The following is a 288,358-nucleotide window of genomic DNA, read 5'->3' on the forward strand; positions in this document are numbered from 1 at the left end:
GCGGATGATCTCGGGGTCTGGAGAGCCCAATCTTGCCACCCCCCCTCCCCTGCCCCTTTCATTCCTGCAGGGTTAGCTGCCCCCTACTCTGCCCCATGTGGCACCTTATGTCCATACCAATGACACTGCCATGACTGCATTGCTTCTGTCCCACCACCTACCGCTGCTTCTGCTTCCTACCTTCCATCCCCGCCGAGCTGCCTGAAGCCTGTAGCTGTGTCTTATTCCTGGCTGAGACCCCAGTACCCGGCACAATGCCTAGTATACTGCAGATGCTTAATAAATGGATGTTGAATTTAGTTGCATTTGGAACAACTGAACTGACTTTCAAACCTAGCAGTCTACAGCTAATCTTTAAATGCAATTTCCAGAAAGAATATTCTGGCCTCGTGTAGAGACGGTATGTATCCAATCAGTCAGCAGATGTTGAGCATCGACCATAAGCCAAGTACTACTTTAGGACCCAGAGATACAATCGAGAATAAAGCCAACCCCATCTCTGGCGGAAAGGTACCAGAATCACATAATAGAACTAATTATACAATGAGGGCTGGGAGAACCTCTGTTCCCAGAGCATGAATCTTTCCAGTGTCATGAGTCCCATGTAAAAGCTGAGGCTTAAGGTGTGGTGGCCTTAGGGAAGAAGTCCACAGAGCTAGGTTCTTTACTGAGACAAGAGCCCTCCAGAAGGGAACACCAAGCCACCAGTGGAGATGGTAGAAGAGGGCACCGTGAAGAAAAGACAACACAAGAGAGAAAGACTGTACATTCCTTCTCAAATTTCCTGTCCCGAAGACTGTAGCTGGTGGCAGAACCAGAATGGACTTTGATAGTGTTGGCCTTGATTCTGGTCACCGTTACTTGCTGTGGGATGAGAGGTCAGTTGCCCTAACCTTTCTGAGAATGGCCTGGGAGAAGGACCGTGAATTAGGGTGGTGTTATGTTGAGTTGGAAGTGACTTTGGGATTGTCAATGGAAGAGCCCAGGAGACACATGGCCAACAAGGGCTGGAGCTCGGGGTGGTGGGGGGGATGCTAAGGAGAGGGATTCTGGAGTTAATTTACATGTATGTGTTTCTTGCAGCCATTGGTATGCCCGGCCATACCCATGGAGAAGATATAGACAGAAGAGTGGGGGGAAGAGGTGAGGAAGGAACCACAGGTTAGAATGACCCAGAACCTAACACCTCTGACACTCATGTTTGCCCCTCTGTGCTCCTCTAGGACCTTCTACTATAGCTCCCAACAAGCTGCCCCCCTCAGTACTGTGAACTGTCTGAGGATAGGGCCAGGGTTGAAGCCATCTTTGTATCCCCCACATCTCACCCAGTGTTTACTGAAGGAGTACGTGAACAAATGAACTCTGAGAAACAATGGAAGACTCTGTAAACGCTATCTTGGAGAAGACATGGCTCAGGGCACCCAAAGAGGGCTGACCTATGGAAACAGGGAGAACACCACTGTGTCAATGTGAGAGGAAAACTATTTCAGTTCAACACTAATGGAATGGGCCATCTGGTGCAGCAGCGAGTACACGTACACATAGATGGGTGACGTTCTCCCAGGACCAGGGAACTGGGTGGCAGCCTAACCACACCTTCCAGGCATGCAGCTCTGAGAGTCTGTGGTCCCAGCTCAGCGCCCAGGCAAACCCATTACTTATAGCAATTGACTTCAGAAGAGAGGAACGGGGCCCATCCCTACCAAATAAAGATGAATCTCTGCAGGTGTGGGCTTCGTTCTATGGAACTTCTAGAAAGCCACCTGGTCCAACCTTTCCCTTGTCATTCTGCACCCTCAGTGTCTGGTCATTGCCTGACGTATCTACTACTCATCAGTTCCACTTCCCGCCCTAACCTCCCTTTAGTGGGAACCCTTTGAGAGTAGGGACGAGGCATCATTTGCTCATGAGGCAGCTACGTGGCAATGGTTAAGAGTAGCAGGACCATGTTAGCCCGCCTTCATTCCACCGTCTGTAAACCTGAGACACTCCTAGGACTAGTGTAAGGATCAAAGGGCTAATGCACACAATGTGCTTAAAACAGTTCTAGCATGGCGTAGGTTCCTAAAAGAAGTTAGCTACTCTTACTATATCAGTTTCTCCTGTACCTGGCAATAAAGGTTTGATGAATAAAAAATTAGTTAATCAATCAATTAGTAACTAAACGTTGATGTTGCAATCACCGACTGGTCAACAAACACTTATTAATTCCAAATAAGCACCCGATACTATTCTGGGAACTGAAAAAGGCAGAAGTGGAAAAAATACATAGTTCTTACTTCCAAGGTATTTTGCGATCAGGTGATAAAGAGAAATGTTGCTAATTTTTTTTTATGACAACATCCAACACAGCTTAAGGAGTGCACTTGTGATGCGCACCAGATGTATGGAGGTGTTGTTAGCATACGCATGAAATTAATATGACACCGTGTGTTGACTAACTGGAATTTAAATGAAAACTTAAAAAAGAAACTAACACAGCTTTTATAAAGTAACACCTAGACCGGGCCCTGCTAGCTTTCCCAGGTTATCTTATTTGATCAAGTTCTAAATTGTAAGGGCCCTCCAGTGAATGCTTTAGGAGAGAAAGAGGAAATCATGTGGGCTTTCTCCAGGAAAAGATTACGACTTTCTTAAAAAGTTCTGTTAGTTTTCTTACTATTGTACGAGTTTCTCTGAAATATTCAAGCCAGGTAAAATGGAGAGGTGAGGGAACAGGGAATAAGCTGTGGCAATATAAAGCACATTGGATTTATACCCTTTATCAATTTGAGTTTATTTAATCCCAACCTTAAAGCTACTAAGCAGGTGTGGGTTTTTTTCCCCGGGAAAATCCTGGAGTTAATCATCTCTCTGTTCTCCAGTGTCAGGATCCATAGAGAGATGCTTCTCTGGCACAGGAAGGAGTTCTGCCCTCTGCCCTTCCAAGGGCCAAAGAGCAAAATGGACTTTGGCCAGTCACACAGAATGATCCCTTGCAGTTGGTCATGGGATTATGTGCAAGTTCACCATCAATGTCTTCCCCAAAGAAAACATAAGCACCATTGATTACCTCCTAATAACTATTTTATTATACATTTTATATTTATAAAAGGGCACTGAGAGAGGACTGTTATTATTTCTCTAATCCAAAGCAGATGGGCCTGACAGAGGTAAATGGGACTTTCTGGGTGTGGCCCTGAAAGTTTGTGTTTTCCCGGAAGGTTTTGAGCCAGGGCCAAACCAGACCCAGAAGTTCCCATCCACCCCGTCTCAACACATGACTTTCATTAACAAAATTGCATTGCTCTTTTCTGCAGAAAGTGGTACCATTACTCTAATAAAAACATGTCCATTATGGATCAATTGCCACCTACATGGTGGTGAGGAGGACTCAGAAGCGAGAGGGCAGGGATTGGTGAGAACAAAGAAAGGCTGGTCTTGCAGAGGGAGGCCCCAACCACTGGGCCTCCTTCCCAGCCTGGGGCTGGAGAGGAAAGAGTGAATCAAACTTGTACCTTCAGCACAGATCACCCTGGGTTAATCCCTTAAAGGTGGAACTTGGCCCTTGGAAGGCTTCTGTTCGAGTCCTTACACCAGCCACGCCCACTACGTGAGCCGTGTCCATGGAGACCAACACAAGCACCACCAGCTGCCTTCTTTCCAGGCCCACTCTCTGGGCTCTTCTAGACCCTCTCACTTTGCTCCTGACTTGGCTTTCTTTCTCCATCCCAACAGCTGCCCCTGTAGTCTCCAACCTCATGCTCACTTTTTAAATTTAATTTGGATTCCACCCACGCCTGGTATACTCAGGATACCCTGCCTGGCCACTAGTGGAGGTGTTTTTTTTTTTTTTCCCTCTACCTATGATTCTCAAGCTTCTAGCTGCAGGAGATTCAGCTGGGGAGAGCTGGAAAATAATTCCTGAGTCCTATCTTCAGAAATCCTGATTCTATACATTGACAGTGGGCTAAGAATCTGCATTTCATATGGTGGATGGTTCCAGTGGAGGAAGGAGCTGGGAAGCTCTTTGAACAGCAGGGCCTTAAATAGTCCCCATATGCCATCACCAGTACATGACCCGTTGGGGAAATATCCATTTTTTTTTTGTATCTGCTCAATCCTCTGCAAGCACTTGCACATCCATTTGTCCATGCCACCCTCTCTGATTCTCTCTCTCATTAAAGGTACTACTATGTCCATTTGATGAAAGAGGAACGGAAGGCTCAGGGTAGTGACATGAGGCCTCAGATGCCCAGCCTGTAGACATCTCTGCTGGGCACAGCTCATGTGTGTCCAAACCTAGCATGCCCACAGAGCAGCTCCTGTTCTACCTCCAGATAGATTCTTCCCAAAGACTTCTCCATGCCATTAATGGTGACTTTACCCTTCGTGTCATTGGTCCAAATCTTTGAAGCCATCCTTAATCTGCTCATGCATAATCCACATCAATTCCTTCCAAATATATCCAGTATCAAACTTCCCCCACATCCCCTGCTCTACTCTGTTCCACCATCATTTTTCTCCTCACTCCTGTCCAAGTGTCTTAGTCAGCTCTGGCTGCTATAACAGAATACCATAGGCTGGGTGGCTTAAACAACACACATTTCTTTCTCACAGTTCTGGAGGCTGGAGGTCGAAGGTCAAGGTGTTGGCCAGTTTGGTCCCTCACTTCTGGGAGCTCACTTCGGGCTTGCAGACAGCTACCTTCTCACTGTGTGCTCACTCGGCCGGAAAAGAGAGAGAGAGAAAGAGGGAAGGAGGGAGGGAGTAGTGCTCTGATCTTGCTTCCTTTTCTCATAAGGACATAAATCCATTCATGAGAGCCTCATGACCTCACCTAACGTGGTCACCTCTCAAAGGCCCCACCTCCAAATGCCATCACATTGGGGGTTGGGGCTTCAATATATGAACTTGATGGGGGACACGACTTAGTCTATGGCCCCCACTTAGGTCCATTCTCAATGCAGTGGCCATGATGAGTCTATTGGCATGTAAGTCATATCATGTCCTGCCTCCACCCAAGCCCTCCAGTGACTCTCAGCCACTCTGGGTAAAACCAAACTCCTAACAGAGGCTACCAGGCCACGCCGTCTGCCCTCACTCCCCACTGCTCTTTTCCTCCCTCCAGTCCAGGCACATGCCCTTCCTGCCGCTGCTCCATCTCTCCCAGCGTCCTCTTGCCTCAGGCCCTCTGCACGGTCTCTCCCCTCTGCCTGGAATGCTCTTCCTCTAGAGATCCCTGTGGCCACTTTGTCACCTTCCTCAGATCTCTACTCAAACGCTGTCTTCATGAGGTCTTCCTAAACTCTATTTAAACTTGCCACCCCATCACTACTCATAGCCCTTCCCCACTTTATTTTGACCTCCTACTCTTTCTCTCCATTACGATATAGTTTATCTAATTATCACCTCCCAACATGCTATATGGTCCATCTAATTGTTCCGTGAACAACTTCTCTAGACCATCAGTTCCATAAGGGCAGGTGTGAGGGTGTGCACTTTGGCCATCAGCTCCCCAGCGCCGGGAACAATGTCAGTGACAGTGGGCACTTAGTAAATCTCTCTTGAATGAATAAAGAAAAGCCGAGGCCTTGAACAACACCTTCTCTCCCTCCTCCTGTCTCTCTGCCACTTGAACAAGGGTGAGGCACTGTCCCCGACCAAAAAGCAAGGCTCGGGTAGGAATCTGTTCTGAGCTTTTAACTGTGGACTCTTTGGGGACAGAAACCCTGGGCCAGGCACTTCTATATCCTCCCGGGCATCTGAGATGGTGCCCATTCCATGCCTGATAACTCCATGCTGAAGTGCTGAATATGATTTGAGGAGACTTATTTGCATTAAAATCTAGTTTCTTGCCCTAAATGGCAACCTACTCTCTATGGGACGAATTTGGATCCACAGACAGCAGGTGGGAGATGGCCCCATGGTGGTGTGAGAGGCAGCTCTTATCTGGGGCCCAGTGTGCTCAAAAACATAAGGTATAGTTGGCCCCAACAAACAGGCTCTGGAGCCAGACAGGAGACGAATCCTGGCTCTACCCACTTGCCCTCAAGCCTCATTCACGGTCAAATGTCTAAGCCTCAGTTTTGTCTGTAAAATGGAAATGATCCTTCCCTCATAGGTAGTTGTGAGCTTTAGGAGGCAAATTTTTGTAAAGACCTGGCACCCAACGGGCACTCAGTCAATGGTAGTTTTATTAAATTCTTGTCCCTGAAGTCAAAAATGTAATCTAATTAAAGAGCGAAGGCTAGGGGCGCCTGGGTGGCTCAGTCTGTTAAGCGTCCGACTTGGGCTCAAGGGCATGATCTCACAGTTTGTGAGTTCGAACCCTGTGTCAGGCTCTGCGCTGACAGCTTGGAACCCGGAGCCTGCTTCAGATTCTGGGTCTCCTTCTCACTCTGCCCCTGCCCCGCTTGCGCTCTCTTTCTCTCTCTCTCTCTCTCTCTCAAAAATAAATAAATAAACATTTTTTAAAAAAATAAAATAAATAAAGAGAGAAGACAAACATGCAAGAAAAATGTGAGTCAGGGCTTGAGAAGAAACAGTGTGATACCCGCTGGAAGGGCTGCAGAAATCTGAAGAAGAGTCACAGTGGGGAAGAGCTTTTGAAGGAGGTGGAACTTCCCTGGGCCCCAGAGGAGACCCAGGAAAACCAGAGAATGGGTGGGCCACTGGCCTGGACCACAGCAGGGCAGCATATTGATCAAGAGGGCCATTTGGGGAAGTGAGTTTTGTCGTTGTTGTTGCTGTTGTTGTCATTTTAATTCACACCTACTTTGGTATAGATGGAAAGGATTTGAAAAAAAAAAGGACCAGGAAAACTATATTTTTTTCAAGTGGACATCAAGACCAAGAATGGAAAATAGGATCAGAGTGTTCAGGTCATGAGGCTACACCCACCTATTTGAGGTCCAAAGATTTTACCGAGTGTGCTGGCAACCAAAAGGGAAAGGAAACCAGAGGCAGTTCCATAAATCTTTCTGTCGGAGAGAAGGAAGAAACACATGCTGTTCTGCAGAAGGTAGATTACCTATTCCTAATATTGCATTGTAAAGAAAATGTCTCATTGGAGTTATTTCAAACAAAGTTTTATATGTTGGCCCATATTTGTTGTATATCATGAGGTCTACAAGGCTGTTACTTCGAGAGTCCCTCTAGAAAACATGGACGTATTAATCACAATCCGACAGGACAGAGAGGACAGGATGACACGTGGGGCAGTCATCCCTGTATCCTCCCTGGTGGATCTAGCTGATGCTCAGGCTTGAGTTAGCCCACGGTGGGGCTGCCTTGACTGCCACCTCATCCGTGACACTGGCCACTGGTGCTGAGCTTTTCAGAGCTCCCCACTCTCTCCCAAGCAAGTCCAAACTCCTCACCATGACCTGTAGAGACCAGCATGATTTGGTTCTTGCCCACTCCTCAGGCTTCTCCTCCCATCCACTCAGCACCACCACACTCAGCCACACTGGCCTTCCAGAAGGGGACCAATCTCTGTCCACCCACCCCCCCAATCCTATGTGCTTGCTCACTCTGTGGACAGGGCTCCTCCCTCAGCTTTTCCCATGGTGCCTGCCTCCTGATTCTTCGGGTCTCAATGTACTGTCACTTCTTCCTACGGCGCTGCTCTGCCCAACCCTTGAAATGAGGCCTCACCCATCATTCTCTAGCAGTCTCCAGTGTCTCTCCTCCATAGTGCTCATCACAATCTGCCTTTACACATGTGTTGGTGTCTCCCCACTAGAATGTAAGAGGGTGGGGGTCTTGCTTGCCTTGCCTCCACCGTGTCTCGAGGGTCCAAAGCAGCATCTGACACACAGTAGGGGCCTATATATCTATATCTATATCTATATCTATATCTATATCTATATCTGTATCTGTATCTATATCTATCTGCTGAATACACACACACACACACACACACACACACGCACGCACACGTGTGTGTGTGCGTGTGTGTGTGTGTGTGTGTGTGTGTGTATATATATATATATATATATATATATATATATATATATATATCTGCTGAATAAGGAGGGAAAATTAATGCTCTGTGGGGGAGCCTAGGGGGCAGTCTTCTCTGCATTGAATCCTGGCATAAAAAGTCCAACCATTCAAGAAGATATCCTTCCAAGGAAATCAAGGAACCCTAAACAACATTCATTCCAAGGACAGCCAGCCAACTCCAGCACACTGATAGCTCCCAGTCCTCTGTGCAGACAAGGTCGAATTTCTCTGAAGAACTAATTTCTTGGTAGAGTCAAGTTTGTTCTTTGCTGCAGTATTTGTCAGGGCAGGCTGGGGAGCAGAACATGGAAGGATAGCGGGATTCCTTTCTTCTGTCCCTTCCAATCCAATCCCCAAAGAAAGTTCCCCCAGTGGGATGAAAACATACCTCCAATCCAAAGGCACCAAAGAGTACTACATGGTATAACAAAATAAAAAAGAGACACTGTCTGGACATGAATGGAAAAAAAATTCCTTACTTGGCCCTTTTCTGGTACCAGGGTCCACTGGCATTAATATGCAGCTAAGGGCAGGAGCCTCTCTTGAAGTGAAGCTTCCACCCTGCCCCCCGCAGAGAGAAGCTGGAACCAGAGCGAGGCCACCCACTGCTGTCGGCAGCCCAGGCTCAACTGAGGGCTTATTATCACACTCCAGCCCTCTCTGTTCCCTTTGGTTTCCTCCTCCTTTCCCACACTCTTCTATGGCTCCAAACAGGCCACCTGGTGCCCACACCCAAATTCCTACTCTCCAGTCTGTCCTTCTCTACAACCACCTGGAGCGAGGAACGCAACCTAGAAATTTCTCCAGCTGGACACCAAAGTGGTCAGAGGCTTCATTCCTGCTTAGCCACTCTCGAGCTGTAGGACCTTGAGCAAAACTCTTCCTTGCCTTGCTTGTAGTCATCTGTAAAATAAGCAAACTGTTCTCATTCCTGTACCCACCTTCATGATTTTTACCATTTCTTCATATTACCTATTCTCTTACTTAACACATGATTATCTAATGTTTGCCTTTAAACGTATTCACTTGTTAAATACTATCATGTATACGCTATGCGTATTTTTCTAAAATATTTTCAAGATATAAAACTATTAAAAAATGAATCAATCTATACGCTAAGTCATCTTGTACTCCATCGGTCTAACATGCCTGCTTGTGGAAACCTTGGATTAATTAGTTGGTCTCTATGATAAGTTCCTACAGTGTGTGATGCCACAACATAGAGCAACTACTTTTAATTCCTGAGGATACAAATGTTGTGGCTGGGATTTTGGCACATCCCCGGTGATGAATCCCTTGCTTGGTGTCCGTGGAATCCCAACCCCACTGCTGATGGTAACAAGCCCCAATAGTGAAGGTCCTGCTCTTAGTATGACTTGATTTTTCAGGCATTGAAGTTCCTGTTACATGTCATGTCTGATGCTAGATGGTTGCAGAACAGAAGCGGTCGAAGACATAGGTTTGTCCTCGTTGGGTCTAGCAGGAGACAGCCTGTCGGGGTTGGAAACTAGGAGCTCTGTTACGACGTGGTGAGAAGGCCAAGCTCAAACTCTTTGAGAGAGGAGACCAAGCGGTATTCACCAGTGAGTCCTGGCCCCTGGCACAGTGCCCAGCACACGGTGGAGACTTTCTTGTCCTCCCTGTTGAGGTTCAATAACGGAGATATTTACACAGCACTGCAAGGGAAGAGCAAAGACAGAAATTCCTCCTTCATAGTGGGCATCATGGAAGGCTCTACTAAGCAGAATTTTGAAAGATGAGGTGTTCTCTGGTGAGGAAGTCCCCCCAAGGCAGACAAAATAATCTAAGCCATGACTAGGAGGTGAGAGACATGGAGTGTAGAGATCTAGGAGTCATTAAAAACCACAAGAGTGGTTCTGCGCAGGAAAGTGGTGAGGGCCGAAGAGATCCAGGTAAGATGGCTGAATGGGAAGCATGTACGTGAGTTATGGGGACTGAAGTTCAACTCTGAGCAGGCGATGAGGCGTGTGAAGATGGAGAGAAGGCAGACTGGCGGGAGAGCTCAGGCCCCAAGGAACAATGCAACAATGAAGTCCCTGGGTTTTCTATTTGCCTTGGATATTCTGGACTGGTTAGAGAAGCCAACAATCCCAAACCCCAAGAGGCACAGACAAGAGAAAGAAGAAAGAAAGAAAGAAAGAAAGAAAGAAAGAAAGAAAGAAAGAAAGAAAGAGGAAGGATGGAAGGAAGGAAGGAAGGAAGGAAGAGAAAGAAAAGAAAGAAAGAGAAAGAAAGAAAGAAAGAAAGAAAGGGAGAGAGAAAGGAAGGAAGAGAAAGGAAGGATGGAAGGAAGGAAGGAAGGAAGAGAAAGAAAAGAAAGAAAGAGAAAAAAAGAAAGAAAGAAAGAAAGAAAGAAAGAAAGAAAGAAAGAAAAAGAAAGAAAGAAAGAAAGAAAGAAAGAAAGAAAGAAAGAAAGAAAGAAAGAAAAAGAAAGAAGCACATGTACACACACACACACACACACACACACACACACAGAACTAGGTAAAGTGCAGTCTAACCAGATAGGGAACTTTCAGACACTAACTGCTCTCCTCCAGCTAAAAAGAAAAGCCCACAGCCCCACTCCTACCACAGCCAGCAGAGGCCAAGGAGGAGCTAAGACCCCTACCTTCATCAGTCTGTCACAGAACAGCCACCCCCACCACCAGGATGGTGTCAGAGAAGGCAAACTGGAGAATGGAACGGTCATCTCTGCTAGGCAGTAATGGGCTCCAGGAGGTTGAATTTCTACCCCTACCTGGAGGTAAAGGGACATGTGGTGGGGGGCTGCCAGAAGAACACCCGGATCTCTTCCACTGCTCAGGGTAACAGGCCACTTCTCTGCAATGCCCGGGGGGTGGGGGGCGGCTGGGGAACAGCGAACCTTAAGTACCTTGCCTCTCTCAGCCAGGATGGCATCAGCAGAGGTCAAGCAGAGAGCCCAGACTCCTCCCTCCACCCAGGAGCCATCAGGCGGTGCCACCCTCTCCCACCAGAGCAGAGTCAGAGGAGGCCAATGCCGACACAAGTTTGCAATAACCTAATTCCCATGATGTCGGGGTTTCGATTAAAAAAAATTCACTCATTATTCCAAAAACCAGGAACGTCTCAACTGGAATAAGAAAAGACAATCACACCAAGATGACCAAGATAAGACAAAAAAATCTCCCCAAGATTTTAATGCAGCCATGATAAAAAAATGCCTCGGTGAGCAATTAGGGTCTTGAAACAAATGAAAATAAAAACAAAACAGAGTCTACGCAAAGAAATAAAGAAAGAGGAATGAAAATCTTAGAATTAAACAACACAATAGCAAAAAATAAAAAAAAGAAGGAAGCTTCAAAATCAGTCATGACATCCAGGAGCTGGCAAACTATGGCCCAGGGGCCAAATCCAGTTTGCTGCCTCTTGCTGTTAACGGTCTTATTGGAAGACATCCGCACTTGGCTAGATTACAGACTGCCTATGACAGCTTTGTGCAACAAGGACAGGGTTGGGTAAATGCAACAAAGAGTGTATGGCCTCCAAAATCTGAAACATTTACTGCCTAGCCCTTTACAGAAAATGTTTGCTGGCCCCTGATCTAAGCCACCACCTCCGCAAAGTAGAAAAAAGAGAAAATGAGACCCAAATAAATAAAATAGAAGGAAATAATAAATGTAATCAGTATGAAAGGGTCATGACAGAAGTTTCAAGACTGAGGAGAATGTTCTAAATCTTGACCTGGGAGATGGTTTCATTGTTTTCCAAAACTTATCAAATGACACTCTTCAGGGGCACCTGGGTGGCTCAAGGCGGTTAAGCGTCCGACTTTCGATTTCAGCTCAGGTCATGATCTCACGGTTTGTAGGATCGAACCCTGCATTGGGCTTTTCACTCTCAGCATGGAGCTTGCTTGGGATTGTCTCTTTCTCTCACCTCTCTCTGCCCCTCCCCCTTGCTCACTCTCTCTCTCTCTCTCTCTCTCAAAATAAATAAACTTAAAAAAATTTTAAGACTCTTCAGAGCTGTGTGCATTTTACTGCATGTAAAATATGCCTCCAAAACTTACACGGTCAGAGCACGCCACTCTCTCGCTCACAGGTTCTCAGTGACTCTCCATGTCACTTAGATGAAAACTGACCTTTCAGTGCCCCCCAGATCCCTGCACGACCCCCTACACGTGCTGCCCATCCTGACACCATCTTCACCCCTTCCTCTCTCACCTCTTTCCAACTACCCTGGTCTCCTTGATGTTGCTGGAAGAGTCTAGTGACTCTCCTACATCAGAGCCCCTGCACTGGCTGTTGCATCTCCCTGAATAGCACAGGCTTCACCCTCCCCTCTTTCCAGTGTTTGCTCAATAAGTCCTAGCCTCTGAACCTGCCCTGCCTTTTTCCTTTTCTACGGCATCACCTTTAATACACTACATAACTTACTTTTTTTTTTTCTTTTCTTTTCTTTTAAGCCTACAGCACCTGGTATTCCCAGGCAGTCTCCCATCAAAGTACTGGCCAGGCCTGTTAGCTTCTGAGACCAGTTATGTAATTTGCTTATTATACCTATCATCTGTCTTCTCCCACTGTGCCAACACGCTAGAACGGAAGCAGAAAGGAGGTGGGCGTCTTTCTGTCTTACTCACTGATCCCTCACAACTACTTAGAACAGTGCCTCACACATAGTGGATGTTCAAGACATGGGCAATAGATACAGGTTGTGAAAGCAATTGAGGCAAAGCAAAGTCTAGATAACATTTATGCGGATATGGCAGAGCAAAAAAGGCAGGTCCTTTACCCTCGACATTCTCTCCTTGTTCTCGGACCCTTCCCATCTTGACCTCACGCTTACAAAGCCCACACCCTGAGAATCTATGTTCTCTGACCAAAAAAAAAAAAGCTAGTTCTATGAGCAGCAAGGGTAGCACCTTGCCAGATGATCTGTCTTCTTTGCCAGCTGGTATTCTATAGGATTTAGGCATCATCCAAATGGGAGAGTGACTGTCTCTTCTCCAAAATGGAGAGTGGGGGAATCACGGTATATATTAACACCAGAGTGGCCTCCACTATAGCCATTCTTTGATTAATGTCACAAAACACCCACCATTCTGTCTCTATTAACTACTCTTACTAGATTGTTAATTTTCGGCACCTTTTAAAAAGCAGTCGAGAACATAAGGTATGCTTACCGACGTGGGCAATTCACTACCCCTTTTTCAGTTTTGTTACAAAACGACGAGCAATCATCTCCGTTCTTGTGCTGTGCCATTAAGTGCCCTGAACCTCTCCCTGTACCTTACAGAACAGAAGGAGCCCTCTTTATCCTAGCCCAGGGAAATTGCTGTTTCTGGGTCTGGAGCGCATGTTAAGGGAAGGTGGGCCCAAGAGAAGTTAATGAGCTCAACGGGAGAGAAAAATCAGCAGAGCTGACCAGTCAGGGTTCTGTTTACATTCTGACTGTCAACTCTAATCACGGTTTGACTGTTGGCATTAATGCCTGTCGGTTCTGCATTTCTCAAATGGGACCCACTCCGCCCATATTTTCACATGAGGGTGGCAAAAGTTGACTGTGATGGCCACCCTTTGTGTATCTGTCCAGGACGCAGGGACCTTGTGCTTCTGGAAATTTTTCTCCCCGCCCAGCTGCCCTTGGCTATTGTTTGCCCTTCTGGCCGTGGCCACTTGAATCAAAGTGGGCACCTGACCCAAGTTCCTTGTTTGTTTGGGTTTTTTTTTTTCTTATGGTTATAGTTTATTTACGGTGAAAAGATACAGATTAAAATCATCCAAGGACAGAGACCCATAGGACAGAGTCCAGGAAAATTTTATGTATAGGGCTTCCTGTTGTCCTCTCCCAGTGGAACTGTGGACAGCACTGATTTCCCCAACAGCAGTCTGTGACAAAACAAATGTAGTGTTGCTAACCAGGTTAGCCACCTGAGACTTCGTGTCCAGAGTCTCCATTATATAGACACGGTTGACTGTCTACACGGCTGACCTCAGCCTCTACCTCCTCTAGAGATCCAGCTGATAGCTTGTGACCCAAATCACCTGCGTTGGGGTTTCTTTAGGAACTGTTTGAGACTCATGCATGTGCAACCTGAAGTTGTACAGGATGTTATGACCCATGGGACAACCCTTGACAAATGGGCAATAAGCAAACTCCCTGTTTCTGAGGATTCCGGGACAGTCCATGAGTCTTCGGATGTGGTTGCAGCTGAGGAGATACAGACTCAAGCCCCTGAAGGCAGTGTTTTCCCATCATGGGAGCAAGCAGTCTGCAGCGAGAAGAGCAAAACGAATGCACGAAGAAGCAGAAACCAGGGGAGACCGAGGACTTCCTCGTTCTTGCTCATTTTCCGGTTCTCGGTTTTAGTCTGCAGAGGTACCCGGACACCGTGAGCCATCTAGCTGTCTTTCTTACCATGACTCATTTTTATGTAAGCCAGCCCAACCCGGTTATTGCCGCAAATAAAGTTTGAGCTAAGAATTTAAAGGGTAAAATCATAGCTGAGCAAATAAGTCTACCCTGACCCGAACCATCACAAAGAAGACCCTGATTAACTTATCTACTAATTATTTTTCCCTGGCTGGTACAAACGTCCTCAAAACAGTATTAAAATGCCTCATAAGGAATGCTGATTGCAATAGCTTAATATCTGGCCTTCCGGCTTCCCCAGTGCCCACTCATCCTGCCCCCTCTGCTTCTCTCCCCTTGTCAAGTTATTTCCCAGATTGAGAATTCTGACCAGGTCTTCCAAGCCTTCACAACAAAGCTCAGTTCCTCTGGTGACATCCATCACCTGACAAGCATCTCACATCTCTCTTGGACCTCTTCTACCCCTTCACTTGGTCCACCCCTCCCCGCTCCCCCAGAAGGGAAGGCCTCACAATCCCCTGTGATGCTCATAACCGTGACCCTGATGCGGGAGCTCCCCAGGGCTACACTGACCAGTATGGCTGACACCAGTCACATGTGGCTAGTAGCCTTCAAGTTAACTCAAACTAAACGAAATCGGAAGTTGTAATGTTTCATGGATGCCTATGGCTATTTGCTACCATATTGGATGGCACAGATACTGAGCATTTCCAACACTGCAGAAGTTTTCACTGGACAACGCTTATCTCAAGTGTCCTTCGTCCTCCCATCTCTGCTCGTCCAAACCTGCTCACTTTTCAGGTCATAATCTTCAGTGCCACAACTTTCCACGTAAAAGCCGGATTGCCAATGAAGTGAAATTCAAGTCTTTCGTTTATTCATCCCTTGGTAGTTGCTACAGACTGAATGTTGGTGTCCCTCCGATATTCATGTGCCAAAATCCTAATCCCCGAGATGATGGCATCAGGAGGTGGGGTCTTTGGGAGGTGATCAAGTCTTGAGGGTGGAGGCCTCGTGAATGGGATTAGTGCCTTTATAAAGAGGTTTAAGCAAGCTCCCTGCCCCTCCCACCCTGTGAGGACACAGTGAGAAGACAGCCAGCTGCTAGGCAGGAAGAGGTCTCACCAGGCAGGGAATCTGCCAGCACTCTGATCTTGGACTTCCCAGACTCCAGAACTCTGAGAAATAAATATTTGTTGTTTCAGGCCCCCAGTCTAGGGTATTCTGTTACAGCATACTAGACAGAACAAGAAAGTAGTTCAGTGGGGGAGCCTGTGTGGCTCGGTCAGTTAAGAGTTCCACTTCAGCTCAGGTCATGATCTCACAGTATATGAGTTCGAGCCCTGCATCGGGCTCTGCGCTGACAGGTCAAAGCCTGGAGCCTGCTTCGGATTCTGCGTCTCCCTCTTTCTCTGCCCCTTCCCACTCACACTCTGTCCCTCTCTCTCTCTCTCAAAAATAAAATAAACTTTAAAAAAAAAAAAGATAAATATCAAGAATCTAAGGATCATAAAAGCTATGATCAAATTAGACCGTGGATTTTAAACAAGCTTTTTCCAAAAGGGTCCTTGCTCCTGGCACCTAACATACATGGAAATGCCATGGCCAACACCCACGGCAGTAATTGACAAACGGTTGCAGGACTATGTACCTGACACCCACTGGCCGACACTGGCTTCTGCTGGGAGTTGCCCCCAGGATCAGGGGGGAGATGAACAGGGAGAGGTCAGGGGGTAGACTGGCTCTGCCACTCTCCACTCCTCCCAACTGCTTCTCAACGTGGGCTCAGACCACTCAAATGGGCAATAGCAACAGGTCTTGACACCCAAGACTCAACCTGTCTCACTGCTCAGCCTTCAAAGGCATTAGCTCCTAAAGAGGCCTGCACCCCTTCAGGATGCAGTCCTCAGCACAAGGCACTGAGAGAGGAGGGGGCGGGAAGGGAGGAGAAAGGGAGGTACCACTGCGGTCCAGGCTCCCTTGCAGACCTATGCAGCCTTTCAGTATAAGCTCCCTTGATAATAAATCAATAAGTAAATAAAATAAGACACGCAAATCACACCGAAACTCTTTTAGTCTATCCTGCCACTAGGGAGGCATGAGGTGTGACGCCCAAGGACATCCCAAATTGTCACTGAGACCTAGAGGTCATGAGGGGGAGTTCTAGCAACATAAAGAGTCTGGAGATCCACTGGATTTATCCACTGGTCCGCCAATCTGTTCATGAATGTTCTGGGTCCTGGAGGTAATAGCAGTTAATAAATCAAAGTGTCTAGTGGTTAATAAACCAGTGTCTGGTCCCACAGAGCTCTTCCTCGCTCCCTTCCTTCCTCCTTTCCTTCCTTCCTTCCTCCCTTCCTCCTTTCCTTCCTTCCTACCTTCCCTCTTCCCTTCCTTCCTTCCTTCCTCCCTCCTTTCCTTCTGTCCTTCCCTCCTTCCTTCCTTCTTCCCTTCCTCCTTTCCTTCCTTCCTTCCTTCTTCCCTCCCTCTCCTCCTTCCTTCCTTCCTTCTTTCCTTCCTTCATCCTTTCCTTCCTTCCTTCTTCCTTTCCTTCTGTCCTTCCTTCCTTCCTTTTGTCCTTCCTTCCTTCCTTCCTTCCTTCCTTCCTCCTTCCTTCTTCCCTTCCTCCTGTCCTTCCTTCCTTCCTTCCTTCTGTCCTTCCTTCCTCCCTCCTTTATTTCTGTCCTTCCTTCCTCCTTCCTTTTTTCCTTCCTTCCTTCCTTCCCAGAATATCTGTTGAACACCTACTATATGCCAGATGTCATTCTAGGTGCTAGGAACATATATATGAACAAAATAATCCATCATGAACCTTGTGTCCTAATGGAGGAGTCAGACAGTAAATAAATTACATAATATTAGAAAATAAGTAAATAATATGATCTTAGAAAGTGATATGTGCTGTGAAAAAAAAACAGGGCACAGTAAGGAACAATTTGAATGGCCATGGTGGTAAGCAGCAGTCACTGTGATTTAAATGAGGCACTCAGGATAGGCTTCATCAAGAAAGCTAGCAAAGACCTGAAAGTGCTGACAGAGCGAGGTATTAAAATACCTGGTAGGAGCAAAGCAGGCAGAGAGAACACGATGCAAAGGCCCTGAGGTGCATACAGATTTGAAATAGTGTAACAGTGGTTCCCAAAGTTTGGTCTGAATTATTTTTTCCAACGAAAGTGGCCTGCCCCAGGATGTGGCTGTTCCTTCCATGTGGCACTGGGCTGTTGGGCCCACCAGGTAGAGAATCTCTATCGTATTTTCTTCCTTATCTAATTTCATCATCAAAATAGCCTCTCCACACAAAAGCACCCACTACTTGCAAAGCGATGCTGAGGCAGAAGGAAACCATGTTCATCCAAGGTTCAGCACCAGTGCAGCATGATCTAGAACACAACTCCTGGCCCTTTCTCAGTGTTTTCAGGACAGAAAAGAAAAAGATGTATTTGTTGAAATGGCTAAGATCATGCTTTGGTAGGAAACACCCTCACATCTCATTAGCTTTTCTTCCTCCCATAAAGTCCTCTGTGGATTCAGATGACCAGAAGGGATGGCCTCCTGTGGTGGCTCAGACATTCATCCTGCCCAGCTATCTGGAAGGTGCATCTCACAGGGCGCTTCCAGAGTGGGCACAGCTGTAGAAATGAGTGCAGGATGGTCTCATGCTGGTGGTTAAATGCTTTAGCCTGGAGGTGAGGCATCTCTCGTGGGCTTACAGCCTACCAGCAGACTGGTCCGTGGGCCCAAATTCAGATGTGGGTGACACCAGAAGTAGCTACCTGAAGTCCTTTCAGAAATGACTTTCCCAGAGTCACATGGCTAAGCAGGGACAGACAGGATGGACACAAGGTCTGCCCACCTCCAAAACGCTACCACATCCCACCCAGCTACAAAGGGCTCCTTAGCAAATAAAACTCCTCTCGGACCCCAACTGGCTGTTGTGTAAACTCAGAGTTGGAAGCTCTTCCAAGGGCACCACCCACAATCTGTTCAGAGGAAGCACAGAGGAGCTTCCTAATTAATCAGACTAATTAATCTAGTTTATTCGGTACATTGAGTTACACCAGAAGAACTGTCAGACAAATAATGATAAACCTGAAGTTTTATTATGGGGGTAGATGCTATATGTGTTCCAAACATTATACGAAATTCCTCAAGTTTGAGTATGTCCTGGTATAATGTCATCACTCGACACTGTAATTATTAAAATGTGTGTCGCTAAATAATTGAATTTGCTTACCAACTGAATTATAATAAACTCTCATCAGGTCTTTACAAAAAAAAAAAAAAAAAAAGGAAAAAAGAAAAGAAAAGCATGATCACACATCGAGTGTCAAAGGGGGGATTCTCCCAGAATGAAGACCAACGTAACTTGATCTTGTCTTCAAAGCAAAGACATCGTGTGTGATGCTCTGGGAATGCCTCTTGTCTACAGCATCGTCTGTTATTGCCAACCACCACCCACAATTCCTGGGGCCAGGATTCCTGGGAAATAGCAATTGCTTTGTTCTCTAATCTTCAGTCAAACTGAAGATCTGGCCCGTGTCTCTGACTGGACAGCTGCGAAAGGCACTATCGTTGCTCTGGTGTTTCTACAGTTGAGTGAAGCCAGAGATGGGCTGTAACCTGTGCGTGGAGGGAACCAGCTTCTGCTCACTTAGATTATCTAGAATGTGACTCTGTGGGTCCCCAGTCCTGAGAATCTTTGTGAACAAAGTCTTCCTTTGCAGACAAGACCCCAACAGAAACAAGTATCTCGCATAGACAATCATAGTGCTTAACAAGAAGACGTGGAAGGAGATTTCATTTTAAACATATGCTCTGTAAAGTGGAAGCCAGAAGCCCAAGGGATATAAGCTTTTCAAGAATCACCCAAGTTCATGTCTTGCTGCTTAGGAAGATCCCTTTCATTTGAGTGCATGTGGGTCAAGTTACATTTCCTGCCTTACCTCAGGCTGCTTTGAGCCTGGCTATGGTGACAGGTGGCACAGAGGAAGAGCACTGTCTTTTGGGAAACAGAGTCCTAAGCTCAAGGCCAAATGTCCCATTCTAGCTATGTGACCAGAAGAGAGTGGCTCAGTTTACTCATATATAAAACAATGATGAAAATATTGCTCATGCAAAGTTGAATAAAATGCAATGATACCTACAGAAATATCTACCATGGTGTCTGGCCTAAAATGACCATTCAATAGGTTGTGCCTGTCTTCTTAGTTACAGTGAGTACCACTGACCTTTGGAAAGAAGGTTCTAGGTGGAAGAGGTGACATCAAAAGATGGCCAGCCAGTTGGTGGCCCTCAGTGGCCACATCCTTTGAGAATGCATCTGGACCCGGGTCTGGCCCTTAGTCTGGTTCAGCATGCCCAGAGGATCAATCTCTTACTGACAGAGGATGTAAGAAGTCAATCCTTCCCTGGGATCCCTTCCTAAATATCAAGGGTTAGTCATCAAAATCATCACATAAAAAGCAAAATGAAAGCAAAACTACAGAAAGGCTGAATGTACATGTCATTGAGACTACTGTTCTCTGAGGATTAAATTTTCATTTAAATTTTGTGTTTTGATTTTCATGATAGTCTTTTTAAAAGCATATAAGTATATTCTAGATCGATCATATGTGGCTATCAAATTTTCTGTTAACTTTTTATTTAAATTCCAACTAGTTAACATACAGTCTAATATTAGTTTCAGGTATACAATACAATGTTTCAACACTTCCCTGTGTCACCTGGTGCTCATCACGACAAGACTACTAAGATTTTTTTTTAACGTTTTTATTTATTTTTGCGACAGAGAGAGACAGAGCATGAGCAGGGTTGGGGCAGAGAGAGAGGGAGACATAGAATCGGAAGCAGGCCCCAGGCTCCGAGCCGTCAGCACAGAGCCCGACATGGGGCTCAAACTCATGAACTGCGAGATCATGACCCGAGCCGAAGTCAGACACTTAACTGACTGAGCCAGTCAGGTGCCCCAAGAATTTTTTTTTTTAATTTTTTAATGAAAAGAAACTTTTTAAAATTAATTTCTCTATTTTGAGAGAGACAGAGCCAGCAGGAGCAGGGGAGGGGCAGAGAGAGAGAGAGAGAGAGAGGGAGAGAGAGAATCCCAAGCCAGCTCCAGGCTGCCAGCGCAGAGCCAGATGCAGGACTCGAACTCATCAATCATGAGATCATGATCTGAGAGTTGGATGTTCAACCGACTGAGCCACCCAGGCGTCCCTCAAACTGATAAGAATTTAAGAAATTTAGAAGTTCGGTTCTTCAGTCACACCAGCCTCACTCCGTGTGCTCATGACCACCACAGTGGACAGCACAGAAAGTTCTCTTAGATGATGGTGTTCTAGATCACTGTCTCATCAACAAGTATTTTCATAAGATTTAAGACTTCTTTTTTTTTTAATTTTTTTTAACGTTTATTTATTTTTGAGACAGAGAGAGAGCATGAACAGGGGAGGGGCAGAGAGAGAGGGATACACAGAATCTGAAACGGGCTCCAGGCTCTGAGCTGTCAGCACAGAACCCGACGCAGGGCTCGAACTCACAGACCGTGAGATCATGACCTGAGCCAAAGTTGGATGCTTAACCGACTGAGCCACCCAGGCGCCCCAAGATGTAAGACTTCTGAGTATTATTTGTATTTACCACTAAATCAGAGCCACCCAATACCACTTGACAAAGGCTAAGGCTGAAAAAACAACTTAATTAATGTGATACGTGCCTGTTCCCAGCAGGCGTGACAGCCGTACTATATTTGTACTGAAGTTGTCGTCTCAGCACAGAGGAAAAGGGACAGGAAAGAACAGAAGGGGTCCCTGTCATGGTCTCTGCAACCAGGGAGCTGGAGAAGCAGAGGTATAATCCATGGCTTCTGAGGCTGTTGCAGCCTGAGAGTAAAACAGAGTCCGCAATCCGAGTGTAAAAACAGTATTGTCAGGCTCTCCGGGAGCCCCTGCCTCCTACTTCTTCCCAATCCATTCAAAAAGTCCCCACCCGGTGTCTCCCATGTGCCCGAGGACACACACACTGTTGGCTGGAAACAAGGCCCTTTCGGCTGAGGGACAGAACCTGCCATTTCGTCCTCTCCTGCCGGGCCTGGTTGGGTGACATCTCTGGGCCACTTACTGCCCCAGAAGCGGGAGACCACTGTGCTGCCCCCTCCCCAGCCCGGGGAAGTCTGGGGAAAATCTGCCAACCTCTTTGCTTTGTCTCTTTCAGTGACATTTTCAGATATTTCAGTGATGTGCGGTGAAGACTGTTGTTTTCATTGTGGCACTTTCCTCCCTTCAGACACCAGCAAGAGCCCCCAGCAGGAGGCAGAGCCAGTAGACTAGCCAAGTGCTACATACCAGGCTTTACCCACCCCGCCCTCCACACCTCAAATCCTGGAGAAAAACGTGTGCATCTTCATTTTATTTTCCATTGAGATGCACTCCTTCAGGCTAAGCGGAAAAGACTAAAATTTAAAAAAAATAAACAAGAATCTAAGATCCTGTATAGAGCTATATTAAATATACATGTAAGAAGAAGAAAAGAAAGTATTACCTGTGGTTACGTGTGTGGGTAATGAGACTCGCTTGTTCAACAACTACCTCTTGAGTGTCGAGTAGGTGCCAAGGAGAGTTCGGGCACTGAGGGTAGAGCCGTGAACACCACGGACAAACCTGTCTGCCTTTATGGGAGTCAGTGGAGAGAGAGAATCCCAAGCCGGTTCTGCACTGTAAGAGCAAACCAGGTAAGACACAGTCTGTCAGACACCTTGCACCATGATGAAAAAGGGAGCAAGGAAGCAGAAATGGGGAAAAGGCAAGGCTCAGAAGGGTGGAGGTGAAGGTGGTTTGAAACGGCGTTCACCCATAGAGAACTTCACTGACAAGATAACATTTGAGCATAGACCCACAAAGGTGAGGGAGCAGCCCAAGCCCCGTGGAGAACCTGAAGCTCCTCCCTCTGGGGGGCTCAGGCCTCTCTCCTTCGAATCCTTAAGAATCACTCCTGTCTTCCAAGTACCGCCACCAACCAAGATTTCATTGAGCTCCACTTCAAGGAATTCACATTAACAAAATAATATCTTGGATTGTTTTGTTTTGGTTTCTTAGCATTCTGAAGATAATAGTATGTTACAATACTAAATATCCTCTCTTAAATCAAACAGCCACTGCCCAGAAATTCCATCAGACTCGGTCCCCAAATAACCGCTTTATTGAGGTAACGCTTACAGCACGTGGTATTCTTCCCAAGCCCACTTCGGGCTTTGGGCTTTTCAAAAACTCTGAATTTTCACACTCCCTCTCACGCACAGACATCTTTGCATATACAAACGCTTTTTAATAGCAGTCACGGAACAGCCAGAAAAATACACTGCAGGTAGTTCACACAGAAAGGGAAATCGGTTCTAACGAAACCACAAGGAGACCTGAAGAAGAGAGAGCCAGGGACGGCTTCCACCAGCCCCCTGCTTCACTACTAACTTCGAAAGGAGCCAAAGTTGAAGGAGTCAAAGAATGACCACTGATGAAAACCACAGGCAGCAAAGGGTTAACTCCAGGATAACACCTGGAAGCCACCACAAAGCCCCCCACTTGCCCAAACCCACCCCTCACTGCTGCCAGAGAAGCAATGATACTGATTTGGCCTCTATTCCCCCTTGTAAGTCACCCCTTGGGGCCCGTTGTCGATAATGAAATCCGAGCTGGAGGCTTGCTGAAAGGAATTCTGGGAAGGGTCATTCCCAGGCTCCAGGCCCTGTGATTTAGGGAGGAGCATGAAATCTTCACCCCAGGTGGGAGATGGTGGCTCTCACATTGACAAGACACTCTTCTGCACAGTCAACTCGCCGTGCTCTTCAACTGACAAATGTGACTCGTGTAATATCCTTACCCCAGCATCTCAGCCCTGGGCAAGCATGCGGATAGGCTCAGGTGAACATCTCTAGCATAGTACTAGAGCTTTATTTCCTATGTCTCTGGAGCCTCACAGGTGACCTGAGGGAAGGTAGCAGGTAGAATTCTGGGAGAATACTCCCTGTGGCAGAACTTAGCTCCCTTGGGACGTAGTCGGCGGAGGGTTATTGATCCAGCAGGATGGCCCCTGAGACAAGAGAGCTGACCAGGACTCCCTCCTGTCCCCGACTCCTTGCACCTCCGGCACCCCCACCCCCGTCCCACTTGACTTCCCACACGGAAAGCCCTAGAGTTTAATAGCCCCTCAATACACCCTGATAGGCCATCAGAGCGAGCCTCAGGGGAACACTAACACAAATTCTCTAATGTACACCTACATTCCCTCTGTTCCTCATCAGCACCACACTTTGTCTAATTTCCATTCTCCTGGGTAGGTGTTCTCTATCAATCCAGGGGAGGATGACTCCCCTCTTTAGAACGGCCCCAAATATTACTTCTTTTAATTCCCCCAAGAAAGGAAGACCAAACAAGTTGAACGTTCATGGGATTCTGTAAAGGTTTTGAGCCCGCGGTACAGCGCTTAGTTGGGTGGGCTCCCAGGCCCCGAGGCTGAGGGAAGCAAGGTTGCGCAGTGAGATCTCCGGGGATTAGGATGCTCCTGGGTCCTGATGGACGAGAACTGTGTAGCCCCTCCAGGGATGACAGTCACAGGCGGTCAGGCTGTGACAAAATCACATGGTGTGCAAATTACATCTTACAGAGAGCAGAACTGTTTTATTTATTCCATGTAAATTGGCAGGGACCCTACCTGTAGACTGCACAGAGGAAGCCAAGCCAGACACAAAATGTCTCCGAATAAGAAACTGAAATCGCAAACACATTTACATCGCAGCGTGAGAACTCAAAGCACACCTGTGTGGATGAAGCAAAACATGTGTTCCTGGATAAAAATAAAACATCCTATCTCCTTAAGTTAGACCAGGAGAGTGTTTAGGAGGAGGTCCATAATATGGCCTTTGCTCTTAGAAATGCCTACAGTTTTTCAACTTTTCGATCACAGACCCTTTGAAAATCTGGCGAATGGCAGCCTATGCTCCATGTGTACTACCGGCCCCCTCCTTCTGCCCTCTGTGTGGACCTCTCCCCACATATGGCTCTAGAAGTAAGACTGTCAATATCAGTGTGTGCAACCCCAGGGTGATCAGCCAGAGGAGCTCAAGGCCCTAGCCCCAGGGATGGTGAAGGCTGGTCTATGTGACCCATGCTGGGGACTAACAGTCACTCTCTTACCATCCGGAAGTACTAAGCTGGGAGGGGTGAGTGTGGAGTTGTTGATGGCTTTTTTTTGTCCACCAAGGAGAGAGAACATCAAATCAGAAATGAAGTGACAGGCGAGTTTAGTTGAGAGGTGGAAAAGAGAAACAGAATAACCATATTCAGCCATTCTGGAAGCTATTAGTGCCCTGGGTATAAGCCCATGAAAAATAAGCCAATAAATTACCTTTATGCTCAAGGTTTCTGTCTTATACAACCAAGAGAGTCCAGGATAAACAGATCCTCTCCCTAAAGAAAACACACAAACCTACCCGTGCGTAAAATAATTCATATAATATCAGTGGAATTTGGAAGTCCTTCCAAAGACCCTAGGTAAAGAGCCCTGCCCAGCCCGTTTTCTAGATGGTCTTAGAATAGAGCTGATTTTACCATCAAAACCTTCTTCCTAGGCATCAAGTTTCTGTGACATGTTAAAATGTTAGACCCTGGAAAGGTAAATACCACGAGTCATTACTAGTCAGTAACAACCATTTACAAACAGTTTGAGGATAATAACTATGATTCAGAACTACCCGCATAGGCTTATTTGGCCACAGATGATGGACAAGTGACACTTGGCTCTAAGGATTTGAGTTCAAGCAAGTTATTTTCCCCATTTGAGCGGTTTCCCTATTTATATAATGAAAAGTTTGGACGTGTGTCCAAAGGTCCTTTCACTAACGGATCTGTTAAATTAACCACAAGTGCTTCTTCCATCTTTGATTATAATGCCATTTAAAGCCATGTGAAAAAAAGGAAATATTTCTTCAATGAGCCCAGCACTTTGCCTTCCCCGTCCGTGAGTCCCAATGTTATACAGCCTAGCTCTGGGTTCTTCTCCACTGGGGTTGTTTATTGAAAGAGTATACAGAAGAGCCTAGCAGAATAATAAATGCATCCCATTAACCTTTAATGGCTGTTCTTTTAGTTATTCCAGGAAGACTCTAAACTCAATTAAATTCTCTAGGTTCCTCAATCTCCCCAGGAGGATTCAGAAATGAATATGTTAGTAGGGGTGTGTGTGTGTGTGTGTGTGTGTGTGTGTGTGTGTATACTTAAGAACAGAGCAAAACATTTTAAGATACAATGCCCAAGTATTCTCAGTGAAGGAATAAAATTTAGACCTTGCAACTTGAAACATGGAAGTACGTTTTTGTTAGAATCATCTCCAGGGAAAACGAGTGAATGAATAACTGTAGCTGAAATATAGTGTCTTTCTCCTCAAAAGAATATACCAGAAAACAGCCACTCTGGAAAACAGTATGGAGGTTCCTCAGAAAATTAAAAATAGAACTACCTTATGACCCAGAAATTGTGCTACTAGGTATTTATCCAAAGGATATAAAAATGCTGATTCAAAGAGGCACATGCACCCCAATGTTGATAGCAGCACTATCAACAATAGCCAAATTATGGAAAGAGCCCAAATGCCCATCGACTGATGAATGATAAAGAAGATTGAGAAGATTGGTGTGTGTGTGTGTGTGTGTGTGTGTGTGTGTGTGTGTGTGTGTATAATGGAATATTACCCAGTGATCAAAAAGAATGAAATCTTGCCATCTACAACAGCATAGATGGAACTAGAGTATATTCTGCTAAGTGAAATAAGTCAGTCAGAGAAAGACAAATACCATATGATTTCACTCATATGTGGAATTTAAGAAACAAAACAGATGAACACAGGAGAAAAGAAGGAAAGATAAAATACGATAAAAACAGAGAGGGAGGCAAACCATAAGAGACTCTTCAATACAATACAGAGAACAAACTAAGGGTTGCTGGAGGGGCGGTGGGTAGGGGGATGTGCTACATACGTGATGGACATGTTGAGATGAGCACTGGGTGTTACATGCAAGTAGAACCATTGGGTTCTACTCCCGAAACCAAGACTACACTGTATGTTAAGTAACTTGAACTTGAATTAATTAATTAATTAATTAAGAAGAATAATACACTGGGATCCTAGTCTGAGCCTCATCTGTGCCCACCCTGAGGTTTATTCACAGCTGGCAATGATGGAGGCATAGTGGGGTCCCAACGGGGTATATTTTAATAAGGAAGAGAGATAAGACTGTCCTGGAAGAGCAAAGCTTGCCCTCAAGAGAGTGAGCTCCTGGACACAAGTGTGGTGAGAGAGCAACTTGTCTGCATCTGTGGGGTGGGTCTGGGTAGAGCTCCTGTTGTCAGGTAGACAGAGAGCCAGAAGGTCCTGTACACAGGGCTCGGGCTGGATTTGCAGTAAGGGGGTTGCCATAGAAAAGCAAATCTGAGAAGAATGGGACAGCTTCAGGGCAGGGTACCTGCGAACACTGATGCCAAGAGCACCAAGTGGACGTGGTGTGTTTGAGGCCAGTTCCAGCAGCCTTGAGCAGGTACTAGTAGGTATCAGCAGCCCTGGGGCCAGCGTCGACGAGCAATGCCCAGAAGATGGATGGCTCCAGAAATCAAGAGTGGCAGAGGAATAAAACTGAAGCCATACAACGCTGACAGGGCAAGTTCCTGGAGGACTGAAGATGTAGTCGCTTCTTGGGCTTCTCTGAAGACTTGGAGGGGTACTCAGAGGCTGGAGTTCCTTCTCACTCCACTCTCACATCCCCCCACCCCTGGCCGTAAGGCCGACTTGCTTTGTTTTTTTTAACATTCCATGGCGTTTTCTTCAGAGAGCCACCCTATCTATTTTCCCTCAAGACAGCATGGGCAGCAGAAGTGCCAGTAAGGTAAGCCAAATGGAGCTTTGCCCAACAGTGGTCAAAAGATAATTAGAACATGGAAAACTTGGGTTGGGTTCTACCATTTCAGGCCCTCTGCCCAAGTCGACATTATAGAGTCAATAGACCAGCTGCCAGATTTCCAACTCTCCTCTCTCTGGATTCCTTAGTTCTAAAACAATGCTATGCCATTTGCACGGATATCTTCTCGCTGAAATGCCCAGTGATTGCCAAGGTGACAACAGGAGACTGGAATATTCCAGACACAAACAGTTGTAAACGAAACTTTAAAACCTTGACCTAAAATGAGGGAAGGGTGGGCAGGCCCATTTACTGGCGAGTGAGGACTCTGAACGTGACACTTATCACTGTTCCCTGATCTGTTATGCAAGTATTCCATACCGTATGCAACTTGACAACAAAAAATAAACAACTCGGTTAAAAAAAATAAAAAGAGGCAAAAGACCTTCGTTGACATTTCTCCAAAGATCTGCAAATGGGCAATAAGTGCATGAAAAGATACCCCAAGTGACTCATCTTTAGGGAAACAGACATCAAAACCGGAATGAGACGCACTTGGCAAGAGACGAATGGATAAACAAAATAGGATATATACATACAATTGCGTGGACACATAGTACACATACTCTGGCACGTACTATAACATGGATGAGCCCTGAAGACATCACCCAAATTGAAAGAATATAGGTGCAAAAGGACAGATACTGCACGATTCCACTGACATGATGTGCCAAGAGTAGTCACGTTCATTGCAACAGACAGTGGGATGGTACAGAATGGTGGTCGCCAGAGGCGAGGAAGAAGGGACAGGAAGAACCCTGTTTAATGGGAACAGAGTTTCCCTTTGGAAAACTGGAGAAGTTCTGGAGACTGACAGTATCGATGGTTGAACAACGACGTGAATGTACTTAATGCCACTGAACCGTGCCCTTAAAAATGATTAAAATGCGGGGGGGGGGGGGGGAGCACCTGGGTGGCTCAGTCCGTGAAGCGCCTGACTCTTTGTTTCGGCTCAGGTCATGATGGTCATGCGACGGGTCATGCCCCACGCTGGGCTCTGCGCTGGGCACGGCGTCTGCTCGCGATGCTCTCTGTCTCTCCCTCTGCCCCTCTCCCTCACTCATGCATGCGCTCTGTCTCTCTCAAAATAAATCAACTTTAAAAGGTTATTTAAAATGGCAAGTGTTATGTTATATATACTTAACCACATTTTTTTTTTTTTTTTTTAAAGAACGTGTGCTTCCCATGCGTGTCTGAACAATGATCGTGTGTCGAGGTGGAGAGCCTTTGGTTTGTGCTGGCCCCACACCATGTGTGAACATAGATGTCCTGTCACAAAACATGCCTTGAATCACCTGGATGAATCAAGTTTACCTCCAAAGGCTCCCGCGGGCAGACAGGAGTAAGTGGATTCACAAGATCCTGTACAATCCAGGCTACTACCATGAGGCAGAGCACGGGAAGGGACAAAGAGAGGCATGGAGCCTATTCCAAGGGCTCCCGGGTGTCCTCGGGCAGCTTCTCAGCCGGCTCAACGGCATCTGGACGACTCCAGGCTTCATTTATGCAGCACATGCGGTTTACAGAAAGGAGAAGCGGCAGCGAGAAAAACCACACCACTCCATATGCATACGAAGCCCTTGTTTAGAGAGGCTCAAAAGGGAAGTTCTTAGTCTATAATATCTCTTCCCTGAAATTCCTTCCGGGCCTCCTCCGACCTCAGCACCATATAGAGACATCAAGTGTTTATCCAAATCGCCCCCTGCTTCCTGTGGCTTCTCAGTCCCCCGGCCCTCTGACCGTCCTGGCTTCCCTCGGACGCCCAGAGCCGATTTCCTAGCTTGCCTCTTGCTTGCCCAATCTCTTGTTCGTTTTCACATTTATTTTTACTTCACCTGTGCGCCCAAAAGATTGGTGAAGCACATATACATACGCAAGTTAGCAAAGTAGACATAATCAGGACTGTGGAAGGAGAACGAAAATGCTTAAACTCTAAAAAACATAGCTGCTGCAGCTTCACCTCAGAGATGCACTGTCACATTAGCTATCTCTGTCAAAATGAAAAAGCCTAGAAGTTTCTAAGCGCAACAAAGCTTTTGAGGGTAGTGAAGTCCTGCCATTTCTTACCTTATAAATGGGACCCTGAGTGACACGGTCTTGTTCCAACTTCCCCTGCTTGCCTATTGGAGGTTTACCTGAGTGACACCACAAGACTATTTGCTCTTGGGTTCTATCCTCTTTGCAGTGGCCAACTTGGGGAGGAACGGGTCTCCCAGTTACAAACTTTTCTATGACCTGCTTCTCGTCAGGTACTGTGGTGAAGCCAGTGAGGAGCCATTGTGTCCTCTTGCACCAGGAAGTCCTTCCTCCCTGTAGGCAACTCTAGTCTCCATGTCAACATATCTGACTACCTAACTCCTTGCCCATGACTCCTCCCATTACAGGGTCTAAGCAATTGAAAAATGGATGGAAGAGCCACGTGGGACAAATTGTCCAACAAGATTGACGACGGATCGGTGAGAGCAACTGGATTATGCTACATCCCTATCCCCTCCGCCTTGATTTGAAGAGAATAGTGGTCAACCTCTCACCCACCCTGGGTAAGACAAGAAAGTGAGCCTGGAAACTCATCTCTTTTGTCTACTACATGCCAGGAGATAGGCTAGAAACCTGAGATAAACCCACAGAGGAAGAGAAGAAGAGAAAAGGACAGGCAAGCAAGGAAGTATGCTCAAACAATGACCTTTCATATAGCAAACCCACCAATTACTAATTTAGGATAGCAGCCTATTTAAAAAATAATAATAATTACATTGAGTCAAGTAGCAGACTTCTGGACAGACCTGCTTGGCTATTAATTTCTGTTTCCCAATATGGCAGACATTGTTGGTTGGTGGACACAATTGTCATTTCCAACTGCTGCCTCCTTATTCAAGCTTTCTATATTGTTCTAAAAGCTAAAACTTGATCTTCCAGCCTGTCTTGTACTCAGGATGGCCTTGTGACAGTTCATATCTGGGCAGTGGGAGGTAGGAAATAGCCCCTTTGGAAGGTGTCTGTGGTAGGCAGAATAATGGCCCCCAAAGTTGCTCATGTCCTAATCATTGGAACATGTGAATGTTACCTTCTCTGGCAAAAGGGACTTTGCATATAGGATTAAGGTAGGGATCTTGAGATGGGGAGCTTATTCTGGATTAGCCAGGTAGGTCAAATGTCACCACAAGGGCCTCATAAATGAACAAGGGGGAAGCAGGGAAATCAGAGAAAGAGATGTGACAAGAGCAGAGTCCAAGTGATATGAGGAGAGAAAGACCCAACTGGCTATTCCTGGCTTTGAGGACAGAATGAGACCATAAACCAAGAAATTCAGTGACTGCCTAGAGCCTCCACAGAAGAACACAGCCCTACCGACCCCTCAACCTTAGCCCAGTGAGAATCATTAAGGACTTCTGACCTCCAGAAGTATAAGGTAATAAATTTGTGCTGATTTTAGCCACTGTTGTTTTTTTGTTAAACATGTAATTTGTTACAGCAGCAATTGGAAAGTATACTGAGTCTCTTCCCAAATAAACACGTCACCCTTTTTCTCCTTCCCCTTTCTTGCTGCATAGGATGTGGGTGCGGAGTCTGAAGGGATGGCAGCCATCTTGCAATCTTGCAGCAATACCCATGAGGATGAAGGACCCATTCTCAGGATGGTGGAGCAGAAAGTGTCTGGGTCCCTGATGACCTCACCAAGCCACCAGCCCTGAGCTGCCCATCCCTGAACTTATCATCACAACACAAATAAAATGTGAGTGTGTAAGGCACTAGAGTAGGACTTTGGGCAGCAGTGTGCTGGAACTGACTGAACCAGATCCTGAGAGAGAATCGTTAAATTTTCAGAAACTTAGTGAGCCAGTTAAACTTGAACATTATTAAAAATTAAGTTATAGGGGCTCCTGGGTGACTCAGTCGGTTAAGCGTCCGACTTCGGCTCAGGTCATGATCTCCTGGTTCACGGGTTCGAGCCCTGCATTGGCCTCTGTGCTGACAGTTCAGAGCCTGGAGCCTGCTTCAGATTCTGAGTCTCCCTCTCTCCACCTCTCTCCCACTTGCTCTCTCTCTCTCTCTCTCTTTCAAGAATAAACATTAAAAATAAAGAATCTCATAAAAAATTAAGTTATATAATCTTACACTCAAATACATTGGTTAACGGCAGTAAATACTGAAAACTCATCAATTCCCAAATATTTTACAAATTTTGCTATTATCTACGCTCATGAGGCTATGGACATGTATTGTATCTGAGTGTGGGGATGGCACGTATCTCCCGACACCATACTATACGTGATAGTACACACTCTACCAGGTACTACATATCTTCTCAACTCCACATTGGTTGACATCATAATGGGAGCTTGAAATCAGCCATGGTGGGAGTATTTCCACCATAGAAATGAGCAAAAACTACAAATCAACATTTAATTTTCCCCAGAGTGTCACTTGTTAATCATTTACTGGCTCACCACTGGTTTTGCATTCCACAGCCAAACACATTTCTAATGGATGCATCCCTAATGGTTTTTCATGCTACTTGTAATAAGATAAGGACCTCAAGTTGTCAACTCGAATTACACTTGTAGGAAACTGGGTTCTCCTGGCCTCTCTCTCAAATGACCATTTAGGTACCAGACACTGTGCTAGGAAGATTCTTTTTTACTCTACCTCACATAATCCTTCCTAGATCCCTGAAAGGTAAATATTCTAAACCTATTTCACACACATGAGAAAACCAAAGCTCAGTGGGAAGCAGGGTTTGCCAATGATGTCCAGCCAGTTAGGGGCCAAGATAGGATGTGAACGCCCTTTCATCTGACCCAGAAATCTATACTCATTCTCCAGCAACATAATATGTTTTTAACATAGCACGCACTGAATAAATACTTGGTGAGTTATTGAAACAGATATTAACTACTCCTTCCAAATAGTTAGGGACCCAAGATGCTGAGCTCATGGCTTTCACACCATATGTGCAAGAGACATTGGCACTAAGCTACTTTTCCTGAACATCAAAGAGAGCCCTGAAACTCTTATGGTTAGAAGATTGAGTTTCATGAAAGTATTAAATTTATGTTTTTTCGAACAGCATCACTGGGGGAGAGACCGTGGTTACAACTCTCTCATCTTGAAATAGACACAGAGCAATTTCCTCCATTGCTGGTTGTCAGCCTGGCTCCCAATCATTGCCCCCAGAGCTGGCAGAATTTCAATGACTCTAAAATTAATCTGTGGGGCAGAGAGTTTGCCCAGTGCCTTGAAATTCTGGGAGCTTTGCTGTGGTCAAAAAGTCAGTGCCTAAAATGGCAAGTCAGGAGGTCAAAGGTGAAATCCCAGTTCTTGGCCCAACTGGGGACCTTGGAGAATCCTGAGGATACATTTCTCCCTTGGTTTTATGATGGGAAGCTGCACAAATTATTCTGAACTAGAGTGATCGGCAACTAACACAGAATTTCTAGGTACATACATGGGATATTTAATTAATTTGTTCAACATTTGTTTGAATTCCTAAGGAAGATAGGCATGTGAACAGATAAACAGTGTGATGTATATAGTGAAGAAGACATGCACAGGCTGCTAAGATTGCACAGAACCTGGGGTGACCAAGCCTATGCGATGCGGAGGAGGAGGCCAGGCAAGGCTTTCTGAGATGACGAAGACTGAGGTTAGATTTAAGGAAAAAATGGAGCTGGAGAAACGAAACAGGAATGTAAGGGACTACAGGTAAAGATAGTAATGCCTCTACTAAGGAATTAAGATGGTTAAACTACAAGCAGTTTAGTGTTATAAAGCATAGAGTGTAACATGCAGAGTGGCATTAAAAATAGCTAAAGGGGTAAGGACCAGGATGCCCTTAGATATGCCCAATAGAGTAGGGAACAAGGATATTCCAGGAAAGCACTTGAAGTGTACTCCATACGGAATGGGAAGCCACCAGAAGTTTCAACCAAGGGATGATGTAGCAACAAGGGATATTTGTTATCAGAAACCATCCTGAAGGCCCCCAAGTCCATTAAAAGGTAACTGCAAAAGAATAGGTAGGAGATGAGGGCCAAGGATGGGGCTGTAGTGAAAGGTGAAAAGGGCAGCATATCGATTCAGAAACATTCATTGACAGAGTCACAGGATATAGAGATTGAGTCTAGGATAAGCCCTGAGTTTGCTTGGGCACCTAGCTGGGTGTGATACCAGTAACTAAGCACAGGCATGGGAGCAGATCTGGAGAAGAGAAGAGTTGTAGAATGTGTGTATCATCCAAGTGGATACATCCAGTAACCAATGGACATATGAGTTTCGGAGACCATGCTTTATTCATTTTTTAATCCAACCTAGAGCAAATCCTAGCACATGTGAAGATTTTGACAAGTGTTTGTAAATTGGAAGGATAGAAGCCTGAATAAGGCTTAGGAGAATGGTTCAAGATAGTAACGGAGGTTTGGTTGGGAGAGGTTAGCAACTACTGAAAGTGATTAAAGCTGAGAATGTAAACCACAATTTCTTTATCCATTCATCAGTTGATGGACATTTAGGCTCTTTCCATAATTTGGCTATTGTTGAGAGTGCCGCTATAAACATTGGGGTACAGGTGCCCCTATGCATCAGTACTCCTGTATCCCTTGGATAAATTCCTAGCAGTGCTATTGCTGGGTCATAGGGTAGGTCTATTTTTAATTTTCTGAGGAACCTCCACACTGCTTTCCAGAGCGGCTGCACCAATTTGCATTCCCACCATATGGTTTCACTCTTATGTGGATCCTGAGAAACATAACAGAAACCCATGGGGGAGGGGAAGGAAAAAAAAAAAAAAAAAAGAGGTTAGAGTGGGAGAGAGCCAAAGCATTAGAGACTGTTAAAAACTGAGAACAAACTGAGGGTTGATGGGGGGTGGGAGGGAGGGCAGGGTGGGTGATGGGTATTGAGGAGGGCACCTTTTGGGATGAGCACTGGGTGTTGTATGGAAACCAATTTGACAGTAAATTTCATATATTAAAAAAAAATAAAAATAAAAATAAAGCTGAGAATGAATGAAATGGCAGAGAGGGTCTCTAAAGTGAGAAGATAAGAGAGCCAAGAATGAGATCCTTGGGAGCACCAACATGCAGGAATGGATGAGACATACCAGTACAAGGGGATGGAGACCAAGGCACAGAGAACTTGGAGGGGGACTAAGACAGGGACGTCATGGAAGCCAAGGAAATCAGGTGGAGAAGCAGGGTCCTAAAGATACACCCAGAGAAAAGTCCATAGGGACCATCCAGGGGCCTCTGCAAGAACAATTCCAGTGGAATGGAGGAGACAGAAGTCAGAATACCCTGGGTATTCTTGGGTGAGGAGAGAGATAATAGGTGGGATAATCGGCAGACTCAAGGTCAAGGGGGGATATTTTAGAAAAAAAAAAAAAACAACTTACACATGGTTGGAAGTGTTAATGGGTTGAAAATATGGGAGAGGCTCCTGGGTGTCTCAGTCGGTTAAGAGTCTGACTTCAGCTCAGGTCATGATCCTGCTGCTCCTGGGTTCGAGCCCTGCACCAGGCTCTGTGCTGACAGCTCAGAGCCTGGAGCCTGCTTCTAATTCTGTGTCTCCCTCTCTTTCTGCCCCTGCCCCGCTCATGCTCAAAAATAAATAAACATTAGAAAAAAAAAAAAGATGGGAGAGAGATGGGGTCATCCACCCTCTAAGATGCCATAGAAGGTGCCCAGGCAGGAGACTGGCAACCCAAGTGGACAGAAGAGGTGCTGTGGCTTCATCTGAGACTGTGAGAAGGTAAGGCGAGGCATAGAGATTCCTTTGCAAGAGCAGAGGACAGAAACTGCTCCATTTGCTAGAGCTTAAAAGTTGGGGAATCCCTCCATGTCCAAAAAGGGGGAAAGGGCTATATAATTATATCTACATAAAATAAAACAAAATATCTTATGCTCACATACAGTCATGAAATGATGTGGCCATATTTAAAAAGGAGTTATAAAACGATGCTGAACAAAAAAGATGAACAATTCCTAATTCAAGAGTCACAATTATTTTTATAAGAAACTTCAGAAATATGTCTAAGTTATTAACATCAACCGTGATCATGTTAAGGTATGGAGGTTTTGTGGGTGCCTCTTAGTACCGTGTCTTTGATTTTCTACAAGTTCATTGAATGTATTCTGAAAAAATTTTTAATAATACAATAGGACTTACAACAGGTAAGTTTTTCCATAGGCGATAATTCTCATCCTTCTACATAAATGTATCCAAGAATCAGAGCTCCAGATACCTCTGACCTCTGCTAGAAATCTTTCTCCCATTCTTCAAGTTACACCTGATGGGACCATCACATCTGCCTCATAATTTAGTTCTCACCTTTTCCTTCACTGCCCTTCCTCTGGAGAATCCAAAGACCGCCCCTGCCATGAACACAGGCTTTTCGTTGCTGTGTCCAAAGAACTGCATCCAGACCACAAGAAAGCTTCTGTCCTCACCATGGGACAGATGTGCCAGCCATCCCTAAAGTCAGCCTGTGTTCCATTGGATACTTTGCCAAAGGTCTCACCTAATTCTGCAAACGTAATTGAGACAGGCACCTTATGGGGAGAACCCAGGTACCGGAGTGAGACAGAACTGGGTTAGAATCTCCATGCCCTCTTCTTACTAGGACAAGCTACTTACAAAAACGGACCTTCAGTCTCTACATCTGTAAAATGGGGGTAATGAAACCTACCTCAGTGACTTTGGAGAATTGTTAAAAGCATCACATATGTGTGTATACTTATTATATCTATATATGACAGTATCTGTATCTAAATGTCTATATTTACATTTTACTGACCTAGAATTTCACAGTCTGGGGCTTGCCATTCCATGTGGTCATTTACAAACCATCTGAGACTTTGAGCATGTTACTTAACTACCAGTGACTGAGGACGAGATGGGATAATGGGGGACGTCTCTATGGATGCTGGTGAGGATAGATGTAGTAGAGACCAAATCGATCAGTCTCTTTCAAAAGGTTCCAGAACTTGTCCGTGACCCTGGGGAAAGACGGGACACACGACTCAAGTGTAAAAGGAGCTTGAGACAAAAGTTTAATTTGTTGGGGCGCCTGGGTGACTCAGTCAGTTAAGCACCTGACTTTGGCTCGGTCATGATCTCACGGCTGGTGAGTTTGAGCCCCACATCAGGCTCTGTGCTGACAGCTCAGAGCCTGGAGCCCGCTTCGGATTCTGTGTCTCCCCCTCTTTCTCTGTCCCTCCCCCACTCATGTTCTTTCTCAAAAATACACATTAAAAAAAACAAAGTTAAGTTCGTTGTAATAGAAAAATAAAGGTATATTTCTAATACTCCTGAGTTTGCACACGGAACATTGCATGGTAACTTGGGTGGGAAGACAGAAGTGGACTTAGCTGCTTAGTAGTGTGGAGGAAGGTGGCAAGACAAGCCTATGTTTCCTTCCCGATCTAATATTCTCATTTTACAAAGCACTCAGTGGGAGCCCAGACAGATGAAGCAAATTGTTCGTAATCACAGAGCAAACTAGAATTGAGGTCTTCCAAATCTCAGGCTCACGTTGCCTGCTGAAATAGTTTGTTATGGTTTTACCAAAAGCAACAGAATGGGAACGGGATGCCCTAGGTTGGGCAGAACCAAAGCCCCGAAGCTGAGCCATTTGCCCAAATTGCAGTTGCCTGAAGCAAGAGTCATTAGGAGAAAAGCAAAGCCGACAGTCTCTACAGTTCATCTGACTCCTCAGTTACATCTGAGGACACATAACCAGTGTATCCAAACTGACTGACCCAATAGACTATCATCTATAGAGTATATACTCATGTCACAATTTGCTCAGCAGCATTCATTCCTAAGGCAGGGGCTTGCCAGTGAGAATGTCTGCCAATGTGACAGAATCTCTGCACCTTCAACCCAAGTGACCTTGGATTATTTTCTACCTAAATTACTGTGTGGCTTACGATTACTTTGGCCAAAAGTACATGCCTTGAACTAGCTTAGGTAAGCATGTGAGCTTCTTATATTTTTTTTAATGTTTATTTATTTGAGAAAGAGAGAGAGAGAGCTCAAGCAGGGGAGGGGCAGGGAGGGAGGGAGAGGGAGAGGGAGAGGGAGAGGGAGAGAGAGAGAGAGAGAGAGAGAGAGAGAGAGAGAGAGAGAAAGAATCCCAAGCAGGCTCCACGCTGTCAGCAAAGAGCCCGATATGTGGGGCTCAAACTCACAAACTGTGAGATCACGACCTGAGCCGAAATCAGGAGTCGGATGCTTAACTGACTGAGCCAATACAGGCACCCCAGCATGTGAGTTTCTTATAAGAATGTTTCTGGCTCTCGCTCAAGACCAGACACGTCTTTGGGCTCCAGGATGCATTGGAACTAGGGGTCTGAATGCCATCAAAAACTCTGTCTCCATCTTGCATTTCTAAGGCACTGTTCCTTTCCTCAATTCAGTAATCCTGGAAAAGGAACTCACTGATCTGTTTGGATCAAGAACTCACCCTGAGCTGACCAGCTTGGCTAGAGAGGGTGAGTCACAATTAAATGCCTTCTGCTGTTGTTTAAGGATGAGCTGGGAACAGACAGGCACCAAGTGTTCATTTTAGTATTTATTAAGTGTAGGGCTCTGTACTAGGCTCTGGAAGAGAAGAGCAGCAAGGGAAACAAAACGCTGGCGAGGAAACAGATTCCTCTCTCCAGGAGACTCCCACTTTGGAAGGGAGAGTGACCTAATAGGGCCGAAGCAGTGCCACCACCATGGGGAAATCTCTTCTTGCACAGGGCTTGGATTGGATTCTGAAGTTAGTAAGCAAAGCAAAAAAGGTCTGTGGTCAAATATGACTGCCCTAAGTACCTGAATCGCACCCAACACAACAAGATTCTCGAAGCAGGAGACCCCCAGAACAAAAGTGACTCAGCACAGATCCATACCTCCCACCTCTCGCTCCAGGGTACGTGCTCCCTGAAGGGACCGGCGGGCAAAATCACCCACCATCGCCCACCCTATTGAGAATAGTTCTCTTCTTTTCATGCCATTTTACTGACTGCGTGGAGTTAAAGCTTCAGAAATTCAACACATTTACAACGTGACTCATTAACTTGCCAAAGTCACACCACATTGAACTTGAGAACCAGAATCTGAGCCCAGGGTTGCCTGACTTCTCAGTCCATGATCACTCCCCTACGCGCCGTCTCCCGGAGTTGCCTTTTCCCCATTTTCGAAGCCGTTTAAAGCTGGAGGACCCAACTTGTCCCTCCTGGGAAATGCCTGGCCCTCAGCCCAGAAGCAGCACAGAACTCTGCTCAGGTGAGTCCGTGTGCGCAGTGTCGGGCGGGTGCTGGACTGAGCAGAATCGGAGGGTCATCTGGACAAGCGCAGGGGACAGTGATTCCAGGGCAATGGGCACAGGGACATTCGTTTTCCTTGGTTGTATATGCTACAAAGAGCTGATCGAGGAGATGTTTATAAACGGGGAAGGGAGCTTGCTGTTTTTAACCAATTATAACACGTTGGTTCAGTGACCTGATGGTGCACTTGCATGAACTGTTACTTTACACTTGACTCTTTTTCTTGGATGGTGGGCAGATAAAGAGGCTGCCGGGTTGACACAGGGGAGGCTGGCCATGCCCAGAGCTTCCATTAAGCCATGAAGCATGGACTCTTCAGGCTCTGGTACAGCTTAGAATCCACCCAGGATCGACATTTTGCTCTTTCTACACGGCCATCGAAAACCTTCCACCACCTACCCCTGCCGAGGGCCCCGTGCGTGTCTCAGGTGGGAGGGGCTCTCAGCTCCTATGCCAGTCCCTCTTTCCAGAGCTTTCCTAGCTCCCTGGAACTGTACTTATGTTGGCAGATTCTTTTGGATGTCTACTCAGATAGCCATACTTCCCTTTCCAAAAAGGCACCCCCCATACCAGGAGCTAAAACTTGGTAGAGTTACACCAATGATTCCTAACCCTAGATGTTCATTTTGGAATGCGTGTGCCACACACACACACACACACACACACGCTCACCTGAGTGTACAAAAGGACACGAGCAAAGCCCAATTAAATCAATCTCTAAGGGCATAACCTAGACACCTGAACGTATTTTAAAGACTTCCCAATTCACTCTCTGCCAGAATTGAGAGTCACCGGCCCTAACCATTCCCCCTACCACTGGTCTGGGATGAGCATTTGATAAAATCCTGACCAATGAGAAGTCTTCTGGGAGGTGGGGCTTTGGGGAAATTTTTCATCTTTCTTTAAAGGAGACATGAAGACAAGATGGATCCCCTTTCCTCTTTCTGACCCCTGGGTTTTGCAGTATAAAGACATAAAAGCCTGGAGTTGTTGCAGCCATTTTGGGACCATGAGGTAGCCAGCCTAACCACCAACAGGCTAAGAATGGCAAAGACAAGAAGGAAAGCATCTGGGAACTTGGTGGCATCTTTGAGCAGCTTTGTTCAACAATCCTGGAATCAGCTTACCCTGAGAATACGTGTGGTAAGAGGCGATTAATATTCTTAATTGTCTAAGACACTTGAAGTTAAATGTTCCATTACTTGCAGCCAAAAAGATCTCCACAGACATACCCACTAATGAGCTTCCCCTGCCTACTGCCTGAGCCATTTCTAACAGGCACAGAAGGACATCAGCAGCTGGGCCCCCCCAGACAGTAAGCCTAGTGAGACCCAGTCTTGCTGCCCAAAAGACTAATAACTAACGTGAGCCCCGGGGCGTGTCATTAAATAACTAGTTACCTTGAGAGCTGTTCCAATAATAACCCTGACATTTATTATGCACTTACTTCATGCCAGAAACTGTGCGAAGTGCCTGAAGTATGTCATTTCATTCCATCCTTAAAATTACCCAGTGAGATAAGTATTATCTATGTGTTACACATTAGGCAACTGAGACCCAGAGAAGCTGAGGAATTTGACCAAGTTTGCATAGCTAGAGAGTGGCAGGGGGCAGAATGCCCGCCCCGATCTGTCAGACTCTCGAGACTTTCCTTCTTTCCAGGAGACCATGTTGTTTCATTTCCCTATGACTTATGATGCCCTGTGTGTTCACACATTCGCTGAAGTGCTTAACGACGCGAATAAAAGGCATTCATCATTGTAATCCCTAATGGAGATAACAGAAATATTAGCAAAGGCTGAAGTGAAAACAGTTCAAGTGAGGTCTCATTTTTTACAAGGCCAAGGAATGATTTACTTTATCACAGCAAAGAATTTTATTTGACAAATGCATACTTTATCATCTCTGGTCTGCTGAAAATGTAAGTTTACATTTTTCCTAGCCATAAAATTAAAATAATTTTGGCTCCAAAAACTTAAGAGAAACCCCATTCCAGGTTCAAGCATGTCCCTGGAAATGGAAAGGCTAAATGTGGAGCGTGAATGAACTCCATTGCCGTTGGGTGGGACAGACTGGAGTCACTAAGAGGCGGGCTCAAATCCTGGTCCTGCCTCTTACTGACAGCGTGATATTGGACAAGGACCCATCGCTCCATTGAGTCTCTGCTTTCTGGTAAGATGACAGTCACAACTGCCACTGTGGGCCTGGGATGAGGATTAAACCAGATGGCCTATGTAATACTGCCTGGCAAAGCAGATGCGATAGAAAGGCCGCCTGTTACGAAATATACGTACAAAGTGCCGAGCGCGGTACCTGGTGCAGAGCAGCTACTCAGTAAACCTCTGATGTCTTCCCTCTACCTTCCCTCATCTTCCACTGTCTTCGGGAGTGAGCCTCCAAAGATGAGCCAGGCTAGGTCCCCCCCGTTCTCGGTTGGGGAAGGAGGTGTGGGATGGGGTGCACATCTTGGTTCACTCAGCTTCGATGGCATCTTCCTCCACCCTGACCCAAACACAGGGCAGCTAGCCAATCCGTTAGCGGGCCACCTGCCAATTTGGAAGACAAATCTGAGAAAGTGTCAGAGGATAAGAACAAGCGACAGAGCAGGGGGTGGGGTGCGGTGAGAGGAAATGGTTAAGCTGGTTCAACGGCCAAGAGTCTTTGGGAAGCCAGGAGGAGACAATCCACACCCCCCGCCCCCGTCCCCAAATTAGAAACAAATGAGGAGATTTCAAGGGAATCTAATCTGCTGGTGGGAGAAGCCAAAGAGGGGCCTCAGCAGATTGCCTATCCGTAACAAGGGGGGCCAAAACTGGACTCCCAAGTTGCACAAGAAAAGCACACAGAAAAGACCAACAGTTCACATGCTTGTTTGGAATTGTTGTAAGTTTTTGAAGTCCTGCCTCCCATGATTAGGGTCTCACGTCAGCCCGAAGAAGCTCCTAGGACAGTCACCATGATTATCATTCCATTTTACAGATTTGCAGATTGAGGCTTCAAAACTGGCAGTATGTTCTGGGTCACATAAGGGAGCAGTAGATACACTGAGAGATGAGTTTGTCCAGTGCTTTCCTTTTTTTTTTTTTTTTTTAATATTTATTTTTGAGAGAGAGAGAGAGAATTAGTAGGGGAGGGGCAGAGAGGGAACACAGAATCCAAAGCAGGCTCCAGGCTCCAAGCTGTCAGCACAGAGCCCGACGCAGGGCTCGAACCCACGAACCATGAGACCAGTACCTGAGCCGAAGTCAGATACTCAGCCGACTCTGCCACCCAGGCGCCCCTGTCTGATGATTTCCAAACAGAATCCAGGGCCCTGCAGCTGAGGTCGAGCCCCAGAATTGGTATTTTGTGAAGCCGCTCAGGTAATTCTGACAATCAGCCAGGTTTGGGAACCACGGACGGCATGTACCAAACTCGCTGTGGATGAAGAAAATGGAGCCTGACAGGGGTGGAGGAATTTGCCCAAGGTCACACAGCTGGCGAGTGGCTCAGACAAGGAGAGCTCAAGGTCGGAAGAGGAGTGAACAGGAGAGACTTGGCCGTGGGACGGCTCGGTGCTCCTACTTTGCTCAGAGCTGGCCGGGCGCTTGGGCCCGGGGTCTCTGCTGGGGCCGCGGTCCCATGAAAAGCTGCAGGATTCCCTTCCATGTACAAGACAGGGGCTCGAGGGCTTAGTAAGTTCTGCCGGATGGCAGGGGTTGCGGCCAGGGAGGACTAAGACTTCAGAGGAAGGCAGAGAGAAACAAGGAAACAAAGGCTCCTTCTACGGAAGGCTGGCTATTTTTGTTTTAATAAAGCCACTTGCGTGCCGTGATTTTATACAACTCGAGTTAGGATAAACGATTCAGAATGAAAGCTTTCTAAGGATATTTACTGGGTATACAAGGAACAATCTGACATACTAAAACACTTAGGACAGAAATAGAGGCAGCAGGGAAGCATTCCTGTAGACGTGAGTCCTCGCTGTCGCACACAGACCATATCTGCCTTTGCTCACGGTTGTTGATGAAAGTCCGTCCACACCCGTGCTGTGGAGGGCACTAGGCAGGTCAGTGAACCCGCTACATTTACACGAGGAACTCATCGTACTCTGATGTTGCCAAGGTCATGGGGAAGTGGACAGTGTCACCTGGCATTAGCAGAAAAAGTGGTACAGTATTTCTGAAACGCGGTTTGGCAAAATTTATGAGAATATAAAATTGTTTTCAAAATACCCTTTGAGCCAGACTCCTACTTCTGGAAATCTAGTCCGTGGATAATAACATAAAGGCAAATACAGAAAGTTATACATAGGATGCTCAACAAAGCATAGTTTCCAGTAACAGTGAGAACTTGGGAAAACAACAAATGTCCATAGATAGAGGAATGATTACATAAGTTATTGGATTATCCACTCAAAGACCAGGAAGCCATTAAAAATGATGTGTGTTTATGTTATGGATGTTTACCTATGATAGCACTTAGCGAAAAACATACATCGCAAAGCGAGTTATTTAATGTAATGCAGCTCATTATTAGTATAGCCTCTGGACTTGTGGACTGATGCACAGAGAGATCTAGAATCGGCTTTTCATCAAAATGTCAACGATAATGAGCAGGGCAGGGATGATTGTAACCTCTTTATTTTCCTCTGTATTAAGCATTTTACAGTATGTTAAAATAATTCTTAAAATTCTACCTTATATGAGTGGACTTGTGCTGTGAGGCAGGGATCCAGGTTTATACTTATTCCTTACTGCTGGCTAGTTTTCCTAATATTACTTGTTGAGTGATACACCCTTTCCCCACTGATTTGAAAAGTCATCTAATGCTTATTGCTGAGAAATAGGAAAGTTATTCATATTTTTTTAAAATTACCATTGGTATACAATATTATAGTAGTTTCAGGTGTACGAGATAGCAATTTGATATTTTTATACACAATGAAATGATCACCATGACAGGTCTAGTTACTATCGGTCACCATACAAAATTATTACACTATTGACTGTATTTCCTATGCTGTACGTTCCATCCCCACGACTTATTTATTTTATAACTGCAAGTCTGTACCTACCAATCCCCTTCACCTATTTATCCCATCCTGTCACCCCCTTCCCCTCTGGCGACCACTAGCTTATTCTCTGCACCTAAGAGTCCGTTTCTATTTTGTTTTGTTCACTTGTTTTTTTTAGATCCCACACAAAAGTGAAATCATATGGTATTTGTCTTTCTCTGTCTGACTTATTTCATTTAGCATAGGACCCCGTAGGTCTGTCACAAATGACAAGACCTCATCCTTTTTTTACAGCTAATGTTCCACTGCATGTACATATATACATAGCACATTTTTATCCATTCATCCATCGACTGGACATTGGCTGGTTTCCAGATCTTGGGTGTTGTAAATTATGATGCAGTGAACATAGGGTCACATATACCTTTTCAAATTAGTGTTTTTGTTTTCTTCAGAAAAATACCCAGAAGTGGAATTATTGGATTACATTCTTGTTCTATTTTTAATTTTTTGAGGAACCTCCATACTATTTTCCACAGTGGCTGCATCCATTTACATTCCCACCAACAGTGCATGAGTATTTTAGAATATCCATATAATCAGAAAAATGACAGAGGTCTTTTCATTTGGAGACTAAACTTAGTCTTAGGCAATAAGAAACTCCAACCTGACTTAATGGAGATTGCAAATATTCATTATTTTTAATATATCTATACATGCAATCCACTTAAATGTTCAGTCATGAAAGAAGTTTGTTCATTCATTTGAAATTGCTTAATAAGCACGTACTGTGAATCAGCCACAGGGATGCTAATAAGTAAGGAGTATCACACAATACCTAAGAAGTCAGGCTTCTGGGGTATCTGGCTGGCTCAGCTGGAGGAGCACGTGACTCTTGATCTTGGGGTTGTGTGTTCGAGGCCCACATTAGGTGGAAAGAATAAATTAATTCAAAAAGAAAAAAGTCAGGCTTCTGAGCCCAGCAGACCTGTGTTTGGATCCCTGTTCCATCATTCCCCAACTGTACAACCTCCTCCAACAAGTTATTAAACTGCCCTAAGCCTTAGTTTCTCCATCTGTCAGAGAGAATACAAATACCCACAGTATTGGTCACCCAGCACTGTGAAGCAAATTGTCCCAAGAGTTAGTGGCCTAAAACAACATTAATGACTTATTATCTCTCCTAGTTTCTGTGGACTTTGGAGACACCTCAGCTGGGTGCTTCTAGCACAGGGTCTCTGGTGAGGCTGCAGCCAAATGAAAAGCCAGAGGATTCACTCCCAAGCTGGCAAGGGGCGGTTAACTGCGGGTGGGAGGTCTTCTCACAGTGGCCTTCCCCACACTGCTGCTTGAGCGTCCTCGTGGCATGGTGTCTGTCTTCCCTCAGAAGGAACAACTCGAGGGACCACGGTGGAGGCTGTACTGCCTCTTGAACTCCCATCACGTCTGCAGTATTCTACGGGTCACATGGGTTAGCCCCGATTCGGCACAGGAGGGGAGAACACAGGATGTGAATACCAGGAGGCGATGGTCATGGGGCCATCTGAAAGGCTGGTTACCACACAGGGCACTGAGAAGATGTCTACAAAGAGCTCAATATACCTGCTCTGCATCCATAATGCGCCATGGTGACGACAAAGAGCAAACAGCACCGTGCTTCACAAATGGGTCCCAGGAAACTGGGCCTGGAGACGTCAAGTGGTGCCACTCATCACACAGCCCATTGGTTGTTGAGCCAGCAGAAGCCACGGGTTTTCTAACTTGCCTCTTCAGGGTCTCTCTTTCCACTGAGAAGATCCCAGTGGAGACCCAGAGGAGGGGGACCACTTGCTAGAATGAAGCAGTCACCAGAGTTGAAGACGAACGGATGTCACAGAAGCAAGCATGGGGAGGCAGTCAGAGGTTCTGAATGTCAGGCTGAGGAGGTCACTGTCCTCTCGTGGAAGAGGCCATGGGGAGCCACTGAGGAGTTTGGAACAAGAGTAACTTAATTGAGACCCATGGGTCAAGTTCATTCTCACAGCTGTGTGCAGCACATTGTGGAGGTCTCTGCAGGAAGCAGGCCGTTGGAGCAATCCGGGCATCAGGGGATGAGATACGGTAGCTAGGAGTCCTAGCCACGTGCCGCCTGTGGATTCAGGTTAGTTAAGGACTGAGGCGGCCAGGTCACCAGGATTAGGTGACGGTGGCTCACTGAGCTGGCCTGTGCACAGTACCGGTGACGTCTGCCCCTCCAGCCCAACCTCCAGCCCTGAGCCTCACTTCAATCTACAGTGTGGGAGGCCCAGGAGCATTCAGCACAACTTGGAAACAGCACTTTAAAACAAATAGTCTGCCTTTCCTCTCGGTTCCAGCTCTCTGGGGTGGAAAACTGATGCGATGAAGGACCAGACAGAATGGAATGTATGCGGTTCTGAGCTCGGCCCAAAGGCCCCACTCTACAGAAAGGTTCACTTCCCCGGGCTGATGGTGTTGGGAGGGAGGGTGCCCCAGGCCAGGCTGTCAGTCCAAGCCTCACCTCCCCTATCAGATCTGTCCTGACCGCTCCCTCACGCCGTCCAGACAGAATTTACTTACCCTCAGCGCCCCTCACACTGTTTATCAGCACGGCTTCTCTCCTGACACCCAGGATGCCATGACGCCCTGGTAACCTGAGGGCACAGAACGCATCCCTGGGCAGCGCATGTCCCTAGGGCCCAGTATGAACACCAGGGTTTTGCTAAGTAGAAGTTTGACAAATAATTCTCCCTCCTAATTCCATCAGTTTTACATCCAGACACTAAGGTTTACAGTCACAAGGGTGGCAATCCGGCCACCAAAGGACTGAATGCACCACACCCATAGGCTGCCATTCAGATCACAAGTATAGTAGATTTATCACCCATTTTCCAGCACAGTAAAATGCCTTGTTCTAACAAAATAGTGTGGCAACTTTCTTTAGGACGGAAGCAAAGTGACTTGAGAAAGGAACATTTTGTTTGTCCAATTGGCCCAACAATTCTATGATGGGTTAGAAGTGGCCCTGTCTATACCTAGGTTTTATTGGGCAGATAGAACTTAAAAATTGGGATTGGAATGGCTTTAGACAGAGCACCCCAGCTTAATACCCACTCCCTACTGTCATACATTCTTAATCATTCTTTATTCATTCATTTACCTACCTAGTCCCTGATGGCCCACGAATTTGCAGCCCTGCAATGTGGCACACTCCACAGAGCAATGTCTTCTTTGGGAAGCAGCTGTTTGCAAGGTTCTTTCTTGACCTGGACTGAAATCTTTCTATAGCTTCTGCCTACCCATCCTACTTCTGAGGTCCTATAGGTTCTACAGTAGAAGATTCATCTTTTTCTAAACTACAGTGTTTCACCTACTTAGAGAGTGTGATCAGAGTCTCTCTGAGGCCTTCCCTTTTCCATATTAAGCATACTGTCTTCCTTCAACTGTTTCCTAGGACACCGGATCCCCTCACCATTATCAGAACATGCCCTGTCATCCTCTTAAAGAGGGGTACTGGGAAGGGGGAAAATGCTGCAGGCATGGTCTAATTCCTTACAGTGCGAAGTGTAATCCAAAAGCCTGCAGCATGAAGTACCATTTAGGAGCTTGTTGAAATGCAGAACCTTGAACCACCCCACCTGGGGTCTCCTGGATCAAGATCCTCTGGATGATCTGTATGCACAAACCACCTTGAGAACAAACTCTCTTGGCATTAATGTAGCCTAAGGTAACATTAGCTTTTGAAGGTGATTATTTCCCACCGTTGACTCTGATTCCTGTTATCTGAAATCCTTATTTTGCCACACACACTGCTAAGCCACATCTTCCTATATTGGCTTCACTGAGGCATTCAACAGGGTCATTACACTTTGAAGAGTCGTACATGTGCCTGGACTAAGGTCTTGAGAACAAAACACAGATCATGTTCACCCCTGTCTTTGGTTCCAAGCAAAGGCCCCGGTACCTAACAGTTGCTTATGTAAGAATTAAGAAAAGAATAAATCAACAGTAGCTGAAATGAGAAAGGAAACTGAGTCACGCTGTTAAAACAATCTGTGGCATGGCTGGATCCGGGGCTCCGCTTCAGGGACTGGGACCCTCCCGCTCGTCACCTCTGCTCCCTTGACATCAGCTCCGTACCTGGGCAGCCCCCCGGCTCTGTGTTCTCAAGACAGCTGCCATGGCTGCTCGGGGCCATAGCCTTGCTCATTCAAGTCCAGTGGGCAAAGAGTCATCTGGAAACCTCAGGGGATGGAAACTTTTTTCTTCTCTTTTCTCTTTCCGAAACCTCAGCAAATGTCCCCTCCAGTTTCATTAACTTTCATGGAGTTATCCACTCATATCTGAGCCAATCCCCGAGGCCAGGAAAAATTAATATCCTAATGGGTTCGAGCCAGTGAGGATCCACTCCTAGGGCTTTGAGTGACTGGAAATGGAGGAGGGCTCCACCAGGCAACCAGGGAATACTGTGGGAGGTGTGGTGGCGTGGCTGCTGGGGAGGCAGTGAACAGATGTCTACCACAATGCTCGGTAGGTCTGCGTTTCCGCGGCCTTTGAGTCTTACAACGGTCTTCCAGGATGGCCAACATTACAGCAATCACTAGCCTGGGCGATGGCCAGAAAACTTCTCTAGTTTTAAATTTGACACACAAATTATTATGCTCCATCACATTGTTTCAGCGATCGACTTTAAAGGGCCCTGGCTTACCTCCTCCTGGAATAATAAAGCAGTCGCAGGAGTTCTTTGGGCCACTCCAAAAACCACTCCAGAGCGGTTTGCCACACATAATAGAGGGTGCACTTGAAAGGCAGCATCCAATGACCAGTTCTGGCTGAAAACTTTTGTGTTTTTTGAAAGTTCAATAAGCAACAGAAGTGACCACAATGCGTTTGAAACTTTATAGCATGTGTCTTCAGGAGACGAAGTGCCTAAAACTAGACGGAAAGACTTGTAATTTTTTAAATTAAAAACTGTAGACAGGAGAGGTAACAGTCAAAGTAAAATAAGCACGAATCCTACTTTTTTCTTTCAAAAATAAAACCCGAGGTATGGGGAAAATTGTAATATGGAATTCAGAAATCTGCTTTGGCCATATGTTACACTGCATGCTCGCTGTGCCTGCTCTCCTTGGGCCAAAAGGCTCTCAATGATGGGTCAAGCTTAGCTGGGGAAGACAAAACCGATGGGACCAAAGGCGCAGGGTGGGGGTGGGGGGCACACTTTCTGTCCTCAAGTCAGGGATAGAGGGCAAACTTAATCGCCACCAGCCTCTTTGGACGATACTAGTGGTCTAGGTGGTCGGTGTGCAAAGGTGGAGGGACCAGTGGTGGACATCACTACTTCTCGAGACACTCAGGCCGGGTCAACTCCCCACAAGGAGGTCAGCTTTGTGATCTGCACAAATGGAAGGCAGCCAAAATCAATACCCAGCCTTGTCCATCCTGTCTCAGAAATGGTTTGTGCGGATCCTGGCTTTACCATGTACTCAAGGAGGGAATTGGTTATAACCACTCCCTCTCAGCTTTGGGGTCCTCGTGTGTAAAATGAGGGCAATGATACTCATGTTGCAGACTGATGTGAGAAAAAAATTAAAAAAAAAAAAAAAAATAGCTCATGTGACAAGTGCCTGAAAATGTCCAGGACAAAGCGAACCCTACAAAGACCATTCTCCCTCCTGCTCCAGCTCAGTCCCCTTCGGTGCTCTAACTTTATAAACATACAACTAAAGTGCTTTGGTGTGATCACAGACCTTTCGTAACTTCTCTCTGCCTTTGCTAGAATGCGTGCAGCACTGAGCTTGTACAATCATATATATTTTTCAAGTCATACCTTTTAGTGCTGCAGTAATTGGATTAGGGGAAAAAAAAAAAAAAAAAAAAAACTGTGAAAAATCTTCCAGTTTTCACACGGACGTAAAACAACACAAAATGACCGCAGGAGCATGGCTTCATCTCCTGCTGAACGTACCGTCTTGGGCAAGTTTAGTTTAATAGTAGATTTAATCACAGCTTTTACAACAGCAGCAACAACAAACATTTCTCCTATTAGATTGTAAGATCCTTGAGAGTTGAGCTCTCTTTTATTCAAACTTCTATTCTCCTGAGGAACATAGGGAGAATACAGTCTCCGTCGAAGCCTGGCCAGCATGGTAGGAGAGGCTGAAGGGAAGGATAAAATGAAATACCTTGAAGGGCTTATTGCCTTGCAAGGCTGAAAAGGCTGCTTAATTGCTAGAAAATAAAAAACAAAGAAACCACCGTTGAGAAAGCGGACTTGTTGCCTGAGGACTACAGAAGTCACGATTTTTTTAAATTTCTTCAACTTCAAATCACTCTTGAGAAAGGGTCACCCTGGCCTCGAGACAGGTTTCCTATTGGGTCTAGCTTTGATCCCATGACCTCTGGGAAAGCTCCTTCTTCTCTCCAAACTTCAGTTTCCTCAACCACACAGGATACGAAAGAACAAGTTTTCTAAAAATCCCTTACAGCTGTTAAAACTAGGTGTCCAAGACTTCTGCGCGTACTTGTGGCAGTAAGTCTCCCCCGAGAGAGGCACCCCCCCACCCCCGCTAGACACTCCCGGGACAGACCTGGACTGTCCTTCCACAGGCTCATGGCTTCGTAAGCAATAAAACACAAGGACGCAAGTGACCACGATTCAAGGTGGGAAGGGGGAACGGCCATCCAAGAGGCGCTCACGCGGAATGTGGGCCGTGCAGACGAGGGCCAGCTTCGTGGCGGGGCGGCATCCGTGCCTGTCTCCGTGTGGCGAATACGAAGCAAGCACTACGCCAGACACCGTGCCTCAGTACGAAAAACACCACACAGCCGGGCCTGAGAGAAACAGAGCCAGGCCCTCACAGTGCCTGAGGCCGGCTGGCAGGAGGCAGACATCTGGAGCGGGAGGGAGGCCAGGCAGAGGGACCTGGACCTCAAGACGGGAGGGCAGGGCCTCCAGAAGCACACAGGGGCGAGCCCGCGCTCGGCCTGTGCGCAGGCGGGCAGGGCACAGGCCGGCGGCAGGAGGAAAGGCAGACGGGTGGAGGGTGGAGCCCCTGACGTTGCCAGGCTGCAGGGTCTGGACCCGAATCCGTCCAACGGAACAACCTAACAATTCGAAGTGACCGAACGCTTAGGAAACGCGACGTGATCGCTCATCCAGTACCCGAACACACCGTTTACTGTCACTACAAGGCAAACGGCAGAAGGAAAAACACCCCCACGAAAAGTAACTGGAATGAGTTTATTTGCAGAAGAACGTCTGAACATCAGGGACAGTCCGACCCACAATGATCCAACAGCAGTCGTGACGCGTCCTGGGAGGGCTCTTGCACGGTCGCCGGACCACGTCCGCGTGCAGCACCAGCTGGACAGTTCTCCAAATTCACAAAGCCATCTAACCTGAGTAGTACACAATATACCATGAGCATGATACAGTAATAAAAATACAATATCGAATACTCACTACTCTGTGAGCTATAGCTACTATAGAAACCATTTAGGCCTTTTTTTAAAAAATGAAAAAAATAGATCTATTAGAGCTTTATTTCAAGCATTTTCAGGTGGATACAACTTTAGATATTTTCACTCACAAGAGATAGCAAAAGAATGCCTTCTGAAGTATCTGTAGATAAAATACGTTACTTGTTTAAATGTTTGCACTCTGACGCGTACTTTGCCAGGTAGGAGTTCAGAGAAGAGAATGAAACCGTGCCGTGGCCAAATCCTGGCTGCTGACCAAGACTCGTGGAGTTTTGAGATTTGTCTAAAAAAGTTTACATCAGGTGAGAGAGAAGGGAGAACGTAAAGAGGACCAACATTATTCTTTTCCAGTGAAGCCGTCTAAGTCCAGAGAAGGGCCATTTCGGATTCCAAGTGTGCCGTCCAGAAGTGGAATTCCGTCCGGGCCAGGGAGCGGCCTGCGGCCGACTGAGGGAGCTGAGAGGAAAGCGTTAACTGAACAACAGAGATGGCCACGGAGAACACAAGCTTCCAGAGGCGCCGGGCCCACACAGAGGCGAGGGGCAGCCAGGACTACGGGGACAAAAGCAAGCTGTGCTCACTGAACTGCACACATAGAGCTCCTAGGAGGGTTAACAGTTCTTGACATGGGCTCCTGGTTGTAGTTTACAATATCTGCCTTCACCACTCTCTGTCATAAAAGAAAACAGAGTCATTATCAGGACATCAGAACATTTAGAAAGAGCTCCTTAAAGTATATTTTTATTTTCTGAACTCTGGTGAACTCCTGATGACAGACATCATAAATGAAGCCGGAGCGGATATTAAAAGAATCAATCAGAGAACAAACTCATGTAGAGCTCAGACGGTGGGGAGAGAGGGATGTGGGTTTTTGTTTTTTGTTTTTTGTTTTTTAAGGATGGAATATTAATTCCCTTGCCGAGTCTTCCCTGGTTTCATGACGCTAACTTGAGGTCACCAAAAGTCTAATAAAAAATTGACAAATCAACATGCCTTATAATTTAAGGCAAAAGAATTAAAATTAATCATTCAGCATATTTTAATTCATAGGTAAGACCTCATAATTTCGAAGTAAAAATGTCGTTATTTATTAATATTTAAATAGACATTATTTCCAGCCGTAACTTTTTTAGAATGTTTGCAGCAATTTGTGAGTTAGTAAGAAAATGTGTAAATGTTAAATAGGAGTCACATATAAAGGAGAAATGTTTTGAGCAGCCCAATTTTTAAAACTTTCCTCCCAAATCCCTAACTTACTTCCAAAGAGCTCACTATTGGGCTATGAATAATGTTTCTAACAAAATACAGAAAGAAAAATTTAGAAGATTACCTCAGATTTGTGTTTTTAAAATAATTTAAACCAAAAGACACTTTTAACTCTTCTTTCCATCCCTCTAACCCACACTTCAAGGAATATCTTCAATGATGAATTTAGCAATTATGCCCTAAGTAATAATTTAAATTAAAACAGCTCCTTTACTGTTCTCAACTCTATTACTAAGTCTGCACACACGAGCAGACAAAGAAAGGTAATTCAAGGCAAATTTTAAAAATACTCTTTTGATTACCACGTTACTTCAGGAAAAATGGGAAGGAGTGAATAATGAAATAACTGTCTCAATTCTCCACTTCACTGCACATGCAATAAACACAACTATAAAGACAAATATGTTTGAAAGTAACCGAAATGTTATTTTAATTTGTTCCAATTCCTTGTTTAATTTGTCGGTGTCCTGGCAAAGAATCAATTTTCCAAAGTTCTAAAACAGGACTCACACAATATTAATTCCCAATAATGTACAATAATCATTTGAACTTCAGAATAAAGAACAAGATAGCAACCGCTAGTTCTCCCGCCCTCCTCCCCCAAATTGCAATCATTTACCCATTAATACCTGCACTACTGTACTGAACAGATTCTACTCTGAGCAGAGTTGGTACGTTGATTATCTTCTTCCGGGTACTTCACTATTTCTGCCCTGACAATATGCTGCCAATTCCGTACGATACAAACAAGATGAGGAAGAAAGAAAAACAAAAAGAAAGAAAGAAAGAAAGAAAAAAATGGAAAGTATGTTCAATGATGATAATAGAAGGGGGCATCAAAGGAGAAAAAGAAATACACACATAACTTTCAACACGTCACAAAAGAACAGCAGAATATATGCATATAAAAGGAAAGAAAATGAACAAAGACCCAGGAAACGTAATTCTTTGCAACTCTATTTAGTTATTGAAATAGACATGGCTACTGACCCTCCCAGACGAGCTGTGAGTTCCATTTTTGGTGTCACAGTTACACATAATATACGTAGTGCCCAGAATTTCAGAGGACAGCAAGGAATTACAGGGCTTTTCTATGCTTAAGCGCAGTGAAAGTACTTAATTCCATCTCCTTCGACATTACCGAAGACCCCTCTTTGTGCCAGTCATCCTGTACTGGGAATGCGCGGGGGAGTTCACAGGCTCTGTTCACAAGGAGCTCTGGACTTAATGGGCAGAGAAACACGTACACAGCTAATTGTCATACAAGATAAGTGCTCTACTAGTGGACTTATACTACGCTGTGGGAACACAGGGGAAGGAGTAATTAATTTTCTCTGAAGGTGGGGAGAGGATGCATAAATCCGAGGAAGCCATGTGTCAACGATCTTTACATTTAATAATGTCTATTCCTTGTCAAAGATTTAATTTTGATGCTCATTCCCTCATCCCACACAACCCTTACCTTCACGCTTCCAAATTCCATATAGAAGTAAACAAGCACAAAGCATACTTTTCTATCATTTAAAAACAAAACTCCTGACATACAATATTTAAGCCCAAGAGCTGTTGTTTCAAATATCTAAGTGTTTGGTTAAGTGAAAAAGCACAACTAGTTTGCTCGGTTTGGATCGCTATGACCCTGAAGATGAGAAGAGAACGTATCACAAGCAGGTATGATAAACATGCCCTCAAGTGTGGTAGACTTGAAATTACCCTCTCTTGTTTTACGATTTCAAATACCTGATTTCAGAAGAACTCTCTTCATAATAGGGTCTATTAACACATATTGAAAAGCATGTTAATCTGGGCAGCTGTTTGTGACGACATTTATAGAGACTGTGGACAAACAACTGAAAGTAAACAAAGAGGGTGCTCTGGTACATTAGCCTTGGATGGGCTCCGCTCCAGTTCTCTAGCAAGCAGCATTAACTTCTGGACAAGACTCATGATTTACTAGGCATTTGGCCTGATGCTATCAACAGAAGCATTACCAACTGCCACATGAGGTATTAACGTTGAACACCATTATCTGACCTCCTCAAACCTAACCGTTTCAGGCCAAACTATGGGTTACAATAAAGAAAAGGGATTTTCATAATCAGTAAGCAACTCATTAATCCTCCGCAATGTTGTTTAAACCCTATCCTATAAACACAACCAGGTTACTGACCTGTGGTCAAAACATTTTGGTTGAAGTATTGACTAACATAAATGATTTGGATTTTCACCATTAATTTTCATCAAATTAACGGAGAACTAACAAGGCAATATCTTTCTCGGAGGCATTGGCTGTCCGACATAAAGCTTTATACGAAGTTTCTGAACTGGAAGTCAGACCAAGGCTCTGCAGATTCAAAACTTTGCTTTCTATGAGGAGAAAAACATAACTTCCATGCAGTAAACTTCATGGTAGGTGATTTCATAGTAGGCAGCTTGTTTACAAGCCACTCAGTGATGTTTTCAGAGAAAATGTGACCTACAAAACACCAACTTCTACTTGTGGAGCCACAAAGCACACTCTGCTATTATTCTCTGCTATGAATCAATGGAGTCAAAATAAAGAAGTGGCCCTAAGGGGAAAGAGCACCAGCTTAACCCTTATTTGTCGAAGAGTATTTATGAGTGGATACTGGAAACGAACTTGTAGCTATGTAGAGGGCAAGCAAGAAAGCAACCCAGGAGCTGGGGCCATACGGTGTAAGGAGTGGATAGACTCGTGGGAAGACACTAAAGATAAATTTGGCCAATTCTGTAATTGTGTCTTAATCCAGACGGCAGCAACACATTTACTATTGTAAAACTCATGGTCTGTCATGTTCAGGATGTGGAGTAAACATACCCTGAAGGCTAAAACACCTGTCACTATCACTCATTCAAAGCCAATCACTATTCTAGATATCGAAGACATTCAGATAAATAATATATAATCTCTGGTTTTGAGATGCCTAAGAGTCTAGCATGGAACACAGGTACGTAAAATATTAAAGAATATCATGATGGATAAACACTCAAAGTGGAACAAAATTGTAAATTACCATTTAAAGCATGGATATTGCATTTTTTTTGAAGCACAGTACTTTGCACACCGTAGGAATTTAAAGGAAACTACTTTTCTTTTTCTTCCATACAATGTGCCATCAGATGCTGCCAGTAGCTTTCATTACTTTGGGTGAAAGTTACTTTACCGCTTTGGTGCTCACAACCTCCTGGTCTATAAAACACAAGGTTTATATACATGGTCTCTAAAGTCCCACCTTTAGATCTGGACACCATACGAGAAAGTAACTTTAAAAGGCGAGGAGAGAACGAAAAACATGGGATATGATATGGAGATCCATGAAGCAATGTTCAGTATCCGAGAATTAGAGTAGTATGTACAAAGTGAGTAAATACGTTTCACAAGGAAGACAAGGATGTTCAGGATAAGAAAAGAATCCCAGGGCAGTTTTTGTGAACAGGTTGAAAAAATTTATAAAGATTAACATGTAGGTTAAGAAGAATCTATGTTCCTCATGGCTCCTTAAGGAAGATCAGTTTTCAGATACAGCTGAAGAGAGGGACCCTAGGACCAGGGGTCAAACAGTGCTTGAGTCGTACAGTTATGTGCTGACTTTAGTTAAGTCTTGAGCATGCCTACTACATACCAGGTCCTATACTAGGTAAGTTCATATATAGTATGAAAATACTCAGAGGGGACATAAGGAATACATATATTGTTAGCAAGTTTAGTATCTCAGACATGAGAGAAATTTTTGTTTTAAAGAAACTAATGCTTACCAAGTTCGAACCAAACAGAAATACAACAGTTTATTAACTGGCAAGTGAAAAATGTCAAGGCTTAAAAATGTATTAAGAACTCTTAACACCAAGTATATATGGCAAGGCCTCCTTGCAATTCAGACTGAAAGAAGGAAGACACAGGACGATGTATTTTCTTCTTAGATGATCTGATGGATTACTGAAAAGCTAAATGCTGTACGTTTTAGAGAACAGCAATTGGAAACTCGTTCTTTCCCCTAAAGGTCTGACTACTTTGTAAACAAACAAACCAAAAACTTAAGCAACATGGGAAATGAGGACATCTGTTAACAACTAGTCCTAACTTTTACAGGATGTTACAGGAGAAGAGTTGAGGGGAGGGGTGGGGCAGGGCGGAGAACAGATAAAGGATACAAATGCAGCTATTGCTTAAATCAGGGATTGTGGAAAAGGCATCCAGAGTGCACATTAAGTGTCTAAATAGCTGTCTGTCCCCGCTTATTCTGGGAGCTCCTTGAGGACAAGGACTTTAGTGCATTTCTCTCTGTATCCCCAGACGCTGCTGTGGTCCCTGGCATGAAGGAGGCCATCAAACAGTGTCTGCTGTATTAATGAACTGTGTGCCCTTTCTTTCCTCCCTTTTTCCCTTTCCCTTCCTTGCAAAGCTTGCAAAACGTGCTGGTAACTTGTTTTCTAGAACTTCCTGAGAGGAACAATGCAGGTTAGAACTAAAATAGCAGAATCTCTTTACATAATCACTGAATGGAACTAAGACTCTAATCCGATTATAAATACCTATGTCACAAACTCAATTACTAAAGTATCAATTCCCATGTGTCTGGTGAGTCTACCATCCAGCTCCTTCTCCATAAAATAATACAAAACACTATCAAATGTTATACTAAATTCCCCCAGGTATCCTTCAAATGGCATAAAAAACACAGAAAACAAGTGTGCGTGGGCTCTCCCACCCTGCCTTGCCTCCATGCCCCACCTCTCTCTCTCTCTCTCTCTCTCTCTCTCTCTCTCACTCACCAGTTAGAATGGCCATCATCAAGAAGAAAGAGATAAATGTTGGTAAGGATGTGGAGAAATAGGAACCCTTCTGCACTATTGGTGGGAACGTACATTGGTACAGCCACTATGAAAGACAGTATGGCGGTTCCCCCCAAAATTAAAAAAACAGAACCACCATATATATGAGTTAGTAATCCCACTTTGGGGTATTTAGCCAAAGAAAAACACTAATTTGAAAAGGTATATGCATCCCCATGTTCATTGCAACATTATTTACAATAGCCCAAGATACTCAAACAACCCAAGTGTCCATCAATAGATGAATGGATAAAAAAAAATGTAGTGAAAATATATATAATGGAGTGGTATTAAGCCACGAAAAAGGAAGACATTCTGTCATTTGCAACAACATGGATATCCTTTTGAGCCCATTAGGCTAAATGAGAGATGTCAGCCAGACGAGCACTGTGTGGTATCACTTATGTGTGAAATTTTAAAAAGTCAAACGTGTGAAAACAGAGAATAAAATGGCAGTTGCCAGGGGATAGGAGATGGGGAGGACCAAAGAGATGCCGTTTAAGGGTACAAACTTTCAACGAGTAGTAAATAGACTCTAGAGATGAAACGCACAGTACCTTGAGGATAGACAACAGTATTGTATTATAATCATGAGACTTGTTAAGACACTAGAACTTAATCATTCCAACTACTAAAAAGAAAGGATAATGATGTAATGTGACAGAGGTGCTAATTATCACTACAACTGCAACCATATTACAATATGTAAATGTATCAAATTAATGTGTCATACACCTTAAGTTTATCCAATGTTATATACCAAATAAATTTCAATTAAAAAAAAAAAAGAAAGAACTCTGGGCTCACCACAGCTGGCTGGCTTGCAAGTAAGGTTCTTAGAAATCTCTTTTTAAAAAATAAACTTTCAAAAATGTTTCCACTGAGAAACATTCATTGTGCAATCAGTAATTTAAATGGCAAAGGCACCAAATTCGTCAGATTCAGGAAAGAAAAATGAGGCTTCCCTACACAAAGGATTCTGACAAACACAACAAAGGAGGGCTCTAGTAACTTGAATTCCTTCTCAAAGAAATGAATTCAAAGTAAACGCCACCAACAAACTGAAGATTGAATAAATGTCATCACATAATAAACAAGATGACAGGGTGCACTAAACAAACAAGGTTTACAAGGTGTACAGGAAGTATAGAGAGCCATGTAATTTACACATCTGGATACCTCCGCAGTTAAAATATGCCTAGATTGCTTCAGATTCTGTGTCCCCCTCTGTCTCCGCCCCTCCTCCACTTGTGCTCTGTCTCTCTCAAAAATAAACAATAATTTTTTTTTTTAAAAAGGGGGTGCCTGGGTGGCTCAGTCAGTTAAGCATCCAACTTCAGATCAGGTCATGATCTCACGGTTCATGGGTTTGAGCCCCACGTCGGGCTCTGTGCTGGCAGCTCGGAGCCTGGAGCCTGCTTCGGATTTTGTGTCTCCCTCTCTCTCTGCCCCTCCCCAACTTGGGTGGGCTCTCTCGCTCTCTCTCTCTCTCAAAAATAAATAAACACTAATTTTTTTTTTTTTTTTAAATATGCCTAGATGTTAAATCCATCTCTAACGTCAAAATAGTAGCTATCTGGCTCTGGTGACTGAGAGGGAGCTAAGAACCTTAAAGCCTCCCTAAAACTTTGCCTTCAAAAGTATCCCAAGTTAGTCCATCTCTCTGGAGTTTTTCTTGAAACTGACCACTGTTGTGAAGATGAGGCAGTACAGAGAACTTTCTCCCGGAGTGGCTGCCTGCGATGTATCAGCACACCTTCCACTCTAGGGAGGGCCCACCAGTCACCAGGGCTCTCCTTTGTCCATCCCCTTAGGAGGGAAATTGCAAAGTAATCTTGGACTTGTCTCTTTCATCCAGTCGATCCACAAGCCCTGTTGATTCTGCTCTCTTACATCCATTATTTCCCTTCCTCTCTGAGTCCAGTCCTTATCACATGAAGGCAGTATAGTCTCCTTGCTTCAATCTCTTTCCCTACCAACCACACACACTCTCACACACACGCACACTCACACACACGTGTGTGCACACAGCCATTCGATTACTCCTACCTAAAAACTGCTTTCATTTTATTTCCCAGCTTTAAAAAATGATTTCCTACTATCTACATGTTACATAAAATGTATCCACTTGGCATTCATAAATCTCCATAATCGTTTTTCAAATCCCTTTCACTCTACAATGCAATGGTCATTTATTTTAACCAAACTGCCCTTCTGCTTCTAAAATATAACTTAAGCTTTTCAGCTTGTCCATACGAGCTTCTCTTTCCGTCATTTTCTTCCTCCTACTTCAACCTGCCCAGCAAATCTTCCAATAGAGCAGTGTCATTCTCAAATGACCCTGAGTTCAAATCCTGCCTCCACCACTGCCTAATCATAGGTCAGTGAAATCAAGTTACTCAATCTTAACAGTTTCCATACCCTGCCCATAAAATGATGAAATACTGCCTGCCCCACAGAGTTAAGAAGATGGTTGAATGAGGTAACACAATGCCTAGTACATGATCATAATTTTCTTCACTTAAGGCAGAAACTAAATTCCTTTAAATCTTCTTTAGACCCACCACTATACCACATCTATATGATCAATATGATAATCACTCATGAACTCTCTAATTAACCAGAGACAAACATCATTTAGAAAGAGAAGCTAGGGGCACCTGGGTGGCTCAGTCAGTAAAGCATCTGACTCTTGATCTCGGCTCAGGTTACGATCTTATGGTTCGTGAGATCAAGCCCTACATCAGGCTCCTCGCTGACAGGGCAGAACCTGTTTGGGATTCTCTCTCTCCCTCCCTCTCTGCCCCTCCCCCACTTGTGCATGTATGCGCACGTGTTCGCTTGTGTGCGCTCTCTCTCAAAATAAATAAATAAACTTAAAAAACAGAACAAAAAAAAAGGAGCTAAAAAGGAGAAGAAATCATTCGAGCTCTGGAGTCTGCCAAGTTCCGTTCAATCAAGCAAGTCATGGTCATTGCTCTTCCTTGTAGCCATCCTCCTGGGCCAAAGCCAAGCACAGTTGACCTTGGGTTTGAAATGCACCAGTCCACTTATACTGGATTTTTTTTATATAAATACAGTAATATAAATGTATTTCCTCTTATGATTTTCTTAAAAAACATTTTCTTTTCTCTAGCTTACTTTATCGAAGAATACAGTATATAATACATATAACATACGAAAATCAACTGGTTATGCTATCAGTAAGGCTTCCAATCAACACTAGGCTATTAGTAGTTAAGTTTTGGGAACACCAAAAGTTACACATGGATTTTCGACTCTACGGAGGGTGATGTCAGTGCCCCTAGCTCCCGTGTTGTTCAAGAGTCAACTGTAGCTATTTTTATATGTCTGAGAGCAATTTACATGGCATAAAATATCTTAACACTGTACCTTACCATAATAAGTCTTGAAAGCTAAGAAATAAAAGATTTCCACAGTTTCAATATTATAATCAAATCCCAGAAACAGCCACATCAGCGTGACAATTTTCAATTGATATTTGCTCTGTTTTAAAACACACACACACACACACACGCACACACGCACGCACGCACACAGAGTGACCATAAAAATAAGAAACAGAACACTGAAAGAATTAAAGAAAAATATAAAAAGGGAAAAGGACAATTATACCCTTTTAGCTGTATGGGGTGGGGACAGAGCAGAGGGGATTGAGGAAAAAGGTAATTTATTTGTTGCCTTCTCAGCAAACCAAAAGCTTAACATTATATGATAGGCTCTTTCTCTGATTTTTCATTCTATCAAACATGTGAATTGCATAATATTATGGTGGTATTTTAAATGCTTGATTGTTGGTATTCACATTTGTTTCTTAGTCTAAGAATTTCTAGAAATAGTGAAAGAATTCAGAAATTCTCAATAATTAATACCATCATTAAACTGTGTATTAAATTAATGATAAAATAACATCAAGAATTAATATCATTACGGGGGGGGATGTTTTAGAGAAGAACGGAGAACAGAGACATAAAGAAAACATAATGTTTTACCAAAGCAAACATGGAGTAAATGCTGAGACTGAACTTTGATAAATCTCTGCCATTTTATATGAAATACAAAAAATATTATAGTACAGTAATCCTGGAAGAACTTAAGGAAGTATAAAACAATATGATCAACATCTTAACCCATTATTTAATCACTGATGAAATTTGTATTATATTAATCTCAACCTTAGGACAAAATGGAGTTTGAAGGGCATCATAATTTGGCAAAATTATTCACATCTTCCACCTTCCACAATAAACACTGATTCACACACACAATTTATTCCTAAGGCTGTTAGAGATATGTACATAGAATGCATAAATGTGAAGGGAGTCAGTGATGAAAATTAATGCCTTTTAGGAAATAAATTGTTTTTTAAAAATATAAAGTTCAAATATAATCACCTGTGACTGTTCTATTTCTGCTTTGTTTAACTTGATTCCAAGGATTTCAGCAGCAACTTTCTGAAAACACAGGAAGACCTACATAACAAAAATAGGTTTAAATGATTTAAAACAGGCATGCTTAAGTTCCTTCAAATAAATTGAATTTTCTAAAAAATGATAAACAGCAAGAATTGCAAAAATATGATGTACCAGGTTATTCCAAAAATAGCTTTGTCAAATACACTAACATTTTAAGAGTAATAATTTTTTTAAATATTGAATCATAATTTGAAAATCATACAATTCACTAAATTGATCTAAACATAAAGGGGCGCCTGGGTGGCTCAGTCAGTTAAGCGTCCGACTTCAGCTCAGGTCATGATCTCGCGGTTTGTGAGTTCAAGCCCCGCGTCGGGCTCTGGGCTGACGGCTCAGAGCCTGGAGCCTGTTTCAGATTCTGTGTCTTCCTCTCTCTCTGACCCTCCCCCGTTCATGCTCTGTCTCTCTCTGTCTCAAAAATAAATAAACGTTAAAAAAAAAATTTTAGAAAATAAATTAGCCTATACTTCAGTACCCAGGTTTTTCACTGCCAATTCTGTATCCATTTTTGGTCTGGGTTTAGCCTATCTCAAAAGGTCTTACTTTCCAACCCTTTAATCTTTGTGGCTCTCATGGATTTCAATAAATCCTCCGTATATCTTGAGCAAAACAACTTAGTAATGTCTACTGTATTTTATCAGTGCAGAGTAAAAGAACAATAAACTGTTATCACTAAATAGAAATCAACAATACCTTTCTATAAATAGCCTTTCATACATATGTGGCTTATAATGGGCCCACTATGATTCCTAGGGCTCCAATCGCACACTATGATGTATAACTTGTCTTGCTTCATAAGTGTCTTATATTCTTACTCCTACTTATCTCATGATTGTTTACTGAATACTTATTGCAACAAATTTAATTTTGATTTCTAATAAAAAAAAAAAGATATACATACACCCAACAGGCATATGTTGTTTACATCCTAAAAAGCATTATACATTACAGTCTGATGGTCAACAGTCAAGGAAAACAAGGAAGCTGGTGTGTTGGAATGGAGACAAAGAGAGGGTTTGTGGAAGAAAATGAGCAAAGAGATGAAGGCAATACAAATCACAAGATCTGGCAGGCTATGGAGGACTTTGGCTTTTACTCTGAGTTAAATGGAAGCCATAGGAAGATGGCCTGATGTGACTTCTATTTTAATGCGGTCAATCTGATGGTTGTATTGAGTATTCTCACAGTAGAAGATCAAGGGTACAAAAAGAGAAGCCAGCAAGGACACTGATGTAAGAGATGATGGCAGCTTAAAACGAAGTGGCAGCAAGGAGAGGGTAAAAAATAGTCACCAAATCCTGCACATATCACGAAAGTAGAGCCAACAGGACTTGGCAATAGACAGATGTGGGGTGTGGGATGTAAAAGAAAGACAGGAGTTGAGACTGATTCTAAAATTTTCTCGGCCTTAGCAAGAGTAGAAGATCTGCCGTTTATTGAACTGGGGAAGACAATGAGGGATTTTAGGAGGGACTATCAAGAGTCCAGTTCTGAACCTGAATTAAGTTAGGGCTGCTTATTAGACATCTAAGTGGAGGTGCTGAGCAGACAATTGGATATATGAGTCTTGAGTTTAGGGAAGAGGTCTGGTCAAAGCCCTGAGCCTAAATGAGATGACCAAGGGAGTAAGTTTAGAAAAAGATACCTAAGGACTGAGCCCTAGGGCACTCCAATTATTCAGAAGTTGGAGAGAAAAAGGAATCAGCAAAATGCAATGAAAGAGAGTAGCTAGCAAGGGAAGAGGAGAACCAGGAGGGGCAGTATCCTGGAAGGTAATGAGGAAAGTATTTCAAAGAAGAGAGAGTGATCAGCTATTTTACATGCCACAACTGAGTCCAGTAAGATGAGGACTAAGAACTGACCACCGCATTAAGCAAAAAGGAGGTCACTGGTGACTTTAATAACAGTAGTGTGCATCAAATACTGGGGGCGAAAGTCCAACCGCAACTGTTCAAGAAAAACTGCAAAGAGAGAACTGGGAGCTACTCTTTCAAAACATCCCAGTGAAACCAGGGGAAAGAAAGAAAGCTAGAGCTCAAGAAGGATGTGGGCTCCACAGTTCCTTGTCTTTAAGATAAGAGAAGTCATAATATTTGATATGCAGATAGAATAATCCAGTAGACAGAAAACAAGCAATGATGTAGGAAGAAGAGAGAACTGCTGAGCAATGTTCTTCACTAGGCAAGGAGAAATGGGACTAACACACACTGAGCCTGGGAGCACAGAAGGTCTCCCACAGTAATCGTAGAGAAGACAGGAAATATGGGAACAGAGGCAGCAAACATGGCAAGTAGGGGTAAATGTGGCAAGAGTATGCAGCTGTCTTCTGTTGGCTTCAAACTCCTTATAAACTAGGAAAAAAGGCCATCAGCAGAGAGAATGGACGAGGAAATGCTGAAGATCTGAGGAGAGAAGAGAAGTGATAAAAACAGTCAACAGCTCATCCTAGGTAAGCAGCAGAGACATGGTCTAGGGACACGTGGCATAATTACTGGGCAGCATTAAGGGCCTACCTCAGGTTGATGAGTATGAATTTTGAGTGAAACAGCCAGCATGCCTCTGTTCAAATACTTGGGTACGGCCACAAAACAGTGGGGGCTTGCTGTAAACCAGAGTGAAGACTTAGCCAAGTGAGTCTGATACTCTCAAAGTGGGGAAATGGAATTAAGGGCATATGCACGGCCATAATTTTGATTGCACCTGAGATTTAAGTTAGGAAAAGAGGAAAATGAGAACATGACAGGAGGTGAGGAACATTAAAAATATGTTCAGATCAGGGTCTACGGGTCCTGCCTGGACTGCAGATTGACTGGATTAGGGCAGTCAGGGGTATGAGCTGGAAAGATGGGAGGGTGGTCAGTGATTAGGAGGTCTGACACTGAGACAGAGATGACAAAAGAGCTGCAGTGATTTGTAATGACAGAGCATGGGAGCCAGTGGCTGAGGTGGAGTGTGGAGGACAAAGAACATGGAACCACCGAGGATTATGACCAAGGTAGTATTAGAGAAAAGTACAGTAAATTAGGAGTGCAACTCCTCAAGCGACGAGGGGAATAACCTCTAGATGGAGAGGACTACAAGTGTCAAAGTGATTCCATAAGAACAAACGACTTCAAAGTTGCATTTAAAAAGAAAATAATGAGGATTTTTAGTGGTGGCTCAACATAAGTACACAAAAAATACTGAGTGGTTAAACACAAACTAAAATACTGGAAGTTAAAATAATTCCAAAATGACAAAAGACTCCAAGGAAGATAAATGAGAGTAGAAGCCCAGCCCATGGATAGACTTACCAAGGAGTACTGATTTTTGTATGTTTTTAAGTGGCGTGTGTGGGTATGTGCTGATGTTTGCATTATCTTGGGGAAAAGGGTTCCTATAATAATCAGAAAATAAATAGATAATGAAATCTTTAAAAGTTTAACCTTGATCAATCAAAGAAATTAAAATAGGAAAATACTTTTTTTTTTTTTTTTGCCTACCAAATTGACAAAGATTTAAAAGTAAATACATAAATCCTGGATGTTAAAAAATAGTGCCATGATATGGCACTCATACAAATGTTGGTGGTAGTATGGATTATTAAATCTATTTAGTAATATTAAGTGACATGGCAAAACTTTCTGCATATACATTTTTAAATAAAAGTAAAATGCAAAATTATTTCTACATTATGATCTTAATTTTTTAAATAAACGTTTAGTGCAGTTCAAAACGCTGGAGTGTCACCGCTTGGGTTTACAAATCCTATCCCCACCACTCATTAGCTGTGCACCCTGGACCCCATTACATCATCTCTCCAGGACTCATCCTTAGCACAGAGATAGCGAGAGAATGAGAGAACCACAGTGCAGTCACGAAGCAAGCATTCAGTGAGTTCAATTCGCTAGCAGCAACAGCAGTAATGTTGAGTATTTGTGCGCATCAGAAAAAGAAAACTATAAGGAATCATATGAGGTTGTGAGCGGTCACCTCTGGATGCTGAGATAATGTATGATTTATACGTTCTTTTTCTTTTCTTATGTTCTTTTTAACTCTCATATTTTTAAATTCCCTAAAATATCCATAAAATTACGTTAAATGAATTGCAAATGTAATACAGACCAATTAAACATTATATCTATTTTATATCTTCAACAGGAATCAATTTGTTCCAAAAGTTATGTCTGGGAAGTATACTTCCTATGAATATTATTAATAAACAAAAGATCACTTATAATATGCGGTATTCATTATTTTACTTACAGAGTCTCCTGTCTTTGCTGAGACAAAGTGGCTACTAAAACCATTTTCCTGGCAAAACCGTAAATGTTTATCAGGTTTTACTGTTCGCATATGCTCCAAATCAACTAGAAAAGTGAACAAAAACAAACAGAACAAAACTCAGTATCAGAGTCAATCAATACATTGTTAACAAGTTTAAGTGTGACTTACTTTCCAATATTATATCCCAGCTTAGACACTATCTGTGTAACCTTGAGCAATTTCTTTAACCTCTTTATGCTTGAGTCTATAAATCTAAAAGCAGAGAATAACAAATAGACCTCCCTCATATAGTTATTTGAGAATGACTCCATGAACATTGCACAATGACCAGCACATGAAAAGTGCTCAAAAAACGGAAAGTACTCATTCCTATTATCTACAGCCTCAGGCACACTGATGAGACACAAAAAAGATCTCATCTTGGCATCACATGTTTAAACACAATGATTACAGTGGACTGTTGAACATCAAGGGTTTGAACTTACACGTGGACTTCTACTGTATAGTACTCTAAATGTATTTTCTCTTCCTTATGACCTGCTTGATAGCATTCTTTTCTCTACCTTACTTTACTGAAAGAATATATAATACATATAGCGAATAAAAAATGTGTTCATTGACAGTTTATGTCATCAGTAAGCCTTCCAGTCAATAGCAGGCTGTTAGTGGTTATGTTTTGGGGAAGCCAAAAGTTATACATAGATTTTCGACTATACGAGGGATGGGCACACCTAACCCCCATGTTGTTCAAAGGTCACTGTAATTGAAAGCAAGATGCACTTCCCCAAGCATATTTAGTTTGAAACAACTTAATTACCTTAATAATTACAATAGTTCTATAATCCCTAGAAACTTTAATGTTAACACAAATACAAAATTAATTTTATGCCAAAAGATAACAATATTTTGTTGCATGTTTACTTTATTTATAGCCACAGTTTGATTTCACAAAGATACAGCTCAGTTGCTTTCCAAATCTAAAGTGTACATTTTGAAAGTAATGGGCAAACGACTATTTCCTTGAAAGTTGTAGGTACTTTAAAGCAAAGCACGGTACCAAAGCCAATACTGGCTTTATCCAGCACAGTCTATTTTTTCAAATGTGATCCTTTATTGAACAGTTTCTCCTTTTACAACACTACAGACCCTATAAGGGTGTTGACTCAATGCCGTCAAATTATAAGGCAAATATATTCACAGGATTTAAGGACAACTAGGCTCTTTGAGTCAATATAGGAAAAAAAAACTTAAACTGATTTCCTGAGGAAGGGACCCAACTGACTTGTAAAAACTTGTAAATTTGCAAATCTACTAAGCCTACATAATAGTGGCAATTGATTATCAACTAAAAAATGCTCTCATACTACGTAAAAGGCTTTATTTAATATTATATCGAAGGTCTTTAGTTTGTAGGCTCAACAGATCTTTCTCTAGGAGATTCCTGATCTAGTGGGGGATTTCTGAGTCCCATTTACACTGCTTAGCTTGGATAATGTGGAGCTTTTTTCCTTTCTGGCCACAAGTGCTGTTCCTTAAACATTACCGAGACCTTATTTACAAGAACAAGCCAAAAAATGTCCAGATACCACAGGCATCAATTTGTAGAAGACTAAAATACTGAGCTATTAGCACTGACATTTATACATCTAGTTTATCATAATATTGAGGCTAAAATGCTTTCCTAATGCAACATGAGTAAGAACAAATCATGTCACTAAGAAAATTACCCAATGAAATCACTGTCCAATTAAAAAGAAACAAACATGAAGTTTGTCACTTAATGTGTGTGTGCATTTGTCTTTTCAAACGGAATAGTTTATCAGTATTCTGTTTTTTCTTTCTCTTTCTTCCTCCCTACCACTTGCCCCCCAACTCCCTAACTACCACTTACATTTATCTATAGCATTGGGGAATTAACCACCCAAGTACGAGTTTTTTTCCTAATGAAGACAACCATGAGAAACTAGTACTATCACTGGTCAACTGAAAACAGCAGCAACATTTATCCAGCAAACATTTATTGAGTACCTATTATACACCAAGCACTGTGGGAGGCAGTGAGAACCCAAAGATAAAAAACATATAACCCATGGGGCGCCTGGGTGACTCAGTCAGTTAACTGTCTAACTTCGGCTCAGATCATGATCTCACGGCTCACAAGTTCGAGTCCCACATCGGGCTCTGTGCGGACAGCTCAGAGCCTGGAGCCTGCTTCGGATTCGTGTCTCCCTCTCTGTCTGCCCCTTCCCCACTCACACTCTGTCTCTGTCTCTCTCTCTCTCTCTCAAAAATAAACATTAAAAATAAAAAAGAAAGAAAAGACAAAAAGAAAAATACACAATCCAGGTCCTAAAAAAGCCACCACCCTACTTTTAGAACATAAAAGACCATCAGAAACGTTATTTTAAATAACTGAGAGTCTGACAAAGGAGACAGCAGATCAAGAAAAGGCCCTCACAGAACTTCACCACAAAGTTTTCCTCTGTTCTGTTAGAATTTAGTGGGCAACCCTGAAGAGGACACAGTTACTGGAATACTTAATTCTAAATAACCCAGACATGTACACCCTGAAGATAAAGTTATGGTGAGACAATGCTAAAATCTTTCCTTTCTTCACTTTTAAGAGCATCCTTAAGATTATTATCCAGTAGTCATCTATCATACATGCGATAATACTCTCACTGCTACCGTTTAATTTCTTTTATGTCCTTCAGTGAGCTACATCATCTTTCCAGTTCTCATATTTTATTTTTGAAAATGGAATAAAAATTTCCTAATAACAGTAATACATACTCATTTCCCAAACATTCTGGCGTATATCCTTCCAATATCTAAGCAACTGAAGGACAAAGGCATTAACATCATACATACGTGCAATTCCTTTCACCTCAACCACACTACAACTCTGCTTAAACATGGGCTTAACAATCTTTTTTTTTTTAATTTTTTAAATGTTTACTTTTAAAGGAGAGAGAGACAGAGTGTGAGCAGGGGAGGGGCAGAGAGAGGGGGAGACACAGAATCCAAAGCAGGCTCCAGACTCCAAGCTGTGAGCACAGAGCCCAACACAGGGCTTGAACCCACAAACCGTGAGATCAGGACCTGAGCCAAAGTTGGATGCTCAACCAAATGAGCCACCCAGGCTCCCCTGGGCTTAACAATTTCTAAGGACAGCCACTTTATTGATCATTCATTCATTTGGTTATATAGGAGTGCCTATTATGGCCAGGCACTGTCCTGGGTGCTGGGGACCCAAGGAGCTTACATTTTAGTAAAGGCAAGAGACTGACAAATAAAATAACATAGTATGGCAACTGCTAATAGATCTTATGGAGAAAAATAAAGGGCACAGGAGGGGAAGTACTATTTTAAACAGGTAAGCAAAAGACCTTCAGAAGGCTAAGGGGCAAGGAAATCTGGGAAAAGCCTTCCAAGCAGAAGAAACTGTAAGGACAACGGCATTAAATGAAGATTATGCATAGCAGTAAAAGAAAAGCCAGGAGGCCAGAGTGGCTGAAATGAGTTAACAAGAAAGGGAAACAGTAGGGAATGAGGTTTAAAAAGCTAGGAACCAGATCACAAAGGGTGTGCAGGTCACATTTTATAAGGTTAATATGGGCTGCTCTGCAGAGAATAAACTACAGAGTCACATGTAAAGCAGAGAAGCCATTGAGGAAGCTACTGTAAAAATCTAAGAAAACAAGCAAACAAACAAACAAACAAACAAAACCATCAGGAAAGAAAACAGAGCTAAGAGAGACTGGGTTGCAGAGATTGTACGTATTTTTTAAGTCCCTGGATCACACCACACCTGAACACAGCATAGTTATTGGGTTTTTCAGTTATGTAAGGCAATAAAATTCCCTCTAATCTTGTCAAAAAAAAAAAAAAAAATATATATATATATATATATATATATATATATAAGAAAGAGAAGATGGTAGTTTGGACAATACTCTAGTTGGTAGCAGTAGAGATGATAAAAAGTAGGGCAGATTCTCAATATATTTTTGGAATAAAAAGTAAATACAAAATACTAACGGATTTGATGTGGGATGTGAGAGATTCTGAGAAATCACTTGCAGATAGTAACCTGGATTTAAGATGAGACACAGTATATTACAGGTCTTGTTCCAGCCACATTCAGCTACATAGGTGGGGGTGCATTCAAGCAGAGAAATTACTTACTAATTAAGCAGAGAAACTGTACCACGTACAATTACTGCAAAGAAGGCCAGGTAAATTGAGGACAGTAAACGTAAGGAAGTGATTATTTTGATGAAGCGTGAAATCCAAGTTGGGTAAAGAGAGGTTCAGGAAATTGAAAACTGTTAAGATGTAATTGGTAACTGATGTTAAGGTTTTGTGTGGGTCTAAAACTTACTGGAGTTGAGTTACTAAAGAAGCTGAGTTGGAAAGACAGGAGATAATGGACAGATTGGGATATATGAAATTAGTATCAATACTATGGGAAAAGCTCAGAAACTGTTAATGACTAGGTCTTCAGAATAACTCTGTTGGTGTCGATCGCGGGCAAGATGACTGGAGGTAAAGGATTCATGGAACATGAGAGACCAAGGACAGTCCATATGGATACTGAAACTACCAAGAATGGTGACAGTGACAGCAATGGTGTGACTGTAACCCAGGTGAAATTTCTCTGAGAAATCCAAGGAATGATTCAGGCAGGGGTTGGCTGATAAGGCCAACAAATACAAGTAGCAAGAGGTATAATCACATGGCTTGATATTCAAATCTAAGGGTTTTAGGGAAGACAAAGGAGAATGGTCTGAAAAGAGGCATATGAACAAGGTCACCTATCCCACCTCCAGTCCTTACTGATAAGGTAGATAGATAATGGGTCTTTAGGTATTGGGTCCTGAATCATTAGTTAACTGAGCTAACAACTCAAGACCCAATCTTGAATCTAAAGTTGTCACTTCATCCTTCATTTGGCCCTAATTCCAATGGAATACTAACTCCATAAGTTGATGTGATGGTTCAAAATTTATCCACTTGGGTAACTTTCAGGATAAAGTGGCCTGTATATTAGAATACAGAGACCGATTTTATGAGTAACAAGAAGTAAATGATGTTTAATAAACAATTATTCTAATAAGTCACATCACATCAAATATCATAAAGAGTTATTACAAAAAATTATTCATACACCAGTAGATGATCTTTGTTACTATTTTATTGATCTGGAGTGATATATTACATATAAGAACTACTCTCATACAAGAAATAACTTTTCTGAAATTCTCAATTGTTTGCACTAAGGCAAATATAGGGGAGAAAAAAAAAAACTGTGGTTCTTCAAAAATTCACTGATTTACCTCAAGAAGTAAGACATGGTAAGTAAAGAATGCAGTCTCCAAAGCCAGACTGCCTAGGTTTGATTTCCTATTCTATTACCACTTGTGGAATTTTGAACAAATCAATCCCTTTATCTCAGTTTTCTCACCTATAAGAGGAGGCAATAACAATACCTACCTCATAATGTTACTGTGATAGATAAAATAAGGAAATACGTATAAAGCACATGCAGCACTGATTGGTACATGGTAAGGCGCATACTATGTGACTGGCACATACTCAGTAAGTATTAGTGTATTATGGTCTGTCTATCCATTCATTTATTCGTGAATTATTTACTGAGCACCTTGTAAGTGCTATAACTGCTAGGAAGGCTAAGAGAAACACATGTAGACAGATATTATACAATGGAATTCTGAGACCAAGAGAACAATAGTGGTCTGTATAAGACAAGGTACAGCAAGAGAAAAGAGAAATGAAATTTCTAGAATTGCTCAGAGGGCTAGGAAAGATGTCACAGAGAAGATGATGCTTCAGTTGCCTCCTAAACGATGAGGGGAAAAAACAATCACACAACCTTGGGGATAGAGAGGATGAACATTCCTTAACAACATCAGCAAAAAAAAAAAAAAAAAAAAAAAAAGTGCATGAGCATCTGGAAGAACCTGGCTTCCAAGAACTGGTGAAATCAGCAGGGCTGGGGCATGAGGGTCCTGTATGGGGTGCTAAGGAGTTCATACACATAAAGGTTCCACCTACACAGCCACATTTTCACCCATCTTACCTTATGTATTCCAGTCCACCTGAGCAAAACTATAGGCACAAAAAGGAAATCCCTCTGGGTGACATATATTAGCAAACCCTCATCTTTCCCCTGTTGGGTTCAAAGCACTTCCATTCACTATACAGTGACAACTCCTTGCTTCCAAATTCAGAGACCATTCAAAAGAAAATTACAAATGATAAAAAAAGGGTGCACTCCTACAGATCTGATGAATATGGCATTTTTTTTCCGTTTAGCCAGCTTGTATATGGAAATAGTTACCATTATCTGTAACTTTCAAAATAGAAGGTGGCAAGTGTTACACATGTGCAGCTGATGATTCTTCCTCCCCAAAGTTGTAACAATCCTACATTAATCAACCTACAGATGACTCACTGGGGGAGGAGGAGCAGATGGGGAGTGACAGGAGCCAAGAGAGTAATGATGACAGTTTCATACGATGGCTATAGGAGACCTCTTTCATCTGAGACATAAAGGATGAGAACAAGCCAATCAGGCTAAGAGGAGGCTGGAGGAGAGAAATGTTGCAGTCACTGGAACTAGGACAAAACCAAACAGAGGAAAATGTGTACAACTGAGGAAAACCAAGAAACATAATGATCAAGAGTGGGGACATGTGGCATGTGTAACAGGAAGATAGGAGCCAAATTCAGCAACATGAAGCCCTTGCAGGGTCATAGCCCATGGCACGATGTGATCTTGTGTTTTGAAAAAATTACTTGGATAGAAAAGATGAGGAGAAAGGATGGGAGGGCAAAAACAGAGAGAAACCATTCTACGAGACTCCAGAAACAATCTAAACTCCGTTTCAAAATCTGCAAAACACTCGGACCTGGTAACACTCCTGGCAAATAGGTAAAGCACTCATCTAACTCACACATAAAAGAACCAAGGCTCACGGTGACTTAACCACAGACCCAATGCTAGTTGTCAGTAGCACCAGAATTAGAACCAAGCCATTCAATGTCTTGCAAAGAAGAATGAACATCAGCCTTGGGGATGATGTTTCCTTATTTTATCTAACATCAACCTAACAGAGATTTAGTTAAAAGAATATAGATATACAAACTTTAAATTCTCATCATTATAAAAAAGTAAACTATTAAATACCTGGTTACTACTTATTAGTACTTTAAAAGTATTCATTACTAACAGTAAATCATAAAATTGAGCCCATCAACATTATAAACTAAGATACTCTTTGCCTTAGCACTTGATTTATATAAAGTCTTTTGCAAAGTACTTGCAGCTGTACAAATTGTGAAATTACATAATGTTTAAAAATGATCCATCATGATTAGCCCAAATATGACAAGTAAAATACCTTTAATAATGTACTAAATTTGATTTACATGTGCTTAAAATATGTATATATTTTGACTTCTAAAATACACACACTAATATTAATTAGTCAAGTATGTGAGAACTTCTCTTTGTAAGTCCTATTTGTTTACTGGCATTCAGGCATCCTTATTCAGGACCTCCACTACATCTACCAATAGGATTACTGATATAATGAACAGAGCAGTCTTCAAAGTTATAGTACCAAATGTAATAAATAGCTTAAAAACTAGGTATATTAAAAAAAACATATCAAATGTATAATAATCAGAGCTACTGATAAGAGACTAAGTGATGAAAAATTTTAAGATTTTTAAAATCTAAAAAACATAATAGTATTTTTTTTTATTTTGGTCTGAAACTTTACAATATTCCTATTTTCCTAATATTCATTTTTCAACATGATATAAAAACAGATTCTATAATGAATATGACTTTTTCATCCAAGCCCGAATGTATTACTACAGGTTTTTACAAAAAGGGAAAGCGCTCTATGATGCTAATTATTATTGTCTATATATATGCTAAATATTAATGTCTCTTCCCTATCAGTGGAAAGAAAGCATTAAAAGGATAAACTGGTTTTGCCCCTCAGTTCATATATGATGGCAGAAACAGAATATTCTCCGTGAAATGACTGTAAAATATGTTGCTGTCTAACTTAAAGAAGTAAAAGCAAAATAGAAACACAGCACTTGTACAGATTTTCACAGTAATTTTTAGGGTATCAAGGAAACATCTAGAGTGTTGATCTGGTTATACTCAATTCAAACAAACTACTTGTCACATTAACTACCTCCAGGAAGTTACTCCAAACACAAAATAAACTGTTTATGCCCCTACTCAGATAGATAACATGACAGATTGTTATTAGTTGAAGACAGATGAAATACATTAATTTGATTGTGAGCATGTGTTTAATTTTACCCTGCCATGTACACTCTCTAATGCTGTCTTTCTCTGATGACACAGTAAATCATACTGTATTAGAAGAATTGCTAATGCCACAAAATAAAAAATTACCAGAACTTGACTTTGTAGATTCTTAAACCAACCTTCTTAAAAAAACATAACTGCCTGGAAATCACTGTGTTCCACAGATAAAGAAAAAAGGTGTCATCAAAGAAACTACTTTAGTTTCTAGTAGAAATTTAAAGACCTCAACGCAGTTTACCATTTTTCCTGTACACTAGATGTTTTATATGGGTGTACATATATATATATATATATATGTATGTGTGTGTATATACTAGTTTTTGTATTTATTTATCAAATGTCTCTTCCTTTCTTTTCCATTGTCTACTGTGTTTTAAGTGTTTAACCTTATCAATGTGTATAAGCACTTTCTTTGATAAGGACATTTGCCAAATTTGTTCCAAACATTCCCCTCAGGTTACGATTTTCCTTTCAATTGTTTCATGATGCTTTAGAAACACAGAAATTCGGATTTCATGAAATCAAATACACTGAGATGGCAAACTCATTACTTAAGACCTGCTAATTTGGTTCTTTTGTTACGTGCAGCTAAAAACAAAAGCAGATGAGCACAGGAAAGCACAGAACACAAGAGCCACTGACAAAGTTGGTGTTGAATAAAGACAAAAACATTTTTAAGCTCTTAAAAGAAATAAAAGGATCAACTGTGTCTAAAATAATACGCAGTGGACCCTCGAAGGACTGAGTTTGAGCTGCATGCGTCCACTTGCATGTTGGCCTTTCTTTTTTCTTTTTTGAGTTCCAGTCCCACTTCCTTTTTATTTAAATAACCAAAGCCACTGCCTTGGCACAGCAGAGGGAGGCTGGGCTGGAGTAAGAGGCGGCAGTAAGTAGTATGACCTACGGGGGGAGGGGGGGACGGGGGAGGGGTGGTGGAAGGGAAGCAGTGCCTGAGTCACACCGGGCTCCCCACACGGGCGCCCCACACCCCTCCGTCAGGTTCGGCAGTCCCGGCTGTGGGGCACCAGAGAGGAGACATCAGGTAATGATGTCTCACCAAGTCCCAGAGACCTTGGGGATGGAGACTAAGTCAGCTCTGGCCAGTGGCAGAGCCAGGGCATCCCAGTCTGGGGTCACGGGGCCTGGGCTGCAGTGGCAGCTAAGGTTTGTCCCGCAATGTTGAAGACACCAGAAGCTAAGCCTTGCCGGACCTCTGAGCGCTGGCATCTGTTCGACAGTACAAGGAGCGGACCTGCCTGCACATCACACTTCCCAGGACAGTGATGCCGGTGAAGAACATCAGATGACAAAACCACAAACAACAGCAAGGAAAAGATTAGGACGAAGGATAATAGTTGCCTCCAGAGCTAGAAAGAGGATTGATAAAGACACTTCATGGGCCTCTGGGGTGCTTGGCAATACAATGCTCTGTTTCCCAACCCGGGAATGGCTCTTCTCTCATCTGTACGTAGATTTTACATATTCTTATGTACGTAGATCTCACTATATAAAACTTCCTATTAAAATGATAATCATGACAGTCTTTTCCTCAAACCTATTTTTTCATATGATCATAAAGAAGGTTCATTGCTGCAAAAACACTGACAGTTTTCATAGTTTTTCCCAAGGACCTTGATCAATCCTTTATCAAAGCCTATTCTTTTGACCTCCTATATGCGCCATGAGTCCTGTGGATTTTCTCTTCAATTATTTACCACCTGACTCTGCCAGAGCCTCATTTGTTACTTACTTTGCTTCTAATAATCCTGCAGCATGTTCACAGATTCTCTATATTGTTACAGAATTTGCCTAATCCCTTTGCATTGCATTTGTATTGTAGTCACATACGTATCACAAAGCAACGTGTAAGAATTCTGAAGTGATAAGGAACATGAACTCCGTAGAGTCACGAGACCAACACCAACAGCAGCCAGAATCAACAGGACAGGAGGGAGTATGTGAGAACTCATATTATTTCCTCAACTTATTTAGCTTCATTAGATCACCTAAATTCTTTCTGGCGATAGATAATGGATAACTACTTCTCCTCTAACTTCATGCTAAAATGAAATAATAGGTCGAAATGAGAACACGGCACCACAGAGTAAGTAAATCTTTCTACATCTGTGGCTGTCTACAACTTACTATTGCTTTCTAGAACATGTGTGCATAAATCATGAAGATTAGCATTAGCCCACATGCCAAAAGCCTAAGGGAACTGGGAAATCAATTCACGTTTTAAACATTCTACATAGGAATTCTCACTAGGGAATCGCATACCTGCACAGAACTATATAGGTTTGTGTGCAAAATTCTGCATGATATATATGTAATAGATAGGTATAATAGACACAATAAGGTCCAAGTTCACTTATGCCTTTCATACATAGACTTGCATGGGACAAAAAAAAAAGTGTACCTGTCTTGCCTAGATACCAGCATACCCTGGGATCTTGCAAAGAACAGAAGCCACAGTGAGAATTGCCTCAACTGGCAATGACACTATGGTTATCCAATTCTTCTTTATATTTTCCAATTCCCCACCACAGACTAGATCTACTGAGAGAGGCGCAATGAAAGAACATCATTTCAAATAGCAACAAAAAGGAAACAGTAAAAGAACAGAGGGCAGTCGGACCAGCTAACATACACAAAGCAGCGCAGTTTTCCACGTGCTTTACTCCTGTATCGTATCCGTTCATCCTCACAGCTACCGTCGTTGACAGATGAAACAAGTGAGGCACGGAAAGGGTTTAGGACTTCTGGAAGGACACACATCTAGCGAGGAGGGGAGCCAGAATTCCACCCCAAGGCAATCCAGCTCCAGAGTCTGCGTTCTCAACTCCCGCACAACTTGCCCTTCACACGTGTAGTGTTCCGAGACGGTCTGTTTCTCATACCGCGTCGTTTCAGGCATGGTATCCCAAGTCGAACAGTCCACTTGCTTTCACCGCCACAGAGGACACCTCTAGACGGACACAACACAACTTAGAGATCTTTCCGCCCACTGATGGACACGCAAGCTTCTCCCAGTTGTTGGCTATTACCAACAACGAAGCACTGTGATCATTCACAGTACACGTCACCTGACACACATGGGAAGCAGTCTGAGATACACGGCAGAGTAAAACTGTTGAATCATACTCTACGAATGTTCACTGCTTCTCGGCCTTTTGGCTAAGACCAAGCATCGTCTATGAATGTTCTTCACAGATTAACGCCAAGTCATTTTCAAAGCGATTGTACCAATTTATAATCCACCCAGTAATGAGTATGAATTCTTATAGATTCATATTATGTCTCCATCGCTGTTATTCTGAGGCTTCTTGATCTGTATCTTATTTCTTCCCTGTGGTCCTATTTTGCATTTCCTTCTTAGTGATGAGACTGCACTTATTTTCACCTCTTTGGGTCATTTGTCTTTCTTATTCTGTGAAATCCCTATTTCTGTTTTATTTCCATTTATCTAGTGAGTTGTCTTTTCCTCATATATTTGTAAAGTATACTAACCTTTTGTCATTTACTTTTATTATAAATACCTTCTCCCAGTTTGTGGCTCATCTTTTGAATTCTCTAATGTGTCACCTGAGAGAGGCAAACATGTTTATCTTATGTGGTTGATATATTCAATATTTAACTGCATCTTGGTTAAGAAACCCTTCTATGTACCAAGGTAAGAGAGAAATTCCTTTATTTTTTTCTTCTAAAAAGTTGTGCCAAGGAACCTGGGTGGCTCAGTCGGTTCGACTCAGGTCATGATCTCCCAGTTTGTGGGTTCGAGCCCTGCATCAGGTTCTGTGCTGACAGCTCAGAGCCTGGAGCCTGCTTCGGATTCTGTGTCTACCTCTCTCTCTGCCCCTCCCCCATTGCACTCTGTCTCTCTCTGTCTCTCAAAAATGAATAAACATTAACAGAAGACCATGGGGGAGGGAAAGGGGGGAAAAAAACTTACAGAGAGGTAAGGAGGCAAACCGTACGAGACTCTCAATAACTGAGAATCTCTTAATAACTGAGAATAAACTGAGGGTTGATGGGGGGTGGGAGGGAGGGGAAAGTGGGTGATGGGCACTGAGGAGGGCACCTGTTGGGATGAGCACTGGGTGTTGCATGGAAACCAATCTGACAATAAATTTCATATTAAAAAAAGAAGAAAAAAAATTTAATAATAAATAAATAAACAGTTGTGCCATTAACATTTCATTCCAAGTGAACAGTTTTTTGTGTATGGGAATAACATAGCGATCCATTTTCGTTTTCAAGTAAACAACTGTCCTAGGACTACTTAAACACTCTACTCTTTCTCCAAGGTCTCCAAGACCATTTTCAAAATAACATCAAAGTTCCATTTACGTGAGCTTCGTTGCCAGTACCTCTACTGTGTTTCCTGGAATGAACTCCACATTGTCGTTATTAAAAGCTACTTATAAAAAGTCTTGATCACTGGCAGGGCAAAGGTTCCTCACCTAATTCTGAAGCATAGTGACTATTCTTGGTCCTTTACTCTTCCACATACATTTTAGATTTGGCTTACTTAAACACCACACACACAAATACCATCTGACTTTTACTGAAATGATGCTGGATCAATAACTCAATTTGAGAAGAACTGACAATTTTATAATACTGAGCCTTTGTATCCTTGAATACAGTATTTTTCTTATTTGGGTCTTCTTTATGCTTATACACTGTTCTCAACACAGGGATTTTCTTTCTTTTTTTTTTTTTTTTTAAGTTTATTTACATTTATTTTAAGAGAAAGAGCAAGCAAGGGAGGGGCAGAGAAAGAGAGGGAGAGAGAATCCCAAGCAGGCTCCACACTGTCAGAGTGACCCTCAACACAGGGATTTTCAACATAGTTAATCACATCTGAGAATTTGGTCATTTTGTTTCATTTTTAACCTGTACATCTTATATCTTTTTCTTACTGTTTTACAATAGCCAGGACACCTTAAGAATGATGTTGAATATGAGAGTCGTGGGAGGAGACATTCTTGCCTTGTACTTGATCTCAGGAGGAAAGTATTCACCCTGTGACTACTAAGTATGATATTGACTACAGGTTTTTCATAAGTTCCATTTACCAGGTTGAAGAAGTTCCTTCTCATTCGTAGTTTGCTCAGAGTTAAAACGGATGTTGAATTTTATCAAATGCTTTTTAGATATCTACTGAAATCATCAAACGGCTTTAACTCCTTTAGCGTATTAATAGAGCAAATTATATTAATTGATTTTGAATACTGAATTAGCCTTGAATTTCCAGGATAAACCCCCACTTAGACATGACGTAGTATCTTTTTTATTCTGTGTATTGCTAAATTCACTGTTAGTATCTTGTTAAAGATTTTTTGTGTGTGCATCTGTGTTCATGAGGAATATTGGTCTGTAGTTTTCTTATAGTGTCTTTACCTGATTTCAGTACCAGATTAATGCTGCTGTTGTGAATAGGGAAGTGTCATATCCTCTTTGGTTTTCTGGAAGACTTTATATACAACAGGTATTATTTCTTCCATACGTGTTGGTAGAATTCACAGGTAAAACCATCTGGGCTTGTAGTTTTCTTTGTGAGAACATTTTAAACTATGAATTCGATTTCTGCAGTATTCAGTTTACCTGTTTCTTCTCAAATGAACTCTGGTAGTTTGTATCTTTATAGGAATTTATTTAATCTAAGTAGCCAAATTTATGGAAGTAAAATTGTTCTTAATATTCTCTTATTCTCCTTATAATACCTGCAAGATGTGTAGTAAATTCTTCACTTTTGTTTCTGATATTGTCATTTGTGTCTTATTTTTTTCATGCTCAGTTTGGTTAGAGGTTTATCGATTTTACTGCTCTGATTTCAAAGGACCAGTTTTTGGTTTCATAGATTTCTCTACTGCTTTGGATTTCTACTTTTGCCTTCACTTTTCCCTCTCTTCTGCTTGCTTTAGGCTTAATTTGCCCTTCATTTTCTAGTTTCTAAGGAGGAAGCTTAGATCACTGATTTTTTGAAATTTTTTTTTTCTTTTCGAATATAAGCATTTAACAATGCTAACAATTTCTCTCTAAACACTAACACTTTGCTGCATCCCATAAATTTTGATATGCAGTATTTTCATTTTTGCTAAATTCAAAATATTTAATTTTTTCTGACTTCTTCTTTGACCCATTGGTTACTTAGTGAGTTAATTTCTAAATATTTGGGGATATTACAAATATCTGTTACTGATTTCTAGTTTCATTCCATTATTGACAGTAAACACATTCAATTCTTTTAAATTTTTAAGACTTTTTTATAGGCCAAAATATAATGTCTTGTTCCGTGTGCACTTGAAAGCAACATTTACTCTGCCATTGTCAGATGGAATGTTCCATAAATGTCCATCACACCAATCAGCTGGTCAATGTTGTTCATGTCGCTATGTCCTGACTGATTAACGGGGTATATGCCCTGTCAGTATTGAGAGCAGTGAGAAGTCTTGCCAGTAGTGAGAAATCTCAGCTGCAATGGTTCATTTGCCTATTTTTCTTTACTATCAGTTTTTGCTTTAAGTATTTTGAAGTTACGTTTGTGGGTTTATACACATTAAGGATTATGATTACTTTTTTGTGAAGTAACCCTCTGAATATTATGTAATATCTTTTTTTAATCCCTGAACTAAATTCCTTGTTATTAATTTTCTACTCCAACTTTCTTCTGATTAGTGTTTGCAGAATATATCTTTTTCATTCCTTTTATTTTTAACCTGTCTATATCTTCATATTTGAAGTGGGTTTCTTATAGATAGCATATAAGTGGTCCTTGTGTCTTTATCCATTTTGAATATCTTTATATTTTAATTTATGTATTTAGACAAGGTTTTGGCAAACTTTTCTCTGTTCAGTGTCAGACAGTAAATATATTAGAGTTTGTGGGTCATACGTTCTTCATAGCAACTACTCAGCTCTGCCTTTGTGGTGAAAATAACAGCCACAAACACAGTAAAATATGAGTGTGGCTCTCTTCCAATAAAACTATGAATGGTCGATTTTCATATAATTTTCAGAATATCATTCTTTTGATGTTTTTCCAACCATTTAAAAATATAAAAAACATTCTTAGCTAGTGGCCATACAAAAAGAGGATATGGGCCATAGTTGGCTGACCCCTGCTCTACACTACTGGTCAAATCACTCTTCTGTAGCTCTCAGGAGAAAATCTAAACTCCTTAAAACATTATCTCTGTTTCTCAACTCTCCTTGCCTTACACCCTAACTTCCAGCTGGGACAAATGTAAATTTCCCTTATATTTCAGACTGTTTCCTAGCTTCTAAAGTCCTGGACTGGTCTTTCTTGGCCTTCTCTGTACGGTACATTCCTTAAGGGATGAGACATATCCCTTAAGATTCTGTTTACATATTTACTTCTGCTGTAAAGTGCCCCTGTGTGCCAAGCACATCACTCTAGGACAACACTATCATATGGCTCCTCCACCATTGTGCTTGGTACAGCAAAGGCATGAATGAATGGATACTTTTAAATGTAAGTAGAAACTGAATGTGTGCAAATACTTACAATAATAACAGTCAAATTCTAACACACAATTGTTTTTAATGGTCATCAGCATGTGTTTTAACCAAACTGATTTTAGAAAAAAAAATTTAATTCTCATAAAAGCTGAAAGCATTTTCTTAATTATAAAATGTCCCTTTGACTTTGATATTAAACTATAACAAACTCTCAGAAGGTGGTGCTAGCCCAAATGTCAATAAGCAAGAATACAGATAATTCCTAACAGAAAACTTCTTTGAAAGAGGAAAATTTCACTCCCGAACCTAAGATTAAATGTAAAATTTAATCAATTCGTATAAATTCTTAAATACAGAATAGTGATCAGTAATTTTTAATGCTTAAAAAAAAGAGATCCCGAAGAAACAAGGAGCTTAACTGCAAACCTAGAAAACACTAATCTCCACTGACAAAGAATTCAGTCCAGTCTCAATATATTGGTGGATCAAGGTGTAACTCTATGGCTATATGTAGCAGTGGTGAGGAAGAAGACGGAATAAAAAATGAAACAAAATTATACAATCATTTTGGTGTTCAATTTTAAATAAAAAAATACGTTTTTAAACTGAAACTAAAACGGGCAAATTCAGTTGATAAGTTTTAACAGCACTCACTTGTTTTTTGTTTTCAGACACCTGCCATTTTGGGTTTTTTTTTTGTTACGACTGAACAGACCACTCTGTACTTTTTGGCTAGTCCCAAATTACAGAAAAATTCTAAAGTAAGATTTAATAAACACTTCTGAAGATTCTTAAAACTCTACATTCAGGTATTCATTTTCAAAAAATTTATCATTTTTGTGTAGAAAATCTGTGTCTCCTAATAAAAATGTAAACCCATATTTGAGAAGTCAATGCTTGTATTGGAAGATTCAGTGAAAATCTTCTGGCTGAGGAGGATACAAACCACCTAGGCAAAATCTGAAATCTAAGACTATCTGACTTAAAACTATCAGTCTTTCTTTTACTGGGGTATGTAACTAAATGATACATCCTAGCATTAAAATACATTCAAACAGGGGTGCCTGGGTGGCTCAGGTCATGATCTCACAGTTCGTGAGTTCGAGCCCTGCATCAGGCTCCAGGCTCTCTGAGAGCTCGGAGCCTGGAGCCTGCTTCGGATTCTGTGTCTCCCTCTCTCTCTATTCCACCTCCACTCACTCTCTTTCTCTCTCCCTCTCAAAAATACATAAACATTAAAAAAATTAAAATAATATGGGGTGCCTGGGTGGCTCAGTCAGTTAAGTGTCTGCCTTAGGTTCAGGTTATGCATGATCTCACGGTTCAAGGGTTCAAGCCCCCCACATTGGGCTCTGTGCTGACAGCTCAGAGCCTGGAGCCTGCTTCGGATTCTGTGTCTTCCTATCTCTCTGTTCCTCCCCTGTGCTCTCTCTCTAAAAAAAAATAAATAGAGATTTTTTAAAAATTAAAATAATAAAAATAAATAAAAGACATTCAAATACATACAAATACAGCACAGGGTACTTCTTATTCAAAATTAAACCCTAGAGGAGTGCCTAGCTGGTTCAGTCAGTGGAGCATTCAACTCTTGATCTTGGGGTTGTAAATTTGAGCCCCATGTTGGGTGTAGAGATTATTTAAAAAAATTTTTTTTAATCTTAAAAAAAACATAAATCTCAGAAATATCTCTCATAGGTGCAATATGTTCTATGAAGCTGAAACAATAAACACACGTGTTTACACCCAAAAGAGGCAAAAGAAAGCTGTCAGCCTATATGAATTATACTGTAAGTTAGAGATTACAGAAAATCCAACTGAAAACTACAGTGTATCTTTAGATAGGTAACTTTACTTATGTTAATGAATCATCTGATTCTGAGGCTATCAAAAAACAGACTTCTTTTAAAAGAAAAACTTTTAATAAGAAAAGCTGACAGCCTTCCTGCTAATTACATATCAGTAATGCAATCAATATTTATGGATAAAATTCTGAGATTTCTTAATGAATATTGTAATCGTGGGAGAGCAATGAAAAGGAAACTACTGAACTCTGATTCCCCTTTTTCAGAATACTCACTATTTCAAAAATAAATGAAGATTACACCTTGAGAATTTAGAATGAATAAGCATTAAAGCTTTTTAGGTGAGAGAACCTAATAAGAGTTTTCCATTCCTCTTTCCATTCCTCTTATCACTTTCTCAGTTTACTGGGATCTATTATTCATTTAAGTTGGACTCTTGATTCACTGTCTCTCTTATAATAGTGAACATTATAGAAGTCATGGTTCTTGAATTCAGAAATAATCACAAAGAAATAATCATAAATAGAAAAATAAGTAACCTACAAGGCATCCAATCAGTAAAAATTTTAGGTAGCTCTTCAAAACACAGCTTTAAAAAACAGGTCTGCATTCAAGAAAAATACATAGGTTTAAAACCGTCAGTGAAAAAATACATATACAGAAAGAGATTGAAAGAATACATGCACATATTAATAAGTGGTTGGTTCTGTTAGGTAGAATTATGAGTGATATTTTTTTTGTCTTCATAGGTTTCTGCATTTTCCACATTTTCTAAATCTAGTATGTAACGATAATTTTTTTTAATTTTTATTTTTTTTAGCATTTATTCATTTTTTGAGAGGCAGAGAGAGACAGTATGAGTGGGGAAAGGACAGAGAGAGAGGGAGACACAGAATCCAAAGCAGGTTCCAGGCTCTAAGCTGTCAGCACAGAGCCTGATGCGGGGCTCGAACTCATGAACAGTGAGATCATGACCTGAGCTGAAGTCAGACGCTTAACCAACTGAGCCACCCAGGAATGATCATTCTTTACTTTAAAATTCTACAAAATATCTGTTACATAGTAACTGTAGAATAACTCTAGAATAACACTATAACAATGCCTTAGAACACATTACACAGTGACATATATTAAATACTCCACTATGCTAAAACTTCAATGAGACATAAATGTACGGAAAAATGAGTTTTTAAATAAGTATATCAATGGCATCTTTGGCATCAATGGCACTGTAAGAAGTTATGAAGTTACTCCACTAATATTTAACAATATATTTTATTAAAATTTAATAATATTTTCAGATCTCCCCGTTTGGAATCAATTCATTCAATAATTATTTACTACATTGTCTTTTAAATGTGTCTTGGAAAAAAATAAAGCATTACAATAAGATCTCATGTGGGGCAAAAGTGGCATCAATTAATTTGAGTGGTCAGAAACAATTCTATTGCCAACAAAGAAGTCAACCTCAAAAGTCAAAACATTCAACCTCTGATACTAAATAGTCATGCTAAAAAAAAAGATATGCAAGCCAATTCCAATGAAGAATCAATCACATGTCACTGAAAGCTGTTCAAACTTTAAAGTTGCCAAAAAGAAAACTTTATGCTGATCATCACATCACATTACATTATATGGCTATAGCATAATGCAAAGCTATGTCTGAATGTCAGTTGTCAAACATGTTTCATTATGCCTCTGCCACACAGAGCTGATCTAAAGTGACATTTGTGTCTCACTCTAGACCCTTTAAATGTGAGGACTTCTTTGGGTTTTTTGTACCTTCCCCAGCTCAATGTTTTTGTTACATGAGTCTTTTTGGTAAAAAAAGACTTCAACTATCTTTAAAATATGCCTGTTGGGGCGCCTGGGTGGCTCAGTTGGTTGAGTGTCTGACTTTGGCTCAGGTCATGATCTCACAGTTCGTGAGTTCGAACCCCGCGTCGAGCTCTGTGCTGACAGGTTGGAGCCTGGAGCCTGCTTCAGGTTCTGTGTCTCCCTCTCTCTCTGCCCCTCCCCTGCTCATGCTCTCTCTCTCTCTCCATCATAAATAAACACTAAAAAATTTTTTTTAAATAAATAAAATAAAAAATAAAATAAAATATGCTTGTTAAATGTTTTTAAAACCAGCCCTTAAGCACAATAAGGATTTTTTAATCCAAACTGTTATTTAAGGCTCAAAGTACCATTAATATGCCAGATGAAATATTAAAAATGAGAATACATAGCAGTATTTTTAAAAAATAAGGAAAAGGTGCCAAGAGTAGAAGAGAAAAAAATTCCTGGAAGATAAAATGAGCTGGTAGAAACAACTCTCTAAGTACGGGATCTAATATAAAAGGTTTCTATATGAATCCTAGAACGGGTAAAGTGTATCAATCAGGGTTGGATCAAAGAGGCAGAACCGGTCTGGTGATAAAGAAGAAGTATTTGTTGTAGGAGTTAGACCTTGGGTGCAGAAGCTTTTGGAGCAGTAGGTGCAGTATGCTGCCTCTGCATCTAATCTTGAGCCTGAAGTCACTACAGGTCAGCCAGACCAGCAGTCAGCAAGGGAACTGGATAAGAAGAGAAGCAAAGACAAATTGGAACCTGTGAGGATGAGCTAGAACTGATAAACACAAGAACAAACTGGAACCAGAGCGCCTGGGTGGCTCAGCGGGTTAGGCATTCGACTTCAGCTCAGGCATGATATCACAGTTCATGAGTTTGAGCCCCACAATGGGCTCTGTGCTGACACTTCAGAGCCTGGAGCCTGCTTTGGACTCTGTGCCTCCCTCTCTGTACCCCTCCCCTGCTTGAGCTCTGTCTCAATCTCTCTCTCTCAAAAACGAATAAACATTAAAAAAAGAAAAAAAGAGAAAGAGAGAAAGAAAGAAAGAGAGAGAGAGAAAGAAAGAGAGAAAGAAAAAGAGAGAAAGAGAAAGAGAGAGAGAGAGAGAAAGAGAGAGAGAAAGAAAGAAAACCATGTGCAATCCTATAACTACAACGTGAGCAAACAAATCAGGGACACTACACTGTAAGAGAGCTGACACAGTGCCTGGTACTCAGCACTGACCCTACGAGAGACAAAAAGCATGCAGCATGCCTGTCACTTCCTGTGCAAAATGTAACCAGTGCTATCCAAAACAAAACACGGAAGGAAATTTGGGAGAACATTTTCACGTCAGCCAAGGTGACCACCAGAGAGAGAAAACAGATCAGCAACTCCACATAACCTCAAATTTTACAAAGATATAAAGAGTGAAAGACAGCTATACAGATTGGGAAATCAGTGGTAAATCGGTGCAAAGAAATTCCTCAACTTCAAAATGGACGGGGGGTGCCTCAGCTATTGCTTGCCTGTATATCTAAATTAAATTAAGCCTGACCTTTCAACATCCTACCAATACACTATGTTCAGGGCGAAATATACTGCAAGCCCTGAGATCTGTCCTCACATTCATAACAACTGCTAAGAAAATCCAAATTGGCTTTCATCATACATTTAAAAACCCGGATCAGCTACTAATACTATTCAATTCTATCTACACATTTAAAAAGGAAGAAGCAAGCATCTATAGATCGTAAGGAATCAAAAACATGAATGTGAGGCCACAGAGCTACTGGCTCTCAAGAAAGAGTCAATTAAAAAAATGAAGAACAATGCAAAAAATAAAACATGCAAGCATCCTGTCCTTCTCATCTCCAGTCTCTTCCTGTTTGCCTTCTGGGGGCTGCTGCTACAATTCTGCTTCTTTCATTTCTGCATCATGGTAGAGACGATGGCTGCAGCGGGGTGTGGAGGTCAGTGAGGAAGACTGGGCTCGTCTGGGATAGTAACATTCTGTATTTGATAAGGATTTAGGTTTTACAGGTGTGTGAACTGTCAAAAGCAACAAATGGTACTTGAAATTTTTTTCATTTCACTGTCATTAAATCTCACCACCAGAAAAAAAAAAAAAAAAGGAACTCTAAGTAATGATATATACAATGAAATGTTTAGGTTTAAAGAGCACTGTCTGCAACTTATTTTGCAATGCATCAAAATGTAGCTGAACTGCTAGACTGATAGAGGGGTGGACAGATGAACAGATATGTGGTAAAGCAAAAACAGCAAGACAGTCATTATAAACTCTACATCAGGGGTCAGTAAACTATAGCCGGTGGGCCGCATGTGGTCTGCCACCTGTTTATGTTATGGCCCATGAGCTAATAACATGGTTGTACATTTTTTAAAGGTTGAAAATAAATGAATAACTCATGACATGAATGTGAAGTATGAAATACAAATTTCAGCATCTATAAGGTTTGATTGGAACACAACCACACACATTCATTTACATATCATCCGTGGCTGGTTTTGCCCTACAATGGGCCAGTTGAACACTTGTAACAAACACTGCATGGCTTGCAAAGGCTAAAATATCTACTATCCGGATCTTTTCCTTTTTTTTAAATTTTTTAATGTTTATTTATTTTTGAGAAAGAGAGAAAGGGACAGAGCTCAAGCAGGGGAGGGGCAGAGAGAGAGGGAGATACAGAATCTGAAGCAGGTTCCAGACCCTGAGCTGTCAGCATAGAGCCTGATGCAGGGCCCAAACCCACAAACTTTGAGATCATGGCCTGAGCTGAATTCGGAGGCTTAACCAAACTGAGTCACCCAGGTGCCCCTATCTGGATCTTTTTTAAAAAAAGCTTGGGGCACCTGGGTGGCTCAGGCGGTTAAGCGTCCGACTTCAGCTCAGGTCATGATCTCACAGTTCATGAGTTCAAGCCCCATGTGGGCTCTGTGCTGACAGCTCAGAGCCTGGAGCCTGCTTTGAATTCTGTGTCTCTCTCTCTCTCTACCCCTCCCCCACTCACATTCTGTCTCTCTCTCTCCTCCCAATTTTTTTTTTTTTAATTTTACTAACCCTTGCTCTAGACAGTAAGTATACAAGTGTCTACTGAAAACTTCTCTCAACTTCTCTGTGTTTGAAAATTTTTATAACAGAATGCTAAAAAAATAAAATAATAAAATCAGTCTTTTAACTGACTCTAAACTAATTCTACATTGGCCCACCAGGAGGGGAAGGGAGATTCCATCCTTTCTAAGTGCTGCAGTCAGCTTTTCTAAAACCTGCCAAGAAAACTCACGTGCTTGGAGATGCAAACGGAGAGAAATCTAGTACCAAGACTCTAGTGTGAAGCCGAGAATCCTGAAGAGATGCCTTGTCCGTTAAAAGTGGGGAGAAACATTCTACCCACCAGCCAATGAAAATGTCAAGGCAGCCTGACATCATATGAAGTCTTAGGTCAAAGAAAGAAAAGTTAAGAGACATCCAGAAGAAACCAAAACCTCAGGGCTTCTTCCATTCTCCCCATCAGTTAAAGGCTGGTCGTTTCCAGGAGCTGCCATTAACAGCGTATCATAAACTAGGTGGCTTATATTAACACAACAGAAATTCATTCTCTCGCAATTCTGGAAGCTAGAGGTCAGAAATCAAAGTACTGGCAGGGCTGTGCTCCTTCTGAAGGTTACAGGGAACAACGGTGCCTTGCCTCTTCCTAGCTTCTTGAAGTTTCCAGCAAACCTTGGCATTCCCTGGCTTGCGGCTGCATCGCTGCAAACTCTGAGTCCACCTCCACATGGCTTTCTTCCTCATTTGTCTGTCTCTGTCCAAACTTCTCTCTCCTTAAAAGGATACATCATTGGATTTAAAGTTAACTCTAATCAAAGTGTGACTCACCTTAACTTGATTACATCTGCAAAGATCCCATTTCTACATAAGGTCACAGTCACAGGTACTGGAGGTCGGGATTTCAATATACCTTTTTGGAAGGAAATAGTTTAACCCACAACAAAGACTATGCTTCCTATTTCACTGAGAAACTGGAAACAGCCGAGACCCTCCACACATCAAACATGGTATAAGAAATTGCCTATACTCCTGTTACTATGAATTGATAAACGGTCCATGCTCCTACCTCAAGCCAAACATTTGCCCCCGAAATCCTACCCCTTTTCAACCATCTAATGACATCACTGCAGCGATTCTAACCTCGCTCCCCTACATCATCAGTTCCACCTTATTACTTCATTTCTATCAGCATACAAACGTATTTCTCCCATCCGAAAAAACAAAAGCAAAAATAATTTTAAAACTCTTCACCATCCCCTACTTCTATTTCTCTGCTTTCTTAAAACTCCTCAGAAGAATAATCTAAACTTGTTGATTCCAATATGGCTTTTGTACAACACCATAATGATGGACAAATGTCACTGCATATTTTTCCAAACCCAGAGAAGGCATAATACCAAGAATGAATCACAGAGGGAATGACGGACTTTAAGCGATTATGATGTTTCAGTGTAGATTTATCAACTGTAACAAATGTACCACTCTGGAGTGTGAAAAATGGGAGAAGCTAGCCGTGTACCTTCCCTTCAATTTTCCTGTGAATCTTACTTACACTGCTCTAAAAAAATCAGTCTTAATGATATTAAAAAAAAAAAAAAAAAGAGTATCAGTAAGCAGGCAACTGATTCCGGAATTAAATAAGCTTCCGTGGATATTACTAAAACTAAAGACTGGGCGCCTGGGTGGCTCAGTTGGTTAAGTGCCCGACTTTTGATTTTGGCTCAGGTCATGATTTCACAGGTCATGGGATCAAGTTCTTGTGTCGGGCTCTGCGCTAACAGCATGGGGCCTGCTTAAGATTCTCTCTCTCTCTCTCTCTCTCTCTCTCTCTGCCCATCCTCCACTGCACTCTCTCAAAATAAATAAACTTAAAAACAATATGAAAAGCACTCAAGATCCTACATTAAAGCTGTTGGTGTGGAGGTTGCAGGGGGTGTATACATAGGCAACTGAGCAGGAGGAATTCTTAGAGAAAGCCAAATTTGATCCACATATATTTTTTTCAAGATCTTGAATTTGGCATTATAGGAGGATCAATAGAAACTTCTTTTTCTTAAGGATTTATTTAAGTTTATTAACTTTTGAGAGAGACAGAGAGAGAAAGAGAAAGTGAGCAGGGGAGGGGCAGAGAGAGAGAGGGGGACAGAGGATCCAAAGCGGGCTCCAGGCTGACAGTAGAGAGCCCAATGCAGGGCTCAAACTCACATACCGTGAAACCATAACCTGAGCCAAAGTCAGACACTTAACTGACTGAGCCCTCCAGGTGCCCCAAATCAATAGAAATTTCTAACCTCTAGCAAAGTTCCTGGCTTTAATACATCCTGGAAGTTTTCTGGGTTTTGATTTTTTCATTTACCACATGTATACGAAGTTCTGTGGCAAGAAAAACGTAACAGTACAACAGTCATACTTTGGAGCTGAATTAATTCTAAACAATACATACATAATGTTCACTTTGAGATACTACTTTCCCTTTCCATTCCCACTCAACACCTACTTGTATTACAGTAGCGAGATAAATAAAAGAGAAAAGAATTTGGGGCACCTGAGTGACTCAGTCGATTAAGGGTCTGAGTTTGATTCAGGTAATGATCTCATGGTTTGTGAGTTTGAGCCCCGCATCGGGTCTGTAATGACAGCTTGGAGCCTGGAGCCTGCTTCAGATTCTGTGTCTCCTCCCTCTCCCCCTCCCTCCTCTCTCTCTCTGTCTCTCTCTCTCTCTCTCTCTCTCTCTCTGTCTCTCTCACACACAAAAATAAGCAAACACTAAAATATTTTTTTTTAATAAAGAAGAAATTAAAACTTAGGTTAAAGGCAAGATTTGATTTCAAATGTCACACTGATAACTTTGGCTTAAGTTTCATGACTATCATATTACTATCAAATCTATTTTCTCTAGAGATTTAAACTTGAGATAATGTTCAAATTGAAGAGGACACAAATTTGCCCTGATTGCTGTTTCAACCTGGAGCCCCTCTCTTTGACATTCCCATCTTTTGAAAAAATTCCTGGGAGACTCCGCAAAGATTCAGTGCAAAGGCCTTAATGGGGAAGAGAGGACAGAGCAGAATTCATCCTCTTCTTCACCTCAGGTCACCATCTGGTCTCACCTAATCTCCCAGGAATCCTGTGCAATTTAAGAAGCAACCTTGGGGAAGACTCTCTGAGGAGGAGAACCTGAAGTGAGGCCTCAATACAATGAGAACCATGAGGAAAAAAACATAAATGATGCCATAAAACCCCAAATGATATGTCATCCACATCTATGCCTTTTTTATTCCATAGTCTTCACATTGTACTGATCCTTTACCTTGATCTCCATGTAATATCCCACCTTCCCCTGACTGTCCATACTTCCAACCTTATGATTCCAACTTTCCTTGTAATTTTATGACCATATCTTGAAAACTATCAGGTCTTTAAGGATAGGGACCACACCTTAATCTTCTTGTATTCCCAGTATTTAGTATGATTCCTAGGCATAACAGGCCCTTAACAGATATTTGCTAAGTAAGCATATTACTATATTGCACTGCTGAGATGATACTCATGTTATTCAATAGTATTAGTCAAAATATTTGGCTGACCTTTAAAGTACTTAACTATTAGTCTTAGTAACCTATACTCTAAAGAGTATCACTAACAAGAATATTTTTACCCTATGGGTAACAACATGTACTTCAGAGGTTTTTATTTTCAAGGGCCACTTTCTTAAAAAAAACATCAGTTTGTGTGTTTTTTTTAATCATCATCAACACTGTCTTTCTCTTTACTTTCCATGAAATCAAGGTATGTACGGTGTAAGAAAGTGGCTCAGCCTCATGACCCAAATGAGTGAAATTCCCTATAGATTGGTATTCTGAAATGAACTGATTTTTTTTTTAAGTGGGGAGAGTGCAAGTGGAAGAGGGGCAGAGAGACGGGGACAGGATCTAAAGTGGGTTCTGTGCTCACAGGCTGACAGCAGGGAGTCCAAAGTAGAGCTCGAACTCATGAACCGCGAGATCATGACCTGAGCTGAAGCTGGATGCTTAACCAACTGAGCCACCCAGGTGCCCCTGAACTGATCTAGTTTTGAGTTTCTCTAATTATTTTTAATCTGGAAACTCTCTTCATAAAAAAACCTAATATAAAACACTGGTAAGTATAATCTATGTTTTATTTGATATACAAATCTGAAAATACAAAACGTTTTGAAGATATAAAATATTTGATGACTTTCTTAGAGTACTACTACTTCCAGTTACGATAGAATACTTGGGACAAGATTTTTCTCCTACCATAAACCACTAGAAAATTGGACAAAATACATTCAGCAGACACTGAACATCAGGCCAGATGACCCCTGAGAGATAAGATACAAATAAAGTGAGTTTACAGTCACTTTGACTTTCTGGACCATACAAAGGAAAGGGAGAACTGAAGTAAGCACCATCAGCTCACTGCCGAGGGAAAACTGGGAACACAGTTCAAATCAGCAGAAGCACCTGGGACTCTGCAACAGACTACCGAAAAGGACAATTCTACAAGGAGAAAAAGTCCAGAAATCTTTAGGAGAGTCTCTTTGAGCTTGTTCTGGACTAAGGTACATGTGTATAGGGCAAAATTCCATAAGGCTGGGCAAAGAAGAACCAGAAAGATTGCCAGAAAGCACAGATCTAGATCTAGGAGATATTCAACTTCCAACCAACTACAGAGGATGGAACTCACTGAATACCCAGGGCACTAAGTAGAGAACACAACAGGGTAGCACCTTAGGAATGGAACTAAGTTAGCCCTAGAGTACAGGGACTCTAACAAAGCTTAAAAACTCAAGCTACAAAAAATTTAAGTGCCTACCAAAGCACAAGAGAAGGTAATAAAATACAGCATTCAAAATTGTCCAAGCCCAATAAGTATTTATATGAAGAAACAAGAAAATCTGAGCAATACTAAGATAAAAGCCAGTCAGAGAAACAGATTCAGAAATGATAAAAATCATGGGGTTAATTAACAAGCACTAATGAAAAATTCACTAGAGAAGTTGAAGTCATAAAATAGCAGATTCAACAGAATAGCAGATTCCAGCAGGCAGGAAAAACGAGTAACCTAAAGACAGGTCCATTGAGGCTATTCATAATCAAACTGGAATACAGAAAAACAAAAACTAAAACAAAACAAAAAAAAGAGATGATTGTCTCAACAGATACAGAAAAAGCATTTCATAAAATCCAACACTCTTTCAAGATAAAAACACAACAGGGATATCTGCTCTCATCATTTCTGTTCAATGGAAATTCTAGCTGGGGCAATTAGACAAGAAAAGGAATTAAAAGGCATCCACGTTGGAAAGAAAAAAAGTAAAACTATCTCCACTTAGAGATGACATGATCTTATGTGTTGAAAATCTTAAAGAATCCACACACACATAAAACTATTAGAAATAATAAACTAGCACAGCAAGACTGTAGAATATAATATTCAAAAATCATCGCATTTCTATACACTGGCAATAAACAACCCAAAAATGAAATTAAGAAAACATTTCTACTTATAATAGTACGATAGCATTAAAAAGGATAAGATACTTAGGAATAAATTTAACAAAAGAAGTATAAATTTTACTCTCTGAAAACTATAAAACATTGTTAAAAGAAATTAAAGAAAAACTAAATAAATGAAAAAACTTCCAATTTCATGGACTGGAAGACTTACTATGGTTAAAATGGCATTACTCCCCAAACTGACCTACAGATTCAACACAATATGTACCTAATTTCCAGCTGACTTCTTTGTAGCAAATGACAAGTAAATCCTAAAATTCATATGGAAATGCAAGGAACTCAGAATAGCCAAAACAATCTTGAAAAAGAAAAAAAAAAAAAATAGGAGGAATCACACTTCCTAATTTCAAACAAAGCTACAGTAGTAATTCAATGTGGTACTGGCACAAGGACAGACATACGGATCAATGAAATATAAATAAGAGTCCAGAAATAAACTCATACATCTTCAGTCAATTGACCGTAACAAGTGCCAAGACCATTCAATGGGGAAAGAGTATTTCCAACAAACTATGCTGGTACATACACATATGCAAAAAAGAATAGACCTGGACTCCTATTCAAAGAATACAAAAAAACTTATTCAAAATGGATGAAACACCTAACCTACAGAGTTAAAACTATAAAACTCTTAAAAGAAAGCATAGATATAAATCTTCATGACCCTGGATAGGGCAACAATTGCTTAGATAACACCTAAAGTGTAAGCAACCAAAGGGGGGGGGGGGGGGGGGTGGGGAAAGATAAAACAGATTTCATCAAAGTTTAAAACTTCTGTGTATCAAATGGCATTAACAAGAAAATAAAAGGTAATCTGCAGAATCAAAGAAGATATTTACAAATCATGTATCTGATAAGGGTATAATATCATATAAAGGACACTAACAACTCAATAATAAAAAGTCAACCGCAGCAACTTCTTGCTAGACATGTCCCCAGAGGCAAGGAAAAATAAAAGCAAAAGTGAACTATCAGGACCCCATCAAGATAAAAAAACTTCTGCACAGCAAAGGAAACAACCGGCAAAACTAAAAGGCAAACGGATGGAATGGGAGAAGATATTTGCAAATGAAACATCAGATAAAGGGATAGCATCCAAAATCTATAAAGAACTTAAACACAATACGCAAAAAACAACCCAGTAAAGAAATAGGCAGAAGGCATGAATAGACACTTTTCCAAAGAAGACATCCAGATGGCTAACAGACACATAAAAAGATGCTCAACATCACTCATCATCAGGGAAATACAAATCAAAACCACGATGAGATACCACCTCACACCTGCCAGAATGGCTAACATTAACAATTCAGGAAACAACAGATGTTGGCGAGAATGCAGAGATAGGGGAACCCTTTTGCACTATTGGTGGGAATGCAAACTGGTAGAGCCATTCTCGAAAACAGTATGGAGATTCCTCAAAAGATTAAAACCAGGGCTACCCTATGGCCCAACAACTGCACTACTACGTATTTATCCAAAGGATACAAAAATGCTGATTCGAAGGGGAACATGCAACCCCAATGTTTACAGCAGCACTACCAACAATAGCCAAATTATGGAAGGAGCCCAAACATCCATTGACTGATGAATAAAGAAGGTGAGAAGGTGATATAATATAATATTTGTGTGTATGTAAATATTTATGTATTTATGTGTATATATGTATGTGAATATATATTATAATATGTGTATGTATGTGTGTGAATATATATTTATGTGTATATATGTATGTGAATATATTATATATAATTATAATATATAACATATACACACAAATACATAAATATACATACACATAAATATACACACATAAATACGTAAATATATACATACAAATTTATATATATACGTAAATACATAAATATATACATAACACATAAATAACTAAATAACTAACTAAATAAATAAATAAATAAATGGAATACTACTTGGTGATCAAAAAGAATGAAATCTTGCCATATGCAGCAATGTGGATGGAACTAGAGTGCATTATGCTAAGTGAAATAAGTCAGAGAAAAACAAATATATGGTTTCACCCATATGTGGAATTTAAGAAACAAAACAGATGAACATAGGGGAAGGGAAGGAAAAATTAGATAAAACAGAGAGGGAGGCAAACCATAAGAGACTCTTGAATATAGAGAACAAACCGGGGGTTGCTGAAGGGGATATGGGTGGGGGGATGGGCTAAATGGGTGATGGGCATTAAGAAGGGCACTTGTTGAGTTGAGCACCTGGTGTTATATGGAAGTGATGACTCAGTGGGTTCTATTCCTGAAGCCAAGACTACACTGTATGTTAACTCACTTAAATTTAAAGAAATAATTTTTTTAAAGTTAACCCAATTTAAAAAATGGGCAAATGATCTGAATATGTATCTCTCCAAAGAAGATCTGCAAATAGACATTAAGTACATTGAAAGATACCTAACATCATTAATCGTTAGGGAAATGCAAATCAAAACCACAATGAAGTATTTCAGAAAACACACTAGGATGGCTATTAAAAAATGAGAATAACAAGTGCTGGTAATGATGTAAAGAAACTGCAGCCCTCATACATGGCTGGTAGAAGTGTAAAATGGGGCGGCTGCTGTAAAAAGTAGCTTGGCAATTCCTCAAACACTTCCTCAAATATGACCCAACAATTCCATTCCTAAGGATCTTCCCAAGAGAAATGAAAAACAGGTCTACACAAAAACTTGTGCACAAATGTTCATAACAGCATTATTTATGATAGTCAAAACTTAGAAACAAGCCAGTGTCCATCACCTGATAAATGAATACACAAAATGTGGTAAAGTGTCTCCACATAAAGCAATATTCTTCAACCATAAAAAGAAAGGAAGTAGTGATACCCATTATAACAGAGTACCATGAAAACATCATCATTAAGTGAAAAACCCAGAAACAAAGGCCACATATTTCATGATTCATTTATAAGAAATACCCAGAATAAGCAAACCCACAGAGATGGAAAGTTGATTGGTACTTGCCAGGGGCTAGGAATGGAAGGGGGAAGAAGGGAAAAGGGCAATGAGTACTAATGGGCAAAGAGTTTCTTTTTTGGGGTAACAGAAATGTTCTGAAATTCGATAGTGACAATGGTTGCATAACCTAGTAGATATTCTAAAAACTATATGCTTTAAAATGGCAAATCTTATGGTATATGAATTATATCTCAAAACAAACAAACAAAAAAGATCCTAAAACTACAGCACCTTAAAACAATAAAAGGGAAAAAAACTATAAAAGCATAAGATACTATATGGTCTCTTGGACTGATAAGAGGTGTTTTGATTCCTATTTTAACAATCTGAACTAATACATGGACGACAAAACTTTAAATCGTGCATCCAAGACTCCCAGAGCCTCTTTTAATCCTCAAATTTTTTTCCAATACAATATGCGATGAATAATGCCATCAAACACAATTATGTATGCACAATTCCCAAAGCACTTACTGAATCTCCACTCATTTCTCTCTCTTTAGAAAGCCAATCAGAATACAAGGTAATACTTTATATAGACATATAGTACATTATATAGTTATCATATATTACATACATAGATCTGCCTCATTATTACTAAATTATTTGTAATACAGAGCACAACTGATTACATCAAGTGTGCCATGACTGCCTTTATTGCACCAGAAAATTTTTTCTGTGATGATTTACTTGAAAAAACAACTACTGTTCCTTCAACAAATATCGTTGGGAAAACTGGACAGCTACGTGCAAAAGAATGAAACTGGACCACTTTCTTACACCACACACACACACACACACACACACACACACACCCTCAAAATGGATTAAGGACCTAAATGTGAGACCTGAAACCATAAAATTCCTAGAAGACACCACAGGCAGGTATTTCTCTGACATCGGCCATAATAACATCTTTGCAGATATGTCTCCTGAGGCAAGGGAAACAAAAGCAAATAAACTATTGGGACTACATCAAAATAAAAAGCTAACTAAAACCAAAAGATGACGTACCGAATGGGAGATGATATTTACAAATGACATATCCGATAGAGGATTAGCATTCAAAATATACAAAGAACTTAAACAACTCAGGGTGCCCAGGTGTCTCACTTGCTTAAGCATATGACTCGATTTCAGCTCAGGTCATGATCTTATGGTTCATGGGATTGAGCCCTACATTGGGCTCTACGCTAGCAGCAGGGAGGCTGCTTGGGATTCTCTCTCCCTCTTTGTCCCTCCACCACTCACTGTCTCTTTCTCAAAATAAATAAACTTAAAAAAAAAAAAAAAAAAAAAAAAAAAAACTTTTACAACTCAACAGCCAAAACCCAAATAATCCAATTAAACAATGCGCAGAGGACATGAACAGACATTCCTCCAAAGAAGATATCCAGATGACTAACAGATATATGAAAAGATGCTCAACATCATTTGTGATCAGGGAAATGCAAATCAAAACCACATGAGATATCACACATAGCTAAAATATAAAACACAGGAAACAATTGTTGGTGAGGATGTGGAGAAAAAGGAACCCCTGTGCACTGCTGGTGGGAATGCAAACTGGTGTAGCCACTGTGAAAGACAGTATGGAGGTTCCTTGAAAAATTAAAAATAGAACTACCCTATGATCCAATAGTCATACTACTGGGTATTTATCCAAAGAATATAAAAACACTAATTTGAACAGATATATGTACCTCTATGCTTACTGCAGCATTATTTATAATAACCAAATTACAGAAGCAGTCTAAATGCCCACTGATAGATGAATATGGATAAAGAACATGTGGGGTGTGTGTGTGTGTGTGTGTGTGTGTGTGTGCGCGCGCGCACGTGTGTATACACACGCATATATAAATAATTCAGCCATTAAGAAGAATGAAACCTTCCCATTTGCAACAACATGGGTGGATCTATACAGATGGCTTAATGAAATAAGCCAAAGAAAGAAAATTCCATGATTTTACTCATATGTGGAACTTAAGAAACAAAACAAACAAACAAACAAGAGACAAGCCAAAAAAATAGACTCCTCACTATAGAGAACAAACAGAGGGTTACTAGAGGAGAGGTAGATGGGGGAGGGGGTGGTGAAATAGGTAAAGGGGATTAAGCGTACACATACCCTGATGGGCACTGAGTAATATACGGGCACTAATGGATGAACTGCTATACTGTATCCCTGACAGTTATACAACACTACACATTACACTGGAAGAGAGGAGAGGAGAGGGGAGAGGAGGGATCAACATCAGAATCTTTGATCATATAGAAACTGATAGATTATAATACGAAGTACTTCTTAAAAACACAGTTACTTTTAGTAAGTACCCAGTAGCTTCTTGTATAGTTCATTTGTACCTCATCATCTACCAAAAATTATTTAAAATTTATAGTTCCATATTACACATTTATTAAATTTGAGAAAAATCCATAGAAAAGCATTAGTTCAAAAAGAGGTAAAAAACCAAGCTTCTGTAATTAAACCTACATACTCATTAAAAAAAAAAAAGTACATTTGAATGTTAAATATGTTTCTAAAAGTCATATGTAATACTGTATTTCTGTACATTAATTCACTATCACCCTTCCTTTGGCTTCCATTATATTTTTAGAAGTACTGGAACAGAAAAAAAGAGGGAGGGCACCATTTACTTTTAGAAGTATTCTTCCTTAATTTGCAAAGTATGTGCATTTGATTCTCCTAGTACCAAACAAAAAAGTTATTTAAATAATCTGATTCATCACCACAATAAACCACATTTTTATATACTAAATATTAAAAGGTAATTTGTAAATTTAATTCCCACTAATTTTCATGTTTCTAAAAGAGCTCTAATTTTGGTTTTCTCATTAGTAAGTAAAATAACAAAATTAAAAAAGTTCTAGATTCTTCTAGTTTCAACTTCTATAATTCTTTGAGATTTACTTCCAACATATTAAACATAATGGTTCTGTTTGGGGCTTAACTGTGTCACCCCCATCCCCACGAATTCATATGTTCAAGTTCTAATTCTCTTGTTCCTCAGAATGTGACTCTGTTCAGAGATAGAGCCTGTAAAGTAAGAAGGTAAAATCAAGGTCCTACGGATGGACCCTAATCCACTCTGACTGGTGTCCTCACAGGAGACTAAGATACAGACGTGCACAGAGGCAAGAACGTGTGAAGACGAAGGGAGATGACTGCCAGCCAGCTGCAAGCCAAGGAGACAGGTCTCAAAAGGAAACCTTGATTCTGGACTTGTAGTCTCCAGAACTGTGAAGAAGTAAATTTCTGTTGCTTAAACCACCCAGTCTGATGTACTTCATTATGGCAACCCTGCCAAATTAACCCAGGCTCTAATATTTTTCAGTTATTTAGATTTTCTTAGCATGGAAACAAAAACAAAATAAAGAAATAGAACTCCTATTTCAAGAAACTAAAATGAGTTCTCTGGAGATATAAGTGTGTAAAAGGGCTCCGGACATCCTTCCCAAGAAGCTGAATTATTTTGGGTGCAGCAGGGCTTTAGAAATAGTAAATTCCACATCCCTAAAGCAAAAGTTAACTTTCTACCAGCTTTTTGTGTTATGGTATATGTATACATACGTTTCTTTAGTGTTTTTTTTATTTAATTGCAAAAGAGCCAACGTTAAGTTCCATATGGATAGATATCCTTGAATTGGCTCAAAACAGCTGTAACAAAATGGAAAGGAGTGAAGGTCTTAAAGAGGCAAACAGCTGAGTTCAACTCTCAGCTCCACCTCCTACTAGCTATCTAACAACAACCAATCTACCGTCTCTGAGATTGCTTCCTCAGTCATAAAGGGATATCACTTCGCATGAATGCCTGGCACATAACAAATGTTCTATAAAAGGGAACACCATACCATCACTATATTTAAACAACTCAGCATTAGTCCAAAAGGAACAGTAAGCTACCCACCTAAGCACTGTGTGTGTGTGTGTGTGTGTGTGTGTGGGGCAGCAAAATGCCAAAAGCTATAATGTAATTTTTACTATGATTTTAATAATAAAGCCCAAATAAAATCAAATTGACACATAGCTTATACTGCTTTGAAAAATAGTAAATACCTGGCATAGACTCTATTAAATGAATCAAATAATTAAGGATTCAAGATTCTGTCAAATTCTCCCTAAATACACTTTATCTTAAAATGTTAACATTTTGCCTGAATTTCAGTCCTTCCATTTATATATCCAAACCCTACTACTTTTGCAAAGACTCAGTGTGAGTTACACATTCCTCTTAATCCTTAGGTGGCAATTTTTCCCTCCCACTGATACGACAGTACCAAATTATATGTTGTCTTTCCTTTGTACTTTTTATGTTAATCTCACTTCCACAACAAGACCTGAAATTTCCTGAAAGTAGGATCCATGATATATTTGCCTAGAAAGCAGCCATGTGCTCACAGAAAGAACTTACTACTTTATGGACTGTTATAATGAAGTTTGCTGCTGCCTTTCTATGTTGCTTAACTTAAAGGTATTTCAAATTAGGGAGAAAGCAAAACATATGTAGAAGCACACACAGACTTGAAAGCATCCTAAAGAATCACCTAACTTAGCCTAATTACCTAATTACTTCTTTAAAAGTAATTATTAGATCAAATACAGACCACATAACATTTTTTTCATTTTTTATTTTTTTCCATTGTCAGCAATAGATCTCTTTTACAGTCTACAGCAGTTAATCTCTACCCTTCCCTGAATGATAACGAGAATATATTTTCACAGTAGCAACTGGTGACATTTCAATAAATCAATGTGCTGCAGTGATACCTAAATAAAAGCTTATTTCACTATAATGATGCTTCCAGGCTTCCCTTAAGTCAGGTGGTTACTTGCAGTTAATGATCTGTGACATACCACACAAGTAGTCCTAAAAAGACTTATTATCCACTGCGTGTGCAACAATATTTGCTTTATGGATGGCTAAATGAATGAAGACATTCAATGTAACTGTAAAAGTAAAATCAAAAGAAAACGTACAAGTAACATGTTTTCTTTAAGTAAAAGGGCTGTGACCGTTTTCCATTAATACTTAACCTTTTGCTGGAGCAGTGCAACCACATATAATGCTCAAATCCATAAAGCCCAAGAGCTGTTCTGGGTTAATGCTAATTAACTGCCCCCAATCAAAAGAGCAGTAACTTTCCAAAAATGTGAGATCATAAGCCTCTATTGTTGACATCAAAGTCATATCACAAAGCTTAATGAACAATAAAAGAGACAAATATGCTTTATATATAAGAATCTTTTAATCGAATTTCTATAAACCTGTACAATCCAAACATGTCAAGAAAAGAATTATTATGCTGCACACAAATTTGCTAATCTCAAACAATACTCCATCCTTCATGGCTGCCAGACTTTGCAAGCATTCACATGTTTACCATTTATAATTTTATTTCATTCACTAGACTCGGCTTTTGTCCACCATATGTCCACTGTGGATTAACTATTCCCTTAGGTACAATTAAGGCCTTTCCATTTGTTGTAAGAAGAGCTAAGTATGAAGGACACAGCCAGAAATAACATTTATACCTCCACCAAAAACAGAAGCACATTGAAACTCAAACGATGGTTTATGCAGCATCTTTTTTTTTATTAGACATATGTCTACACAGCAAAATAAACTTGAGATAAAATTCATGGCAACTATACATCAGCTTTCACCATTAAGATTAGATATCAAAATCCTATCACCTCCACTGAGTTTAAATAATTTTTCAGAAAAATGTATTTCTAAAATATAAGCTAAATGAAGACTGGCTTCCAAATATTAATAATAACTGAAATTTTAATCACTATGTATTTCAGAGACATTTCACATGATTTTTAATGGTCTTGACTTTTAAATCCTTAAAGTAAAAAATTATATATACCTAGCAATACTTCCTCCCATTATCCATAATTAGAAGACAGAATTTGAGGACACAGTAGGAGACACAATAATGACAACTAACACAAAGCACCTGTTACATACAGGCATTGGTTCTGGGAGCTTTATATAAATAAGTCTTGCAACAACCTCCCTGTAAATTATTCCCACTTTACAGATGAGAAAATCGAGCTACAAAGAAGTGAGTATATTACCATGGTCAACAATTAATAAGTGAGCCCATATCTGAACTTAAGTGGTCTTACTTAGAAGTCTGTGCCCTTAACCACTGTATGGACAATATTAACGTGCCAGAACGCACTATAAAGTAAATATCTATAAGGGAAAATACAATTTCTCATCTTTTTTAAACTAAAATTTTGTGTGAAAATTAAGAGATTAATTAAAGTTAGGAGTTTGGTTTTCAAAAGAACTACATGTGTAACGTAGCAGGTGTCTTGCCTGGTCTGATGTGATAGTGACTCATAAGCATGAAATGAGTCTGTCATTATTAAACTCCTCTTCTGATTCAAAAACCTGGGCTCAGCATTACACAAAAGCTGGAAGAACAGTATTATTTTCACTTTATCATCTCAAAAAGTCCATAGTTCCGTTTTTCACTATTCATTCAGTAGAGAATGAATACTTTTCAAGTCATTCATAACAAGTATCTACTGAGCACTTCGGGTGTTCAGGGACTAAGCTAGATAGATACTAGAGAGACAGCCGTGAACAAAGCAGTCTCTGCCTTCATGGAGCTTCAATTACAGAACACCTGGATAACTGCAAAGGGGGTGGGGGGAGGAAACGTGTATTCGGAAAAAAGGTGACTTTTTCAGAAAAATCTCAGAGTTTAAAAAGCAAGAAATAGCTAATAATTATTAAAATCAAGCAAGAAACTACCTAGCATTCTGTCCTACTCCTATCCTATTTGTTCGTGTCTCTCAGCCCTCTAAGATGAGTTTAAGATTTGGGAAAGTCCTCACAAACCCCTCATGTTCTACTTTTTCACTAATCAGAATCAGTGCAATAGACTGAAGATTAAGGAGTGGAGCTGACTCATTCAAAATTGTATCTAAAAATAGAATCAGAGCTAAAACAACAAAAGAAGACGTAAGACGTGCTTAATCATCAAGTGTCTGCACACATACCTCCATGTCTGTCTCTCTCCTCCCATAAACACAAAACATGCTGTAATCTCTCCCATCCTTTAAAAACAACACCAAAGAGTTCTGACCCACATTCCCTCCAGCTGCTGCCCCATGTGTCAATTCCCTTGTAGACTGGCATTACATATACATGTTGCTTCTATTCGTCATCTACAACTCATTGTCTTCCTTTCTCTCCCCAACTCACTATACTCAGCTCTCACCCCCACCACTCCGATGAATCTATTTGCCAAGGTGATCACCAATCCCCTCAGCGTGCTTAATCTAATAACCATTCTTAGAGCTCACCTGTTGATCACTCCCTTCTTAGAACACCTTCACATGTGGCTTCCAGGAAACTTCACTCTCAGACTTTCCTCGTATCTCCACTAGCCACATGCCAATTCCTTTGCTGATCTCTCTTTATTTCCCCAAGCTTTAAAACATGGCTGTAACCCAAGGATTAATCTCTGTAATTCTTCCCTTTTTATACTCACTCCTATGTAAAGTTCATCCAGTCTCAAGGATTTAAATATCATCAATATGCTGTTGACTCCCAGACTTTTATCTCTAGACCTTCTCTTGCCTCTGAACTCCGGACTCATATATCCAACTACCTATTAAGTAGCTCCACAGAGATGCTTAATAGAAGTACCTCACACTTAACATGTCCAAAAGGAAACTTGAGATCCTCACCCAAATCCGTTCTTCCTGCACTCAATTTCTGACGTCAGTAACCTGAACTTCAGCATTCCAAATGCCTAGGCCAAAACTCTTGGCATTATCTTGCCTCCTCTCTCCTCTACTCCACAGCCAACCTATGAGAAAATCCATCACCTGTCCCTTCAAAATATATCCAGAAACCAACTCATTTTCTCCACCACTTGCACTGCTGTAACCCTAGTCTATGCCACCATTACTTCTCACCTGAAATATGTCCAGTCTCCTATCTGTTTACTTTGTTTCCATTCTTACCCACTGTAGTAAATTCTCAAAACAAGAACTGCAGTGATCCTTTCAAGTTAAATCACTTCACTCTGCTGAAATCCCTCAGTGGGTTTCCATCTCACACACAGTAAAAGTTGAAGCCCTGACAATGGCCTACAAAGCTGTTCCTGATTTGTCTTCTTCCTAGATCCTTCCCTCTTTATATCTAGTTTCATGTCCTACACTATTCTTTCGCTGACTATTCCCTACTAATTGCTGCCTACACACACACACACACACACACACACACACACACACACACACTCCCTCTTTATAGCTCCTAGGGAGAAAAAACAAAATCAAGAACAAAATACTACCTCAGGGCTCTGTTCCTACTCTTCCTCCTACTTGGAAAAATCTTTTTTTTTTTTTTTTTTTGAGAGAGAGAGGGAGAGAGAGAGAGAGAGAGAGAGAACACGTAAGCAGGGGAGGAGCAGAGAAAGAGGGAGGCACAGAATCTGAAGCAGGCTCCAGGCTCCAAGTTTTCAGCACAGAGCCTGACGCGGGGCTCGAACTCAAGAGCCATGAGATCATTACCTGAGCCAAAGTCGGACACCCAACCGAATGAGCCACCCAGGAGCCGTGGAAACTCTTCATCCAAATATCTACATGGCACTCTCTGTCTCTTCCTTTATCTCTTTGTTCAAATGTCATCTTCTCAAACTTTCCTTGCTACCATATTTAAAATCTTAACACCCCCTTCCAAGTCTTCCTTTTTCTCCCTTTCCTGCTTTGTCTATGCAAAACTTACCATCATTTAACATATTATATATTTTCTGATTTACTTATTTACTACCTTCTTCTACTGGAACCAGGCTAGATGAGGGCAAAAAAGTTTGTCTCTTCATTTCTGTATCCCTAACACCTAGACAGGTATGGGCTCAATCACTAACTTTTAAATGAAATGAATGAAAGAAGACATAAGAAAGCAAAAAAAAAAAAAAAAAAGGAAATACATGCTGAATTGCTCTATTTATACTGCAAAACTACACATTCATGTGAAATTTGAGAAAATGTCATAGAATATAAAAAATAATTAAATCTAACTTCAAGAACAATTTTAAATTAAGAAGAAATGCTATTTTTAGAGCCCCCAAAACACTCCAAAGTTGACCATAGTTCCAGGGTGTGCTTGGCAAGTAGTAAGAAGTCAATAAATCTTAGCTAGATTTATTATTGTTATTATTAGGTATGGGCACTTATCCATGTATAAAGAAAATAGATTCTTAATAATCTAACAAGTGAATAAAATGACCTAAGAAACCATCTCTGCAAAGATAAGAAGACAGTGTTTACAATACACATAAAGTTAAAATTAAACTCTCTTAAAATTATATGGCAGGGGGGCACCTGGGTGGCTCAGTCGGTTAAGTGTCCAACTTCAGCTCAGGTCATGATCTCGCGGTCCGTGAGTTCGAGCCCCGCACTGGGCTCTGTGCTGACAGGTCAGAGCCTGCAGTCTGCTTCAGATTCTGTGTCTCCCTCTCTCTCTGACCCTCCCCGTTCATGCTCTGTCTCTCTCTGTCTCAAAAATAAATAAACGTTAAAAAAAAATTTAAAAAAAAAATTTATATGGCAGGGATGCCCGGGTGGCTCAGTCGGTTAAGCATCCTACTCTTGATTTCGGATCAGGTCATGATCTCATGGTTCATGAGTTCAAGCCCCACATTGGGCTCTGCACTAACAGTGGGAGGACCTGCTTGGGATTCTCTCTCTCTCCCTCTCTCTCTGTCTCTGTGCCTCTCTTCTGCTCGCTTGTATGTGAGTGTTCTCTCTCTCTCAAAATAAATAAACATTAAACAAATTATAAAAAAATATATATGGCAGTAAATATGTTCAACTAAGCAGACTTATTACTGGACATGTTTGGGTCATTGTATTTTAGGAATGGAAGGTGCTTATGATTACCGAGTATAATCCTTCATTTTATACATGAGGATGATCCTAAGTGATTAGGTAAACTGCCCAAGGTGACATAACCAGATAAAATGACAGCCCTAGCACAGAAGCTAAAGTCTTCTGATCCTCCCTATAAATGTTCCTTTAATCTATATTGGATTTGTTCCTCAATCACTGCAAATAAATTTAAATTACTAAAGGGACTTAAATTACATTAATGAAAATTTTAAATCTTTTCACAAAATCTGTTTTTATACCAATAAAAGTTTAATTTATACATTTTACAATGCTATATATTTTTAACTTTTAATAGATTAAAGTTAAGTTTAATATTTTATAATTTCTTCTAATTTTTAAAATCAGAGATTCATCATAAAAGAAATAAAAAGTAAAGTGGATGATCCTTTCTTTAGCATTTAATAAACTCTATCATGACAAGAAGATGGACAGAAATCATATAAACCTATTGTTATAACATACACAATGCTTACATAATTGCCCCAAACAAAGCAAAACCATAGAAATCTTAATACTTCTCAGGCTGAGGAAATTACAATACTGTCAAATGGTTTGAAGTAGACTATCTAAAAAAAAGTTACTCTGAAATGACACAGTAACATCACTGCAACAATTGTCAGGTGAAAATGATTTTTGATTAGTATTATGAAAAAGCACTCATCTGACATTCTGTTCCCCAATAATTACCAGTCCTAACACCAGTCTGAATGCAAGCTTATGCATTTGAGGAAACAACTCCACCAATTAAACTGGAAATACTATCAAAATGTTCTGAAAGTTCAGCAGAAGTGTCAAGTATCATGTAAAAGAATAGTTTTAAGAGCATGTATTAGGGGCGCCTGGGTGGCTCAGTTGGTTAAGCATCCAACTCTTGATTTCGGCTCAGGTCATCATCTCAGTTTGTTAGATCAAGCCCTGTGTCAGGCGCCGGGCTGTCAACACAGGGATTCCCTCTCTCTGCCCCTTCCCTGCTCACTCTCAGTACACAAAATACTGATGCTGTCACTATCAGAATCAGATGCTTTCAGCACCTACTAGCAAATAACCATAGCTCCAGTTAAACAAATTTACATATAAAGAGAGGGGAAAAAAAAAAAGAAGAAGCAATAGAAACAAAAATATAAAGTCCATCTGAAAAAGACACTTGGATCTGATACTTTGGGATTACTATTCCCAGAACAAAAAAGAACCAAAGTATTAAAACAAATGGGCAAAGAGGTGGAATGTTTTAATTCACAATGTATAAACAGAATGAATTTTTCAAATCTTCAAGAGCTTTGATTCATGCTTTATAAATTACAAATTCTCTTAAGCAAACTGATAATAATGACTCACTCGTTCACTTTGTTATAATACTGTAGATGGTAAATTTTACAGAAGTTGATACGAACTCTTCAACTTAGGAATCAGAGTAAATGTCACCTACCTCACAGTTTCCTATTTCTACTCTCCAGATAAAATAAGGATTTTTGAAGACTCAAAAAGTCACAGTATAGGCAAGCACTTTCATGTAAATCCCCATGAAACTTTTCAAGCCGGATGCATAACCATTTCTTCACGCTCCTCTATCACTAAAAATAATCTTTAAAAAAATTGTCATAATTTTATTGAGGGTATCAGTTAAATTTTCCAACCTGAAATGTACTTTTTTACTAATACATTTCCATTGAGTTCAGGGAACACAACTACAGAGTACATTAAAATGTGACCTTTGAACCTCGCAGTGTAACACATCACTTCCTGGGCAGAGATAGTACTCCAAGAACAATCAATCACTGTTAAGAAGAATATACACTCAACATTGTTAATTAGTGTTGATGCACTCTTCTCGATGCCCTCATCTGTCATGAAGATTGTTTAAAAATCTGAGTTATTAGTCTTTATTTGGGAAAGGATCTGGTTAATATCTTTAAGAGCAGAAATCATTCATCTATCCACTCTATCTTGGAGCGTGATAATTCCTACCCCCAATACAAGTTACTGATAACCACCACCCCTCCACTGACTAAGAAACTATAAATCAGGAAGAGGGCAGCTTCTATGCAACCCCTGTTAATTTCTGTTTACAATCTATCCAACCGAGAATGTTAGCTAGTCAGGGGAGAAACTAGCTGATGGATCAGATAGTAGGAAAACATAACAGCTTAAAGATAGAAAATAACAAAATGACAAATTAAAATCCCATGTGCTTATAACAACATGGATTGAATTTAAAATTAATTCAAAAAAAATGAATATTCCTGAATGTTCATTTAATTTCAATGTGAACCTTCCCTGAAACACTGAAAGAAACATGAAAACTGTTACTTCAATGCAGATGATTTTTGAAATTAAACAAAAAAATTAAAAATAAATAAAAAGTAAAAAGCATAGGTTTTCTATCATTACATAAAGGTCACTTTAGGAAAAAGCAAAATCCTTAATTCTTTTGTATTTATTTAACCTAAAATCATGATATAAAATCTATGACATTTTATCTTGAACATAATCCAGCATAATATAACTTCAGAATATTTCCTAAGAAACTCTCTGACATTATTCACCCAAGTGGAATTCAGTAGGCCAGCCGGGCCTGAAGGCCATCTAATAGATTCCCTGTATCTACGTATGTATTTTTCCTCATTAAGAAAACCATTTTCCCTTAATAACACATCCCAGGCCATAAACACTTCTAATTCCAACAGAGGCTTCATGAAAAGGCTTTTATTCATTCATTCAGTATTCATTCATTCAGGCACTATTCTAAGCGATGAGGTCCCTATGCTTCATTAAGCTTAGATTTTAGCAGGGAAAGACAGACAGGAAACAAACAAGAAACATCAGATGGCACTGAGGTGACACAGAGAAGTGAAACAGAATGTCCTGAGACAAAGGGACTACACAGCTCGTTTACACTGAGTGGTCAAGAAAAGCAACTCTGAAGAGATGACATCTAAGATGTGATCCAAATGATAAAATGGAGCCAATCAAGTAAAGAGCAGAAGAGAAAAGTACTTCGAGCAGAAGAAACTCTATGATACAAATTAACTTGGAATGTTAAAGCAGAGGAAAAAATACAAGTGTGTCTTAGCACAGAGTGGGCAAGGGAACACACAGATGAAGTCTAAGAGGCAGGTAGGAGCCGGATCACCTAGGGTCTGGTAAACCTGGATGAAGAGTTTAGGTTTCATTTTAGGTGTGATGAGAAAGCACTAGAAGAGGCATACCATGATTTGCCATTAGAGAACTGGATAGTACGAGAGCAAAGCTAGAAGCAGGAGGGACAGTTAGCAAGCTACTGCAGTATTCGTGTGAGAGGCGATGGTGCGGTGTTAGGCCATGGCCAGGTGCACCTGTAATAAGCCCATAAAGAGGACATGAATGGAAAACCCCCAGGTTCTGCAGTGTAGGCTCTGGTCAAGTGGGAGACCAAGACTTTCAAAACCAGGAAACCAGGTATCAGACCTGGTAAACATGGCTCTGTGAATTGCAGAAATTGCCTTTAGATGGTAACATCATTGTTTCCAGGTGCCTATCAGTCATCTCCCCCCACATCGGGCTACAGACATGATCAAAGTTCAACAGAACTTCTGTAAAATACACAGAATAAACAGTTGACTTATCCTCTTTCCCATTTTGGAAAAGACCTAGCAGGAATTTATATTTACCTTGCTAGGAAAAAGTAGGGCCTTCCATGAAGATTTGGACATAATTGTATTTATTAATCCCAACAACCAAACAGAGCAAAAGAAAGGCAGTCAAGTTTTTAGAAAACTTGAAGTCAGCTAAAAAAAAAAAAAAAAAAGAAAAAAAAAGAAAAAAAAAAAAAAAAACAACCCCAAAAAACTAAGAGTAAGGTTAACAGGCCCTTTCACTACTTAAAAGCACTCTAGCTCAAACTTTGTGCAAATTAACAATGACTAACTGAATACACATAAATGGCACTCAAGAGTGTCTGCTGAACTGAATCGCCCTACCCATCTTATGGTACAAGAAGTATCAATCTAAAAAAAAAAAAAAAAAAGGAGGGGGGGCGCCTGGGTGGCTCAATCGGTTAAGCATCAGACTCTTAATTTTGGCTCAGGTCATGATCTCACAGTTCGTGAGTTCAAGTTCCACGTCGGGCTCTGCACTTTCAGTGCAGAGTGCTGGGGATTCTCTCTCTGCCCCCACTCCGTGTGCCTCTCTTTCTTAAAATACATAAACTTAAAAAAAAAATTTTTTTTAAGAAATAAATGAGGCATAAGATAGTGACAAAGGAATTCTCTAGGAACCATTTCCTCCAGGCCACTTTTGTAAGATGTCTGTTTCAGCTGTACTAATTTGTAATTTGTGATCACTCAAATTGAAGCTATAGTCAGTGTTTTTTAAAGGCTATTGTGATTAATAATAATAATGATGATAATAGTTACTGAGCATTTACAGTATACAGACCTCATGCTAAGCACTTTCCATGTAAATCTCACTTAATCTTTAACCTTATCAGACAGAAACTACTATCTTTACCTGCAGATGAGGAAACTGAGGTATAAAGATATAAAGTAACCTATCTGATGTCACACTGCTGTTAAGTGAAAAAACCTGGCCTTGTAAAAGCAGTCTCTAAATTCAAAGTCCTATGATCTTAACCATGACTCAATACTTCATTTGAAGTCTTCTATACTACAAAAAAAAATCACTAACTAGTGCCTTACAGCCTTTCAGAATATGGAAAAAATAAACTTGTTTTAAGTATTATACACTGAAATAATTTAGTCATTACTAATTCTATTTCATTAAAGCAAATCTCTTCCTCTACTGGCTACTTCATTAACCTACTCTAGGTACTCTTTATATTTAAACATAATAAAACACAATTTTTAGTAAAAATAAACCTATAATTCATCCTTACCTAAGAGTATCCTCAATCTTCAGTCCAAATTTCTGTTTACTATATTTTCATAAAAACACAAACAATTTTAGGGGCACCTGGGTGGCTCAGTCGGTTAATCGTCCGACTTCAGCTCAGGTCATGATCTCAGGGTTCATGAGTTTGAGCCTCACATCAAGCCCTGCACTGACAGCTCAGAGCCTGGAGCCTGCTTCAGATTCTGTGTTTCTCTCTGTCTGTCTCTCTCTCAAAAATAAACGTTGAAAGAAAGAAAGAAAGAAAGAAAGAAAGAAAGAAAGAAAGAAAGAAAGAAAGGAAGGAAGGAAGGAAGGAAGGATGGGTCTCCTAAAATGAAAAGCTGCACTCAGAAATAGAAGGTAAGGTCACCAAAACTTATGATTTCTAAAGGGGAATTTCAATGAATTGAAAAGCATCAGATTCACTCAATTAGAATTATTTACAGAACAGAAAAGTAAAATTCACCTAAAACTTAAAAAAAAACTGTACCCAAGGCATCCATTTCATGATCTGTAATACTATTTTTCTAGACACTATTATAAAATGTGTATTTTTAACTCTTCAGAGAAATGATATCCACACCTGTTTTGTAATGGTTTTAAAGTAAGGCTTGGATTTATTAAATGTTCATCTAAGTGTGCAAAACCACATAATGAAGAAATCTTGGTTTAGTCCTTCAGGAAGTACTATTTCCTAAATAATTACAGACCAAAAAAATGCACTATACTTTTAAAGACCTTTGGAGAAGATAATTCTCTTGGTAGTATACTTGGGTATTGGTTTAACAACGCTTGTAGTCAGGAAACTCTTCCTGACCTAAATCCTCCATGGTATAATTTAAATTCATTTTCTCTTTTTGTGACCTCAAATAGTTGTAGAAGATTAGGTCATATTATAATATTTTATATATTTAAAAACCCTTATTAAGGTCTCCTTTTCCAGGTAACTGCACTGCAGGACTATGAACCAACAGTCCTGTACAAAATTCAGCCTTATAATTTTATATGCCGTATACAATAGCCCAGCTGACAGATCTCAAAAATTATCCACCCTTTTCACCACACACGACTCCTCCCCCAATACACTCTTTCTCAAAAGACAAAACAACACAAGCAATTATCTGTACTTTAGAACTAATCTCAAAGTTTAGAGAGAAACTTTGCGAGAGAGTTTGCGAGAAACAGGAGCAAGGAACCAGACACCCAAAACTCCACCCGACGCTGCTCTCTTCCCTACAACGGGCGATCATTTAATGAAATCTCTCTCTCAAAATCTCTGGGGCAGAGCTGAAGCTGCAGTGCAATATCATAAAATCTGCAGCTGTGTTGCTGTTCTTAATAGTCCGTGCTGCTTCCTTAGACCACAGGAAGCCAAAACACACACTCTCAGAACAGAACTTACCTTAACGGGAATCGGCCAAAGCAGCAGGGCAGTGAGATCAAGCATCAGAACTGTCACTGAAAAGATCGTATACATCCATGCAAACTTTCTCTTCAAGCAATTTACTTACTCCAGGAAAGCTGTATCTTTTATGTTTCTACACATCAAAATTTGTTTAGGAACAAAGACTAAAGGATAGGCAGATAAACAACGATACAGAAAGAAGCATTAATGACTTACTTTTATTGCCCACCAAGGCAACCAGCGGCTGAGTCTCTGACTCCTCGCTCACTTTCTTCACCACAGAATACCAATCTTCTAAATTCTCAAAGCTTTGATAATTTGTAATATCATATACCAACAGGATTCCCTGTCACAAAAGAGTTACAGAACTTTTTGTAAGATACCTGGCATAGACGTGGTGAGCTACCACAAATACGAAAAAATCCTATCATGGGTGAAAAGGCTGCAAAGGTCTACAATCCTGCCTGTTACTTTCATGAGGTCAAACATGTAAACCTTCCAGTAAATAACCATCTGCTGCTGCTCTTTCTAAATATTTTCAAAAATGAGATTCCATGACATCCCTTGATAGTCAATTTTAGTGTTTAACACAATTTTCTTTAAATGAAGTAAGTCGATTTCCTCTTTTGGTCCTCTGTGCATTTGGAGAACAACACTGGGGTATCCTCCTTGTAATAACCCTTCATGTACTTGAAGATAGTTAAGTGACTCCTTTACCATCTCCTTTCCAGAATAAACAAACTCAATTCCTTAAACTTGCCTCAAAGGACCTATTTTCTATCTCTTTAATCATAGTTGTTGGGTTCTTCCCAGGACACACTACATACAGTTTTTTGACATCCTCTTTAAAATGAGCAATGTAAAACTGGACATGATACTGTAATAAGAGCCTGAACAAAGCCAAATACAACAGAGGGATTGCTTCCTGCCTCTTATATATCATATTCCTTTTAATATATCCCATTATTTTGTGTGGGAAGGAGAAGTATGTACACACACAAAAATAACAGTGCCACATTCTTGATTCTCATCCAGTTCGTGGTCAAACACTTAATACAAAGCTCTGCATATAGTCTAAGTCTGGACCCTAGTAGCATTTACGTCTCCTCCTTCTTAGGATATAATCACAAACTTTTACTACATTTTTGTACCTACTATCCATCTAGACATATATTTAGATCTTTTCATTAGTCCTTACAATAATCATCTAATGCTGCTAACTCTTATTCTCATTTTACTAATAAGGAGAGGCTACAATAACAAAGGTCACCCATACTTAGGTCACATACCACTACCACTAGGGTAGGTGAGGAAGCCAGATCTGAATCAAGGGCTGTGTGAATATAAAGTCTACTCATGCATTCTATAAGCATTTGTCTGCCAACTATATGCCAAGCATTGTGCTGGGTCCTAAGGATATAAATTCCAAACCTCAAGAAACTCAGTCTTGCAGCCAGGCACATAAACAGACAAGTATAGAACACAAAAGTAACGACCAGTGATATGCTGGTAAATATTAATAAACTGGCTAGCGCCGTGGTGGGGGTCGGGAAGGGTAGAGTGTTATTTGTCTCATTTGCCTATTTCTGTGGTACAAATACTCCCCTGTGGCCATTTTCAAGCTATCAATGTCACTTCACTCAACAAAGCTGGGTAGGACATAGCCATATTGCATCTGAACCATACAGGTACATTAGACATCAATAATTTCAAGAACCTACTTAAGAAAATATATGGTAAAATGATTAGTAATGAATTTTGAGCATATATCTTCGTTTTTAATATAATTGATGAGTTTATGTATTTTTAATCATGAATGTATTTAACGACTGGCTCACAAAAATTCCCGAAAATTTAACAACTGCCTTTCTCAAGCCAGAGAATAGCATACTACTATTATAACCTTCTAGGACCATGTTCTTTTATTAAATTACACTGGCCCCTAAGTCACTTAGCTCCTCTGGGTCTCAGGTTGTTTGCCTCTAAAATTAGATCACTGAAAGTAAATGGTCTCTAACATCCCTTCCAGTTTAAATATTCTATAATTTTCATGCAAAATCACTTGTCTGATTCATTTTGGTAGCTTAGACACTTCTTTCTGTCTTCCTAAATGCTTTGAAATAATGCCCAGCAATAGAATTATTTGAAATAATCAGCACAAGCCCACTTTTCTTATTAAGAATAATGCCCCAGAACTGGCCTCTGAAGAAAACTAATCTTCAGTACTCATTTTGGCAGCACGTATAGAGAGGAAGAGAGGAAGAGAGGAAGAAAGGAAGCTAATCTTCAAACGACTGACTCCACCTTCAGTTGACTCGAATGATATCCCATATTGTGTTGAAGGAGCTCTGCCCTGAAAGTCAGATCGCTGCTGGACTGCAGTCCTGGCCTGGCCCTACCATCCACTGATCTTGAGCAACGCTTCTGTAATCTACCTTGATGATAGCTGCCATGTCTAAGCGATTATGGGAAGTAACAAAAAGATTTATTTAAAAACTAACATACTACACAAATACTGGGAATTTTTATTATTCTGAGTGAGTAAGAATCACATTTTCAAGGCAACTCTGTGATAGTTTTTGTAACTCATAGATTGAGCTGCTGACCCACGATGAGTCTTAAACCTTAAGATGTTTGGAACCCTTCTAAATCAGTATGTGAAAATCTTCATCTCAACATGGGCCAGTACGTGCATATGATGCAAATAAAACATGGCCACAACCCTTAATGATCAGTACTAGACCAGAGCTTAGAATAAAAACTAAACACTAAGCTTAGAATAGGTATCTATTATATACCAGAAGTCAGTGAACTATGGTCCCCAAGTCAAACTCAGTTCAAAGCCCATATTTGTGAATAAGCTTTTATTGAGATACAGTCATACTTACCTGGTTAAGTATTATCAAGGGCTGCTTCTGTACTACCACTGGAGAGTTGAGTGGCTGCAACAGAGCCAGTACGGCCTGTGACACCTAAAATATTTCCTGTCTGGCTCTCTAAGGAAAAGCTGGCCAATTCCAGAGCTAAACCAGTGTGTGTCAGTATTTTTCAGAGATCAATAAGTATGAATCTTCCAGAAGTCATGAGAAAGGCAAAAGGTTAAATGCCTTTCATTAATCTAGCTATCCACAAACCAAACATCATATACCCCATTCTCAATACCACTTAATGTAAAAACTATGATTCCATCTTTGCTCCTAATATGGCAATTTTTCATCAGTTCTAACCTATACCAATGTGGTCAAAATCCAAAAAGGGAAATGGGAAAACCAAAAAGACATCAAAACACAAAAAAGTTCTAGAACTTTCAGCTTCAGTTCTGACACGTAAAGACCCAAGAAGTCATCATGTCTGTCTTTACAGTAAGAAAAAATCTAAACAAACAAAATCAATGACTCTTCTGGACAAAACAGAGAGCTGAGTTTGCAGGGTAAATCGCCACCCTGAAATCTGGGGAGACAGGTGAATCCAAAGAGTCACAGCCCAAATATGCTAACCTGGCACAGAAGCCACCATAGCCAGGAAACGGTGGGAACATTTAAACGGTAATTTTGATAAACTGGTGGAGGCTGCCTGTGTTCCACTGTGAGAATGAACAACTACCAGGCGACACAGTCTGTGGGGGTACCCCCACACTTTCATGGATTTTACCTCCAGAAACCCTACCACATCCTCTCGGTAGAATCAAGAAAGATCCCCACATGGCTCTGACATGGGGAGGGAGACATTACCACTGTAAATATGCCCAGAGTATTAGCCATAAAAAAGGCACACTGCCCAGGAATAAAGCTTAATGAGTGTCTTATATCACATGGGGGTAGGACAAGTTCCCATCTCTAGCTCCTTCTAGCCATCCTGTGTCACCTAAGTGGGAAGAGCTAATAAATACCTGTGAAGGTCACAGCCCAGGGACACAGGCCCACCATAAGGCTATGACTTAGTCATAAGAGCACAGAATGAGAGAATTCCCTCCCCCTCCCTACACTTCACCACGACACCAACTGGGCTCCGGCATAATAGTAGTATACTACATTTGAAAGAGCTGCAAAACATAAACTTCAACTGAGGAAGAGTGCTTTGAGATGTCTAAAAGGACAGGGAGAAAAAAAAACAAGGACACTAGAGGAATTTGACGTCTCTGGAACCTAGAGCCTCAGCAAACATTAAACGCAGACCAACTCCTGGCCAATTAACATAAAGCTCCACACTAAAGGCCTATTTACCTGAGTTCTTATCTAGCCTTCAACAGAAAATTAGAAGGCACATTAAAAGGCACTTTGAAGAGAAAAAGTAAGCCTTAGAATATGAGTAAGACTCAAATATGATACAGATTTTGGAATGATCAGATGATGACTTTAAAACAACTATGATAAATATTTTAAAGGTTCTAGTACAAAAGGTAGACAACACGCAAGAACCGGTAGATAAGGTACAGAAAGAGATGGAAACACTAAAGGATAACAAAAAGAAAATGCTAGCTATCAAAAACACTGTAACAGAAATGAAGAATGCCACTGATGGGTCTCATCAGTAGACTAGACACAGCCTAGGAAAGAATCCATGAGCCTGAAGATAAGCTAATAGAAATTTCCAAAACTGAAATGCAAAGAGAAAAAAGAATGAATAAAACAGAACATTAAAAAACTATGTGACAATTCTGATTTGTATATCATACATATAACTGGAACACCAGAAGAGAAAAGAGAACAGAGCTTAAGAAATATTTGAAGTAATAATGGCCAAGAAATTACCAAAATCAATTAAAGACACCACACCGTTGATGTAGAAATCTCAGAAAACACCAAGTAGGATAAATACCCAAAAAATCTACATGTAGGCACAGCATACATCCAAACTGTGTAAAACAAAACACAAAGAGAAAATCTTGAAAGAAGTCTAGGGGTAGGGAAGGGGTGGTGAGAGGGAATATGTTATCTACTGAGGAACAAGTATAAGAACTACAGTGAATTTCTTATCAGAAACCATATAAGAAAAGAATGGAGTGAAATATTTAAAGTGTTGAAAGAAAGGAAAAGACCAATCTAGAATTCTATATGTAAAATTATCCTTTATAAGTGGGGGAGAAATAGACTTTCTCAGATAAACAAAACCTGAGAGAAGTCAGAGCTAACAAGACTGCCCCAGAGAAAATGTTAAAAAAGGCCCCTGAGGGGGTGCCTGGGTGGCTCAGTCGGTTGAGCATCTGACTTGGGCTCAGGTCATGATCTCATGGTTCATGAGTTCAAGCCCCGCGTCGGGCTGTGTACTGACAGCTCGGAGCCTGGAGCCTGCTTCAGATTCTGTGTCTCCCTCTCTCTCTGCCCCTTCCCTGCTCATGCTCTGTCTCTATCTCTCAAAAATAAATAAGCATTAAAAAAAATTTTTTTTTAAACAAAAAAAAAGAGGCCCTTGAGGGAGAAAGAAACGATATGATATGGGTCAGAAACTCATTTCTACATTAAGAAAAGGAGAATTTCAGAAAAGGAATAAGTAAAGATAAAACAAAAGCATTTATTTTCTTATTTTTAACTAATCTAAAATACAACAGTTTAAAGTAACAATACTAACAATGTATTGAGTGATTATAACATATGGGTGAGTGAAATGAATGACAGCAGTGTCACAGGGACAAGAGGGATGAATGGAGAATATGCGTTCATGAAGTATGTGACCTACATGCAAAACAATACAGCGTCAGATGAAGGTGGACTGAAACTAGTTAAAAATGTATACTGGAAATGCTAGAGCAATTGCTAAAAAAAATTGTTCAAGTATAACTAATAGGCAAAGAGAGAAGGTAAAATGCTCAAATAAAACAGTAAGAGAAAGAGAAAAGGAAAAAGAAACAAAAGACAAACATAAATAAAAAACAAGTATGATAGAAATGAACCAAAATGCGTCAATTATCACTTTAAATGTGAATGATCCAAATATATCAATTAAAGGACAGATCATCAGAATAGATGAAAAACCAAGATTCAACTATACGATGACTACAGGAAATTCTCTTTACATATAAAGACACAAATTAAAAGTAAAGGAATAGAGAAATACCATGCTAACACTAATGAAAACAAAACTGGCATACTCGTATTCATTTCAGATAAAGCAGACTTCAGAATAAGGAAAGTTATTAGGTACAGAAATTGGCACAATGATAAAGGAGTTAATTCTCCAAGAAGACATAACAACCCTTTATGTATACCCACCTAACAACAGACTATCAAAATATGTAATGGCAACCTGATAGAACTGTAAATCTGCAGATCCACTAGCATTGTTGGAGACTTCAATGCCCCTTTTTCATTGACTTTTACATTAAGCAAGGAGAAAATCAATTAACTCACAATTAACTCACATGAAATATGCACCAAGTCAGATGACATTCTGGGCCACAGAACATACATTAACAAATTTATAAGAATGGAAATCATACCAAGCCTGGGAGTCAGGCTGCTTGTATGAGTGTTGGTAGTTTGTGTCTTTCAAAGGACTGGTCTATTTCATCTACATGAGCAAATTTTTGGCCATAGGGTTATTTATGTTACTCCCTTATTATTCTTTTAATGCCTATGGGATTAGTAGCGATGGTCCCTCATTAATTTGTGTTTCCTCTCTCTCTCTCTTTTTTTTTTTTTTTTTTTTTTTTTTGGTTAACCTGGCTAGAGGTTTCCCAGCTTTTGGTTTTATTTTCTCCATTATTTTCTTTTTTTAAAATTTCACTGAGCTCTCCTCTAGTTTTTATTATTTTTTGGTTCTGCTTTCATTAAGCTTAAATTGCTTTTCTTTCTCAGTTTCTCAAAGTAGAAGCTTAGATTACTGATGATTCTTCTCTTCTAATATATATACTCACTGCTATTCATTTTCCTCTAAGCACTGTTTTTGCTATCTCCCACAATTTTTATTAATTTAAGATACTTTAAAACTTCTCTGGAGACTTCTGTGTTATTGAAAAACATGTTTTTAAACCTTCATAGATTTTGAGTTTTTCCAGCTATCTTTCAAGTACTGATTTCCAGTTTAATTCCTTTGTAGTCTACCCCAGAGCCAGACCTCTAAGTACTCACCTCTTCAGGAGCCTAGAACACAAGCACCCCCAATGCCTAAGTATCTCCCCACATCCATCAATCCAGACCTCTTCTGACTGCTTCCAGAAAACTGTCAGAATCCTCTCAGCCACAAGAAGGTGTAACTCCCTCAGAAATGCAACGCATCTTGGCAACAGGGGAAACCCATGAAGAATCTACCAGGAACTGCTGGAAGTCATTTTCTTGGCAAGCCGGTGGCCATCGAAATCCATCATCACGTCTCCTGTCCCTGATGGGCTTTTATCACCCTCCTATCTACCATTCATCTTTTTCCATCTTTTCCCCACACTGCCCCATGCTTGCTCTTCCCATCTTACCCTCCAACTGCTCCTCTTCGTCCCAAATCTTTTTGATAGGACTTTTGGAAATCAGATTTCAAGTTTAATACATTCTTCCATAGTTTCAAATTCTTCAACAAAAATTCCCTATATTTTCTATGCCTTCACTTCACTTTTTCCACCTAAAATTCCCCAGAAGATACTATCACCCTTCTCTTCATAAACCTCAACACTTTTGGTAAATATTACATAAAGTCTCTTCACACAGCACTCTGTTTTCATCTCTCTACTGATCATCATATCTGATGAACACGACGAGTCATTAACCAGGCAGAAACCATTCTCCAAGGAACACTGAAGTCTTCAAGGAAACGTAAGCACTGGTGGCAACATTTAAGTCCTGTAGGTGACTCCACAGATTTAGTTCTAAAATTCAACCCACACAGTATGTACACCATTTAACCTTCCCAAAACTGAAAGGGTCCCAAATCCCACAAAGCAGGTATTTTTTTCTCCCTGATTTGTATGACAAATAATCTACAGCCTTTTATACGCAGAAATGGATTAGACCATACAGATTATACCACAGTCCTAACAACACATACTTTGCTGTGTAAGAAGGAACACTAATCCGAGAAAGGTGTGTAATCAGTTCTAAGCTGGCAAATAGCCAACTAAAAATGCATAGTAAAAGACAGCAGAGGGTCTCAGAGAGTCCAGCTTTGAGATGCGCTCTCTCCCCAGCTGCCATCCAGGCAACCAAATCCTTTTGTAGCTGGTTAACAGGCAAGCTCATCTGTGGGGGGCACTGGCACACAATAGTAGTTATGTTCTGCCTTACAAGTGACTACACTTCATTGAGTTTATGCTCAGTAGGGCAGTGTTTGCAAACCACTTAGATTCCAGGACGGAAAGAGCTACAAAAATGAAACACCCAGTCCTTCTCTGAGGTTTGTTATTAGCCTCTGTTAGCCACAGGTTACAGGGCACTAAACACTATGTACTGTGTGTTTGCTCGTAACCACTATGAAAAATAGCCTATAACATCTTTCTGAAGACTCCTAGAAAATTTTAAGTTAATTTAAAATCTGGGAATTTAACTGGGAAATACTTCAATTCTTAGAACTAGTTCTTGTCAAAATACCTCATTAATTCTTTCTTGGGTGTCAATCCAATTTTGTTTCAACCAACACTGTTCAACAGACGATTGCTGAAGTTTAATGCTACTAGGGGAAAAATGTGAACGGGGTGAAATAATCAGTTCCATTTGAATCTAAGTTCATTCCCAGCCTACAAGTAAACCTCTTTCTGATGTTAAGAAATGTTTTCAGAAAAATCGATTCAAGGGGCACCTGGGCGGCTTAGTTGGTTGAGCGTCCAACTTCAGCTCAGGTCATGGTCTCACGGTTAGTGAGTTCGAGCCCCGAGTCAGCTCTGTGCTGACAGCTCAGAGCCTGGAGCTTATCGGATTCGGTGTCTCCCTCTCTGTCTGCCCCTCCCCCGCTCATATTCGGTGTCTCTCTCTCTCTCTCTCTCTCTCTCTCAAAAAATAAATAAACATTGGGGCGCCTGGGTGGCTCAGTCGGTTAAGCGTCTGACGTCAGCTCAGGTCATGATCTCACGGACCGTGAGTTCGAGCCCTGTGTCGGGCTCTGTGCTGACAGCTCAGAGCCTGGAGCCCATTTCAGATTCTGTGTCTCCCTCTCTCTCTGCCCCTCCCCTGTTCATGCTCTGTCTCTCTCTGTCTCAAAAATAAATAAACGTTAAATAAATAAATAAATAAACAAACAAACAAACATTAAAAGAAATTAAAAAAAAAAAGAAAAATAGATTCATTAGCTTAATAGCCCAGGTATGTATAAGATGAGGCTTTCCATACACCATACAGAAGTTAGAGAACCTAAAAGAAAATCCTAAATACACAGTAAACTGATGTCCTTCCTCAAAACAGCCAGTCAAAACATCATTTCTGAAAGATTTCTATCCTGTAGCATGTATACCAAAATACAAAGTATTCATAACCAACACAAGCATCTACAAGAACTCTGGAAAAAGTACAGATCCACTCTGAAGAATAATTATATGACTACACAATATAAAGTGATTGAGTATATTAAAATACTATTTAGAATGCTTCTGAAAGCAATATTTTTAAAAAGTAACATTCCTCCAATTTATGGTAGTGAATTGTAGTCTGAGCTTCTCTGGCCTAGATAAAATATTTACATATATCGGGGCAGCTAGGTGGCCCAGTCGGTTGAGCATCCAACTTCGGCTCAGGTCATGATCTTGCGATCAGGTCATGATCTGTGAGTTCGAACCCCGTGTCGGGCTCTGTGCTGACAGCTCAGAGCCTGGGGCCTGCTTCGGATTCTGTGTCTCCCTCTCTCTCTGTCCCTCCCCCACTTGTGCTCTGTCTCTCTCTCTCTGTCAAAAATAAATAAACATTTAAAAAAATTTTTTTAATCTACATATATTTTACAAAAGAAACTACTAGTAAATGTTGTTTATGTATTATGCATAATTTAGTTTAGAATCTCTGGAAAGCAGGGAAAATTTACTATGTTATCATTAATTTATGATAATTCATTTTATCACCTCAGAATTCCCCATTTCCTGGCACAATTTCATGGAAATGTTCATGAACTTCTCAGAAATACTGTACTACATTGTTGTTTAATGAGACAAGACATATGCTTATAACATTCACAGAAATTGTAAAATATAAATAATATAAGGTACCATCCAAAGGAAAAAACCTCCCATGTACCTTCAAAACAGAAATCTTATTTGACAAGTTCTAAGAAGGAATATAAATATAACAAGCTCTTTCTCACAAGATATGAGGTACAAGAAGAGAATGAAGACATCCTACTGAAGTCAGGTCCTCTCAGAAAAGATGAAATGTTTTTAATTTCTACAAATTTAACCTATAATATCTGATTTTTAAGCAGTTACATAATAGCATAAAATATGCACTGTAAAAAAAAATGATTTAAAAGAATGGCCACAAACATTGTGAATGCACTAAATGCCACTGATTACATACTTTTAAAATGGTTAACTTTATATCCTGTCAATTTTACATCATTAGTTTTATATATAATTTTATATTAATAAACTGAATTAATTTACATAAATCAAATAATAAATTTTTAATGATCTGAAGGTAAATTTAAGAGAATCCAAATCATGAGCACTATATTCTCTCAATTTTTAAGTCAAAAAAAATTCATTAATTGAATTTCATATTATTATTTGCCCTGAGAGTCATAAAATTTCCTGTTCTCTAGATAAATCTAAATAATAAAAAGTTACTTTATTTGACATTCAGAGTCAAATATTATGAGAAGCTTGACACATCTAATATTTATTTTTTTTTAAGTCCAATATGCACCCTTGAAGGTATACTTTAATGGACAAAGAGGAAAGAGACTACTATTTTCGAAACCAATTTTACCAAAAAGGGGAATAAAATAACAACTATGGCTTCCCACACATCTCTGTCCAGAAATTTTTCTTTAGCTTAATACCTACTTTAAATATAATCAGTTTAAAACAGAAAAAATTAAACAACAAAAAGCCAGACACAAAAATCTTGAGACTCATCTTTTAAAAGAAAAATGAATACGCATAAAATATTAAGTCATACGTTACAAGTGAAAAATGCTAAATAAGCAACAAGAGTTTCAGGAGACAAAGAACAATGCAGAAGAAAACGCATAGAAAAAATAGTTCTAAGATCCAAATCTATATATTAATAGTGCAAAAACCAATACTCTAGGGCCTTCACAAATGATTCAGAACCAGATGAGCTTCATGTACTTTTCTCTGAATATTTTAGAAAATAATTCAGAATCTATTTTCCATCCAAAATTAATAAGGCAATGGCATATGCCAAGCATCAGCATACAGAACAGTGCTTAACAGTCTGACTCTGTCTCCTGTCTTTGTCACTTCCTACAAACATAGTTCCACATAACCAAGGTAAAATCCTCCCACTTAAAACATTAAACTCCAATAGAGAACCAAATAAGGGTTATGGCTATTACCCCCTCTAATGCTTCATGATGGTGTAAAAGACACACACTAGAGTGGAAGAAAAAGCAAAACTAAATAGCATGTCAATAATTAACTTTTTAAAGTATATCACTACCATGCATGTTTTCTATTTGTATAATAATTTAGCAACTTATAAATTATGTCCATATAAGCTCATGTTGCCAAAAAAAAATGTGTTATATAATTATTTGAGTGATTTTTCTCCTTCCATATAGATTTTCTTCTGAAAAGATATCATATATTATGTTAAGATATTGTATGTGCTTCATATATATAATTTTTCATACTTAGTTTGCTCATATAATAGATTCATATATGTATTAAATCTGAACAATTATAAACATTTAGTAAACCATTTTATAGCACAAAAATATATAAATATGCTTTTTGTCCTTACAACTTAAAATGAAATTAAATTTTTCCCTTCTATATTTTTCATTCAGTTTGAATATTCTGAAAGCAGTCACTATAACCAAATCAGCTAATAAATATATCACTTATCATGCATTTATTTAACTGCTGACATAATACCTAACAATATAAGTAAGCATACAAAAGGTATTACAGTCACACCAGTTCCCTGACCCAAATCATTCCAAACATAATTTGGGGACGATGAAACCAAAGGATTAGCACAAAGATAAAATCAGTCTCTCCACATATCAGATAAAAATCAAGTTATAGTGTGTGTGTGTGTGTGTGTGTGTGTGTGTGTGTGTGTGTCTGTGTGTGCGTGTGTGTGTGCACGTGCGTGTACCCAGCTATATGTGCTGGGAGAAGATATTTTAATACTGGAATAATCACAGAATGTCATACCTGTGCTCCATAGATATATTTATCCAACATCTTGCCTCCTATTGTCTGTCCTCCTATATCCCAAACTTGAAGAGTAACATTCAAGTTTCCTTGAATATAAAAATAAGAATGCAGAAAAGATAAGTAACAAAATAACTGAATACAGTTTCAGAGAACACTAAGTCACAATGATAAACTATGAATCTATTTTGCCTTTTATTCTGCATGTTCCTATGGTCAGATATTTGGAACTGTGAAATAACGTTGCCAAAAGATATTATAGTGGGGGAATTTAGGTTTATACTTTTACCCCATTTCTATAGAACCGTATTTATAATCACCTTCAAAACAAAAGAAAGATTTAATTCATAAACCTCTTAAAACTTAAAAAAACAGTAATTTTCTTAAACAGAGAATAGAACAATAAAGCACTTATATGTGGGGTAAAAAAATATATACTTAAAAAATAAAAATAGAGCCGTATATACTAACCTACCCTATAGCACATAATGAATTTTGCTGTAAACTCCATAGCTTCTAATACTCATAGATTAATAATAGAGTACAAAAATGGACCCAGAGTTTCAACTCAAATTAATGGACCTTTAAAATTTGAATGTCACCTATTACATGCAATAGTAAACACATTTTTTTTAAAACTACATGTTTTCAAATTTAACCTATAAAATATAAACACATATGATAGCTATCTTCGTAACAGGATAGATACCCAGTATTTCACTAAATATTATGATACATTTATAACTGTTCAAAGAATTTCCGGTGAAACAAACTATTACATGTGCTTCGAAGCCTTCATAAAATGGTGTAAATCTTCCCCACACAAGCATAATGAAAGCATTTTAAAACACTAAAAAGCAATCTTTAAATTTCTTTTTTCTATTTTGCAAAATATTCAGCTGATCCAAAAATTTATGAGATAAGCTATTCTCTTATCAATGCAGAACCCCAGAAGTTAAAGACCATGTCCAACATGCTTTTAACATTTCAAACTGTTTCTCCTAAGAAAACCATACAGTTTTCTCCAAAGTTAGACAAAGTCTCAATTAGTACCTTCAAAATGAACTCCCATACTACAAATGTATCTTTCTGAATGATTTGCAAATAAGGAAAACTCAAAATAAAAACCTAAAGACAGCAAAAAATGGTCTTGCTTCAAAAGCAACAATAAAAAAGATTATAAAGACATGAATTTTTATACCAATGCAAAACACTCAACTTGGAGAATGTCAGTTTCACCATTCCACTGAAAAGCAAGTATAACACTGGATTAACCAGCCAAGTTTTACCCTTGACTCTAAGTTTTGTTGGGTTTGTAATACAGTCTTTCCATTATTTTGAGGTGGGTCTGTTGCATCTGCCAATGGGCAAAGGATTTACATGGGGAACTTCCATGGGCATTAATGAGAGCTCCTGGAGTTTATCACTCGTCATCATTCCCACATACACCGTCAAGGCTCACAGAGTAATGACAAAAATGTTCTTAAAGCTCTATGAATGTGAAAACCAAAATGTCACAAACTAAGACTGTATCCAATAACTGGGATAAACCCACTTACTTAAAAATCTAAATTTTTCAAGATTCAAAGCTGAACTCATTCTCCTCTGATGTGGTCTCAAATTAAGCAGGTGAGAAAGGGCCAGAAGTCACTAGATCTATGTCAGACAGCTTCAGAAGCCCCTAGATAAACAGGCAGTACTCTATCCAGTTTACTTGCACACTCTTACAGTCATTTATTTACTTCAAACCAACAGTGTTTAACAAAATTAACTTTCTTACAGGATTTTAGGCAACACTTAATAAAAGGCATTTAATCCCATTTTCTTCAAGGTCAATAACTCCTATCACTTAACTTTATATCAAGAAATAGAAAGCTGTTCTTTCTTTAAATTCTAATAGCGAGATCCTATCTGAATTAGTTATTGTGAACACCTTAACTACAACTTTAGGAACATGAGTTTCATTACACGTTTCCAAATTCTGACTACATCATTTCAAGACTCTACATTGTTTATTCAATTGTCTCCCATCCAAGAAGCTTTGATTTATATTCATGTGTTGCAGGTATTTTTTAAATCCATACCTTTCCAAATACAGTGTGTTGGTTGTTGTTGGCTTATTTCTTTACTATTTCTTATTTCCTTAATATACATATTCTAGTGCCTCACAAATAAAAATAGTTAGGCATTACTGATAACCCACAATGCTAGCCAAAGCTGGGGGGGAAAAAAACACTTTTGCTATCAGTATAGCTTCAACAAATGATACTAATTTCTTACTCATTTCATATATCTAGAAACATATTTTTAACTTCCACATTTGAATTTTAGGCTTATTAACAAATAAAAATAAAAATAAATGAGAGTCCTCTATTTGGGAAACAAAATCACATACGGATGAAATTCAAGTTAATACTCATTTCAGTTTTCCCAAACATAAACATATAAAGCTTCCAAGTATATTTTCAAAGTGACATACCTAATAACCTATGTATGAGTATTCAAGTAATCAATACTATAAAATTTTTAAAAACCAAAAATCCATCTAACATAAATTTCCAACTAATAACATTAAGGAAATTGTCAGCAATCTAATCTTGAATGTAAAATGCTACAAAATTCCTGCTCCTCAGTAAGAAACGACATGTAACCAGGGAAAAAAATAAAATAAATGAGGTGACAAAATACAGGTAAGTTGCTTTTGGTATGAATCAAAGCCACCAAGAGGATTCAACAGTGACCTTGTAAAAGTACACTTGGAGCCTTGGTTAACCTTACTTAAAGTGCTGCATAGTCAAGATGGAACTAAAAACACAAGTCTGCCCACTTCTTGTACTAAAGACTTAGAAATCCTTTTCACAGTAGAACGCTGTTTACTGGACTGTACCCACAAGCTTCCTGAAAGTATTTTGACTAAGGCTCTTAAGAAGCTCTATCAGCAGAATCTCTGACTAACAGATACACTATTTTAAGCAGTAAAATCTGCACAGTGGTTGCATCCAGACTATACAGCATACCGGAACATGAAATATACTAAAATGGATGAATATTTACAAAGTAATGACCTTGAAAACTTGCATGAAGAGAATGTCAATAGATGGACAGGAGGTATTACACCTCTAACAATCTGAATGGACAGAAGACTTACCAGAATACTTAACAAACATTAGATTTGCCTAGTACACTCTATAAATTCAATAATGCTGTCTATAATGTTTTAGCTAGCGATACAAATATTAATCATTCTACATTTGACACAGTTAAAATTAAGGTTGAAGTTATAAAGGATATACTATGAACCTTGTAATTTACTTATCTCATTTGTTAATATACTATTAATTGTATAAAATCAAGTTATATTAAAATAATTCTTCCTGCTGAAATTTCTAACATATTTTGAGTCTATTAAGCAGCATAAAACCAACTGCCTTAAAAAAAATGTTTTTTTTTCTGGAACTCTACCCATCAAAATAAAAACTTAATCAGGAATATTAAAATACACATTCATTGGACTATCAATTTCCTAACATCATTTTTAATAGAAGTACTCTCTAACTCTAAAATATTATACTATAAATGTTGATTTCAAAAAATACCAAGTATTTTTACAAAGTCATCAAAACTTTAAAATGGGTCACACTGTGCAACAAATCCGAAATCATCACATACATATTATATATATATAAGATGTCCAAAACCAGTCTTAAAATATCTTATTATCTGCGTGGTGCTTATTCCTTTATTTAAGCCTTTGAACTAAAAAAGTCAGAAAAACTAATATTAATGGTACAGAAAGCTGATGCTTTTGCCGATTAGCATCAAAAACAGTCAATAATTATATACATATTAAAGTTCTCTGTACAATTGGCATCCCTGAAAACACTGTTGCAAAAAATAAGCTTCCAGCATGTATATTACATGATTTGAGCATGTATTCTGCCAGTGACTGCTGTAAAAATTCTGAATGTAGCGTTGACCTATCCACACTAGTGAGAATAATAAAATGAGATTTTCAGTTTTGAATAGATTAAAAGTGAATACAATTGAAACAAAATATGCATATGTTTCTCATTAAGCCTCTTGCTGAACAATAACTTAGAATGGAAAGTTGGAAATCTTTTGTCACACTGTATCTTTTAATGCATTCTTCATTGGTAGCTGCATTCAGTCACAAAATATAATAGAGCATATTACCAGTGAGATATGCAGAATACCTTCAATTACCAAGAGTTTTCATTAGCTGCTCTAAAGCTTTCACAGAGAGATGTCTGATAGATGGGATGCTTGAGAGGTTAACATATTTCAATAATATTGGAATTTATTAAACCCCTGCCCCACTATATCACTCATGCTCCAGTATATGAATCTGACGCTATACTTGCAACCGTTTTTACTCAAATGTGTTTCCTCAGAGAGGAGAGGGATGGACTGGTTCAGAAAGTCAATCAAGATAAACTGGTTTTAATAAAATACTTTAAACATATAATTTAACCATTACAAATGAATGGACAGAGCATTTTAAAGCCCCAATTGTTCAGAAACTAACTTAAAACAGAAACCACTCTCTTTTTGTTATTATTTCCCTGTATTTCCCACAAAATGTGCTGCAACTGGCATCTAAATAGTTTCTTTGCATGGTGAACTGAAACATCTTGAATGCTCAAACTGTATTTTTATGAGTGCCTAGGGACCCTAAATTTTAGTGGTCTATTAAATGCCAGCAATTTCATGCTGCCTTGCATAAAACAGCATTCACATATTAGAGCACAGAAGTTCCATAGCTACATTATACTTCTGTTCCAACTTTCTCTCGAACAAAAAACTGAAGCAGAGGCTAATCAAAATAATATTTTAAAAAAATAATCCTTTCCAGTCTTTTCACATTTAGTTTATACAATATCTGTTTATAATTGTACAGCATTTGATTTTTTTAACTTTTTAGAATTTTATAAACAACTATTATGTATCCTCAAAAAAATGTGTAGAGTGGTCAAAAATAGCAGGAGAGTAGGGGAGTATATAAACTTTTCTCTCACGCCCATAGACAATTCGTCGTCATGGTAGATGCTGATGAAAGTTAACCTCTGAAGATAGATTTGCTAATTATATATATTTTCACACAGAAGCGACCCCCAAATTTATTTTGCATGTCTCCCTATGTCTCTTATTGTAAGATATATACAATTTACTATGTTAAGATTTTTTAGTCTCTTACCTGGCAGTGTTATCCTTCTCAAAAAGAAATCCAGTCCTATAGTTTGTTTGTACTGTTTCCCAAAAGTTTCTTGAGCAAAACACGTAGCTAAGGAGGTCTAAAAAATTGATGCATAGAAAACCAAAATTAATGTCTTTGTTGTAGAAATGTAAACATAAAATCACTACTAAACCTTATTAAGTAATCTTAGTATTTACACTCCCATTAATCCAACAAGCAACTTTAAGCAGTTCTAATCAGTTGCAAGGGGAGGAGGGACTTAACACTCCCCCAGGTAAATTCACTTGCAACTACTATCCGTGGGGACAACAGGCTAATGGGTTGGATCTCTTTAAATCCCCAGATAGTCAGTCAAGCTCCTTCTTGCTGGAAATCAGAATTTGAGATCTATCAACAAGAAAACTCAAACAACACGACTAAAGATATGTAGATCTATAGATATCAGTTGAATACAAATTTCAGAGAATTCTAAGTTTCATTTCTGAGGTTAAATATTCTGAGTATTTGTGCCCTCAGCCAATAACAAGCAGTACTAATTAAAAAGGGGGAAAGACTGTTTATATAATTTCTTTTTTCCCCACAAAAAAGTGTCTTTAAATGTCTAATTTTTCTCTACATTAAAGATGTTAAATGAAAATGATCCTATAGAATGACTGTGATAATATTTATCTTTAAAATTAAAAAGCATTTTTGAGACTAATATTATAGGCAAAAATAAGTATCTTCAATCCAACAACCATAAAGATTAAAAGTCACAAGATTATTATAACCAGAACAGATGTGTATATATATATATATATATATATACACATTTTTTTTTAAATAAAAACTCAAAGTTGTACTCAAAACTCTAGAGTACCATTTCATATCAAAGTAGAATCATCACTCTGGTAACAACTGAAATAACTCAATAACTTAAAGCCTTCTTAAACATTAAATGCACTATTTATTTGTACACTTCACCAAAAAGGAGAAAGGCAGCTTCACGAAGCTTTTATGCTCTTTAAGCAAGACTCCCAAAGTTAAGTGAAAATTACCCTTTTTTACTCTGAAAGTTAAAATTAGATGTCAACTCCCAAAATAACGAAAACTAAAATAAAATTTCGAAGATAACTTAGTATAATTAATTATGACATAAGTGCAGTAATGCAAAAGAAAACTTGGCCACATTTCAATTCCTTCAAACAAAAAGACCTAAAATTCCTTTTGACACAAGAACCAGATTTTTCACACAAATAACAATTTGCACACCCTCACTCCAATTCTTTTATTATTTAAACACTCAGAACTTGTAATAAATTTCTAAGATATTTGGTCAAATATTTATTGAGCACCATAGGAAAGAGGTTCTCCCAGGCACTGAGAAATAAACTCACTACACCCAAATGAAAATTTATTTGGCTTCCCTGAACAATAGTATAAAAACTAAGAGATTAGAATGAAAAAGGTAAGCATTCCTTTTTAAAGCTTTTTGTTTTTCATTTAGCTTTATTTATGCCACCAAGCTTGTTTAACTTAGAGTGCAAAATCTGTTAAGAGGCTCATAGTTCTAGAGAAAAATACCACTATTTAGTACAGATGTTTCAAAGTGTTTAACACAGGGATGGTTGATATACTTTTATAAGACAAAGAGAAATTCAAGGCACATATAGCATTAGCATCGTGCCATTTAAGGTAATTTTTCCCATTCATTTAGGGTTTTCAAAGTTCAGTATTTTTACATTGATGAGTATTTAGAAAAATTCGAAGGTTCTTTTCTTGGAAACAGGACTGCAAGATTCTGAAAGCCCTACCCTCACACTTTTGAGGCAAACGTAAAGCTAGGATTTTTATCGGAATAAAGTACAATCTGTCAAAAGCATAGGTCACTGGGAACACAGAATATTAACATGTGTTCTTATACCATCTCTGGACAAACAGAATCGGCTGAATCAGTGGTAAGCACTTCCTCAATCATCTGGACTTTCTGCCTCTTTCATACTCAAATAAGTTCTCACAAGTCATTATATAAATATCATTCTTAAACAATCATCTACCACATCTGAAACATTTTTATCTGATTCTTTATATTGGTTTTTTTGGGGTGAACTTCTGCTTATAATTTTTACCAATATTACATTTACTAATACCAAAAAAAAGAGACCAAAAAAGAACATTCTGCCTCAAAAAAAATCTTAAGAAATGTGTAATAAAATCAAAAGTATGAATCAAAACAGAAAGAAATAGAAACACATGTTATTAGGAGGAGGAGCTTATATTTCTCCTGGAGAAACTGTTAGTGATTATCTCAATATTCCACTGCCTCCGTCCATGTGTATCTAAATGCCAGCAGTTAAAACTAACAAGAAAAAATCATGCTAGAAAAAAGAGTCAGGCGTTGAATCAGGATACAAGTAAGAATGAAAGAGAGGCCGAATTCATAAAAGGATAGTAAAGGAAACAGAATGGGGATGTTGATAGCAGCCAGTAACTTGAGGGCTGGACAGGGTATGGAGGAGAAAAAAGCTTGGTATACCAAGAGAAAAAACGTTCAGATCCTGATGTCTGTGTCTGAGAATCTCTGGCAGAAAATGCCTTTACAACTTTCAAATAGATTAGTCGAGATGACAGACTCAATCAGAACACCATAAAGAGTTACCACTGTTACCCTCTGAAGCAGAATGATAGTCCTAATTCAACAGTATGGAAGGGAGAGAAATTATGCCCTGTCCTACACTAGACGGAATTTTATAAAGAGATGAAAAACTGCAATTATTCACATTAAATTAACAATAAGAAAAAAAAAAAAAAAAACATATGGCAGTCTAAATAAAAAGCCCAGATACAACATGATGAACAAATTTCAACTGAGTCACACATGTATGAAGACTGATATATACTAGGAGGGAAAAAAAAAAATGAGCAAAAATTTAAAGACTTATGATAGAATGCAGGATAAAGGGAAATTTTTGTCTCTTTAAACAAGTGTATTGGTGCTATAGACGGTCATTACAACTTGAAACAGGAAATAAATTCAGTTATGAGCTGAATGTAAAAAGATTTAGGAGATGAAAGATTAGAAGGTATTCAGAAGGAAATTGAATAAAACCATACAAATACACAACTTAATCTTTTTTTTATTAAATAAGAGTGTTAGAAACAATGCCGATTTATGTAAAACAGTCGAACTATTCAAAAAGTTGCTTCCCCAAAACCTTCAAAGGTCATTAGAGGGTACGAGGTCGCTTTTCCTCGGCAATAAAAATCAGTAACAAAATCTCCACCCGCAAAGGCAGAAGGAAATCAACGCAATGCTCCCCATTTTGCATGTGGATGCCACCTCTCCCAGGTGCCCCAGGGAACTCGAATCCCACAAAGCCAGGGGCAGCTCTGCAGGGCCGACTGCCAGGGAAGATGTAACGAGCAGGCGTCGCCACAGAAGCCAGGGTCCGAGCTACACCAGTCACACGGATCGGTGAAGCCGGACACTGGTGGACAATGACCACCTGCGTTTCTGCAGACTCTGGCTGGGAACAGGGAGAGGAGAGGAACGGCGACAGGCTGCAGCAAGATTCCAGAAACCGTGGGCGCCTTTGACAGAAGCGACAGGTGTGAAGGCACCGCGGGCAGCAGCTCTTCGCTTTGTTTGGGGGAGAGTCACTGACCCTTCGGGATCCCGTGGACCCTCACCAAAGAGCAAGCACCGAGAGAGGATTTTACACCATTTCCGGAGCTCCACGACCCAGAGTTAAAAGCCTCAGTCTAAGAAGCCAGGAGACTGGCTGTCGGATGTTCTCGCGCACTCGGTCTCAACCAACCGTCCCCAAAGGCTAGACCCTAAGCAAGGATCCCCTTCGGCAGGAGGGCGGCCGTACCCCCTCGGCAGCCGGCCCTCACTAGGAGCGCCCAGGTACTTGTTGAATGAATGCTTGTGCGGACAGGTGCTGCATGAGCGGCAGCGACGACGAGGTATGACGCCATCAAACAGCAACCGGCGTTTATTGGGTGCACGCCGCGTTCTGAAAGCTTTACGTGGGTTTTCACATCTCATGTGCATTTGCACACTGCACCCTTTGAGGCGACCCCTCTCCATACCCACCTGACCGATGAAGCCCAAGTAGGTTAAGAATTTGCCCTCCGCTGCCCCCGACCAGTTAGCGATGGAGCCCCGAGGCGCACCCAGGGAATCTGACTCCAGAGCCAAGTTCCTGGCAGCCGCCAGCGCAGTGCTGGTATCCGAAACCGTAAAGCGGCCGGCGGCGCGGAGACTGAGGGGCGGGGGTGGGGGGCGCGGAGGCAAAGTGCGTCCTGGACTAAAGGAAGAACAAGTAAGAGGCCCTGGCAGATGTCTTGCCAGTCGTCGGAGGCGAGAAGCTGGAAAGCTTCCCAGGAGGGCGATGCTGGCCCGACTCTTGAAGAAGTAGGAGTTCGAGATCCGGGCAGAGAGAGCTGGGGAGTGACTTTTTTTTTTTTTTTCTTTCTTTCTTTCTTTTCTTTTTTTTTTTTTTTTTTAATTTAATGGGAGCTGGACAGCTCCGTCAGCCTTCACCCAGCGCCTACTTCGTGTCTGGCCCCAGGCCACACGACCAGGTGGGCCCCCGCCCTTGGGGTAATGAGGCGACGCAGAGCGGCGGGGAGAAGGCTGGGGGGGGGGGGGGAGAGGGGGGTGCCGGGACCGCGCCGGGGTTCCTGCAGGCCGGGGACGGCGGGCCCGCTGGAGGACTGACCTTCCCGGAGGTGCCGTCCCCCAGCACGACGATTTTCAGTTGCCGGTCCTGGCTCTCCTCCTCAGAGTCCGACATGGTGTCCCGGGAACCAGGCTCGCCCTCCCCACCCCCACCCCGAGGTAGAGGGAGGAAGGGTAGGGGGGGGGTCTCCGGGGGTGGGGGAGAGGAGGAAGGGCGACCGTGGGGGCAGGACCCCCCGCCCCGGTGTCTCAGCTGCCGCTGGACGTATCTAGGGTGAATCACTCGCCGGGCGCCATCTTGCCTACCTCCCCTCCCCCCTGAGCGCGGCCCCGCCCCCCCCACGCGCTACGTCGGTCGCGCTCCCCCTCCTCTGGGCCAACCCGCGCCGACCGCGAGCCTCCCTGGCGAGCCGACCCATCCGCCGGCCTGGGATGGGGGAGGCATTCGAACCGAGCAGGGAGAGATGGGCGCTCCTCTCGCAGGGGCAGCTGTGAAGCATAAAACTAAAATATAGGGTTCCAACCAGGTAGAAAAGTGGAAGCTGAGGAGCTCTCAGACGTCGTATCATATTCCCGTGTTTCCATCACCTCCTGAGAAGGTCCCTGAAGCAAATGGTTTAGTCCGAGGGGGAGGGGGGCGCGTAGACGCCTGGGCTGCGCGCCACGGTTGCCATGGAAGGCGGTGGGGCGGGGCCTGTCTCCAGGCGCCCGGGAAGCCGGTTGCGAGGGGCAGCGCACTGGGGCGGAGCCTCTGAAAGTGGTGTGGGCGCCGGGGGTGGAGAACCCAGAGGAGCGTGAACGCCGCGGACGTCGCTCGGGATCGCGCTGCCTTCGGGGGCACAGCAATAGTGGCTTGCCGTTTAACGGAGCTCTAGCGCTTATTCTGATCTCTCAAACCGTGAATTTTCTCGACCGAACAGAATCCGATGTTTCATTAATCTAGCAAGTACCCTGGAACAGCAGTTCTCAAAGTGTGGTACGAGAAACCCTTGGGGGGTTCCCAATAAAGTCAAAACTATCTTCATGACAATACAAACACCTTTTTGCCTTTTCTGCGTTCCTTCTCTCACGAGTGTACGTTTTCCAGGGGATGCATGATGTGTATGATATCATTACTCGGACAGTTAAGGACAGTTAAGTGCTTGTTACGAAGTTTCAAACATTTCTTGGTATTAATTGCAAAGCAGTCATGATAACTATAACTTACATAAACAAAAGCTCTTTGGGGTCTACAATAATTTGTTAAGAGTGTAGACAGGCCCTGAGTCCCAAAAGTACAAGAACTGCTGTCCTGGATGATCTCAGTCCATTAGAGTAGGTAAAAAGACATAACTGAAAATTTCAAGATAGTAGGATAAATTCTACAATAATAATGCCAACTTATTCCTATGCTTGTCTCGTTGTTAACTACTTTACAGGGATTATCACGGTTGATTCCTCGCGGGAACCCCATAAAGTAGGTAGAATTATCTCATTTTACAGATGAGTGAGCTTAAGGGACAGAAAGCCTAGTTCAGAGGCAGTGGTCCTGGAAAGAATGTAGGAAGTAGAATAGGAAACCAGTACAGTTTTAAGAAGTGCCCAGCCCTAAGGGGAGCATTGGAGTTCTAATCGTAGACCCACACTTACTAAATGTGTGACCTTGAACCACAGTTTCCTTATCTACAAAACAGAGGCACTACCTCCATCATAAGGTTGAAAATTAAGTGAAGTAATCAATGTAAAGTAACAGCGCAATGCCTGGCATATACTAGTAAGCACTCAATATTAACTGATGTAATTACCATTTTCATCATCATCATTAGCGATGGTCCATATTGGAGCATCATTGCTTCCTCGCCATGTGACCTTAGACAGGTTTCTTATGTAGAGTCTAGTCTCTTCATCTGTAGATACGGTTAGTCCATGATACCCAGTTAGTAGTAGTTCCCAGTACCTTCCCTACTCCCAACCACCACCAACAACTTCCTACATTACGAGGTGTGTTAATGAGACTCAGAAAAAGTACCTCAAAGGGATTTGCAAAGTTATTTGTAAATGTTAGTTTGAGGAATCTGTTTCTAATGAGGACAGATCTAACCCCTTCTTGTCAATGAAGGGAGCTAATGTTATAGAAATTTGCTTTTCTACTCATCCTTAATGGAAATGATTATGTGACCCAGTTCTGACCAATGAGACAGAAAAGGATATGCTTTGGGAAACATCTGGAGAAGATTTTCCTCCCTGATGAAGAAGAAGAAGAGGAAGAAGAAGTAGAAAAAGACGACGACATGCGGGGGGAAAACATCTCCCCCTCCTTTCCCTTGCTGTTATTATTTGGGTGAGGACATAATGTTTGGAACTGCCTCAACTTGCTTCAGCCCATCTTCCAAGCTTCTTGTCATGAGGCACTTTGGCAATGAATTCCATTACTTGCAGATAGAAACATCCCAACTGGCACAACTACGTTGGCCAAAAACCCGATTTAGTTAAGATCATAAGATCAATTATCGTGTGTGGCTTCATGTGAAAGGAAATTGAGAAGAAAACTTTGCATTTTCCTATCATCAATTTTCGAGACAACTGCCGTGATGGAGAGACCTCACTTATCTGCATATGGATCCATCCCTGGGCAGTGTTGCTACATGAAACAAGCCAATTGCATTATTTTAGTGACCATATTTTATACATCAAGGGCAAGATTCCAGGTTGAAAATTAGATTTGAAGACTTGGAGCCATACTTGTAAATTAAAGAGAAAAAAAAAAAAATTCCTCTTTCAAGCTAGCTAGCACTGAAAGCTTCCAGTATGGTGTGTTAACAGTCTGCAGAGACATAGAGCTGATCCATGGGGGAAAAAAAAATGTTTCTGTGGCACCTCCGTAAAACAGCCACAACAGGGCCATAAACTAGGGGAATCTTTTTCGGTGGTCATAAAACCAACAATTTAACAAAATGCTTAAAGAAGAATTCTAGAAATTTCAGGAGATTAGGGTTCTTTAGATATGAAGAAGTGAAAGTACTTACACAAGACAAACCTGACTGCTCTCTGCTACCACCTTCCCAACTAATTTTAAAATACCTTCTGTAGCATCCCTCCCTAACGGATGATAAACCTTGTTGGAATACATCCAGATACAAGGAGTTTATCCCCTCATGAAGCAACTCGAACTGTGGACTGATAGGTCTAGTTATTAGAATATTCTTTCTGAGATGAACTGAAGCCCTTCACTATAAATCCCAACTAGTGGTATTGGCTATCTTTTGGAGTAAAACAGATCTCCCCTATTCTAAAAGAAGATCTTCAAATTTACTCATTATGATTACTTACCTGACATATATTAACTGAATGACTACTATGTGCCAGACATTCTCATTACACTGTTTTAAGCAATGAGAGCACCCAAAATATACAAGGGCTCTGCTCCCATGGTCCCTGCAACTTGGTGGAGAGGTATAGTAGACTGAATGGTGACTGTCCTACAGATATCAGGTCCCAATCCCTGGAACCTATAAATATTACCTTGTTCAGAAAAAGTATCTTTCAGAAGTGATTAAGTTAAGCATCTTGAGATGAAGAGATAATCCTGGATTATTGGGTTGGGTCTTAATTGCAATCATACATACCTTATAAAAGAGAGACAGGAAGAAATTTGACCCAAACAAAAAAGAGAAGGCAATGTGACCGCAGAGACAGTAACTAGGATGATAGAGCCCCAAGCCAAGGAATGCCAGCCACCGCCAGAAACTGGCAGGGGCAAGGAAGGAATTCTCCCCGTAGAGCCTCTGGAGAGAGTGCAGCCCTGTCCACACTTTGACGCCAGTCTAGTGAATGCGGATTTAGCATTTATGGACTCCAAAGCTATGAGAGAATAAGTGTTGTGTTAAGCCACCGGGTTTATGGTAATTTGTCACAATGGCCACAGGAAACTAATCCAAGGAGGAACACAGATATTTCATACATCAACAGGAAAATCTTAGTTTCAGGTAAAATAGGTAATAAAACATTCAATGGATAGAATTAAGAGTAAAAACATAGGAACATTCTATTTATCACCAATTAAGACGAAAAAATGGTAAGTGAATCAACAAGTAAACTAATTTCAAAACCCCCATGTCTGCTATCATTTTAAATCCAAGAGCCATCCATTCGTTTTCTGTCATCTTTTTAAATATTGCATAATTTTGAAGATGCAGGCCTCAGGATTAAAGCCCAAGTGAGGATAGATTTGGAAACAAAGGTAAAATATTGTTCAGGAAGGCAGAATAATGGCCATGCTTTCCGCTTGGGCGCTGTGGCTGTATTTCTGCTGAAAACGTAAGAAAAATATAGAAATGATCTATAGGCTTTATCGGTCCATTAAATTCCTAGAGGAAATAAATAAATAAATAAATAAATAAATAAATAAATAGCAAGCCTCTCTTCCTGAAATTCTCTTCTCCCTTGCTTATACACATCTGTACGTGTGTGTTGCAGGTACATGTAACGACCACAGAGATCAAGATACAGTACAATTCAGAATCCCAGCAGGCTCCCTTGTGCTGTCTCTCCGTCCCTACCTCCTCTGCTACTTTGACTTCTAGCACCATAAATTAATTTTACCTGGTTTTGAACTTTATATAAATAGACTCCATACAGTATGCACTCTTTTGGTATCTGGCTCTATTCACTAAATATAGTCTGTGAGAGTCATCCACGGTGCTATGTGCGGCAATAGCTCGTACTTTTTCATTGCTGCATACCATTCCGTTGTGCGAATGAACCACAATTGAGTTATCCACTCCACCATCGATGGACAAATAGATTGTTTCAAGTTTGGGGATATTATGAATAACGCTTCATGTCTCCCTCAAAGAAAACCACAGACCACAAAATAGCACTCTCCTTTCCCACATGCACACAAGTGCTCACACACACACACACACACACACACCAATCGTCCATCTAGGTTTTATAGCCTTGAGATGGTTGGAGCATTTAATAATCATGGAGCTGGGTTTTGAGAACACCTTTGTAACATCTAGATGTGTTGATTTGCTTTTGGAGTGGCTCATCTGTCGTATCTAGTGGTCTCCACTGAAACTTCAGTTTTCGCACGGGGATTTCATTCAGCATCATAAACATGCCAGTTCCACACAAATAAACAGATTGAGCTCATTTTCAACCAAAACCTCCCCGACTGTCTTAAATGGCAGATAATGTTAAACTTCACCCAAAAGAATGAACAATGAGGAAAATTAAGGGAAGAGGCAAGAGATGAAAGGATCACCAGACAACACAATTTTTCCAAAAGACACTATTTACCATTGCAACTATGTCATGCAATACCTAGGAATGTATCTCAAATATGTATAGGGAAAAAAATTATGAAACATTGAAAGACAGTAAATAAACAATAAATGGTGACATATCTCATGTCCATGTATAGAAACATAATACTGGAAATACATCGGTTCTATCATATGACCTACAGTGTAAATGCAACTAATACAATTTTTCATGGAATTTGGAATGATACATATGGAAGGCAAAGATCCAAGAACACGGAAGATATTCCTGGAAAAGAAGAGTAAAGAATTTGCTTTACAGACGTCAAGACTTTGCATCAAGTTATATTAATTAAGATACAGTATATTATTTCAGGGATACACAAATTGACCGTTATAAAAAAAAATGGAGAGCCACAGATAGACTCCCATATTCATGGCACTTTGATATATGGCACAATATATATGGTAGTAGATAAAAGGGTAGGTAGTAGTTAGAAACCATACAGAAAAAGAAATGAAACTGGAATCCTACATCTCATCTGTCTCTCACACACACAATCCCAATGTAATCAAGATTCTAAATGTGAAAATCAAAATTTAAATGATTTGAGGTGCCTATCTTTTCTCATCTTGAGATAGAAAAGGGTTTCTTGAACAAGACGCAAAGAGTTCATCATAAAAGATGACGTGAAGAAAATTACAATAAATTTTAAAACGACTAATGAAAAGATACCATAAAGAAAGTAGAAGGGCATCTGGGTGGTTCAATCAGTTGAGCGTCTGACTTTGGCTCAGGTCATGATCTCACCATTCATGAGTTCAAGCCCCACATCGGGGTCTCTGCTGTCAGCACAGAACCCACTTCGGATCCTTTGTCCCCCCTCTCTTTCTGCCCCTCCCCCGCTCATGCTCTTGTACACTCTTTCTCTCTCTCTCTCTCTCCCTCTCTCTCTCTCTAAAAATAATAAACATTAAAAAAAAAAAAAGAAAGAAAGGGAAAGTAGAAGTCACAAACTGGGAGAAGATATTTCCAACACCTAAAACTTAAAACCAGTTGATATCCAGAATCCACAAAGAACTACTAATCAATAGGGAAAAAAAATTCAGTAGAAAAATGAGCACATTCATAAAAAGTTATTTTACAGAGGGGCGCCTGGGTGGCGCAGTCGGTTAAGCGTCCGACTTCAGCCAGGTCACGATCTCGCGGTCCGTGAGTTCGAGCCCCGCGTCAGGCTCTGGGCTGATGGCTCGGAGCCTGGAGCCTGTTTCCGATTCTGTGTCTCCCTCTCTCTCTGCCCCTCCCCCGTTCATGCTCTGTCTCTCTCTGTCCCAAAAATAAATAAAAAACGTTGAAAAAAAAATTAAAAAAAAAAAGTTATTTTACAGAAAATGAAACATCGAAAATAAACTTATGCAAAAACGTCCAATCTCCTTAATATAACCGCAGACACACACACACACACACACACACACACACACACACACAAAGAGAGCTCAATGAGATACCATTTCATGCCCAGTACATTGGCAAAACTTAAGAAGTCCAACAAATCTTTATCAGTCAAGGAAAGAGAGACCACATAGTAATGTTATCAGAGAGAATTTAACATAGGGAATTGGTTACATGGTGTTGAAAGACTGAAAAAAAAAAACAAAAAGGAAACACTGCGGTAACACCAAGTTAGTCACTCCTGGAGGCAGTTACTACCCCAAGATCCAGAGAATAAAGGGAAGAGGTCAGGAGTTATCATAACATTAAAGCTCGAAGGAAGCCTGGGGCTTTGGGACCCAGACTATTGGCTCACTGCTGCTGTGCTTCAGGGACAGAAAGAACCCAAGTAGCTGAGTCAGAATTCTGAGGACAAGAGTTCCACTTGCTGCTACAGGCCATGCATTGGAAGATCTGCACAGGGGACCCCTCCAGAGCTAGAACTCCCCACAGAGGAGAAAAAAACCATTCCACTGCTCTGGTGCCTTTATGTGAGCACAATGAGGCTAATTCTAGGAGTGTGGAAAGAAGTGGGAAACTAGAAATAACCAGCTGCTGCTGCCGAGGTGAAATGTCATTGTTGGAAGAACATTGATAGGAATAAGCCAAAAATGGGGAAGAAAAGCTCCTCTGTATCCTCCTACCTTCAAAACTCTAGTACCCCTGCCATTGGCAGAAACTGAAAGGAAGAAAATGAGCAAAAGAACAATGCCGAGTAGAGTACTAGCCCTTATCATACTAAGTCCATAGAGAAGGTGGGGTTGGGGCTTAACAATGATATTACAACCAGCACAACACCAATTGTTCAGGAGAGTGAACAATTGATCAACAGGAACTTGTACTTTTCTTGTAGAGAGTATATGAAACCACTTTAGAAAACAATTTATTATGTTGCATAATTAAAGATTTGTATACCCTGTTACCTAGCAATTGCACCCCTAGGTGTGGATCCTGAAAAATCCCATCATGCACCAAGAGAATTGTGCAAGAATTTTCATAGGCTCATTTTCATTTGAGAAATAATCCAGTGCGTCTGGATGGCTCAGTCAATTAAGCGTCCAACTCTTGTTTTCAGCTCAGGTCATGATCTCATGGTCCATGAGATTGAGCCTCATGTTGGGTTCTGCACTGGTGGTACAAAGCCTACTTGGGATTCTCTCTTTCCCTCTCACTCTGCCCCTTCCCCATTTGTGTGTGTGCATGCGCACGCTCTCTCTCTCTCTCTCTCTCAAAATAAATAAACATTAAAAAAAGAAATAATCCAAAATCTTTTGACAGCAAAATGAATAAATCTTGACATACTCACATAAGGAAATATTATATAGGAGGGTAAAATGAATAAAATACAGCTGTGTGGATTAACCTTAGCAACATAATATTGAGTGAAAAAGGCTAATCCCCAAAGACTACATACAGCATGATACCATATTTATAAAGCTCTAAAACAAGAGCTCAAAACTAAGTGTATATGCATATATATGTATATACATGATAAAAATTGTCCCAAGATAATAGTAAACATAAAATTCTAGTTAGTGGTAATCTCAAGACGGGAAGATGGATAAGAGAGAAGAGAAACAGTGGGGATTAGGTATTCAACTTAAGAATGGTGTCCTTACCCCCACCCACCCACCAAATTCATGTATTGAAATCTTACCTCCCAAGGTGACTGCATTTGGAGATTAGGGCTTCTAGGAGGTAATTAAGGTTAAATGAGGTCATTGGTGTGGAGTCCTAGGACTGGTGTCCTTATTTTTTTTTAATATTTTTTGAAGTAATCCCTACACCCAATGTGGGGCATGAACCCACAACCCCAAGATGCAGAGTTACATGCTCCACCAACTGAGCCAGCCAGGAGCTCCAGGACTGGTGTCCTTATAAGAAGAGAAAGAGAATGAGAGACAGAGACAGAGAGACAGAGAGAGAGAGATCTCCCTCCCTACATCTGCACATGCCAAGGAAAAGCCACATGAGGAATGAACGAAACAGCAGCCATCTGCAAGTCAGATAGAGATCCCTCACCAGAAACTGACCTGCTAAGCCTGGGACTTCTGGCCTTTAAAACAGTGAGAAAAAAAAAACAAAAAACAAAAAAAAAAACAACTTCCGTTGTTTACATTACCCAGTCTACAATATTATGTTATGGTAGCCCAAGCTGACTAAAAACAGATCAGGAACACAATTTATATCAGTATCTAAAAAAAAATAATAATAATAAGTGACACCTGCTTAATTTTTAAATACTGAAAAGAGATTAGAACTTCCAGATATTTTTAAAGTATTATTAAACTACTATAGTTAAACTCATGTGAAAGGGCACCTGGGTGGCTCAGTCAGTTAAGCATCCGACTCTTGATTTCGGCGTAGGTCATGATCTCATAATTCGTGGGTTCGAGCCCTGTGTCAGGCTCGACGCTGGCCGTGCAGAGTCTGCTTGGGATTCTCTCTCTCTGCCTCTCCCCTGCTCTCTCTCTCTCTCATAATAAATACACTTAAAAATTGTTTTTAAAATTATATGGAAAATACCCTGGACTAGATAGATGAATTCCTTCAACAGAAAAGTTCAGAAGGGTTGCAATATATAAAGCCATTAAATAAATAGAAAAGGTGGCATCTCTAGTCAGTGGGGAAGACATGTTATTACCCACTAGGTGTTAATTTTCAAAACTGGATGTTTACCTCATCCATTACCCTGAAATGAATTCCACATAAAATTAAAGCATATTCTTTAAATAAAGCCATAACAAACTAGGGGGAAATGGGACAATATTTATAACTTTGGATGGAAATAGCTCCTGTAAGCATTGCATAAAATTCAAGTCAAAAAATTACATACCAATAATTTGTGTACCTAAAACTTTATATATCCATGTGGCAAAAAGTACCGTTAGGATCATATAAGCTTCCAGCAACAATAGGTCAGTTAGGACCAATCTTCCCACTGAGGAAAGCTGGAAAAGCTAGCCATAACATTTATTTTAATCTGTTTGAAGTTATCAGAGAGTTACCAAAGATCTAATGGAGAAAGGAAGCCCAAAGAGCAGAAGCCAGCTGTAGGACCACTCTTCCCAGAAGGTATCTGCTGATTCAAGAGTTGAGTTTGAGGGGCACCTAAGAGGTTCAGTTAGTTAAGCCTCTGACTCTTGGTCTAGGTTCAGGTCATGATCTCACAGTTCTCATGAGATTGAACCCCTGGTCGGGTTTCAAGATGACAGCACAGGAGCCTGCTTGGAATTCTCTCTCTCTCCCTCCCTCCTTTGCCCCTCCCCTGCTCTCTCTCTCTCCCTCTCCCTTAAATTAAATAAACATTAAAGTTGTGTGTTTGTTTGTTTGTTTTTAAGGGAGCACCTGTGTGGCTCAGTCGGTTAAGCTTCCGACTTTGGCTCAGTTTATGATCTCATGGTTTGTGAGTTCAAGCCCCATGTCAGGCTCTTCCCTGACAGTTCAGAGACTGGATGGAGCCTGCTTCAGACTCTGTCTCCCTCTCTCTGCCCCTCTCCCGCTCAATCTCTCTCTCTCTCTCTCTCTCTCTCTCTCTCTCTCTCTCTCTCTCAAAAAATAAATATTAAAAAAAATTTTTAACAACAACAACAAAAAAGAATTGAGTTGAACGATAGGTAATTAGTGCTCTCAAGAGCCAGGAACAGAGGTCTCAGCAAACATGAGAGTTAAGCACACATCAGCTCCCATCTTTTTTAAGACACTGAAAAGTTCCATTTTAGAAGTGAGGGTGGTTGAACCAGAAAACAATCATCTCCACAGAAACTAAAGTCAAGTTTTGTGTTATCTCAATCCCTCATTGGACTCAGATGACGGGGGCAGGAGGGGGGGGTGGTGGTTGCTGGTGCCCTTAAGTGAACTGCTAGAAGCAAAGCTATAGTCTCTCCGGAGGAATATCAGAGTAGCTCTACAATTTCCCATGATCAATTTCTGACTCTCTGTCAAACACTTAGGATATAAGGAGAAAGACTTTGTGACTAAAACTCGAAAGAAATTATGAGCTACACAAGTATGCCACCGATATCCAGATAATGGAGCTATGCTACAGGGACTTTAAGTAGCTAATATGTGTAAGGGTTTATAGGACAAGATTGAGAATTTTGTTAGGGAGGCGGAAACTAAAAAAAGGACCAAATGGAAAGTAGCAATAAAAGATAGAATAAGTGAAATTAACCCCAAAAGTATGTTGAATAGCAGGTTAGACATAGTTGAAGACAGAGGTAACATGGAAGTCAAAAAACAATATCTAGACTGAAGGACACAAAAGCAGTGGGATAGAAAATACAGAGAAGACGATAAAAGACAAACGGACTATGTTCAAAATAAATAATTGCCATTCCAAAAGATAATACCTTTTTTCTCAATTCATCATTCTGGCATTCCAGAACACCGAGACAAGAACACTTTTCAATAAATAACACTGGGCCGATTAGATATTCATATAGAACAAAAATGAATCTTGACTCCTACCTTATGCCATATTCAAAAATCAATTCCAGGCATTTTGTCCCAAGTAAGAAAGTTTTCTGGGTGCCTGGCAGACTCAATCAGTAGAGCATGCAACTCTTGATCCCGAGGTCATGAGTTCAAGCCCCATATTCGATGTAGATCTTTCTTTAAAAAAAATAATAGAAAATAAAATAAAGTAAGAAAGCTTTCAAAAGATTACACAGGAAAGTATTTTCATGATATTGGGCTAGGTGAAGATTTCTTAAAGAAGACACAAGATAAACCAATCTTTAAGGGAAAAGGTAATTAAATGAGTTACATTAATATTTTTAAATTGCGCTCATCAAGGGGCATCTGGGTGGCTCAGTCCATTAATCGACCAGCCCTTGATTTCCGTTCAGGTCATGATCTCATGGTTCGTGCGACAGAGCCTGTGTTGATAGAGTGGAGCCTACTTGGGATTCTGGGATTCTCTCTCTGTCTCCTTTTCTCTCTGCCCCGCTCCCTTTCTCTCTCTCTCTCTCTCTCTCTCAAGATAAATAAACATTAAAAAAATAAAATTATGCTCATCAAAACACATCGTTAAGAAAATTAAAAATGAAAACCCAAGAGTGAAAGAAGGTATTTTCAATACACATAACTCACAAGGGATTTGTATCTAGAATTGGAAAGTATACCTATTTCAATAAGAAAAAGACACAAATGACCCGATAGAAAATTGGACATGAGGCTTGAATTAACACTTGAGAAAATTACCAATAACAAAAAAGTTTCTTAACTTCATTAGTAATCAGGTAAATGTGAAGGAAAACCACAATGAACCGTCACCACACCCACACCAGAATGACTAAAATGAGAAAGACTGCCTTGCCAAGTGGTGGAGATGTGGAGCCTTTCAACTTTCCATGTGCTGTTTGTAGAAATATATTTTTCTGAAGCCATTTTGGCAACAAGTACGGCATCACCACCTAAAGCTGAATGTATGTCCAATAGACCAACAATTTCATTTTTTAGTGTCTATCTGACCGAAACGCACCTAAATGCATACACAACAATGTTCACAGCAGCATTATTCATGATACCCCACAACTAGAACCATTGCAAATGTCCATCCACAGTCGAATTGTGGTATATTCACACAACGGGAAATTATGCAGCAGTTACAATGAATGGGTTGCTACATGTTACAGTGTGAAACAATTTCATCAATAAAATGTGGGATGAAAGGAAGCCAGATGCAAATGAGCATATTCTCCATGATTCCATTTATAAAGGGTTCAAAAATATAACTTCAGGTATTCAATTCAAAGTCAAATAAATGGTTACCTCTGGGGTACCTCTGGGGAGGAGGAAGAAGTGATCAAGAGCGGGACACAAGAGGAGATTTTGGAGGACTGGTAAGGTTCTATTTTTTTACGTGGGTCACATGAGTGTGTCCACTTTCCCAGAACTCACTAGGGTGTATTCTTAAGACAGTGCAATTTTCTGTAAGTACGTTATTCTTAAATTAAAATACTATAATATAACATAACATAATACAGTATATAGCTGATAGCAAATAAATAGTAAAATTACACCTAGAAGAATAAAAACCGTATTATTAATACCCATTGATAGCAATGAGATCGTCAAGAACTGTCACTTTCCATGTTATACATTTCTGCACTGTATGAATTCTTTACAGTGAGCATGCCTGTGTGTTATAATCAGAAAAAAACATGAAAAATATATCAACAACAACAAAACGTTAAATAGCTACAGTCCTTCTCACAGTGGGCAGATGAGAACTCCGTGATGTGAGTAGATTCCATGAATACAGAAAACTTGTTAGTTTCATAATCATCTAAGAGCCTTTGTTTGAAAAGGAAAAAAAAAAAAAAAAAAAAAACCCTTGCTGGTAACAGAATCCCAAGCTGGTGTGCGAGCTGCAATTTCCCAGCTGTCCATAGTTCTGCCTCATTGCTTGGGGATGTGCTTCACTGATTCCTAAAGCATAGCTCCAGACAAAACCAAAAATTTGTAAAGCAGGAGAATTCTCAAATCACCTCTACAGCTGTGAAAACCAGACCTATCACAACTTACCAGTGAGTCTGACATGGTTAAATAAGGTAATAGGTGTAGAAATGGTTTGAAAAAAGAGAAGTTATGGTACAAATGCAAAATATTATTTGAAACTTGATTGTGGGAGCTTTGGGAATGTGGATTTCCTTGACCGTCCAGAAGGAGCATAGAGAAGTCAGTGATTTTAAGGAAACTCTGCACTTCCAGATTCCATGGAGAGTTATGGCACAAACGTTCTCTGAGGCATAATATCCTTGACTTTGATCCCTTATGGAACCTTGTTTTACACAGCTCTCCTCTACAACATAACTGCTTTACCGGTGGTGCCCCTTAGCTGTCTGGGTTTCCAGCTTATCTACTTTGTTAAATTTAGATTTAAATCATTCCAACAAGAAAGATGCTATTATAAAGTGTTATCTTAACCTTGGGACAGCATTTCCCAGAAGTGTGTTCTTTGGGACACTAGTCCCATGAATTGCTGTTTAGATAAAGTTTGCGACCGGCTATAGCTTACTCCACGTTTGGAAAGTGATCATGCCCTTTCAGCATGCCACACTCAGAAATACTGAAGAAAACAATCTCTTTGGACTTTTTTAACCCAGATTTGCCCAAATTTATTTGACCAAAGAACCCTTTTTCCAAGTAATATTTAATAATACCATACAGAATTAATGTTGCCTAAAACATTATTTCAGAAACCCTACTTTTAAACAAAAAGTTCCAAGAGAGAAATCTTAGAAGTAGTTAAGAAACTGATTTCCAGTTCTTACATCCTTGTTGTAGAAGGGTTCATATGAAAAAGGCCTCAATTCTCCTACATGTATTAAGAGTTCAGTTACTATATACAAATGCTTTGATTCAGAATGTACTTAAAGCTTTTCCAGTGCCTTAGGTATTATTACTAAAATAAATTAGTATCATAAGAACACGAAGAGGTGCCCAAACTTAGTGGTTAAAGCTGTAGCCTATAAGCTATAGCCTACATTCAAATAGGTCAGATTTTCACTTGCAGTTAAGTTTATGATCTTGGACAAGTAATTTAAATCCTATGAGTTTCCATTTCCTCATCTATAAAATAGATATTCTAGTAATAGTACTTACTCAATAGGGTTGTTATAAAGCTTATCGATAATGTATATACAGTGGTGCCTGGCTGGCTCACGGGGTAGAGTGCACGGCTCTTCATCTCGGGATTGTGAGTTAGAGCCCAGATTGGGTATAGAGGTTACTTAACATAAAATCTTTTTTTTTTTTTTTAAGTTTATTTATTTACTTAGAGAGAGAGTGTGCGCGAGCAGGGGAGGGGCAGAGGGAGAGGGAGAGAGAGAGAATCCCAAGCAGATTCCACATTGTTGTTGTGGAGCCCGACGTGGGGCTTGAACTCACAAGCCAGGTGATCATGACCTGAGCCAAAATCAAGAATCAGATGCTTAAATGACTGAGCCAAACTTAAAAGTAAAATCTTTTCTTAAAAATACATATACAGTGTTTAGTACAACACCAAATCTATGTCAGGACCTATTTTAAAGCTTCTCATGTTAATACCAAGTAAACACATTAGACTACAAATATTCAGTTGAAATTTGTCGAAAAGCCGTCACCATGGCAAGCTCCACAGTGAAGCTAGTGATGCCAATATTTTTCAAATATCTTTTTTGGAAGGTGAGTAAAGGGAGAGAGTAAGTTTTCTGATGCAATATGGATAAATTAAAGCTTGGTGTGATACATGAGAAACATTCGCCAAAAAAAAATAGTTTAACTGAATTCAATAAAAACATGTGATGTAGGCTCTGTTTACACAAAGCTGTGGATTAATACTACACGCTGTGTGATGGCTAATTTTCAAAAACTGAGGTTTCCTGCAGAAGAAATTTTGCTTCAAGATGGCAACATAGAAATCCTGTTTCCAGCCTACCAGCCCACCCTACAAATTTTAGACTTACCAGCCTCCGACAGTCCCATGAGCCAATTCTTTAAGATCAGTCTCTCTCTCTCTCTCTCTCTCTCTCTCCCCCTCTCTCAACACAGACACATGCATACTCACACACGTGCACACTAGTGGTTCCATTTCTCTGGAGAACCACGACTGATACATGCTGTAAGGGATACAAGATGAATTACGACTTCATTGGATCAGCACTTATTCTTTCTTTGCAAATAAAATAGCTTACCAGTTGCTGTTTGTTTGAATGCCCGTTATGAACCAGACACCACGAGGAACTTGGATGTACATCATCTAACTTCATCCTCACAATGATCCAATAAATGAAAAAGTAGTAGATCTTAAATTATTATCGACTGCAATTTGTAAATTGCCGTATAGAACATAAGATCCTAAAAGGGGGGGGGGGGGTATAAAAGTAGGAAAAAATAAAGCAGCAAGTAGTAAAAAAAAAAAATAAGGAAGGAAAAATAAGTAACTCTGAAAAGGCGTTGTCATTTGGAGGAAACATTTGGAGTTATCTTGGGCTGAGCCCGATTAGCTTCTTCCAAAGAAAGTTTAATTTATAGATAAAGGAATAAAGACACCTTTCCCTAATTACTCAGCCCTCCACCATCCCATGGCAAGTACACAAAAATAATTTAAGGATTATGTGCTGGGAAATTATGGGATAGAACGAGAGTCATAGAACATGTGTGTTAATTTCAGCTCTACTTATTACTATTTGGAGACCTTAGGTAAGTCTCTGAGCCTCAGGTTTGTTACTCATAAAATGGAAATAAGAGTAAGCACCTCATAAGAGTACCATGAAGATCAAACTAAATACCAATATGTTAAAGAACTCTATAAACTATACAAAGATGTACAAGTACTGGCTGTGGTTAATTTGAACTTTCTCGCTATTACATTTTCTTCTGTCTGCCAGTTTGCTTACTATACAGAGATGGAAAGTCTTCCCAACACACGACGAAAGACTTTCAAAAATGAACGCTCCGGGTTTGTTTGGTTTTTGTATTATTAAAAACGGACCGTCAAGAAAGGAAAACTACAGCCATTGAAATTGAAATCTTAGCGAATGGATTAAGCAGTACATTTGAAACAGCTCAGCCACCGGAAGGTGGACATGATGAAATTACTCAGAACGTAACACAAATATTTGGGGAGATTTAAAAAAATGAAAGAGGGATTAAAAAAAACATGGAGAATAAGATGAGAAGGTTTAATACTCAACAGGAGTTGGAAAAAGACAGGGCAGAGGAGATGCAGAAGTGATATTCTACAAGGCAAAGCCTAAGGATTTTCCAAATAAACGAAGGGCATTAATGCGGACAGAGAAAACACAATATACGGAGGGGAATAACAGAATTGTGGCAAAACTTCATGACCTACCAAAGACCAAAAAAAAAGAAGAAAGAAAATGGTTTGCATGTTATATTCTATGCGCTAATCACAGACTTGATTTATTTTCTTGTAATCAGGAAAGCGCAAAATAATATGCCATAATAATGCATTTAATTGCTATTGTTAAAGCATTCAGAGTTTCTCTTGCATTTGTTTCTCTCTCTCTCTCTCTCTCTCTCTCTCTCTCTCTGTATCAGGCCAATTCATTACCTGCTGGAACTCACAGCACAAAGCATTTTTGCCAACTATTTATGTTCTTTTCTTACTTAGGTAAAGTAAATCCCACACTTTCTCAGTGGGGTTAAGGTCACGACTCGGAGGGGAGCCACTCCTTCCTAATTAGTTCCCCAGACTCCTCTCTTTTTTTTCCCCTTTAAATGGCCACAACAGTTTAGAAAAATGTGTGGAGTCATAATCCTCCTGATAAATGAATCCTTGATCAAGCAGCTGGTTTCCAGAAGGGCCTCCCTTGCTGTGCTGCAATTATGTTGAATCTGAGCCCCAGTAGTTGAGGTCACCGCTGAAGTACTTGAGGGAAAATACCTGTCTCGGAGCTCCACTGTATGATACGCCAAGCTAAGAGACTCCAGCTTCTCTGCTCCAAAACCCTCGTGCAAAATATCAATTTTTCTTCTTAGCGAATGAGAAAAATACTTATCCATGTGAATGCATATGAAGATCCTCTACTGGTGACCCAAGGTGGGGGAAAATCCATGCTTTTAGAGATGATGGCAATGTAATACCTATCCTAAAAATCTTGAAAGCAATTTTCTATTTAGATAATGCACTTAATTACTGAGCTACTGAATAGTATCTATTAATAGCAATGGCATAATAATAACTGTTGGTGGCACCATATTATCGGTCTGGGATTTTCTAGGCTTAAGTCATTCTAAAGGGAAATATTTATAAAAACAAAGTTCTATCTCAGACTGAGAAAAGAGTATACAGGACATTACAAAAGGCTACATCTTAAATACTATAAGCAATGATACTTTAACACACATACACAAATGTACATGGAATTTTTCATCTGAGTACACACTGAATGAATAGATTTCAGCTGCTTTTCTATAAATCTTATAGATTTATTTTCCCTGTCTAATTGTCCCAGAATAATAAAAATGTCTTCCTGCTTCGTGTGAAGGTGCAATCCTTCCTTAATTAGTACTGTCAATAATGTTACAACAATTTCAAAATTGATTTGTGTTTTACCAAGAGACTTTCCACTTTCAGTGCCTCTAATAAGAACCATACTTTTTCTTTTTTTTAATTTTTTTTTTAACGTTTTATTTATTTTTGAGACAGGGAGAGACAGAGCATGAACAGGGGAGGGTCAGAGAGAGGGAGACACAGAATCCGAAACAGGCTCCAGGCTCTGAGCTGTCAGCACAGAGCCCGACGCGGGGCTCGAACTCACGGACCGCGAGATCATGACCTGAGCTGAAGTCGGCCGCTTAACCGACTGAGCCACCCAGGCGCCCCAGAACCATACTTTTTCTTGAGACTGCTATGACTCCACCTTTACCGTAATCACAAAAAAAAATTTTTTTTTAATCTTTCTGGAAGAAAAGCTCAGAAGACAATGGGACTCCCTGTGTGAAAAGAGACGATGATCACCCATACTCAGTTAAAAAACAAGAGGCTCATGGAAGAGGTTTGCAACATATAAAATAGAGAAAGAATTAATAACAAGAATAAAGAACCCCTAATATATTAGTTTTCTAGGGATGTCGTAACAAATTGCCCCAACTGAAATCTATTGTCTCGCAGTTCTGAAAGCCAGAAGTCCAAAACCAAATTGTCCATAGAGCTGCACTCCCTCTAAAGACTAGTGGAGGGGTGCCTGGGTGGCTCAGTCAGTTAAGCATTCAACTGGCTCAGGTCATGATCTCCCGATTCACGATTCACGAGTTTGAGCCCGGCGGCGGGCCCTGGGCTGAGAGCTCAGAGCCTGGAGCCTGCTTCAGATTCTGTGTGTGTGTCTCTCTCTGTCCCTCCCCAACTTGTGCTCTGTCTCTCTCTCTCAAAAATAAATAAATAAAATAATAAATTTTTAAAAAGAGTTTTAAAAAAAAGACTCTAGAGAAGAAACCTTCCCTGCCTCTTCCAGATTCTGGTGGCTGCAGGCAGTCCTTGGCTTGTGGCCGTGTGATACAGAGAGAAGGGGGAGAAGACCGTGTAAGGAATCCACCTTCCTCTTCTGTATGTCTCTCAGAGCGACACTTATCATTGGACTTAGAGTTCACCTGGATAATCTAGGATGATCTCATCTTGAGATCCTTTACTTAATAACATCTGTAAAGACACATTTCAAATAAGGTCACATTCACAAGTCCCAGGGATTAGGATACAGACATATCTTTTTAGGAGTACTACATCTTTCGATCAAACTTCTAGTTAAAATAGTTCTATAACCTCTTGATTTGAGGCAATTTCCTCTACTGTGTACATATAAAATTATATAGGTAAAGTATACAAATAGAATTCAAGGTATAAATCATGTTGAATTAAAGATTAAGACCATAGATAGAACTGAAACTATGGGCATAAATGACTTCAGGTCTTGAAAAGACAAAAGAATTTATCTCTTTCAAGATTACAGAGACCAAAAGTGCATTCAACAAGAGTCCATATTAACTCATGGGGGGACTTAGGAAAAAGAGGAATAGAAGAGAACTTACTTAATCTGATAAAAAAAAATAACTCAAATTCTTCAAAATTCTCACAACCTTCATCACACTAAATGGCAAAACTATTGAAACAGTCTTAAGAATAAACAAGAATGCTTACTAATCAATACTTTAAGTGGAATAAACATTCAAAAGGAAAAGACAGATGATGTAGATGATATGATCATCTGTAGATGATATGATCAAAGACACAGAAATGCCAAAGAAGCATTTCAATAAACTTAGAGTACAAAAAAGAGTTCATTAAAGTTGCTGGATATAAGATCAACATACAAAAAATAATGGTATTTCTAAAGACCAGCTAAATCAAGTAGAAAGTATAAAGAAAAAAAAGGATGCCATCTACATACAAACACAAAAATTATAAATGTAATGAGGAACAGAAGATCTGCAAGAATTTTGTTGAGAAAATTATAACACATCATTGAAGAAATAAAGATATATACTATATTCATAGATAGACTAAAATTTTTTAATAAAGTCTGTTTTTATTTTTTTATGTTTTACTTATTTTTGAGAGAGAAAGAGAGAGAGAAAATGTGAGCAGAGGAGGGGCACAGGGAGAGGGGGACAGAGGATCAAAAGTGGGTTCTGTGCTGAGAGCAGACAGCCCAACTCAGGGCTCAAACTCACGAACCATGAGGTCATGACTTGAGCCGAAGTCCGATGCTCAACCAACTGAGCCACCCAGGCACCCCAAGACTCAAAAACTTTTTAAAGTTACTACTGTAAAGTAGATCCAAATCTACAAAAATTCTACCCAATTTCAATTAATTTTTCAAACAGGTTTTAATGTGATACTTGACAGGATGATCCTAAATTTTGGTAGTCAAGTAAGTTTGAAAAAGAAAAACACATTAAGCAGACTATGTGGAGGTAAAGGCACCAATGGAACGAAGAGAGAACCCAGAAATAGACTCTTACATACACTGAAACATGGTACTTCAAATTAGCAAGGAAAAAATAAACTATCTAGTAAGTGGCACTTAGACTATTGGATATTCATTAGGAAAAGAAATAAATTTTCTATCTTACACTATAAATAAACATAATTTACAGATATAAAAATCAAACTTTCTAGTATTTTAGGTAAAAAATATAGAACCTATGACTTAGAATAGGGACCTCTTAAGAACATATGACTTAGAATAGGGACCTCTAAAACAAAATGACAAAGAAAAATTTTAATGCTCTCCTTAAAATTAAAAAAAAAAAAACTTTAGTTCAATAAAAAACATGGTAAAGTTAAAAGCAAGCTATGAGGGAAGACCTATGCCACATATATAACTGACAAAATTCAAGCCATGGGTATAGCTTAAAATGGATCTCCAACCTCAGTGTTCTTAGGTACATGGGAAAAAACAAAAACAAATCATTTCTGGAGGTAGGCACCCATACCCTATGCACAAAGCATCCCCACAATTAGTTTTATAAGAAAAAAAAAAGAAAAGAAAATGGAATTATTGATACAGATAATGAAGAAAATCTGCTTGGTATGTTTAAAGTGATAAAAGGAGGGGCGCCTGGTTGGCTCAGTAGGTGAAGCATTCAACTTCAGCTCAGGTCATGATCTCGTGGTTCACAAGTTCAAACCCTGCGTCAGGCTCTGTGCTGACAGCTCGGAGCCTAGAGCCTGCTTCGGATTCTGTGTCTCCCTCTCTCTCTGCCCCTCCCCTGCTACTGCTCTCTCTCTCTCCCTCTCTCTCTCTCTCAAAAATAAGGAAACATTAAAAAAAATTTTTAAGAGATAAAAGGTAAGCATTAAAGCTCGAATATATTTGCGGGGAAAAGGAATTTATTAAATACAACAGAGCAGACATAAAAAAAATCAAATAGTATTTCATAACCTGAAAATGAAAATAATTGAGACTGAAAACACAACAGATATGACAAAGATGATAAAAGAATCTTTGAATTAGAAGGCCGTCCAGATGACAGTATCCAGAATGCAGCACAGAAAGAAAAAAGATTTTTTAAAAATATGAAATAAAAATTGAGAAACCTACAGGATAAAGTGGAAAGATCTATCGAGTATTTAATCTGAGCTCCAGAACGCAATGAAAGAGGAAACAGAGCAGGTGCTAAGAGGGGAGAGTTGTCATGATAAAGGGCAGAAAGAGTTTTCCAAAAACTGATGAATAACATTAATCTACTGATTCAAGAATCACAATGAATCCTAAACATGTTAAGTAAAAATAAATCCACACCCAAATACATCCTGTGGAAACACAGAACTTCAAAGACAAAGAGAGGATCTGAAAAGTTACCACTGAAAGAGAGGTATATTGACCCTTGACTTCTTGACAGCTATAGTTGAAGTCAGAAGACTGAGGAACTGAACCTTCAATGTTCTACAAGTGAATAACCATCGTGCTAGATTTCTATATGCAGAGAAAATATTGGACAAGGAAAAAGACAGAATGAAGGTATTTCCAGGCTAGTAGAAATGATTTACCACCATTAGACCCACTCTAAAGAAAATTTTAAAGAATACACTTCAAGCAGGAAAAACGATCCCATATGGACTGACATGTAAGAAAAGAAAAGAAAGGGATAAATAAGTTAGTGAACAAATGAACGCTGAATATATAAGATAGCAATAATCATATCCTGTAGTGCTTAAAAGGGTAGGATTAAAATACATGACAATAATTGGGTACAAGCAGGAGAAAGAAAGGCATAGAGTAACTTGGTTTAAAGTCATGATGAAGTTGCACTTCTCACGGGAATATAAGGTTGGTTTGACAATATAAAATTAAATAATACCCTATGCTACATTTAAGGATTAAAGGATACAAATTATGACCATCTCAATAGATGGAGGAAAAGATTTTAATTCAGTAGAATTCAACATCCTGTCATGATTTAAAAAAAATCCTTTAGAGGCGCCTGGCTGCCCCAATTGGAAGAGCATGTGACTCTTATTCTCAGGGTCATGAGTTCAAGCCCCACATTCGGTGTAGAGATTACTAAAAGAAATAAAAAAACTTTAAAAATAAATAAATAAAAATAAAATATTTAAAAAATACTTTTAGCAAACCAGGATAAAATACTTTATCTCCTATTTTGATAAACCAATTTACAGAAAGCGTACAGCAAATATTACACTTACTGTTACAATGTTGAAAGTTTCTGGGTGCCTGGGTGGCTCAGTTGGTTAAGCATCCAACTCTTGGTTTCAGCTCAGTCATGAACTCACAGTTTGTGGGATCCAGCCCCACACTGGGCTCCGTACCGGGCATGGGGCCTCCTTGAGATTCTTTCTGCTCTGTCCCCTGCCCCCCCCCCCACCCTCTCTCTCTCCAAATAAATAAATAAACTTAAAAATATATATATTGAAAGTTTCCATCTGAGGTTGGGAAGAAGGTTCTCACTGATACTGGGATTATTAATTGATATACTGGCAATCCTATTTAAGAAACATAACTATGGGGGCACCCGGATGGCTCAGTCAGTTAAGCATCGGACTTCAGCTCAGGTCATGATCTCACAGTCTGAGTTTGAGCCCCATGTCCGGCTCTGTGCTGACAGCTCAGAGCCCGAATCCTGCTTTGGATTCTGTGTCCCCTCTTTCTCTGCCCCTCCCCTGCTCGCCCTCTGTCTCTCAAAAATAAACATTAAAAAAAATTTTTTTAAAGAAATGTAACTATATACTTTAACAACAAAAATACGCTGTTTATATTTTTACATAAAATATCAAGATATAGCATACAAAATTTTTAATTTTTAATTTAATTTTTAGTGCCCCACTAAACTCACCTTGTAACGCAACTAATGAGTTGTGCCCCAGCATTCCAATGACTGTGGCTGCATCACAAATCCCCTCAAACTGGTGGCCTGAGACAAGTACGATTTTATTATCCTCAGGGCTTCTGGTGGTCAGGAATTTGGGCAGAGCACAGCAGGGGTGGTTTGTCTCTGTTTTGCAATGCCTGGGGCTACAGCTGGGAAGAATCAAATGACAGGGAATGACCTAAATGCCTTAGGTCTGGAGTAACCTGGGGGCTTCTTCACTCAATGCCTAAATCCTGTGCAAGGATGACTTGAAAACTTGGCTCAGCTGAGGCTGCCATCTGGCGCACCGACATGCAGCCTCTCACTGGGCGTCTTGGGCTGATCACAGGTTACCGGCCACGTGCCCAGAGGGAGCATCCTGAGAAGGTGCGACCAGAAAGCGCGCATTCCCAAAGACCTAGACAGAAGCCACCGGGCTTCTTCTGGAGAAACTTCAGAAGTCATATGGTATCATTTGTGCTGCATTCTACCGGTTACAACAAGATTCACTAAAGCAGGTCTGTATTCTGGGGAGGGGAATTACACTCCATCTATCAATGGAGGAGTGGTAAGGACACACTGCAGAAGAGGACCTAGAATGGGAGACATCGTGGTGGCCTTTTTTGGAAGATATGAGCTACAGTGTCTACAGTAGAAAAACATTTGTCTACTGAATAATGAAACATGTCCATGCAGTCCAGTTGGGGTTGAATTGTTCCCTCCACCACCAAAAAAAAAAAAAAAAAGTTGAAGTCCCAACCTTCCAGCTCCCCACCCCCTAGCACCTGTTAACGTGACCTTATTTGGAGATAGGATCTTTGCAGATGTCATCAAGTTAAAATGAGGTCATTGGTGTGGGCCTTTAATCCAATATAACTGGTATTCTTATAAGAGAGAAAAGAGGAGAATGCCATGTGAAGACACGGGGACACATAGAGAGGAGGAAGCCATATGAAGACAGAGGCAGAGATTGGGGTGATCTTGCTACAAGCCAAGGAACACCTGGAACCACCAGAAACTGAGATGAGGCAAAGGAAGATTCTCCACCAGAGCCTCTAGAGGGAGCATGGCCCCTCTGGTCATGTTTTTGGTTCTGGACTGCTCACCTCCAGAACCAGGAGACAATAGATTTAAGTCACTGAGTCTGCGTTACTTGGAAAACTAACACACGACACCTCCATTTTTTGACACAAATACAATATCCACCACTCTACATTTTTCCTTTTTCGTCTATAAGTGCTCATATATAATCCCATTTAAATGTAAAGTTGGCTTTGCTTCTTTGTAACATTTTCTTCATCTGAAGACATAAGTATTGCTATCAACTCACTTCCTGAACTCTTTCACCTGATATACACTGGATGGTCCCTTCCACACCCATTTCTTTTCTCTAGTGATCTCTAAGGGAATTTGCAAAATGGTTTTCCCTCAACACTTTTCTTTTCTCCACTTTAATCATGGGGCATATGTGTATGGTTGTAAGTTACAAAATCAAGCTACTTTCCTGTCCCACTCTAACGAAATCTCCATTATTTACTCCATTTTATATCACTTCAACAGAGTCAATTCTACATGTTCTCTAAAGGACTATTGTTGTTTGCAACCCAACTTCTTGTACCGCCATCCTTCGTTCAGACCTTTTTTATATGTATAATTGACATACAGCATTATATTAGTTTCAGGTATAAAACATAATGATTTGCCATTTTATATATCGCAAGATACTCACCAGAATAAGTCTAGTTAACATTCATCGCCTCCCTTAGTTGTGGTGATTTTTCTTAGGATGAGCACTTTTCAGATCTACTCTCTTAGCAACTTTCGAACAAACAGTAGAGTGTTATTAACTATAGTCACCCTGCTCTACATGACATCTCCAAGACTTATTTGTTTTCTAACTGGAAGTTTGTATCTTTTGACCCCCTTTACCCCTTTCCTCCACCCCCACCCCCCACTTTTGGCAAACACCAATCTGATCTCTGTACCTGAATGGAACTGAGCCTCACAGAAGACTTCAAGCAAGACCTAGAAATCCATAAGGGAGACAGAGTACTCTGCCTGTCTCTCATATTTCTTTTTCTCTATGCACATAATTGAGTCCCCTCTGTGTAGCCTGGTCCTCTTTGCTTCCTTGTCTGGAAGACAGCCATGTCTCAGCTCCCAGGCTTACATTACTGTAATTCCAACCCCACACAGACATGAATCCTCTGTCTCTGAATCCCAACTCCAAATTTCTGACTGGCCCACATGAGTTCAGGGGTCCGTTACAGGTCTAATCAACTGAAGCTGGGGGCCGAGGTCACTAGGCAGGGTCCCTGGTAGGGGGAGGACCCTTACCTGACAAAGGGTGAGGGGAATCTATAGACTATGGTCCGTAGGGAACAACTTGACAGAAATCCCTTCAGACGTTTGTCCCTCAGCGGCTCTGTTTCAGCCCCCTTTCTACCCAGGTCCCTCCTGTCTGTCTTTTCTAAGCAACCCAACTCCTGGCGACCCTGTCTTCATTTTCCTTCTTCCTGATTTCCCTTCGAACTTTACATTCCTCCCTCTCTATCCTCTGAGCTCTTGGCGCCCACCTATGTCTGCATATTCAGGTTGAGGGTGTTGGGGGGAAGGTTGGGAAATGAGAGAGCATTACACTAATCACTGCATTATCCCATAAAGATAGTCCTGTACCTAGAAAAGGAACTCTGGCGAACACGACTTCTCAATCCTAATACATCTGTTCATTGATTGAGGTTTATCGTCTCTCTTTCCAAAAATGATTTTAAGAAACTCCTTTTGGGGCATCTGGGTGGCTCAGATGGTGAAGCCTCCGACTTCGGCTCAGGTCGTGATCTCGCCGTTCGTGAGTTCGAGCCCTGCGTCAGGCTCTGTGCCGACAGCTCAGAGCGTGCAGCCTGCTTCAGATTCTGCGTCTCCTCTCTCTCCGTCCCTCCCCTCACTCGCACTCTGTCTCTCTCTCAAAAATAAACATTAAAAAAATGTGTTTAAAGTAGTCCCTCTCATCTCTACTTCTCCCCCCACCACCCCCCACACACACATTCCTTCTTCCGTCTCTGCACTTTTTCTTGTAGTACCAGTTATGTGCAATGCTTAGCTTTCAATGCTGACACGTAGCCTTCAAGCCTACAGGGACCGCTGACGCTGTTGACACCGTCTAGTTCTGAACGTCACTTCTCGCACTGCCTCTGAACTTCCAAGTTCATATTTCAGGAACATATACATGAAGCTATATGTTTCTCGGATGGGGTTCCCTGACAACAGGTTTTGAGCCAGAGAATCGCATGCGGAAGGTGGCTTGGGGAGGGGAAAAAAGAGGTTGATTGCTGGGTGCTCCAGTGAGATATTCCTGTAGGGAAGTGTGCACTGGGCAGCAAGAGAAGTTGACCCTGAATATAGCTGCAGCTGAGGCCTTAACCCAACCTGGTGCCCTGGGGCTGGTGTGGCTCTTTGGGGTTGTCCCGAATTGAAAGAGGAGAGCCAGGTCCCTGAATTCTGAAATCAGCCCATCATTCACCGTGAGACCCTCTGGGGGGAGAGAGGGGGGCATTTAACCTGGGCCAAAGCAGTTTCCTGCAACCAAGGGCAATTCTCCCTGAGGAATGCAGCTGTGAGCGGCCAGAAGTGGCCCTAGCCTCTGAGGAGGAGAGCGTTTCCTGGGGACAGAGGATTCGGGCAGAGCATCAGCATAGCCACCATATATGGTGTCACAGAAAAGTCAGTAAACTACAAGTCAGGAGACCGGGGCTTTGGTCCTGGCTTTACCAAAACTGTGCATCCTTTAGGCAAATCGCTTTATCTCTGTGGAGTCTGGGTGCCTCGGTTATAAGAGGATTGCAGCACAGTCCATGGGCATTTACTCTAGAGCAATAATCCCACACGTATATCAAGAGGGGCAAAGGGCTTATGGTTATGATAATGGAACATTCAACACTTGGGAGGTGACTCATAGTATGGATTTACAAGCCCCAGGCAAAAAGAATTAGGTATATCTATATGTACTAATAGGGTAAACTTTATTTTTTAATTGTTTAAATATATTTTTTAAGTTTACTTATTTTGAGAGAGAGAGAGCACGAACAGAGGAAGGAGAGAGAGAGAGAGAGAGAGAGAGAGAGAGAGAGAGAGAGAATCCCAAGCAGGCTCCCCACTATCAGTACAGAGCCTGATGTAGGGCTTGAAACCACAAACGTTGGGATCATGACCTGAGCCGAAGTCGGACACTTAACTGGCTAAGTCACCCAGGTGCCCCTAATATGGAAAACTTTTAAAACAATGTTTAAAATGTGAAAAGTAAGCAGGATGCATGAAAGGTATGGTATGATTCCATTTATGTTTGAAATAACTCACACAAAACAAAATTATGTACAAAAATACATTTGTGTCTGGAGGGACCAATGCCAAAGTAACATCAGTAATCACCACTGGGAAGGTTCTAGGATTGAGGGGGATGGAGGGAGAGTAAATTATTTTACTTTATATAACTGATGTATTTTTAATAGCCATGTATTACTATGTAATTTGAAATTTAAAAAAAACAACAACATGAAGCAGATTAAAATAAAGTAAGGTGACTAAGTATGAGTCCTGAAATTCTAACTCTGAAATTCCATGATTTTAGGCCACTTGTCCATGTTGATTCCACCTCCCTCCCTTGAACAGCTATCCACCAAAATATTGGTAACCCTAACAAGACAGAGCGTTGATGTCGGAAGCACATCCAACCAGAAGTGACAAGGGAAGGTGAGAAACCATAAATAGAAATATTCTCAAAAGTGACTGCCTCTCAAATGTAAACATATTAGCTAAGAAAATGTAAGAACCAAAGGAGGTTAGAGTGGGAGAGATCCAAAGCATATGAGACTGTTAAAAACTGAGAACAAACTGAGGGTTGATGGGGGGTGGGAGGGAGGGGAGGGTGGGTGATGGGTATTGAGGAGGGCACCTTTTGGGATGAGCACTGGGTGTTGTATGGAAACCAATTTGATAATAAATTTCATATATTGAAAAAAAAAAGAAAACGTAAAAACCATTTGACTGATACGTACTCCATACTTGACTCTAGTTTTGATTCAGTAGACCCAGCAATAACAAGAGTTATTAAAATTGTAACAGCTTCAAATAGATGTTAGCTGGTCCCCATGGGTCTTTAAGAAAGGGTTTTGACTTTTTTTTTTTAAGTTTATTTATTTCTGAGAGAGAGAGGCAGAGAGAGGAGGAGAGAGAGAATCCCAAGCAGGATCCGCACCATCAGCGTAAAGCCCAATGTGGGGCTTGATCCCATGAACCCATGATATCATGACCGGAAGCAAGATAAGAGTAGGATGCCCAACTGACTGAACCACCCAGGCACCCTGAGTATTTTGACTTTTAATACAAATAGGAAAGTTAGCCTCCTGAGATGTGATCACTATCTTAATAATCACAATCTTTTAATATGTGTAAATTATTATCATAAGGCATTCTTGATTTCCCCCACTTTAAAAATAAGCTGTTGAGGGCCGCCTGGGTGGCTCAGTTGGCTAAGCAACTGACTTAGGTCATGATCTCACGGTTCATGAATTCAAGCCCCACGTTGAGTTCTGTGGGGACAGCTCAGAGCCCGGAGCCTGCTTTGGATTCTGTCTCTCTCTCTCTCTCTATCTCTCTGCCTTCCCCTGCTCACACTCTGTCTCACTCTCTCTTTTAAAAATAAATAAACACTAAAAAAAAAAAATACACATAAAAATAAGCCGTTGAAACTCTGAAATGAAAATAACTGCTTTACATCCTCTCTTAAAGTACCCTAAAAGTAAAATCTTTTGAAGGGAGTTTCTATGCATCCGCCAAATGATGTTTATAATTTATAAATGCTAAAAAGTCACCTAATCCTAATACATGCACAGTGTTGAAATTCACCCTTAGCCAGTTTGATAATTCACAGAACATCCTCATACTCTCAGAAACTTAGTCGAAGAAGGGATGACTGTCTTCTTTCTGCCAGAATGGAAATGTTTGGAGGGGGGAAGACTCCTTCAAGTGAAGAAAAGGGTTAGACCCAATTAAATCTGCAAAGGAAACTTCGAAAGGATGAATGCCATTAGCCCAAACTGGAATGTGGCCAAAACACGGGGTAATACTTCAACTCTTAGGAAAAGTGCCAGGGGGATATTTAACAACTGCAGGTGGCCAAATGCCTTTTCGTAAGTCTCATCAGAAAAGTCACTTCTGGCAACAATATTCACCAAGGTAAAAGAATATTATTTGACAAACTGCCTATTCAAGTACTAGTTTAAACTCTGACGTTTGTCAGGTTATCAGTTGAAACTCCTTCTCCATAGGACAAGTAGAGAAATGAAATACTTCTGTTACTAAGCAAGGCGAGAACGTAGGAAACAATTGTTACTTAAATCTGGCATCAGACTTCCTTAAATGAAACATCAATTATCATTTTGTCCAACAGACTGAGCCTTGATACATGCATGGCTTTGATGTTCCCTTCTAGGTTTTACAAGTCTTTGGGATATTTTAACCAAGATTTTATTCCCCACAATATTTCCTCACTATTATGTTTATCTTCTATGACTTCCGTCAGGTTTATATTTTCCACATCTCCAAGAGAAAGAGCTTGACAAGTTAAAAAAATTCACATCGCAAAACATTAATACGGTACACTTTCTTATAACCTTCTTAATCTTTCTTTTTATCTCTTTAATTTCTTCATTTCCTTTTAAACAACCTCCCCCTACCCCCCCACCCCCCCCCCCCCCCCCACACACACACACACACTTTTTCTCTCTTATCTCGCTCCCTCTCCTGGGTTGCAAGGGAAACATTTCGTGAACTGTGATATAAGGGCAGTGGAAAATGCAAGCCTGTTAAGTGATATAACACATCCATTCTTGAATCCTGCAAAGGATATTATGTGAGCAAATGCACATCGTGAAACCTGAAAAAGGTTCCCGGTTGAAAATGCTGAACGCTTGAGAGCTCTGCTTTTACCTGCTGTGATTTAAAAGGCTCGAGGCCTCATTTTGAGCCACGAAAATTCAAAGTGACAGAAACCTACAAATTTTTATTGCTGTGCATTTAATAAAATTTACATTTACAAGCTGTCAGTGTGAAATGTTGAATAACTGGTACTTTCGCATTCAGACGAGCAGATTGGGTTGTACCGGGGGTTCATTACTACCTACTTACACGTTCTTGAAATGCTCAGAATAATCCTTCAATCTATGACTTTTGATATCTCTTAATTCAACACTGCACAAAAACACCATTGAGCCTGCAGTAAGGTCAACAAAAGGAATTTATTGTGCTCCCATAAAGCAAGGCGTAATTAAGAGCCCCCTTTCTGCTTGTTTTAATGTGCTAATACGAGAACATTAGAACCAAGGAACAGCCAATTGCTAGGCGTCTGCAGCAGCTGCCTAGGTTTTTGGTAATTTACTTACTCAATTATGTCGACTCTCTTAAATCCACAACACTGGTGGGTGGTAAGGTAGAGGGATAATAAAAAAACATAGAGTAGGAAACGCTTTTAATGCATGTTTTATGTGCATCTTGGGTAACATTTTTTGTTTGTTTGCTTTTGAGAACAAGAATTAAAGATTGTAACTTTAGGAAACTCAGCACAGGAATAACCATGCATGGGTTTAAGACACCTCTAAAAATTATGACATGTCTAATAATCCTATGATTATGTGGTCTGTTCTGAAAAAAGAATATTAAACCAAATGTTTGACTCAGTATTACAAAAACAGATTATCTAATGGCTTCCAAGGGGGAAATATGAGAAAGACCATTCATAAAGTTCCTTAATAGTAATAAATTACACACACTTCCTTATTCTCCACGTAAATGGAAAGACAAAGAGAAACTCTGAGAGAGAGGATGTGTTCTCACACTTTTACAAGGGCCACTGTAATAAAATCTCTTAAAATTGTTTGCTATCAATATGAATCTGATATTCTTTTGAAGTGAGCACCAAAAAAGTGCTCATTACACTTGTAAATATCTCACTTTTTTTAACATTCAAAGAAGCCTTGAATGCCAACCTCAACATCTTCATTTTTTTTTTTTTTTTTTAAGAATACATTTGTTGTGTATGCAAGTCAAAACACAAACTGGGGGAAAAGGCCCAAAGTGGAAACTTCATCCTGAATTACCTTGCCACTATTCAAATATTAAAAGTTAAATTATTGAACTAAATGTAAATCACTGACAACAATGGAAATTCAAATGACCTCCTTTTAAATTTTATTTAAATTATTTCTATAATTGTGGCTTTCATATAAAAGGGCACATTCTTACATGTCAATATAAGCTGATACTTGGAGGGGAAAAAAAGTAATTTTCTTCAAATGTCAAAATTTATGTAGCACGCATCATTTATTTTCATTTCCATTGAAATTCCATGAAATGTTTTTGATAAATCAAATAATCTGTATACTACAGCTCAAAAATCGCAAAAGAATGTACAAATACCAACCTACTAGTTTTGATCGCATATTAGATACCCTTAAGCTTTCCTCCCTGGAACTTTTCATTCTCTCTTAATCAAGGAGGAATAATTTAGAAATAAGAAAGAGCAAAAAAAAAAAAAATACCCTATTTTAGTCATTGTATTTGAAATCAGTTTTATCCTTTGCCTCAAAGAGAACATTTTTTCATTTTAGTCTCAAAGGAATTGAAGGTATAAAATATTATACTAATTAAGTCATATACAATATTATGTTCAGTAATACAGGTACCTTTCTCAGTTTTCAAAAGCAACGTATGCCTCATTTTTCCTTTTAGTTGCCAGAAGTGAATTAAATAGTTTGGAAGGGAGCCTATGAAACTTTGTTTTTAAAATGAAAAGTGAAACCTGAAAATGGCTGGGAGGCTGCAAAATGACAGAAGAATGTGTAAAAGCTGTATTTTCCCTTTTTTATTTTCCTAATAATGAAGTCACTGGGCTAGAGGGACCCTACTGAGTTTTCATGGTGCAAAGATCACTGAACTAGCCTCTGTCTGAATTCTGTATGTCCAACTGAGCCACTGATTCTGTGTTATTCCGTCCATTCTGAAAGATTGCATCCTGCTCAGAAAATATAAACAAATATAATATCTCTAACAGAGCAAAACCATTTCACCTCTCAAAAAAAAATGACGCTGTAATCATTCCACGGTAAACGTGGCAGTGACATATCTAAGGTAACACATGCCCATAACTCATCTACTACACTCTAGAAGGATCTTTTCCCCTCATTCATCAGCTCAGAGCAAGCTCAGCCTGACCATGAGTATTTACATGCTGACCCTTCCTCAGACACGTAGTTTCAAGGTCTGTTAAAATGCTAGGGTTATTGGTGTAATGCGTGCATTGAGTAGACCGGGTCTATATTAGTTGACTGGCTGCCTTCAAGATAACTGAACTCTTAGTAACTAAAATAACACCAATATTAATATAATTGTATTTACTAACCTCTTGCTACACCCTCCTGCCTGGCAAAGTGTTGGAATTACAAGTCAGACGGCGCTGAACAGCAATCTTCAAGAAAATTGCTTTAAATTGGCCTTCATTAGCGCTCACAGCCCTGGAAAACAACTCCAAGTGCATGCCTTATGGAAGGTAAGCCAGTAGCAAGAGCTCCCTATTAAAAAGGCAGCACATTAACCTGCTCAATCAGCATGTACCACATTCTAGAAATACTATTAAAGAGTCTTTAACCACAAAATAATTCCGCTAATTCTAAGTATTGGGACAATTAGGACCAAATTTAAAATTTCAACCTTCAATGGCATGTATGTTAATTCCAGTTTACTCTCTCCATTTTAGAGAATTGGATATTGCCATTGAAATTTTAAATTTCCTTTACACAAAGTTGTTGCTGGGTGATAAAAAAAAAAAAACAAAAAAAAAACAGTGCCACACAGTAACCAAGAAGAAAGAAACTAGACCTTTCCTAGGGAACTCAATTTAGATACCAACAGCAAGAAGAAAATACATTTCAAAGGGAAGAAAAAATTCTTCTGTTTCATAGTTTTGCTTTGAAGAGCATGCTCTCTCTTGACATCTGCATAGTAAAAGGGAGTTTAATTTCCTTGGTCAACTATCCTTTCTGAAAATCCTGCATTGGCAGACTTGGAAATGGAAGGAATTTTTCCCGGGGATTAATTCGCAGTTCTTAACACTCAAAACGCTGAATATCTTCAGTAGACAAGCCAGGGAATTTGGTGCTTGGAGTTACACTTTTTAGCAAACAAATGTTAAAGAAAAATGTTTTTCACAGAAAGAGGCCACATGAAATCTATCAGATATATGAAGTGGTCTGATACGAAATTGATATGCATATGAAATCCCCCAACTCAGCCCCCTCCGGTTTACAACTTGAAAAAGTTCCAGCATTTCATCCTTTATATTGGCATTTCCATTTCTGAACCTTACCACTGGTTTTGTTCCAAAAAATGACATTTCAAAACAGAACAGTAAAGTAAAACATTTTAGGCCTAGCAAATAAGACCACCTTCTTGAAAGCCAGGTAATTTTTCTCAAAGTCTAAGTTCATAGCCAATTCTTCCATTTCAGCTCGAACCATTTAATTTAGTAAACATTTTTTTTTTAATACAAGGTTCTGTGAATTCATGTCTGTTCAGTGAAACATGGCTATTCATATCAATGGAGAGAGTAGCTTAGAGTAGTGGCTAAAATTTGCATCTGAAGGTCAACTGATCCCAGGTCCACTCTTTACTACCCATAAGACTGTAAGAAAGTTAACTGTACCCTGCAAGCCTCCACCTTTTCAACTGTTAACTAGGGATCATATCAAAAATTTTCATAAGAAGGAAATGAAATAATGTTTGTAAGGGATCAAGCGTAGTGCCTAGCACCTGGGAAGCCCTCCCTAATGGTAGTTATCTCCATGCTCAACCTGATTATTTTTAAAAATTAGATGGAGTAGTTTTAGACTAAAAATGGCCAGTCACATCTTTTAAAACTTTACCAGTATTCAGTTCAGATTTCAATTGACCCATCATACACTGTTTATACACACCAGATAAAATGTGAAAACCTGAATCATTCATAAAATACTTACACACACACACACACACACACACGTAGGTCAGGTTTTTCCCTCCAAAATATTTGGTTATCTGTTTCTCTTTTTTTAATGTTTATTTACATTTGAGAGAGAGAGACAGAGTGCAAGTGGGGGAAGGGCAGAGAAAGAGGGAGACAGAATCCGAAGCAGGCTCCAGGCTCCAAGCTGTCAGAGCAGAGCCCCACCCAGGGCTCGAACCCACAAACCAAACCAGGAGATCATGACCTGAGCTGAAGTCGGACACTTACTGACTGAGCCATCCAGGCACTCCTCTGGTTATCTGTTTCTGTAAACAAGACTTAAAGTGACAAAGAGCATGTTTCACTTTTCTTCAAAGGCTTTTACCATCTTAAAAACAATGGTGCTATGTTCCTTCGTTTGCCATGTGCGTGTAAACCAAATTGTATTTTAAACACTTATTTCAAGATTTGTCTTGAAGCTGATTTTGAAATTTCTTTTCATGGTCCACCGTCGAGTTCTCAAACCTTGCTCTTTATTCTAACTCCAGATTCAAATTAACTACGTGTTTGTTTTTTTTTTGCTAGAATCTTGATTTCTTAAAAAAAAAAAAAACTGTATGAATGGTAGGTAGAGGCATGTACTTTTTTTTCCCCTTCAGTTCTCTTGCATACACAAGCAATTTTCTTCAATATAGGTAATATAAATTAGTTCTCTTAATTGCAACACCCATCAGGACCCAAGAGTATTTATGTTTATGCCAATCTACCTGTTCTTTACTGGGAGTCTAATTGCCTTATCAATATTTTTAGTCTTATGTTTACAAATAAAGGAGTAGAGAAACCCAAGATAAAAGCCCAGGTGGCTCGCTGTCTGCAAGGGGGGTGAGGATTATTTCATACTCATTTACTTTAAAGAGGAAAGCTGGATACTCTGTTAAGGGAGCAAGGAATCTACCTATCTATCAATATATCTATTGAAGGAAGCTTCAGTTTGGGTTTCCTATTTGTAAGGTAAAGTTGGAAGAACAGCCCAGGCACACCAATGGAAAACACACACACACACACACACACACACACACACACACACACACACGCACCCCTCCAGCACAATGATGTTCCTGCCAAATGATCTCTGAAGAGACAAACTGATTGAAGAAACTACCCAGGCCCAGTTTCCTGAGAGATCAAGAGCTTTCTTCTGTCCCTGGGACCAGAGCCACAGCCACTGGGGTGGGGTGGGGGGGGGGGGCTGTTGGCTGTTGCTGGGCATATAGGACAACATAGATTTAGCCAGCTTACCCTTCGGTGCCATTTTCTACTTGCCTCCCTCTGTCCATGGAGGTGGGGACTCCAGAAGTCAATGGGAGTTCAGGGCATGTGAGCCTGTGTAAAGCAAGCCCATACAGACCAACCAGGCCCATAAAAGCCAGGAAATGAACAAGTTCAAGTTCTCATAGTGTGTTAATGTGCCCACAAATGTACCTACTTTATACATTTAACAGCTCATGTAGTAATGAAAAATGCCATGTAGAACATATACCTGCATGTGCAAGGTGGGGTAATTAATATGCCTGTATGTGCTCCTTAATTGTTTCATTCCCTGTATTTTTGGTTAACGCAACACTCTGCAAACTTTTATATAAATAGTTTGTGTTTTATATGGATTTCCATGTAAAAGAAACCAAGGGGGAATGACGAATAAGGGAAAATTCTAACGGTATTCTTACTGAGTTTCACTAGCTCAATATTCCACCTTATTTTTCTTCCCTATAAACCGCCAATATATTGACACACACTTTTCAATGACTAGCTTGGTCACTCAGCAAGCCGATGGCCGGCTTAGGAAAAGCAAAAGGTCCCCACATCTATCAGAATTAACATGTTACCTTTTGTGTCCTTTCTCAGCCAAGCCATCTCTGTAAAACAGCCAGATATCAAGTTTGGCATTTGAAGTGCAAACATGTTTGCGTTGTCAGTTGAAAACTGGGGAAGCATGGGATAAAGAGCTGAATTTTAAGGTTTTCACTATTACTAGTGAGGTGTGGGTTTGGGCTGTTTTTCTAGGAGAAACCCAAAGGCCACTGAAGATGTTTTTCCATCAATTTTTCATAAGCATTTAAGCTAAAGGGAAAAAAAAAAAAGGTGGAAAGGTGGGAGGACATGGTTTTCTTTGGGGGAAGGAAATTAGAAGTCACCGCAAATAATTCACCTGGATAGGTAAAGGCGAGCAAACACTGTTTGCTTGTGAATCCCCGACAACCTCATTGCCTTGTACCCAAGGGAGGAGACAGAACCTCTCGCTTCATTTCAGACCGGCCGGGAAAGGGCTTTGAGGAGGGAACCGGGGAGGGGCACGTTCCCAGGTGTGGGTTCAGCTCGGCACTCGCCCGCGGCCTCCGCAGGTGGCTCTCCTTGGCACAAGGCCGGGCGCAAACCCGCTTGCTTGGGAAGCCTGACGTGACCCCCGCCCAGGGTGGCAGGAAGCGACGCTTCTGTTCCCTGCGAGGAGAATGAGGCCTCCGCCGGTCGGCTGCAGCGGGACCCAGTTTGCTCGAGTGCTTCGGCACAAACCGCTGCAAGACCAGAGCTGGGAAACGCTGGACCCTAGACTCCCCAGCTGGTGACCGCCCTCCCCAAGTTGGCAAACGCCTCGTCGCCGGAGGGAGTGTCGGCTGGGTCCCCCGCCAAAGCGCTCGGGGCCCCAGGAAAGCTGCAGCGCGTGGCCGCTCCCTCCCCTGCCGGGACCCGGGGACGCCTGTGCCGTCCCGGACCCCCACCGCGTGCGCCACCACACCGACCGCGCGAAAGCGACTCCGGGAAACTGGGGCCGGTGGCGGCACGTGGACCTCCGCCTGGCTGGAGGAAGTAGCCCAAAGGCAGAGTCCTGGTCCCAGGCCTGACTCTCGACTGCTAAACTGTCACCTCCCAGAGGGCGAGTCTCTGGCTGTCCCTGGCTCCCCCGTTGCCCCCAGCACCCAGGCTGTCGGGACAGGCTGACCCGGCCCAGGCCGGACTGCTCTGCACGCGCCTACCGCTCCCCCCCCCCCCCCCCCGCCCGCCGCAGGCGGCGGTCTCCCTGTGAGGTCCCCGGACCACGTGCACCAGGACCACCCGTGGGGCGAAAACGCGGACTCGGGGCCCCACCCTCACCCCGTGAAAGCAAGCACCCTCCCCGCTGAGTTTTGACTCGGGCTGAAGTTGGAGGCTTGCTGGGCCCTGGCCGATCGCAGCTTTTGCGTTTCAGAAGCATCTTCAGCTTCGCAACGAGAGAGACATCACCACCCCATCTTACAGGAGGAGGACCTACAGCACCAAGAGGGGCGAGGGCGCCCAAAGCCCCTCGCGGGCAGCGGCCCTGCGCGGCTGGGGCCGTGCGCGCACGAGCCCTGCGTGGGGCGGAGCACAGGGCTGCTAGGGCCTGGAAGATTCCTGGCTCCCACTGCTCCTGCGTACCGACTCCCTCCACCTGCCCCCCGGGACCCAGAGGCTGGCGTTCGGCGGGGGGGGGGGGGGGGGGGGGGGTAGTTCCGGGGGGGGGGGACGGAGCCCCCAGCTTGAGGGCAGAGGCTGGTTCGGCCAACTGCACCCTGCGTGGCTTTCGCCAAGAGGGGCAAGGGGAGGACTGGTCTGGCAGGTGTCCGTGCGTGGGGGCCAGGCCATCTTCGTGAGAGTGGGGACTGCGCCCCTCAACCCCATCGCACCCAACTCAAGCTGCCCCTGCGGCCCCTAAGCCGTTTCATCCCACCCGCGGGGGGCCCGCGCCTCCTGCCCGGTTGCACTCCACTCAGGCCCGGCTTATGCCCCCTCACCCTCCCACCCGCGAGGCTGCCCCAGGCACCAACCCGGGACCAGATTCCTGGCCTCATCCTTTTTGCGTGCCTTGCTAGGAGACACCGACAGGATCCAGATCGCAGCCGCCCTGAGCAGCCCCCCACCCACACGCATATACTCCTGGCTCTCCATCCTCGGCCTCCAGCACCCTTGAGGGACTCAGTGTTTGGGGGGGGGGGGTGGAGGGAACGTTTAGTCCGCGGAAATGGGGTGGCCTTCTGATTGGAGCGCTCGGAAATAAAACTAAATCAGTGTCCTCTGCGCGCCGGGCTGAGAGCCCCTAATTCACAGAACTCCCTGCTCTGGTTGGGACCGAAAGACCCAGGTATTGAAGGCAGGGTGGATCCGGCTGGTGGCCCCGTCCCCCTTCCTCAAGTCCACCTCGGTCGCAGGGGAGAAGACACGCCAGCGTGGCATCAGACCCCTTCCGGGCCCCGGGCTTGGCTCAGCAAGTCTGTCCGCTTGCTCACCGTTAGTAACAAGAGGAGAACAATGCCTTCCTCTCTCCGCAAGTAGTCAGGCACCGTTCTGGGCCGGAAAGACGCTGCGGAAAGCAGCGTAGAGGCGCGGTTAGAGATGCGAGGTGCCACGGTTCAAACCCAGCTTTTTTGCTCGGGAAATTACAGGACCACAGAAAAATTCAGTTCTTTGCACTTGAGTCCTCGTAGCTGCGATATGGGGGTAACAATACGTCTCTCATAGAACGGATGTGGCAAATTATCGAATGGGCATAGGGAGCTTGCCATGGAGACTGACCCCTGTGGAAAGCTCACCAAATCGTTAGCGGTCACTTCCATTATCCTGCTTCAGAGCAGCGAGCGTGCTATCCATCAGTCTCGACAGCAACCTCTCCGTAAGGATCAGAAGGAAGGGGCGCAGACGTGAAGAACGCAGGGAGACGCCCGCACTGCGGCCGCCAGCCCGGCGGATGCCGACCCTCGGCCCCTGCCAACAGGGCCGGAGAGCCGGAAGCGCAGAGATCCTGCTCGCTCTCCCAGACCTCAGGGTTCTGGGTCGCCCGAGGCGGTCCAGCAGTGCGCCGGGCACCCGGCGCGGACCAGGTGCCCCAGAGCAAACCGCGGGCGCAGGTGCAGCCGCGCGCACGGTTCATCCCAACCCGCCCTGAGCACCCGCGCTGGGCACCCGGGAGCCGGAGGGGCAGGTGCTAAGAGGCCCCCCGGCTTCGCTTCTTCCGAAATGAGTTGCTAGATAGCCTCCTGTCTGAAAGAATTCTAGCAGGAAAGTTCTCTGCTTCGGGATGTCCCTCAGTCAAATGGACAGAAGTTGCACCACAAGCCTCTTGCAGGCTCATCCGGGAAGGCTTAAAAATGCCCCGGGAGGCTTCTTGTGAATGTGTCCCAGAAGGTCCCGCTTAGGCCCTTTTATTCCAGGCATTTATGATCTGATTTAGTAATAGGGGCTTCCATTTTTCCAGGACTGTGTGCTAGGCAAGTTGCCAAACCTTTCACATGCTCTAATTCTAAATCTACAAAATAGGTCCTGAAGCCTGTGGACCTTTTAAATCCCACGGGGAAACGCAAAGTGGTTTCTAAGATCTGGCAAGTAAAGGGGATTTCTGATCAATTGTCCTGCGGAGGAGGAGTTGGGGAGCCCCAGATGAATTCGGCCCTTCCGCTGGCCTTTTGTGAGGGGCTAGGCAGCAAGTGCCCTGTCAATCAGACTTCATCCATTGTGTCTGCACGAACCCGAAGACCTGAGGGATTATGATAGGCGTATTAGCACAGCACTTCGCTCTCTACCAGTGGACTGGGGCAGCTGGTGCCACGGCCTGCGGGGTCCCTTCCAGTGGGTCACAGCATCCAATCTAAGAAGAGACTGATTGTTCTGCAGAACACTTTTAAGGCTAACTTCCAGATGACCCAAGCCTCCCCGGCCCTTCCTGTTGGGAAATTCTGGAGTTTCCACTGCTAAATGGAAGTTGTTGTCTTTCTTGGAGAGGTGGCAGCTGGCTCCAAGAGGCCGTAATGGGTACAGCGTCACCCAACTGTGAGCGGTCAGGTCAGCCTTGAACTCAGGTAATCCCTAAAGTCCTTGTCTCTGAGCGGTCATACCCAGGCGCTCACCAGAGCATGATTATATCATCTTCCTCTATACTGGGAACACACGTGTCTGTAAGGGCAGTTCATACACCAAGAAGAAATAAGGGCTAACAATATTGAACTCTTACTGTTAGGCAGTGAGATCAATGTTTACATCTATCTTCTAAAAATCATTTTACATAACAGGAAACCAAGGCACAAGCAGATTAAGTATCTGTTAGCTTAAGGCCACCTGGAAACAACAAGTGAGGCTGCGGCGGTGACCGAGTGTGGTCCACAGCAGACCTTGGGTGCAGGGAGAGGCGCCCTGCGTGGCGAGACCCGCGGGGAACCGTGGGGAGATGCCAGGCAGTAGGGACGGCAGGGAGCCGAGGGCACTGGGGCGGGGACAGTGGAGTGGTGGGGATGGGGCAATGTGGAGGCGGAGAGCCACCCCGCCCCCCTTTCAGACCGGGACGCGTTGTTTCCCTTCTCCAGCTGTTTCCAGAGTGGGCGTCTGGTCTGCCCACTTGCTGGGTCTACGCTGCTTCTGCGCACTTAGATCGGAGTGATGTCTGCAAACTCAGGTGGTCAGTCCCTCCCAGAAGAGACTTTGTAGAGAGCACCCGGGGTCTCCTCTTCTTCTGGGCCCTCGAGTCCTTGGCTCAGGACTCTGCACAGACAGCAGATAACCTCTAGGAGGCACCTACACCCTCTAGGGAAGCTCGGGGCTTCCTTTCAAGATTGGGTTGCATTCCTTAGCAACAGGAGCATCCCTCACCCACCACCGTGGAAGTGGCACAGTGGCTTTGCTGGAATGGAGCCCCAGCGAAGGTTGGCGCCTTCCCAGTGCCTGGACAAGAGGTCTCTACCGCTCCCTCAACCATATTCGTAGGTGGGTGTTTTCATCCCCATCGGACAGAGAATGGATCTGAGGTTCTATGACATAACTCCCAAGGCCAAGTAGTCAATTCTGAGCAGACACTCCTCCTGGGCCGGTGGACCCTCGTGCTTCCCTAGAACAAAGTGCATCAGTCACTATCAGGCCCTCACGCCTGTGTGATGAACACTTGTTACTGCGACCCCCTGGTGGAGGGGCTGTATCTCCATTTCTCTCTCTTCGAGGTCTCCCGAAGACGCGCCTGACGTGGGGGGGAGTTCGAGGAGCACAAGGGAAGCTACTCTTGAAGCAAAGTGGAGAATGTTGGCCAATAGAGAGGTCCTCTGGGTCCACCGAGCCTCTAAAAACGAGCAACACCCGAGACACGGACGGGGGACTCACAGTTTCAGCTTTCTGCCTACTGGCCTCAATTTCTTCACACCCTAGGTGGGAATAATAATCTGCACCCTGCTGGTGTGCGCACTGGATATGAGTGGTCAAGGTGAATTGCGCCACCTTGGAAAGTGGTCAAGAGCCTGGGTTCCGGGCACGACTCCATCTGTACCAGCCCTTGGAGCAAATTACTTACTTAGCCTCTCTGTGCCTCAACTTCTTCCTCTGCATGAACTCTCGCCACAACGTTCCCTAGAAAACTTTGCCTCCCTCGTTCCGAGGCTTGCAAGTAAAGGAACATGCCAGGTCTCCCTTTCTCGGGCTGAGGGACACAACAGTCTTACTGCTCAGCACTCCAGAAACGGTTTTGAGAAGAACCTCCCCTCCAATGACCAGCCCTGACATCTTGGACAAGATGCACTCCCCTCTCTGCCCCTCTGTGCCCTCATTTGCAAAGGGAGGGGTCCCTAAAAATGCATCCGCCTCTGAGGTCCCTTCCAAGTTCCGGTGTTTGCCATTGGTAGTTGGAGGAACCTCCTGTTGGAGGGAGAGGCCGGGAGACTGAGCAGCCAGCAGAGATGGGCCCACCCCAGGGGCCCCTCCAGCTCTCCCCCCCACCTTGGGCGCGGCCGAGGGGGTGGGGGGAAGCACCGGCCGCAAGATCTCTTTGCCCCAGCGGGGAGGGAGAACCGTGGGGCCCACAGTTCCCTCTGCCACATATGGTGTGTGGATTTAGGTGTCAAAAACCGGAGAATTAGAAATGGTAATTTTCCGTCATTATGGCTGAAACGCGATCTGTCACAACAACTGGAACATGTCTCCGCGCTAGCGAAAATAATGTTCGTGATTAGGAATCATTACGCATGTCAAGCCGAGTCCATTAAGTTGTAGGGAGAAATTAGGCTTGACGGGCGGAATCAAACTACAAATATACAGGCCTCGCCTTCAGGCGGCCGAGCAGCAGCCCCGGGCAGGAGGCGGGCCACAGCACCGTGTTTTCTTAATAGGAAACTGCCCAGAGAATTAATACCCGCTTTCTCGCCCCCCACCAGGGAATTCCTCACCTCTCCCCACCGCCCAGACCCCACCCCAGGAGAGGGAGTGGGGCACAGAAGTGTCCCTGGCCAGTAGCTGGAAGCTTTGAAGTCTCACAGGCCCCCGGGGTAAGTTTTCTGCTCACCACTTGGAAGTTGTGTGACCCTGCCCTAGTCACTTGACCCCTCCTGAACTTGGCTCCCTCATCTGCAAAGGAGAGATAATCCCACCCACTTCATGGGGTTCTCCTGAGGATTAAATGAGATCAGATTTGGTCACCAACGAGCACCAGAAACCCTCAGACCTGAGAGATGCCTTTTCCCTTGTAGGAGCACCCTCCTCTGCACTGGGGCCCTGGTGACAGGCCCTGTCTTTGTGCTGGGAAGGGTTGGAGATTAGGGTTGGGTAGCCGCAGCTGAGACGCCCTTGCCAATCAGGCCCTGAGAAACGAAGTCAGAATCTCTGAAAATCACGGAGGGGTAAACTCAGAGCAACCCGTGTGCCTTGGGTAGACCTCGTACCCACTTCCCCATCACATTGCCAAAGAAACAGAGCGCCGGGTCCTCCACTGTGCCTCCCTGGGTGCCCCAGCCACCAGCCCAGAGGGATCCGTGGTGTCATGGGACACCACACTGTCACCAAGCAGAAGTAAATGGTAAAGGGAACCAAGAGTAAGAAATCTTCCTTTACGGGCAGCCCTCTCAGTCCCCTGCCCAGATGAAAAGGCATTTTACTATCCCCTGCTCTCCTCTGCAGGGAGTTTGGGGAAAATCCCCCTTCCTTCTGCTGCGGGGGGGGGGGGGGGGGGGAGACCAGTGTGAGTGAAAGAAGGCTGGTTCCTGTCCTGCCTTGGACCCTTGTCACCTCAGAGAGCTTGCTCTGTACAGGCACCAGCTCCTGTGGGCTTTGCCCACATTTTCTCCCATTATCTCCCACCACACCTAGGTCTCCAGAGTTCCTTCCTATGAGGAAGCTGAGGGTCAGAGGTTAGGGAACTCCCCCAGGGGCCACAGAAGCCGGGAGAAGTGACAGCCAAGCGCGCCCAGGCTCCAGAGCCTTAACCCCGCGATGCGGCCGAGGCCCTCCTTCATCTGAGTCTCTTGCTACGGGGTGGGGAATCTCGCCTCGCCCAGAAGTGGTGGAAATGAAATGAGCTACGAAACTGAAACGTTCAGTTCGGTGCCTGACCCAGCGCACTCTTCCCGGGCCTCATTCTTCTCCTCCGTAAATGGGATGCCGGTGGCCGCGGCTCTGCGGTGGGGAACAGAGCGGAAATATGGCCAGCGCTAAGTAGTTTGGAGCCAGACAGTCTAGTTCGAACCCCATCTCCGCCAGCAGTAGCCGCAGCGCAGGGTCGATCCCCAAAGTGGGGTAACAGGAATGGAGCTGCCAGGAGGAATGAATGAAATAATTCAAGGAAAGCACTCAGGGAAACAGAGTAAGCGCTAAATAAAGCACTGATTACCAGGGTGGCGGTTGGCCCGCGCAGGCTTGGACGGCTGCTGTCTGGGGAGGAGAGGCTGGCCCCAGCCCCCTCCGGAAACTTCTCAGCGTTTCAGCCGCTCCCAGCCCTGGAGATCGGTTCCGAGAGCTCCTGGGGCACGGGGCTGCGCCTCCTGGGCCCTCCCGCAGGCCTCTGCGAGGTGAAGGAAGTTGTTCAAACGGGAGGAAGGCAGGAGCGGCCCGCTCTGGGAGCTCCCGGCCTCTTCTCCGCCCCCACGCTCTCAGAATAGGGAAGACTCAAAGACGGGGTTGAAGGAAGGGACACCACGGGGCAGGGACTTGGCCCGAAAAGGGACCTCCTGGTGGAGCCAGGCGGAGACTCAGCCCTAGCGAACGGCCCGCACTGAAAGCCTGTTAACACACGGTTGACATTCCAGTGACCTTCCCGGACTAACCTCGCAAATGATACCCCTTGCGCGCCGCGCTCTGCCCCACGGCCTGCTTTATTTTCCTTTCGGCACTCGCATCCCTGCCTCCCACTAGACGGTAAACCCCACTAGGATGGGGCCTCTCTCCTCTGCACCCCTGGCACAGAGTAGCCGCCCAACAAATATTGCTGGATATCTGGACAAACAAATGAATGAAAGAGGAAAGAGGGACTGTCAGCAGTTCCACAAAAGGAGGTTTCTCTAAAGAAAGGAAAGCAAAGAAAGAAAAAGAAAGAAAGAAAGAAAGAAAGGGAAAAACACCCTCTCTGTAATTCCCCTCCCAGCTCTATTGAGGTCTCCCCTTGACCTACACCTGTGAAGGGTGAGACCCCAGCTCTCCTCCCTGCTATCCTGTGGCTGTCTTCCCAAGGGAGTTCTGGGGTTGCCTTCTCCAGACCGAATGATAAAGCAGGACACGAGCCTCCCGCAGACATCAGCAGCAGCATGGAGGTGCGGGAGTGCTTCCCCGTAGGCAGCATTGCACAGAAGGATTAGCGGAAATCAAATAAATAATACGCATCTTAGAAAACAATTATTTTAAGAAACTTTTCTGCCAGTTCTTGTGGAGGGAAGGAAACAACTGGAGGGGCGCTTGGCTGGCTCAGTCGTGGAGCTTGCGACTCCAGATCTCGGGGTTGTAGGTTCGATCCCCGCCCCCCACCTTTGGGGGTAGAGATTACATAACAAAATAAAATCTTAAAAAGAAAAAAAGAAGGAATCAACTGGAAAGCCGTTGATGTACGTCTTCTTTAAACCTTAAAAGTCTACACACTGAATTTATTTTAAAAGCATCACTGCAGTCGCAAAAATACACAGGACCTGTTGCCTACAGGGTTTGCAGTGCGGGTTGACTGTTCGCACCGTTTTGCTTGCTTTTACAATCACTCAACATCTCTTGTCCACCCCTACCCATCTCCGTAGATACGTTTCTTTAACTGGTAAATGTCTTTATTTAACTGGGCAAAAAATATTATCAGTTAGGCTGTGAGCATTTCATGGTGCCTATTGTTCAGGAAGCACTCCGTTCTTAGACTACCCCATCTTTGCGGAGGTTGGGGGGAGGGTAATCATCTCTATTTTCAGCAGAGCAACTTTATGTGGGTCTTCATCAACCGTCTAGTTCCAAGTCTCTGTTCCCATGGGGTTTTTCAGGAGGAAGCTCTTAACGCCTTCCCTCCTGGAGAACCAAAAAGATGTACTTGGATGCCTGGGTTCAGCATTTCTGTCTGTGAACTTTCTGCAGGCACCAGCTTCTCCCTCCTTGAGGCTACTCATGGAACAAAAACTGCTTGCCGCCGACATTGAACAGAAATGGGCCGGGAGAATCTGTTCATGAAACACAAGCCGCTGGACAGTAGGAATCTTTCATCTAAAAACATGTGAGCGCCAGGCCCTGAGTTGACAATCCAGAGAGTTGCTCAAAAGCAGTGGTCCCAACTAACAGCACAGCCTTTAGGTGGTGATCACAAGTCTGCTCCCCGGGGGCGGGAGACTGAGTTCATCTCAAGGCCTCTAGATGAGGCCATTGTGCCCAAGGCCAATGAGCCCCCGCCCCCCCTCCAGCTAAGGCCCACCACCGGATCCACCAAAATAGCTCTCCCAGGGTGTCCCCATCCATTGGCCCGGCTCTGCACTCAGTGGGCCAGCTGACACTCTCCACCATAGCCCCTGTCCAATTTTGAAATTGGACCAGTGTCCCACCCCACCCCAAGTCCCCCTCCCATAAAAACCGGAAGCACAATATTATTCAGGAAAATGGTTTTTTCAGTCCTTAGTTGCTCAGGTACTGTGTACATTTTTTAAAAATGTTTGTAATGTTTATTTATTTTTGAGAGACAGGGACAGAGACAAAGCATGAGTGGGAGATGGTCAGAGAGAGAGACAGAATCTGAAGCAGACTCCAGGCTCTGAGCTGTACTGAGCAGTCAGTACAGAGCCTGACGCAGGGCTTGAACTCACAGACCGTGAGATTGTGACCTGAGCGGAAATTGGACACTTAACTGACTGAGCCACCCAGGTGCCCCTACTGTGTACACTTTAATATGAGGAAGTATGAGATGGTGAGAGGCTTTATCCAGTTTGCTCACAGCTAAGGTGGCTGCCAGAGCGCCAGGAAGAATTTGAGCCCCAGGCCTGGAAGCCTGACCCGGAGACCCTCGAAGCTCCTCCCTGAGCCCAGCTGGGAGAACAAGACTTGGTGAGGTTGGGGAAAGTGTAGCCGGCCTCAAGGCCAGCCTGTGGATACGCACTCGGGCCGAGGGGAAGGATGGAGTGGGGACAGACAGGGACAAAGCTTTAAGGATCCTGATGGTCATTCAAGAGTCCTTCAAGTATGAACAGCACGTCAAAGAGCAACAGACTCCATGCGAGGCACTTAGGGCCACTTCAGGGGCAAGCCCTCCGGACCCTGGGACCCTGTCTTCCTGGATGTTGGAAGGCCAGGTCAGATGATGCCAGAGCACGATACTGAACCCAATATTACTTATCACTGCAGCAAGTGATAAGGAACTGGACAGTGGGACAGCCTCAGGGGGGACGTTTAATTGAAATCTGCCGGGAGGGTTGAGTCAGGGAAGGCCTGAGACCTGTATGTTGAGACCTGAAGGGCCACCATGAACTTGGTCAGGCTAGGTCTTCCCTTTAGCCGACTTTTTCTTTCACCTGCTCTGTGTCCTAGGAGGTCTGTCTACTCTTTCTCATCACCCTATATATACCGTGTGTAGCTTCCTTTCCAACTCAGTTGGTGAAGGCGGGGTGGGGGTGGGGGGAAGGAGGACCAGTTGTTCAGCTTCCCCTAGAGGGAGGGATTCCCAGAAGTCAGTCAGCCTAGCGACACTCCAGCTCCAGGTCTCGCGTGCGGGCGGACCAAGCCCCTGTCCGCCCGCCCTCACACCTGCACACGAGCGAGATTTTACAATTTAGTTTTTCGATCTTCAGGGAGAGGTGCCACTTTCATTGACAATCGATCGTTGCAAAAACACAAGCAAAACTGTAGCAGGGTGGGAACAAAAGGCCAGACCTGCGGGTTCCTCGAAGCCGTGGGCATGCTTTGGGGCCACATTAGGTGACTCCAGCTCCTTGGCGACCTCTAACCTAGCAGTCCCGCATCCTTCAATGGACGCAGTCTGTCGGGCTGGGCTGTGCACAGCAAGGCATGTACCAGAGGGGGACACCGAGGTCCCTGAGAGAACACTGTGGACACCCCCCACACCCACCCCCGCAGCCCCAGCCCAGCCAGGCCCCCCTGCGCCCAGGGCAGCAGCTTGTCTTTGCGTAAAAAATGCCCCCGCATTGCTGGGCCACACCGCCAAGGGAGGCCTTGGCGCGCACAAGGGGAGCCATTCAAAAATGTTAATAAGCTTATTAAAATAATCGGCTTTACTGGCTCGTTTTACAGCCTGCTGCCCACCCTTGCTTTCTGGTGGACCATGGGAGAGAAGGCACCAGTGGCATTAATTTTTTTTTTTAACGTGTTTTCCGTCCAAGGACAGGGGACTCTCCAAGGCTCAGTGCGGCCACAGAGGCGGAATAGCCTCAGGTCTCCCCCACTCCAGAGCGCGGTGGGTGGGGAGAAGCCCAAGCCGAGGAAAAGCTGGACTTTCCAACCCGGCTGACCACCCAGGCTTGGGAAGTGGACAGAGGAGGCCCAGAGATAACGGCCTTGGGGAGACCCACGGTGCGGCAACTTGGGGGACCTAGCTCCTTTTTAAAAAATAACACAAAACAACTCTCCCTCCAAAAGACTGCTCAGGAAGGGCGCGGCTCATTATTTAAAGCAGAAAGGCTTTGTCTTTTACCTCCACTCCAAGCCAGAGGTGAGTGTGGACTCCAAACACTACCCAGATTTAAAGCGCATGTCACAACCTTTTTTCTTTTTTTAAATATAGATGCGGAGAAGAGAAGTTAATTGCCTCCAATTCATCAAGTCAGTGGCAGAGCTGACTCCTGCCTGTAGACTCAGGCCCGAGGCAGAAGCACTTTATGGATCTATGGGGCCATGGAGTCCGATTTGTGCAGGCTGGAGAGAGAAGCTCTCACCTGGACATCTCAGATGTCCAGGGCCGCACTCCCCTAAAAGGATAGGGCGCACCCCCAAGTCTTAGGCGCGGAGCTCAGTCGGGATGCCTGAGTGTGGCGACAGGAAACGGGCCAGGCCAGGGAGTGGAAGGACTCACCGAGAAGCCACCAGAAGCCCCCCTTACGCCTGGAACTCTAGTTGCTGTTGCAGAAACAGTAAGGAGTGATGGAGGCACCGAGGCCTAGGCCCAGATCACGCGCTCTGAACTCCCGGGCGCACTAACCGCTGGGGTCCGGGGGCTCCACCGGGGCCTGTGGGCGGGGCACCCCTGGAGAAAATGCGGGTGTTTCTGGGAGGGAGGGTTTGGAGTGCGCGGGCTCCGGGCGTGGAGGCCGGGGTGGGGGAGGAGACAGCCGGACACGCACTCTCCCGCGGGCAAGGAGGAAAGCTTTGAGCCCAAGATCTAGCGCACCTAGCCAGACACTCCGGGGAAGGTGTTGCCCTGGCTCCCGCAGCTACTGCGTCTTCCCTTTGAACTTGACATTCCAACAAAAACTTTCATTTGCTTGTTCTGCCGATTCTGGGTCGGCTCTGGATCCGCCAGAAGGAGGGCGCCTGCCCCCCATCCGCCCTATCCGCCCCCTCCCGCTCCGCGGCAAAAAGTAACGGTAACAGCAGCGTTCCCGGCGGGGTGCGGGGCGGTGGGGCCGTCTGCTCATTTGTCACATCCGCAAACTGCCCCAAATATGGACGTTTGACGTTCCCCCCACAGCCTCCTATACACCCAACAGGTTGGAAAGAAGTTCATCGTTCAACTTAACCTGGACTCCATACCGGACCACCCCAGCTTGAGGGGCCTTGGGAATCAATTTTCTTTTATAAACGTTTTAATGATTTGGGCAACCAAATTTATGTTGAATAATTTCTATGTGTAACTACAGAAAAAAATTAATTTATTACATGATGTAACCATTTACAGTATAACTTTTTTTTTTCTTTTTTGCAGCCTGCTTTGGCATTTCTTCATTAAAAAAAAAAAAAAAACAAAAAAACAACAACAACATATTGATCAGGAGACTTGAAAACTGGCCAAGCCCCAGAGTCCCTACACCTCTAAGGGACCCTTCGCTGAGCACATCCAGGTCACTTGGAAAACCCTGAAGGGTGCAGGAGTTCAGGGAGACTGTTTCAGATCTGCCTACGAGCATTGCCCAGAAGTTCATAATAATAATAATAATAATGGCCACAGTAGTAGCGAGTCCACACTGGTTGTACCGTACTTAATGGTTTTCAAAGCACACGCATCCAATCACCCAAAGCCAAACCTGGGAGATGTTGCTCTAAAGGACCATCTATCCACACTCCCAGCCTCAAATACTAAAATATGCTTCTGAGCTTTGAGTGACCCCGAAAGGCCTCTTTATGGCCTCTAACTTCGGTCAAGTCACATTGCCTCTTTGAGCCTCAGTTTCCCCATCTGTAAAATGGAGACCAAGCCCACGCAGCTAAGGCGGCCACAGGAAAACGCTGCGCAGCAGGGTACGGAAGCACTTTTTCAGGTGTAAGGTCCCTGACAACAGACCGTAGTTACCGATGTTTGGGGTTGTTGTTATTATGTATTGTTTGCTCGCCCGGGCCTCCCTCGGATTATGGAGCGCTCAGCTCCCGCTTCCTTGGCGGGTCTGGGCGCGGCCTTCACTCTCAGTCAGGGCTTGTGCAGTAGCCACGCTTGCGTAACTCCCAGCCGCTACCGCCCGCAGCGCTTTTCAACCTACGAAGCGCTTTCAAGCATTTGCTGTGTCCCGCGGTCCTCACGCAGCTCGGTGTGATTCCCAATTAAGATTGCTAGCACGGTGAGGTTGGTGGCCCGCAAGACAGGAGCCCTGCAGCGCCTGGGCAGGGCGCCTCCCACCCCACCCCCCCTTCCCCCTTCCGCCTCGCACAAGTCTGCCTGGATTCCTCCTCGTGCTTTGCGGACTAGGAGCTCCTCCGCCAGTGTTCGGGTTGCGGGGAGATGTCTAAGTTTCTCCGCTGCTCAGGCTCGGCCGGCGGCAGCTTCCCCGGAGGCAGAGGCCGGAGACTACCTTTTCCTGGCAAACACCGACGAAACGTGAGTGGAGGGTCGGCCTGGCCAGGATGGAGCTCCGGCGGCCGCAGAGTCGCAGGATCTCCGCGCGGTGGGACCTCTGCAGGCCTCGGAGGAGGTCTGGCCTCTGTGCGATGCTCTGTGCGGCGCTCCCACGCTTGCCACTTTCCGGGTCAGCAAAAGCTCCCCACTCCGGGCTGCCCTCAGACACCAACCCTCTAGGGGCGCAGCCCCTCGGGGTCCGGGTATCCAGACTGGGCTCTCAGAGAAAAAGGGAGATCTTGTGGGAGCCTTCCTCGGACCTTCTCGAACCAAGTCAACCTGTCCCTTTCCCTAGCGCGGAGGACTGGCGGGTGGGTGCGGATTCTCTGCGGCCCAGAAGCCATTTATTTTCTAAAATGGAACTCATTCCTAAGCTCCCCGGTTTGGCCCAGCTCTACCGAGATACGCCCTCGCGTCAGTGAGCCCCTCAAACCTAGTTGCTTGGAGTTAGAGGAAGGTTGGGAGAGCCAAGGCCAACAGGCCAGGGGTTGGAGTTAAACACACACACACACACACACACACACACACACACACACACACACGAGACATTTGACAGCCTGTCATCCCAAATTTGCTGCCCAGAGCCCAAGAATCATCGTGGGCTGAGCCTGAATCCTTGGGGCCGATTTCAGTGCAGGTACAGCTGTTCGCCCCCCTTCCCAGCCATTTCTCCCGCTATAGTTTACCCCTGTAAGTGTGCACGTCGTCCCCAACTATACCGAAGGCCAGCGCTGAGATTCACCACGGGCCCCAAAAGATTGAGAAAGACGAAAAGGTACCCCCCCCAACATTGGGCTCAGCTGCAGCTCCTCTGGGAAATCAGGCCCCAAGGAAACCGGCAGAGAACAGGGCACGCCAGGGGCGCAGAGAGTGAGTGGACTAAGGTCCCCTCCGTCAAGGTGGACAGGGAGCAGGACTGACTGTTTCTCCCATTTTTTTCTTTTTTTAAGGTGGGGGTGGGAGTGGAGAAGGAAAAGGAAACAGAAAGTAATACCGCCTGTTTCCAACAGGTCCCGCGTCCGCGGCCAGGGGCCCAGGTAAAGATGCCGGTCTTGGGTCTCCCAAGTGCGTTGGGAAACCTCCCCAAGCCCGGCTGGACCCGCAGGCTGACTCCGACTCCACGAATCAGATCACAAGGCGCTGGTGGCAGGGCCAGCCGCGGGGGAGGTCAGAGGGAAACTGCCACAACACGGCGCAAACTGAATTCGTTTGGGTCATTTTCCCCAGGCGTCTGGAGCCACCCCGGCAGCACTGGCCCAGGCGGGGAGCGGAGAGGGGACGCGAAGGGAGCAGGCGCCACCGGGGCCTACTCGAAAGAAAATCCCCAGTCCTGTCAACTCCAGAGCTGCAAGGGTGGAAGACAAATTTACCCCCCCTGGGCCCCAGTCACAAGTATCTGACATTTTCCCAGAGGGAAGTAATCGACCCTCTCCACCCACCCCACCCCCGCCGGGGAAACCTCTCGTTGTGGTGATCTCTGCGGAGAGGAAGGGCACAGACTCTGGCATTATCAAAAATTTTCTTTCTACAAGGAAAATGCATTCATGATTAATTATGAGGTTAAAATGGAATTTTTAAACATGCCAAAAAGGAACAAAATGATTGCAGGAACCACTTAGAAGGTAGTTGGACTCGGGGACAAGGGTGTGCATGTCCCGAGGGCCTGTGCCTTTTTCCTTTTGCGGTTTGCTGTGTCCACAAACAGGAATCGGTTTGGTAAAGCCCAAGTCGCGACTGTCCACCCCGCTGCCTGCTGGGCTGAGTGGCCTGCAGACCCCTGGCCAAGGACTTTGGGCTACAAAGGCCTAGGGGTCTTGAGGCTGGAAAAGGTCACGGCCTGGGAGGAGGGCGGATCGGCCTTTCCGCGCCTGGTAAAATTGAAAGTAGCTGGGGCCTGGGTTTGGCGTTTCCCTGCTCCGGCGGCCGGCCGGCGGCCCCAAGGCCTCAGAGCCTCCAATGTGGCATTAACTCTTCCTTGCTCGACGCGGACCCGGCGGGAGGGGAGTGCAGCGGTGAGCATTTTGCTCTGGCCAGTCCTTGACAGCCTGGGGAGTCTGAACGGGGCCTGGGGGAGGGGGGGGGAAGGGTTGTGTTCATCTGTAAAAGGTAAATAATAAATAACCCTCTCCCCACTCATTCTCTGCTTCCGCCTTAGGCTTCTGTGTGGATCAGATGACACCGTGTCACAGAGAGAGTGGAATCGCTCTGGAACAAGGTAGAGGGCCATTTGCACCCTGCCTGGGTCAAAGCTCAGTTGGCCCTCCCAGGGGGTCCCCTCATTACAGCCTTGTTTGCCCCTAGTCGCTTTAGAATTTCAGCTTCTTGCTAGCCTATTCTCCAAACGAAATGAAGACAGGGTCACTTACAGAAACGCTCGGAAAGCCGAAAGCAGAGAGGACATGGGCAGGTGCAGAAGTCAGCAGGTTAGGAGGGGGTTGAAGCTGGGTGCAGGTTCAGTTATGAACGATTTCCAGACTCAGAAACCAGTCCCACGGAAAAAAATAATAATAAAAGGGAATCCTAGGCGTTTGCTCCCGATTTAGTGGGATTCATCTGTGACTTCTGCAAAATCTCCTAAATCGCCATTCCCTGAACTACATGGGTTTAAGCACTTTCTGAGGGGCTGGAAATACGGCCGCTTCCTCGAGGGGAGAGGCATTCTTGGTCCAGGACCGAAAAGTGGTTGGGAAAATGAGCCCCAGACATTTTCACGGTACTGGATTCCCCAAAGCCAGACGGAGAGAGGCTCAGAGAAAACACGGCGTCCAAGAGGGCATGTTAAACTAAAAGTTTATAAATTAAAGGAAAAAAAAGATAAAGCGAATAGAGCTTCCAAACTTCACAAATCTTTTTAAAGTTAATATTCTAGATGAGTGCACAGTGCCGTTAAGGAGGCAAAAAGCGACGAGGTTGACAGGATCATCTGTCTTCGGGGCAGGGAGAGGGATGACAGAATCCTGGGTCAGAACGCAAGAATCTCGGAGGATGGTCGGTAGGGACAGAGGGCCAGGTGGCTGAACAGCGAGGGATGCCATGGAAAGGCTGGTCAGGGATATTCACATTGAATACAAAAATAACCGTTATTTGAATACAAACAACTGAAAAGTGCTACAAGTTTTAACCTCCTTTAAAAAAATAAAAAGAAATACAGGAAAGTTTCTGTGAAGGGCTGCTGGGTTTGCCGTCTCCTGGTTTGGGGTTCCCAGGAAGCTCCCCAGTTGGTGGCGGCCCTGGACTTCGCAGGGGAAAGATTCCGGGGGGGATCTATGCCCTGCCCTGTGCTCAGAGGCTCCCGTCTTTACATTCAGCACCCAATAGGGCATCCCCACCCGAGCTCTGACATGGGGAGGGGTGGGGCAGAGGGCAGGAAAAGCAAACCTTTCACGGTTCAAATCAACCCCATGGCTTGGGGCTCCTTGGGGCTGCCAGGGTTCCGCACCTCTTTGATACAAATGCAATTTCCAAAAAAAAATAGATACGTCGATACACATAGATTGGTAGCATGGATACCATGAACTATTGTGGCCTAGCGCACGAAGCTCCCGGCTAGCCTGAAATTCTGGGGATTCAGGCTAAGTGATCTCCAGGAGTTCTTTCCGCTCCAGGGAAACGTGGTCTCCTGGCAGGTACAATCCACATCCAACTTTGTTGTGATAATAAATAATGTCCCAGAGCTTCCAGGCGGGCGACAGGGGAGCAAGGCCCCTTGGCCATAGGGTGCCTCTGTTCGAATTAGAAAAAGGCGCCCTCTCTGGACAGACTCAGTGCCGCTGCCAGGGCGCACTCCTGGAAGTCTGAGCCCAGGCTGGATTTCATCCTCCACTTGCCCCCTCCGCGGGGCGCCCCTGTGCAGAGCACAACCTGCACAGCCGTCCGCGGCCGTCCGGAACTGGGGCACAGGGATCATTTGCTGCCTCGCCCCAGGCCGGCTCACTGGGTGCCCGCGGCGGCTGCACACGTGGAGAGTGCCCAGCCGGGGAGGCAGTAGTAAGGGTAATAGTAGGAGGGCTGCAGCGGCAGCAGCGAGGGTGGCCGCAGCACCTCGCCGGGCAAGTACTGTCTCTGGTCGTCGCGTACGAGCACTTTCACCGCCACCTTCTTGGCGGCGGGCGCTGACGCCAGCAGGTCGGCGGCCATCTGCCGGCGCTTGGTCTTGTAGCGACGGTTCTGGAACCAGATCTTCACTTGCGTCTCGGTGAGCTTCAGCGACGCGGCCAGGTCGGCGCGCTCCGGCCCGGACAGGTAGCGCTGGTGGTTGAAGCGGCGCTCCAGCTCGAAGACCTGCGCGTGGGAGAAGGCGGCCCGCGAGCGTTTCTTGCGCGGCTTGGGCGCCGCGGGCTCCTCCTCCTCCTCCGCGCCGCCCGCCGGTCCGCCGCCGCCGCCGCCGCCGCCGCCGCCGCCGCCGCCGCCGCCTCGGCCGCACAGCGCCGGGACGCGTGCGCTTCCGGGGCCCACAGCGTCGTCCTCGGCCCTCGGGCTGCGGTCGCCTGCGGATCCCAGGGGGAACAGAAACAACAGACCGTCAGCGCCGCAGAGAAGCGAGGTCGGGCCTCGACCGTGGGGGTGGGGTAGAGTACGGAAGTACACTTTGATCCCCGACGCTTGGGGAGGGTGTGTAAGCCGCGGGTCCCCGGCAATCAGTCTCGGAACCCTGTCCCAGAGTTTCTCGCATTTAGGCCTGTCCTGCGAGGGAAACGGACTCAGCCGCCTCGTCCACGCTGCGTGGCCGACACCCAGCTCCTTGCCTTCTCTGGGCCCCAGGCTCCCCTCGGGATCGTGGGGCACTGGGGTCTGAGCACCTCCTCCGTTCTCGGCGCTGAGCCCTAGGGTTCTAGACTACTCCCCTCCCTGGGTTCCCCGGCCTCCCCGCACTCTCGCTTACACACACGGTCTCAGCACACAGCCGTCCACCGTACACAAGGGGATGGTGGGGGCCCGAATCCCCGGGACAGAAGTGTTCGGGACCTAACCCACCCACCCACCTACCCCCAAGCACCCGGAATTCTGCGGCGGCCGTGGCAACAGGCTGCTCCAAAGCCTTAGTGGGCTTCTCTCTCTCTCTCTTATTGCAGGCAAATGAGGGGAGGGCTAGGGACCGAGGGTGAAGAGAGGGAGGTGCCCCCGCTTGGGGTCCCTGAACCCCAATCCGACGCCAGCTCCTCAGCTTCCTCCTGGATCTCCACACAGCCCCCTAGCAGAGAGGTCCAGAGCTCCGGCCTCTGGCAAACACTATTTACTTGGAGCCAGCGTGAGGCCTACAGCGGCGTCCGGCCGACAGGGATAGGAACGGGGGTCTTTCCGACCAAATGACCTGCCGGCCCTAGCTGAGGCTGTCCCTCTCCCTGCTACCTTTGGGGTGACCCACACCAAGCCCTTCTGTCTTGAGCTAGCTGCAGCGTTTGTGGCCAAGGTCTTCGCTCCTCCGCCCTTCCCAGCTCTCCTGACCCTGGGGTCTGGGAGAGGTAAATAAGCCCCCCCCCACCCCCCAAAACCCAGGCTGGGTCGATGGACGACCTCGGTACCACTTAGGAGTCGCCCTCACCACCTATCCTTGAGCTGAGGGCCGGGCCCTGGGCGTTTCTGCTTTATGGGCCAGGGGCCAGGGCACTGGCTACCCGAGGTCTCTGGGCCCCGGCTCTTCCCTGCCGCTGATTCGGGGGATCTGGACCCAGACACGGCCGAAGCACTGGCGACGCACTTAAAGCCAGGGCGCGGCGTTTTTTTCCTAGCCCAGGCTAGGGCACATTTGTCCCTGGACCTCTCGGGCCTCACCGCAGGACGCAGAGCCCTGGGGAGTTTCTCGGTTCTCTCTCGGGCTCAGTTCCCGGAGGATCAGAGCAGTCCGCGCCAGCGCCAATAGCTTCGGTCCCCGACCAGCCACGGGGCCCCAGAGCTCAGGGTGCACACAGCAGGCCCACCCCACTCGGCGTGTTTGCCCTCCTCGCCCGACCCCTCCACCCCCACTACGCCCGGCCCGGCCCCCTTCCCCGCGAAGCCCAGGCAGACCTGAGACGCTGGCCGACATCTCGCTGTCGCTCCGGCCTGCGGCTTCCTCCTCCAGGTCCTTGGCGGCGGGCAGCTCGCAGACCGGCTGGCCGAGGCCCAGCGTCCCCCCTGCGCGGCCGGCCCCGCTGGCCCCCGGCGCGTCCGCACAGCGCCGCCCGCCCTCGTTCTCCTCGCTCAGCGCCGAGTCCGAGTCCCAAGCAACCAGGCTCTCCGCGGTCCGCCCTGCAGCCGTTCTGGTCCCCGCCGGCGACGCCAGCAGAGAGTCCTCCGCGCCCCCCAGAGCGCCCGCGTCTGTCTCCCCGAAGAGTCGCCAGCAGCAGACAGCGGGAGCCTCAGCCACTGGCACCGCGGTGCCCCCGGGCACCGGGCGCCCCTCTGGCGCGGGCAGCCCGCCGCGCTCCTCTTTCTTGTTGAGGATTGCCTGGATGGAGAAGGGCGTCAAGGTGTTGGCGCCGCGCACAGCCATCTGCGCCGCGGGCCGGAGCGGCCGGCCGGCCGGGCGGCTGGGGCGCGGGGCAGCTCCGAGCTGGACGGAGCGCGCGGGCCGCCGCAGCGCGAGTGAGCCGGGCGCGCGAGGCCCCTGCAGCCCACTCCTGCGCGGCCCAGCAGCCCCCGCCCCCCTCTGGCCCGGGATCAGCGCCGACCCTCACCCCCACTTCCGAGGCCCACCCCGCGCGGAGACCCCCTCCCCCCCAATCCAGCGCCAGACGCTCTCCTTTCGCAGCTCAGCTGGATTATCTCATCGCCTCGCGCCCTTAGGGGCGGGCCGGGGTCTGCCCCCTCCGAGGATGCGGAGGGCGGATCGGCGGGGCCCCCGCCGCGGCCGCAGTCCCCTTCTGGGCGCCTCCGGGGCGCACGGCCCGAGTCACTTTTTTCTTTGCGCCTCGGTCTCTTCCCGGGCTGCAGGATTTCGCTCCTGGCCCGTCCTTTCCCTCCCCGTTGGTCGGGCTCTTCCGGAGCCCACCCCCAGCGGCGGCGGCGACGACGGCGGCCTCTGGATTCCGAGAGGCGCGGGGCACCTTTTTACCCCCTGCTCTGGTTTTATCTGTTTCTTCTCTCTTTCCTTCCCCGGCGTTCCGCCGTATCCCCCCCTCCCGCCCGGGTGTCATTCCTCACCGCTGAGTGACAGCCTCGCGCCACGCCCCTTCACTGGGCCGTCCCGGGCCCTCCCGGCCGCCTATTGGCTGGCTCCAGCTGGGCGACGTTGACTTTAACAGACAAAACTGGGCACGTTGCGCCGAGAAAGTCAGGGTCTGACTTAACCCCTTTCCTCCCAAGCCCCGGTCCTCGAAGCATCCTCCGGCGACTGGGAGGCTCACCCACCCACACACTCTGGCCGAGAAACCACGTGTCTTACCGCTGCGGAAGGATCCGCCTATGCCAGCGCTTTTAGGGATCACGATATTTAATAGTCGAAATCTGGCGGCGGGAGTGTGGGGAGGGGGGAATCCAAAATAACGCAGTTCGGTAAATCGCGCGCGCAGTTTTCCGTTCTCTAGGAAGGTCCTAAGAGAAGAACAGAATGCTGCTGCTTTTGTTTAAAACCTCTATGTTACAGTTTCGTGGCTTCCTCATTGCTAATTCTTTCCGCTGAAATAATCAGTTAATTAAAATCATTAGAAATATTGTTTTTCCTTCTTCACCTTACTTTATTTGATTCGATTACTGTAGAGCAATCAAAAAGAAAAAAAGGTGGTACAGTTAGAGGACTAAAGTCAGGCGAGAAATGAGAAGGCATCTTTGGGAGAGTGTCTGGAAATCGCGCGGTCATTTCCCTGGACGGTTAATACTGAACTTAATTGGAACTTGTTACATTTTGCACCAGGATGGAGGAGGAAAAAAAAATCTTTCCATTTGTTCTTTACATATTCTTTTACTTGTGAGTTGAATGAGATTAGAAAAGATATGTGTTTGCTTAAAGGACTGTATAGAAATTACTGTAGCAATGATCTTGACTTGACATGAAATTCTCTTAAAAAGATAAGTCCTGGATTGTTTTACATAACAGAAGGAACCAAGCTAAGAAACACAAATATTGTGGCATGAAAACATTTGTTACTTATTTATGTTATTTATTTCTAAATAAAAAAATTTGCTCAAGTGACATATGTTACTGTCTTCCATACATTTTACCGAAGGTGTAACAACGCCAGAGACACAACTTGAACCACTGAGTATGTTTAGAGAACCGTGACTTTAGTTTAGTAAATGCTGGGATTGGTGTTGTTGGTGTCACTAAAATAAATAACATTTCCCCCTGTTGTTGCTGTTTCTTGTTGCGCACCGCAGGGTGAAATACATGCACTATTCATAGTTTTCGGGCTCAGGGTGTACGTTTGGGAGGGCTTTGCCGTGTCTACATTTTCCAGCACTTCAGCTACATGATGCTTTGTTGCATCCCACACACGGCGGTGCAGATCCGTTAGTGTACTTGGGTGAAAAATTCGCACTTGAAGAGATCATTGCCCTTTACAGCTCTTTAGGATTACATCACTTTTAAGGGAAAGGTGCTTGAATTTGGTGTTAGCATCTGGCCAGTGTAAGGAACGGACGCTCTTCAGGCCGGGAGGGGAACAGAACAGAATGCTCGTGAGGTTTCAAAAGAAAGCGTGTCCTTTCCTCCCTCCCGCTGACCTTTATTTACTCTGTAAATGACCTCCCTCCCCCACCATCCTGTTATTCTCTGGGGAGCGCATCCAGGAGGAGATTGACACAGGTCGCCCAGAAGGTGAGAGATGGGCAGGTGTGAACTGTGCGTCCCAGAACAGCTATGCGTTTGTGGGGCCAGGACCTGGTGTGGACAAACAATAGAGTTCCGCACCCACAGGCAACCGAGATGTTTTGGAGGTCGAATGACCTAGTATCAGGGTAAGTTTGGGGGCTGCACCAAGACTTACTTGAAAATAGTAACTACTATTTCCTTGCCCCTCACACGTATTTATTTTTTTTTTTTAAAGAAACCCAAATCACAGCAGGATCTGCCCTTTGCCAGTCTACGGCAGAGGCTGACAAGGCGTTAAAGAGGCAGTTCGGTGATTTTGAGTTGTCCGTTTTTCGTGCGTGCCCGGAGCGCAGGAAAGTGGCCGCATTCCGAGACTTCAGCAGGAGAAAGCGACAGAGACTCGTGTCACCTCCGGGCAACTGCGGCGGCTGAGGACCCGAAGGTCTGGTGAGTGGCTGCAGGCTGGGCCGGGAGGTGGGTAAAAGTACACCGGTCTCGACCTACAACTAGAAGCTGCTCCTGGTAAGGCGTTGGCAGGCGGGTGAAAAGGCTTTGGGGGACGGTGAGCAGACGTAGCAGTAGGCAGAGGTTGCCCGGGATACGTGCAGAGTCCAGGCCGGTGAGTGGGGGCGTGTGGCCACGGCTCCGCAGGTCAGCGCGCGTAAGGGCCGCGGGTCGGCGGGGAAGGGGCGCGGCCGCGCGGGCGCAGGGCCCCGCTTCCGGAGCTCGGAGGGCGGTGGGTCCCGGGCGCGGCCGCGAGCTCCTGGAACCCCGCGGCTGCCTGACCGCGCCTGACCTTCCGTCGGCGCCGCGCTCTGGCCTGGGCCGGCCCCGCGGATCGGCGGAGCCGGGAGCCCCGGCAGCCGGCCAGCCTTCGAGGAGGCGGCCGGGGATCTCCGCACCCGAGCCTTCCTCCCCGGCCCCTCGCCCGGCTCTCTCCTAGTCCTCCCCTCCTTCTTCCCCCCTCCCACCCCGCTCTCCGCTCCCTCCTCCGCAGTTGGGTTCTTGCGCGCCCCCTGCCCAGCTGCGCCCTCCCGCCCCGGGCACTGCACTGCCCCGCAGCGCTGCTGGGCGGCGAAGCCTGTGCGGGCCGCGGGCGCAGGGTGGGAGGGGGGTGCGGGAGACGTGGGGGCCGGGGAGGGGGGACCCGGCTCTCCCGCGCGCACCGAAAGCTGACGCGCACGTCCCGGCGCTCCCCCGGACCTGAGTCCGCCGGCATTTTCCCGCGGGGCCACCGGGGGCGCGCCCCTGCCGCCCTCCACCTGCGCCCTTGGCCGGCCTCGGTTTCCGGGGGAAGAGACCGCCTTCTGTGCCCGGAGTGGCCCGAGGGAGTGGGAGGCCACGCGGGACTCGGCCCTCAGACGCCGATGACCTTGACTGAAGTCACCTGCTTTCTCTAGGCCAAGGTTTCCAATCCTTTAAAACGAGGGCTTGTATCTGGTGCCCTACGAGGCCGCTGCGGAACGGCGCGAACTGGTGAGCAGGCGGGAGGGGGGAAGCGCGCAGGCCCGCGGAGCCAGGTCTAGGTAGAGGCTGCGCCGGGGACTGACCGCCTGTCTCCACCCGCACTTGTCCACCTCCACCTCCCCCAGGCTTCTGAGGGCACTTGAAGCACCCGCAGCACCCAAAGCCCCAAGCTCTATGCCGCTTTCCTGCCAGCAGACCTCAGCTCCTGGCCTCCCGCGTCAGGGCTTTTCACAAACGTGGCCCGGATGTATCAGTCGGAAGACAGCAGCTTTACTGTGGACCAAGGGAGTTTTACATTTAAACAAGTGTTGTTTACCAACGTGTACCAGCAGCCATGGCCTATTGTGTTATTTAACCTACACAACCCTGGGGGTGTGGTTAGTAGAAAACATTATTATCCCCATTTTATACGTCAGTAAACTGAGACGGGGTTTAAAAGTGGCGAAATCAGGATTCAGTTCTGACGTTGTCAAAAGCCAATCTGGTTGGGTTTTCTACTCTAACCGTTGTCTTCTCAAACCTTCACATTTATTCTCATTAAACGTTTTCCATGGCCTTCCCTACGCATTTCTATGCTACTCATTCATCAGAAAAGGAGCTCAGAACTTCAGGAAATCAAAGAAAGAATCCAGGCAGGCAAGTCTAACGATTTTTTCTGTTCCGGGCATTTGGAAATAAAGGACGCTAAGGCCTGCACATCTGAACCTAAACCTTGTTGTATACAAAGAAAGAAACACAGCATTATCATTATAATCAACAAACTAAACCGTGCGTAGAGGGAGACAGCCAGGTGATGGAAGTTGGTTGGGTTCAGAAAAAGGGGGACCTGTGTTTGCTCGCGGCTCTGGGATGCAGTGATACGACCTCACGAAAGACACTTTGGAACTTCGTTTTCCTACCTGTAAAAAGTCAGGACTGGAGATCACCTCTCCTGTTGAAAAAGCCCTGGGCGGACTCCCGAACCCGCCCGGGTACAGTGGAGGACGGGCGCCACCTAGCGGGCGCCCCTGAGGGATGTGTGGCGTACCCGTGTAGAGACGAGCCGGGATAAGCAGCTTAGGCAGGAAGAAAATGTTGGCTTCACAAAACGGGATGTCTTTGCTCCTAGTTTTCTGTTTCCAGAGCCTCACGTTGTCCGTGATGTAGTAGCGGGGGTGTTCCATTTTAAAAACTCACGCAGACGCGTTCGGGACCCCCCACTGGAGACTTTCCCACTCCAGGCCAGGGGAAGATTGGAGCCTGGAGGGACGCACACGGACCAGTTTCAGAATCGAAGTGGTTGCAGTGGGGAGAGCCCAGACACCTCCTGGCCTAACAGCCCCTCCATCCTCTGTGCTGGCTCCGCGGGCTGCCTCTCCAGAGTGCTGCCTCCAGGCTCCTGATGGATGGTCATATAGAGCGCACGCTCTCAGTGTGTTTAAATGGTGCGGTAGGAAGGTTTTTCTGTTTCTTCGGAAACCAATTTCTTCAGGACACTAATTGGGGATATTTCGCCCTAAACATCGGAAAGTTCAGGCATTAAAACGAACCCATCTTGTCCCTCAGGTTGTATTTTCTCATTTGGGTTGTCGGTTGGGCGGTGGATGATGATGGTGATAATCTGAGGAGTGGGGAGGTGAAGTCACAGGAGCAGGTTTGAGTAGATAAAGAGGAAGATGTTATGTGCTGCTGCTTGGTCGAGTCTGAGATGCTTGTAAAATACAAAGTCTTCTGGGGCGCCGGGGTGGCTCGGTGGGTTAAGGATCCAACTTCGGCTCAGGTCCACGATCTCACGGTTCCTGGGTTCAAGCCCCGCGTCGGGCTCTGTGCTGACAGCTGGAGCCCGGATCCTGCTTCGGATTCTGTGTCTTCCTCTCTCTCTGCCCTTTCCTGCTCATGCTCTATCTGTGTCTCTCAAAAAATAAATAAATGTTTAAAAAATTAAAAAATACAAAATCTTCGGGGCCGCCTGGGTGGCTCAGTTGGTTGGGCATCCGACTTCAGCTCAGTCATTGGGCGTGAGATTCGAAGCCGAAAGAGATATGGAGGAAGAGATTTTTACAGGGAAAAACTAGTGCGCAGGGCACGTGGTGGGGAGAGTCGGTGAGCTCAAGGCCCCGGACACGACACTCCCGTGGCCAGAGTGAGGGGGGAGGGGCAGAGTGGTCAGAGACCAGACAGCACAGAACTTTATAAGCCACAGTCAAGGGGGTGACCTTTATTCTAAGCATGATTGGAAGCCACAGGGAGATGGGAGGCCCAGAGCTAACTGAATATGAGTTGCATCTGGCTGTTCTGCAACCAAAAGACTCAGGAGGTGGCGAATGGAGAATTGGGGAGACCAGCTAGAAGCTAGTGAGTCCCTTAGGTGGTGGTAGAGATAGAAGAAGAGATGGAGGGAAAAGCCAGACTTGGCATCTGTTCTGGTAGTATGTTTTTTAACAGGTTTTATTTTTAAGTAACCTCTACATCCAATGTGGGGCTCGAACTTACGACCCCAAGATCTAGAGTCACCTGCTCCACTGACTGAACCAGCCAAGTACCACAGGAGTATGTTCCTTTTACTGATTTCTTTTAAAAAGGCATGGTAAAATGAGTATAACAGACAATGTACCACCTTAACCGTTTTGAAGTCTGCAGCTCAGTGGCATTTCCGTACATTTACGTTGCCGTGGGACCATGACCCCCACCCATCTGCAGAATGCATTCTTCTTGCAGAACTGAAGCTCCTTGAACTGAACCCGTGAAACAAGCTCCCATTCCTCGGTAGCCTCCATTCTGCTTTCTGTCTCTACGCATTTGACTACGTTAATTTCTTCCTGTAAACGGAATCCTTCACTACTTGTCCTTTGGCGACTGGCTTATTTCACTAGCATATTTCACTGGCTTATTTCATTAGCATAATGGCCTCATGTTTCATCCATGTTGTAGCATATGTCAAAATTTCTTTTCTTTGTTAAGACTGAATAATACTCCGTTGTATGCATATATACCCCATATTGAACAATTCATTCATCCCTCAGTGGACACTTGGGTTGCATCTATACGTTGGCACCATTGTGAATACTGCTGATATAAACATGGGCTTACAAACATCTCTTCAAGACCCTGGTTTCAGTTCTTTTGGGTATACACCCAGAAATAAAGTTGCTGGATCATACGGTAACTTGTGTTTAATTTTTTGAGGAATCCCAATGCTGTTTTCCATAATGGCCGCACCATTTTACATTCCCATGCACAGTGGCCACAGTTCCAGTTTCTTCACATTGTTGGCGACACTTTTATTTCTTGTTGTGTTGTGTTGTTTTTGCTAGTAGCCATGCTAATGGGCAAGAAGTGGCATTTCACTGGGGTTTTGATTCTCATTTCCCCAGTGATTAGGGACATTGAGCTTGTTTTCATATGCTTATTAGCCGTCTGAGTATCTTCTTTGGAGACGGTCTGTTCTCGTCCTTTGCCCATTATTGAAGTGGTTGGTTTTGTTTTGTTTTTTTCCTTCATTTTTTTAATGTTTATTTATTTCTGAGAGAGAGAGAGGCTGAGTATGAGCAGGGGAGAGGAGGTGAGAAATAGTCATTTTGGACAACGGGGAAGGAAGATTCCAGGGTAAGGTAGAACAGCTGGGCAGGATTGAGGGAGTCTTTTGAGACTCACATGCCTACACCGAAAGTGTGACCGGTTAGCACAGATGTGTCCTTCTGTCCAGCTACATTCCCCGGCTCTGGGTAAAACAAAACAAAACAAAACAAAACAAAACAAAACAAACCCGAAAGCCAAAGAATGAAAAGAAAAAAAACCAAACAGGTAGACTGGTAAACAGTTGGGCTTCCCGAGGTTGGGGTGTTGCAGGGCCGTGAACAGAGAACAAGACAGCTGGGGATTTCAGGCTCGGAGCCAAGGAGTCGAAGCTGGATCAGGGCAAAATGACGACACGAGGAAGGTGATGGATAGATTTAAGATCGACGGCTTTAAAGTTCTGGAAGAGTAAGATGCGTGCTGGAGCATGCGTATCAGGAATATGAGTTGGAAAGAGCCTTAGTCACAGATTGGGGAAATTAGTCAAGACTTCACAGGTACTCAAGTTGTCAGTGACACCGAGGTCAAGGGTGACGGCGTCCGGTGGAGGCGTTGATCACTGAGGGTGCTCTCCGGCCTTATTTCCCCCAATATTTCTTATTTCTTATGTCTGCCGTGATGTTCCCACAAAACCCTCCAACCTTGGCTCCTGTTTCTTCCACCTACCCGCCATCTGCCCTGTTCCTCATGGTGGAGATCCCACTGACCCACAAAGTTGGCAAAGAACACGGAAGCAGGAAAATGTACTTTTTTTTTTTTTTTTTTCAGAGATATTGTCCTCCACCTGCCAAGCTCAGCTCACGTATTGCTTTAGTTCGGAGTCCTTCTGCTCCCCTCCCACCCGTACCTGTTGTGACCTTTCCCTCCCGGAAACGAGGAAACCCAGTGCTTTGGAATGATTTGCTGGGACACCTGACCTGAGCACTTTGTCTTTAATTAGAGCAACTCATCTGGGCAAACTGCTGCCCAGCGATGATTGACAAAGATATTTCATTTGAAAGTGTGGCTTTTTTAGAATAGCGTTTCCTACATTACAGTATTTGATACCCTTTTCACATTTTTTTTTTTTTACCATCTGTAGCCACCTGTCATCATTAGTTGCTTAATAGATTTATTTAAATGACTACTTTTAAAAACTCTTTTTTTTTTTTTTTTATGTATTTATTTTAAGAGAGAGAGCTGGGGAGGGGCAAAGAGAGGGAGAAAAAATCCCAAGCAGGCTCCATGCTACAGGTGCAGAGCCTATCAGGGGACTCGAACTCACAAACCGTGAGATCATGACGTGAACCCAAGTCAAGAGTCAGATGATTAACCGACTGAGCCACCCAGGTGCCCCTAAATGACTACTTTTTAAACTTGAAATGGGGCGCCTGGGTGGCTCAGTCAGCAAGCGTCCGACTTCAGCTCAGGTCATGATCTCACGGTTTGTGAGTTCGAGCCCTGTACCGGGCTCTGTGCTGACAGCTCACAGCCTGGAGCCTGGTTCCGGTTCTGTGTCTCCCTCTCTCTCTCTGCCCCTCCCCCACTCATGCTCTGTCTCTCTCTCAAAAATAAACATTTAAAAAAATTAAAAAAAATAAACTTGAAAAAGATTTCTTTTCTTTTTTTTTTTTAATTTTTTTTTTTTAACGTTTATTTATTTTTGAGACAGAGAGAGACAGAGCATGAATGGGGAGGGTCAGAGAGAGGGAGACACAGAATCTGAAACAGGCTCCAGGCTCTGAGCTGTCAGCACAGAGCCCGATGTGGGGCTCGAACTCACGGACCCTGAGATCATGACCTGAGCTGAAGTCGGCCGCTTAACCGACTGAGCCACCCAGGCACCCCGAAAAAGATTTATTTTCAAAAGAACCTTTGTAGAAAGAGCATGTATTTGGATATAAGTATGTAAATAAATAGGGCACTGGGAACCTCTTGCCAAGTATAATCTGAAAAAACATGGAATGCCAAAAAAACAGCATTAGTAAACTAGCTGGGTAGAATGGGATGCCGAAGACTGGGGGCCTGAGGTTGGCTCTCTTACAGGAGCAGCTCGTCATGTGCTGGGGAGACAATACAACGTACAGGCGTCAACCTGAGACTCTCTCTCTGACCTAATGAAAAAGACTGAAAGGGAGTTGACCCAACAGAAATGTGCAGGTACGTTCTCCAAAGACATGTGCCAGAATGTCCATAGCCTCGTGTTCTAGTTTCCAAAAGCCTGGAAACCACTCAAATGCCCATTCAGAATATCGTGGATAAATCACGTATGATGTAATCCCAGAATAGGATTCTATGCAGCAATGAAAATCACCAGTCTACAGCCACAGGCAGCCACGGGGATGAATCTCATAAACACAATGTTTGTTTGTTTTTCTTTCCTTTCCTTTTTTTTAAATTTAAATTTTAGTTATCATACAATGCAATACTGCATTTAGGAGGAGAATTCAGTGATTCATCACTTACGTACAACACCCAGTGCTCATCCCAACAAGTGCCCTCCTGAATGCCCATCACCCATCTAGACCATCCTCCACCCATGTCCCTCCATCAAATCTGGGTTTGTTCTCTATAGTTAAGAGTCTTGTGATTTGTTTCCCTCTTCTTTCCCCCCACTTTCCATATGTTCATCTGTTTGTTTCTTAAATTCCACATATGAGTGAAATCATGTGGAATTTACCTTTCTCTGGCTTATTTTGCTTAGCATAATTCATTCTAGCTCTATCCATGTCATTGCAAATGGAAAAATTTCATTCTCTTTGATGGCTGAGTAATATTCATATATATGCGCGCGCGCGCGTGTGTGTGTGTGTGTGTATATTCATGTCTTCTGCCCATTTCTTTACTGGGTTGTTTGTGTTTTGGGTGTTGAGTTAGATAAGTTCTTTATAGATTTTGGATACTAACCCTTTATCGGATGTGTCATTTGCGAGTATCTTCTCCCATCCCATAGGCTGCCTTTTAGTTTTGTTGATTGTTTCCTTTACTGTGCAGAAGCTTTTTATCTTGATGAAGTCCCGATAGTTCCCTTACCTTCAGTGACTTAAACACAGTGTTTTAAATGACTCCCTGTCGCACCCCCAGTGCCCGGAGGTGGGGGGGTGGGGGTGTCTGGCACATCATAGTCCCTTGGCAAATATTTATTGAGTGTATGGTCTCATTTGATCCTCATACAACACAATGAGACTGGTGGGACAGGAATCAGAATTTCTAGTTACAGATGAGGAACCTGAGACTCAGAGGAGCCAAGTGGTTTATTCAAGGTCATCCAGAGCATGGCCACTGCATTGGGATGCCTGCTCTGTAAACGGGTTAGTTCTCCATCATCCTCAGTTACATAGCTCTTCCCCTAGCTTTTTAACACAAATAACATATTTCAGTTTCTTTTGTTGTTGTTAAATCATCTTCTGAGGCCCAACTTGGAGATGTTTATTTCCATTATGAGATATTTTGGACCGGGCTTTGAAAGGGAAAGGGCCAGAAGGCTGTGCTTTCAGAGAAAGGGGTGTAGGGTGGGGGAGAAAGCTCACTGGGGAGATTTATGTCAAAGAATTACAGCGAACTGTCATTCTGCCTGAGTAAGCGTGGCGAGGAACAGGAAGGGCGAAAACAGGATGTCGTGGTAGCACGTGGACTTCATGGAATGTCAGATGAACAGATGGGCCTGAGCTGTCCTGGGAACTGTCAAAGGAATAAGCCCGAGGAGGCTTTGGAGAAATCCCTGCACAAGCGCAGGTGACCTGGGCTGGAGACACGTGCTTCTTGTAGGTCAGAAAGGATTCTTAGTGAAGTACACAAAGGCAAAGCAGTGGTATCTTCTGTCTAAGCTACGACTCTGCAGTCCAGATTCAGGCCGGAAGGAAGTAGGGTTCCGGGGATTGAGGGGGGACACATTTATTGAGACATGGATTTCACTTAAAGGTTACATTTGCTTTTTTTTAATTTCAAGAACCCAAAACAACTAAGTGTATCCTTTTAAACGCCAATCATGTTTACTGGGGAAAGAATTTTTTAAAGGGCCAGAGGGCCCCCACAATGACGGGGGGGGGGGGGTGAAATGAACAACGGTGTTTGAGGGCAAACAGGGACGCGTGAGCCAAAAATAGGAAAAGGCAAGGTCTTGTTGAATACTTCTTTTCGGTTGAAAAATTGTTGACTATTTCAAGTAAGCCTTGCGGAAGACTGACAAATTGGTTTCCGCAAATAAAAACAACTCTGAGTTTTGATGATAAACTCATTTTGAAAAGATGACAAAAAAAAAAAAAAGCATTGCATGGATTCTGCGAGTGGTCATAGGAAACACATTTATTAAAAGCGAGCGGAGAGGCTGATCCGTCAGGAGATATAAACTGAGTCAATGAGGACACAGACTTCTGCAGAGGCTTTGAAAAATGTATTTGGAGTTTCCGCTTTAGGAACCATAGCACAGAAGGAATTTAGCAAGGCCCTACTGCAACGAAACGCCCAGATGCTAGATGAATTACATACCGGGATTGCAGACGTCAAGTGCAAGCAGACGTCAAGTGCATTGCTGAGCTTGCTGGAGAACGAGGGAAATGTACAAGCCGCCCGTTGTTCCTGGGTGCAGAGCAGGGTGTGGAGGGTGAGTCGTCAGGAGTGTAGCGTGTGCCAATTACTAAGCTACTGTTTCTTCATCCCGGAGCCACGCCTCTCGATGCTGCTTCGTGGCATCGGGACCGGCCGTCTGCAGCCCCGGTTTCTCCCTGGGCGGCTGGCTCTCCACCATCTGTCAGCTGGAGGCACTAAAAAGAGACTGAGGCCGAAGCCGGGGAAGGGATTTGCTGCTTCCTGTTGGCTCCCTCTTTTGTTAGTGTCACCCTTGCAACGGTTCTTCGCTGCAGCGGTGGCAGCTGATGGGTCACCGTTGGCTTCAGTGTCCGATTTTTCCTCAGTCTCCCGGAACGAGCCTCCCCTGTCCTGTGTCGGGCATGCCAGCACCACCCGGATAGCATTGCTGCTGAGTCTGAGCCCCTGAGCTCTGCAGAGCTTCCCCTCCGTCTCCTGCCACACTCAGTCTTGTCTTTACGTTCCCCCAAGCCACGCTGGGGTGACGGTTGCTTTCTGAAGTTACTCTGTATTACGTCTGCGTGTCCCCCTTGAGCTTGTTAGTCAAAGCCAGTTCCCTATATTAAATGATTTATTACAATAACTGATGTGGGTTCTCATATCCGACTGGACCGTGATGAAACAGGTCTAAAATGATTTGCTATACTGCTGGTGGGAATGCAAACTGGTGCAGCCACTCTGGAAAACAGTATGGAGGTTCCTCAAAAAATTAAAAATAGAACTCCCTGGGGACCCAGCAATTGCACTACTGGGTATTTATCCAAAGGATACCAAAATGCTGACTCAAAGAGGCACATGCACCCCAATGTTTATAGCAGCGCTATCGACAGTTGCCAAATTATGGAAAGAGCCCAAATGTCCATCGACTGATGTGGTATCGGGACCCCCCCTCCCTCTCCCCACCCCCGGTGGCTCAGTCGGCTAAGTGTCTAACTCTTGATTTCGACTCAGGTCATGATCTCACAGTTCATGAGTTCGTCTCATGCTGATAGTGTAGAGCCTACTTAGGATTCTCTCTCTAAAAAAGAAAAAAAAAAGAAGATGTGGTCTATATATACAACGGAATATTACTTGGCGATCAAGAAGAATGGAATCTTGCCATTTGCAACAATGTCGCTGGAACTAGAGTGTATTATGCTAAGCGAAATAAGTCAGAAAGAGGTAAATATAGTATGATTTCACTCATGTGGAATTTAAGAAACAAAACAGATGAACACAGGGGAAGGGAAGGAAACGATAAGGTAAAAACAGAGAGGGAGGCAAACCATAAGAGCCTCTTCGATACAGAGAACAAACTGAGGGTTGATGGGGGTGGGGGTGGGTGGGGAGTGAGCTGGATGGGGGATGGGCATTCGAAGAGCACTTGGGATGAGCACAGGGTGTTATATGTCAGTGATGAACCACTGAATTCTACTCCTGAGACCAATATTTCACGGTATGTTAACTAACTTAAATTTATAAGTAAAATTAAAAAATAAAATGATTTGCTATAATGTAATATGAAGAATATGACTACCATCAGGCCTTTAATCCGATACTGAGAGATGCCCTGAGAAAGGGATTAGGTGACCTGGAGCTAGAAATTTCCAGGCAAACAAGTGATGGCTTTTGCTAGAGACTTGATACTCACAGAATGCTTTTAGCGGGATGTACCTGGGCCCTCCAGGATCGCTTGTAGCAACAACACAGCAAACAAACGACCCCCACCCCTTGGAATCTGTGATTTATGGGCATAGCTCCCTGGAAAATGTCACACAGGCTGTGTCGCCATCTGGGAAGGGATGTGCCATGACTGAAACGTCTTTCTTCTGTGTAAGCGATGGAGCTGCAGGTAGTTTTTAGAGACCTTATCTGCCAACGTGGGTACGTACGTGTCCTGGCCCAGACCTCCATGCTTGAGTTGTGCCCAGCAGCTATGCGTGTGCTTGACGTTGTTACAACCCTTGACGCTGGGCGACAGCTCCCATTTAGGATGAGTCTGACCTGACAGTTGGTCCTTTGTGTTCTTACAGAAGAAATTTTTCAGAATGTTACCGGGGCTTTGTCAAAATATGATGAAGGTGTGTGATACAGGTCTTAGGGGATCCGAGGGACGAGAGCGGTGAAGGGCATCCCCAGGGCAGTGGTTAGAGGACCCCAGGACGTGAGGGCTGCCAGTCCACACTGGAGAAGTGTAACTCAAAAGACTGATTGGTAGAGAGCTGTTTTCAGCAAGATACCTTCCGGCTTTAGACTGGGAGAACTTGGCCAGATTTCTTTGGGTACTTGGTTTGCCTGGATCTCACACGAACACAGCCCTTGCTTTCCTCTCCGCACCCCCAATGTGAGACGCAAAACATAAAACTTGTAGAAGAATAGCTATTTGATCTCGAATCTCAAGACAATAGCTAACTACAAAATGAAACTTATATTCAGTGACATTAAAATTAAAAACCGTTCACCGAAAGTAGCGCAAAGAAATGAAAAGATAATCTACACGATATGTGCACGTGTGTGTGTGTGTGTGTGTGTGTTTGAGAGTGTGGTATTTGTGACACATGTACACAAAGATTATTGCCCCCAGTACTAGAACTATATATTTACATCTTAAAAAAATGTTTTAACGTTCACTTATTTTTGAGAGAGAGAGACAGAACACGAGCAGAGGAAGGGCAGAGAGAGAGACAGAGACAGAGACAGAGAGAGCAAGAGGGAGACACAGAATCCGAAGCAGGTGCCAGGCTCTGAGCAGTCAGCACAGAGTCCGACGCGGGGCTCAAACTCATGAACCGTGAGATCATGACCTGAGCCGAAGTCGGATGCTTAACTGACTGAGCCACCCAGGCATCCTATGTTTGTATCTTTATATAAAAATATATAAAGACCTCTCACAAATCAATAAGCAAAACACAAAGAACCGAATGGGAAGATGGACAAGAGGCATGAACAGGCATTTCGCAGAAGAGGAAATGAGACGGAAAATAAACCCATGGAAAGATACTCTTTCCACCTTCTGGAAACCAGTGGAAATAACCCTGGTGAGATATTTTACCTCCACCAAATAGGCAAAAATCACGAGGTCCTCAACTAAAAGGTCAAGAGAGGGAAGCGTACAACAGGAGGACAGGTGGTAAACCCATTTGGGAAACACTTGGACCTTACCTCGCAAAGCTGAAAACATGCTTACCTTAGAGGTTAGCAGCTGTGCCCCTGGGGCCGAAAGCTGGGCATGTCTTGAAGTGGAAAATGGGGGTACGTTCATCTTCTGGCCGTCAAAGTTGTCGGTCTGACCTGATCCTCTGGTTCGCAGGCTGATGGTCTCCCCAGGCAGCAACCAGCCTCGTCCTTCTTCCTTCAGAATTCTGCCCCTGCGGTAAATATAATTTTCTATGCGTACAACGATATGAGTAACTTTGGGAAGGTCTGCCCACAAAATATTCATAGAATACTCATGGAAGCATTGTTTAACCCAGGAATGACACAAAGACCAGTAACAGGCAACTAAATGGCTTTAGTATATTGTGATACAGGCTTTCACTGGAATCCTACACAGTGGTGAAAATGAGCCAACTGGAGCCACACCCATTACCGGAGATGACTTTTAAAACACGGTGTGAGGGGCGCCTGGGTGGCTCAGTCGATTGAGCGGCCGACCTCAGTTCAGGTCATGATCTTGCGGTCTGTGGGTTCGAGCCCCACGTCGGGCTCTGTGCTGACAGCTTGCAGCCTGGAGCCTGCTTCGGATTCGTGTCTCCCTCTCTATCTGCCTCTCCCCTGCTGACACACTGTCTCTCTCTCCCTCTCAATAAATAAACATTAAAAAAATTAAAAAAAAATTCTCTTTATGTAAAGTGTAAAAATGTTCACAACTTGCAATGTTGTTTAGGGTCGTATGCGCATGTAGTAAAATGATAAACTTGTATTTATAATGGTCATGGTAACTTTGTGGGCATGCTGGGAACTTCCAGGAGGTGTTGGTATTTATTTATTTATTTATTTATTTTATTTTTTTTTTTTTAAATGTTTATTTATTTTTGAGACAGAGAGAGACAGAGCATGAACGGGGGAGGGTCAGAGAGAGACGGAGACACAGAATCTGAAGCAGGCTCCAGGCTCTGAGCTGTCAGCACAGAGCCCGACGCGGGGCTCGAACTCACTGACTGTGAGATCATGACCTGAGCCGAAGTCGGATGCTTAACCGACTGAGCCACCCAGGCGCCCCGGTGTTGGTATTTATGATTCTGTGTCTCAAGCTGAAGGGTGAGTAAATGAGCTTTTAAAGAACAATTCTGTCAATGGAGTCTGCTTAAGATTCTCTCTCTCCCTCTCTCTGCCCCTCCTTCACTTGTGCACACTCTCTCTCGTTCAAAAATACATATATACGTACATAAACAAACCCATTCATGGGCGCCTGGGTGGCTTAGTCGGTTGAGTGTCTGACTTCGGCTCAGGTCATGGTCTCGCAGTTTGTGAGTTCGAGACCCACATTGGGCTCATTGCTGTCAGCATGGAGCCCACTTTGGATCCTCTGTCCCCCTCTCTCTCCTCCTTCCCACTTGTGCTTTCTCTCTCTCTCAAAAATAAATAAACATTAAAAAAATTAAAAAAATTCTTTATAGCATATGTTCATACATCATATATATGTATATACACACATATACATTATATATATAATCTTATAGCATATGTATATACATATATCCATACTTACATATTCTGTATACTATCTAAGACATATGATATTCTTATTATATACTTGTATATATATGTACATATATTTTATATATATATATAAAAGCTCTCTATCCTTTTGATTGTAATAAATATTCCATAAATACGTAATATTTTAAGAGTATAAAAATGTAGATATGTAAAATCTCATTTTCGTAAAAAATCTATCTACCTATTTCATTAATTCAAAGGCACACTTTTGCCTCCCATGTTTTAACACCTCTGGAATTAGAAAGTATCTTTTTTTTTCAAGTGTATTTATTTATTTTGAGAGAGAGAGACAGAGCGAGAGAAAGAAAGAGAATCCCAAGCAGGCTCCACACTGTCAGTGCGGAGCCCGACTTGAGGCTCCATCTCCCAAACTGTGAGATCATGACCTGAGCCGAAATCAAGAGTCAGCTGCTTAACCTGTTGAGTCACGCCGGCACCCCAGGAAGTATCTTAAAATTGTACTGATCAAGTGGCAGTTAGGCTACAGTTATCGTCATGTGTTCTCGTTTCTAACTATTGATACTGCTGTGAATGATGTGCATCATTGATTCTGTGTCCTTTGATTTTAAACATCATTTAAAGTGTCTTTTCAAAGATTGCATCATGATTTGGCAATAAAACAGAGGTAGTGTGTATTCAGAAAGTCCCAGGAACCTGGCAGCAAGAAATACCTGACGTATCAGGGAGGCAGATGCCGTGTTGGGGGAAAAATACCTGTGATTTCATCTTTTCTTGCAAAGTAACCACCAAGTTCCGTGTGAGACAAGAAAGGAAGATATCCCAGAGCAGGTGAGGCTGTTCCATCCTGTTCCTGAGCATTGTGCAAAGGATTATGTGGTGCATTCCCAGGCACACAGCTAACGGTGGGAGGAAATCATCAATCCCTTTCATTTCAAAGCAACAAGTGGGTATGACGGATTCATGCTTCTGGTGAGACTATGATGAGTGTCATACTCTCAGTTTATTCTTTCTTAGTATATAAAGTAATGATGATGCATTTTATAGTCAATAGCATCTTAGATTTCATGAAATATGGCATATGAGTTTTATATGTACGTAAAAAGAAAAGTCTGGAGGAATTGTGTATCAATCAAAGTAATAACATATCTGACTTGTGGGCTTACGAGTGGTTTGGTTGTTGTTTTTTTTTTTCCATCTCTGCCTCCTGTTTTTTAAAATGTTTATTTATTTTTGAGAGGCGCGGGAGGGAGAGAGAGAGAGAGAGAGAAAAAGTGCAAGTGGAGAGGGGCAGAGAAAGAGGGAGAGAATCCCAAGCAGGCTCCGTTTGAGGGGCTCGATGCCACAAACCATGAGATCATGACCTTAGCTGAAATTAAGAGTTGGAGACTTAACTGACTGAGCCACCCAGGTGCCCCTGCTTGGTTTCGTTTTTAATTTTTTCCACAACCAAGACATTACTTTTAGAACAAAAATACTACTATTTAACAAAATTCAGGTTTTATATCATTTGTTTAAAAAGGTCAAGCATACAACTAAGAGGGAGCGAGGACGCTTCAGCCTACGTGTGTCCGCTGGTCACCTGGCTCCTGCCACAGCAGACGGTCACGGCCACACTTGTGGATGCTGACGAGGCTCACGGCATCTCGGTTCCAGTCCCAGCAACACGTAGTGTGTGTGTCCTTAGAAGTCAGTGATACAACCTGAGTGTCGCCTCTCCTTGCCATAGAACAGGGGGGCCAATATCCTTCACAGGGCTAAGAACCGAGTGGAGTTTTCAGTTTTGAAGCTCATCAGTTTCCGTGGATGTTGAATTACGTTTCTGGGTGTGCAGGTGTGTGTGTGTGCGTTGGGGTGAGGAAACAGGGGTTTTAGGTTTAGTAACTTCCGGGTTAAATAAACTAACCTAATTTCTTGGAAATTTATGTGCGCTGCTGATACATCCAGTGAACTTTCCAGGACTGCAGGGTGAGGAAGCCTCTCCTGGAACTAGTGCTTTGTGTGATGTGAAGCTATTGAAACAGTTATCGCCTCCAGGAACTTTCTGGAAAGTTGACCTGGTGGTAAAGATGGCACCCATCATGGCCTCCAGTTCTCCCTGCTCGTCAGCTTCTAGAATGTTCTCTTCTCTAGGTTCTAACCTTGCTGAAAACTTGCCTTATACTTAAAAGAAAGCAAATAACGACCTCTTCCTCTGGTCTGTCAGGAGTTAGTCCTTCATCTGGCTTCCCTCTTCCCCCTGCCGGGTCCTGTGCCTGGACAGCAATCTCTGTGCAGCACAGCTGTTTCACTGATGTCACCCTTCAACACCTGGGTTCAGACTCGAATCCCTGGTGCCAGGCCTGGTGCAGGAGCTTGTCAGATACATATTCCCCAGCACGGTGGCTTCGATGGGAAGACAGGCCCTCGATTTCCTTCACCTCAAGGAGGTGTCAGTGGATGGTGAAGAACGCCTTATTCTTGACTTCATCATAATGATGGCTAAGCAGTAATTCGGGGAAATGTAAAGTGCTCTTGCACATAGGATGAATAGAAGACACGAAAATCACAGAAAGCAAGCAAACCATTCGGCATTTGAGTTCGAATCATCAACCGCCAGTCTCAAATCGGTTAGTAGGTTGACCAGTCGCTCGATGTCTGGGCTCCACTACAGGATGGTCCTGAGGTCGGTGGGCCTGCTGTCGAATTCCATCAGTGGCCTCCTCCCACGGGGCCTGGCACGGAGAACCCCGACCTGGGGGTTAGGAGAGTTGAGTCCCAACTTTGCCACCAACCCACTTTGAGATCTCGCCGGGAAGAGGAACACTAGATAGCCATTCCTAATTGGGGTGCTTAGGGCAGGACATCATTAGTAGGTTGTAGTCTTTAAAAAGCCTAGGTGGTGGTGGTGGGGGGGGGGGGGGCGCATAACGTGCAGAGGCCTCAAGTAGGCAGGGAAGGACTGTGGTCATGCACGACCAGCTTTAGCTCAAGAGGAATTAGCCACATCACTTTCCACCAGGGGATTTTTCTGCCCCTTTGGGAAGTCTTGCTGGCTTATTCCAGCCCTGTCTCAGCTCTGCGATGTGCTGGTGTTCATGTTGCTCGCAGAGGGGCAGAGAGTGGTGGGGACAGTGGTAGCTGGGCAGAGACCAGGGGATGGCAAACACGGAGATGGTCTGTGCGGGTCTCCAGGGGGAAGCTACAGGCATTCGGCGCAGACGTTTCTGTGGAGGCGAGGGCGGTCTCGTCCCGTGAAGAACGTTCAGCGTTCTGATCTCCTCCCTTCTACTAAACGCCAGCAGGACTGAATCATCGTGATGACCGAGAACTGCTCCCCTGTAGTTCCGGTGCCCCATGGGACGGTGTCCCCCCCTACCTGGCTTTTAGAACAACTGGAAGCCACAATGGCCAATTGCATTTCCCAGTGCCGATATTTAGCTCCAACTTTATAAAGAAGCAGCACTTCCTCCTGGTCCGACGACTCTGTCGCTGTCAGGCCATGCCCAGAACGGCTGTGACCCAACCGCATACGCAGGTTTCGCACTGAGAATACAGTTTGAGGTGTTTCTGGTAATCCAATCTAAACCCCACAGTGCAGAGACTGTGGCTCCAGGACTTTGGGGCCTTGGAACCAACTCTGGCTTCTTCCCTTGACTAAGAAAAGCCACTTTCCATTTCTGAGCTTTGGTTAAATTCATCCACTTACATGAAAACGAGTAACTCTCTTGTTCTTGTGTCCAAGGTCCCTTCCAGATCCAACATTCAGTTCTACCGAGGGGCCACCATGGACTCCTATTTGAAAGTGAAAATGAACAGTATCTCCAACACCAAGTATTTGAAGACAAGAAGTGTTTTTCACAGGAAGAACATTTAAAATACGGAAAAAAAAAAAATCTTACCGCTCAAGTTTTGGAAACATCTTATAATTTATATATAAAATCTTGTAAGAAACCATGTAAAATGACAGAAATATCCACCTTACATTAAGAGTCAAAAAAAAAAATTCACACACACTGAATGTAAATTTTAATTATAAAACAATATGAACAAAACATTTTAAAATAATCTCAATTATTTGGCAACTCATCACATCCATTGCTAGAGACAAATTTGATCTTAAGAAAAATTTAATCTTATGAAAAAACTTAGGTTGGACAGTTTGTTCATATGGGAGTTAAAACATGTTTAAAAAAGAACCTGGCGATAAAGCCAGTTTCTATCTTGAAATCACCGTGTATAAAACAACATAAAATCCTGAAGCTCGATAGACAGGAGTGACCTAATCTCAATGCATTTCTCGTCACCGAGAAAGGACAATATGGAAAGAAAATGGGTAGAAGCCTCGGAGTAGCACAGAGGGGAGGAACGAACACCGACAGAGAGGTTTTTGCTGCAGGTGACGGGATGTAGGACCTCGCACGCCAGTGGGGCTGGAAGGAGAGCCACAGAGGCGAGCGTAATCTAAAAACAAGGTACATTCTTAAAAACAGTCACAGCTGTGAACAGAAAAGCAATGCAGACCCTTTCTGGAGCTAAACTACTTTACTGGGATACATGCGAGAAGATTCTGTATTTCCTGCCGGGTCATATTCATATAGTTACAAGGCAGGCAGCGTCCTAAAACATCTCTACTGATGACTGCATAGCATTGAAACCCACCCCACCCCCTTTTTTTTATAAAAAAAAATAATAAAATAAAATAAACAGATATATAGTAAAGTTCACAGATAAGTTTTCTCTGTAAAATAAATAAAGTGTTCATTGATTAGCATCATACATAGAGTAAAATACAACCTATTTTTACATGTTTATATACTGTACACAGATTACCAGTAGGCAGCCTGGTGTCTGATGGGCTGGAAGGGTTCGCATTAGTGACATGTCCCATCGGGAAATCCCAATTTCACATGTTAAAATATACAACTACTTTGTTTTGAGTTCAGATACAAAGTAAACTTATTTTCCTTTATCTGAAATAAATGTACATAATATCTTCTATGAACAGTAGTTTATAAAGCTGTTTAAAACAGAACAAGAAAAAGCTTGCACCTAGAAACTCAGAGCACATGCATGTCCTTTCCCTGGTTTAAAAAAAAAAAAAAAAAAAAAAAGCTTATGGCCCCGAGGCTCGTCCCTCCTCTCTCCGCGGTGTCCCCCACAAGCCAGGGGCGGCGGTGGCCAGGATCACCGCTTGGCCTTCTTCGAAGGGGCTTCTTCCACCCTCTGCTGGCCTCTAGTTCGGGCTCCGGGGGGGCTGGCCTCCCTCTTGCGCTTGCTAGGAGGGGAGAGCTGGGCCTTCGATCTGCAGGAAAGAAAAGTCAAGGCAGTGATGAGAGCTGAAGGGAACGGCTTCAGTAACTTGGGAGTTCTTTAAACAAGGGGAGGTTTTGGACTTTAGAGCCAGGAGGAGAAAGCCTGGGTCACGTTCCCGCAGGAAGAGGTGGCTCGGGGGGGGGGGGGGGGGGGAGTGCTGACTGGTCATGCGCTGACCACCTCATACAAATGGCACGAGGGCAGCTCGGAGGCCTGTAATCTGCTTCCAGCTCCCTCACGCTCCGGGTGCCCGCCTGGGTCCAAGCACCTTCTTCTCTGGGTCCTAGTTCTTCTGTCTACAAAGTAACCTCCTCCACGCACTGCCCCAAGTTGAGACGGCCAGTGGGACCCCAGCAGGGCTGTCCGCTACGTCTGGGCGAGGGCCTGATGGTGTTTCACGGGCCAGTTTACAGAGAAGGGCTGGCAATGGTAGAAAAGGCACCGGAGGGGGAGTTCGGGGCGGGTGGGGGAGGCGCACATGGGTGGCTCAGTTAAGTGTCCAACTTTGGCTCACATCACGGTTCATGGGTTCGAGCCCCCCATCAGGCTCTGAGCTGACAACTCGGAGCCCGGAGCCTGCTTTAGATTCTGTGTCTCCCTCTTTCTCTGCCCCTCACCTGCTCATACTCTGTCTCTCTCTCTCAAAAATGAATAAACGTTTTTTTAAAAAAAAAAAAAAAAAGGCACTGGAATTTCCTAAGAGCATTCTGGCCAATCTCCTCGCTCTCCTGTCTGCCGTGACAATGATCTGTTGGAAACCCCAACGAATCGCGTCACTGTCCTGTTTAGTATTATATGGATGTCCCTGTTGACTATCTGATGGCTTTCAAGATAAAGTCATCCCGAGAATTCAAAAGTCCTTTACAGTTAGCCCTTGACTTCTACACCACCCTGGACTACGGTCCTGCCGAAGTCCTGCCGTTCCCAAACACGACATTCCTTTACGTTTTCGTGCTTTGACATGTGAATTCTTGGAGAATCACCCACACCTCCCGTCTAGCAAACGTGCGCGTTTTTAGGCCCCAGTTCAAAAGCAACTCCTTCCGGGAAGTCGTCGTCATCACAGAGCGAGCTGCTCTCTTCCAACTAGAGGATACAGTCATCGTTCTAGAACGACATATGAACAGACCTCCGGCAAATAGGAAATGCCACCGGCATTGCTTCTATTAAATTTCGTTCACAAAAATTTTGTTTCGGTGATAGAGGCAGAATGTGAACACAGGTGATGCTGCAAAACCGTTTTGGTGCGGTTGGGGCCAAGGAAAGTTGAAAATCACGTCCACGCGTCCGCGTCCGCTAGGCTGCTTCTCCAGGGCGGCTGCTGGGTCCAGTACCGGGTACGCAGGCACGTGTCCGCGCCTGTCCGTGTGCTACCCGGGAAGGAGAACACCGCGGAAGCCAAGTCTGCAGGGGCGGACCAGTGGGGCCACACCGACAGGAGAATGCGTTTGCTCTATCGTTCTTCTGATGGCACAGGGACAGAACTCAAACGGAGTCGGCTGCGCTTGTACAGGACGCGGTTCCGGCGGGCCCGCATGAGCTAACGTCCACCTCGAGCCGAGTGGGGGAAGCCGCCGGCCACTAAGTGAACACCTATTTGCCGAGCAGCCGGTGTATGGCGGGCCTGTGCCCCATGCCATGTGGCAGGGAACAGCAGCTCTCGGTCAGGGTGCTTCTTCCCGGCCGGGGGGGGGCTGGGTGGGACCCCCCAGGATGCGGTCTGTGACCAGCGGCACCAGCATCACCTGGGGCTGTTGGCAACGCAGACTCTCGGCCCCCCCACCCTGCAGAATGGCAATCTTCTTCCTAGCGAGAGTGTCCATGATTGGTCTGCAGTTCCGCTTTGGGAAATACGGACCAGCCTTTCCTGAGATTCATCCCCTCCCTGATGAAATAAGGATAAATACCACATTCCACATAATGAGGATTAAATGGAGAATCTATGTGAAAGGCGCCTGGCCCTTTAGTCCGCTTCCCTTTCCAGGACGTGGGGATATCAGCGCATGTACACATTATACACACCCATATGCTGTGAGAAGCAAACTGTCGTAGGACAGGTCGCGGCAGCTTTTGTACAGCGTGAAGAATCTTCTATCTTTCGGTGCTATGACGTACGGAAAGTAAGACACGCCCCGCATCTCAAGGAAGAAGCTTACAGTCCAGAGGGGGACCCACTGCCATCCTCCGCACAGCAGGCGAGAGGTGAGGCAGGAAGGACAGCAAAGACACCGAAGCAGCGGGGGGGGGGGGGGGGGGAGGGGGGGGGCCTCCTGAGGAGGGAGAGTCAGGATGGCAGTGCCTGGCTTACTGGGGGCTGGTGGCAAGGGCTCTGGAGACCCAGCACAAGCCAAGGCCAAAAAGGAGGCCTCGGCGCAGCCTGTGGGAAGCGGCAGGACGAAGGGGGCTGTGGACGGTGGGGGCTGAGCCAGAAGCGGCCGTTTTGCTCGTTACCCCATCGCCTCGCCAACGCTCCGGCTAAAACACAAAATGGTTCAGGGCTATGAGATGCCCGACCATGCTGTGCTGGGTTAGCCAAGCACTCAGACCCGTGGCCACCTGGGAAGAAACACGCCTCGCCCTCGGCCCTGGTGGACGGGAGCCAGCAGGGAAGGCGCACAAGGGTCAAGGGCAAGTCCATGTAGGAGGGCCGACATTCCTTCCACAGCCACTCCAATTCCTTCTGGAGGAGGTTTCCATTTGGGAAACCAATGATCCCAAAAGACAGATCTTAAAGGAACTTGGGAAGAAAACATTATCGCACCAAAAATAGGCTCAGGGCATTAAAAAAGACTTGGAGTGTAAGCAGGGACTTACCTTCCTAATGGGGGAGAGTTACTAACTTTCTCGCTGGCAGATAACTTCTCTTTTGCTAATTTTTGGCGATTTCTAGAAGAAACTGTCTCTGGGCTGCCATGTTTGGATGCTGCAGGTGCCGATGGCTTGCTAGGATGCTTTCTGAAACAGATTACAGAAACACCGGGCAGTGGTACCCTCAGCATTCCAGTCCCGGGGCCTGTCCCGAAAGGACAAGGCTCCTCGTGGGTGAGTCAGAGAATGGGGACTAAAAGCAGAAAATGGTTGGTTTTCCGGACCGATGGTAAAAAGGGGACCTGATGTCGTCTACCACGAACTGCCCGCACGGCTCTGGATTTGCTTTGATTGTGTGGGAGGTTTTCCCATGATTTAGAGGAAGAGGAATCTGTGATAATAACAAATACACTGGCTGACAAGACAGCAATCCCCACAGTGCTCCCCGCGGGAGAGTAAGGGCCCAGAGTCACAGAAGTACAAGTCACAAGGCTAACGGATGAGGCCCTGGGACTGGGCCGAGTAACGGTCTGCACAGGTAACAGGGGACCGGAGAGCTGGCTCGCCAGGAAGCCCGGGAGAGAAAGCTCGTGTGAGCTGCTGTGCGGCTCCAGCGGAGAACGGAGAGCCGGGAGCACGGCTGGCTGCAGCGCGTCCCTACGAGATAAGGTGGGGCGATCCTCTCCCGGGTTCCTTAGCCCACACGTTGTGCAGGACACGTGTGCAGAGCAAGTGCTCCGGAGTGACATGGAAACTCTGGGGAACACATGGATGATGAGGGGGTTCAAAGTAAGGGGACACCTAGAAGTTGCCCACAAGCGTTTAGGGCAACACTGGAGAGACGCCCCCGGAGCAGATCCAGAACAAGGGCAGACGCCTCTGGGAGGCCAGCTCCTACTGCGCACAAGGGATAGAATGCCAAGCAGGGGTGGCTTCCCCGCCCCCGAGGACCCCGCTGCGGGAAGGCCTTCCGAGAGGAGCCGTGGGCGCAACAGGTTAGCAGCACTAACCTTACGTGGAGACCCCGGCCAACCCCCAGCATCTGGCATTAACCAGAGCCAGGGCCCTGGAACCAATCAACGGATGCCAAGGAATCGAAACTAAGACAAGAGAATCCCTTTGTAAGTCAGGAGCCCTGAAGGCACGTTAAGGAGAGCGCTGACAACCTAGGCGATCATGGAATCCGAAGTCAAGTCAGGTTTGTTTTCAAAGAATGAATTCGAAATGCCTGACCGCTACCTGCAGATGCTCACTCAGAGACCACAAGAAGGCCCACAGACTGGCCGTGAGGTGGGCCCGACTGTCCCCGCGGAGGCGGTGGCCCTGCAGCGGTTCTGAGCCCGATGCAGGGGACTGCGCTCCACTTCCCCGCCCTCTACCACGCGCAGGGGACCAGACTCTGGCTCTTCTGCTTATCTGAGCTGCTGCAGCTAAAAACCAAGTACGAGGCCACCCGCCCCCTCTCTTCACCATGCGAGCTCCTGAAGTCTTGTGGCTCTGAAATCGGATTCTTGGAGAAACCAAACTGTGGCGCCAGTGGCTGCTGATGAGTTAAGTGCGGAGTGACCAGAAACGGTGATTTCGGAGCACCTGGCTGGTTCAGGCGGCGGAGCGTCCGACTCTTGATTTGGGCTCGGGTCACGATCTCACGGTTCGTGGGTTCCAGCCCTGTGCTGGGCTCTGCACTGATTCTCTCTCTCTCTCTCTCTCCCCCTCTGCCCCTTCCCTGCTTGCTCGCTCTCTACCTCAAAAATAAATGAGCATTAAAAAAAAAAAAGAAACCTAAAAGAAATAGGTTGATTTTAAGTCTTCACGTAAACACACGTCACTATTACTGCTATACGACGCTGATAGATATAATCAAGTGATACTCTTGAAATAAATGTTCCTGAACTTTTTGCTGAATCTTGGGTAATGAAAGGACAGAAGATGATACCACAATTAGCGGCTTGTGAATCACCTTAAACATGGAAAATACTCTCGCTTTAGTAGGTTAATAAACCATAAAGTGATGCAACAGGTCTCAAAATGTGCCCTGGGGAAAAGAACACTGACTGATACTAACAGGTGCGGGTGGGGGTATAACTGGCGAATAATGTCTGTTCAGACAAAGTTCAACAGGTTCTTTCCTCTAGGACCACGCCAAGCCCTTGATATTCTCATGTGCACGGGGACTCCTGAAGGACAAAGAATTCACTGGCACTCCCAAAACTCATTTGTCCACGGCACTCTGTCTTCCAGAGGCTTCTGGCTGACCCAGGGCCTGGGAGAATGAACTCTGGGAAACATGAAGTTAACTCATGTGAGGAAAAAGTGGTCGCGTGCGGGCAATTTCCCACGGTCAACCTGGTCCGTGCCACCGGCTGCACGCGCCTCACCAGTGACGGGTGTGCCTGCCTCCTCTCTCGCTGGAGCTGAGCCGGCTGCAGGCGGGGCCTGTGTGCGCGCCTCCCTTCCCCCACGGGCCCAGCACGGAATCCGAGACACCGGGTGACGCTCAGTAAGGAGCTGTACCGGGACCGAACGGGTTCCACCGAACAGGCTTTGGGACCCTGGCAAAGACTCGAATGTGAGGGTGGAAGGCGGGTTTCTCCGAGAACTGCAGGGTGCGAGGGCTGAGAGCACGTGCTCTCTGCTCAAGATACAAGGAAAGGACACAGCTTACGCCGCGGCACGAGGGGGTCAATGAAAAGAGAATCCCGTGAAACCCGAAGCTGCTTTCTGATGGGAGAAGCTGGTGAAGGCCTTTGGAAGCTCTCTGCCCCCGTTACCTCTGAGCCTCGGATCTGGTGGTGGACCTCGTGGTGGCTCCCGAGGGCTCATCCTCTTCCTCCTCTTCCTCGTCCTCCTCAGACTCCGGGTCTTTCTTGTCCTCGGTGGCTTCAGACACTGATTTCTGGCGTTTCCTCTCTGGCTCTGAAGATTCTGCTCAAACAGAAGGGTAACACCTGGATTCTACAATTCCCCGAGACACTTCCAGAGGAGAGTCATGGCGCTTAGAGCGTAGGATATGAGGGACTTGGAGGCAGAAGAAGCGGTTTTCCATTTCCTTTTGTTTCAGCACTTGCAACTCAGAACTGTTTAACTTAATCTCAAACACATTTGGGATAGTTTACTTAGGCAGTTCACAGCCAGCATTCACGAAAAATCCACATGTACTCAGAAAAGCATCTGGGATGTACCATTTCTGACATGGGATTAGAGCCATTTCACACATATTTATGTAATATTAATACTAGCTGTGCCCCACTGGATTTTCCCTCATCCAGAGAAAAACTCTTAAAAAGGTGATTTTGAAACGGTAAGACTCCGCAATTAAGAACGTGCCAGAAACATACCAGCGTCGTCTGACAGAGTGAGCGAGCGCTTGGGCTTTCTTCCTCTCCGACGCACGCTCGCTACTGCTTTTTCTTCACCATCATCCTAGAAGCAGTAACGATAAAGTGAAAAGGGTGGTTAACTGAACACTTACTGAGTTTATTCCTAAAGGATGTACCTCGATGAGAAAATTAACACTTACATTGCTTGTACTTCTTTCTTGTGGGGTAGTGGTTTCTTTACTGGACTCATCTTTAAGAAAAGGAAAATCTCTGCATTAATACTTGGTGTAAAATCAATTTTCAACAGTCTGGCTTGTTGTCTCCGAAAGTACCAGTGCTGATTAATGCCCTGTTACCCCAGCTGTCACCATCTTGTATCAGGCAAGCGGAGCTCGAGTCAGAATACCCAGCAGAAAGTACATCTGAATCCAAGTCGAGACCTCCAAATCTGTGCTTCAGACCCGTCAGAGGTCACCTGCGCCATCTGGGAAAATTATTTAAATTCCCCAAGCCTCAGTGTTTCACCTGTAAGCTGAGGACCTGGCTTAGCCCACCCTTTCAGCTCGAATGCTCTGAACCCAGAAAAGGAGGAGGAAAGGGACATCTGGGACACCTCGGGACACACCGGGAGCTGCGCATCAGGACGAGAGACCTCACGGAGACCTCAGTGTAGCTCCCTCTCTGTTATAATCCCCATTTTACAGTTAGGAAAAATGAGGCCCAGGTAACTTGATGTGAGTAATTTGTTCGGAGGCACATCACAAGTGCATGCTAGCTGGAATGCTCTGACTGTAAACAGTTATATCGGAGCACTGAGAAAAGCACATATTAGAGGCCGATTTTAGGTTGTGTGTGCCTGCTCTTTACATACATGCTTCCTGTAGATGTTACAGCTTTCTGACGGTGTATCTGAAGTTTAGTTTAAGGCACTGTCTGAAGTTACTAAAGTTATGGGGGAGCTCACTAGACACTTGGGTGAGGACCGTGTGGTCACCCTTCCCTGCATCGCTCACTGATGTAGAGGGAACAGTCACGTCAAGAAGGCTGGCAGTGGAGAAGCCTGCCTCAACTGGCCATCGTTACCCAGACTCAGAAAATCGCTGCCAAACCACTGATCACGCAGCTCAGGTTAGACTCTTTAGAGGGGATTCAAGTTATAACAAGTTTCTTGTTACATGGATTCAAAATATTATAAAGTTATGAATAAAAACTGGTTAAAAACCAAACATAAGAAGTCCCCTTTGTAAAAAAAAAAAAATCAATAAAAATAATAATAATAATAATCAGCCAACCTTAATTTTCCAAGAGACAAGAAAAACTGGAATTTGATCACAAGATCAAATGTGATCAGTTAAATGTGGAGAAGTTTTTAAATCACGTATTTGCTTTACCTTTGCTTTACCTTTGCTTTACCTTTCCTGATCTAACCAGCTATTTATTTGATCCCAAATCGTGGTCACATTCATCTTTTTGCCTGCGCCAATCCTTTAAAACCCACCGATGGGTCTTGTTGGTTTTAAGTACAAAGTTTTAAACCACGAAAGTAATATATACACATTGTACAAATTCTGGAAAATGCAGGTAACGAAAAGAACACGGAATGTTCCCATGATCCCACCACCCCGGGCCAATCATTGTCAACATTCTGGAGTATTTTTCTCCTTGGAACGAGGACCAAAATAACGGAAGCAATTTTATCTCTTGCACTCTGCCTCTAGAACTGCACAGGCTACTTTCAAAACTGTGTGAGAACAACAGGCTTTTGAATATCAATTCCTATCTTCCTGGTACGAGTGCCCAGTCCCCAGCCTGACCCGTCTCTCCCTTAAACATACCTAGTAAATTATGGTTTGGACACGGCAGTGTCGCCCCTATTTTACTTTTGGTTGCCTTCACCCTCCTCTCTGGAGGCTTCCTCAAGAAGCCTGAAGCCAAGAAGGGCTCCTGTCACAAGAAAGGCCAGTAGCAAGAGTCTCCCAGGGCTACGAGGGCAACTGTTGAAACCCACTTCACTGAGAAACAATGAAACTCTGAAACCTTCCCCCATAGGCTGCCGCCTCCGCTCTGTCCCTAGAGCCCGTGCAGAGCAACGCTCGAGGCATACCTGCTTGTGTTAATTTTGGTTTGCTGCCAGGTGGAGACTGTTCTACCTAAATTTAAACAAAGAAAAAACTGAAGTCAGCAGTTAGTTGTCACCACCAAGAAAGTCAGTAATTACGTAAGGAAGGTTCAAGATCGCTACGACGTAGGCAGAATCTGTGGAACCTGTCTCCTGCCGTTGGCTAGGTCTACCAAGAGAACATGGATGCCGTGCTTGTGAACGCATGGTCTTTCCACAGGAGGACCGGGGCTGCCACGAGCCTCGTCCCCGGCCGCTCTGCTGCTATGCTGGGAGAGGAGCACTGGAGGGGACGTGGCATGGCCCACTGTTAATATTCCCCAACTCGGGCAAACCATCTTACACGTTGTAAAGTGCATTCACACGTGGCTCCTCGGTCCTGCTGTCTTCTAATAACTCTACTGAGAGAAGCACGAAAGGTACTGTTACGGTTCTTTACATCCAAAGACACAGGAGTCTCTAGAGGCTCACATCACTAGCCTAGTGCACAGCTCTGGCAGTAAGTGGCAGAGTGGAGACTCCAGTCCCATTTGGTTTTGTCAGAACACTGGACGTGTTTGTCCTTCTAATAATGCTGCCCTTGAAACTCATGCAGTGAAGTCTTGACGCAATGATTTTGTTGGACGGTACACGTCAGGGCCAAAGACAAAGAAAAGATAAAGTATCGCTGAGGATTTTCCTGCACTGATATCAGGGAGCATTTTATCACGAAGGGAACTCCATAGGGAGTAGTAACAGGTGAGACACAGGGAGGGTTTCCGTAAAGAAGCCATTATCTAAAAATCACATACAACAGCCATTTTCTACATCTTAATCAAGGATGACAAGAAGGTAAGTCCCTACGTAATTTCTATATAACCAAACCCTCACGTGAGGGTGGGATCGGACTGAAAAACAGTATGTTTACGTAAAGTTACTGGTAACTGAAATGTTATTTAAATGGTTATTCAGGATTCTATTTGAGGAACTCGTTCAATGCTTTCCAAATATTAAAAAAAAGCAAAGTGGTTCAGAACACGAATGCTGCAGTATATACTATCCAGGTCCAGAGCAAATGCTCCCAGATTTCTCACGCGCTGCAATTACTCACAGTGACAACACCAGGATCTGTTTTGCAATCTTCTTCTAAAAAATACAAAAATAAAAATCTCACTTAGAAAATCAGTTTGAAAATATCTTTCTTTTTTTTTTAACATAAGCTCTATGCCCGATGTGGGCCTCAAACTCACAACCCTGAGATCAAGAATCTAACGACTGAGCCAACCACGCCCCCCTGGAAACGTCTTTCCTGTGAACCGAGAACACATGAAAATAAATACCTACTTGTTTTTAACGCTGTTTCCACGGGGTATTTACGGGGTCTTCCTCTTTTCCTTTTAATAATTACTGGCTGATCCTCCTAAAGGGGGAAGGAAACAGAGAGCAATAAAATTTTGTTGTTGTCTCCAAATGAGATTTAGAGTTCTCTCCTAAGACGTAGGTCTCAGATCCCAGCTCTGTCACTTAAAAAAAAATACCTGGCCCAGGGCTCCATTCCCAGTCGTGCATTCTGTCACCTTGTAAACACGGAGAGCTGTACTACTAATTCACGGAGTCCTGGGGATTAGGTGATGAGCTAACGGAAGTGAGTGCTTAGTGTCAGCTTTTACTTCTGCAGTCGACCTATGTGTGCACTTAAATATGGATTCAGTCCTAGTCACTTGTGACCAAATGTTATCCCTTATAAAAAAAATAAAGTAGGCCACTGATCTTCTCATACACAAGTGTGAGAAAACGAAGAGAACTATTCAGAAGTTGTATCAAGTCAGGCAAACTTGGTCACAGTCATCTGGATGTGGCTGGTGTACAGGTTGTTTCCCTTGATTTATGGGCCTGTCTCAGGCCAGCGGGATTCTGCCTCCACCGCCTCCCCCCCTCCAAGGCTCTGCACATCCCCCCGAGTAGAGGGGGATGTGGCTGCAGGTCGGCCTGCCCTCCTAAAAGTGGGTCCCATTCAGCACTCGCTGTGGGCCTTCTGTGCACCCGGCTGTGCTGTCCCCGTTTCGTCCTGTCTAGACTCCAGGGCTCAGCAGTCCTGCTCTCTGACCTAAACACTGAGGTACAGCTCTGGGCTGATCCTACATGGTCGTGACAGAAATAGGTCTCTTAAAATGTTCCGATGAAATGAAGTGAAAATGAAGAGAACAAGATTAACCACAACGACACCGATGATACGACACGCGGCGTGAAACGGTGGCCCAGCGCGCTGAAAACACGAATGACCTCAAAGGCACCTGGCAAAAACTTTCGGTAATCGCCTTCAATGCACTCCGTTTCTCGTTGGCACTCGCGTACCTGAACAAGAAGACAGGAAGGATACTGCTTGACTGCTTACCTCCTGAGATTTCACCGTGTCGTCGTCATTCTGCTCCGTCTTTTCGCCAGCAGCTTCCCCGCCGCTGTATTCGTCTGCAGAAAGAGCACAGCTCAGTTCACTGCCGGGGACCCCGGGCAGCCGCGTCGCCACCACACCCGTCCGAGTGGCCTACGTGGTCCCAGTCACCGAGGCGCACACACGCCATCCCCAGGCCTATGCCGCCCAAGTTAAGGCACTGGAGTCTGGCTAACCGATAAGCACACTTTGGGTAGAGTTAAGATCCAAATTCAAAACGATTCCCAAGCCCTGGGGCTATGAAGTGTGAGCCACTGGTTTCTCCGGGAAGGACAGCTGAGTCCTGCGCAGCTTTGGCCAGCGAAGCCTGGGGACAGAGACGCTGGCACTCGGAAGGATTAGTCTCTCCCAACAACGTATCTAAGTCTGTGTATCACTCACCTTTTTCGTCCGTGGCCCGTGAGGCAGTGCTGTTCGTCTTAGAGCTCATTTTAGATAATTCTTCCAGATCTCCTGCGTTCTCCTCCTATGGAGAGGTTGAACAAGACCAGAAGCTTCCTCACCCTGCCTCCTTTTGTCCTTCCCAAAGTTTTCCTTTCTGTTTCAAAGCGTATTTCCTAGGAGTTTTTGTAGAAGTTTGTTGCACAATTTTTAAAAAGTAACTGTTTTTGCTGCTAGTGAGGCTATACCAAAAGATAGAAATTCCCAAGGTAGACCCACAGGAGATAAGGCTAGACTCTACAGCAACAAGGCCATTCTTTTTTCCCCTGCAAAACAGAAATCACTCCTCCTCCCTCAGGCTGGATTTTGTCTTTTTGAGAGAAACTCCAGAGAAGAACTGATAGGAGTTTGCAACAGATTTCTTTTGTTCGTTGGGAGGTGGAGGAGGGGGTGGGGGGTGGGGTGGGGAGGGATAAAGGGGAAAGTGCCTGCGAGAATCCGGGGGGATCCAGCTGGGCTGATTGAGAGCAATGGTCTCGCAACACATGAAGTCATCCCTTAGGGGCAAAAAAGTTTTGAGCAAGAAACACTGAAATGCTATACTGTAATACTAACATAGTATGTAAACAAAACCACATCAATTAAAATATAAAATAAGAATTCTGTCTTACGACATTGAAAATATTATCGGTATGTGATTTTTTTAGTGAAAATGGTTGGTATCTTTGACCTAAATTTAACATGAAAAAACTTACGTGAAATTGAAGGGAAAATATAAAGGTACCCCTTCGACCTGGTCTCTCCAAATCTAGGTGTACTGTCTCAGGATTCTTGTTCAGCACAGGGCAGGGGGAGGGATGCGGTTAAAATCCTCTTTCTTTCCTTCACCAGGACCAATTGAAATTCATGACGTTACATGGCTCCCTCTCTGGTTGTTAAAATTCTGCCACTACTTTTTATTTAGTTCATCGGTCACTGGGAGAAAAGAGAGACTCTGAACTGGTTTTACTAAGCTAGAATTCAACCGCATGTATGGATATAAGCTGACTTCAATACTTCGGGAACAAAGTGGAAAAAATAAATTAGGGAAAGAGAGAACAGGGAGACGGAACTAGTTTGGGAGAGACAATAAGCAGTACTGAGTCTCAGAAATGGAAGCGTGCCCAAGAAGAGGTGTCGCCAGGAAATGCAGAAACGGGGGCCTGGAGAGCAAGGGCAGAAATACAAATTTGTGAGCCGCCTCCCCGAGTCCTCAGGGGAGAATAAGACCATGTGAACGAGAGGCAGTGGGTGAGGCCAAGCCTTGGACTACTTCTATTTTAAGTCCAGGAAGTAAAGTAGAAGGCAGAATATCGAATTTTTAAAATAACATGATGCGTCACTGTATTTCAATGTTTTGGTGCAAGCACATGGGTAGCCTATGACACTTTGGAAGAAAACACCTAGAAACCTGAAGTCAGTGAATATGACTGAACAGAAACCTAAGCAATGGTTACATATAAACTGTGATGTTACTGCCCTTACAGCTTCAAATGATAAAGTGCAGTATTTGTTGTTTTGCAGGATCCTAAAAAATATACCTTTTATGATAAAGCGACTATTAGAGATACATGAAGTAAAAAGGACACGAGAATGAGAAAGAATATCATAATAAGTATTCACGGTGATGTAATTAGGTTGCCCCCAAACCTAACATTAATATGTGGAAAAAATACCTTTGTATCTTGCGGCTCAGTTTCAGAACACTGTGCTGTTTCTATTCTGGAATCTAGGACGTCTGGATTTTCATCTGTAAATCAGTTTGGACAGAATCACAAAGGGAAAAAAGCTAAATGAAAATTGAAATGCATAGTTCTATTTTAAGACACTTTAAGGCTTCTTTTTTAGTCTTGTGATATAGTGAAGCCAAAAGTTACTCTAAATGTATTTATGTCACGTGACTTGAGCACTGAACACTGACGGTGGCCCTGGCAAAACCAAGAAAGTAAAATATAAAAAATAAAACAAGAAATCCACAAGTGCTCAGATGACACCAAAAGAGCAGCAGGTTCCATGGAAAGGGCTTAGGGCACACGGAGTTCCTGGAGATACGTTAGCACCCTCAATGAGTTACCACCTAGAAGGTGTAGCTTAGGGATTAAGACCACGGGCTTGGGAATCAGATTTAGTTGGTGGAATGAAGTCATCGTCTCGCCAAACCTTCATTTACAAATTCATTTACAAAATGGTGATGATGCCTAACTCACACAGTTATTATGAACGTGTATAAAATAACATGAATGGTGCCTAAAATATGAACTCGAGAATTAAAAAATAATTACATGCTCCTAACCAAAAAAGGAAATTCTTTTTCACATATTCTTTCTCACATATTATTTAATAAGCATTTATTGCATTTCTATTTTGTGTCAGGTATCAGTCTCTGTACCATCCAATACGGTAGCCATTAGCAACATGTGGCTGTTGAAATTTAAATTAAAATCGAATGAAATTATAAATCCAGCCTTCCGTTCACACTGACGGCATTTTACTGCTCAACAGCAAGCCACACGTGGCTCTGGCTACTGTACTAGACAAAACAAATGCAGAATATTTCCACGCCTGCAACAAGTTCTATTGGATGGCACTGTTACAGACCATGGGAAAGTCAACAATATGAAACACAGAAGGGCTACTGCATTTATGCTTCACTAACACACTTCACGAGCTCTGTGGGGCATCTGTTTATGATAGAAAATAAGGAAACTGGTGGCCCCTGGCAGGGTCCAGGCACAGGTTACAGAGGGACCCATAAAACCCAGGGTTTATGTCGGTCCCAGTGATTGGGTCTTCTGCATGTAGTTTCTAGATCAAGTCCAGAAAAATCCTTGAAGTGCCAAGCCAGTCTGGACGCAAACTGGACTCAAGAGTTGTGAAGTAAGTAATTATCACCCTCAAAAATTTTCTAGGATGTTTGCCCAGTATTTTGGATGTAAAAATAATATGATCTTCAAAGATGTCTAAAAGAGGAACATATATATTCTACATACCCAGTTCATCTTCTGAAGAGGGGTAATGCTTCTTTCTTTTTCTTTTAGGCATCTGCCTTTCTTCCTCTTCAACCTGGAATGAAGAATGACTATATTAAAGGCAATACAATCTGGGACCACATCCATTGAAATGACAGCACATTATATTAGCTTCTAGCCTTTGAAATAAATTTTCATGCAATTTTTTTTTTTTTTTTTAAATCTAGGATAGCATTTTTGGCATCTAGATTTGGATGAGACTTATTTTGTGAGCCTGAGTCTTTTTCTTTTTTGGATCTGAATGTAAATCCATACGAAACATCTAAATCTGTTTCTGGTTAAATACTGTAATCCAACAACTCTAAAATATGTTCCTAAAGAAGTATTTCTCCTTTTTACCATCCCTGAAGTCCAGCTATGTCTTACAATCAACGGCATGTCATAAATGAATCGGTAGGGCTCTTCTCCTCCTCAGTGGCCCAGCAAAGAGCCAAGGAAAGGCAGGGTATGAAGTAACACTTAACCTTCCTGACTGTACAACGTGGACACATCCCAATAACTACTTACACAACACAAGAGCATAAACAGATAAAAGGGATACGGAGATTCATTTAATTTTTAATACATACAAAAAAGGGAAGCCTTTCTCCGTGCACCGGTGAAAACACTAGGTACAAACCGTGAAATACTTGAGTTTCTTATGAAAACTCACCTCTTTAGGATTTGCTTCAACACTGTGATCTCTTAAGGCTTCTGTGTTGTCTTTTCTGCCATTGGACATCTCTGATCAACAAACAACAAAAAAGAAAAAAAAGGTTAAGTTATTCATTCCGGTACTTATTTGGGGGGCGTGCGTGGCAGGGGGAAGGACACTTCATAAATCTTTGTGACGGGGTCCTCACGGCAACTACGTCAGGTAAGCTCCGCGATTTCCATTTGTAAAATGTGAGTAAATGGGTTTGTGGAAGGATGGTCACTGGACTCTACACAGAGTAGCGCCATTTTCCTCCAGCCCATGTAGCAACATCTTGTGAAGACGTATCCAAGGAAAACAAGTCCTTGTTTCACAGTCCTCCGATTAGCGAACATTCCTGAGTCTGATAATACTAAATATAGGAGACGATGTGGAGCTGTAATTGGTACACCACCTGGGGACAGCTGGGCACAGTCTGTGAAGCAGAGGAGGCGCCCAGCCGCTCAGCAACTGCACACCCAAGTCACAGCCACACGACTACACGTTGGGAAACAGGTACAAGATCACGCACGGCAGCACTCTTCGTCATTGGGAAAAGTTGCTAGAATCCAAACGTCCACCAACCAAAGCAAAACAGGATGAAGGTGGTCTAGTCCCACGGTGGAATACTAAACAGCACCCGAAACCAAGTAACTGGAGTTACACACGTCAACACGACAGAACTTCAGGACGTGATGCCAAATGAATGGCCTCCAAATAAGGCGGGGGCGGGGGGGGGGGGGTGGTCAGCTTCTCCGTGTATGCAACATCAGGCTACAATTTTCTGGGGAAATACATACAGCGATTGTAGAAGAGTGGTTCCCTTTGGAGTGGGTTGACAGAGAGGGATTGGGATCAGGGAGGCATACAATGTGGTTTCAATTCTATCTGTAACATTTTTTTTCCAAAAAGCCGATAGAGCAGATATACCAAATTTTAAGATATGACAAAACTAGGTGCTGAGTATTTGAGTGTGTAGAATTACGGCTGCTTTACTTTGGTTTGAAACACGGTACATAACATGTTACAAAAATACCTCTTTCCCCATTCTTGGAGTAAGGTGCCCACAGCAGGAATCGACTAAAGTCTATGTTCTGCTTGAGAGGAGAACTATCCCTCTGCAATTGGCAGCCTCCATAGGTTTCGTGGAGGCCTGACTCCCGGGGAAGAGCCACATAACCATGACAACCCTGATCTACCAAACTGGGACTGTCTGTCTGAAGGCAACACAGGTACTTAGCACAAGTACTGAGCACAAGTACTTAGAACTGGTCTTACAGTACAGACCACGGGGAACTATGCATTTTGTGTTCCCGCCGGATTTAAATCCACTGTGAAGTTACCAGCAAAGTTCTAGTAGCTATTTACGGCAAGCCACCACTCACTTATCTGCTAGAGGGCCTTGAACAAACACTGGACTTCTCCAAGCCTCAGTTTCCTCAGCTACAGAAGTGATGCTGCTAACACCTACCAAATGATATGACTTGAGTTAAGAGCGACTTTGTGAAGTAATCAGCATAGGGCCCGACAGACAGAAGGCCCTCGACAAATGGTAACTACAATTAATACTAACGTCAATAGTACGAAATTCATTAACTTACCTTCTTGGTTATGAGATTTGCCATGAATTTCTTCATTTGTTCTGGAGCCTGAATTTTTGACCTAAACATACCATAGGAAAGGTTATTTATGGATTGTGTCACCAAAGTCTTAAAGGCAGAGAAAACAAATAAGGAAGATAGTGGACACAATCTGGTAGTCTGTGGGAATGCTGAAATGGACTAGAACACATGCTCAAATTTCACCCAGAAAAAAAAAAAAAAAAAAAAAAAGTTCAAAAACTAAATTTCACCCAGAAAAAAAAAAAAAAAGTTTAAAAAATAAATTTCACCCCAAGGCAGAAGAGCAGAGTGCTTTTGAAGAAGTTTTGGTTTAACAAATTATCATCCCACTGTGTTTACTCTCCTTGTCTTTAAAATGGTTATGGTAAAAGTGTAAGAGGTAAGAAGAATTTTCTGATTTCTATGAATTCTCTTCCCATCCAATGATCCCTCATGACCTTTCTCCCCCTCTTTATTTAAAAATGCTGAAGGATTCTGTCATTCTGTCATCATCTCTCTCTGGCAAATCTTGTCAATTGTGCTTTTATTTTTTTAGCTGAGGGAAGTCTTAGAATACCCTACAATACTCGAAATCTTAGCTACAGAACTTTATGAATACTTGGAAAGGACAGTGATGCCCTGACTGGGGAAAGGCAGCTGCCGGGGGGGGGCCTCAGGGAAATGAGGCGGGGTAGAGGCCTCCACATTTGGAATCCTTTTGGAGGATAAAGCTCAACCAAACCCAGTGGGCTTTTTTCTCTTCCTTCTCACTCAGCTGACTGTGGAGGAGTTTCCAGCTACCATACAGGATGTTTCAAAGGGGTGAAGTTAGCCCTCTGATATCTGCTGGTGCAGAGCTCCCCCAGTTCTCTGGGGCACCGGAAAGAACGTGTCTCTTTGCAACTTGCAAGCATTTTACAAAATGTTCTCTCCTGGTAAGATATCAGGTCCCTTGTGCGTTAAGAGAGATATAAAATTTCTTCCCAGCACAAAAGGGATTATGACAGCCACCGCTGGGAAAGAATACGTATGCATGACAATCACAGTTGAGTATCTTCAGAAAAGCTTTCCCCAAACATAAAACGCCCTGTAGTTTTCAAACGGTTTTGTCCACAGCACCAGGATAATTTCAGACGCCGCAATCCAATGATCAAACTTGCTACCATTCATAAAAAATAGAAAGTTTATAGTTCTTTGAAGGATTGCATTAGTAATCACCAGGTGAGTTTCCTAGTCTGGGGTACGCAGGCCTTCTTCTGTTTCCTTAAATGCGTCAAGACACTGGTCTAAGGAGTCACTAGCACGCGGTACTGCTGAATTCAGGGAGACCCTTTCCTTCTGAGGAAAACAACTAAATTTCACGACTTCAGGGGACACAGTTGAACGCTGGCTGGCAGTCAGTGCAGCGAGAGCAGTCAGTGTGCTGCTCTCGAGTGGAGAGCACATTACAAGCAGCCTCCCGTCTCCTGAAGAATGCACAAGACTGCCCTTCTGCGAGACGCCCCTATACATTTGCTCTCAGGACACCGGACCCCGCGACAAAACCCAAACCGTGACGGTGACTTACGTTAAGTGATTCATTCACTGAGAAAGGCTCCCCCTGTGGTCCAGCTGTTCAAAAACAAAAATGAGAAATAAGGAAACCGAATACGGTTTCTGAACCACAGAGAAACAAATTGAGAACTTTCTAAGGTAAGGTAGGGGCTATGCCGCTAAGTGGCCTAGCTGCCTTGTGAACTATGAGATTCTGACCAATTGTTTTCTACAATTCGTGTCTGCCATTATGCCAGAAAAACAGGAATTATTGTTGTCTGCATTTTTATAATAATGGCAGTGGTCCATCAAATCGCTGCAGCTATTTCACTATGTTGGTGATCTGAAGCTTAGAAGAAAGGGAGACCTTTGCAAAGTGACACGGGTTTAGGTGCAAAGTGACACGGGTTCATTTAAAAATAATGTCATCGAGCAAAAAGTCAGATTCTATCCCTTCAAAAGCAACGGTCTATTTATATTCTCTGGAAACTTGAAGTACAAGGTCTACTGTTTCTACTCAACAATGACAGAACACACATTTTTCTTTTAAACAACTTCCTTTTACGTAAGTAGATCTCTTATTGAATCGTACCTAAACACAGTGAAGTCATCTGGATTATACTGTGGGAAAAAAGACTTCAGAATCCAAAAACGTCACCTTGACAATTAACAAGGGGATGTTAATTATTTGTACTCTAACACATACAGACCAATTTTAACTAACGCATCTAGGTTTTGGATAAATTAGTCACTGTTTTTTTTTTTTTTTTTTTTTTTTTTTTTTAACGTTTATTTATTTTTGAGAGAGAGAGAGAGAGAGAGAGAGAGAGAGAGAGAGACAGAGCATGAGCCGGGGAGGGACAAAGAGTGAGAGAGGGAGGCATAGATTCTGAAGCAGGCTCTGGGCGCTGAGCTGTCAGCACAGAGCCCGATGCAGGGCTCGAACCCACAAGCTGTGAGATCATGACCTGAACCGAAGTCGGGCGCTCAACCGACTGAGCCACCCAGGCGCCCCAGTCACTGTTTTTAACATGTCACCACGAATGGCTTCTCAGGTCTTGGGGTGATCCCTGAGGACTATTTGATACCTCTGCTTATGAGGCTTTTGAGATCACATACTCTGGAGGCTGTGCCTTCAGATGGTTTTGCCTTGGAGGGTCCCTGTTCTGACCACTCTGGACAGTCCTGGGTGAGGATCCACATACACCGCTCCCTACACACCGTCCTCCTCCGTCGCCTTGTCTACCTAATGCACACCTGCTCATCCTTCCATAATTTGGCTCCAACTTAGGGGGAGTGACCAGCACTTACGGAAATTTAAACCTTCTATATTCTTTGACCCTCCGATTCTCTTTCATGGAAATACTTGGGGGAAACACAGAACTATATGCCTATGAAAGTTCATCGCAGCTTTATTTGTAATAGTAAAAACCATAAAAACTGGAGACCACTAAAGCTCTAACAAATGGGAAAATGCGTTACAGACTACTTTCAGCTGTTAAAACAAATGAAGTCAATCTGTATATGCTAACACTGAGTTAAAAAAAAAAAGAAATTACAGAACACTACAAATGCTATGATTTCATCTTTGTTTAAATACAGAATTGTATTTAAGGTGGGTATCGTGAAATGTGGGAAACCTTGCTATGCACTTCTATGTATCTTACTTTCTATAATTAAAGGGGAGAGAGAGAGACTGGTTCAGCTTAAAGCCAGGCCCTCCCCAAGGCCCTCCCAGCAGAGCTAGCCCCACCGGTCATGCATGTATCAGTCTTACACAGAGAACCTTCCTCACTGGCAGTTACTTCTGCAAACTCCCTGAGCACAGGAACCACATTCTCCACCTCCATTTCCCTGGTACTCACAAGGAACCCCGCTTACTAATGTTTGTCGGGGGAGTAATTTAAAGAGCCAAGGTCATCATAGTAAATATAATAGCTGCTCTCCTAGCCCCTTCTCCAAGAACTCAGACCGTGGTCTCGGATACTACGTGCTTCCAAAGACACTAACTCTACTCTTACCCCAGGAACAGACAGCACTTGATTCACTTTGAGTCAACCAGCAAATCATATTCATCTGGTCATAGCAGTTAGTTTAGAGTGGACAAAGGTATGTAAGCTGAAATCAGAGTAAGTCTCAGGATTTTGGCCAGGAATGACAGGACAAAGATATTTCTCCAAAGGCTCACAAATGAGAAAGCAATTATCTCTGTTGGGGGCTGAGGGAAAAGGAAGAAATTGGGTCTTTGGGGACCTCATCAGGCTCTGAGATCTTGCTCTGCCTGAACTTTGCAGTTGTGTGAATACTATGGACTGGATGTTTGAGTCCCCCCCCAAATTCATAGATTGAAACCCTAGTCCCCAGTGTGATAGTATTTGGAGGTGAGGCTTTTGGGAGGTTTCAATATCATGAAGGTGGAACACCGTGATGGGAGTGGAGTCCTTGCGGAGAGCAGAGGAGGTAGGAAATCTCCTTCTCTGCATGCATACATGTGAGAACATAACCAGAAAGAGAGCCCTTACCAAGAACCTGACCACGCTGGCACCCTGAACTTGGACCTCCAGCCTCCAGAACCATGAAAAATAAATATGTCGCTTCAACACTCAGTCTATGGAATTCTGTTCTAGCAGCTGAACTGCCTAAGATGCTGAGCACATATATTCCCCATAAACATTGGTAGGGTTTCTGTTACTTGAACCAAAATCGCCTTGACCGTTCTACATGGCTTATATGGACATTCCAACATTTAAAAACAAACAAAAAAGAACAGACTTAAATTTGGTCACATACTCTCAAGTTCCTAGTATCTTTTTCCCTGGTTGATGTGCAAACCAGAAGAGATGCTACAGTACTGATTAGAAACAAACCAGAAATAATTGTCCACTGTCACCATTCTCGTTTCTATTTCCCTAACCCAGTGATTCTCGAAGTGTGGTCCCAGGACTCCTAGGACTCCTGAGATCTTCCATCAAGGGGTCCACAAGGTCCAAACTATTGTCAACACGCTAAGATGTTATTAACTTTTTAAATTCATGAGTCCACAATGGAGTTTTCTAGAGGCCATGTAATGTTCCCAGAATTATCTGAAAATGCTATTAAAAGCCAACCATTTAAGTGTGATGCTGGGTTTTCTTCACATACTTCAATCAAGACAGCATCAGCAATACGCTGAATAAAGAAACAGCCCCGAGTAACCAACTGCTTTCTATTAAAGCCAGACTTACAGAGATTTGCAAAAATGCAAAACAACGTCACTTTTCTTGGTACATTTTGCCGTTTTGGAAAATGTGCTATTTTTCATGAAAAACATGTTACTTGTGCTTAACCTATAGTGAGCTGGTGATATTAACTCAGTTTTAGTTTCTTATTTGATAAATGCCAATGGGTATCATCCACGTAACAAAAACTGTCTGGGATCCTCAATAATTTTTAAGAATGGAAAGGGGTCCCGAGACCAGAGTTTGGGAGCTGCTGTAAATCCTGGGGCTCTCTCCTGCGAAGCCTGCAGTGGACCCTGGAGACGGTGCACAGAGACCGGGAGCAGCCTGTGCTCGCTGGGGCCCAGCCAGAGTCCAAGGGACAACAAGCAGAGCTTTGAAGGGATGCACGGGCTTTCCAGCTTTTGGAAAGGACCTGTGACAGCATCTTCCGTGGCAGGAAGGTGCAGGGAGCCACGTGCTGGGGAAAGAGCAAGAGTTTGCTCCAGGGCAGTTTGCCTCCTTGCACACTTACTTGGTAAGAAGAGATTTAAACAATTACCTTATATGAAACCGACAAAGAGTCAGTTTGATGAGAAACTGTGTATGCTAAAAAAGAGTATATGCTAAAAATGAAATAGGAAAGAACTCTCTCCAACCTATTTTAAAAAGTGAGAGGAAAATTCATATAGCCTGTGTTTTATAATTATGAATCAGCTATTGATTTTAAGCTGCAACAGAAAGTCAAACCGCAGACCAGGAAAACAGTAATGTGGACAACCACTAAAAAGGGCTTACCTGCTCCACTTGGCTGTCTCCCATACAGACTTTCTGGTGCTGCTAGAATTTCCTGGGTTTTCTCTTCCTCTGATGGTACAAATGTCTAAAAAGTCCAAAGCACCATAAAACACTAAGTTAACTGAGGTTCTGATGACAAGAAGGCAAGACTAACCTCAAGGTAATGAAGGCATCTTGCATCTTGTGACAATATAAAAGACCACGTTCAAGTCTGTGCAGAATTGAAAGCGAACACATGCCAAACTTTGAAAACGAAAGTCAGTCTAATCTCATATTTCATCCATCAGTGGTTGCCCCGTCCCCTTAAAAGTGAAACGCCACCGTAATACGACACACAAGACGACCCCCCGCCCCCATCACGTCCCCTCTCTCGTCAGGCCTCCGTTCCTGCCCCGCTGCGGGGTCTGGGGCTCACAACTGCCCTCCTGCTCCACGTCCAGAACATACTTCTTTGCCTGCAAGGCTCTTTTCCGTTTCGTTCCCCTCTGGTAAATCCCTAGTCTGCTTGTGAACCACCACTCAAATGTCTTCTTTGCAAGCCCTCCTGTCTGCGCACCATTGCTCCTGCTGGTAAGCTGACCCTCCTCTGCACTGTGCATCGTTCCCGTGCTTACTGCTACCTTGTCTCACACACTCAGAGGGGGCCGTGGATTCGGCTGCAGAGATTCAAGTCACATTTTGGACATGGAACGCGTAGGAACTGGCAATGGCTTAAATGTAGGGTGACACCGAGAGACTGCGGGTGACTCCTGGTTTGAGTACATGGAACTGATGATGGCACTACGTGTTGAGATTATTAGCTTTCCTTGCATAGGACACGACCATGACAACGTGTAAACGTCCGAAGTACAGTGGGAACAGGAGCCGTGTGATGCTGAAGGATGCACACGTCTACGCGTGGTGACATAGTACTTACACCACGTGCAGCCCAGTGTAACTGAACTGTCAGCCATACCTCAGTTTTCAAGCTGCCTTTCAGTGCCCATCCTCCCAAAACACTCGACGGAGATTCTTCAGTGCCTAAAGAAAGCCAAACCATTAGCCAATTTAAGAATTTGCTTGCAAAAAAAAAAAACCATGCTGAATCAAAAGGTAACAATGTTGTTCCCTAGCCTGCCGTGACCCCTTCCTCCGCTGTTCTATTTTGCTGTCGGTAGAAAACAACAAAAGGAGGACGTGTGAAAAATCGTGGCTGAAAGGCAGGAGTCGTTTACTAAGTTTGGGGGTGAAATTGTTTCTCGCTGTTAAGATGGCTGCCCAGAAAGAATAACAGAAGATTATTTCTGGAGACGTGATATTTCCAAATATTTTTCTACAGTGTTCTGCATCAAGTTTGGCCCTCAAAGAAAAAACTCTGGGCCACTGAGCTATATTCTCAACAAAGAACATGTTTATGAACAGATTCACTTTGCTTGCTTCACCCTGACACAGCAGAGTTGAAAATAAAGTTACGAAACCGGGAGGCAGACAGAAAGAAAATGGCATTTTCTCTGGTAAGACTCAGTCCTACCCCTGTTGTGATCCTTCCTTTCTCTCGCCCTCGTCCCTCTGTGACTGTGGCCTCAGTTCTTTCATCCACCCACACAGAAGCCTCCAAAGAAAATCCTTCCTTTCTCTAAGAGGATGCGGGCTTTTCCTTGCTAAAATCTCTTCTATTTTTTTTTCTTTTTAACGTTTATTCACTTTTCACAGAGACAGAGCACAAGCGGGGAGGGGCAGAAAGACAGGGAGACACAGAATCCGAAGCGGGCTCCAGGCTCCGAGCTGTCAGCACAGAGCCCGACGCGGGGCTCGAACCCACGAACCGTGAGATCATGACCTGAGCCGAAGTCGGACGCTCAACTGACTGAGCCACCCAGGCGCCCCAAACCAGGCGTTCTATCTTGTTCCTTCAGGGAAACAAAGCAGGGGAGAAAGGAGTAGCAGACTGTAGCAATGGTTAATGCATAAAAAGTTGCAGAACACTTGGGGCGCCTGGGTGGCTCAGTCAGTTGAGTGTCTGACTTCGGCTCAGGTCATGATCTCGTGGCCTGTGGGTTCAAGCCCCTTGTCGAGCTCTGTGCTGACAGCTTGGAGCCTGGAGCCCGCTTCTGATTCTGTGTCCCCCTCTCTCTCTGCCCCTCCCCCACTCATTCTCTGTCTCTCTGTCAAAAATAAACAAAATTGGCAGAACACTCAATTTTCCCAGGCAAAAAGCAATGGAAAAATTTCAAGTCCCTTATTTCAACCCTTGGAACACTTCTTAATGCCCCTTAAGTCCCTAAAATGAACAGGACTCAATCTATTGGCCTCAGCTTCCTGAGGCTGTATTTGATGACATCTAAGGGCTGTTGCAGTTTAAGAGTCCGGAACACTCTAAATTCACACACCCACAGAAAAGAAGTCGATGTCCCTGACTCCCTCAGGTCCAGCCCATGACGTCCCTTTGAGTTCCCACAGCGCCTGCCATCAGAGCGTCCCTGCCTACTTAAAACGCAAAGCCGGATTCACAGCTGCTCCCCTTCCCCAAAGCCCAGCACAGTCGTGGCTGGCACAGGGTGTCCCAAGTTGGATGGCACAGTGAATGACTGAGCCTAAAGGTTACCCCTTTGAAAGTTACCAACTGTTTCTACCAACATCTACTCTCTGAAATCTGTCAGGAGGGAACACGTTTCTTTTTGTCTTTCAAATTCCAAACCAGAAGCTCACTTTACCTGAATGAAAAACTCCGTTAAAAAATACTGTGCTCCCCTGATGACAAGTAGCCAGCCGGACTGAACTGACACTCATCGCAAATCTATAGGATGTTAGATGAGGGCTGAATTGTGTTTGTTTTTGCACTATTATTCCCCGTTTTATACGATGGAAAACTAAGGCTCGGAAGTAATTTTTTTCTAAAGGGCCCTAAGTACCATGCAAATTATTTAAACTCTCTGAACCTATTTTCTCATGTTTAAATGGAGTGATAAAAAAATGCTCACTTCACAGGGCTGTTGTAAGGTAGTGTTCATTGTGACAAAAACCCGAGGCTTCGAGGTTTAGTAGCTTGCAGCAGTCATGCAAATCACACATGGGTGGCTGACCTTCCCTCCCCCAGCTTCCTGCCTCTGCTCTCCTGCCACATGAGAAACGGGTCTAATGTTTTAAGTTTTTAAACCCATGGTTCTGAGCTCAGTCTTCCTACTTGAGAAGTTATTTTGTGACATCCTGGAAGCAAAATCACCTTTTGAAAGATGGTTTTAAACATACCCTACGTGCAATCACCTTTGTAAAACGCCAGTATGTACAATTAGGGCGAGTCTCACCTATATCGTGCAAATTCTCCTCAGGAGGAACAATGACCTTGAGGTCTCTTTCCTCCTGCAATGATTTCCTCATGCCACTACCGTCTGCTGCTTTCTCACTGGACCCTTGGATTGTCCGTCCGCCCTTGTGGTCGCTTGTCACGGTCAAGTCCTGCTCACGTCTTGGAGCCGACGGAGCTACAGCGCAGGCAGCTGGAAGGGGCGCCCCGTGGGAAGGACCAGTTTCTGACTCTCGGACATTAACACATTCACTGGTGGTGGTTTTCCCGGGGTCGGCCGGCCCACGGTGCCCCGGAGAGGGCGGCTGCGCTGCAGCGTCTGGGACAGGAGGCACGTTGTCGGCCCTCCCGGCACCGGGACTCACTGCCGGCAAACAGCGGCTCCCGAGGGAGGCATCCCCGGCCGTCCGCCCCTGTCCATCCTCGGGTGCGCCCGCTCCCCTCTGCTCGCCCCTCCCTGCCCAACAGGTGTCATGCCCTGCCGCGGCGGCCCCCTGGCCCCCCCGCCCTCTCTGAACAGAGCTCGGCCATGTGCTCCTCTCTGCCACGCCGACGAGGGGCGAAGGGCTCTCGCTGCGTTCTGTCACTGCCGGTGGCACCTCGCAGGGACGGTCCTCGGGGCCTGTGGCTCTGGCCCCTGGCGGCGGTGCTGGGTGTGGAGGGCTGTTCGCGGCCATCGGGCTGGGCGTCGGGGCCTCGCCCCGGCTCCTCCTGGCGGCCGAGGGGTCTCTTCTGTCGGCGACGCTGGCGGTCAGCGGGCTCTCCTCGTGCCTGTCGAGGCCGGCAGGCAGCAGCACGCACTCGGCCGTGCTGGTGGAGATGATGGCCGTGTCGCTGGAGTCCTCCGTCCTTGCAGCAGCGGGCCGCTCATCGTCCCGTGGGACAGCGCCCCGCATGACCGCCTCGCGGCCTTCGGAGGTGCTCGTGGAAATCATGGCGGTGTCGCCGACCTCCTCCGCCCGCACGGCCGAGGGGTGGCCTTCCTCCCGCGGGGCGGCGCTGGACACGGGGCCCTCGCAGTCCTCCCCCGAGCTGGTGGAGATGATGGCACTGCCGTCCTTCTCTTCCAGGGCGGTGGTGGGCCGCGCGCCTGCCACAGAGGCCTCGCGCTCCTCCGCTATGCTGGTGGAGATGAGCGCACACTCGTCCTTCTCCTCCTTGCTGGTCGAGGCAAGGGGGCTTTCAGCTTGCGTGGGCGCGCTGGGCATGGGCACCTCGAAGTCGTCGGCGCTCGCCGAGCCGGCGCCTTTGGCACTCTCCTCCGCCGCGGCCGCCGGCGGCTGACTCTCGGCACACGCGAGGGTCGTCGCGCTAGAAATCGGCACCTCGAACTCTTCGCTGATGCTCGTGGAAATCATGGCACACTCGTCTTTGTCTTCATTTCTCACGGCAGCCAGCTGGCTCTCACCTGACACCGCACTGGGCATGGGGGCCTCGAATTCTTCCCCGTTTATGCCGGCACCTTCCCGATCTGCCCCACCTCTCAGTGCGCTTGAATGACCCTCCTGTACATCGGCAACTGTGCTCAGCTGAGGGGTGCAGTCGTTTGTCGTGCTGGTGGAAATCAGCAAGCCTTTGCCTGGACTTTTGCCCCCAGCTACGCCAGCTGGGTTGGAAACGGTGTCACTGGCTGTAGTGGCCAGAAGGCCATCACACTCTTCATTTTCCCCAGAGGTGATGATTCCTTCGTCTTCCTTCCCACCAGGCGACATGTGCCCAGCTTCACATTGTGGGCCCGCACCCGACCCGAGTGCCTCGTAACTGCCCCCCACCAAGCCAGTGGAAGTAGTGGTGTCGTCCACTTTTTCTTTCCTGGTGAGCGGACTGTCACTGTGATCTGAAGCTGCACTGGTCATGGGAGCCTCGCAACCTCCGGGAGCTGGGGCCACGTCACCCTTCCCTGAAGCCGCACTGGTCACGCTGCTTTCTACGACGCCTTTGGCGCTGGAGCAGATCTCCGGATCTTTCATGCCCTTCTCCGCACCGCTCAAGCTGTCAACACTGCTCTCGTTGGCGTTGGTGACGGTGGCTCCGGCCTCAGCTCCCACGCACCCTGCCGCAGTACCAATCTGACCGTCCCCTTCTTCGGCACTTCCGCAGATCGATACCCCCTCGCTTTCCTCCTCTGCCCCGGTGCAGGTGGACGCATGCCCGATTTCATTCCCCCTTCCGGTGCTGGTCACCACACCTTCACCTTCCTCGTCCTCCTCTTTTGCGCCGGTGCTCGTTACAATGCCTTCGTCGTCACATGGGCCAGCGGCGACCAACGGCACGTTAGTGGCTTCTTTGGCTACCGTGCTGTCCATTGCGCTCTCTCCATTTTCTTCTGATTCAGAGCTCAGAGCAAAGCCCTCGCTGCCCTCTTCCGAGCCTGTGCAGCTCGCTGGCCCCTCTCCATCTTCTTCTGTTATCCCAGTGCTGGTGACGGCACTCTCACCTTCCGCGCCGTCATTCACAGAAGCGTCTCCGTCCTGGGGGGCGCTGGTTCCTGGTGGCGCGTCACTCCCCGCCAGGGCCACAGCTGCGCCTGTAACCACACGCTCCTCCTGTCGCTCTGCGCCTGTGACGGAGCACATGACGAAAGCAGCGCTTCTCCTTTCCGCTCCGGTGCATGTCACAGTCCCCTCGGTTTCTTTTTTGGGGCCCGTTCTCGTCACATTTCTCTGGAACCCATCCACCTCCTCACTGCTTAAGGAGCCCTCCCTTACTTCTGTCCCGGCACTTGTCACCGCGCCATCGCTTTCAACCTCACTGATAAAGGTGACAGTTCTTTCCGCCATTTCCAACGCACTACGTGAAGAACCGTCACACTTCTCTTCAGAGCCGGCGCTGGTGACAGCATCATCTTTCTCTTCTGTCACCCCACTATTGACATTGTCTTCAATTGTTACTGCGCGAGCAGTCACGGGGTCGGCTGCCCTTTCTTCGGATTCAGCCATAGCACACTCTGCACTCTCTCCCTCCTTGGTGCTTGTGAGGAAGGTTTCGCTTTCGGCAAACCCTTCTGTGACAACGCCTCCGCCTTCTTCGGCCGCCGCGAAGACAGTGCATTCGCTGGCTTCTGCCCCGACGCGAAGGGGACTGTTTCCAGAGCAGACACCTGCTACGAAGCCTTCGTCTGCCTCAATGCTCATGCAGGGCACAGCCACCTCACCCTGTCCTGTTTCTGAGGACGTGGTTGTAGCATCCCCCGCCTTCACGGTATTGAAGGGAACACCTTCGCCCTTCCCTTCGGAACTGGTGGCAAAAGAAGACTTTTCTGCTCTGCCAGGCCCGGCGGTCACACCCTCAGCATTTCCACTCCTTTGCTGCAAAACTGGGGAAGCGGCATTACATCCAACACTGGTGTCCACCTCGCTGTTTTCAGCCCTTCTTTCAACATCAACTGATGTGTTTTCTATTTCACCTGGGCCACTACTACACTTGAGCACAACTGTCTCGGCAGCTTTGTCTGTCCGCGTGCCGAGCACTGGGTCAACGGTGACGCCATGCTTTTTGCCATTTTCTTGCACAGCTCTCACTGTCTGCTTTGAACTGGGCTCTGTGCTTAAGTCACTTTCTTTCCTGGCCACGTCCATCAAGCCATCTTCTGTGTTAACACTCTCATTTTCCATCCTCGCGTCAGTTAACTTGCCACCAACAGGCATGTTTACTTGTCCCTGCTTACTGTGCAACACAGTGGGCTGGTAACCTTCTGGAATGTGTCTTTTGCTATCCACGCTTGCTTTTGCCGGTGTATCTACTGTGGAAACTGCCCCACTTTCTTTGCTGTCACCTGTCATAAGGACTTGTGATTCCCTAGCAGTCAAACTTGTGTTAGGAACACCAGAGCGCTCCACAAGTGAGGGGCTGGCTGGGTCGCCTTCTAAAACAGTCCTCCCGTCAACCAAAGGAATTACATCCGAATCAGGAGACTGTTTTGGAGGCACGACAGTTACTGAACTTAAGGATGGTGAAGGATCTAAATTTGGGGAATGTACACGATCAGCATCTCCTTGGGCAGCATGTTCTTCGGGGGGTCTGGTTGTATTTTTCAAATTCTTTTGTGCCCTGTCATTGTCGGACGGGGCTCGAGGAAACGGTGTGGGACTAGTTTCGGAGTCTGTATTTGTTTCATGAGTTCCCTGGTGAATGGGTTCTTTCTCCCCAGGGTTCAGTTTGGACACAGCACTTTGGATATGCACTTTCTTGGTCAGGGTGCTTTTATGGTCAGCGTGCTTTTCAGAATTACTAACAACTCCTGTTCCACGTCCTGATTTACAGGCTGGAGCTGCTGTTTTTGAGTCTACTGTGGAAGTTCTTAATTCATCCTTCAGAACTGGGACTGCGGTTTTTTGTTTCGTAACATTTTCAGAGTCAACGTCTTGTTGAGAAATAGCATTGCTGTTGTCTTGGGTTTTAGATGCTTCAGACACATTTTCAACAGCTGGCTCGGAATCAATTTCCATTGGCTCTTGTTCAGGCATTAATGTGGTATCACCACTCCTTTTTGGTCTCTGAAGGGGGGAACTACTGGTGGTGCCCAAGGTGTTTGCTGATCTTTCTTCTCCTTTGGTCATTTCTTGGGATAAGCTTCCTCTTCGGTTTTCACACAACTTCCTACTCAATTTCCTCTCTGTAACCGAACTATTCCCTCTGGCCTTGTCGTGATTACTGTCACCTTCTTTACCATCTTTGTCTTCTGATTTATTTTCTTCCCTTTTTCTCACTTCCTTACTGCTATGCTTTAAGCTTCTGCTTTTGTGCCCATCTGATAACTTCCTCTCCGGTCTGGAGGGGCCTGAATCTTTTTCAGCCTTATATTTCTCCTTCGCTAATGGTAACTTGGCTCTGTGACTCGAAGAGTCCTTCTGTACCCCGTGTGAAGAAGCGGCACTGTCCGATACAGCTTCCACACCAGTTTCCTCAGAAGGTCTGTCTTCAACTTTAGACTTTCGCTGTCTATCTGGGTTGATCTCTTCTGTGTTCTTCTCCTTATCTGGTTTTGGAGTGGTCACCTGTTTCGCGACGCTTTCTTGTAATTCCGGTTCAACTACTTTTAACTGCTTGCCTTGACTTTTTGGTTTCGACTTTAACAAAAGCTTCTCTTCCAGAAGGCTCTTTGTTCTTCGCTTCTCCTTGTGAACCATCTCTTCTGGTTTCGAATTACTATCTACATTAGTTGGGTCCATATCACACTTGTCCTCTGAATAACTGTCACTTCTTCTCTGCAATGGGATTCCGTGTTGCTTTGAACTCAGAGAATCTTTCTGAACTTTAGAATCACTTGATCTTCTTGATTTGTGTTCTGCCTTAGTTTTCTCGGCTGAAACATGTCTCTCTTTTTTGTTGTTTTCTTTACGAACATTCTCATCTGTTTTTATAATATACTCAGAAACTGGCTTCCCGTCTTTGCCTAAAATTGATAATTTCCTCTCATTCTTATGTTTACTTTTTCGTTCAGTTTTATCATCCGAAGACAGTTTTGGTTGTTGACTTTGCTTTTGAGTATTTTCATCCACTTTTAAGCTTTTCTCAGAGGAGTGAAGCTCCGTCTCCTCACTCGTTTTATGCAGACCGTCACCTTTATATTTATGTTTCATAGACACTTTGTCTTCTGACAGAGTCTTCTCTTTTTCAGGCTTGTCCTTTGAGGACTTTGCCTCTTTCTTAGGTAGGCTTTTCACATGTGGTGTTTCAGAATCATCTTTCTTTAGATGCTTTTCATTTTTAAGTGTGCTCTTCTGTTTCTGGGGCTCTTCGGTGCCAACCTCTGACCGTTCTGCCTGCCTCTTCCCATCTCTTGCGTCAGCCTCTTCCTGTGCCCCTTCCTCCACGACAGGGGTGGATGTGCGTCTTCTGTGCTCTCTCTCTATCTTGGACTCATTTTTGTTTTCATCAGCTGAATGCAATGACTCGGAAAGTCTCCGGGCAGGTTTACTTGGTTCGCTTTTTGCGTGAACATGCTTCAGGTCCTTTGAAGAGGACACTTTTTCCTTTTCGCCATGCTGTAAAAAAAAAAAAAAAAAGGTAAAACATGAGCAATACTAAAATCAAACTTAGCATTTGGGTACCCCCGATATGCTGAGTGCCGTCACGTGTTACATGTCACTTAAGCTCGCCAGCAGCCTGTGGTAGGTACTGGTGACCCCACTTGGTGCATCGGGAAACCGAAGCTCAGTGGGACTTGATGACCTTGTCCCCCGGCCAACGACTTCAGATGAATTCATTCGCAGTCTAGGGCTCTTCCCACTGCACCGCAGAGATCTGTGCAGAGACCAGCTATCTCTCCTGAGACCTGTCCCTGCATTTCGGAGGCCTCCTTGAACTCCAAACCGTTAAAGCTCACTAACACCCAGCAGCCACTAATAAATATAAGCTGCATGAATGAGAGCTCAATGTTCTTTTCAGTTCCAAAACATGATGAAGACAATTTAAAAATTCTATACTGAAATGAAGGTTTCTTACATTTTAATTTAGGAGCCTGAATGATTTGTGGAAACCTCATGAATTCAGGCTCCTTAAAGGACATTCTAGTTAGGAAGTTTCAAATGCACGCAAAACCTCACTGTAACAGTAACCTTATCACATATCAAGCACGTGTATGTTTATGTACCCGAAGGAAGACAACGATGGACCAGAGCATCTGACCCTTCCTCCCTGTCCCACAGTATGGCACCGAGTACATTATTAATGTTAGTCAGTGAACGCAGACCACACATACTACAGTCTCATTGACCACTACCTATAATTTCTCATTCAAATAATGAGCTGAAGTTCTCAGAAGGATCTGTGTCTCTGGGTTAGTTTATCACTGCAACTTCTTACAATTTAACACAAAGATTAATGCACTTCTACAGATTCAGGAGTAGGACATAGAAAGATCTTAAAAAAACAGTTTAAAGTGAAATTCCTCAAAGAAAGAACTAACAAGGATTTTATCGCCTAATTTTACAGTAAGCTTCAACCAGTTTATATGAACAAAATTTTATGAAGTCATTTTTAAAAGAAATTTATCACAAAATGAAGTTAAATATTTTAAAGTATGCCATTAAAACATCAGGATATACTTATAAATATGCCTCTAATTTCTGAATAAAGAAATCAAGATTATTTACTGGCTATGAATAAATAATCACCAAATTATTAGTTTTCCCTTGGAAATGTGAAGATAGTTTCGGTATAGGGGTGCTTGGCTGGCTCAGACAGTAGAGCATGAAACTCCTGATCTCAGGGTCGTGAGTTTGAGCCCTAAGTTGGGCGTGGAGTCTGCTCAAAAAAAAAAAAAAAAAAAAATAGTTTGGCTATAGAATTATAAATATGGCAAGGTAAATAAGGATCTGAATCCAGTGAAAGCAAAAGTTTATCCCAAGAAAATAATCCAAACAGGGGGAAGAAATGTATTCATTAAACATACTTTCAGTACTTACATTGGTCAGATCTTGGAAGTAATCTAAGTGCTCAACTATAAGGGAATGCTTAAGTTACAGTCTATCTATTCAATACAACCCTATGCAGTCATTAAATATAATAACTAGAAACTTACAAGGTAACATGAAATGAGCAAGAGGGAATGTTAAAATCATTTTGCAAGATTACACCCACTCTACAAAATTATGTACACTTGTGGAGGAATATAGGAGAATGAAGTGAATAATCTGCCCTGGAGAAGGGATTTTAGCTACCCTCTTTCTTTTCCATGATCATTACTGGCAATTTTGCTATTGCTAATATAACAAATGAGGGTGGGGGGCTGGGGAATGAGGGAAAGGAAAGTAGAAAAGTAGCTATTACTTGGATAAAAGATCACGTGAATCAACTTGGTCAAAATGAGGAATTCAGGTCATGATAAGATGGGGGTTTAAGAATGCTGAAGGTGATACATTTTTTATCTAACTTGGAAAAGATCAAATTGCATTCCAAGTTTTACTCCGAAGGACTGAATGGCCTTTATCTAACAAAAGAACATTTAAAATGGGTTTTATTAATTCAGACACACCTCACTTGTCTTCAGAGTTTCTTTGGAATCTTCTTCAGATTGCTGTTTCTTTTTAGAATTCTCTTCAACATTCCTAAGTGGGAAGAAAAAGTCATATATGAGCTTAATTTGAATAAAATATAAGAATTTCTCAGTAAGATTAGTTACTGGTTCAGCTACATCCAAGTCTGTGACAAATGTATATAATACAACTTGACTGTAGCCTATGGCTCATGGGCCTTCAGGCCACTTTCAGAGTCTCTTTGGCTTTCTAATTCTTATAGAATTCACTATGACAATGCAATGACAGATAAGCATTTGGTTCAGCCCCCTGGTTTACGGGGAGAGGCATGAGACACTGTTGAAGGGAATGCCTAGCAAGACTAGAAAATGGATGCAGTCACTATAAATAAGTGGTTAAGTGGCTACTGCAGGGATACTTCCTGAGTATTCTAGAGGGTCCATAAACTCTGAAATTCTCAAAACAACTGTGTGTTTATACACACGCATTTTTCTGAGGAGATCCGAAACTGCCATCAGATTATGAAAAAGTTCCGGGCCCCCCTCTCCCAAAAACATTAAAACACACTACTTTACAGTAGAGATACTAACACAAGGAATGAGGATATAAAGAGTTCTGAGCCCCCATGGTTCTCATAAATGTGCAACAATAACACACACTTTCAAGGTAAGGTTCTTTACTGTCACTGCCAATGCCTCCCTTCTGAAAGTATGCCAGGGGAAAGTTATAATGGGAACACTGCCAGATACAACATGTACCTTGAATCTTTCTTTCTTCTTTTGCTTAAGGCTACCTTTTTCTCTAATACTTTCCGCTCTTTAAGGACTTCTTTAATTCTGGGGGTTTTCAGTTCCAAAGTCTTTGTTGATGATTCTTCTAAGTCCACACTATTTTTGCCTAGGAAAGAAGCAGTATCAATAAGCTGTACTTTAGAATGGAATTTATAAACAGTGTAATATTTATTTTTCATTGAGAATTTCTGATCAATGTAAAAGTGCTGAATGGCTTTAATATCCTTAAGTTGTACTAGAAGAAAAGTAATATTTTAGATGGACAAGTCTTAGCTTTTTTATTTCAAATGCTTATGTGTGTGTATTTTTTTTTTTTTTGTATGCTACAAAGGATCAGTGCCCAGAGAAAGTTCAATTTTGTTCAATGAAATATTCCAGATAAATGTTTGACACTTTAGTAAACAAAAAAGCACAGATTAATTCCACTAATATCACCAGCAAGGCTTGATTACTCACATGCAAACAATCCATTTTCCAGTGATAATTCATTCCACAATGGCTGGAAAATAAATTGCTAATGAGAGCTGTATAAGCTGGTACCTGACAGAATGTATAACTTAGATACAGCAATATAATTTAAAAAGTGATACATCAGAATAAAAAAAAAAAAACCTTCCATATTTAAGAATAATTTTTTTAATACAACAGCTTTATTGAGATGCAATTTAGATCATTTTATATCATCTCATAAGTAATATGAATATCTAGAAAATAATGGAGTATACAAGATAATTTAAAATATTAAAGTTAACACCTCCTATACCTTGACTCTTAGCTTTTGAAGACTTTGTCTTTTCTGCCTTCTGCTTTCGTTTTTCTTCAAGTTTCTCTCTATTAATTTGCCTTCTTAAAAGCCTCTCTTCTTTTTCTTTAGCCTAAAACCACAAAATATTCACAATTATCCTGACCAACTATTAGGCAAAAGCAAAAACAATGAAAACAAGTATGTTTACCCTTCAAATATTCTTACAAAATAATGGGCTTTGCAAAGGTGCATACACATTATATAATTTGGAAGCTACCAGAAGTGACAGATCAGAAAATTTTCCATTACTCTTTCAGATTGCCATTAGTTTAAGGAATAGGAAAGGTATCATTTTGGGAAATGGTGGTTTAATAAACCAGTTACTTCAATTAAAAGGCTGGCTGTGAAAATATATATGAACATCAGTGTACATCATATGTACACAGGCAAATCTCCTGTGTACAATAATTTTTAAATTATTCTTAAAAAAATTTTTTTTTAAACATTCATTTACTTTTTGAGAGACAGTGAGCGGGGAAGAGGCAGAGGGAGAGGGAGTCACAGAATCCAAAGCAGGCTCCAGGCTCTGAGCTGTCAGCATAGAGTCCGACGCGGGGCTTTAACTCAAAAACTGCAAGATCACGACCTGAGCCGAAGTCAGACGTTTAACCGACTGAGCCACCCGGGCACCTCAAATTTTTAAATTATTCTTAAAGGAGAAACTGAAGTGCAGATTCAAGAGACAGGCTAGTTCTACAACAAATATGACTTGTGGGTTATGCTCTTGGGACCCAGGTTTTGGACATGGGACTTTCTGCTATCCTATGTTAAAAAAACAAGGGGCGCCTGGGTGGCTCAGTCGGCTGAGCATCTGACTTTGGCTCAGGTCATGATCTCATGGCTTTTGGGTTTGAGCCCCACATCGGGCTCTGTGTGGACAGCTCAGAGCCTGGAGCCTGCTTCAGATTCTGTGTCTCTCTCTCTCCCTCTGCCCCTCCCTCGCTCATGATGTGTCTTTCTCTCTGTCAGGTATAAAAAAAAAAAAAAAAAAAAAAAAAAGAAATAAAATAAAATAAAATAAAATAAAATAAAATAAAATAAAAAAACAAGAATCTGGTCATCGTGGGTTACGCCCCCCACCCTTTTCCAGCCAGAACTCCAAGTCTTAGAGGGCTAAAAACCCTAAGCATTGGTATAACCTCTGATGAAGCAAACTTCTCAGAGACAAGCAACTATCAGCATTTCCACCTCCTTCAAATGACCATCGTAGGTAACAGCATTTCCTTGCTCTAAGATGTGCAGCTCCATATTTTAATGTTTCTAAAACCATAAGTCATCTTAAAACTGACGTACACCTATGATAAGGTAGCAAATTTTTTTCTCTAAGAAGCTGTTAATCCAATGACACATCTTGTACCTAGGACATTTGCAGACTGCACTTCTCTCTTTTTGAAATAAAATTTTTTAATGTTTATTTACTTCTAAGAGAGCGAGCGAGCCCATGAGCGAGGGAGGGGCAGAGAGACACAGAACGTGAAGCAAGCTCCAGACTCCAAGCACAAAGCACAAAGCCTGACATAGGGCTCGAACCCACAAGCAGCGAGATCGTGACCCGAGCTGAAGTCTGACACTTAACCAACTCAACCACCCACGTGCACTTCCCTCTTAATCTTATGTTAATGGCTGCACATCCTATCTTTGTGTGGGCTGGATCCACACTTGATTCAAACGTTTCCATACTGTGAAACACCTGTTGCCCGGTTTTCACTATTAAGCATAATGACACAAACACCTACGTCACACGTTTATGTTCTGCCTAAATGACAGGCTGCTGAAGGCAGAACCTCCATGTCATGGTTCTGTCTGCTGCCCAGTACCTTGCACACAGACTAGCCAGGTTTGTCAACCTGATGTGACAGGTTAAAATAGCGACAGATCGAATCTGACTTACGATAGACTGGCGTCGTTGTTCTACGGTAAGTTCATCATCAGAGTCGCTGTAATACTTTGAGTAAAGATATGGTTTGTGAACATAAGCATGCCGCACGCTTTTTGCTTTTCCTTCACTGGGGTCGCTGTTTTGAGTTTTTGTTTTGTTCTGCTTGTTCTTCTCCTCATCTGGAAGAAAGCCAATAGAAAGAGGAGTGCTTCTGTGAATTACCAATGAAGTCGACACCATGCCTGATCAACATCAAGCAACAAAAGCAGTTATCGATATGGTTCAAGTGCATTTGTCAGCCCAATGGAAAATATCAGGATGCAAAAAAATCAGAAATAAACATTTTTCAAGGCCATCATCCCATCCATATCGAAATTTACTTCTTCCAATGAGCTTCTCACACATAAAGAAGGCAAAAAAAAAATTAGACCCTGTCACCATTCAGGGTTCCCTGACAAATACTTAATTCTCATTAGTACGTCAGTAGACTTGGTACGGACGTGGCTTTGCCACTGTGAAACGGAACAAGTTCACTTGAACCCACACTTTAAAGTAGGCTTGAGATTTTTTTTTTTTAATTTTGAGATTTTAATGACCACCCGAGAGTCTCTCACTACGCAAGAGGCAAGAGTCAATAACTGGCCCACACCAAGGATGTACTAAAAGCCCCCTACCCTAGGAAGGTGGGTATGTTTCCCACAACACAGCAAGTGAAGTAGAAACCTGTAAACAAGGTCTTCATTTCTACCACTTAGTACTCTCCAACCAGTCACCTTCTTCCTTCTTGGATCTCAGACATATAAAACCTAGTCCTGTCCAGGAAAAAACGTGGAAAGCCCCACAAAAGCACCTAGGAGGAGAATTTTAGTCAGGCTTCAGAAAGTGGGGTACACAGGATGAGTGATAGCCATCATACACACAGGGCCTACGGAACTGACCTCACAACGAGGTATGAAAAGCATACCTGACGTTGTTTTCTGGGCTGGTCATTTCGTTTTTAGGGGGATACTAAGGATGCAAACTGGGATGGACTGAAATTAAAAGGTGGAATTAAAAGCTTCTACTTTTTCTCCTCTAGGATTTTCTCTCTAGGTGTCCTATCCAAAAGCCCACGGCAAATTTACAAAATGCTGCTTACAAGTAGTTGCAAATAATATTTGATTTTTAACAAAGGTCGTAAGCAGAACTTAATCATGTGATACAGAGTAGCACAAAGTGTTGGTCAGAAGCCCAGACCAGGGTTGAAACTGACACCGGAGCTCAATAGCTGCGTGACCCTAGACAGGACACCTTCTCTTGGTGACTCTCTTTCCTCACCTGGACCTACTTCTCAGGATTGCTAAGGATTACAGGAGCTAGGACACAGAAGAGTACACAGTGCCTGGAACACAGTAAGTGCTTAGTAAGGGCTGGGTGAAAAACAAACTCTACAGAGAAGTATGGTCTTGCCTGTAGCTTCTGGGAGGTAATCTCTAAGTCTGTGGAATGTCATGTCTGACACGAGTGTTTGTCTGCCTGGGGGTCTTGGGTCAAGCTAAATCAACTCACGGTATGATCTGGGTCAGTAGCTTTGGGCCATGGCATATCAGCTTGACCTCTGGAGGGGCTGGAGATTAAGATCTGACGCTATGTCTACATGATGGAGCCCCAGTAGAAATTTTGGACATCAAGGTTTCTGTGAGCTTCCCTGGTTGGCGATTAGCCATATACATATTTCTGACATCAATGCCAGGAAGGTAATGCTCTCTGTGACCCCGCAGGGAAAGGGCTTCCGGAAGCTCCGTGGACTCTGGCCTGTGTGCCTCTTCCCTTGGCTGATCTGAATGTGTGTCCCTTCACTGTAATAAACCACCACCATGAACTGTAAAGCTTTCAGTGAGTCTAGGAGTCCTCCTAGAGAATCGTCAAACCTAAGGGTAGGCTTGGAGACCTCAACTTTGCAAATGGTGTCAGAAGTGAGAGCAGCCTTGGGGACTGTGCTCCCCCAACAATGCCCACACAAACCCACAGACACCCACACCCACAGCACCGTCATATACACTGTCTCCTCTACATCTTCTAATAAACCTGCGGGATGGAGTTCAAGGATGGAGAACCAAGGCTTGTGGAGTAACTTACCAAGCTTGCTCAGACAGACAACCTCGGAGCTGGGACTCAGAAACACATCTTCCAACTACAAAGTCCCATGCTCTTGCCAGTATACCACACTGTCTTTCACGATATAGCCATGTGAATATACAAACAACGCTCGACAGGAAGCTTCCCAGAGGCGTTATTAAGTAAAATGCTTTACCGTCTGACGTAATCTCTCCTTCTTCCATGCTATCAGACATTACAACTTCCTCCTCGGTGTCTTCTTCAAAAGATGAAAGGTCACTGGTATGGACAGAGCTAACTGTGATGTCTGTAAGTCCATCCACATCAGAATCTATTAAAGAGCAATCTTCGAGAAGGAAATAAAACACAAAGATAAGTCATAAGAACAAACTCAGCACCCAATTCCTAAATTACGTTTAAAATACTCTGCATTAAATACAGGTCAAAAAAATGTGACCCTCCCCCGCCCCCCAACTGACACTCTTTGATCTGTAAACTGTTGTAGATTTTTTCAAGTTTTTATATACCTTCTTTTGTCCCTTCAATGGTTTTAGCTTTATTACTATTCTTTTCTGACGGGAGTTTTGAACACTCTACATCTTTTTCCTTTGCTTGCTTTTCTTCTTTCGCTTTTTGTAGGTCCTCACTCCTTTTTGGGTGGTCAAACTTCTTTTCGGTCTTTTCCTTCTTTTCTTTCTTTCTTTCTCCTTTGTCATTGCTCTCTGGTTTCTTTTCACCTTTGTCCATTGATTTATTTTTTTGGTCAATGCTTTCCTGTTGAACATCCTTATTTAGCAGAATTGAACTACTACTCTCTTTTGTGTGATTTTTAATTTCCTCAACTGGACAAGGGAGATCATTTAATTCTTCAGACTTGGGGGCTGTTTCCTGTCCTTCCCCTGCAGAGTCGGGTGTAGACTTTTCTTTGTCAGCCATGTCCTCTGAAGTTCTCTCTTTCTCGGTACTAGTGTCAGTGCTGGGCTGAGATGGGAGTTTTTTGGACACTCTCTCACTGGTCTTGGTGTTTGATGTTTCTGTTGAAGCTCTGGCTGCACTAGCTTCTTGGTTAAGAGAAGTTATGGTTTCCAAGATTGACATGGCGTCATTGGCTACATTAGCACTGGGTCCAGGCACTGGGACACCTTTGAGGGAAAGATGAGCGTTAGAAAAAACTTATGCAGAAAGTAAGCCCCTCTGATGAATCGATGCTACAAGACGCTCTCATCTTTATAAGACACGTATGCTGTGCAGACCATTCCTATTCTTTTAGACTTTCGGATACCAGTGCTAACACCGAGCACATTCTAAATCCTCTACTGTTCTAACACTGTGTCATAGGAAAGGCACCATGCAAATCTGAGAATAGTCTAATTCTCTTCGGTTATATTAATTATTCCCTCAGTTGAAACGCACACACGTACACACAGCCAACACGTCAGGAAAATGTCTACCATTTTGCATTAATCTCAAAAAGAAATGTTCTATCAGTTGAGGAATGTGATATTTGAAATAAATATAATTTCACTAGAGTAGCCAAGGAACAAAATTGATAATTATATCCCTAGTTTGATACTCAGTTCAAGAAGCAAAGCAAAGGAACTGACCAAGAGTAAAAGCAAAGCACCTTGTGTAATGGCAGAAGAGTCTGGTTTCTCATCATCGGGGGCTGTGCTGCCACTTGCTTCCTCTTTGTGGTTTAGGGTGGCCAAAAACTCATGCACAGCTTTCTCCACCTGAGGTCTGAACGTGTGGTTGATCTTTGGATCCACAACCTGAGAAATAATTCGGTCAATACCAGACTCCAACATTCCTGATCTGAAACACAAAATAAGTTTTACAGAAAGGTAAAACACAATTTCATATGATTTACATTAATTGCTTTTAAACAAAATTGTACCTGTCACATATATGTTCAACCTGAAATTACCCAATCCACTCATCTCAATATATGGAAAGAATAGGCAATGGGAAGTCAGTTTCACACCAGGCAGCATTTAGGTCGATCACACTGCAAGAAAGACTGTATACTTTCTACCAGCGGTGTCGCTAGTGGAAAGGCTAAAGCAGGCAAAACAAGAAACAAAACGCCTTTAGAACTAGACACAATACGGGGCGCCTGGGTGGCTCAGTCGGTTAAACGTCTGACTTCAGCGCAGGTCATGATCTCACTGGGTTTGTGAGTTCCTGCCCCACGTCAGGCTCTGTGCTGACAGCTCAGAGCCGGGAGCCTCCTTCAGATTCTGTGTCTCCTCCTCTCTCTGCCCCTCCCATGCTCATGCTCTGTCTCTCTGTCTCTCAATAATAAAAAAATAAACGTTAAAAAAAAAAAAAAAAAAGAACTAGACACAATACATTATCTAGAGCCCACACTTCCAGGTGATGCTTACCTTACCCCAACCCTGGCCAGGGCATATGGGAATAAATGATCACTAAAGCTGAGTTCTGGGTATAAATCTATGGAGTCCACAATTTTTTTTTTTTTTTAGCAGAAAAATGTAAGCCTTTTAGAAATATGAGAATCTCCAGGAAAACTGAAGAACATATACAGAGTGTAATTTCAACAAGCTTATAAAACAAAGAAAAGAAAGCAAAGTTCAGAAAAATAAAGAAAAACTTAAGACTTCTCGTTTTCTTTTTATTACATTATCTTCCTGCTGTAAAAACTGATGATTTATTCATTCAACAATCAGGTTACGAGTGTCTTCTCCATAACAGGCACCATGCTGGGGATCGGTCTGTTACAAATCAGACCTGGTTTCTGGTCTGGCGGGAGAGACAGACATGATTAAAATACCAGAGGGCAGGCACTATAAGACACCGTCTACTCTAGGAAAGAGGGGAATGGAGAAGTATTAAATATGTTTAAGGTGATCTGGGAATGCTTCACAAAGAGAAGATACTTCCACTGAGCCTTGATTTCCATAGAAGCAAAGAGGAGGAAAGAGCTGAGAGAAATACACGCAAGAGACGGGAGGAGCAAAGGGGGCGACACAGACTGAAATGTGCAGAAAATCACAAAAGCGTGAGTAAAATAAGAGGATGTGGATTTGTTTTAAGAAACGCACTTACACCTCGTTTCTTGCTAAAACAAAACAAAACAAAACCAACCACCTGAGGAGCCAATGTTTCTGGACAGTATTGGATGAGCCGGGGGCTGTCTCTTCCAGATTCTAGGCCTCGGCTCTCTCCGCAGAACGGGGGAGCCATCTCTCCTTACACTTGACAATGCTATTTTTGAGTGCAGCTCTTTCTGAGTGGAGGATGGATTTGATTTCCATTTCCTGAGGTACCTTGCAGCCTTGTGATACTATAATTCCACTTATGTGGGCCACAGAGAAAAATGAGTCAACACCGGACAAAGTAGGTAACCTGCTTTTTAAAGTTCTAAGATAAAAAAAAAAAACGCAAATCCTGCACACGTCGTTACATCTTAGAGGTGCCTTTAACATGTAGCAGGTGTAAAAGAAACAAGGACAAGCAATCTTAAAAATGTTTTCAGGCACACCACAAAAAATAAAACCCACTCACCCTAACATCACTGCGGCAGCCGAGGTTTCTCTGCCTCTATTCCAGGCCCTCGTCTATTTCAGTCTAGTCTCCCGCGAGGTCAGCTCTGATCTTAAATCAAAGTGGGGGCCATCCTAACGAACACACTGCTCTTAGTTGCCCGCTCTAGTATGGTGTGGTCACAGCAGCCTCACCAGAGGGAGATGCTACAGCCTTGGACTCAAGGGCAAAGCCGAAATGCCAGTAGGTAGTATTTTCCTGATTAAAGCTACTTCCTTTTCCTTTCAAATTCTGTTCAGTTAAGATCATTATTTAGAGCTATCTGGCATTTTAGATTCTGTTGTTCAAATGAATGCATAAAAAGAACACTACTGAGAGGTGCCTGGGTGGCTCAGTGGGTTAAGCTTCTGACTCTTGATTTGGGCTCAGGTCATGATGTCACAGTTGTGAGATCGAGCCCCACGTCGGGCTCTGCACTGAGCATGAAGCCTGCCTGGGATATTCTCTCTCTCTCTCTGCCCCTCTCCCACTCACAATCTCTCAAAATAAATAAACATTAAAAAAAAATACCACTGAGTCCGAAGATCAATTATTAAGTTGAACCATTTGAAATTGCCGTATTTTTGTCCTACAAAAATGGGAATTGTAGATGGTTCAGGCTAATGGTCAATTGAATATTTCTCAAAGTCTTTGTAGGAAAAACTGTTTGAAATTTTATGTATAGGGGCTGGTCCCTCTCTACAACAATAGCTGGACAACTAAATACTGTGGTATCTTTCCTTAAGGAAGCTTGAAAATGATATACTCAAGTGATATGTAACTTTACTCAGTAAGAGAATATTTTAATTAATGGGGCATCTGGGTAGTTCTGTTGGTTGAGCATCTGACTCTTGATTTCGGCTCAGGTCATGATCTCATAGTTTGTGAGTTCGAGCCCCGCATCGGGCTCTGTGCTGACAGCGTGGAGCCTGCTTGGGATTCCCTCTCTCCCTCTCTCTCTGCCCTTCCCCAGCTCATGCTCTCTTACTCTCTCAAATAAACATTTTAAAAAAAATAATAAATAACATAGCTAGCAGAGAATTTACAGATGTTAGTCTAAGAAGAGCAATTCCTAAATTATCCAAGGGAAGCTGTTTGTCCTGTTATGAAATGTCTCTAGAAGACGGGTGCGTGGGTGGCTCAGTCGGTTAAGCGCCAGACTTCGGCTCAGGTCACAATTCAGGGCTTGTGAGTTCGAGCCCCTCTTCGGGATCTGTGCTAACGGCTCAGAGCCCGGAGCCTGCTTCAGATTCTGTGTCTCCCTCTCTCTGCTCCTCCCCTGCTTGCGTGCGCTCTCTGTCTCTCTCTCTCCCAAAAACTGAATAAACATTAAAAAAAGAAATTTAAGTGTCTCTAGAAGATAGTTCCCAAGACCCAGGCTGGTGGTCACAAGAACCCTTTACTGAAATGTACAGCAACCCCTCACTAAGCAGGATTCTGTGAAAATGTCTTATAAGGGGGCTATTAAGACTTGTTAAGTGCTTTCGATTTTACAGGGGTGAGAAAAGAATGAAGGACTGCTTCCCTCCTTGATAGGTTTTGCCTGCTGAGGGGTAAATACAATGCCAGGAAATCTGCCTAAGACTTCGGTCGCTCAACGTATGAAAAAAAAGAATGCACCTCCCCCACACCCCCCCAGTAAAAACTCTATGCTTTCAAAGGGATGTGATGGCTGGTTTAAAAAGGGGGGGCAGCTCCACCCTCTGTAATCGGGGAGTGCTCTGTAGAAGCGAGGGCAGGCCCCGACCTTGCCCCGAGGTTTGCCCCACCCCCACCCCCTGCTATTCCGGCTCCTGGTCGGAAAAGCCTGGAAATGTCGGCAGCCACAGACCCTCGGGTTTTCAGGAAAGTCTTTGGCTTTTCCCATCAGGTATTAACTCTGCAGCCTTCCCTGGCGTCTTTTGCCCTCTCGGGGACTGTTTTATAGGTTTCGCAAACATCCTTTAAAATGCAGACAACAAAGCTATTGTTAAATTTCCCTCTTCTCTTATTCAGTCGGAGACAGTCAGGGCCCCCAGGTTCCAGGTGTCTAGTATTACGTGTGGCTAAATGGGTCTTTGAGTCAGAGTGTGAAGCTTTGTTTGTGGGGCTTCCCCGGGGCCTGCACACCAGGTAGGCTTGCAGGGTTCCTACCGGACTAGAGGGTTTGAAGAGGTGGGAGGTAGAAGATGAATTTGTTTAACTGTTTAAAAGTCACATTTCATTCTAAAAGATGAGCCTGAACGTAAATATTTGTCAAGAAAGGAAGACTGGGCACTCTTTAAATAACTCAGTCACCCCTTCCGCGGGGAGGGTGACGCAGGGATACGAGGTCCGGGTCTTCCTGTCTTGGCAAATATTTATATTCAAGAACAAGATGGTATTGTAAATCTGCTTTTCTGGGAACAAATATGATTTTTTTTTAAAGGTCCCTCTAAACACTCCAGCTCTTCTCATTCTCTTTATCTTACCCAAAATGGCTCTGACAGGTCCAAACACACTTTCCTGCCTTTTTTTTTTTTTTTTTGGCTATATCATCACTAAGAAGCAGACTTAAAAGTCACAGTAAAGTGCAAAAGAAAAAAAAAAAGAGGGGAGTCGTATTAGAAGATAGGAGACATGGCCTCAAATTAGGGGAAATTATTTTAACTGCCGTGATCTAGAATGCCTTTTTTACTTATCAAAGCAGAATAATAAAGCCTGATCTTTATGGGATATTCTGGCACTTACCAGCAATTAACATTATACCCTAGTATTTTGTTTCTGGAGTCACATTGGCATCCTGGTCCTTCAGGTATTTCCAAAGGTCTGCAGAAGTCAGACTGCTAAAATTCATGGGGAAACGTGAAGCAATTTGAGCCCCCTCTAAAACTGCACTGTGCCATCCTCGAAACAGCCAACCAGACGTGATAAAACGACATCTAGCTTCCACAAAATGGTCTCTGCCTTCCACAGAGCAGACTGATGCCTTCAAGCCTGCCTAGGGACTCTGGGTCTGGAAGACTTACTTGAGCACCTGCTGTCTAATGTTGTTTCTCAGCTGGTTCTTATTGAGGTGAGGACTCCATGTATGAGTTGCCAAGTGGTTCGCAACAAAGCTGTCAACCCGTTGTCTCAGGTTCTGATAGGCAGGCTGGGAAGTGGGGGGGAAAGACAAATGTTATAAATCACAAGTGTTACATAATATCAATATTTCTAAGTCTCAGGAATTTGAGGATGCTTAACAGTGTTAACGTTTTTTAGATTACAGCATCAATGTGGCCACGAGGTTTCTCAGCTTAGGACCATCCTGCTTCAGGATAACTGAGACATGCAAATACTGCTTATTTTGTCAAAGCCAAGATGTTTGGAGATAGGAGGACACAAAGAAGAAAGACATACCTCTCATCTATAGACAAAGGACTCGAAAATCAGATACAAGTAACTATCTGGGTTAGATTAGCTTCAGATGATCTGGAGCCAAGAAAGGGAGGGGAGCAGAGGAATAAGTCTTTGCTGAGGACATGGCATTTGAGTTGGACCCTCCGAGTTTCACAAAGCAGCTGGTCATCGGAGAGGCAGGCCTTGCACATACAGCCAACAATAGAAGCAGTACAAGTGGATGAGAAAATGTGGGGTCAGGAGCATCTGGGAGCCTCCAAGTTGGTGGGGGAAGAGAATATAAAAAAGCAGAGATACGAGGTTGCAGACAGCCTGCGGCCACGGGCTGGAGGGCATCCCAGACGTGTAGACGTCTGGGATTATGGGGTTGAGGACAGGAACCCACTGCACGTGAGCAGAGGGATACGCTATGGCTGAGCTTTCTGCCCAGTAATCTTCCGACAGGGAGAGAGTAAAGAGACACACGATGTACTTCGGAAAGGAGGCAGTAACTACGGTGATGAAGATGTGTACCGGGGGAGTGGAAACGGGCTGAACCAACACTGTAACCAGGCATTCGATCTAACGTAAGCAGTGGTCCTCAACCAGGAGCGATTCTGCCTCCACCACCCCCACCTCAGGGCACTTTAGACAATGTCTGGAGACAGTTTCGGTGGCCACGACTCAGGGAGCTGCCACTGGCATCTTGTGCGTTGAGGGCAGGGATGCCGCTGAGTGCCCTAGAGTGCAAAGGTAAACCCGAACAACAAAGAACGTTCCAGCCCAGAATGTCAACGGTGCTGAGGCTGAGAACCCCTAAGTTAAGGGAAGCAGGAGAGAGAACACATGGTATGTCACTTTTTTTTTTTAAGTTTATTTATTTTTGAGAAAGAGAGAGAGAGAGAACAGGGGAGGGGCAGAGAGAGGAAGACAGAGAATCCCAAGCAGGCTCCACTGTCAGCACAGAGCCCGACGCTGGACTCCAACGTGCAACCCGTGAGAGAACCGTGAGATCGTGACCTGAGCCAACATCAAGAGTCGGACGCTTAAGTGACTGTGCCATCCAGGCACAGACTTAAGTGACTGTGACATCCCCGTATGTCACTTCTTAAAAGGACATGCCTAGGAGTGCTTGACCACCCAATCAGGACTGCACCCCTCCTTCCTAGAGCCTGCCCCCCCACCCCCACCACTCGCGGTCTGTCACGTGGCTTTTCACGTAGTGGAGTGAGAGTCCCTGAATGGCCATACGGCTTCATCTGCTGTTTGTGGCTCCTAACCTTACCCTTCAAAGCCCGTAGTCCAGTGAAACATTCTCACGCCTTCAATCTTCTGTACCTACCATTCCCTCTACTCTCTATTTGGCAAACTTCTTGCCTTCAGAGCTCACCCTCGTCTGTGATGTCACCCCTGGCTTTCCCCCATGTTCCTCCCATCCTGTGTACATACCCCCTTTCCAACAATGCTTGCCCTGTACTGTATTTTGGGGAGGGGGGTATTTATCTCTCCACTGAAGAGGAAGCCGGGTCCTCACATTCCCTTCATCTTTGTTTCCACATAGCTTCTCACACTGCTTGGCAGATAAGCAATTAAAAAAGTAGCTGTCCGCGGAGATGGCCAGATACCTATCTCAGGCACAGATGATAAGACTTCATCCCTTTGTGATGCCCCCTCATCCCTCCCAATTTCCAGACTTTTGCTGATTCCTATTTCCTGTCCTACAAGAGGCACTCAAGATCCCGTCTCACATCCCTCTCCATTTATCCAAAATCAACGTGAACTAAAACGAATTCTTTCTCCCCACTGACTCTAAAACATAATTCTTGTCTCCAGTATCCCCCAATCCCAGAACCACTGGACTCAAACATCATCACAAAGCATTCAGCACTCTCGCTGCCCCAAACAAGCTCCAATCTGAACTACAACAGGTAAGTCTCCTTGTTGCCACATTCTCCTTTCAGTAAAAAGCCTAGTGACTTCAGCAATATTTTGGATCCCATTACTCCTCTGAGAAGCTTTCCTTTTCCTCTTTTCTTCCTTTTCCAGTGCTCTGCTCAAAAGCCTTGGACTCATCCTTGACTCCTCCCTTTCTCTTCCACCCCATCTCCAAACCTTTGGCAAATTCTGTCCGCAGTTGCATCAAAATACACTCAGAATCTGACCACTTTCCACCCCCTTTACTGCCACCCCTCTGGTCCAAGGTGCTATCATCTCCTCTCTCGATTCCCAACCCATCTCCCTACTTCTGACCACTTGCCCACCTGAAGTCTATTTTTCACACAGTGGCTCGGGTTAATCTTCCAAAATTAGGGTAATCGTATATTTATTGTCCAAACTACATCATGACTGAGTGTGAAGGGGACACCCTTAATAATTACTCACCTAAACCCAACCCATCTAAAAGGGGAGTCAGACCATGTCCTTAGGCTCAGAAGGTGTCAATGGCTTCTCAGCTCCAGTAAAAGCCAATTTCTTACAATGGCGTCCAAGGCCTGCCAGATCCATGAAGGGAGGGGGGACGGAGGGCCACTCCTATCTCACCTTCTGCCACTTTCTCCCTCACCAGGTCCTGCCTCAGGCCTTCCCACTGGCTGTGGTCTCTACTTAGAGCACTGAGCCCCACACAGCTGGATGGATGGTCTCTTCGGTTCCTTCAGTGACGCCTCAAGTAACACCTTGAAATCTTCCCCGGACAACTTACTGAAAACAAATCAGCAACCCTTTCCACCCTCACCCTGCTTTATTTCTTCCACAGAACCTATTACACGTTATCCCCTGTCTGCTTTTCCCTGCTGGGATGCAAGCTCCATAAAAGCAGGGAGGTTTTGTTCACTGCTGTATCCTGGCATCTGAACAGTGCCTTGTACATAATGAATATGTGTTGGGTGAGTAAGTTTATATACTCTGTCTTCAATATTCCTTTCAAATCTAAAAAGAAAAAAAAAAAAAAAAGAGGCAATAGTCACAGTGACCAGGAGCCACTTGTAACCGAGAAAGTATACAAAACTTGGCCTTTATTACCTGGGGAGAAAGGTGCCATATTTATTTGGTTGCTGAGTTCTCTGCCTGGGACAGAAGGACAGGCCTCTCTTGATCTTCCCTCTTCACACTCTCCAGGGTGACCTCAGAGCCAAGGGGTCAGAAACGGCAGGGATCTGAGAACTAGGAATCTACAGCAGAGGAGCCTCAGCCTTAGTTAGATCTTGGGATGACTAAGGTTCTCATTCTTTGGGTAGGAGGGCTGATTGGTTTGCTAAGGTCAGATCCCTCTCTTGGTTGGTTAGAGGCCATCAATAACCCCAGGGCAGTCTGGAGGGTTTTCTGGCCCGCGGGAATGCCAGCGGACTTTCGTACTCCTCATCTTGCTTTAACCACGCTGGGCTGGATGGTGGCTTTGCTCTTGGAGAGCTCCTGATAGGTGTCAAATGTCTTGATTCTTAAATATGCATGCGACAGACAAGCCAGTTACTGCTATAACCCTATAGATTCTGTACTGCAGGTCAGAGTTTGACATAAAGCAGGTCAGTCTTCAGGGTTCAATTATCAAAAGCACCATACCACAAATGGTCTCAATTACAAGTTGTTCTTACAGAGCAGATTCGACGGTTCCCTAAAAGTGATGCTCCTTTGCATGAACAGGGGATCTTACGTCTGCTCTGACCCACTCATCACATGGAGAGGAATGTTAGGCTCAAAAGAAAACCTTGGCTTCTGTAGGATTTTTGAGACTTTCAAACTTAAGTCATATGTATGTATATGTATATACATATATATGAAAAAGGATATAAAATGCTACACAACAAGAAGAAACACTTTAAATCAGATTAAAATCTGCATAATCGTTAGTAAAGCTAAGGAACAGGAAGAGGGAGACACTCATGGGGGAAAGAGGAAAGAGAACCAGAACCAGGAGGCACAGAGGTAGAAGACAAGGAGGAAAAAGAGAGGAGGGGAGGCATCAGGAGTGAAGACAGAGGGAGAAAGCAAGCACAGGAGGGGTGAGGAAAGAATTTCGCTGCACACAGGCATCCTTTTCCGTCAGGGAAGGGGTATTATTTCAGTTCTCTAGTTTCCAACATTAAAACAAGGGACCTTGTTCTGCAGCCCCTGAACTCCTTGCAACTGGGTATTAGGCTGAGCCACATGTAACTGCCTACAGTCGACCGTTTCTGAATGACAAAAGTTGTACTTTAACATGCACATGTACATTTTTTCTTGGGAGAAGGTCCTGGCTTCATTAGATTGTCCGAGCAACCGTCCTCCCTTCCTTCCCACCAAGAAAGGTTTTCAGGCTCCACTCTGAGAGGATCTGGCAGGGGCATTACAAACACATAACAATAACATTTAGTGGGGATGGGGGATGAAGAAAAATTTGAGCCTTAGGTGTTGCAGCGCCCCCTTTAGCACAGTCAAGTTTCCAATGTGCCTGCGCAAGGGTAACCTAGAGATGTGGTTTCTCAGAACAGCAGAGTGAAATCTCTATTTGCCCGATACAAATAACCAGCGTCATCTACATAACACGTACCTGGATCTGTCTCATCTCCCATTTTTTTTTTTTTTAAAAAAAGGGCAACAGACATTATTTTCAAAAAGATGGCTGTGCATATTCCCTAAAACAAAGTGAGAAAACTATATACTTCCTACACAGATGAACATCTCCAAGTATCTTGAATTCTCTGTGGTGTAAAAACCCCAACACCCCGAAAAAGCACATTCTACTTCTGGTCCACATGGTGGATCAGAGATCCCCAGATTCTCCAGAGGGTTTTCCCAGGGAAGACAGCAGAATCGTGTGCAGTTTCCATCAAATCCTGGTGGACAGAGTCCCAAGGAAAAATCCGTGTAAGGATGCAAACACTCCTTGTCTCAAAGACATGAGGTTCCTCAGAAAATGTGAGGAATGTGTTGAGAAAACCCTTACCCCGTGCAAACTCCAATCTGAGGGACCCAACCAGATATAAGCCAAATACCCCAATTTCTTAACTGTTTCCAACTGAAGCTTCCTGCTTCAATCATTTCCAGAATTCCAGACTCTGTGTTCCATCCTCCTCACTGATTGCTCTATCCTGGTTGTCCACTGCTCATTCTTTGCAGAATCAGCAAAGTGTACTCACTCCCGCCACCACCCCCTTTCACTCTGACATTTGGTACAAAATCCTTCCCCTTCCCAGCCCCTAACTCTTTCCATACAAGGAAGCACCTTGCTGACCTTTCCCCTCTTCCCATTACTCTCCAGAACTCTCTTCTTTCCTGTCCTTCTTCCACTTCAATCAATACCTGCTGTCACCTCTCCTCCAACCTTTCCTTCACTGAATGGCTTGGTTCTCCCTCTCCCCCTGCCCCTTGTCACTTCAGAGAAGTGACTTGGCCTGAGCCACCTTAATCAGGCAGTCAGCGGTGGAAACAAGAGTCTCAGTCTCTCTAGCCCACCTTTCCACCGACCGGCTCTGCCTCCTTACCTCTGCACCCACGCACACAGTGACCAGCAATGCACAATGCTAATAATTTGACTCATAATCACTGAATTCCTCCAAAGGACACAGACATGACCCTTCCCGCCCAAAAATCTTCAAGAGAGCACGCAAAAATAACTTGGATACAAAGCAAACCACGAGAAAAAAAAAAAAAAAAAACAGAGATGAAAGCCCTGTTAGCATTAGTGTTTCCAGACGAGTCTCCCGAAGAACCATGACTTACTTAGTCTTGCTCACCACCATACTCCCCGCGTCTAAGCAGGGCAGGTGATTAACACGAGCCCGTTAAACGAACGACAGGATCGGCGAATGAATGAACGCACCGAGCCTCTCACAGTGCCCGGCCCCTAGCAGCCGCTCAAAGAGGAAGCGGCTGCCCAGGGAACCTGGGGAGGGAGAGGCGCGCTCAGCAGGGGCCCCAGCTGGGGAAGTCGAGGCGCAGCCGGCCGACGGACGAGTGCGGGACACTGCCCCAGAGGGCGGCCCTCGGGGTCCTCCCCTTCGCCCTGCCCCCGCAGCCCCCGTGCGCCCCGAACCTTGGTGTCCACGTCGGCCAGGCAGTCCCTGCGGAACTGGTCGAAGAGCCCCTGGCTCTTGAGGTGGTTCACGATCATGGCCACGAGCTGCGGGTCCCCGGCGCCGGCCCCCGCGCCGCCCGCCGCACCCGGGCCAGCCCCGGGGCCCGGCGGCGGCGGCGGCGGCTGCGGCTGCGGCGGGGGAGGCGGCGGCGCCGGAGGAGGCGGCTGCGGCTGCGGGTTGGTGGCCATGGAGGCCTGGGCCGGGGAAGGCGCGGGCCCGGGCGGGCGGGCGCTCCTGGGAGGCGGCGGCTGCACCGGTCCCGCCGCCTGAGGGAAGCCAACGGGATGTTGTTACGGAACCAGCGGATCCAGAGCAACCCCGGAAGTGAAAGGGAACCAGGGGAAGAGAGGAAAAGGAGGTGACAATAGCAACGGAGGCTTGGCGACGGGAGCCGCGAGGGGCCAGTTCCGGCCGCCCGCGGGCGCCCTCGCGAGGCGCGCTTGCGGCGGAAGCGGCGGCGACCAGGCGCTGCGAGCCGCGGCGTCGGGGCCAAAGGCCAAGGTCAGGAATCCGGGGTGGTCGGGCGTGCGAGCCACGCGACTCTCCGGGCCAGGGGGCCGACTGGGCGCCCTCGCGGCGCCGGCCGGGTTCCCTGCGCGGTGGCATTTAGGCCTGACGCCCTTGCTTTTCTTGCACGGAGCAGTCGAGATCCATAGTCGTTTGTAATGCGAACCGTAGGTGGAAGTGCTTCTCTAAACTCTCCCAACCGTCTTCGCTCAGCCTACGATCCGGCCCAGTTTTCTTCCAAGCAGGTAGCTCCAGCCGCCTCCTGTCTTTCTTCCCCACTCTCCCTCCGGTTTTTCCGTGGGCGTCCCCCTCTTACTTCGAATGTGTCTGTGGTCTGGAACTCGCTCCATCCCAACAGCACCTTCCTGCCCGTGAAGACAAGCCCCCAGGCTTTTAGTTTTAACGGTTTGTTATGGATTACTTTGATAGGAACAGGTAACGCTCCTATAGCTCTCATGCAGCACTGTGTGCCCCGCATGGCCCTGAAAGCTTCTTATATGCATTAATTAGTTCAGTCTTTGGAACGACACTAAGCTACTAGGTCTTAGTACTGTCATCGGTCTGCAAATCAGGAAACGGAGGCCCTTGAGACGTTAAGTAAATTTCCTAGGGTTACACAGCAAGCAAATCGCCCGATTCTAGACTAATCTATTTTTTAAAATTATTAGTACACAAATTGAAATTAGTATTAACAAATTTTCGTAATTATTTAGATGAATGCAAAATGTATTGGAAAATACATCTTGGTTAAGCGGATACTGTTGTTTTTACAAATTCATTTGTCTGTGGATGAATACGCTTCATTGTTGGAAGGAGAAAGGCTGAGCATGACTTTTGTTGTTATTTCTAGTTTTTATAGCTCTACGCCCTGAAAAACCGTGTTCATATAAACAAGTACATACCTGTGAATGGAGTCTTACTATAGCAATGTCACTCAATTCTTGATCTCAAAAAATTAGAGTTGATGACTTATGAGTTCACTTACTCAATTCAGCCTCCTTCAATTTTGTTGAAAGCAAAGAATTGAAAGCCACCCGACTTGCCAAAGAATTTGTGTATCTAGTCCTTATTGTTCCACTTTTTCAGTTTCTGGGAAATATAACAAATAGGCTTAACAACATATCAAATGACTATGAATTAGACTTTTTTTTTTTCAGTGAGATGTATCTTGTTTAACCTGACACGCTCAAAATTTGGGGAAAATCTAGACATTGTTCATTTTCATAAGTGGCTGCAGATAAATTTTTTTTTAAATTTTGTTTTGTTATCGGATAGCTCGGTTTTGTTTTGTCAAGACTTTGCAGCTAATTATACAGCTCATTCCAGTTGAAACTTTGTCAAGCATGGAAAATGTTTGTCATATACCCTAATTAATAGCACCCGTTTTCACCATCGAACCAGCCAAATTGGATTTAGTTTTCCGTGAGAAACACTTTGACTTCCTTGTTTCAGTTTAAATAAAGTGTCTTGCATTTTGAGGATTGTAATGAAGACTGGGGAGAGAAAAAGTCATTGAATGAATTGTAAAAGATTTACTAAAAGCAATAAAGATTAAAATAGTGTAAGACACAATTGTTTTATCCATTTTCAAAATTAGTGAAAATAAGATGCAAATATGATGTTTCCCTTAGTTATCAACAGTGCAATATAATTTGCTAAATATATTTATGTTATTTATTAAGTGTGTCTAGTATGATAAAAGGCATGGCATTTGGTATGTATGGGTGCTTGTATCACCAAACTTATTCAGCTTTAGGGGAATAACTAAGTACGAATCATCCATAAAAATTCAGCAAAACTCCATGAATATAGTCAGTCATAGTGATCAAACCTAAAAAAAAATAATAAGGCATTTTTGCTACTAAAAATAAATTGGTTCATTGGCTAGTAAATTTTTTGTTTTGTGAACATTTTAGAAAATCCTAAATATTTTCTATGTAAGAACTGATTATAATTTAAACAGATGATCCAAAAAGACCAGTATCATTTCTTAAATGACCCTCCACCCACCCAAAGCCCAGTTAAAACCCTGAAAGTTCACTTTTTCAATGACACTAGAACACGTTTTTAGGTGGGGTTCAAATGCCCATTAAGTTGGTTTTTTTTTTATTGTATTTTTTTTTTAGTTTATTTGTTTTTGAGACAGAGACAGAGAAAGATAGAGTGCAAGCAGGGGAGGGGCAGAGAGAGAGGGAGACACAGAATCCAAAGCAGGCTGCGGGCTCTGAGCTGTCAGCACGGAGCCCGACTCGGGGGCTTGAACTCTCACGAACTGTGAGATCATGAGATCATGATGGGAGCCCCCCAGGGGCCCCACCCACGAAGTTTTTGTAACAGTTTTTGTCAGGTTGTGGGGAGAGGAAAGGATGTGTGGCTTGCCTCCCCGCAGCAAGCTCCGCAGTCACAGCCAGCCCTCCATTTCGGCTGTAGTATAAAATACCCAGTAAAGACAGAAGTGGCCGTTGCACAGAGCGTTATAAAACGTGAATGTGAGAAGCGGGGAGCGGGGGGTGCTTTCTTCTCTGGAAGGAACTTCAAAGAATTGCCCCTTGCTCCAGAGTCAGGACCTGGAGATGGGGTGTCAGAGGGGAGACGGTCAGGTAGAGGTCTGGTTGTCCAGGGCAGCATTTGGCTGGCAGGCCCTGGAAACTTCCTTGTTCCTTGCCGGTCTGGGAGTGCTCAAGAGTAGAGGTGCTTTGGCAACGGTGGCTGTGGGAGCATGTGCTGGAGCTGCAGAGTTCGAGAAGGTCGCTGAGTCCTAGCTGGCAGGACAGTGGAGGGTGGGACTAGCACAGCAAGATAGCAGTGATGGCAACTGAGAACCAGGGCTGGGCCCTGGGATACTGGGGCAGGAACTCCAGAGGAGAGAAATCATGATGTGGGGTGTGGTGGGGAGAGCTGGGAAGGGACACTTTCTGGTGAAGCAGGACGTACCCATCACCTTAGTTACTCATACTTTACGTGATAGGAGAGTCCTGTGTGGGTAGTCAGGAAGATTAGCAGTGGTGCTCAAACTTGAGCATGCACCAGGATCTCCTGGAGGCCTGGTGAGCACACAGTGCTGGCCCCATCCAGGCCCAGAGTCTAATGTGGTAGGTCTGGGACGGGGCCTGAGACTCGTGTTTGCAACAAATGCCGATGGATCACCGTCTGAGAAACACTGGATAGACAAACCACAGGCCTAGTCCCGTTTACCTGTCCTTATGAAGTATTCTCTGCAACCTAGCCACGCCCACTGGGTTTGCTTGGTTTCCAATGTCTGGCTGCTTTCACTGCAAGGTTGGAGTTGAGATGGAGACTGTGCGGTTGGGAAAGCTGAGACTAGTTACCATGTGGCCCTTCATAGAAAACGTCTGCCAAACCCCTGGGCTGGAAGGAGGCTGCAAAGGTGCGGTGGTGAGGCTTTCCATTGGGGAAGCCTGTATTCCAGAACTTCTGCCATTCACTAGATAACAAGGTACTTCTCCCAACAGAGGAGATAATGCCTACTTAGCAGGGAAGCCAAGTCTTATAAATGACCGTGGTTTGTACTGTGCAGCCCAGATGAAGTGAATTATTAAGAATGGGTGGAGTTTTGAAGAGTCCAGGTGGCTCAGTCGACTGAGTGTCCGACTCTTGATTTCTGCTCAGGTCAGGATCCCAGGGTCATGGGATTGAGCCCTACCCAGGGCTCCTCGAATGGAGCCTGCCTAAGCTTCTCTCTTTCCCTCTGCTCCTCTCCCCTGCTCGTGCCCCAGTGGGTGTGCTTTCTCTGTAAAAACACAAAACAAAACAAAACGGAAGAAGTTTGGATAGAGAGAGAAAGGGGAAGCTATGCCTTGTTGAGGAAAGAACACACTCTAAAGGAAAAGAGTCAGAGTGTGCCTTTGTTTCAGTCTCCAGTCACTCCATAACTGAGAATATAATCAAGGTAGAAAACCAGGTCTCTAGTATGGTGCTGGGCACACACTATGGATGTAACAGGTGTTCATTTATTATGGGATATTTATTTCATTTCTGTTAGAAATATTCTGTGATGTAGCCCATCAGTTAACATTAAACTGGCCATTAACACACATGGAGATTTGCTACTTTGTGAGGAAATTGCTGTTGGTCTTGAAGGAGGGAGGTGCTGGGTATACCAACCTAGAACTCTAAAATAGGAATTTTCTCATCTACATTTGTGAACTCTGATGGCCATTTATCTTTCCCTTAAGCGATAGCCTTTTTGTCATATTTTTATTCCTTGCTTTCTAGTTTGAACACTTTTTTTTTTTTAATAAGAAAAAACTCCTTTAATGCATGTAACGTCACTTTTTTCATATTTCTTTGCTTTTAAGATTTAAACTTCTGGTCATGACAGTAATCAGATTAACAAAAGTAAGATTTATTGTGAAGTTAAGAAGCCAGTATCTGTTAATGTTACTGAGTTGCTGGCTGTTTTGACAATTGGGGTAACATAGCAGATGGCTTGAAATAAAAAATATTCCTTTATGTGCTTATAAAGATGGAAAGGAACCTTGCATTTGTGAGTTAGTCGTCAAGAAGACTCTCTTTATTTTTAAAATAGCTTTAGTTTGTGTATATGTTCCTTGAATATTCTAGAAGGTACATGGTGCCCTGAACATGAAAAGTCACACCTCCAGGAATGAAACGAGGAAATGCAGAAATGAAAGGAAGATCTGTAGAAATTATGTGATATTATCTGAATACCCTAAATCCAATCCAGGTCTAAGTGGAGTCTAGGGAGAAATTCTAGTTAGAAATTCTGAGGAGGAGGAGAAAATAGTAATGATAAGCAAGAAATTGTATACTTAAGTAATGAGAATATTCTACCTCTGGAAAAGGAATATTTTCAGAGGGGAGATGACAGACAAAGTTTCTGAAAAGGAGGGATTTACAGTGTCTGGAATCAGCATTGTCTCCGTGGAGAGTATATATTTGCTGTGTCGGGACAGAAGAATTTTCCCTTCCTCCCCACTAGGTTATTTGGCTGGTCAAACAACCAAATGGAGATTGCACAGGATTAACAGGAGAAAAACTAGTGTAATTCTGCACATCCGGGAGCCGCAAACCTGTGACACCTGACGGACAGCCAGGTGACAGGCTTCTGTAACACCCTAGCTAAAGAGGCTGGTGGGGGTCTGGGGATACAAAGGGAAGGAAGGCTATTCACGGGAAGGGGAGAGATGTTTGGAGAGCAAAGCTTGCCCTGTTATCCAGGGAAGTTTCTTAGGTAAGAAGGGATCTTCTAGCCCCTTTCCTCAGCTGGCACTAAAGTGATCGGTCCTTCCAAGGAAGCTGAGGCCATGCTTACCTGCCTGCACTCCGTCCTTAATCTGCAAGGTGGGGAGATGACCCCCACAGAGAAGACCAATGCCCTCAGTAGAGCAGCCGGTATAGACGTTGAACCTTTCTGGCTAGGCTTATTTGCAGTGGCCCTGGCCGATGTCAACATGGGGAGCCTCAGCTGCAGTGTAGGGGCTGGGGGACCTGCCCCAGCAGCTGGTGCTGCACCAGCAGGAGCCCCCGCCCCCTCTACCACTGCTACCCCAGCTGAAGAGAAGAAAGTGGAAGCAAAGAAAGAAGAATCTGAGGAGTCTGATGGCGAGATGGGCTTTGCTCTTTTTGACCAAACCTGTTTTGTAACGTGTTCAATAAAAAGCTGAATTCAAAAAAGTGTCTTCTGGGGCGCCTGGGTGGCTCGGTCAGTTAAGCGTCCGACTTCAGCTCAGGTCATGGTCTCGCAGTTTGTGAGTTCGAGCCCCATCTGGGCGGGCTCTGTGCTGACCCCTCCAGAGCCTGGAGCCTGCTTCGGATTCTGTGCTTCCCTCTCTCTCTGTCCCTTCCCTGCTTGTGCTCCATTTCTCTCTCTCTCAAAAATAAATAAACATCAAAAAATAAATGTCTTCTGGTAATTGTTCTCTTCCTGGTATAGGCTCCCTTTCCAGTGTAAATTTAGGCAGCTGAGGTGGAGATAAAGAGCTTTTCCTAAATCTGCTGGGTTTTGGCTACCTAAATTTAGTTCAAGATAATCCTCATGTCGGAGGGCACTTGTTGGGGTGAGCACTGGGTGTGTATGTCAGCGATGAATCACGGGGACTCTACCCCAGAAACCAAGAGCACACTCTATACACTGTATGTTAGCTAACTTGACAATAAACTTTAAAAAAATAATAATAATAAGTAAATCTAAGATAATCCTCATGCCAAAGGGGCATATTTTGGAGACGCTTCTTCTGAACCCCCTCAGCCTTTAGGTATCAGCCATTAGGATCAATTAGAGAATCTTGGGGCGCCTGGGTGGCTCAGTCGGTTCAAGCATCCAACTCTTGGTTTCTGCTCAGGTCATGATCTCGTCGTTTGTGGGTTCGAGCCCTGGAGTCTCTCTCCCTTTCTCCCTGCCCCTCTGCTGCTTATGCTCTCTCTCTATCTCAAAATAAATAAAAACTGAAAAAATATATAAAACATTAAAAAAAAAGATCAATTAAATGATCTTAGCTGTTCCTCTTATGACTCTGATCCTTAGGCAACCTTTGGGACACATATTTAGCTTCCTATTTGTTCAGCAAATATGGGAAGCTCTTGACTTGGTTATGTCTCTCCCCATGAATGATTTCAAGGTGTTTTGTTTTTTTTTTCCAAGTTTTTATTTTAATTCCAGTCCTCTGAATGATTTTTATGCATAAAGCTCTAAGAGCTTGGTTTACTTGTGAAACTATCTGGGGTTCAGATCCATTATTTAAGTACTGATACCTTCTGACCTTGCAAGCCTGAAGGCAGGGCCCACACTGTGGTGAAGGAACTGAGTCATTGCTTTGGGCAGTATGGGTGGCCACTGGCCTATCTCAGGTCACCTCCAATTTTATTGGCCAATTTTATTGGTTTTAAATTCAAGTGGCACTGATTACAGTGGTGACTCGTGTTCTTTGTAGACAAGGAGGAAAATCTAGAAGTTTATCGACAACAGCTAACAATCTAGAGATAAGCCCCTGATCCGAGCTGCACTAATTAGAACCATCTTTGGGACTTTTGAAGTCCCTTTTGGTATCCCTTCCTGGTGGCCACACGGTAAACACATGTCTGGAGTAGTCAACCACCAGATCATCTCCCACATGGTCAGAGCCGGTCTCGGGGGGGAAAAAAAAATCTTGCTAACCTACAGAGGAAAGCACAGAGAACACAAAGGCCCAGCCTGCATCCACCACGTTCCTGCAGCCCAATTATACTTGTCCTTATTCATCATTTGATGATGTAAAACAAACTCCAAAATACATCCTAAGAAAAGTCCCGTTGTTTAATATGGAGCATGCCTTTCTGTGATCACGGGAGAGACCGAGAATGGGAAGGGCTGGTGCAAAATGGTAGCATGTGAGTGGGAACCCATGAACACCAGCATCGGTCAGTGTTTACCCCTTTGTAAACAACCTGAGCCCGGCACTTCCTGCTCCTTGCTGCTGGCAAGCATCGAGGCGTCCGTACAAATGTGATCTGCCGGCCAGACAAATTGTTCTTTTCGCTTCAGGGCCGCAGTTACTCAGGGGGGCCGTGGATTGGGTGGGGGCATCTCTTTAAAGGCAGGAAGTCTCTTGCTACAAAGATCTGACTCGACTGATTTCCATGGGGTTGAACCATATGCCTCAAGAGATAATCAAAGTTAGTTGGGACAAGAGAAGACAAATGCGCACTTCTTAAAAGAAAAGGGCATAAAAATATTCATCAGCAATTATTTCGACAATACCAAACCAACAATTACGCTTCTCTGGATGTAAGTCTGGCGATCGTCCGGGTGTTTTACACGCTCTTTCTGTGACAAGGATGAGATCGTGATTAACAGGTGAGACTCCGGTAACCGTTTAAAAAAAATAATAATAAAAGTCTGAGTAACTGTCAAGATTGTTTTTGCTTGAACATAAACTTGAATTTCTACTACTTTAGGTTATTGGAAATAAATGCTTTGATGTGGTAAACATGTTGAACAAATTACAATGCTGGTTAAACAGTGAATTTTGTAATAAAGCGTTTGTGGTGTTCCCCAAATCTGGACATGTCAACAAGGAATGCAGAAGAAAGTGCGTTTTTATTTATATATTCACATTTTCTGCTAATAGGCACCTGAACACCTGTTCTCTACTGGGTTGTTGGCCCCACGTGGATTTGCCTAAGATAGGAAGCCCAGTGGGCATGGGTTCCATTCTCAGAGAGCCGGAGTGCTCATTGTAAAGACAAAACGTGCTTGTCATGCACATACAGTGCATATATTTAAAGACTTGATTTAAATTATAATACATATTTGAAATAAAATCAGTGCAGTTGGATCGTAAAAATGAGGGCAAAATGGAAGAAATGGATGTGTACATATATGGAACAGTGCTGGGCTGGGCTCAGTTAATCCATGAAACACTCTGTAGGAAAGCAGCCTTGAACCTGGTTTTAAAAGAGACAACAGACACTGGATGGGCAGGGGGAGGGGCTGGAAGGCCTGAGTAAGTTGTTAAGCAGCCTAATTTTCAAGGTCAGGAACAGAAACAGTGTAGTCATAAAATTATAGGCATATTCACTCCTGAAGTGGGCATTTTCCTTAATTTTGATTTACATAAAATAGTACATTAGCCCTTTGACTAATGAAAGCAGGGAGCCACGGGCACCTGGGTGGCTCAGTCGGTTAAGTGTCCAACTTTGGCCCAGGTCGTGATCTCACGGTTTGTGGTTTCGAGCCCCACTTTGGGTTCTGTGCTGACAGCTCAGGGCCTGGAGCCTGCTTCAGATTCTGTGTCTCCCTTTCTCTCTGCCCCTCCCCTGCCCATGCTCTGTGTTTCTATCAAAAAAGGAATAAACATCTAAAAAGAAAGCAGGGGAACCAATTTAAAGCAAGGGCAGAGTTCTAGACTAACTGTAATATGTATCACAATATACAAGTGAAGAAGCTTATTTTTACAGGCATGACGATGAAGGGGTAGAGCCTGGGGGCTTTGGAGCCACATCTGGGTGTGCATTTCAGCTTCACTGTTTTCAAGCTTCATGACTGTGGGCAAATTGTTCCACCTTTCTGTGCCTTGTTTTCTTATTTGTTAAATAGAATAAGAGAGCTACCGTAGGGCTTGGGAGAAGATTGAGTGAGGTCATTCATTCATTCCACAAGTATGTTTTGGGCTCCTGCTACATGCCAGGAAATGTTCTTGATGTGCAAGAGAAAGCAGATAAGCAAGACAGACAAACCCTTGGTCTGGTCAACAAACAAACAAATACATGAATAAAATATCAGGCAGAGATATGTGCCCTGCAGATTAAGTAGAGCCATAGGCTAGAGGGTGAGGGAAGAGCAGCTTAGGTCCAGTCTTTCTCAGACCTGAATGTCCTAGTGAAGTCAGCAATAAGAACATGAAAGGAGCAGTCCTGGCAGGGAGAACAGTTCATGTAAAGGTCCTGGGGCAGGAATCAGCTTTAATGTGTTTGAGGAGAAGAAATAGTGTCATTGGGGCTGGAGGATATTAGGCAAGGGGTAGAGAGAGGGGTAGCGGATCGAATCAGATCATGTAGGGCTTTGACATCAAGGATAGGAAATGTGTTCTGTCTTAAGTGCATGGAAAAGCCCCTGGAGAATTTTAAACCAGTAAATGACATGATTTCCTAATGGATGTACAGGGCTCACCACCGGTCCTGGCACAGGCTAAACATTCAGTATTTGTTAACTGCTATTATGATTTCATTTAATCCTCATGCCAGCCCAATGTGATGGTTACCATGAAAGGAAATCATTCCAAATTTCATCCGGGGCAGAACGTGGTGGGTTGATGTGATTTTCAGCTCCTTTGGGAAGGATCTAGCATTCCTGATAAAGCACTGGTGTTTTTTTTTTTTTTTTTTTTTTTTTTTTTCTGATGGACTTCGATTCTTTTTAGAGTCCTTCTGGGGACTTAGTTTGACTCCATTCCGCTAACTCTCATTCTTTCAAGGCACCCAATATCTTTTAACCAGATATTCAAAGGTAGAATGCTCTTTTAAGCCAGATGCTATCCTAGTAATCTGTAAGCCACACATTCATCTTTTAAACCTCTAGTCAGATAGTGTTCTTTAAATCACACTTGTTTCCTCTCCAAATAAAACCTTGGAACTGGTTTTTCTGACGTCTTTTCTCTCGCCCCTAACAATGAAATAAAATGTGGATAAATGTTCACACAATTCATCTGAGAAACTGTTTCGAAGCTATCACGAATATCACCATTCTACAGTCGAGGAAACTGAGGCTTACAAATGTTAAGTAACTTGATCAATGCCACAGATTACTTCCCAAAGCCTGCACAGGTAGGCACTCCACGTACTTCTTCCCAGAAACACCAAACTTAACCCAGAGTTCTAGGAAGCAGCAAAGCACATCCGAGCCCAAGGGAAAGGATGATCCCTGGTTTCCATACTCCTTTTTCTTTTATTGAAATCCCAATATTATTTAAGTTTATATTGATTTTCAAAGACTGATTCATTGTGACCTCCTCTCCCCCACCAAGGTGGTGATATATATATATATATATATATATATATATATATATATATACACACACACACTACATACATATATATTTATACATATATACTATATATATGTACATTTCATAGACATAGGGTATATGTAGTTCACCTCTATTCCCACTCTGCTTTTCATTTATAAGAAAATTTGTTCCTTCACTAACTGAACCCAATTTTGTCTTGGATGGATTTTTTCTCCAGTTTGACTCATGAAACCTATTCTTCCGGTCTAGAACATCCCTTGCTTGAATTTTCAGTCCATGGAACCCAGAGCTTGAAGTCATTAGTGTTCTGTGTGCAATGTGGGTCTGCCAGACTGAAGTAAATTACGCATTAGCCCTCGTGAGAAGAAACCTGGATGAGATCGTTGAGGGATGCTAAGACACTCTGGATGATTTTGGACTGGAGGATGGGAGAGTCCCTACTTCTAACTAACAAATATTTTCTTAGAATGGAATTGCTTCCATAGGTGTCCTGGAGCCAGTTCAAACAACAAGCTCATGTTAAATTTTCAGGTAATTTTGCAAAGTAGTTGATGCCAAGTTGGTAGATTGAAATTGGTCACAGTGAAGTGTTTATACCAGAAGTTGGAAAATGCCACAAATGAGGGTATTTCTCCCCCCCCCCCCCGCTGGAACCAGTGTTGAAATATTTACCAGTATGTCACTCAAGTGCCTTTTGGTTCACCCTTGTTTTCCGACTGGTTACAGACCAAGGAGAGGACACGGAAAGACAGTGGGACAGTTGCCAGGACAGGTTTTTGGCTGGCATTCATTTTCCTTTCTGCATTATCCCCCATCACATACTCTGCCAGGAGTTCCTTAGTCAAACAGACCCCACATTCCTAAGAGCAAATGAGTGTCAATATCAGCCCCCACCCCCACTCCCTGGCCCCAGGGTTGAACCCAGCTAATTGCCACTTGCCCTGTGGCTTGAGCTAGTCAACTATCCACATCTCTAGGCTTGTCTCCTCGTCACTATAAGGAAGAGAATACTGCCAACCCCAAGGTTTGCGTGTGACATTTGGGGTTGGGGGGGTGGGTAATAAAGGGTGTCCATGGAAGGTTTTGCTTAGAACTTGGTGCATTGTAAGCTTTCAGTATATGATAGCTCTAATTGAAATTCTAAATGAAGCTCTAATTGAAATTCGCCAGGTATTCACAGACACTCAGGGACCCCCTGCCCTGGAAACGCTTGTAAAGTGCTAGTTCCCAGAGGCCACCCCTCCCCGCCATCTCTGGCGATGTTTGCAACCCTGGAACCAGCCTGGCTTGTGCCATCTCTTCCACCAGGTGGCAGTCTCTGCCTGCCTGTGCACCGTGTGGCTGGGAGCCCAGGCACGGGCGTGACTCTGGGGTACTTCAAGCCGCCCCAGCCACATACCCTTTCGTTCAGTACCCACCCCCAGGGATACCTCTAGTGCTCCTGGCTTGACAACCTGTTCAGCTACAGAGAAATGGGGAGAAAGAAACCTTTCTTGAAATATGTTGATGCTTTGGCCCGGATGGCTTTTCATTGATATACAGGAGTATTTTGTGTCACAGTGCAAAAATCCGCCTTTTACTCAATGCAAGGATGTTTTTATTTTCTTTCTTTCTTTTTTATATTAAATATAATTTATTGTCAAATTGGTTTCCATACAACACCCAGTGCTCATCCCAACAGGTGCCCTCCTCAATGCCCATCACCCACTTTCTTCTCTCCCCCACCCCCATCAACCCTCATTTTGTTCTCAGTTTTCAAGAGTCTCTATGCTTTGGCTCTCTCCCACTCTAACCTCTTTTTTTTTTCCTTCCCCTCCCCCATGGGTTTCTGTTAAGTTTCTCAGGATCCACATAAGAGTGAAAACATATGGTATCTGTCTTTCTCTGCATGGCTTATTTCACTTAGCATAACACTCTCCAGTTCCATCCACGTTGCTACAAATGGCCATATTTCATTCTTTCTCATTGCCAAGTAGTATTCCATTGTATATATAAACCACAACTTCTTTATCCATTCATCAGCTGATGGACATTTAGGCTCTTTCCATAATTTGGCTATTGTTGAAAGTGCTGCTATAAACATTGGGGTACAAGTGCCCCTGTGCATCAGCACTCCTGTATCCCTTGGGTAAATTCCTAGCAGTGCCGCAAAGATATTTTTAACAGGCAGGAAGCTGAAGTTTTGGAGGGTGTTTCTGTTCTATTTTGTCTGTCTTGGTTCCTTTTTTTCCTCATTCTCCAGAGTCTGAAGGCGACATGATAGAGTAAAATCAATGTGGGATCAGCAATCGGACAGACCCAAATTTGATATATGATTCTGCTCCTGACTGGCTGAATGACCTTGGGCTACTCATCTGAATTTCTGGCCCTCAGCTTCCTAATCCATAAAATGGGGGCCTCTCTCCCCCTTTCTATCATGTATTCCTCGATCTTGGGTTAGTCCTGTACTTCACAACCCGGCCACGCATTAGATTGACCTATTTAGGGAGCTTTTCGGAAATCACTGCTTCCTTGGCTCCACTCCAAAAGACTCATTCAATTGGACTGGGTTTCAGCCCTGGCGTCAGTCCGTCTTAGAAGCTCCCGGACAATTCTGTGAGCAGTGAAGGTGGAGAATTGCTGAGATCCTCTTAGTAAGCCTCTCTGAGCCTCAGTTGGCCCATGTCCTCATAACCTGGAAGTCCCTGGACCTCAGCAGCTCATAGAAGTGCAAAACGAGCTCCCTTCGGGAACGGTCACTTTGTGACTGCAGTCCTCCACCTGTTCAGATTAGCAGGCAGTGCAGTCTGTTCACCTGCCCCCACCCCTTGTCTTCAGGGGCCTCTCATGAGGCACCCAAGACTCCCCATTGGTGCTCTGCAGGGGAGAAGAACGATAATTGGCATCCTTATCCCCATGCTGAAGCTGGGCAGGCCCTGTGGGCAGCAGAAATGCTGCGGTGGTTGCTCAGAACAATGGACCATGGTCCTTCTCTTGGTTTACCTTTGGTTACAGATACTCCCCTATATTTGCCCTGGGTCACCAGGACCACGCCCATCAGATGTCAGGTCTTCCACGTCACACAGGAGCAACCACGTTTTCTAGGGCACAGCCCCGTAACCAGAGAGCGGTGTCATGAGTGACAACATCGTTCACTCACTGCTCAGAGTGGGACAATCTGTTCCAACAACCTATGCAGTGGTTGCTCAGTCCATACTCCTCCCTCTTGATGAATTTCCTCTTGGAGATCTTTCTTTTTCATCTCGCTCTCTGGCCTCAGATGGGTCCACCCTTGTCCATCAGATGCGTTCTAATAAATGTAATTAGTGGCTAAATGGCCACCTTCTGCTCCCAGAAAGATTCTTGGCCCACCGAGTAGATTCATATGTATGTATATAATATATATAATATGTATATATTTATATATATGTATATATATATATATATATTATATATATAAATGTAGGAGAGAGGATCCATGATCACTTATCAGCCTCTCTCTTTTAAACATAAGCTCCTTCCAAGCCTCCTCTCCACTAAAGCAGCCCCTTTCCCAATATTGGTGGGCAGGACTGCACTTACTTTGCATATGTATAACTCAGAGGAATTATTGAAATGGTCATTTCCAAGACAAAGGACTACTTGCCCCAAATGAAAGTTCAAATTTTTGCCATGAGAAGCCACAGAAGATAGCCAAGATGGTAGTTTTGTTAGTGTCAACCAATTTTAGGATTCAGTCTCTTCCGGGCAACCCGTTTCATGTAAATGGGGTTGATGTGAATGGCAACCTCGCAGGGTGGTTGAGAAAAGGATGTGGAAAGAGCAACTCGTAATGTCTTATTGTTATCTCTGTTACTAGTTAGTTATGCTAATCAGCATCTAATCAGAGCTGCCCCTTTGGACAGTGAGCACCCGGTGACAGACTCATCTCCCCTCCTCTTACAACCCCATGCAGTGGTCAGGGTAGTGGTCCCAGCCCCTGACCAGTATGACTCCATGACCCTAGGTTCTCACAGTATCACCAGTGAAGGAAGCCACATGAAGAGTGATGGGGCTCTTTACTGAAATGCAGGCTATGGGTGCTGTGTTATTTGCTGTCTCCATCTCTGGTTCTGGAAAATGAGTCCTTACATTGAGCTAAAATCTGGTGGACAGAACAAGATTGTTCAAAATTTCCTCATTTATGATCCCATCTCCAGCCTTCAGGGGAAAGATGACCCTATTGCCAGCAGGTGTGGGTTGTGCTGCCTGTTTTCTGTGGAGCAGCTTGACGAGTGGGGAGATCTGCAGGGGCTGGCGTGCTCTCCAGGCAAAAGATTGGGGATCCCCTGAGAAAGAAAGATCCTGAGAAAGGATGCTGGAGGGGCATGGCCCGATAGGAATGGGGTGAGAAGAAACAGGGAGGGAACGGAGGAAAGAGGCAGAGGCGTGGAAGCTGTCCCAAATTATTCTTCAGTGATTCTGGAGTAGGATTGGGGTTTGCTTGTGGGTGTGTTTGTAGATGCTTCAATCAACTGAAATGTCTGTGAAGGGAGAACAGAGGGCGCAAGTTGTGCAGGTGCATTTGAGTTGTGCTGCTCCCAAGTGCCCTGCATCAGCGTTACATTCTCAGTGCAAAGAGCTTTCGGAGCGCTATCACCCTGGCCGTGGTTGTCAGAACGCCACCTTGCTGCCTTTCTTCCTGGCCCAGATTGCCTCTTCTCTCACTTCAAAGGTTGTTCCAGACCAGAAGTTGTGGAGAGAGAGGAGGAGGAGGCAGGCCATGTGTCATCTCTGACCCAGGGTGGAAGTTTTTCCAGGGCACGGGGTAGCACAAAGATCTCCAGATCTTTGTCAGATGTATGTCAGAGGCCTTGAGCTCAAACTCTTTTCTGCAGTAACTTCACATGCAATCTTTTGTCATCCGCTCTCTTCCCTGTGCCTCAGTTTCCGCCTCTGTCCAACAAGAGGCCAGGGCTAGAGCAATGTTTCAAATGCTGCTTGTTGCACACTGCATGATCTCTAAGGGGCGGCCAGGGGCTTGGGACAGGGTGGCAGCAATGTGGATACTTAAAGGGCTGGCTTCCTGGCCACTGTCCTCAGAGTGGCTCTGTGCTATGTACAGGACAGGCTGGGGTCCCTTAAACTCCCCTCTTACCATGGAATTTCTTTGCTTCTCTAACTTGGAATATTTATTTATTTATTTATTTATTGATTTATTTATTGATTTATTTATTTTTAGTGAGCTCTATGCCCAAAGTGCTTGAACTCACGACCCCGAGATAAAGAATCAAATGCTCTACTAACTGAACCAGCCAGGGGCCCCTAGTACCACTAAATTTCTGCTACTGGAGAAAAAAAAAAGGCTAGAATCCAACCAACTTTATCAATATTTTGTCCATATGTGTGTGGTGCACGCCCCACTAGAGGGATACATGTTGACCTCATGTGTTAGATGGCTGACCATTTTTTTTTTTTTTTGGAGATCCACTTGGCACATAATCTTCTATTAGTTTCAGGTCCACAGCATTATGATCTGATACTGTGTGGATTGCAGAATGATCCACACATAAGTCTCGTTACCATCCGTTATCCCAATGATTATAGTTTTTTTTCTTGTGATGAGCACCTCTAAGATGTATTTTCTTCTTAGCACCTTTCATATCAACTACAGTCACCATGCTGTACATTACATCCCCGGGGCTTATCTATTTCATATCTGATAGTTTGGACCTTGGAACCACCCTTACTTATTTGTCCCATCCCGCATATGCTGCCTCTAGCAGCCACCAATATAATCTATCTATGAGTTCCGTGTTGTTTAGATACCACCTATGAATGAGATCGTACGGTATTTGTCATTCTCTGACTTATTTCACTTAGCGTACTGCCTTCGGGATTCATCCATGTTGTCACAATTGGCAGGATTTTGTTCTTTTTTTATGACTGAATAATATTCTATTGTATATACCTACCACATTTTCTGGTTTGGCCATCAGTGGACAGTAGGGTTATTTCCACATCTTCGCTCTTGTAAATAATGCTGCAATGAACATGAAGGTAAAAATACCTTGGTGAGATGGTGGTTTTGATTCCTTCAGATAAGGATCCAGAAATGGAGTTGCTGGATAGTATTGTAGTTCTATATTTGATGTTTTCTTTCTTTTTTTCAGTTGAAGTATAATTAACATATAGTGTTATGTCAGTTTCAGATGTATAATATAGTGATTCAACACTTCAATACATTACTCAATGCTTATCATGATAAGTGTGTCTTACTATTTTTTTAATGTTTATGTTTGAGAGAGAGCACACGTGGGGGAGGGGCAGAGAAAGAGAGGAGAGAGAGGCTCCAAAGAGGGCTCTGTGCTGACAGAGGAGGCTCGAAGTCACGAACCTGAGATCACGACCTGAGCAGAAGTCAGACACTTAACCGAATGAACCACCCAGGTGCCCCACTAGTTTTAATTTTTTGGGGATCCTTCATACATTTTCCATAGTGGCTGCACCAATTTGCATTCCCACCTGTAGTGCACAAGGGTTTCCTTTTCTCCACATCCTTGCCCGCTCTTATTTCTTGTCTTTCTGGTAATAGCCATTCTAACAGGTGTGAGGTGGTATCTCATCATGTTTTTGGATGAACATATTTAGCTTTCCTGGTTACCATGTTTATTTTAATATCTGTAAGGAAAAATATAACGAGCACATGAAGTGTCTAATTTCACTGTTTATCGTCCAAGATGAAGGTAAACGTAGTCAAGTAAGCGGACTTATTTAAAGGAAGAGAAAAAGCCAAAGATAGTACCGATGCCATAGGAATATGGCGGTCATGATTGATATTTGGAATGGGCAAAATGGCCTCTGCAGGTCTTCCTGGCTCTGACGTTCTGACGTTCTCACCCCTCCCCGTCTTTTCTCCCGTCTCCTCTGCCTCTCCAGGAGAGAGGGCATTACATTATGCATTTCCAGATTCAAAACTGTGCTGGGTGGCTCTTCTCCGTCTTCCCCAGCCAAGAGCTCTGTTTCGTCAAGAGTCAGCTCTGTTGTCCCACCTCCGTCTCTGATGAGGCACATGAAACTGGCAGGAAAGCAGACCCAACTGAAAGCAAGAAAAAGAGGCGCGGTGTTGTGGAGAGTTGTGTAGCTGTGCTTCACCTGAGATTAGCCAAGGGGCTCTCTGCTCCATTAGCAGAATACCTCAGGCCCTCCTGTTTCCAAAAGCAAGTCTGCGGAAACAGCAGCCAATGAATTGTTAGTGTTGCAGACCATTGATTCTGTGCTGCTCCTTTATACCACCAGAGCTCACTTATTTTTTACCTACTTCTTGTCATGAAATCATTTCCTATATTCTCTTTTTAACTCCCTCCTAATGGCATAATGTGTGTATTTTCCTCATTCTGGATTCTGAATGATTCGTCCATGATTGTCTGTTGTCTAATGTTAGACGCGCATTGGTTTTCCGCTGTTGACGAAGTGTGGCACGTCGTGGTGGACACACTGTGGGCGTTGGGCCAGGCAGACCTGGATTTGAACCTGGCTTAGCCACCTATGACCTGGAGACAGGTGTTCCTTACTTCAATAAGCCTGGGTATCACTTTCTTTGACTACTCGGCAAGAATCGTGCTTCTCTCACAAAATCTTTGTGAGGATTTAAGAGGTCCCACGTGTATGTATATAACCCTGGTCCGAGTCTGTTGAGTTTTAGATGTTAAATAGATATCAAGTTCTTTTATAATTTTCTGCAAGCTCGACAAGTCTTTGTACTAGATGCTACAGACAAAGCAGAGATGAACTTGACCTAGGTCAGGACGGCACATAGGTTTTATTTCATGTGCCAGCCCTCGTGGAACCTGCAGCTTCAGGGACAACCTTGGAGATGGATTTTAGGGCCCAGCAGGGAACAGGGGTGTCATTGGTTAGTCATGTCCTCAGGCTCAGGAGGGGACAGTGGGGGACGTGCCCATCCCACATGTGCCACCACTGACACAGCTCTGCTTTGGGGAAGTCAAAGCTAATGGAGCGTAACATTCCTGGAGAAGAAGTGAATAGCTATTGAGCACAAGGACAGTGGTAGGCGCTTTTACAGCCGTCATGTCTCGAACCCTCTCAGCAAACTGGAGAGGATTGAGTTATTGTCCTCATTCTATTTTTTTTTATAAAATTTTTTTAACGTTTATTTATTTTTGAGACAGAGACAGAGCATGAACGGGGGAGGGGCAGAGAGAGAGGGAGACACAGAATCGGAAGCAGGCTCCAGGCTCTGAGCCGTCAGCACAGAGCCTGACGTGGGGCTCGAACTCACGGACCGTGAGATCGTGACCTGAGCTGAAGTCGGACGCTTAACCGACCGAGCCACCGAGGCGCCCCGACCTCATTCTATAAATGAGGAAATGAAGGCTCAGCCAAGCCGAGTACGTGCCTCCAGTTCTCACAATGTAGGGAGTGGTGGAAATGAGATTTGATCCTAGATCTCTCTGATTCCAGAGGCCTTTTATTTGCAGTTACTAACTTGGTAAATTGGGGTGTTCAAATAGAATCCTTTAAAAAACCTGAGGTAATGGGGTGCCTGGGTGGCTCGGTTGGTTAAGCGTCCGACTCTTTGTTTCGGCTCAGGTCTGATCTCACGGTTTCGCGGGTTCAAGCCCCATGTTGGGCTCTGCACTGCCAGTGCAGAACCCGCCTGGGATTCTCTCTCTTCCTCTCTCTCTCTGCCCCTCCCCCACTTGCCTCATCTCTGTTTCTCTCAAAATAAATAAATAAACTTAAAAAAAAATAAAAACCTGAGGTAAAATTAAGTACTTTAAGGTTTGCCAAGGTGCACTAATCTTAGGTGTTCAGCTTGTATAACCATCACTTGGATTAAGGCACAGAACTTTCTCACCTTTCTGGAAGGTTCCCTTGTGTGCTTGCCCAGTGAAAACCTTTTCACTTAGAGATAACCACTATTCTGATACTTACCATCAGTGATTAATTTTGACTGTTCTTTATTTTCATAAAAATGGCATTTCATAGTAATTTTGCTTTTGTGTCTTGCTTCTTTAACATAATGTCTCTGAGATTTATCATGTCATATTAGTACTTTATCTTTTTTTTTATCCATTGTACAAAAACACCATAATTTATTTATCTGTTCTTCTCTTGGGGGACATTTGGATTGTTTTCAGTTTTTGCTTATTATGAATAAAGCTGCTGTCAGCTTTCTCATAATGTCTTTGGGTGAACATATACCCTAATTCCCTTGAGTGTGTGACTACTAATGGAATTACTGGACCACGGGTTGGGTGACTATTTAACTTCAGTCGATATGAGCCTTTGCTTTTTCCAGCGGAAGCTCCATAAAGTCACGGACTTAGGTCTTTTCCGTCTATGCTGCATCCCTGGAACCCAGAGCGGTTTCTGGCTTTGAGTCGGTGCTAATGGGTTTTCTTTGAGTACATGAAAATATTTACATATTGTGCATTTTGCTTTTTGGCTTTGTATTGGGGCTGTCCTGTTTCAGTGAACAGAGAGGTCAGAACCTCTCTCCCTGTGCCCAGAGCCCCCCTTTTAAACCAAATATTTAATTAGTAATTAATTCATTAAATGTTTATTTATTTTTGAGATGGAGAGAGTGCAAGCAGGGGAGGGCAGAGAGAAAGGGAGACGCAGAATCCGAAGCAGGTTCCCGCCTCTGAGCTCTCAGCACAGAGCCCGATGCGGGGCTTGAACCCACGAACCACGAGATCATGACCTGAGCTGAAGTCAGGTGCTTAACCAATTGAGCCATCCAGGAGCCTCTAAAACAAATATTCTATAATGCCTTTTTATTTATCTGGAAATGAAGTTCATAGATATTACAGCTTGTCTACACATGTATGTTCTTTTTAATCAATATGATGTTCTAACTATTCTTCAAAGGAAAAAAATAAAAGAAAATAATTCATAGTAAGGTAATGAGAATTTCAGTATACAAATGCCTGAGGATGACTGCCTCAGAAGGACACAATGAGACACACAGACACAACTACACATGTGATCAGTACAAATGCAGAATGAAGTGAGAGACGTCTGATGGCCTTTTAACTCCTGCCTTGAATTGCACTGTTGTTGGTGATGTGATTTTCCAAATGGTGACCCGCTCTTGGTAATATTTCTAATAAAGGAAAGTACAATCTTCCTTTGATCGGTTCTGGAAAAGTCACTGTCTATTAAAACTGTGCGAGAATGCTTTCTCTATGTAAAATGGAGCTGGGGTCTGGGTTCAGATAACTTCATCAACTACTGGAACATTCTGTGGCATGACACATATTCTGAATTGAATAGGATTGTCCCAAGCATCACATAGAGTGTCTACTCTTTGTGGTCCTCAACGATGAAATGCCAGTGGGGGCCCTCTTATCACAATACCAACCATCCCCCCCAAATTTCCAAAATATCTTTGGGACTACCTCCATGTGAACCACGGTTCTCATTCAACACCCTCATTTTACAGATGGGGAAATCTTGGGAAAGGAAGAACTGCCCCCGATCATACAGGGACTTGGAAGCTAGGCGTGGACCACAGTCTTGTGACTCCTTGGTCTAAATGAAGATTCTGTCCACAGTTGTGGCTGGAGCTGGGTCTTTGAGTCAAGTCGACTTGGGTTCAAATCCTAGTTCTGATCTTAGGCAAATTGCTTCATCTTTCTCAGTTTCTGTTTCATCATTTGGGAAGTTGAGATTAAAAATAACGTTTACCTTGGGGTGCCTGGGTGGCCCAGTGGGTTAAGCACCTGTCTCTTGATTTCAGCTCAGGTCATGATCTCAGGGTTGGAACTAGAGAATTGGCATTGGATTCAAACGCTAAGCCCTGCTTAGGATTCTCTCAAGAGAATTCTGGGTGGCAGCTGGGTGGCTCAGTTGGTTAAGTGTCTGATTTTGGCTCAGGTCATGATCTCGAAGTTTGTGAGTTCGAGCCCCGCATCGGGCTCTGGGCTGACAGCTCGGAGCCTGGAGCCTGCTTCAGATTCTGTGTCTCCCTCTCTCTGCCCCCCCCCCCGCCTTGCTCTGTCTCTCAAAAATGAATAAACATTAAAAAAAATTCCTTTTCCAGTCCTTCTAATCCTTTCCCCAAAAAAGCTGTCTTGAGGCACGTTCATGAACAAAAACGTTTTGGGCTGGGCATCTCTGAGCATCCTGACAACTAAGAAGAAACCTTAGGGCTGCAATTTGGATTGAAAAGGAGGCAGACAGATAATGACATCTTTGAGCCCTTGTTTTGTTTCGGATGAGTTGCACGTGGTTCATTTTTTCATTCTCTCGACACCTCGTGAGGTGGATATTGTTTATTATTACCTCTGTTTACCAATTGGGAAAGTGAGGACTGTAAGCCGCTAAGTTCCTTCCTCGAGGTCACAGCGCCAAGATTGAAATCAAGTATGATTTGGGCTCTTTTAAGAGCAGACCCTGAGACAAGGATATGGATGCAAGTAGTTTATTTGGGAGGAGTCTGTGTGATTAACTTATTGCTTCTCAGCTCTGAGGCAGCCCTTCAATCTATGCTCTGTGATAACGGAATTCCCTTAAGTATTTCCATTTTATGTGAGCACGGAGTCAAGCTTCTCAGTAGAGGGCGCTGGAGGGCTGTTGCAGAAGAGGAAGGTCTCCTGCCATTTTTGTACCAGAGGGGGCTCAACTGT

General features: G+C 43.5%; 3 protein-coding genes across 8 annotated transcripts; all 3 read right to left on the reverse strand.

The window, feature by feature from the left end:
* Window positions 1–21,863: 21,863 nt before the first annotated feature.
* Window positions 21,864–135,778, reverse strand: RAB28 (RAB28, member RAS oncogene family). 5 transcript variants are annotated; one of them, XM_060655427.3, is made up of 8 exons: window positions 135,477–135,777; window positions 130,771–130,867; window positions 125,556–125,644; window positions 113,528–113,657; window positions 65,989–66,092; window positions 61,663–61,740; window positions 53,023–53,117; window positions 50,875–51,797 (listed from the first exon to the last, which is right to left on the reverse strand). In XM_060655427.3, the coding sequence occupies exons 1-7, from the start codon at window positions 135,549–135,551 to the stop codon at window positions 53,028–53,030; spliced, it is 663 nt and encodes a 220-aa protein (XP_060511410.1). In that variant the 5' UTR covers window positions 135,552–135,777; the 3' UTR covers window positions 50,875–51,797; window positions 53,023–53,027. The 5 variants fall into 5 exon arrangements, with proteins under 5 accessions (XP_081651619.1, XP_060511406.1, XP_060511410.1 ...); XM_081795493.1 differs by lacking the exons at window positions 50,875–51,797; window positions 53,023–53,117 and adding an exon at window positions 21,864–22,055 and having other exon boundaries at window positions 135,477–135,778; XM_060655423.3 differs by lacking the exon at window positions 53,023–53,117 and having other exon boundaries at window positions 42,420–51,046; window positions 135,477–135,778.
* Window positions 135,779–189,587: 53,809 nt separating this feature from the next.
* On the reverse strand, window positions 189,588–192,375 carry NKX3-2 (NK3 homeobox 2). The gene is made up of 2 exons (XM_060655422.3): window positions 191,785–192,375; window positions 189,588–190,265 (listed from the first exon to the last, which is right to left on the reverse strand). Exons 1-2 carry the CDS (start codon window positions 192,248–192,250, stop codon window positions 189,709–189,711), a joined length of 1,023 nt encoding a protein of 340 aa, XP_060511405.3. The 5' UTR covers window positions 192,251–192,375; the 3' UTR covers window positions 189,588–189,708.
* A 20,369-nt stretch (window positions 192,376–212,744) lies between these two features.
* BOD1L1 (biorientation of chromosomes in cell division 1 like 1) lies at window positions 212,745–266,065 on the reverse strand. Of its 2 annotated transcripts, XM_060655420.3 has the most exons (27): window positions 265,707–266,065; window positions 259,345–259,469; window positions 254,436–254,626; window positions 253,339–253,953; window positions 253,008–253,157; window positions 250,727–250,893; window positions 248,794–248,905; window positions 247,998–248,136; window positions 247,239–247,311; window positions 239,262–245,247; window positions 236,933–236,997; window positions 235,978–236,062; window positions 232,017–232,060; window positions 230,450–230,510; window positions 228,828–228,898; window positions 228,137–228,209; window positions 226,823–226,896; window positions 225,108–225,192; window positions 224,670–224,743; window positions 223,619–223,694; window positions 223,386–223,420; window positions 222,281–222,326; window positions 220,377–220,426; window positions 220,195–220,279; window positions 219,628–219,781; window positions 216,863–217,003; window positions 212,745–214,037 (listed from the first exon to the last, which is right to left on the reverse strand). In XM_060655420.3, exons 1-27 carry the CDS (start codon window positions 265,935–265,937, stop codon window positions 213,920–213,922), a joined length of 9,126 nt encoding a protein of 3,041 aa, XP_060511403.3. In that variant the 5' UTR covers window positions 265,938–266,065; the 3' UTR covers window positions 212,745–213,919. The 2 variants fall into 2 exon arrangements, with proteins under 2 accessions (XP_060511403.3, XP_060511404.3); XM_060655421.3 differs by lacking the exon at window positions 216,863–217,003.
* Window positions 266,066–288,358: the final 22,293 nt, after the last annotated feature.

This window comes from Panthera onca, chromosome B1, assembly GCF_046562875.1.
Source record: "Panthera onca isolate mPanOnc1 chromosome B1, mPanOnc1 haplotype 2, whole genome shotgun sequence".
Taxonomy (NCBI): Eukaryota; Metazoa; Chordata; class Mammalia; order Carnivora; family Felidae; genus Panthera; species Panthera onca.

Coding starts and splice junctions, on each gene's coding strand:
- NKX3-2 (XM_060655422.3), bottom strand. CDS start 192,250: ATGGCTGTGCGCGGCGCCAACACCTTGACGCCCTTCTCCATCCAGGCA. Junction 190,266..191,784: donor GATGTCGGCCAGCGTCTCAG/GTCTGCCTGGGC, acceptor TGGGATCCGCAG/GCGACCGCAGCCCGAGGGCC.
- RAB28 (XM_060655423.3), bottom strand. CDS start 135,551: ATGTCGGACTCTGAGGAGGAGAGCCAGGACCGGCAACTGAAAATCGTC. Junction 113,658..125,555: donor AATATATCTATGGAGCACAG/GTATGACATTCT, acceptor CTTTTGTGACAG/GGAATCCTGTTGGTATATGA. Junction 51,047..61,662: donor CAGAAATAGAACAGTCACAG/GTGATTATATTT, acceptor TGTACTACTCAG/GTTAGATGGCTTTGTGAATT.
- BOD1L1 (XM_060655420.3), bottom strand. CDS start 265,937: ATGGCCACCAACCCGCAGCCGCAGCCGCCTCCTCCGGCGCCGCCGCCT. Junction 226,897..228,136: donor CTCTTCAGAAGATGAACTGG/GTATGTAGAATA, acceptor ACTGATTTACAG/ATGAAAATCCAGACGTCCTA. Junction 224,744..225,107: donor ACGGGCCACGGACGAAAAAG/GTGAGTGATACA, acceptor CTCTTTCTGCAG/ACGAATACAGCGGCGGGGAA.